General features: G+C 41.1%; 16 protein-coding genes, 4 long non-coding RNA genes, 1 other non-coding gene and 2 pseudogenes across 23 annotated transcripts in view; 11 read left to right on the top strand and 12 right to left on the bottom strand.

Moving 5' to 3' along the window:
- The window catches only part of LOC106922879 (uncharacterized), an 8,330-nt gene extending 3,011 nt beyond the window's left edge, over positions 1 to 5,319 (bottom strand). Inside the window, exon 1 of the long non-coding RNA XR_001419289.2 lies at positions 5,214 to 5,319. This is a non-coding gene — a long non-coding RNA (uncharacterized LOC106922879). The remainder of the gene's footprint in view (positions 1 to 5,213) is intronic.
- An 8,960-nt stretch (positions 5,320 to 14,279) lies between these two features.
- uqcc1 (ubiquinol-cytochrome c reductase complex assembly factor 1) lies at positions 14,280 to 22,867 on the top strand. The gene is made up of 9 exons (XM_014995623.2): positions 14,280 to 14,487; positions 15,861 to 15,959; positions 16,726 to 16,833; positions 17,421 to 17,493; positions 17,589 to 17,646; positions 18,368 to 18,476; positions 20,484 to 20,561; positions 20,673 to 20,786; positions 22,305 to 22,867. Exons 1-9 carry the CDS (start codon positions 14,413 to 14,415, stop codon positions 22,437 to 22,439), a joined length of 849 nt encoding a protein of 282 aa, XP_014851109.1. The 5' UTR covers positions 14,280 to 14,412; the 3' UTR covers positions 22,440 to 22,867.
- Positions 22,868 to 23,322: 455 nt separating this feature from the next.
- LOC106922873 (nuclear factor 7, ovary-like) lies at positions 23,323 to 25,194 on the bottom strand. The gene is made up of 2 exons (XM_014995618.2): positions 25,097 to 25,194; positions 23,323 to 25,005 (listed from the first exon to the last, which is right to left on the bottom strand). Exon 2 carries the CDS (start codon positions 24,986 to 24,988, stop codon positions 23,603 to 23,605), a length of 1,386 nt encoding a protein of 461 aa, XP_014851104.2. The 5' UTR covers positions 24,989 to 25,005; positions 25,097 to 25,194; the 3' UTR covers positions 23,323 to 23,602.
- Positions 25,195 to 42,968: 17,774 nt separating this feature from the next.
- Positions 42,969 to 59,559, top strand: sack1c (scaffolding CK1 anchoring protein C). The gene is made up of 5 exons (XM_014995616.2): positions 42,969 to 43,761; positions 48,243 to 48,410; positions 48,948 to 49,072; positions 53,692 to 53,925; positions 55,538 to 59,559. Exons 1-5 carry the CDS (start codon positions 43,264 to 43,266, stop codon positions 56,319 to 56,321), a joined length of 1,809 nt encoding a protein of 602 aa, XP_014851102.1. The 5' UTR covers positions 42,969 to 43,263; the 3' UTR covers positions 56,322 to 59,559.
- A 9,414-nt stretch (positions 59,560 to 68,973) lies between these two features.
- mmp24 (matrix metallopeptidase 24) lies at positions 68,974 to 100,294 on the top strand. The gene is made up of 10 exons (XM_014995614.2): positions 68,974 to 69,271; positions 78,983 to 79,131; positions 79,786 to 79,902; positions 84,428 to 84,527; positions 84,616 to 84,820; positions 89,247 to 89,408; positions 90,499 to 90,713; positions 93,358 to 93,496; positions 94,274 to 94,540; positions 99,454 to 100,294. Exons 1-10 carry the CDS (start codon positions 69,122 to 69,124, stop codon positions 99,807 to 99,809), a joined length of 1,860 nt encoding a protein of 619 aa, XP_014851100.2. The 5' UTR covers positions 68,974 to 69,121; the 3' UTR covers positions 99,810 to 100,294.
- On the top strand, positions 96,020 to 98,324 carry LOC106922875 (nuclear factor 7, ovary-like). The gene has a single exon (XM_088005876.1). It carries the CDS (start codon positions 96,263 to 96,265, stop codon positions 97,643 to 97,645), a length of 1,383 nt encoding a protein of 460 aa, XP_087862002.1. The 5' UTR covers positions 96,020 to 96,262; the 3' UTR covers positions 97,646 to 98,324.
- A 5,719-nt stretch (positions 100,295 to 106,013) lies between the features above and the next one.
- On the top strand, positions 106,014 to 108,405 carry LOC106922874 (nuclear factor 7, ovary-like; annotated as a pseudogene).
- Positions 108,406 to 109,317: 912 nt separating this feature from the next.
- On the bottom strand, positions 109,318 to 117,358 carry LOC106922877 (uncharacterized). The gene is made up of 4 exons (XR_001419287.2): positions 117,340 to 117,358; positions 116,957 to 117,082; positions 110,034 to 110,142; positions 109,318 to 109,966 (listed from the first exon to the last, which is right to left on the bottom strand). It is a non-coding gene; the product is annotated as an uncharacterized LOC106922877 (long non-coding RNA).
- LOC148159815 (uncharacterized) lies at positions 112,660 to 115,361 on the bottom strand. The gene is made up of 3 exons (XR_015762910.1): positions 115,055 to 115,361; positions 114,733 to 114,823; positions 112,660 to 114,399 (listed from the first exon to the last, which is right to left on the bottom strand). It is a non-coding gene; the product is annotated as an uncharacterized LOC148159815 (long non-coding RNA).
- Positions 117,359 to 118,418: 1,060 nt separating the features above from the next.
- On the top strand, positions 118,419 to 124,620 carry eif6 (eukaryotic translation initiation factor 6). The gene is made up of 7 exons (XM_014975505.2): positions 118,419 to 118,492; positions 118,616 to 118,792; positions 120,061 to 120,146; positions 120,229 to 120,404; positions 121,589 to 121,765; positions 121,842 to 122,026; positions 124,274 to 124,620. Exons 2-7 carry the CDS (start codon positions 118,686 to 118,688, stop codon positions 124,281 to 124,283), a joined length of 741 nt encoding a protein of 246 aa, XP_014830991.1. The 5' UTR covers positions 118,419 to 118,492; positions 118,616 to 118,685; the 3' UTR covers positions 124,284 to 124,620.
- A 363-nt stretch (positions 124,621 to 124,983) lies between these two features.
- On the bottom strand, positions 124,984 to 132,782 carry map1lc3a (microtubule-associated protein 1 light chain 3 alpha). Its single transcript, XM_014975507.2, has 4 exons — positions 132,617 to 132,782; positions 131,175 to 131,230; positions 127,220 to 127,326; positions 124,984 to 126,124 (listed from the first exon to the last, which is right to left on the bottom strand). The coding sequence occupies exons 1-4, from the start codon at positions 132,654 to 132,656 to the stop codon at positions 125,962 to 125,964; spliced, it is 366 nt and encodes a 121-aa protein (XP_014830993.1). The 5' UTR covers positions 132,657 to 132,782; the 3' UTR covers positions 124,984 to 125,961.
- A 1,771-nt stretch (positions 132,783 to 134,553) lies between these two features.
- Positions 134,554 to 136,419, bottom strand: LOC106909198 (dynein light chain roadblock-type 1-like). The gene is made up of 4 exons (XM_014975504.2): positions 136,296 to 136,419; positions 136,007 to 136,082; positions 134,767 to 134,934; positions 134,554 to 134,690 (listed from the first exon to the last, which is right to left on the bottom strand). Exons 1-4 carry the CDS (start codon positions 136,296 to 136,298, stop codon positions 134,647 to 134,649), a joined length of 291 nt encoding a protein of 96 aa, XP_014830990.1. The 5' UTR covers positions 136,299 to 136,419; the 3' UTR covers positions 134,554 to 134,646.
- Positions 136,420 to 137,480: 1,061 nt separating this feature from the next.
- On the bottom strand, positions 137,481 to 139,535 carry LOC106909204 (dynein light chain roadblock-type 1). Its single transcript, XM_014975510.2, has 4 exons — positions 139,426 to 139,535; positions 138,761 to 138,836; positions 138,311 to 138,478; positions 137,481 to 137,975 (listed from the first exon to the last, which is right to left on the bottom strand). Exons 1-4 carry the CDS (start codon positions 139,426 to 139,428, stop codon positions 137,932 to 137,934), a joined length of 291 nt encoding a protein of 96 aa, XP_014830996.1. The 5' UTR covers positions 139,429 to 139,535; the 3' UTR covers positions 137,481 to 137,931.
- A 1,079-nt stretch (positions 139,536 to 140,614) lies between these two features.
- Positions 140,615 to 166,720, top strand: ippk (inositol 1,3,4,5,6-pentakisphosphate 2-kinase). The gene is made up of 14 exons (XM_088005872.1): positions 140,615 to 140,839; positions 149,164 to 149,223; positions 150,228 to 150,323; positions 151,013 to 151,079; positions 152,472 to 152,590; positions 153,261 to 153,350; positions 154,066 to 154,124; positions 154,234 to 154,306; positions 154,462 to 154,614; positions 154,693 to 154,813; positions 159,048 to 159,183; positions 159,269 to 159,371; positions 162,480 to 162,571; positions 164,183 to 166,720. The coding sequence occupies exons 1-14, from the start codon at positions 140,759 to 140,761 to the stop codon at positions 164,421 to 164,423; spliced, it is 1,491 nt and encodes a 496-aa protein (XP_087861998.1). The 5' UTR covers positions 140,615 to 140,758; the 3' UTR covers positions 164,424 to 166,720.
- On the bottom strand, positions 155,974 to 156,046 carry trnav-cac (transfer RNA valine (anticodon CAC)). The gene has a single exon. It is a non-coding gene; the product is annotated as a tRNA-Val (tRNA).
- Positions 160,244 to 161,837, bottom strand: LOC106909202 (nuclear factor 7, ovary-like). The gene has a single exon (XM_088005873.1). The coding sequence runs from the start codon at positions 161,791 to 161,793 to the stop codon at positions 160,405 to 160,407; it is 1,389 nt and encodes a 462-aa protein (XP_087861999.1). The 5' UTR covers positions 161,794 to 161,837; the 3' UTR covers positions 160,244 to 160,404.
- A 1,409-nt stretch (positions 166,721 to 168,129) lies between the features above and the next one.
- On the top strand, positions 168,130 to 169,541 carry LOC148159813 (uncharacterized). Its single transcript, XR_015762909.1, has 2 exons — positions 168,130 to 169,113; positions 169,216 to 169,541. It is a non-coding gene; the product is annotated as an uncharacterized LOC148159813 (long non-coding RNA).
- A 626-nt stretch (positions 169,542 to 170,167) lies between these two features.
- On the bottom strand, positions 170,168 to 174,119 carry LOC148159812 (E3 ubiquitin-protein ligase TRIM39-like). Its single transcript, XM_088005874.1, has 2 exons — positions 171,933 to 174,119; positions 170,168 to 171,841 (listed from the first exon to the last, which is right to left on the bottom strand). The coding sequence occupies exon 2, from the start codon at positions 171,822 to 171,824 to the stop codon at positions 170,451 to 170,453; it is 1,374 nt and encodes a 457-aa protein (XP_087862000.1). The 5' UTR covers positions 171,825 to 171,841; positions 171,933 to 174,119; the 3' UTR covers positions 170,168 to 170,450.
- A 3,262-nt stretch (positions 174,120 to 177,381) lies between these two features.
- LOC106933157 (monoacylglycerol lipase ABHD6-like) lies at positions 177,382 to 185,745 on the top strand. 2 transcript variants are annotated; one of them, XM_015012229.2, is made up of 10 exons: positions 177,416 to 177,510; positions 177,818 to 177,859; positions 178,852 to 178,985; positions 180,599 to 180,758; positions 182,287 to 182,400; positions 183,501 to 183,633; positions 184,328 to 184,494; positions 184,570 to 184,624; positions 185,024 to 185,124; positions 185,274 to 185,745. In XM_015012229.2, exons 3-10 carry the CDS (start codon positions 178,867 to 178,869, stop codon positions 185,430 to 185,432), a joined length of 1,008 nt encoding a protein of 335 aa, XP_014867715.1. In that variant the 5' UTR covers positions 177,416 to 177,510; positions 177,818 to 177,859; positions 178,852 to 178,866; the 3' UTR covers positions 185,433 to 185,745. The 2 variants fall into 2 exon arrangements, with proteins under 2 accessions (XP_014867714.1, XP_014867715.1); XM_015012228.2 differs by lacking the exon at positions 177,818 to 177,859 and having other exon boundaries at positions 177,382 to 177,510.
- Positions 185,746 to 186,220: 475 nt separating this feature from the next.
- Positions 186,221 to 190,054, top strand: rpp14 (ribonuclease P/MRP 14 subunit). Its single transcript, XM_015012233.2, has 6 exons — positions 186,221 to 186,329; positions 187,131 to 187,241; positions 187,855 to 187,939; positions 188,016 to 188,092; positions 188,174 to 188,252; positions 189,916 to 190,054. Exons 2-6 carry the CDS (start codon positions 187,150 to 187,152, stop codon positions 189,970 to 189,972), a joined length of 390 nt encoding a protein of 129 aa, XP_014867719.1. The 5' UTR covers positions 186,221 to 186,329; positions 187,131 to 187,149; the 3' UTR covers positions 189,973 to 190,054.
- LOC148159811 (hydroxyacyl-thioester dehydratase type 2, mitochondrial-like) lies at positions 189,979 to 191,165 on the top strand. The gene has a single exon (XM_015012232.2). The coding sequence runs from the start codon at positions 189,979 to 189,981 to the stop codon at positions 190,453 to 190,455; it is 477 nt and encodes a 158-aa protein (XP_014867718.2). The 3' UTR covers positions 190,456 to 191,165.
- A 308-nt stretch (positions 191,166 to 191,473) lies between these two features.
- On the bottom strand, positions 191,474 to 193,661 carry LOC148159810 (nuclear factor 7, ovary-like; annotated as a pseudogene).
- Positions 193,662 to 197,474: 3,813 nt separating this feature from the next.
- On the bottom strand, positions 197,475 to 264,668 carry LOC106933155 (plasma membrane calcium-transporting ATPase 1-like). 2 transcript variants are annotated; one of them, XM_015012225.2, is made up of 20 exons: positions 264,245 to 264,668; positions 237,453 to 237,855; positions 230,414 to 230,611; positions 229,858 to 230,115; positions 229,439 to 229,564; positions 229,224 to 229,349; positions 225,934 to 225,969; positions 221,371 to 221,544; positions 218,345 to 218,802; positions 218,033 to 218,274; positions 217,241 to 217,478; positions 216,144 to 216,323; positions 214,062 to 214,149; positions 213,887 to 213,993; positions 212,002 to 212,193; positions 209,601 to 209,814; positions 209,317 to 209,528; positions 208,731 to 208,838; positions 207,433 to 207,615; positions 197,475 to 202,304 (listed from the first exon to the last, which is right to left on the bottom strand). In XM_015012225.2, exons 2-20 carry the CDS (start codon positions 237,646 to 237,648, stop codon positions 202,125 to 202,127), a joined length of 3,516 nt encoding a protein of 1,171 aa, XP_014867711.2. In that variant the 5' UTR covers positions 237,649 to 237,855; positions 264,245 to 264,668; the 3' UTR covers positions 197,475 to 202,124. The 2 variants fall into 2 exon arrangements, with proteins under 2 accessions (XP_014867711.2, XP_087861997.1); XM_088005871.1 differs by lacking the exon at positions 264,245 to 264,668 and adding an exon at positions 248,395 to 248,868.
- Positions 264,669 to 285,810: the final 21,142 nt, after the last annotated feature.

Below are 285,810 nucleotides of genomic sequence, written 5' to 3'. Positions count from 1 at the left end.
TTACCAAAGTGGATCAGAGCCTCAGGTTCCTAATCAGGTCAGCTACATGCTTCTAATATTTTAGCAACAAATGCAGAATTTTATATCAAACAATAAAATGTGTTTTTGTAGCACATTTCAGCAACAATGCAGTTCAAAATCCTTTTACCTAATAAAAACATCCTGCAGTCAACAACTGAGAAACCAGCAACAAACATCATCATAATTATCAATACCCATCAATATGTTGGTCAATGTTCCATTTATTATGGTTCAAAAGCAACTCTGAACATTGAACTTTTAAATTAAAAAATATAGAAGTTTTATAACAAAAAAAAAAACAAAAACAGGATTGAATCATCAAAGAAATCCCCAAAAAGGTTTAAGTTATTAATAAAAATAGTATTGGTTCACAAACAATAACATTTCTGCATATGTATATTTAAAAACCAATGAGACAAAGCCATATCTCTAAAAGAAAAAAACACAGCCAGCTTAATTTCAGCCTAATTAACATATTTATGTGTAGAAATAATTAAGCTCCTCCCTGTTTCAGGAACAGAGTGAGTTACAGTCAGGATCCTTTCTGCTGAAAACTGATTACAGCTTCAGTTTAATGCAGCTGGATGTTAATATTCATAGGAACGTTTATGATTTATGGAGGAACCTCCAGAACATCTGTTTTCTTGAGGTTTTTTCTTTCCAACAGCATCGTCGTCCTGATCAAACAGAAGTAAATATTTTCTTCACAAATGTCCTGATTTCTGTGAGAACTCGAGAGGCGGACGCTCTGGTTAGCTTAGTGGTCTGAGGCTGTTCTCATATTAATGTGTGCATATTTCTGAGCTCTGGGAGTCTATAAAACGGTCTGTGGCGGTTCAGTGGGTGATTATATGTTCACACAAACTTTACATGAGTGAGCTCAGCGCTGCTGTGAGCGACGGAGGCCAACATCAACACGGAGCTGGCTGAACTGATCAACCCTCTGGCTCCTCAGCAGATCCTCCATCAACCCGCCGCTCTGCCCGGCTGAACGCACCGAAAACCCAACGCTCACTTCTCCTCCTCACCTTCAAAAAGTTACTCAAGTACATTTATTTACTTATTTTTATTCTAACAACAACAAAAAACTCGCAGGGAACACAAGGAGCCAGAGTCAGACAAAAACAAGAATACAGAAACAGAAATCCAGCAGGACAACCCGGGGCGATGAGAGAGATGACTAAAGATGAGAGAGGTGACTAAAGATGAGAGAGGTGACTAAAGATGAGAGAGGTGACTAAAGATGAGAGAGAAGACTAAAGATGAGAGAGGTGACTAAAGATGAGAGAGAAGACTAAAGATGAGAGAGGTGACTAAAGATGAGAGAGGTAAATAAAGATGAGAGAGGTGACTAAAGATGAGAGAGGTGACTAAAGATGAGAGAGGTGATTAAAGATGAGAGAGGTGACTAAAGATGAGAGAGAAGACTAAAGATGAGAGAGAAGACTAAAGATGAGAGAGGTGACTAAAGATGAGAGAGGTGACTAAAGATGAGAGAGGTGACTAAAGATGAGAGAGGTGACTAAAGATGAGAGAGGTGATTAAAGATGAGAGAGGTGACTAAAGATGAGAGAGAAGACTAAAGATGAGAGAGGTGACTAAAGATGAGAGAGGTGACTAAAGATGAGAGAGAAGACTAAAGATGAGAGAGGTGACTAAAGATGAGAGAGGTGACTAAAGATGAGAGAGGTAAATAAATATGAGAGAGGTGACTAAAGATGAGAGAGGTGACTAAAGATGAGAGAGGTAAATAAAGATGAGAGAGGTGACTAAAGATGAGAGAGGTGACTAAAGATGAGAGAGGTGATTAAAGATGAGAGAGGTGACTAAAGATGAGAGAGAAGACTAAAGATGAGAGAGAAGACTAAAGATGAGAGAGGTGACTAAAGATGAGAGAGGTGACTAAAGATGAGAGAGGTGACTAAAGATGAGAGAGGTGACTAAAGATGAGAGAGGTGATTAAAGATGAGAGAGGTGACTAAAGATGAGAGAGAAGACTAAAGATGAGAGAGGTGACTAAAGATGAGAGAGAAGACTAAAGATGAGAGAGGTGACTAAAGATGAGAGAGGTGACTAAAGATGAGAGAGGTAAATAAATATGAGAGAGGTGACTAAAGATGAGAGAGGTGACTAAAGATGAGAGAGGTAAATAAAGATGAGAGAGGTGACTAAAGATGAGAGAGGTGACTAAAGATGAGAGAGGTGACTAAAGATGAGAGAGAAGACTAAAGATGAGAGAGGTGACTAAAGATGAGAGAGAAGACTAAAGATGAGAGAGGTGACTAAAGATGAGCGAGGTGACTAAAGATGAGAGAGGTGACTAAAGATGAGAGAGGTGATTAAAGATGAGAGGTGACTAAAGATGAGAGAGGTAAATAAAGATGAGAGAGGTGGCTAAAGATGAGAGAGGTGACTAAAGATGAGAGAGGTGACTAAAGATGAGAGAGGTGACTAAAGATGAGAGGTGACTAAAGATGAGAGAGGTGACTAAAGATGAGAGGTGACTAAAGATGAAAGAGGTGACTAAATAAAATATAGGTGACTAAAATTAAATATCAGCAGTGTCAACACTGGAGCAATACAGGGATAAAAATAAAAATTTGTTTTATTGTGAATTAGTTTTGTTTTATCCAATTAGCAACAAATGGACAAGTATTTTAATTCAAAATTGTTCAATTTCCCTGCAAAAGAAATGAGAACTGTCTTTGAAAACCCTGAACTGTATTTAACACATTTTAATGATTTGATGTGATTAAGTCTGTTTTTGGAGATTTGTGTTTCTGCTTAAAATCAAAGCAAAATAAATAAAAAAATCTTGGTTAATAAAACAAAAACATAGAAAATGTTCTACTTAAGATAAAAATTTGGGTAACACTTTATTTGAAGGAGTGGTGAATAAGACTGAGATAACCCCTGTCATAAACATGAATAAGCCTTCATGAATATTTATGACTGTTGTCATAAAGAGTCATTCGGTAAATTATGACACTTTTAATACAAAGTTGACATTATTCAAAATGTCTTTGTTATGACAACTTGACATTAACCAAGAAATCATTACTGATATAAATTTGTTATAAAAGTATTACTGATTGCACTTTAAAAATTAGGTAACTTTATGTTATTAAAGGTAAAGTTTAAACAGTAATGATTTATTGAAACTGATGTTAAACTGATATTTTCTCCCACACAATCAGTTCTTGTCAGTTGTCAGCAAATAACAGCGTTTCACAATCCTGGTGAAATTTAATCTGCAAAACGGCGACAGAAAAAGTTGGAAGCAAACGCCAGAGTCAGATGGTTGATGTTTTGAATTCTCCACCTAAAAATTACATATGAAAAAACTACAACTATACTATCACTATTAAAAACTAAACTAATGAGGACTAATAAAATCCAGGCAGTCAGTCTGACTGCATTGGACCAACAAAATAAAACTTAACTATAATGAAAAAAACAAAAACTCTGATTATGGATAGATTTCATCTGGTTTTGGACCCGGTTCTCTGAGTTCTGTTAGATCAATTATTTGGGTGATTTTGGACCCGTTTTCAGCTTCTAGTTTACGATCCTTTTCTCCTTCCTGTTTGCTGAAGATCACATAATTGAGCTCAAAGTTTTTCCTTTATGAATAAAGCAGAAGTTTCATGTATGAAATGGATAAAATTATGAAATGAATCCTTCAGGCAGATGCTCTGCTTCAAGGTTTACAGGGTCAGGATTACATTTGGGTTTTTGAACAGAACCAGAAGTGGTTTCAGGTGATGACAAGTTGTTGATGACTTCAGTCCAGCAGGAAGTCCAAACCCGGCGCTCTGCTTCCACCTTCTCTGGTATTTCTCTGTAATCAACCGCTGGCATCGTCTCTCCTTCATATGAAACTCTTTAGCAAAGCATAAGCCAAGATAAACCAATTCTGATGCTAAAAATCTGATCCTGCTTCTCTCCATTCCTGCAGCTTACTGTGAGCTGCGTTCAGAATATCAAATCAAGCCAAACTGCATTTTTGTTGAACATTTTTTAAACATTTTAATGCAGGGGTGTCAAACTCCAGTCCTTTAGATGTGCCACAGGTACAAAACCCTGGAATGAAATGGCTTAATTACCTCCTTCTTGTGTAGAGTCCTGCTAATGACCTAATTATTCTATTCAGGTGGTGCAGCAGAGGCACATCTAAAAGCTGCAGGGCAGTGGCCGCAGTTTGAAACCCGTGTTTTAATGTGCAACTTTAGATGTGTCCAATCAATAATTCAAAAACATCTGATGCTATCAGATTTGTCCCAAGAGATGCAGAAATATGTCCTCCATTATTGGAGCTTTTAGTTTTAGTTTTACAGTGAATGTTTCAGAAACTACCTGGAGGTCAAGGCCAGATTTTTCTGTTTCTGCTGTTCTTGCTCAGCACCTGATTCACTAAGCAAACAGCCCTAAAATGCAAAGACACAAGCAGGTTCATCATGTTCTGGAGTTATTTGGTTAAACTTAATAACTTTTTCTAAGTAGAAATTTTTCCTTTAGCAAACAACGGTTTGGGTTTTACAGTACAGTTCACCGTCATATTCACTCACAGCCTGAGCGTTGTGTGGCTCTCTGTCCGTATTCAAACTTAAACCTCCTGATTACCAGGTGACTCAAACACGTCCATTTTAGTGTAAAACTGTTTCAAGATGCTGTAGCTTCAGCTTAGCTAGGAGCGGAGCTGAAATTAGGATTTCAGTGGACGTGTCATAGTTTTTAGTTGCAGCGTAATGTTGTGCATGGAAGATCTGGCCTTCTGCAGTTTCCTGCTAAGATAAAACTGCTAGCTGACAATGACTAGCACTGCTTTTAGCTGTCCAGTTGTCAACACGCTAAATTTTAATGTGTGAAAAAGGGACACTATGCTGCCCTCACAATGTGTTGCACTTACAAAGCTAGACAGCTAACACTTGAGTTGAAAATAATCCAGTCCTTGATAGTTTTGTTGCTTTATTTTGCAACTCTTGTTGGTTTTTTCCTTTTTATATTGTAAAACTGTAACAAAGCACAAAAGTACATCAAGACAAAATACAGAAAACAACTAGACTAGACTATAGCAAACAGATGGCTCCCAAATAGTAAACGATGTAGCGTTAAATTTTGGTTGGGAAACGTAAAACATTTCTTATAAATACAACAAAATACCGAAATGACAATTAATAAAATGAACTTACAGACAAATAGTGTCCAAGGAACAAACATGTCTGAAGGACAGTCGATGACACCATGTGCAGCTGGACAAGTTCTCCTTGACTGACCAAATTAAATGCGTAAACAGTGGCCACTAGGTGTCAGTAAGGCTCTATAGTTTAACTTACAATTTACCATCGGAAAACTAAACTAAACATGATGACGGAGTCAGCACAGACAGTGTTTACTACTAATTTTCAACGATACAACAAGGTGAGTAAAATGTTTTAATTAAATAAAAAATAGTGAAGGAGAGGGAAGCAGGTCAGTTATGCTAGCTTGACTATGACAACCTGAGCATGTAGATGTGATGTGAATTCAGTGTTTTGGTTCAGTTAAAAAAGAAAACAAAGGCAACCTGCACACCAACTCTGACAGATCACCTGTAGAGCAACTAATCAACTACTGCTGTGCTAGCTCAGCTACTAGCAACAGTAGCTTATCAACCACATTGATAAATTATTAATAATCACAAGAAACTGTAACTGACTGAATGTTCTGTTGTTTGTGTGGAAAATGCTTGCATGCCTTTTGGTGTTGAATCCTGATACATTTATGGCATTGTTGCCATGGCAACAGGTCTGTGTGTAGCACAGCCAGCACAGAGAGCGAGAAAAAGAAAAGTACCAGTGGCTTCGAGTTATTTTTGAAGGGTTTTTCTGCATTATTTCCTGTGGCGCTCTGCACCAGATTAACAATCTCTACATCTCCATGTTTCATTTTGTAACGTAACTGTTCTACTGCGGGACTCTGGCTGTGAAGTGTTGTGTGCATGAACAAAATGTGTAAACAATAACATGCAACGTGTCTATATCACTTATTTACTACTTTAAGAAACACATTCCATCAGTATTATTTCACTTTGTGAAATACTTTGTTATAAAAGTATTGATCTTTTTCCTAATTTGTCGTCAGAAGCTCAGGTTGTAGTAAATTGAAACAGCAACAGAAAGAAGAGAAAAGCTCATCAGTTCTAGAGCTGTTGTGATTGGCTGAAATCCTCCAATAAAACAAGACAGCAAACAGCTCTGGTCCCCGGGTGACGGTCGCTGTTTCTGTCCTACTGAGAAAGAACCATTCCTCTGACCTTTTGCTCTAAGTACTTATAGTTTCTTGTATTTGTAAGATAAAACATTCATATAGGAGGAAATTTTGTCCTCTGACAGTTGCAGTGAGGTTAGACTCTCTGCTCTGCCAAGAAACACTTTAGTGAAACTTAGACCTTCAGCACCGTTTTTACTCCGTCGTTCTTTCAGCTCAAGGCCACAGCGCTCCCCGTGTGTCTCTCTCATCATACAGATGGAAGTGTTTCCAAGCCGTGCTGTCGACAGATTACCGTCTCTACCTGCTCAAAACCTTCTACTGTTTTCCCAGGCTGGTGTTTTTCTTAGTCAGTTCTCACAAAAGATGAAAAATCAGAGCGGCTGCAGCTGCAGGGCTTATAACCTCAGTGACATAAAGAGTTGATTATGTTGCAGAAGTTGTTGGTACTTTTTCAAAGCTATGGCTGAGTTTAGAAACGTTTCTGGTACGGCGTAGCAGGGATACGGTGGAGAGAAGGCAGCACATACATTAGTTTAATTACTATAGCTTACAGTAGACCAGGAATTTATTTTTAATAAGGTTCAGACATTAACATGTTAATTTCAGCTAATTGCAGCAAAATAATGTGCTAAAAACATATTTATGCACACTTTTCTCAGCTCCCTCATTTCTGTCACATAGGTAACACAGATCCTCAAACTTCAGGCTTGAAAGCTACAGAAATACACTTAACACAGAAGTTTAACACTTAACAGAACTTAACAGCAGGTTTAAACTCTCAGCAGGTTTAACAACAGGTTTAAACTCTCAGCACAGAAAAGCAGAATCGCGTCTTTTTGGAGATGCACATCCCAAACATTTCCATGAAACAAATCCAGTGATTTGTTTCTCTAGTAGAAAACAAATGATTGAAATGCTAAGAGAGTAGAAGAGAGTGAGGCATGACTAAAATCAATCTAGAAAGAGTTTAGATTGTCCACACAAAGTCATCAACTTTATCATTTATGTCAGACATCAGCCTCATAAAGCTGCTAAAATTGAATTTTCTGTCTGGATCTGAAATCATTCATAGAAACCTGACTTCATTTCCTTCACTGTCTCTGTGACTTTGTCCTTATTAACGAGTGAAATCAAGACCAGAGTGAAACCTCAGCAGCTTCTGCAGATGGCAGCGCGTCTCCGACAGTAAAATCTCCCAACTGTGATCAATGTGGAGATTCTTTCATCGACCATCAGACCGTATCAGCAGCAAATGTGTGGAAAATCACCCAATTATCAAACTTAACTAAAATCATCCGCTTGCACAATGGAGTTAAATCTCACATGGATGAACGTGGTCAGGCTTTTACCAGAGGAGTTAAACCCTTCAGCTGTGGTCAGTGTGGGAAGAGGATCTGTGATGCTGTGGGTTTGTTTTTGCTCTAAAGTTCCTAAAATGAAATCTTCAAAAACACTTAAAAATCTGACAACTTCAGGCAGAAATATGAAAATATGTCATTATTCAAACTTCCATCAGAGTCAAATCAAAACGGAAACGTTCATTTAATGGGAGTAATGGTTCCTCATCAGCCGTCGCCTGATGTATTTATTGTGTTTGTTCCAATCCGAATGTTGATAAATTAACCTAAAATCATCTCAAAGTTTGCACTATTTCCAGATTTATTGGTTCTGACCTTTAGTTGTAACTTTTCTAGTGAAAAACAGACTTCATGAGACCAGAGTCAGTTTAAAGCTTCATGTTCTGTCCTGCATGTTGAACGTCACCGCCTCACTCATTAGCAGGAGGGTATTAAGTTTCATTAAAACAGAAACACACACACACACACACACACACACACACACACACACACACACACACACACACACACACACACACACACACACACACGCGCGCGCACACACACACGCGCACACACATGGTGAGCTGGAGTAAAGCTACAGCTGGAGCAGCTGCAGAGGTTAGATCATCAGTTTGTTCAGCAGGCTGGTACCCCGTCCTGCGTCAGGAGGTGTTAGTAGTAACATTAGCGGGGGGGAGGGGGGGCGGGACGCGAGCGGGGCGTCACTGAGACCCAGAGCTCCAACATGTCACTGGCGCTGTTGATTTAGCCCCACCATGAAAACGCTGAGGAAATCAGGCCTTCTCTGCAGGAGAGCTGCACAGACCTTCCTATCCTCACTTCTTCTCCTGCATCTCTCACACCTCCTAATATACGACCAACAAGCAGGAATTTAATGAGCCCAGAGCTTCCCTCAACAGCCGGGGCATGAATCCCAGCACATAAGCAACTAAAAGTTATAGATGGGTTAAAACCATAAATCACTTGGCAAAAAACGGAAAAAGAAATACAAATATGTTTGGACAGATTTCTGGCTTTTTACTGCATTTCATCTGTTTAGTGGTTTAATTTTTTATGATTTTTTTCTTATTTTTGTTAATGTTTTGTTGTTGGGTTTAGAGTTTATTTTAAGTCTTGTTGATGTCTTTATGCCAGTTTTGGGGAACATCTGCTATCCTTTTTGTCAGTTTATTTATTGTTCAAGAAACCAAAGTTTAGAAGAGATGATCTGGAACAGGTGAGGGGATTTCAGTCTCAGATGTTCAGAACAACAACCAGTGAGATAAAACATGATCAAAGCACAGAAGGCGTCTTCCAGGCCTGAGCTGGACAGTCGTTGTCTGGTCAGTTTAGTTTTGCAGCATTTCAACAAGACGCAGTAAAAACCACGTCACAGCTGGAACCTGAGCATCCGAAACACGAGTTCCTTAAAATGAAGCCTGAACCCAGCTGAACCCGCCTGAACCCGCCTGAACCCAGCTGAACCCAGCTGAACCCGCCTGAACCCGCCTGAACCCAGCTGAACCCGTCTGAACCCACCTGAACCCAGCTGAACCCAGCTGAACCCGCCTGAACCCGCCTGAACCCGCCTGAACCCAGCTGAACCCGCCTGAACCCGCCTGAACCCAGCTGAACCCGCCTGAACCCGCCTGAACCCACCTGAACCCGTCTGAACCCGCTTGAACCCACCTGAACCCAGCTGAACCCAGCTGAACCCGCCTGAACCCGCCTGAACCCAGCTGAACCCACCTGAACCCGCCTGAACCCGCCAGAACCCGCCTGAACCCGCCTGAACCCAGCTGAACCCGCCTGAACCCACCTGAACCCGCCTGAACCCACCTGAACCCAGCTGAACCCGCCTGAACCCACCTGAACCCAGCTGAACCCACCTGAACCCGCCTGAACCCACCTGAACCCGCCTGAACCCGCCAGAACCCGCCTGAACCCGCCTGAACCCGCCAGAACCCGCCTGAACCCGCCTGAACCCACCTGAACCCACCTGAACCCACCTGAACCCGCCTGAACCCGCCTGAACCCAGCTGAACCCGCCTGAACCCGCCTGAACCCACCTGAACCCGCCTGAACCCACCTGAACCCAGCTGAACCCGCCTGAACCCAGCTGAACCCGCCTGAACCTGCCAGAACCCGCCTGAACCCGCCTGAACCCACCTGAACCCAGCTGAACCCACCTGAACCCGCCTGAACCCACCTGAACCCGCCTGAACCCAGCTGAACCCGCCTGAACCCGCCAGAACCCGCCTGAACCCGCCTGAACCCACCTGAACCCACCTGAACCCACCTGAACCCACCTGAACCCGCCTGAACCCGCCTGAACCCACCTGAACCCAGCTGAACCCGCCTGAACCCGCCAGAACCCGCCTGAACCCGCCTGAACCCAGCTGAACCCGCCTGAACCCACCTGAACCCGCCTGAACCCACCTGAACCCGCCTGAACCCAGCTGAACCCACCTGAACCCGCCTGAACCCGCCTGAACCCAGCTGAACCCGCCTGAACCCAGCTGAACCCGCCTGAACCCACCTGAACCCACCTGAACCCGCCTGAACCCGCCTGAACCCACCTGAACCCGCCTGAACCCGCCTGAACCCACCTGAACCCGCCTGAACCCGCCTGAACCCACCTGAACCCAGCTGAACCCGCCTGAACCCACCTGAACCCAGCTGAACCCGCCTGAACCCACCTGAACCCGCCTGAACCCACCTGAACCCACCTGAACCCGCCTGAACCCAGCTGAACCCGCCTGAACCCAGCTGAACCCGCCTGAACCCACCTGAACCCAGCTGAACCCGCCTGAACCCGCCTGAACCCACCTGAACCCAGCTGAACCCACCTGAACCCGCCTGAACCCACCTGAACCCACCTGAACCCGCCTGAACCCGCCTGAACCCGCCTGAATCCAGCTGAACCCGCCTGAACCCAGCTGAACCCGCCTGAACCCAGCTGAACCCGCCTGCCCCGTTGATTTGTTTGAACATTCTGCCTCTCCCATGCATGACATCTGATGCAGTTTTCTTTCGTTTAAAAACCATAAGTACCAAAAATGTCATTTTGTAACATTGTTTATTAATGTGTATTTAGATATTTCCTGAACAGTGGGATCATCTTTCAGTATAATCATAATGTGGAACAGAAACTCGTCCGCTACAAACCGAGCTAACAGTGTAAACAAGAAGAAACAAAATAGTACCTTTAACTTAAATGATTCAAAATCCTCACCGTGTTTCATTCTTCTGACATTATTCAAACAGCTCAGTCTTCTTGTCTCACCTGACCCTTTTCTCAGGTGCTTCTTTCCCTCCCAGTTCATGGGGATGGAGAACCTGTGGGCAGAACCGCTGATGCTTCCAGCAGTTTCCACCCTCCAGGGTTTCTAGTTGTACCTGAACGATTTAGCAGTTTCCTTTCTGCTGAGGGTTCATTCGCTCTCCTTCCAGACCCTCATCAAACTGCGGAGGCATCGGAAGATCTGGAAGCAGCAGTGGTTCAGAATCAGCTCCAAAACACATGAATATCCTTCCGGTTTAGGTGAAAGTTGCAGGTAAAACCAGAAAACTGAAGAGAAAAAGTTTAGCTTGTCATTTTTCCACCTGCAGTAAACCAGCAGGAACTAAAGATGTGATTTCTGGTGACAGCACTGGGTTTATTTGATGATAGGTGAGTAGTAACTAGCTACATTTACTCAATTATATTTATTTCAGTAGCTTTTTTCTACCCACTGGATGAAAAACAAAGATGTTTTAACCAAAAATTCACCAGGTTTTAACATAAACCTGCAGTTTTTGTTAAAGTTTCATAAGTTTTTTTATTGAAAGAAACTGATTTAGAAAAATTTTCTTCTCTGCCTTCTTTTTGCTACTTATATGAATTATTGTATTTTCATCCTTAAATACCAAAATTTCCACTGAACTTTATACTTTGGTCAATCTGATTGTGTATTTTTTTAAGATTAAACTCTTGATTATTTGATCATTTACTCAGTAATTGACTGACTTTTTAACAAATACTTTCTTACTCTTGAGTAATTTCGTGGACGGTGACTTTTTACTTTTACTTGAGGTAAATTTGTTGACGTAGTTTTGCTCACTTGAGTAAAATGTTTGAGTTCTCTGCCCACCTCTGGATATCTGCATGTATTTGATCTGTAGACGTGTTTGTCCACCGCTTGGCGCCGATGGTTCTGTGAGATCTATAAAAGCTGTGACTGAACCTCTGGCACGTTCCAGGTCTGCTGGGTTTGTTCTGACTTCCTGGGAGGGTTCTTCAATGTCGGACCAAGGTCACCGATGAGGAATGGTACGTTGAGGGTGAGGTCGCTGCGGGATGAACAACATCTGACTGACTGACTGCAGAGGAAACAGCAGCCCCGCTCAGTCGCCCAGGTCCAACTTCGATCCGACGCCGCTGATCTCATTTCCTCCAACATGAATGTTCAGACTTTTGGTCCAGAAAGCTCCACTTGACCTTCCAGCTTTCCTTTTCATGCCAGTTTCCTTCCCTGATGACTTTGTGTTTTGAGGAATCCTGTTATTCCAAACTGAATTTTCCTCTCAGCCACAAGTCTCTAAACATGCTGTGTTGATCCGGTTGAGCAGTGATGTTCTGACCTTCCTGACTTTGACATGTTGCCTCCTACACGCAGATGCTTCCAGATGAGAAAAATAAAACCACAAAGTGATGAAGGAGAAGCTTAAACCTTCAGAAAACCACTGGGCTGCTCCTCATCTTCTCTATGGTTGTGGCAGCAGTGGAGCCGACGGTTGGCCTCCATGTACAACCTCTGATCAAGTCAATCAATCAGGTTTATTGGCCCATTTCAGCCACAGCTAAAAGTGCTTAACATAAATCATCATGCAGTTAACAGTTGTGAAGCCGGAAACAGGCGTTACATTCAAGTATCATTGTTAAACTCATTAATACACATCAAATATGTTGGACAAATTCCATTTGTTATGGTTCAAAAGCAAACAGGTGGGTTTTAGTCTTCGTTTACAGAAACTCTGTGCTTCAGTTGTTTTACAAATGAAACACAGTTAAGAAAACGTGTAAAGGTCAGAAACATTTATTTTTTCAGCATCATTTCCAGTTTAGCGGGTCCAGAATGACATAGATGTCCCTGGGTCTACTGGCGTCTTCTTCAGAGGAAAGAACTGCTATATGGAGCTAAATTGGGGCCATAAAGTTTGTTGAAAAGAAATAAATTAATTAATTAAACACTCTGCTCAGCTTCTTCTCGTCTAGGAAATGAAGTCTGAATCAATCTGCTTACCTTAAAACATCCAAGAGAAGCGCATTCTTATTTTGGATGTTTGCTGTTTTAGAAGGTCCATTAAGAGCCTTTCCAACCAATAACAACATTATATATCCAGAGAAGTGAAGCTAGAACTGGAGTTGAAGATGTTCCTGATTTCTACTTCCTGTTAAAAAACATGAGCAGCATGTTGTATGAACTGGAAGCAGTGAAGTGATGATTGATCTTAACCAAGATAATGAGAAATACAATAAATAAAGGTGAGATGATGTAAAAATTTGAATATTTTTAAAAATCTTGTAGAAGAAAACAAAGCTTTAGCAAGAAGTTAAATGTTCATCTTGACAAGTGATTTGTGAGTTTAAAGAATCTGCCAAGATGACAGAAAGAACTCAAAAATGATCTGATCTCCCAAATACCATAACTTCCTTTTTATTATTGTAGAGGTGGAGAAAGTTTGAGTTTATGTATGAGCAAGACAGTCCAATAACAACTTAAAACTGTTGTTTTTCATGAATGGGCAGATAGATTTGAATTTCATCAGACAAGGAGCAGAAGGAGACATTATGTTTCCCAAAAATAGACCCTGGGGACAACATGTATATGGAAAATAAGACTGGGCCAAGGAAAATCCTTGAGGAACTCCACAAGCGAGAGGTGCTGAATGTCATCTCATTTTTTGAAAAACAACTTTAGATTTCAGTATGAAGCAGATATTTGGTATTATAGTTTGTTGTTGACAGTGAAAGAGCAATTTAAGAGACAGAAAAAAACAACAAACTAAAAAAATGATGAGATGATAATAAGGGGTGATGATATATTTAGTATGTTTACAACACTCTAGGAAGAATAACATAATAAATCATCATTCCGTTTTTATTTATATTTTTCACAACATCCAGGCATTTTTGGAATGGGTGCTCCGTGTTATTTCCAGTGAGTCATGTTTCTCGTTCCAGCTTGATGCAGCTGTAGAAGGTGCTCTGACTCAATGCAACACATTTGTAAATCAAAATGAGCATGCCAATAAATTTTTAACATTTTAGTTGTGAATCATCAGAACCTGTGAGTCATGTATGGAGAGAAGACGCCAAAAGACCCAGACCCCAGGACTGTCTTGTTGCAATTGTGTCTCCAGGTGCTCAAGGTACAGCGCCGTAAATCTGGAATTATTCATAAAAAGTAATTGTGGCACTTTGAGTTTTCCATATTAACTTTCTAAGCAGCAGCTGTGCTGTCTAAATAGTTCACCAGATGTATAAAATTTCACAGGAAGTTTAATCCTCACTGAAAGTGGATTATAAATTTATTAGCACAAATAAACTACAAATTACACCACACCCTCTACTGTTATTAAACCAAGCGGACCTTTCGTTCGTTCCGTGGCGTTCCGGTCGGACAGTATTCGCTGCCGGATAGATTCCGTTGACATTGCTGGGACAGGTGTTACCCAACCAGAAGGTGTGCTCGCAGGTAGCCGCAGAGAAGCAGCCCGGTCCTCCTCGGCCCTCACACCGGTACCTGCTGCAGTCATGTACCGGCGGCCGCTGCAGGTCGCCGCCAGGTGCGCCGTGAGAGCGGCGGCGTCCAGAGGCGCCTGCGCGAAGGTAGGAGCTAAAAGTTAGCTTGTTGCTAACTCCGGAACCAGCTTAAAAATCCGGATCATTTAAATCCAGAGAGGCAGAATCTGAGGGGTTCGGTTGGTTCTGATGAGACGAAACATCAGAGAGGAACAGATGTGTCAGGTTTACAGGATTAATACCTGATGGGATCATTTATTCTGACTCACCTGCTGATAGATTCAAATATTCAGTTTATTTTTCTGGAAGGTAAATATGAGACAGAAATGTTTCTTCTGGAAATAATTTCTCCTCTAGAGTCTGAAAATGAAAATAACAGGAAGGTAATAAATAGGAGAAATGTTTACATTTAAATGTTTTAATTTTTAAAACTTTGTTGGGGTTTTGGATCCTTTTTATTTTAATTTCCATATAAGTCAGAATATAAAGATATATTATAACATATAATTTCCATAAGAATAAAAAAAGCATTTTATCAGACAACTGATGTAAACTTGCTCTCTGTGTAAATGGGCTCATTGAAAACGCCTACAATTGCAATAATAAGATATTTTTATTAATTTAAAGCATTCATAAATTACTTATTTTTTCTTTATAGAAAAACAAAGTATAATTGTTAAAGGTAATTATAACCCTCTATATTTACACGTGAATTAAATAAATAATTTCTTAAATTTTAAGTTGGTAAATAATCAGTTTTTATGCACATTTTGTACATTTTTAAATGATCAGTATTTTCTCATGCTGTAAATTTGTCCCTACTTAAAATGAAACCTCACTTTTACACCGAGTTCACACTGAAAGGACTAAAATTAACTCAGAGTTTTAATGGTCAATATACTGAGAAATATGTTATTTGGTATGAATCTGGTTTTTAAGCAGCTTCACGACTCAAACTATTTTTCTGATCCAAGTGAGTTTCAGGAACAAATGGCTTCCAGAAGCTTTTGGTTAAAACTAAATGAAATATTTCTGAAAAAATTTGTGTGAATTTTAGGTTTTATAGATGTCACCATGAAGTTTTCAGTTATTTATAAAAATATTTTTCTCACCGTTTTGCTTGGATGAATTTGGTATTTTTAACTATTTATGGGTTTATTGTTCTGGAAAATTTGAGAGATCCAAACCTGACGCTGATTGGTGAACATGTAAGCCAGAACACTGTGACCTCTGACCTTCAGTGAAACCTGGTTTTAGGACAATGTAAACATTTCTATAATAAATTTTTTATTCTATAATAAACATTTTTTGCCTTCTGGTCATTCTGCAGAACCATAATAACTGAATTTTCCTCAGATATTGAACTGCAGCTCTGAAGTTCATCACTGAACAAATGCAGCATATTAACTTTTATGTTGCATATGTATCTGAATTGGTAAATATAATTTTTTTCCTCCCAGCTGCTGGAGCAGGATTGGTGTCTGAGAGCTTCGGCCGCCGGCCAGCTGAGCAGATCCAGCTGTTTGACGCAGAGTCGGGTTCTGCACATCAGCACTGAGGTAATGAAGCATCAGGAGTCTGACCAACAACGCGCTCATCCAGACGTCCCTGCAGCGTGCAGGTCGGGTAGCGGATGCAGGTTCACTCTGAGCCACAGAACAGTTTATCTCAGCTTCCTCTGATGCTAACGCAGCTAATGATGAGGAAATAAAATATTTTGGCGATTGTCATCAAGAGATTTTTTTCTAATCGTTAAACTTGCAGAAGCCTTATAAAAACAATTTTATTTACATCAGAAAAGAACAAAATGTTAATATTAATTCTTAAGAAATTAACTCAAACTATGCATCTTATTTTTTTAATTAATCACATTTACTTTGTATTTCTGCTGAGTTTGTGAATCAAAACATTGATCAATCTTTGCTATAGAAAATCAAATCTTTCCTGGATGTTAGTTTTTTTCCTGACATCTTGACCAGCAGAGGTGGGAAAAGTACTTAAGAGCAAAACTACTTCAACTTATTTTACTCAAGTAAATGTAAAAAGTAGCCATCCAACAAATTACTTGAGAGTAAAACAGTATTTGGTAAAAAGTTGACTCAAGTACTGAGTAACTGATGGAATGATCAACCATTTAATATTTAAAAATTACATAATTTTTGAACATGACATTTTTAAAATTACCTCAGCTTCTTTCCAAGCCGAAAACACATGAATATTTCCTGAGGTTATTCTCTCTTTTGGTGGACTATTTATGGTGAAATGAAATGTTTTCCTTGGAGTTTTTTGGTGTCAAACACAGAAGTAATCGATGTGGGTTTGCAGCTCTGCAGCGTGAAGGAGACGCCTCAGCACTCCCAGGAGGAAGTCGGCGCCTTCACCAAACTCATCGAGGCCATGGGCTTCACCGCCCCGCTCAAATACAACAAATGGGTGAGTTGGAGGGTTTGGATGGAGTTCTGGTTGTTTAGGTTTGGATGAAGGGCAGAAAGACAGAAATGTTGGAGGTTTTAACCCAGAGAAAACGTGTTTATATGTCCTGATCCGTGTCCTTCAGGGTGAGACGTGATGTTGGACCAAAACCGTTTCCTGATTTAAACTGAAACTACAGAAACTGAAATGTTTGAAATCACTTCAAAACACAAATTCTTACCAATACTTTTTGTCTAGTTTCTAGTGCAAATGTTTTAAAACTCCTAAAAAATACAAAACTAACTTTTCATTAAGATGCACCAATCTACTCTTCTCACGTCTGATATCTGAGGTTTATTAACGGTTAGAACCGATCCAATGCTGAAAAACAGATGAATTTACTTGAAACATTTCTTGTTTATCGAGTTTTAAGTCGGTTCTTCAATACTGATTCCAAAGGTTTTGGTTCCAGATGTTTCTCTCTTCTAGGGAAAATTGTCTTGTTTTCTGCACTTTCTAACTTGTTCTTAGGAATAAATTTTTTGCAGCGAGTTAAAACTTCAAGTTTTAGCATCTCTTTAAAGTTTTTAACTTTTTTGCCTTGACAGAAAATCAAGATCGCCGCGCTGCGCATGTACACGTGTTGTGTGGAGAGAATAAACTACGACGAGTTCTTTGACAGTAAGTCTGAGTCCTACATTTCCCACAATGCAGCAGAAGGATCCAGCTGTTTTCCGGCTTGTTGTTGTAGTAAATGGTGGTTTTGTTTGGTCCAGAATGCTCCCTGCCGGACACTCTGAACTCCTGGTTCCTGGTCGCTCAGCTGCATGTCTGGTGAGTCTGCTGCTTTACATGCCGTCCTGTTCGTGTTATTGATTCGTTCAAACAGTAATTTGCTGCGTCGCATCGCGGGTGGAGGATGAGAGGAGAGGAAATGGAACTGCTGTGTAAGCAGTCTTCACCCATTTCAAAATAAGAGCATGAATAAAAAGATCTAAAACCAAAACTTCAACACAGATGGTGAACTTTATTCAACTAAAACAGAATTAATATCCAGTAAAGTTAAGAATCTATCCAGAAAAATTAACTTGGGGGAGTTTAAGTCTGCTAAGCATTTTCAAAGTTAGCTAAATTGCTAAGCTAAAAGTTAGCTCAGTTGTTAGCAGAAGTTTCCCACCATTTTATTTTAAAGCTGAACATCAGTTTAGATGGATTTTGGAAGTGATTAGATTTACAGATGTTGGTGTAATGGATGCAGTTTGTACTTTTCTTGCCCTCCAACAGAACCAGTCACAATATCTGTAATAAAAGACGGAAGTTTTTTCTTGGTAAATTGTAGTTTAGATGATCTGAATCTAAAACGGTTCAACTGAGCTACAAAAAGTAGACAGAGGGACGAATGAGGGAAGGAACAGTGGTGAGGTGGTTCAGTGCTGGTGGGTTTAAATCCAACTCCTGACTGAAGGTTCATATAAAGCATCTAAATCCTCCTGATTGGACCAATTTATTTAAAAAACAAACTTTCTGTCTGTGCTCCCTGTTTGTCGTCTGGCAGGATGTGTTTGGTGCGGATGCGTCAGGAGGGCAGAGAGGGGAAGTTCATGTGCCGTTACATCGTCCACTCCATGTGGGAAGACGTGGAGCAGAGGAGCAAGATCATGGGGGTGAGTCGGGTTTGGTGCCGGTCAGAGGGACTGTGGTTGTTTACATCGATTGAGTAATGAATGCTCAACAGAAGATTACATTTTTTTAAATTTTGTTCAGTTATTGTTCAACAACCAACTGACTCAAGAGTTTTCTTCTAACTTTTGCTGTCGCCATTTTGCGTTTTTATTTTTTCCGGTTAAATATTTTCTCAGTTTGAGTTTCTGTTATTTTGTTTTAGTTGCCTATAATAACCTCAGTTGAAAGACGGTTTTAAAGGAACTCGCTGATGTTGGACAGTTTTCTTTTGATCAGCTCTGCGACTTTAAGCATCCGTGAAGAATCAAAGATCCAAACAAGAGTTTTCTGGAATAAACGTCCCTTATTTTAGTGCCTTGGCTGCAAGCCATGCCGCTGCATCCTGCAGAGCGACGCAGGTTGTACATCAGCATAACTTAGCCAACAGGCAGGAAGTGCAGCCAGGTCCCAGGAGAGTGCGGCCGGCTGGCTGCGGCTGGCTGCGGCTGGCTGCGGCTGGCTGCGGTCGCCACGGCCACAGAGTTGCTCCTCTATTCTCCGTCAGTGGAGCAGCTCCAGGAAACGTCGCTGGTTGGCATGGAGCGCCGGACTCTGGCTCACAGAGAGACTCCTGCAAGGCCGATTACTGCACAGCAGAAATTACAGGTTTCACTCTAAAAAGTCAACTCTGTTCAGGAGTCACAACAAAGAATGTTAATGTGGGTCTGCAGGATGTTTCAGGGTCACTTTAGGAAAAACAACTGCAGCTCTGAAAGCCTCAACAAGCGTGAAAAGCTGTTCTAACCGGTGGCTCCACGCTGCTCAAACAGACCCGGTGCTGACCTGCGTCCATCACGCGTCCAGAAATCTGTCCGCTCCAGTCAAACATCAGCGCCGCTTCCCTGGGGGAGTCACTGGGTTGGAAGAGACGAGCCGCCTTGGGACAAAACATTTTAGTTAACTGCAATCTGTGGGAATTAATTTCAGCTAGAAACATTTTTATCTGCATTGATTCCCCAACAACGGCACAGTGAGCTAATGCAACTCAAATATATAATTTTCTTCCGTTTTTGCCCGTAAGTGACCCATTTCTGGCCCAATTCCAATCTTTCCACCCTCCTAAAAACTCTGATCTGAGTCACTTCCATATGTACAGAAGAAGAATTTATTCTATTGAAAATTGCAATTCCTACTCCTGGCAATTCTGAATTGATTAAAAACACTCAAAAAGTGATTTTATTTGTAAAATTATATTTTGAATAATTCTTAACATTCTTTAGAAATCCTCCAACCGCTAAAATCTGACGCCTCCATCTTGTTTCCATCTGGTGAAGGAAGTTGCTCTCAGTGTCTTCAGAGGTTTTTGTGTCGTTTCCTTCAGTGGATCTTGGTGCAGCGCCCCCACAGGCCAGGAGGGGAACAGGTTTTTGAATTAATTTGACTCAGAGCAGTGAGAAAGTAAACTGCAACAGCTTTAGATATAAAAAATGTTGGAAGTTTGGTCCTCAGTCGAGTCCAGCGCACCATGAGGTCTGAAAACACCTGATACCTGGACGGCTCCAAGCCGGGCTGGTTATCACACTGAAAAGCTTCGGTTCAATTCAGAAATCACAAAGTCTGATTCTTCTCCTGGCCTCCACATGTCCAAACTCAATCCATCCTTTAGTTTCTGCCCTTATTTAAATCAGTTTATTTAAAATCTTTTTTTTTAATCTAAACCTCAGTTTTTATTTCTGCATGCATAAAAGTAAAGTAGAAAACTCTTGAATTTGACATTTTTCTTCTTCAGACATTTGGACTCTAATTTAAATTGGATGCTGTTGTTTCAACATTGTTTTAACAGCGCCATCATCAGGTCAGAAATAACCAGTTTACTCCTACAGATTGGCATTTATCATGTATTGTGATTATTTGTTGTGAAAAATTCCTTATAAGAGTTTTAATTTTTAATGGACCCAGCTCGGTGTTTGTCTGTGCAGAACTGACCTGTGGTTCTGTTTGTGCGGCAGATCGATGCCATCCACAGGAAGGAGGCCATGAAAGCCATGACTGAAACCTTCTACGCTGCCATATTTGGATATGATGAGGTCAGAAGAAAGCAGGACCTTCTTTTAGAAAACATGAAATCAATCCCAGATCTTTGGGTTTTTAACGCCTGGAGAGCGTCCAGACTGAGGAGTGTTTCTGTGTTTCTGCAGGGAATCCTGTCTGATGACTGCGTCCTGGCTGCAGCTCTGTGGAGGAACCTGTTCAACTGTCAGTGTGACGACCCCCAGCAGCTGGAGCTCATGGTGGAGTACGTTCGCAAACAGGTGTGTTGGTTACTCAGTCACACTTCCTGCCAAAAATGATATCAATATGACGATATCACAGATGATGTTCCACATTTTACTGAATTTCACTGTGAAAAAAGTCAACAGAATAAAAAAGATATTCATTTATGAATTTATACAAAATCACACCACACATTTAGTGGATCAGAGAAAATCTAAAATAAAAGCTCTGAAATCAGCCACCAAATACAAGCAAAACTACACGCATGAAAATCTGCTGTGGTTCGATAGAACATTAGTTTTAAAAGATGTTAAAAAGTGTTTCTCCCTCATGTTTCTCTTAAGTCTGTGCAAAACAAAAAATCTTGTCCAAGTTCCCAATGACGGCGGTCATTGGTGGCCGTGCTAGTTAGTCTGAGAAATCATGGCAGGTTCTGCTGTTGGGAATAAGCTAAAGTAACTGTTACTGCTGGTGTCTCATCGTCTGGGTTTGGTTCTACAGCTACAAAAACTAAAGTTCCTCAAACCACCTGGGATCCGTCAGCTTTTGGGTCTTCCAGTTGACATTGTGAAAGGCCTTGATGACCTTTGACCAAAGCTCATGGAAGGTAGATTAGCAACAGAGGTCCTAAAAAAGGGCTCATCTTCTCTGCATCAGTCACTGCTTTACTTTGGTGGACAAGCATGACTGCCGTTGGCCTACAGTTTCCTCTAAAACTTTCTCCATTGTCAAATCTAACTCCAGCTGGCTAAACTGGGGCAGAACTGGTCTGGTTCTGCCCCAGTTTACAGCGTCTCCAGTAGAGTCTGTTCTGCAGTTTTGTGGGCCTCGTTCACACTCTGTTTGCAGCGACACAGAGCTGCATCGTTTCTCGCTTCATTTCATTCCTGTTCTTCAGATAAATGTGCTGCTGGAAAGTCACGGTCACTTCGCTCCAAAGGTCATTCAGGTGGACATGGCGGTACTGCAGACGCTATGCCCACCTGTCCGCTGCAGTGGTTTGAGGAGTTGGCCAGGTCTGGCCCTCGCTCAGGCAGTGACGTAAATTAAGCCATGGTGCAATACGTGGCTTGTTTTACCTCTGAAATGGGTACGAAAAATGTGGAAGAGATGCAGAGAGTCTGCTGATGGAGATGAATCTGGCTGGCGGGCTGCAGTAGAACCATTAAAGACATGTCTGTTTTTCTGGTCTCTGAGGAAGGTCACTGTGTAGTGAAACCGGAAAGAAATGAGTCACCTGAAGAACCAACTGGACCTCGTTTGCCTCCACATGGAGGGAAACGAGGTCCAGTGAGATGACTGTAAGGTTGGGGTTGGCCACGTTGGGTTTCGACTTCATGGTGGGACATTTTCTCTCGGCTTTTCATTTCCAAATCAGTGGTTTCACAGATAAAAAGTGCCTCCTCATTCAGGTGTATATTAATGTGATGGAAAACCATTAATATTCTCTGTGCTGACTCTCCAAGTCATGGGAATTATAGAACAATCATTTAAAATGCATTTTCCCGGCATGTTGTCGCTGCTCTGAGGGTAAATGTTCCTCCTGCTCCTCACAGATGCAGTTTATCGACGCTCTGGATGGAGAGGACCTGCTGCTCACAGGAGAGGTGAAGTGGCGCCCCCTGGTGGAGGAGAACGCTCAGAGCATCCTGAAGGTGGTCAGTCCCACGTACAACGACACGGGGCTGTGACATGAACGCCTCTCCTCTCTGAAACCATGAAACACTTCCTGCTTCTCCTCAGATCAGACACCTCAGTCGCTGTAGCTCCTCTTTCTTGCTCCAGGTTTTCTGTAATAATGAAGTGTGTGTGGAGGTCCAGTAAAGCAGCAGAGACAATCGTGGAATAGGATTCAGACACATGCATGTGTCCCCGTGTGTCTGTCGTCCTGTCAGGTCTGAGAGCAGCTTCTGTATGTAAACACACTCTGTTTATATTTCTACTGAATGCGGCTCTGTATTTATAAAGTATTTTTGAATCTGTGTTTCCTCTGTGTTTAAATAACCTGCTTGTTCCCTTGATGCTCTCAGACCTGAACAGGATGCAAAACTCAGAGACTTAAATATCATCAGTAGTTTAAAAAAAAAAAAAGGTTAATAAAGTTTTCTTTTCAAACTGAGTTTTTTTTTTCTTCCGCTTTTTCTGATCTTCTGTTCACTGGAAGCATCAATCTTTATGCATTTATACATCCACCAATATAAAATCCAGCTCTCCTTTGCAGAACTCACTGGACTGTAAGGCAGCTACTTTGGTATTCGAAATCAGGTTATTATTACCACTGTATCTGGTTTAGGACCAGCGTTAGTATTTGTAATTGCATGTATTTGACTGAAGCAACCTTGTTATGTTGGACCAAGGCGTTCTCCTTAAGCTGAGTTCAACAGGTGTTTTTTTTTTTTTTTTTTGAGGAAATGTTGGCCCATTTATTTGCTATGTAACTCAGAACATAAAATCAGGTCAAATCAAAAAGCTCCAAAAAGCCAAACTATAAACTATAATCTGCTTTTTCAGAAACTGTTTCTCAGTGGAAAAAAATTTGGAAAACTCTGAGGACAAACAAATGAATGACGGAGGCAGAATCAATCAATCCTTATTATTTCAGAACTTTTCATAGTTATTTAGAAAAGACTGAGTGTCACAGTGAAGACATTCTGGTGCAACAGATTCATTCATAAAAACAGTTTAAAAACAGATCATACTCTGCAGTGTTTGCAACACAAATTGGTTTCCAGTAATGAGAGACAACAAACTCAAAATAATCAAATCATAAAACCGATATAAAACCCCCAGATGATCAGATTATCTTCAGTTTCAATCTGACCAATACGGTTTATTTGTAGTTTGTGTTCAAACATCAGAGCTGCTGTTTGGTCAGTGAGATTTTCATTGGCAGGATTTTTATTTTGTCCTCAGTGGTGAAGAGAGGAAACATCCTGTCAGTGAAGGTGCGAGTGAGGGTGTGAATGTGTGTGTTAGTATCCAGATCGAAGAACGACAACTTTCCTCCGTCATAGTCCAGATTCACTCTGACCCTCTGTATCTTTTGCTGGACCGAGAGAACTGTGAAAGGAGCTGGTAGGCACACTGCTGAGTATTCACCATCATAGAAGCAGACACCCAACCATCCATCCTTTATGAATTTCTTTCTCTGGACAGACTCTGCCAGCATGCCAAGGATCCAGTCTTCACTGTCTATAACCTCAACATCCCAGCTGTGGATCCCTGAGTTAAAACCCTCAGAACTGAGAACCGAACAAACACGACCAAGTCTCTCTGGGTTATTAGGAAGCTGCTGTTCCTCTCCATATGTCAAAGTGGTCAGATGTTCAGATAAGAAGGCTTTTGACCCAGCCGTGTTTGGGTCCAGAACCAGAGGAGTGTAGGTCACCATGCCCTTCATGTTGCTCCAGATGTTGAAGGCCAGGTTGCCCAGATGTTTGGCCTGGTCTATCAGAGCTCCTGAGGGCAGCTGTGGATCCTCCAGCAGGGGGCAGCGCTGGACTCTTTCCACTGCAGCCTTGTAGTTGTGCAGGAATGAGACGTCTGCAGCTCTCAGCTCCTCCTCTGTGGCTCTGACTGTGTCTGAAAGAGCTGCTATCTCTCTGCTCAGAGCCTCCATCTTCTCCTTCATCATCCCTCTCTTCTGCTCCTCTTCCTCCCTCAGTGCAGCCAGCCTGGCCTCCTCTTCCTCTGCCAGAAACTGATGAAGCTTCTTGAACTGCTCAACAATCTGCCTCTCTGTGTGTCGGGCCTGGACCTTCATGTGTTCTGCTGTCTGATCAAACTCCTCTTTAACTTCCTTCTTCATCTCCAGTTTCCTCTTTAAAGGCTCCAGAGATGTTTTCAGTTTCTCTCTGTGTTGCTGAGCAGCTTCATCGATGGGCCTGAATCTGTGCTTGGAGTGTTTTTCTGAATCTCTGCAGACGAGACAAACTGGCTGCTGATGGTCCAGACAGAAGAGTTTGAGTTTCTCAGAGTGCAGAGAGCAGAGATCCGTTGGGATTCTCTGGTCTCTCTGCTGTAGGAATGATTCACACAGGTTCTCCAGAACCAGATTACAGGGTGGATTCAACTTTGAAGACCTTTTCTTACAAACTGGACACTCTGTTGCTGGTTTCTCTCTCCACCAGCTCTTCAGACACTCCCTACAGAAGCTGTGGCTACATGACAGAACAACCGGATCCGTAAAGACGTCCTGACAGACCGGACAGCAGAGATCCTCCTCTGATCTGGAAGCCATTTTGTCTCTGAGTGAAGCTGAAAACACAGAAGGTCCAGTCAGTCTCGGCTCCCTCCCTCCTCTACTAACTTCCCTCAAAGTGACTCTGAGTGTTTTGGTCCAACTCACCTTCAGTGTGAGCAGCTTGAAGCAGCAGAGCTGGAGGTTTCCACTTTTCCCTCCTGCAGCTGGACTCACTCAGAGGAAGCTGCTAGTTTGGTCTGAAGGTGTGTTTGTTCCTACAGAGACTCCCAGATGATCAGATTCAAACTGCCTCCTGATTTACTTCAGCTCCAACTGGGGTGTGTTTCATTCCAAAGTCCAGAATGAAACCTTTGAGCAAGAGGTAGGCGGAACGACATCGAACGAGTTTCAATTTAGTTATATTAATTTTCTGTGCTCTGCTGTTTGTTAAAGCCTCAGATGTGTATAAACCTCTCAGTGGTGGTTCGTCCTTGCTACGCCGCTGAACACATCCAGGCAGCACAAGACAAGCTCGTTGTTGAGTGTGTTCACAAAGGACAGAAAAAGATGTTCTGGTGTCGCTACCCGTCAGTCAGGTGATAACCAATAAGATTATGTACATGGAAGGTACTTATATAAACCCAAATCTAACTTCAACACAGAGAAGCTCAACACTTTATGCAATATTAATAACCACAAATAAATCATGCTAACTCCACAGTTAATGAATAACCATTATTTTCCACCATATCCTGATACACACATGTAGTCATCTCTTACTTAGCAACAGGTGAAAACAACAGCAAATGAATAAACATCTAATTCTACATTTATCTTAAGTAAACACCCAAAATATTACAACTTACTTTTCAATAATGTATAAATCTAAGGACATATGAAGAGACGCCGGTAAAGTTACTCTGACGTGGAAATGTCTGACCCTGCTGCCAAGTGCCCACAAGTTGTCTGGTACATAGACATAATATAAGCATAGACGCCTCATGGACCGCTCCGGCGCAGGAAATACGGCGGCCATCTTGGAGCGGTATACCCTCCTACTTTGCTCAATCAAAACAGCAGAAGATGCCTCAGCAGCACTGAGGGATATTGTTGTTCTGGTCGATGGATTATTGATGCGAGGGCTCCACTGACAACATTTCACAAGTAAGATGAACAGATTATTGTGTATATATTGTGATTAGAATATTACTTTACTGTATTTATGTCCACCGAGATACCAGCTAATATTAGCTACAGTGCTTGGTGTAATACGGGTTCAGCCCCGCTATGAAGGCTAACTGAGATTCTGTACATCTAAAAATATTAATTATTCTCTAACATTGGCTTAGATTATCTGACACAAGGGCCTATATTAGAAATGAAACAATATAACACATATTATAAAACTTATATTATGTGTTATAACATTCACCGGCAAAGTTTATACAGGTGGTAAAGACTATTATTTATATTCTTTCACTCTGTCAAAAGTAAGATACATCCTAAATCTTCCGTTTTTGTTTTGAAAGTTTCCTAAAGACACGATGTGAGGAAGAAGAGGGAGAAATCTATAAAGAGAGACGGATTCACTGCAGCATGGATGGATCACATCGGATTTTGGACTCGTTGGCTGAAAAACATATTTTAGTTTATATATATATATATATATATATATATATATATATATATATATATATATAAGAGCCTTCATTGCAAACTCGATGGGGCTGTGGAAAACCACCCTTGAAGCCAACTTCAAACCGCTTGCACAAGTGTCCATCAAATGTGGCATATACCAAGGAGATGCTCTGTCCCCACTGCTGTTCTGCATAGGCCTGAACCCCCTCAGCCAAATCATCAACAAGACTGGCTACGGATACCGACTTAAGAATGGGGCCACAATCAGTCACCTCCTCTACATGGATGACATCAAGCTGTACGCCAAGAGCGAGCGAGACATCGACTCACTGATCCACACCACCAGGATCTACAGCACTGACATTGGGATGTCATTCGGACTAGAGAAGTGTGGCCGGATGGTTACAAAGAGAGGGAAGGTCATCCACACAGAAGGGGTCTCACTCCCAGAGGGAACAATAGCAGACATAGAGCACAGCTACAAGTACCTGGGAATACCACAAGCAAATGGCAACCTCGATGAGGTCACAAGGAAAGGAGCCACAGCCAAATACCTCCAACGAATAAGGCAAGTCCTGAGAAGCCAGCTCAATGGCAAGAACAAGATCCGTGCAATAAACAGCTATGCCTTACCAGTAATCAGATACCCTGCCGGAATAATTAGCTGGCCAATGGAAGAGATGAAGGCCACGGATGTTAAGACTCGGAAGCTACTAACCATGCATGGAGGGTTCCACCCCAAATCCAGCACCCTGAGACTGTACACGAGCCGTAAGGAAGGAGGCAGAGGACTAGTGAGTGTGAGAGCCACTGTCCAGGATGAAACATCTAAGATCCATAAATACATCAAGGACAAAGCCTCAACGGACGATGTGCTCAGCGAATGTCTCAGGCAATGGGGAACAGAGGACGAGGTGCTGGAGGAACCATCCTGGGAAGACAAGCCCCTACATGGGATGTACCACCGACAAATAACTGAAGTGGCTGATATCAGGAAATCCTACCAATGGCTGGAGAAAGCTGGACTCAAGGACAGCACGGAGGCCCTCATCCTGGCCGCCCAGGAACAGGCCCTAAACACCAGAGCAATAGAGGCTCAGATCTACCACACCAGACAAGACCCAAGGTGTAGGTTGTGCAAGGAGGCCTCTGAGACAGTCCAGCACATAACAGCAGGGTGCAAGATGCTGGCAGGGAAAGCGTACATGGAACGACATAACCAAGTGGCGGGCATAGTGTACAGGAACATCTGTGCAGAATATGGACTGGAAGCCCCGAGGTCAAAATGGGGGACACCCCCAAAGGTGGTGGAGAATGACCGAGCTAAGATCCTGTGGGACTTCCAGATCCAGACAGACAAGATGGTAATGTCGAACCAACCGGACATTGTGGTGGTGGATAAAGAACAGAGGAAAGCCGTTGTGGTGGATGTAGCAATACCAAGTGACCACAACATCAGGAAAAAGGAGAAACTGGAGAAATACCAGGGCCTCAGAGAGGAACTGGAGAAGGCCTGGAAGGTGAAGACCACAGTGGTGCCTGTGGTCATCGGGGCCCTCGGGGCAGTCACCCCCAAACTGGAGCAGTGGCTCAAACAGATCCCAGGAACAACATCAGACATCTCAGTCCAGAAATGTGCAGTTCTAGGCACAGCCAAGATACTGCGCAGAACCCTCAAGCTCCCAGGCCTCTGGTAGAGGACCCGAGCTCAGAGGATGAAAGAGACCACCCACGGAGGGTGAGAGGGGAATTTTTTTTATATATATATATATATATATATATATATATATATATATATATACTGAATATATATATATATATATATATATATATATATATATATATATATTCAGTATTAATCATTATTTATTTATGCCATTATTAATCTTTATTTATTAGTGTTTGTATAGTTAAATAAATATATATTGATATTACTAAATAATTTATTAAATAAATTATGAACGGCTGTGTGCTTTGTAATATGCTCTTCATACATCGATATCAGAATATTCTATTCCTATTCTATTGTTATAGCCACTAAGCATATTTAAATATGATGAACTATGTATTAAAAACATACTTAAAAATACAATTGTTTATAAATGTTGCTTTGATAGATGTTTGAATATGGTTTACAGAAACAAAAAAGTGTGTTATGATCGATTAAATCCGCTGATACGTCATTGTGCTGCTAAACACATAAGGCTGAGTGGAGTGGAGTACCGCTCCAAGATGGCCGCCCTAAATCTCGTCAGCGACAATAGGCGAGAGCGGTCCATGAGGGTCTATCCTTATATTATGTCTATGGTCTGGTACGTTAGTAAAACGTCGCATGTGTGATGACATCATCATAGCGCTAAACTACGGCATCCCTTGAGGAACAAACGGATTCTGATGAAGAAAATCACATCATACAGTTGAAACTAAATGTTTACATTTACTGAATAAAAATAATTTCCTTTTTTCTCACTGTCTGAAGTTAAACTACAGCAAACTTCTCATTTTTCAATCCATTAGAATCACCAAAGTCACTTGTTTAGATGTCACAATAAAGAGAGATAATAGATCACAGAATACTTATTAATATCTTCAACATGAGAATATTTTTTTATTTGTACCTCATTAAAAAAACAGGGAAAGCCCAGATGATAATGGCATAGGTTGGGAACTTCTGGTTAACTGACATTTGAGTTAGTTAGAGGCTCAACTGTGGATGTATTTTAAGGCCACACCTCCAAAACGCTGCTTTCTGGTTTGAGACGATGGGAAAGTCAAAAAACGTCAGGTAAGTTGGCAGGAAGACAACTGTGGAGTTACACAAGTCTGATTCATACTTGGGAACAATTTTCAGGTACTTGAAGATTCATCAGATCACACAATTTTATCGCACTTGCTGTTTCCTGGCAAGGTGGGTCCCCTCACATTAACTTACAGGTTTTATTAGATACTGTATATTCAGAGCAAATATTGACCAGAGACTACTCTGACCAGCAGTTTCAAACTCCAGTCCTCACGGGCTGGTGTCCTGTAACAGATGTCTTTTCTTCAGCACACCTGGCTCCAAATATTAGCTCATTAGCAGAGCTCTGTGGGGCTTCACTGCATGCTGGTGAGGCAGTTTAGTCTTTCAGTTTAAGTGTGTGTAGGACACACTTAAACTGGGAGAAATCTGAGAGGAGCTGGTGGAGAACCTGCTGAGTATTTACCTTCCTATATCTAACCATCCAGATTCTATCTTTCCCTTCCTCTGGACAGACTCTGCAAACACACCAAGTTCCCAGCCTTCACTGTCTCCAACATCAACATCCCAGCTGTGGTTTCCTGAGTTAAAACCCTCAGAGCTCAGGACAGAACAACCATGATCAAACCTCTCTGGATTTTCAGGAAACTTCTGTCTCTCTGCCAAAGTCAAACTGGTCAAATCTTCAGACAGGATGACCTTTGACCCAGCAGTGTTTGGGTCCAGAACCAGAGGAGTGTAGGTCACCATGCCATCGCCCCTCCGCCCACCCTGTTGGGGGTTTTTTGTTTGTTTTTGGACTTTTCTGTTGGGCGTCTGGTAGCCGCCCCTTGAGGAGGGGGTACTGTCATGATCCGTGTTTCTGTGTTTATTTTTGAGATTTTCTGTGTTCAGTCTCGTTTTCCTGTAAGTCTCTGTCCTGTCCTCCGCGGTGATTGTTTCCCAGGTGTCTCATCCCCTTGATTACCCCGTGTGTATTTAAACCCACCTGTTGTCCTTGTCTCTCGTCGGGTCCTTGTCGTATGTCGCCTGTTTCTCTGTGCTGTTCCCCGTTGTTCTGTACCTGGGAAATCATCATTAAATTCATCATTTTCACATACATCCTGGGTCTGCCTGCGACCGCGTCCTCACCTCAACAAACCACATCATGACAGTGCTGAAGCCTCTGAAGGTGTTTTTGGTGGACTCCGATGAACAGGGAGTTACAGTAGTCGAGCCTGGAGGAGACAAAGGCGTGGCAGCTCTGCTGCTCCACTAACTTCCCTCAAAGTGACTCTGAGTGTTTTGGTCCAACTCACCTTCAGTGTGAGCAGCTTGAAGCAGCAGAGCTGGAGGTTTCCACTTTTCCCTGCTGCAGCTGGACTCACTCAGAGGAAGCTGCTAGTTTGGTCTGAAGGTGAATCTGATCGACTGTAAGGACGGAGAATCAAACTGCTTCCTTCTTTAGTTCAGCTCCAACTGATTTTTATTCCAAAATCAGGAATTCAACCTTTGAGCTGCTATAAAACTCACTGATTAACAGGTTTCATTTTTCTCAGATCAGAACAGAACCTCTAATGAAGATACTAGATTAAACTGTTCTCAGCTGTTAAATTCTTACTGAACACTTTTTATTCAAGAACAGTTGGACTAACTACATGTTGCTCCTCTCCTTTTTTGCCTTTTCTGTCCCTCAGTTACTTCAACACAATCCTTCATACTTACAAGCATGAACCACAAGACTACTTGTCATTTAGTGATTTAATCAGAGTTGAAGATGACACATTTACAGTTTGACGCTTGATATTAATCTTTAAAGATTCTGTCAAAGCAGGAAGTTTTCCTCACCACCTTGCATTGTGGTTTATTCCTATTTGACATGTTCAGAAAACAATCATTTTCAGCAACAAGCAGACAAATTTAAGTTCCAAACAGTAAATCATCATCCAGACATTAAATTACTGTCTGCTTAAGATTGGATCCAAAAACTCTTCATGTGTTTTAAATTCACTTTCTGCTTTGACATCAGTGGAAACACAGACTGTGATTTATTCTGTTTTAGAAATAAATCTGAGATATTTGGGTTTCTGACCACAGGACAGAAACCTGTGGTGAAAACTTTAGTTTCCTAAAATTTTCATTTTGAGGTGGAGACTCTCCTCTGATGTGGAAAACTGTTCCATCTTTATCCAGCAGGAGGCGCCACAATCCGCTGAGAGGAGGGTTTGAAGTAATTTAGATTTAAAGGGCTTTTGATCTTTAAACAAAACTACACTGGTTTGATTTTAGAGCAGAAACTTTCAGAAAATAAAATCCCAATCCTCCAGCTGTGAGGCTCTGCAGAATGCTCCAGAGTTTTTTATTAAACCCTTTTAATGCACAGAGATGAAGTTAATGTGTCTCTTTGTTTGACCTCAACACGTAGAAAACTCATCTGAATGAAGGTCCATCTAATGAAGAAATAATAAAATATGGATGTTATCATTTTGACCATTTGAAATGCAATAAAACCATTTTGCTGCTTCTTGATTGAAACTTTTTCCTTCTTTTCCCCTCAGAAGACGACCCGGTCTGTACAGAACCGGGTCATACAGATGACCCGGTTCTGTACAACAGGAACTTTGTGTTTTTAAGCTCAGTTCCTACCTAATGCTTTCACTTTGTAGAAAAGCTTCATCGGATCTAAATGTGCTCCGGGTCGCTCCGGGACCAGAACTGGGTCATAACCAGGCCTGATTAGCAGGATCCCAGGTGACGCTGTGGCTTCTGGGTCACGAAGAGGTCAAATCCTCAGGAGGCTCGGCGGGTCAGAACCTTAAAAGACTCAAATAAAATTAATAAAATGTGTCGCATTGTGACCAATAAAGAAATTAAATGATTGTTTTTTGTCAAAATGTATGAACTTTGTGGTTTCTAAAACAGAATAAAAAATACCTTAAAGCAGAGGTTCCCAAACTGTGGGGCGCGCCCCCTAGTGGGGGCGCCGTACCATTGCATGGATGGAAAAAAAAAAAACGTGAACGCTGTATGTGCTGTGTTTTTACCTTAGAATGGAAAACTCTCTTATTCCTCTGTTAATTTGATATAGTAGGGGCTTCCGTACTTCCCATATCTATTTTAGTAAAATATCCATCTATTTTACTTGGCTTTCAACTCCAGCGGGATCTAGTTTTAAATTGTATGTTTTTGTTTTTGAACTTTTCACAGTTTTCCCCCCAAACTAACCGAGTGTTGAGTGAAGCTGTTGGATGCAGGTAATGTTAGCTAAAAGATGACTAGCTAACATCAATATAGCACCTTAAGCTTAACAAATAGCCTGTAGGCTCCTGGTGTTGTTGTCTATGTCCAGCTACGTACATTCATGTTGCCCCCAAAAGAAGTCGATTTCCCCCCACCCCCTCATTCTTAGAGACAGGGAGTCTTTAAGAACCCCCCCAACCAGGCAGCTATTTGTAATCCATAGGGGGCCCAGCAGTAGTTTGGGAACCACTGCCTTAAAGGATCCTGTTTGTTTAAAGTTAGAGATGCTAAATGTAAACTTTAAAGCTAATATTAATTATAATCAATAAGAATTACTCAAAAAAAATTGTTTCCTGCTTTTAGCTTTTAAACTGCAGATTATAAAAATATTTAGTAACCTGACACCTTCAGTTATTTGTACCAGGGAATTCTATAAATGTATTTTTTCTGAAACAGTTATAAAGTTACTTTTATATTTTACAGTATGTTTTACGATAAATAATGCTCACTTTGTATTTAGGCCAATGTCAAAATCACAGTAAATATTTTTCCTTTATGATTGAATTATTTAAACATAGATATTCATCAGCTCTATGAAATGTGTTTTTTCTTAAATTATGTAACATATACAATCTTTTAAGGGAGGAAAAACATAGAAAAAAATTAAACTGAACAAATTCAATAATTTTTCTGGATATAAATCTCAGAAAAAATAAAATATTTTTGTATCATGTCACCTGACATCCATCAGATCAGGATATTTTTACACCTGATGGTCTGGTCGACCCGGTTCTACTGGAACCAGAACTCCATCATCTGCTCCACCTCCAGCTGCTGTGGTTCTCTCTCTGCTCTGAGTCAAACCAACCTGTTCCCCTCCTGGCCTGTGGGGGCGCTGCACCAAGAACCACTAAGGGAAACGACACAAAAACCTCTGAAGACACTGAGAGCAACTTCCTTCTTCACCAGATGGAAACAAGATGGAGGATTTTAGCGGTTGGAGGATTTCTCTTTAGGCTAAAGACCAGGAGCCATTTCTGGTGCTAGTAGTAGGCTAGCACGTTAGCTTTGGTTGTATTTACCCAGAATGCCCTGCACTGTAGTCCACTTTGTGCTTTTGGAGCGGTCTTTGGTCCGCTTGGCTTTCACATTCAAACCAAACACAGACCGAGGTTTGGAGGACCAGAGGACCAAAGGTCAGAGGTCGATTAGCGTTCACACCTAACAAACCAGACTTATCTTTTAGATTAAAGTGAACTGAACATTCCTGGGGGAACCCAGCCTAAATGTTCAGGAGAAAATCTGCTTCCACTTCAGTCTCTCTTCTGTCCTCTCTGAACCAAATCAGTCTGGTCCTGGTTCTGGTTCTGATGGTCTTCCTCTTAAAGTGAGTCATTCCTCTCCACTGTTACCATATTCTTGCCAAGGAGGAATCACTGCTGCAGAGTGAACAACTCGATTCAAAGAGCTGGGAATCATTTTTACTGAGGTGACTGGACTGTTCTGCTGGTACTGCTGGGAACGGACTGGACCTGTTTGCTTTCTACTGTTCATTTATGAATTAGGGTATATAAATAAAATAGTGACATATGGTTGAGGTGTATGGAGGTTATTAATGAATATAACTTATTTGAGTCGGTTCTGTTCCTTCACTGGTCCAAACTAAAGTTTCTGGTCTCTATTGTTCAGTCCATCTTTTATGGAGCAGCAGAATAATAAAAACTGCAGTTGCTGACATTTACTGTGAAATTCTCACGCAAACTGAGTCAATCTGTTGTGCTTCAGAGCATCAACAAAGGTCTCATTGAGACGGTGAAGGTCCATTTTCCAGACCGAAGGTTCTGACACTGGACGGGTTGTAGTGATTATTTTAATTTCAGCCTTTTGGTGAGTCCTGTTCTTGTGTGAGGCGGAACAATGGTGCGGTTTCTCTCTCTCCGTTATGAGCTGGGACCTTTATCTGCCAGCCGGCTTCACACCATCAATGCCGTTCTGTCCGAGTGTTGAAACTGTGGGTGGACAAACCCTGTGAAAGTCTGTCTGCTGCTGCCGTCCTCAGAAAGACACAAACCCGACTCAACACAAATTCACAACATTTTGGGAAAATCTCACATTTTCTTTCCTTTCCTGTTCAGGATCAGATCATTTGTCTTTTTTACGTTTGTCTTCTGGATCCTTTATAACCAGGCAGCTTGACAGAAAGACTCACAGCTGAAGCTCTAACGAATTATCAGACCGTATGAGTCAAAGTCTGTCTGTGTGGAAAAAATAAAAATCACATTGTTTCTATTTCAGCAGTAGTGGAAGGGCTTTCAGTTCATTTAGGTTCTGTTTTCTCTCTAAACAACATTTTGGTTTTTATTCAGCCTTTATTTAAAACTCCTGACGATCACAACAGTTAGAAAACACAGTACATTAAATAAAACCCATTCTCCTGAGGCGAATTGAACCATATAGATTTTGTTTTGGTGAGATATTTCTATCAGGTTGCGGTTTGGACTTTGACTAGACCATTGCAGCAGATCTGTGTTTGGGATTTTTGACCTGGTTTGGACCGGACTCGGATGGACTCACATTTGACTGAAAGAGGTCATAGTTCATTAAACAAAAGCCCAAATCACCATACCTCCACCACCGTGTTTGCAGATGTTTGTCCCAGAATCTCATCCAGATGCAGCGCTGCTGACCTGCCGCCATCTTGAGAAGAGGTTTTCTCCTTCAGTCTTCCATACTAGTTCAGAGTCATGACCTTTAACCTTTAATCCACTTCATGCCCTGACGTTGGGCTGAATCTGCAGAAAAATCCTTTGTGCTCTGCAGAAACGCATAATTTTACTGTTGTAGACAGAAAAAATGAATTTTATATGCAGTTATTTACTACTAAAGCAACAATTTACTGAAAAACATGAAAAACTCTAATTAAAAAAGTGAAAATGAAAACTGACTCCATGTTCTGCCGTTTACATCTGACCTGCTTGGGAAAGGATTCATTCTGATGTGAAGGATTTTTACCAGATAAATAAAGTTCAAGATTCACACTTTTCTACATTTTGAACATTTTCAGAGCTCAGCTGAAGCTCTGAATCATGTGTGCAGCTTGAGCCTGATGTGTCAAACTACATGTCAAAATTCATAAATGAAGACGAAAAATACATTTGTAATCTCAGTGAAGCATACCTGGTAATAAAGGCTATTTGTAAGGGTAAAGTTTGGTGGAGGGACGGCCATTTTGCTTGTGGTTTTTCAGGAGTTCCAGTAAAATTGTCTTTTAATCCTTTAGAAATCCAAGACATTTTGAAAGAATGGCCACATAGACAGACTTCTTGAGACTTTCTACAATAATAAATATTACAGATTCAAAATGGTACATCAGGAACACGAGCAAAGACTTCCTGTGACATCAGGACAAAACAGGAAAACGTTCTCTAACATTAGTGTTGGATTAGGCTCTCAGACATTTTCATAATAAAAGTTGAGCGTTTCTCATTTTCCACACATAAAATGAAGTGCAGGTTGTTCTACAGTCTGTAATTGTTTTCAGGAATAAAATATTATATACTTCCTAAGATCTGTTTTCCTTGTAGTGAAATGTTGACCTGCAGCAGATCAGCTGATGTTTGTCCTGTTCCACATCCAACAGAACAGCTGTTTTCACCTTCATGACTTCACGCATGGTGACGGGGCGGCGTTGTTTACTGAAGGCGTATGCAGGTCACACACGCACACACACACACGCGCACGCACACACACACACACACACACACACACACACACACACACACACCGCCATGACGAGAACGACCGATTAAATGGTTTGTTTCATTTTTAAACAGAAGCCCAGGTCAAACAGCAACAACTCTTCCTCAGGATGAAGAGTAATATCTGCTGAAGTGAATTATTAATGTAGAGGTGAAAACTTTGACCTTGATACAGACTCAGGGTCAGAGATGAAGGTTTAAACTGAGAGGACAGCATGAGCATGTGCAGAGCTTACTATTTTATTCTTTATTTTTTAATTTATTTATTTTTATTATTTGTTTTTTATATATTTGTTAAAACTGCCAACTCGTTGTGACAGAAACTGATGATCTATGAAAAAAATGATCTCCATCACCTTCTCCCTGAGTTACTATTGTCGTCTGAAGAAATACACCAAAAACAACCAATCACAGCTGGGAGGAGGGACTTAGCACTGTCAATCATCCTCATGTTTGCTGCTAAATATGCTAATGGCTGAGAAACAACTCATAATCACAGGAAAACTGTTTATCTGCCATCATCAATGGCTACGCTAACTATGTACTGTAGCACAGAGAAAGGGAGCGGAAGGGGAATGGGTGATTGACGGCACTAAGACCCGCCTCCTGGCTCTGATTGGTTGTTTTTAGTTAGTACTAGGAGAAGGTAGAGGAGCTTGATTTTATTCAGATGATCTGTCTCATAACGAACTCACAACATGGTGACACTTTTTTCAACATTTTCTTTAATTTAATTCAATTAAAATATTTTATTGATCTCAAAGGGAAATTAAATGTAACTCGTATTAATTCAAATTCTTCAAAGAGTTATTCTAGATGTTGATGACTTTGGCAGGAAAGCTCTCAGGGCTTTGGCATTATTTCAGCTTTCCCAATGGTAATCAGCGCCTTGTTGTAACCTCCCCATTGCTATGGTTACGCACCACAATTTTCAGCAAAGCATGAAAAATATAACCAAAAATCAGTCCAACTGCACAGTATCCCAAACAATCAGCAACAGTTGACCAAAAATAAAGGAATTGTTTCCCCCACAGAAAACATTTTCTGTTCTGTTTTGACATTTCAGGCATACCGTACAGAGAAGATGGAGGGGGTGGGGGGTGGGGGGGGGGTTGAGTGTAAAATGACTGTGGTTTCTGCACAGATGCACAAATCAAATAATTTCTCTCTGGTTCTCAGCTGAATGTCTCTCCTGTTCCTGCCTGGTTTGCCTGCAGCTGTTTCTGCAGAGTGAAAACGTGCTGACGCAGGAAAATCCTGCAGTTTTGATTTCTAGCTGAAGTGACGGGAGAATAAAGGAGAATAAAGGAGAATAAAGGAGAATAACTGAAAGCAGCTCAGAAGCGTCACAAACTTTCTGGTGGAATCACAGACATGAAACATGGATGTTAAGGTTTGTTTTCTAAAGTCATCATCAACCATCATCAACAAGTAATTTAAATTCATGACTGCAAAGTTTTCCAGGTCCAGGAAAAACTTGGAGTAACTCTGGAAGGTCGGTATAAAGCATACACTTATTTACTTTTTCATACATGGAATACTATCGAAATCAAAACTGTCCATTTGTTTCTGTATATTTTTCTATAACAAATCTCCAATGAGACAAACTCATAAAAGGAAGTAAACAATCATAATCTAACCTTATTGTATTTGTTTAGCAATTGATTTTTATAATTTAGTTTTTATTTACAGTGAAAAACACAGTTTCATTATTCCTCACATGAATCCCTCTAATTCAAGAGCAGTTGTTAATATTTGACCTTTAGTTTTATTAAACAAACTTTATTTTCTTATTTCGTTTCTTTCTTTAATTCAAAGCGTTTCTGTTAGAAGCAGTTTATTGTACTAAATCAATGTAATTTAATAAATATTTAACTACTGGGATGAAAATAATCGGATGCAGCTATGAGTCACATTGTTTCCTTCTGATGCATATAAGCAGGTTTTATGTTGGTTTTATAAGAGTTTCTCCACAGTCAGTGTATGAAAGTATTAAGGAAGAGGATAATATGTGAAGTGATGCTGTCATAACTTTCAACAATAGTTTAAATCTATTATTCAGTGCTGCTCAATGCCCTGGGCGTGTTCAGAACAATTACTGTCTCTGATTGGCTTTAATTAGCATATATTAGCTGAACTTATTCATAATGAATCATTTTCATCATAGTTGATTAGATTAAACTTTCAGATTTGAACTGAATGTTTTTGTTTCTGTCAGGAACCGGCTGGTAAATTTCCTGGTAACTGCTGGTTACATAAATAAACGTGGATAAATTTGAACTAATGACTGAAAAGTGATGTGTCAGAGTTTTCTCAGCCAGCGGGTCGGACCGGTTCTCCGGGACGCGGCCGCTCCTCACAAAGCTCTGAGCCGCAGCAAGGATCATCAACACGTCCATCATCGAGTTTATTATGGCAGCTCAAGTTCTGCTGCCTAAAATAACTGGGCTGCTGGATGAAAGGCGGATAAACGCTGCAGGTGCTTCATGTTGCTCTTCTTACTGTTTATGACTATTATGCAAATCCAAACACAGTACAAACACACGAGTAAAGATTAGGGATGCATTAGATCGCACTTCCAATTTCTGAGGTTTATTATCGGCAGATCCGATACAGAAAAACAGCTGAATTTATTTAAAACGTTTCTGTTCCTTAAACACAGACATAAATGTGCTGAATTACGAACTCATTCGATAACTCTGCTCCAGTACAGCTCACTTAAATAAAGAACAGCTTCAGCAGCTTGGTCAAACATGTTAAAACAACTTTTATTTTTTAAGCCAAAGTAAAATAAATTAAAACAATAGGTCGACTACCTTGGTCAAACATGTAAAAATAAACTGTAACAACCTTCTTTCAAATGATCAAAGTGCAATTAGGAATTATAAACATAATGAAAAATAAATAATAAAGTATAGAGTTAGACTGAACAGATCTGCCCTCACGAATGGGGATCTTTGTTACTAACTGAATTCTTCCCAATAAAAATATTAATACTGATCTGGAGCATCTCCAGTAAAGATGAGGTAAAAGTCTTCAGATATTTTTAACTTTATTTCAGTAAAATCTCATAATTTTTTAGTTTAAACCATTTATTCAGAAAGAATCTAAATTTGAGGAATAAATGTTTTCAACTAAACTTCTCTAATTTTGTGTCTGTAACCATGACGATTAAATAAGCGCTGCTAAAATATTTTAATCTCTTTTTCTGAGCTGATCACATTCAACTTTAACTGAATAATCCTGAAAATGGTAAAAACAAAAATCATATTTACTGTTTTAATAAAGCAGAAGGACTGAAGAAGGAAATGGACAAACGTCAACATGTGGAGTTAAATTCACCGGGTTCAGCTGGATGAAATGAAAACCATCCATAAATCAGGTTTTAGCTCTGCTGGTTGGTTTCTGCTCACATACAGAGAGGATGACTTTATATCCATATCTATAATCTATAATCATAAAAGATCAATATGGAGAAAAGCAACTGATGCCTAATATTAGGAATGATGGATGGACGGATGGATGTTTTCCAGCCTGTTTTCCAGCTGAACCTGAAGCTAATCTGAAGCTAATCTGAAACCAATCTGAAGCTAATCTGAAGCTAATCTGAAGCTAATCTGAAACCAATCTGAAGCTAATCTGAAGCTAATCTCTGCCTTTGTGCCTCTCAGTCAGGCAGTCAGGTGGATTTAATCCTCATCTCTGTTTCAGTGACTGGGAACCAGTTCATCCAGTCCACCTCTGCTGGGTCCACAGCAGAAACCAGTCGTTGCTCGGCCTCGGGCGTTTCCCATCATGCCGTTGGGGTTCTCTTACTGGTTCCTTCAGAACATTAACGCCTTCGACCCATTTCCATTGTCATGGTGACTGACTCTCCTCTAGCATGTGACCAAGACGAACAGGGAGGAAGTCCTGTGTGGTTCCAATCCCAGGTCCGCCATCTTGGTTTTTACAGACTGGATGGAGATGAAAGCTGTGACGATCCTCACTGGTTCCAGAAGTAAACCTCCAGTAAAACCTGCTGGTTGTCTAAGACAGACAGAACCATGAGGACCAGAACTGAGATGGACAGAACCATGATGGACAGAACCATGAGGACCAGAACTGAGATGGACAGAACCATGATGGACAGAACCATGAGGACCAGAACTGAGATGGACAGAACCATGATGGACAGAACCATGAGGGACAGAACTGAGATGGACAGAACCGTGATGGACAGAACCATGAGGGACAGAACCATGAGGACCAGAACTGAGATGGACAGAACCGTGATGGACAGAACCATGAGGGACAGAACCATGAGGACCAGAACTGAGATGGACAGAACCATGATGGACAGAACCATGATGGACAGAACCATGAGGACCAGAACTGAGATGGACAGAACCGTGATGGACAGAACCATGAGGGACAGAACCGTGATGGACAGAACCATGAGGGACAGAACCGTGAGGGACAGAACCATGATGGACAGAACCATGAGGAACAGAACCATCAATATAAGCATTAATGAGTGGAGGTGGAGACAAAGACAAGAATGAGTTAAAGCAAAGGTCTAGTCAAAGTTCAAACCTCAACCTGATTGTGGAAGGACCTTCAGGTGAGCTGAAACAAAAGTCTGCAACATTGAAAAGAAGACTGGACCAAACTGATGCAGTCAGATGGAGTTATGGCCGCTGATGTTTATGATTGTTTAATTGGTCAAAATATAAACAATAAAGTTTATTCTGAACCTGAAGGATCATTAAAATGTTTAGAAAAACACATTTTACATTTCAGTAAGAGCAGATCCTGAATAATCCTGAGTACAGCTGATGTTTGGTATGAGGAAAACCCCATTTCATCTGTCAGAGAAGGAAACTCAAACTGATTGAATGAGGATCCATGTTGGTTCCAGTATAACCAGCTTCTGACTGGCCCAGTTTCCCAGCCGGACCTCACAGCGTCAGCTAACACGCCCAGCCGTTCTGACTCGTGACCCGGACAGTCACACTCTGCTTTACCTATTCAAACAAACCAGGGAGGATGATGTCAGTGAGGTGTTTGATTCGGTCACCTGCACCTCCCTGCTGGTAAACACACCGTCACACCTGACCCGATCCCGGATGTTCAGGCCCGATTATGGACACTGTAACCTCAGGGGGGGTTCTGCTGCCAAGAGGAAGAAGATGAACATTTCTTCATCAATGGCTGACGCATCTACGGAAATTTCAGCAGAAGGAATGCAATCTTTCATTCCAGGGAAGGGTTGAGTCTTCTGGTATTGCTTCCAATGAAAATGGAAGAATTCGGTTCTGGCACAGTTCTGGTGTCACATGACAACTGAAAAGCATCACTGTGATTATTTAGCTATACAACATATTAATATTTGTGCCATAGTTGTAGTAGAAACACAAAGAAACATCACAAACAGATCTATTTGTGGTTTTCTACTGAGATGTACAGCAGGTAGTAAAAGGATTTCCACACAAAACCCCAAAACAAAAAGGTGACACCACAAAAGGTTTGAGTCATATATCATTAGATCTGCTTTCTGTAGCAAAACTGATGGTTGAAAGCATTGAAAGACTAAACAAAGTGACATGAAGAGGAAAACTTAACTCAAAATTACACGATTCCCTACAAAGTTATGTTAAATAACTAATAAACAACCAACTATTCCCTCTGGATGACAAAATAGGAATAAAAACCTGCAAAACCAGAAACAGGCTGATGAAAATGTGTGAAATTAACTAAAATATGGCATAAAACAACAAAATTACATCTAATAAGAATACTCTACCCAAGGTGTAACTCGTTACATTTACTCAGTTACACATACTTGAATAATTTTTTTGGAATTAAGAACAGCAGTTTAACTACACCATACTTTTTACTTTTGTTGAATAATATTTGTGGATCCTGTCGCCACTGAGAGCAGCTTCACAGAATAAAGAATAAACATGTTTTTACCATAAAATCACCAGAAACAGACCAACAGTTTAAATCAGAGTGAGACATCTTGTTTCAACACCAGCTTTGTTGTTCTGATTAATTATTTTCTGATGAGCCATTTGGGGATCAAGATAATACAGTAAACTATATGAATTAATCACAGGGAGTACTTTACCCTGTTTTATCACCTGCTGTATACTAATTACCTGCTGTGGGACTAGTTTAATAATTTATATGTTGAAAAAATATTTTAAAAATCACTTCTTCTTGTGAATATGTTTTTATTTGTATTGTTTTTATTAGTTAAATACGAGAATTCAAACTTAATTTAAAATGTTTTCAGTGTGATTACGTAATTTTTAAATATTAAGTCAGATGTTATTTGAGTAATTTCTTGGACTACTTCTTTTGACTTTTAATTGAGTAAAAATATGTCAAACTCTTTAGATTACCTCGGGTTCATTTGAACATTTATATTCAAATAAACTGGGAATGGCGAGAAATAAAAACACTCTGAAAGTTTGCATGAAGTAAAATTAGTATTTTCTTCGGTATTTGCTTCATTTTCACCCATTATGGCTTTTACTTTTTGTTTATTTATTTATAGCAGCTTTATTTTGAAATCTCTGACCAGACGTGGGCTACTTGTTGTGAGCTGGTTGGCTTGGTAACGGCCGGAGGGGGAGGAGCCTGATGGCGGAGCAGCCAATGAGAGGACAGACTGCAACAGGTGAGCAGAAGACACACACCTGACCCCCGGCTGCTGCAACACAACACCGCGCAGAAGAAGCGGCTGCGGCTCGGAGAGGCGACATCCTGACGGACAGGGCCGGGAACCAGAGAAGCCGGGACCATTTCAGCGCCCTGAACTGAACCAAACTGTCATTTACTCTCTTTAATTTGGAGGCAGGTCGGTGCGGATTATTGATCAGATTTAATCCGCTTTCTGCTTTCAAAATAGCGGCGATGCTTCAGGACTCCCAGCGCAGCAGCGACTAGTTCCAGGTTCCAGGTCGATAGTCTCCCAGTCCGGCAGCACCATGATCAGCTCCGAGGGCCTGCGGCCGGCCACCGGCGGCAGGAAGCCGCTGGGGAAGCTCGCTTCCCGGCTGGAGGAGGTGAAGAACCCGTGGAGGGAGGGCTCCAAGCTGGAGCTGAGCCACAACGAGGCGGCGCGGCTGGCCACGGACGCGCTGCTGGAGCACGGGGAGAAGGAGTACCGGCGGGTCCTGGCCGAGGAGCGGGAGCTCAACTTCCTGTCGCCGCTGGAGATCCGCTACATCAGCCAGCATGCCGCCAGCAAGACCTCCGACCCCGACAGCGGCGACCGGGACGACGGGGACGCGGACGCCGTGTCCGAGCTGACCTCCGGGACTTACTTCCCCATGATGTCCGACGACGAGCCGCCGATGCTGGAGCTGGGCTGGCCCGAGACCCCGGTGCGGTTCGGACCGTCGGAGACCCAGATCTACTTCCAGAGGGACAAAACTCACAACATCAAGGACCTGATCCGGTCCATGATCAACAAGGCCAAGAAGGTGAGGAGGTCCGGCTTAATTTGGTTGTAACTAGTTACATTTACTCAGTTAAATTTACTCGAGTAACTTTTTGGAAGAAATGTTCTTTCAGGAGTATTTTTACTACTTTTTACTTTTACTTGAGTCACCAGACACCTGCCGTCTTTATTAAAGTTTCATAAGTTTTAAGGCTTTTGCCTAATTTTGTTGTTTTCTGTTACTTATATGAATTATTGTCATTTTGTCCTTAAAATACTAAATTTTACACTAAACTTTATATATTGGTCCATCTGATAATGTAATTTTTAAATGATGGATAATTTGATCAATTACTCAGTACTTGAGTACTTTTTACCAAATACTTTTTTACTCTTACTGGAGTCATTTCTTGGATGCTACTTTTAAGTTTTACTTGAGTAAAACATATGTTGAAGTAGTTCTGCTGATATTTGAGTAAAGTTTTGGGTTCTCTTCCCATCTGTGGATAGAACCCTATTGAGATCCTTTATCCATAAAACAGGTAGTTACAAAAAACACAGCATAGTATCAATAACAGCATTAAATAAATCCATTTCATTTATTTTTTTCAATTTCAAACAAGTTTTTAAAAGCAATAAGTCATCAGTATGACACAGAAAATATGTCCACGCATAACCAAGAACAAAATAATTAGCTTAAAACTACTTTTCTGTTTGAAAAGCAGGAGGAGCAAATACTCGTTTAATCCTGTCCATAATTTAAACAGTGGCATACAGATATATAGATAAATGCAGAAATGTATGTATTTTGTATTTTCTTTTTATCAAGATGTTGATAAAAAGAACATCTTTTTACATTTCACCAAGAAATGTTTACATATTTTCTTGTGTTTTCCTTAAACATGCGTTTAAAGGAAAATATGGATGTTTTGAAAAACAAAACATCCATATTTCTGCTTTTATCTTTAATTATGTCAGTATTGTTCCTCCATATCTGATGATGCTGTGAAATAAAAGTGGATCAATAATTTAATCAGCTCCAGATCTGAGAGATTATCTCTGATTAGTGACCCATAGTTTAATCTAATCTGATGATGGATTCAGCTTCAGGTGGGCAGATTTCCTGACCCAGGTTAGAACCAGAACCAGAACCAGTCTACACTCTTCCAGTGAAAACAGACTCTCTTCATTTCCAATTCAAATGTTCCCCCTCTCTCTCTGAGGCTGTTGCTCAGCCCAAAATGCTGTGTTTGTGCAGCGTTATGTTTGCAGACCAGCGGGTCACAGATGGTTTCAGTCCTGTTGCGTCCAGAGTCTCTGACGGCCGCAGAGCTGCAAATATAGAGTTTATGTAGAGCGGCGCTTCTAGATAAGCTCTCCGGTCTGATGACATCACGGCACAGGTAGACATGCTGCCAGAGGAAACTCTGCAGCTGTGTTTCCTCCAGCTGGCTGCGTTAATTCGTCTCCAGAGCCGACAGGCCCGGGCCGGCCCTGCCCCCACCTGTTGTCATGTTGGTTCAGCTCTTACTGGGTCCTGAACCAGAGGCCAGCAGCTGAGCCTGGATCAATGACCTCAGTCCAAACTGACCTGGAGAAACACTCAGCAGGTTGAACTTGATGTTGGTTTCTGCATCTTTGGTTGCTTTTTAAAACATTTTCAGCTTGTTTTGTCTGAAATGGCTTTAGTTTATTTTAGATCTTTTCAGTTTTCTTGCGTTTTTGAAGGTTTTCTTTGTTTTAATCAATTAAGTTTATTTGTGTCTCACATTTCAGCAACAAGACAGTTCAAAGTGCTTTTTGTTATAAAAACACAAAAATAAAAACACAGTCACCAATTTAAAAACAAACTTTACATTTTGTCAAATACCATCAAAAAATCATCAATGTTGTTCAATGTTCCATTGATTATGAATCAAAAGCAGCTCTAACCAGCTGGTCTTTAGTCCAGATTTAAAGGAACTCAGTGTTTCAGCTTGTTTGCAGTTTTATAGACGTTTGTTCCAGATCTGTGATGCATAGAAGCTGAATGCCGCTTCTCCGTGTTTGGTCAAAGTGTTCTGGAAGGTTGATACAACAGCAGCAGATATTTAATGAGTTTTGTGTTTTATAAACTACCGGAAGGATTTTAAGGCTAATTTGTGCTTTGAAATCCATTTCTGTTGTTTTCCTGCGTCTCAAGTTCCTTCTGCAGGTCAAAGGTCATGTTTCTGAAGCTAGTTTCTCCGTTTGCAGCCGCCTTGTGTGTCTGTGGATCCCAGCAGCTGGTTTTACGGGTTGAACTTGCAGGTTAAAGCTGTATTAGTAAACCCAGAACCTGAGTCAGACACCAGTGACTCCATGGTGTTCAGGTCGTGTTTCTGTGTGACCTTTGACCTCCCTGACTGGTCTCTGTCTGGAGCTGTGAGCTGGTCCCAGATCAGCCTGGTCAGCTGCTCCGCTTGCAGACGCTGCAGCACGCGCTGCGTGTGAGTCACTTCCTCTTCCTCCGTCCGTAAACAAAGGAGGTTCATGTGCAGAAATCCTTCAAACTGGGCATCTTCGCTGCTTTTTCAGACAATAAATGAACTTTGACCTCTTCTGAGACGTTCAGCTGCAGCAGGAACCTGGCTTCAGGTTTTACTGTAGAACTGGCCTCAGGTTGGTTTTCAGGTCATGATGTTTATTTCAACGACTGTAGAAGAGTTTAAACACAAAACCTGGATTGGTTTGACACTTTCCTGACGCCTGAAGCTGCTTTTGATTGGCTGATGGAGGATTTTATCACCAAACAGATTTCTGTTGCTTCTGTCTGCAGAGTTAAAATGTTTCCCTGTTAAAACTTAAAGCAGAAAAGAATCAAATGGTTAAAGATTTTCACCTCCTTTATGCTTGAAATCGTGTTGCATTCACTGCTGCTCGGAAATAAAGAGGTGGATTATTTGTTTTCATGACAAATTTTCCTTCTGCAGTTCACTGAACAAAATAAGTTGATAAATCTCATAAATTGTTTTATAGAATGATTAGAAACTCATATTAACCTCTTTAAATGGAACATAAAGTTTGGAGATGTCACTTTTTGTTTTTACATTAAATGCAGCAGAAACTTCAGTTGTTTTTAAAGAATCAACTCATAAAACAAACCAGTTTTTATAAATATGGTGAATTTATAGAGTTTATGTAATTTATAAGGTTTATCCACTAATATTAATATTTACCTTCCATTTTAACATCATAAAAATGTCTCTGCTTCAGTGAAACATCCCACAATCCTTTGCTGCATCCCTGTCACATGACCAGCCCCATGATGAAAATCGATATCGATTGTTTTACTTATGAGACCAATCACTAATAATCAGTGGGGAAAAAATGGGTAAAATAAAATATTACTTAGTTAAAAATGAAACTATTTGTGCTTTTCATGAGGTTTTGTCTCTGAAAATGTGTAAGAATATTTACCAAAAGGTTTAAAGCTGTAGATTGACGGTGGAGACGGTGGATGTTTGGTCGTTGAATCTTTTTGGTTTTGTTGGTTCCTGTTGGCTCTCTGGCCGCTTCAGGCCCGTTTCCTCTCTTTGTTTTCTGGCTCTGAAGGAAATAACAAAGCAGAGGTGGGAGTGGGAGTGGGAGTGGGGGGGTAAAGGAGGAAAATCCTCCAGGAAGTGAAGTATTCAGCCTCCTGGCTCTGACGGAAGGGAGAATAAATCTTCTGCCTCCAGGTGATCAGAAACGATCAATAATCTCCTGGTTGGTCGTTTCTCAGAGGAACTGATTGTGGTTCTGGGTTGACTGGTTGCTGACTGGTTGACTGGTTGCTGACTGGGTTTGGTCACGCTGTCATCCGAGCTGTGCTTGATGGAAACTGTGAGGCCCCACAGCGGAGCAGTTTGGCCCCTGGGGGCCCAGAAACCGGCTCATCAGGTTATAACAACATGTTCCTTCGTAATATCCAAATATATTTCCCTTGATTTTAGGAGCTCATAAACGATAAACATGTCAGGGCTGCAGCTTTCTGTTTCCTTCATGCTCTGTAGAATGAGTTTAGAGTATAAACGCTCTGCTGATATTTAGTTTGGTGAGTAAGAAAGTTAGAAACCTGCTGATTCAGATTCTCGTCTCTTTACAGAATAAAACATTTTTTTTAAAATTTGTTGTAAAAGATGGAATAATTTGGGTCATGAAAGCAGGAAGTTGAACATTCACCCAGTTTGGACCAAGATTCATCTGTCAGAGGAGATCCAGATCATCAACCCTCCACCACCGTGCTTTGCAGTTAATAAGATGGATTTCTCCAAACATTGTGCTGATATTATTATTATTATTATTATTATTATTATTATTGTAAATATTGTAATGATAAGAGTGATAATACTCCAGCTCAACATTAAAACATTCCTCTGCTCAGTTTTTTGTCTGAAACGGAGTAAAAATCATCTGAAGTTGAAAGTAAATCTCTCTCTGGAGTTTCCTGTGAAGGAAACCTCTGAGGTCCGGATCAGGACCGGTACCATCCGAAACCACGGCTGACTCCCGCTGTCTCTACAGGTCATCGCCGTGGTGATGGACATCTTCACCGACGTGGACCTGATGTGTGACCTGATGGAGGCGTCCAACAAGCGGCGAGTCCCCGTCTACATCCTGCTGGACGAGAAGAACCTGAGCTACTTCACGGACATGTGTGTGGCGCTGGACATTCAGAACTCTCACCTGAATGTAAGTGAAACGGGTCGGCGCCTGGTGGTTACGACCGTTCTCCTGAACCCAGATTTGTCAAACACAGCTGCATTCAGGAAGTGATTCTTTTGGAGCAGGCTTTTCACTCATGGTCTCAGTTTTATGGTTGTTGGGTTTGCTAACTTGGTTGCTAACAGCCAAGTAAATTGGTGCTTTAGATAATATCTGGAAGAAATAAATAAATTAGGGGAAGCTAAGCGTCGTCAAAGTTGGCAAAAACACTAAAGAGCTAAATGAAAAATTTGCTGGAGAAAAGCAGAAGATTTTCCAACACAATTTTTTAGTTATTCTGGTTCTGTTTATTCTGACAAAACTAATGATGACCATAAATCATCCACACCCCTGATCCTAGTGTGCTGCACTATTCCAGTGAAGTTCAGTGGTTTTCATGCAGATCATTCCAGTTCTCTGCTTCTTTCTTTACAAACTCCATAAACGCAGCCTCTCTGGTTGATCTTGTTGTCCTGTTTTTACGCTGAGAGCGATTATTTTACGTCTGTGTGTTGGTTTGTGCAGAACATGCGGGTTCGCAGCGTCTGCGGCGACACGTACTGCACCAGAGGCGGGAAGAAGTTCACCGGACAGGTCCTGGAGAAGTTCATGATCATCGACTGTGAGGAGGTCATTGCCGGCTCCTACAGGTGAGACGGCAGAGTCAGCTGCTCTGTTTACACCAATAAACTTTTCCAGTAGCCTTTAGTCTCAATGGCAACAAATAAACATGAGATTTAGGAACAATCACACCTGTTATCAGTCAGCCCTCCATTTTTAGCAGGAAAACAGGAAAGTTTGTCTGGAGCTGCTCCGTCCTGCAGCCTGACGTCTGCTTTGCATCTCGCTGATAAGCAGCACTGTCACAGGAAGCCTCATATGAGTTTGCAAATTCTTGTGGCGAGGCTGATAAAGCTGCCGTTGTGCAGCAGAGCTGTTCTCCTGAAGCTGCTGGTGGTGAAAACGGCTCCAGAAATATCCCAGTATCACCTGTAATTACAACCGGAGATAAGAGAAGGCAAAGGTCATCCCGTTTAAGCTCATGGTTTTCCCCTCCTGATCATCTCTGAGTGAAACCGAACATCTGAGGGTTGAAATGTTTCTGCTTTAAATGAAGCAAACAGACGAAATGAACTAAAACAACCTTCAGTGTCGTCGTTGTGACCTGGTAAAGCTGCAGCCATCTTGTCCCGATCCAGACTTAACAAGAACCCACTCAGAGTTCAGTTACTAAAACTGAATTAGTTCATGTTCATAGTTCCACACCTAAATATTCTGAACCAAGTTCACATTCCTAATATGAACAAGTTCATTTTATGACGGCCTTAAAATAAAACATGTCAGCTAGCATTAGCAACCAGCCTTCATGCAGCTGATATCCTCTTCTGTTGCTCACAAACATGAACCGGATATAAATGTGTCCACGATCAGACATTTTCAGGTTTTAGTTGTTAGAAAGTTAAGCTAAAGGTTTCAAATCAGGTTGATAATTTTAGCTGGTTGAAGCGTAACGAGGTCGTGTTCCTCTCCTGTAAAATCCAGTTTGTTTAAACACGTTAGCTGACAAAATCTGTGCTGATAGTTCAGCTAAAATTACCTCGAGAGCAGCGTTGGACGTGACTAAACTGTGACTTAATTCGTCTGGCAGTCCCTGCCTGCAGCAGGTTCTGCACCGTAAGCGCTGAAACTTTTTCCCTTTCCGACGGTCTGGATACAAACCTTCAGTTTAAATTATGCTAAAAGCAGAGAGGGAGAAGTCATAGTCCAGATTCCCACAGATGCTGATATGTGACGCAACTCAGATCTTACATGTTTTCCACAAAATAAGCTAATGTTTGTGGGAAACGTTTCTCGGTTTGGATTTTTCGTTTTCATTCAGAGCTTCTTTCACATTAAGCTCATTATGCATAAAACACCATAAAGCTCTCTGAAGACGCTCATAATCCTGGACGGTGGCGTATTTTTGGTTCAGATGAAGTTTCTGCGTGAAGTTGTCGTTCTAAAAGGAGCCGTTGTGTGATGTAAATGTTCCCAGGCAGAACCGTGGTGTCGGCTCTGCTGTCAGTTACTCATCATCCTCAGCTCAGACTGAGCTCCATTGTCTCCAGGCGTCCGTCCAAACTGTGTTATTGTCTCTTTTGTTGTGTGCAGAGACTGTCCTGCTCACATCGTGAGGACTTGACTTCCTGTCATGGACAAACTGTGCGACCCGGTGAGGAAACGGGTTCAGTTTTAGAGTGAAAACTGGGCTCGGAGCGTAGCGATGTCCCCTGAAGCGATGCCAAGGGCGTCTGAGTGTAAAATAGCCGTGAAGCTGAGACTTTGTTTTTACCAAGCTGTTGTCACAGATCAGCTCAGAGGAAGTGTTGATCATTACTGCATGTACTTGATGGTGTAATTATAACTCCTGCCACAGCTTGTAAAACCCCAGGCCGTCACTATGAGGGAGCAGAAAGTTTGCTTGGAGTTTGAAGGCGACGAATCTGTGGTGCTGCAGGTCGGGACAGGAACTAATGAGAATTTATTGGTTCTTTATCGATTCTCATTGAGTTAGGAAATAAACTTCTTAATTCAAAATATGCACCATGTTTTGTTTCAAACTAAATAAAAACTTGCTTAATCAATAAAAATCCCTCTGCCAACATTTTAACATGAAATGCAACTTTCTGCACATCAACAGTTTTTGTGTTTTTAACACAATAAGTGAGCCTGGTCAGAAAATATATTCTGATTTATTGAATATGATTGTAACTGTTAACATGAGATGTGGATTATTTATACAGAATGGCTCTAACATTAATGCAGTAACCAGGATGCCTGTGCTCTAAGCTCCACCCCCTTGAGATTCACCACCATTGCTAAGCAACGGATCAAACTCACTCGTTCAAATCGGTTGCGTGCTGTGCGGTTTGGCATTTCCTCCTTTTATTGTTATAAAAGGAGGAAATGTGTGAAATATAAACATTTCATCCAGCGTTTCTGCCGTGACGCCATTTTTGATATTTTCTAAAGCAAAACACGGAGCGTGGAAACATCACACGTTACGGGAACCGTTGAACAGAACCATTAAGCAGACAGTTTAACGATTCTGAACTACTCAGAACCGTTTCTGTACAGGAACCGGTTCCCTAGCTGCAGGTGTGGGTTGGGTCGGATCAGCTGCTCTGCTGCCTCTGGAATGAAGACAACAAACTGTTCAAAACATTTCAGTCAGGTCTCATCTGCACCACACCTTCCTCCAGCTGAGCTTCCTGCAGCAGTCAGACCCGCAGCTCATCAACTTTGCATCAGTTCTAAATGTTTAATAATACATTTATTAATAAAAACAAAATCAAAGGTTATTTTATCTATATTTCAGTATGTTTTAGTTAGTTTTATAAATGCACAATATAGTAGTTCCCCCCATTAATTACAGTTTTTATTTCACAAAATGTTTCCTCAATTAAAACTTTTTGTTATTTCGTTTGTTTTAGTTAACTACAGTAACATCAGTTTCGACTACATGCCATTTTTTCTGCTGCTATCGACTTTAAGGACGTAACATTAACTTCCTGCTTACCTGTCAAAGCCAGGACAGCTGCCATGCTAACGAGAAAATGGTGGTCGTAATGTTTTGCCTGATTGATGTATATCTGCTGCATGTTTTTTTCCTGGGTAAAGATGCAGATTATGATCCCAAGCAGAATTAAAGGAAAATCCTGAGATTCGTCATTAATAATTCATCATCATGTTTATTAGCCGATCTGCTAACTGGAAACGTATATAAAATGTTCCAGGAAGTCTTATCATAATTATGCCAAACTTGTTTTATAAGTTTATGGCTCTGTTGATAAAGCAGCAGAGTGAAGCGATGTAAGAGTTTTATGGTTGCGGCGGTTCCATCTGAGGAACCGTCATGGCGGACGGCGAGTCGCTGCTCAGGTTCCTCAACTTCTCTGTTTATTTTCCTGCTCAGCAAGTTCAGCAACTTTCACATTCACATCTGAGGAAAAATGATTTCTGCTGTTTGCTATGACTAATAATAATAAAGAAAATAAAGCTTCTGAAACCAACTGAAGGGTTGGTTTAACAGATGAGAGTGATGCCGCCTACTGAGAGGAAAAACTGCCTGGAAAAGGTTTTATAGACATAAAAAACTCCCCAAATATGCATCGTCATTTATTTATTTAATCAGCTGTAAGTGGGACATAATTCTCTGAATACAGCGAGAAATGGCTACATGGCTAAGAAGCTGTCTGGCTTGCTAGCTAGCTCCTGCAGTTAGCTACATAGCTAACTATCTCTACTTTTTTTAATCTGATTTATTTTAGAGATTTTGATTGCTCTTTTTAAAAACTTGAAGTACATATAATTCAGTACTTTTTTATTCAAATAGAAATTAACTGATTCTAATTTTTTTTTTACTGTATTCTTTGGAGAAAAATGCCCATTTTATTGCATTTTATTTTATTAAAGATTCAACATAAATCTAAAGCTAATCATTTCAAAATTCTTACAATATGTATTCTTGTTTTCTGTTGTAATTCAGAGATGTGTTATGTTATACTTATTCTTATTATAATCATAGAATTTTTATACTGGCTAAAAACCTAAAGTTTTTCCTGTAATTCAAGCAAATGAACAATTTGAAAAGATAAAAGTAATAAAAATTTTGGAATTCTCCAATATATTTTACTAATAACCAGCATTCAGTTTAAAATTTTTCATATCTACCAGGGATGATGTGGTTTAATAGTTACATAATCACTTTTCCATTAATCACCTTTATGCTTTCAGGCTGAATTATAATGACATCAGATCCAATATCTTGATTAATTCTGATGTAACAGAACCGAATTTCCAGGTTGAAGGTTTTAAATCTGAGTGATGAGTGAATGTGTCTGGATGTAATTAGCTGTCGTTGCTCCAGCCAGATGAAGGTCGGCTGGACGCCGAACGAACCGATGAGTCACAGCCGTGACTCATCTCTGCCAGGAAACGGTTAACTCTGGTTATCAGCTGGAGGTGGAGGGAGATCATTTACACCAAGTACTGATAGATGCTCAGTGCATTTTATCATTCCTGCACGTATAATTTTATAGTCCTGATAGAACGGACCCGAGTTAATGGCTTCATGCCGAACACCAGGAGGAACCCAACCCTGATTTGTTACCAAAGCAGTCAGACGCTCCTACCTGAGATTATCTAAGGAAACTTTCCTCCGTTTTCCTCCTGGTTGTTAGACTTTAGGTGATAAAACGTCCTGACTTCCTGTCGTGTCTCCCTGCAGCTTCACCTGGCTGTCGGCGCAGGTGCACAGCAACATGGTGATGCATTTCTCAGGTTTCATCACCGACAGCTTCGATCGGGAGTTTCGCTGCCTGTACGCCGACTCGCAGATCATCGACAGATTCAACCCAGAAGACGAAGAGATGCCTTACTATCCGTCGTACCAGACCTTCCAGGCCCCTGTGATAGGCCTGGGGCTCGGCGGGCCCCTGGGTCTGGATCTGCACTCCGACAGGTAGGAACGACCTGTCCAACATGGCGGACGGTCCATGGAAACATCAAATACATCATGGAGGAAAACATTAAGAATCGCTGTCATTTTAAAGACATTAATAAATGTTTCCAGAGGTCATGAAAGGTCAACCAGCCTCCACACCTTCTTCATATCAGACAGAATTGGTGTCAGTTCACTTGACTGTGATTGTGCAGCAAAAATATCTGTTTGTGCTGCTTTTGCTTTGAAGATATTAATGAAAGTTTAAAGGTCAACCAGCCCCCCTCACAAACAGTTGTCTTACATTTTTATTAACATCTTTAAAGTGATAGCGGCACAAAGAAAAGGTTTTTGCTGCACAAACATTTGACACCAATTTCATTAGATCTGAAGAAGGTGCCAGGGAACCAACTTCACTCTGGTCTTATTATTCATCTGCAGGGATCTGCTTTTTTATTCTGTTTCATTATTCCAACCACAATCTGAAGAGGAAAAATGTACAGATAATTCACACCGTACGGGAAGGAAACCTTAAACAGAAAACCTTCCTGCTTCATCTCAGTATAATTCATACCAGCTGCACCTTTACCACCTTATTCACAACAGTTTCATTTTCTGCTCTTCTGCTTGCTCACATAAACTGTATTTTAATGTCATCAAACTCATGTTTTAGTTGCCAGAAGGCAGAATGAGAATTTCATAAAAGAAATAAAGGATCCATTTGGTCTAACTGTTTAATTACAGAGGTAAGAGTGTAAACAAGCACTAAGCTGTGACTTCATTCCTCCATTTTCTCTGCAAACTGCCACTCCCTGCCTGCAGCAGGTTCTGCAGAGTAACAACAGGAACCAGAATCTGTTGTCAGGGTTAAGCTGGACTTTCTTATTGTTACCAGAGGAGTTGAAACATTAACATGTCAGGAGGACCGGGTCCATAAGGCCGAGGTGAAATGTTGCGACTCATATTTGATGCGTTTACAGCTGTTGTTCCCAGACTGAGTTTAATGACGGCACGTTTTGCTCAGTTCAGGTTTGTCATGTAAAAACCAGGTCATTCGGTCCAAAGTTCTCCAAAAAGTCAACAAACTAATTCATCTGAGTTTATTTGTGCACGAGGCTGTCGCTTTACGCCAGTCTAACTGACCAAGTTCGAACGGTTCCACCAAAGTGGGCGGAGCTAAACTTGTTTTATGATTTATCGTTTTTCTCTTTTCTCTTTCTACCATAAACTGGATGGTAAAGTTTTCAGTCTGGAGTTTTGGTCTCAGTTAAACCTTTTTTTTTTTTTTTTTCATGGATAATTTTGTTTCCAGAGACTTCAGAGTTCATTTTATTTAAATCTGTTGTTTTGTTTATTTATTCTGGATATTTCAGTTGTCTTCCAGTTCCTGTTTTAAATATTAATTAGAATTTAAAGTTTGCTGATCTTTGAGAATGTATTCTTGCATTATTACCATTATATGAATTTAAAATGGTCTCAAAACAACAACATTATTGTTTTTCACAATAACATCTGGGCAAATTGAGTTTTTGTGACGGGCCTGGTAGTGTATCAGGTTTTAAAGAACCGGGTCGGTTCTGGTACCGTCTCTGTTTCTGTTCCTTGTTGATCTCGACTGTCTTTCCTCCTGCAGGCAACGGGACCGGAGTTGCTCTGAAAACTCCAGCAGCCAATCAAGTAACAGCGTTTCCAGCGTTAAGGTTGCTCCGGGGATGACCAACAACGTCTACAAGGTCACTCAGGGTCATGACAAGAAGGAACCCGTCGGCTCGTCTCTGCAAAGCCCAGAGAGGAGAGTCGGTGGGCTGAGGGTGGGAGGCCCGAGCCCGGGAGTCCGAGGTTCTCCCAACGGCGGAACCGGTCACAACCTCATCACCGACCGCCAGCTGCCGACCTACGGCCAGTCAACGGGCATCGAGTGGAACAAACCCAGCTCAGCCGAACTCTTGCGGGCAAACATTGGTGGCACTTCCACCAAATTTCAGGGATTGGGTTTGTATGACCACAAGCCCACCTTGTTTCAAAGTTCTCCAAACACAAACCTGAACCTTAAGATCCAAACGCCGTCGCCCGTCAACGAGCCCAAACTGCCCCCAAAGCAGAGGACGCCCAGCAGCCAGTTCCACAACAAGATGTCCGACAAGCTGCTCTTCTCCTCCAAAGACAAGGAAACCTTCAACTTCCGGCGGTCTCCGTCCCCGCTGAACTCCTCGCCCTGGGGCGGGCCAGAACTCTCTCAGCCAGAGCCGGAGAGCCAGCAGTGCCCGCCGCCGCCGACGTCTCCGCCGGGCCACATGAGCCGCCAGGACCAGAAGCGGATGACGCTGGGCCACAGCAAGCTGGACCTGGTCAACCACTACAACAAGCTGAAAACGAAGCAGGTTTACAGCCGCTTTGAGCTGAAGAGCAAAAACTGAAGGACCGTCTGCGTCCTGCCGCACCATTCAGACTCAGAGGGGTTTTCTGAACCTTTCTGTTAACTTTTTACTTCTTTATTTTCTTCCACAGCCGGAAAACTCACTGAGTCGGCCATTTTGGCTCTGAGATACTGTTCAGTTTCCCTCCTGAACCGTTTTGCCTCTTCATGGAAATAAGGACCAACTGTTGGTTTCTACAGGGGTGTTCAAAGTGCGGCCCAGGGGCCATTTGCAGCCCTCTGAGTGATTTTGTGGCCCCCAACCTCAATCCAAGCATGGATACTTTTTCATCTTGTAGAGCAAGTTTTTTAACAAGTTTGTTTGTTTTACAGATGCGTAACATCTTATAAAAATATGAAGGTACAAAAAAATAGATTCTCTTATATTATCAACCTTTTTTCATTTGTCTTACCTTTGCAGTAACTAGAACCACAAACATTGATCTACTTTTACTTAAATGCGAAGCATTCAGCCCAAACATGAAAACAATCAAACTTTAAAAGTCAGAAACTGTCTTATGATAATGCAATAATGCAAAACCTTTTATGTTTTGTCTCTAAAATGACTTAAAATTTCACTTTATGAATTAACAGATACATTTAAAAAAGGCTCAAGAAGTTTGTTTTAAAATACTTTTGCAGCCTTCAGGTGTTGGCAAAATGTTTGGACACCAGAGGTTGAAAGAGATTTTTCTGTATTTGGATTATCTTGTATAACGTTTATTCTCTAGAAAAATAATCTGTTATTCATCATTTACTGTTGACTCAGCTCTGGAAACAGGAAGGCGTAGCAACGAGCTAACACTGGATTAAACCTTCAACACTCCAGGAACGCTTTTCTCTAGATGTTGTAAATAAATCTTCTGATAATTTCACTGTATAAAGATTTTATTTTAAAACTTATTTTAACTGCCCCTCCCCTAAGTGTTATCTGCAATTACCAGCAATCTGAATTCAAGATATTTTAAAGTCTTGAAGTCTTCAAAAAGTCAGGTAATTTAAATGAGTCTGGCTGAAATTGTTCTTGTTGATGTTTTATTAAAGCAGAATGCACTGTAAAACATTCCCAGGTTGAAACCGGCACAAAAAATTGTTCTGAGAATAAAGTCATAATATTAGGATTAAGCCATAAATCATTAAGTTATAACGACACAAAAAAGTTGTAATACAATAATAAAGTTGTTTGACAGAATTACATTTTATAAAAACTCCTACATGAAAAATAATTAACATTTAAAATGAGGAATGTTGGACATCTTGAAGTTACGTTTGGTATTGGTTTTACAAATTAGAAAATATTTAATCTTTTATCACATCAGCATCAAGTTGTTATTGGTAGCAGGACAGCAGTGGAGTCTGTTTGGGAAGAACCACCTGGACCTGCTGAGCTGCGTCCATCAGACCCTGATAACTTTATCACTTTTTTCTCATAATTTCTCATCTTCATTCTGCTGATTTCATGACTTTATTCTCATAATTAAAAATCCCCAAAACTCCGTCGCAGCTCCAGTTTGAGGCTGGAAGCTAAGAGGCACAAAGATTCCCAAGTTTATTTTTAATTTTTTTCAAATAAATTTTTTATTAAATTTCAGCAACAACCAATTAACCGTTCCAACATAAATCTGACTAATTTAACAGGAAGCAAAAACAAATCTAATAGGTTGCAGCATCAGTTTGTTGTCCTGACACACGGCAGAGTCAAAGGAAATAGAAAAATGATTTAAAAAATGATTCCGTACATAAAAAGAAAAAAATATTTACCACAATTAGCAATTGTACCAATTAACTTCATCACCGCACTAAAAGTTGAGAGGTTTTCAAATTGAAGTGTCTGGAGGACGTTTTTAATAAACTGCGGTATCGCTCAGCGTCTCTATCCCATAATTCCTTGCTTTTGTCTGTACTAACACATGAGGTCGTCCCAGTTCACCTGTAGCATCTTCATGTTTCCTCCTCCTTTAGACAGAAGGAAGCAGGAAGGAAGTGAAGAGCTTTCAGTGTCTGAAACAAACCGCCTCTTGAGCTTCATGAAGATTTTCAGCATCTTCTGAGACTCTGGCAGGAATTAGCCAGTACCGTGACTCACCCAGTGGTAGATGGGACCAAACCGGTCATTAAAAACAGAGAAAAGCTACAGACCCGTTGTAGCGTGACGTTTGCACTGCACAGGTTTCATTCCGTTTTACCGCAGCAGCGAAGCTACAGGCAGCATGTAAAGGAATCGACTTTTTGTCCTGCAGCGTTGGTGCATGTGCAACATTTCTGGATATAAGTAATAACATCTAACGGGTCTAATCTCAGGATTAGCAATGAACATTAAAGTGTCATCAGCATAGAGTTTGATTCTGTTTTCCACCTTTTATTTTCCCAACTTACAGAAAAACCCTGTTGGGTCTTCAGAGCGTCGGGATAAAAACGTAGAGAAGGAAGAACCGTTCACTGGCTTCTGAATGAATCCCACTCAGTTTACTGCACAATCTGATTGATCTGATTTATTTTTACTATTATCATTAAATAATTATCAACTGTTTTATTTTTTATGTGTGCGATGTTGAACCAGAAATCAAGCTGTTTATCTGCAGTTTTTTCGGTTATGATCATAGTTTCCTGGTAACTTGTGCCTTGATCATCCTGCCTTAAGGTTTACAGCCACGTTTCTGACCAGCTCTGTCTCTGACACCTGGTTTGGGTCCAAACTCGAGGTTTCCTCCTGTCCAGCGCAGGAGCATCAGCAGAATGAGACCTGAAGGTTTCGGGGCATTTTCTTCCCAGCAGCTCTGCTGTGATGTTGTATAAAACACTGGTTTCACTGGGTTGCTTCTAAAATCTCCTTTTATATCCAGATTTGTATAAAACTTGCTGAACTGTTTCTACTTGGAAGTTGTAGGATTGAAACGCGGCGATCGTCAGTGGGCACGTCAGGGCTTTAACCTCGGCGTCGAGCAATAAGGAATGATGTTGATCATGTTTTGTGTTTGTTTACGACTTTTTTTGTAATTTTCATTGTTTTTTTCTTCCTTTATTACCTTCAGTTGAAATGTGTCAGAATGTGCAGCCATCAGTTTACCTGCAGTTTGTCCTGTTTGGCTGAATAATCTGTTTATTGTACATATAAAAAAAATTTCTGATTATTTTGTGTTTAACAATTATTATTAATGGAAAAATGTGAACTTTTAGCTTTTGTTAAAGTTGGTTTTCTTTTTTAAGATGAACAAATTTGAATAAAAACAAAAAGCTGATGAGTGTTGTGTTAAATTTTTGTCGTCTTTGGAGCCACTTCCTGCTCAAACTCTGACATATTCAGGGTTTTTATGCAGATCTGCCATGAAACCTGCAGGTTCTGCTGCTGACGGGTTTCAGGTTTTACATTTGGACCGGTCTTTGTCTGTTCTGGTCTCAGTATTCCTTCCTGAGCCTCAGAATGTATGTTTTCCTGTCAGGAAGATCAGATCAGGAACAAGGAGCAGCGAGTCCCAAAGCTGACAGAACAATGAAACGGGCCGAAACGGGTCCAAGGTTATTACATCTCTGGGTTTTTTATTTTAGGTTTTTTATTTTAGGTTAGTTTTATTTAGTTCTGACCAGTTTAGTTAGTTTTTAGAGTGTGTCTGCTAGTTTTTATTAGTTAAATATTGTTCAGTTTTAGTTCAGTTTTTATTAGTTGTATTCAGAGTTGGATGGCAACTAGTTACATTTACTTTAGTAACTTTTTGGGGAAAAAAATATTTTTAGGAGTATTTTTACTATGTTCTACTTTTACTTGAGTAATTTTATAATGAAGTATTTTTATTCTTACTTCAGTAAAACTTCTGTATTTTCTACCCACTGAATAAAACACAAATGTGTTTTAACCAAAACCTCACCAGACACACACCTGCAGTTTTTCTTAAAGTTTCACAAGTTTCATTTTGGAAAAAAAAAAAGATTCAGGATTTTTTTTTTTTTTTTGCCTTATTTTGTTTTGGTTTTTTGTCAGTGGTATTTGCATAAATTATTTTCATTTTGGTCTTTAAAATACCATAATTTCCACATAACTTTATATTTTTGTAATTTTTAAATATTGACTTTATTGATGTTTTGATTAGTTACTCAGGACTTAAGTAGACATTTTACCAAATACTTTCTTCCTTTTGAGTAAGACTATGTTGAAGTTGTTCTTCTCTTAATTGAGTACAATATTCTGATACTCTGTCCACCTCTGGTTATGGTAGTTTTTAATAATTTGGTTAATGTTTAGATGAAGAACTCAACAAATATTGAATTGTGATCATTTATAAATCAATTGGGTAATGAATACTTAATAGAAGATGTCATTTCCAAAATATATATTCAATTTTTGTTGAACAACCAACTGACTGGAGTTTTCTCTCAGCATTTTTCTTTATTAAACATTTTTGAACAATTGATTCAAAATGATAAGTTCATTTTTTTAGACATCAGGAGCTGTACACGATGTTTGCTTTTCATCAATTTGAAGGTTTTTTCTCCCATTTGCTGTTGGCATTTGGTGTAACTTTTACCAGGAGAGAATGGAATGCCGTAATGTGCCGTAATGTGCCGTAATTTGCCGACAGCTGACGTAAACTGCCTGTGTGGAGACGGGGGAATTATTTCACATCAGTTTGAAAGGCTAATAAATACATTCAAAAACACAAAACAGGATATTATAGCTATAACTCAAGTTAATTTTATGAATGAACAACATAATTCTGGTTTGTAATAGTTTTTTTCCCATGAATTACCATTTTTATTTATTTCTGTTAAAAAGTTTTCTCAGTTTTTGTTATTTTGTTCACTATAATGAGTGGGTCATTTCTCAGATGGAAAATGTTTGAGTGACAGAAGCAGAAGAGACGCCATCAGTTGAGCTCAGCAGAGTCCTGGTTGCCCCTAGCAACCCGAGTCCGGGCGCCAACCCAACCAGTTCAGTTCAGAACTGGTTGGACTGGTGTAGTTCAACACCCATCAGTGTTGCTACTGGTTTGGTTCCAGTGTCAGCAGTGTCAGTGTCTGTGAACTAGAACCATCTGAGATCAGAAAGGTAAACCCAGTGGGCGTGTCCCCCTACCTGGGAACCCTCCAGAACCAGAACCAGTAAACACCAGTTTAGATGCTCTGGCAGCATTTCCTCACGTGCAGCTGGCTGTTATCTGCAGGATGCAGATAACAGGCGGGAGGCTTTCCGGCCTCCCGCCTGTTTCTGCTGCGACTTGCAGCCTCTTTGTTCTTCCAGGGATTTGCTGGCTGTTTGTCTCAGAGTGAATGGGTCGCCTCCCGGGTCGCCTCCCGGGTCGCCTCCCGGGTCGCCTCCTGGGTCTCCTCCCGGGTCTGTGCTTGAATCGACTCTTGGGTCGCCTCATTGTGTTGTCTTAAGTCGAGTGCACAGGTGCAGGCCTGTGATATTTAAATAATCTGATGATTCAGGAAAGTTGGACTCAAGGATTCTGGGATTTGTTTGAATGGAAGGTCAACTGTGGCTAAAAGCTGATTTTGACTCATTTAAAGGGCCAATGTTATGTGTTTTCCAGGCACATTTTATAGCATCATCAAGTAACAATGTTACCCTCAGTTGTTACTCAAATGCTTTAAATATCAAGTATGACATAAAATAAATTTGAGTTGCAACTGGTCCTCTGTCTCTTTAAGAAGCTCCTTAAAGAGACAGAGGACCATAAGCACATATAAACACATATAGACAAAACAAGCCAGGTACAAGGAGGAGGTGTGCATATGGGTCTCATGTGAGTTATGTGTGTGTCAGACCTTGAACCCTGACTGAAGCACGGATTTGTCTGTGATTGTCTGTGAATAAGATGTTGGGTTCACCACAAGCGTAAACAGTTCAGGGCCACAGATGTTCCAGGGAGGGGACGGCAGCAGAACCGCCCCTTTAAGAAATCCTGTTAGCAGAGGTTGATATTTATCTGTTGCTTTAGTTTGTATGTTGGACAAACTAAAAACCTTTTTTGAAAATTGTATTTTTTGTTGCGTATTCATTACCTAATCTGTGTTTAAATAATAACATTGTAATACTTTGACCTTTCTGAATTCTGCAACCAAAACCAAAATATAAACAATATTAAACTAATGACTAATACAAACGACCAAACATCCAAACTAAAACGAACAAATAAAAGGTCACAAGAAAATAAAGCTAAACATTAATGAAGAACCTCAAACTTTTCTTTAAATTTGTGGAACCTGAAAACAGAAAACCTGCAGCTGAATCTGAATCTGGGTTTCTGGTACCAGGATCAGTTCTAACTCCAGTTTCAGCCACAGAGGAGTCATGCTGGTTTCATCCTGCAGTTTCCGTGTTTCCAAACACATTCCTGGTTTTCCAGGATGATTCCTCGGCTTTGTTTGTTGCTCAACAGCTTTTGTTCAGAGGGAATTCCTTCATACTGACGACTTAACGCCAGAACCCGACCTGAGCTTCAGAACCACAGAGTCCAGATGGAGATTCATGTCTAAATCCAAAGAACTCTTATCAAATACATTAAATAATCAAAGATAATCAAAGATTAAACAGCTTAAACCAGGAGTTTAAGGGCTGAGGAACTACATCAAACAGACATTTTACTGTTCATTCAGTACAAATAATACACATTTATAGTTTATATTTTAAACCTGAGTTTTAATATAGTTTTAATATGTTTGCTGTGAACAAACTGTTTAGTGTAAAATTAAATATTTTATTCTTCTATTAGCAACTTATTACTTATTTAACAATGATATAATTTTGAACTTAAGCAAATAAAAAAACTTCTAATGAATCAGAAATATCACAGAAATATTATTTATTCTTTACTTATCCTCATCTTAATATTAAGTTATGAATATCTGTGATTTTATTCCATGTTTGTGGTCTTTTTATCTGTTTTCCTTTTCTATGTTGTGGTTAATTAGTTTCTATTTTATTAAATCTATTTTAATTTCACATTAAATACTTTATATTTATTATGATTTTAGTTTAAAACCTTTTTAGTTTTTATGCTTGTTGTGTCTCCTCATCATCATCTTCTTCAGTTTGTTTCCTTCTGGTTTTATCTTCAGCAGAAAACTTGATGCTGAGTGAGCAGAATCGGACCGGCGGTCAGGTTGGGACAGAAATAGAAAGCCGGGTTCCCCGCAGGGTGCGGTCGGCGGATGGGACCATCTGTGGTTTGGACCTTTGTTGCAGTGGAATAAAGAGACTTATTAAAGGGATCAAAGCTAATCTGGATCAGCTTCAGGCTCAAAACAGAGACGAGTCACCAGGATAAACAGAAAAGAAGAAATAAAAGGTGTGAAATAAATTATTAATCTCCAAAAAGCAACAAAAGAGAAATAAAATCTATTTAAGTTAAAACTCTCTCTAACTAAAAACTAAACTAAAAACCCTCCTCAAATAAAGTTTAATCCTGAATAAATTAAAGAATCCAATCAATTATTATTGTTTAAAATCAAATCTGACTCAAAAACATCTGAAAAACATTTCAGATCTCATTTCTCCTGTTTTCTCTTAAAATGAGTCTCTTTAGAGTTGATCTGTTTTTTCTTTTCATTTCATCAGAAAACATGACTCTCAGTGAAAATGGACCAACCTGATTCTGGTTCTATCTCTGTAGTTCTGCTGCTTTAGGACAAACTGGTCATTTCTCCCCACTTTCTTCTCCTACTACTCTCCATTTAGCATTTGTTGCTGTTATTTCATGTGTTAGTTTTTTTGTTTTCTTTGGGATTTTTCTCTCCATAGAAGCTACACCTGGTCTGGCATGATGCTGCCATCACCTAGTCGTCCTCCCTCTCCTACAGTGTTGTGGTCAAGACCACCTAACCCAAGACCAAGACAAGACCAAGACCAATGCCCCACGCTACGGACACGATAAAATGTGAAAAATGATCAAAATTACTTCTCAAAATAATCTGAAAGATCCACATTCCCATAAAAACACCTAGATATTAAATACTTAATACATTTTACCAGTATTAAAAGCTTCCATCTCTGTGCTACAATCCACTGTGTTCTCGTGCCATCCCTAAAAAGATAATGCCCTGGGTGTTTGCCCATATTGCTCATGTCAGAAACCACCACTGTCTGCACCATTAAACAATTAAACAATTGAGGTAATGCCCTGATGCTCAACTATGAACACTGACCAAGGAGCAACAAGCAAAAAGTAACCAAGCACAAGACGCTCACTGTGACTGTTCTCACCCTCTCTCCTGCTACATGAAGCCAGGTAGTCTGACACCATGGCAGACTACCATTACAGCTGCCACTTTGAACGAAAATAATCAAAGAGCAATGTGCATGTTCTGTGTGCTCTTTCATTCTTGTGTTTTATTTAATTAAAAAATATCAATGTACATAGTTAAATAAAATAATGATACCTACTGCAGTGTACGCAGAGCATTACAAGAACAAAGAAGAGGGTTCTGTCAGGTCAGCACGCTGTCAGATCGTCATACACTTAGCACAAACTCACAGCTATATCTGTCAGACACATCATTACCATATAATTTTATTTAATTAGCAACATAGAATCATGACGTAGATCATCATACACTTTATTAACAGTTGTATGGCATCCTGACTTAGCGGTTAAGTAGGTTAATGAGTTTTACATGGGTGTGTGTTGTAGTTGACTGCAGCTGCAGCCAGACCTTGCTTTAAATACATTTTGAAACCAGGACAACGCATGTATATCCATATAGTTATCATGGAAAATAATTTAATGACTTATTTTTATCATAACTTCTTGCGTATGGTGAACTGACAACTCCTCTGACGGTCGGACTTCTTAATGCGCAGGCATGGTACTCACTGCATGTATGCTATTCTGACAGCGTATGGTAATCTGATAGAACAACGGCTCTCAGTGACACTCCAGTCCTATCTAATAAGTAAAGAGACGAGCAGAAGAATCGGTCTGTTTCTTAATGTCGCATCAATATATTGCAGACTTTTGGACACAGCGTTGTCCCATATTTGCGAGAAGTCAGTCAACATCTCCGCACAATAATTCAGCGAAGTGAGTGACTTTTTTCATCACAAATGCTTATGTGTCTCTATACAGCTTGCTTTGCTAACATCACATCAATGGAGCTTACCTTTCTTTGAGCTTCTTTTCTAAGTGACAAAAAAAGTTAGACGTTGTCCCCACCTTCTGTGAAAGCAAAGCGCTGCTGAGTTAGCAGTGGCCATCGGATTTCTGATGATTTATGCAGCGCTATTCTATTACTATTAGACAGACATCTTCTGCCACTGAGAGAAAACTATTGCGCATGTCCTGGAGCACCACGTGCGAGTGAAAGGTCGGGAGGGGGAGAAACAGAAACACCTAATTGGCAAGTCACGTTATTGGTTGGATTTTAATCGGTGGTTTTGCATCCACTGAAAACAAAGATATTAACAAATAAACTGGACAGTATGCTGTACGTTTAGTGATATTTTTACAGTTGCGGTCTCAACTGGTCTTGAAATAAAATGCCGAGTCCTCAGCGCCCGAGTCCGAGACCATCAAAAAATGGTCTCGAGACCAAGACCAATCTCGAGTACAACACTGCTCTCCTGGTGTTAATACGTTACTTTTTATTAACATAGACTATTCTCCTGGATCAGTTTGTCTGCTCCTCTTTGTGTCTCTGTTTCGTCTCAAACCTCCAGTCGGTTTTAGCTGATGGCTGGTCAGACAGAGCCGGGTTCTGGTTCTGGTTCTGGTTCTGTTGGAGGTTTCTTCCTGTTAAAGGAGAGTTTTTCTTCTCCACTGTCGCCACATGCATGCTACGTTTGAGGAAATGTATGGTGCTAAATTGAGGCCATAAAGTTGGTTCAAAAGAAAAAGTAGAAATTGAAACTTAAAACCTAAGAAAATGTTCTTTTGTGTCAAGTTTTTTTTCCAGTTTCAAACTTTTTCAGTTTCAAAATAATTTTACAGTTTCAATCTTTTCTTGAGTTAAATTTATTTATTTATTTATTTATTTATTTATTTATTTATTTATTAACATTTTGGCCCCAGCTTAGCTCCATAGAAATGTTGTAAAGTCAATGTCTCCATGAAACCTTTCAAGTTAAACTGAATAGTAAACCATTGAAATTACTTTTTTTTTTTAGATTGTTGTGTATTGGCGTTATGACCTGAACTGAATTGATGGATGAGTCTGTCCTGGAACAATCTGTGCCAAATGTCAAGCAGAATCTGAAGTTGGGTGTTTTGAAACTCAAAGCTTCAGTAAAGCTCGCCTCATTAATCTTTGGTGCTGGAAACAAAGCAGCAGCGTGTCACACAGCAGCAGAACTTCCTGCCTTGTTCTTTGTGTCTGCAGCTGCTGTCCAGCCTGGTTTCCTCACATCCCAGCTGCATGAATCACATCACAGCAGGTCACACCTGAGACAGGTGACCACAGTCACTTACTGAGTCAGTCCACCGGTCCGCAGCAGAGCGGGAAGACTCCACCTGCATCAGACTGCCGCCATCTGGTGGCTAAGATCTGTAATTACACCCAGATTCTTCTGAGAAGGGAATAAAACTCCGGACTCAGACAGGAGAATCGTTCAGACAGAACATTCACCTTACTGATCAATAAGAGAAGATAGAAAAACTTTAATGCAGAAGAAAATCACCCAGAGGTTGAGAACTCTGTGGTTCTGATCACCGTTTGGGCCGGCTGGTTGATGTTTAGTTGAGATAAAAATCAATCTGAACACCAGAAAGAGTTTTAAAAATGCTCCAAAAAGCTCCTGAATAAAACTTTGAACTTTTAAACAATAAAAAGGCGCAACAAGAACCCAAACTGTCAGAACCAGAACCAGCTCTGATTGATTTGCTCTGCTGGATCAGAACAAGGCTGAGGTCAACTTGCTGAACTCAGTGGAGCCGACCTGGCATTTACTGTCATTTTTAACTGAATTTTAAAGTAATGAGTCAAATATGAGTGCTGCTGCTACAGTTTGGTTCTGGACTTTTCTTGTGTTGGTTCTGGTTCAACTCATGGCTCCTGTTTTATTTTGATAATCTGTATCTTGTGATCTGATTACTTCCCGTTTTACTTTTAACTCCTGTTTTGTCCTGTTTCTGCATCAGTCCTTCCTCAGCTGACCCTTGACCCCTGCTCCCCTCCTACCAGTGGAAGCCACTCACCTGTTTCCAGTCCAGTCATCACCTCCCAGACTCCTCAGCACCTTGTCTGATCTTCCAATTAAGATCCATCCTGACAGTTTTTAAGACATTTTATTTTTTCATTTAGTTTAAAACATAAAACAAAATACAATTAAAATAATTTTTAACTTGTCACTTTATTAGCTGAAATTGCTAGATTGTACAGCAGTAAAAACAGGAAGTGGTTATTGTGATCCGGTGAATTAAAAAAACAAAACGACGCCAGACCTCAGTCTCCCTGCGTTTCACTGAGCTTCAAATCGTTTCACCTCAGAGAATCTTTAACCCATCTTTTGTATCACCATTTCTGGTTTATTAAAAAAACTGCAATAAATAAAATAATGTTTAGCCTGGTGGCCCACCAGGCTTAAAATACACAAATCAGCTGGAAAACCAACAGCAATCACCTGGAGGAGGAATAAAACTCAATCAGAGAAACTAGCCTGTCCTGTGATTTAGCTCCAGTCTTTTTATGATGTTTTTTCTGCTGAAGGTTTGACCTGTAAGGTTCAGTAATGTGATAAATCCTTCAGAACCTGAACAGTTTGGACCTTTTTCTGGATGATGACTTCCTGTGGGTTAAAAAGCAGAGCGGCCGCTGAGGCAGGAAATGGAGCCAATGACGGAGCGGTGGACCCGTCTCTGACCGATAATCAAATCTGTTTTTCAGACGTGTCTAATGGAGCCACCGCTCACGTCACTGCCGACCGTTTCCCGTCACCTGCCTCTTCCACGACATCTTCAATTACAGAGGAGAGACGGTGCTGCATAATGGATCCGTCCCAGATGTCCACTGACTGACCAGAAGGGACAGAAAGGGGCAAAAGAGACGAACTGGAGCAACCAGAGTTTCTGTTACAAAGATCCGGTTAAGAACTGGTTCAGTAAGGTGAATGTTCTGTCTGAACGATTCTCCAGTCTGAGTCAGCAGCCAATCAGGCAAAATAAAAAAATAAATAAAACCTCCATGTTAAAGCAGCCGACATCCAGAGAGACATTTAGGAATCAGTTCAAAACAAGGAATCAGTTCAAAATCACAACGTCAGGTCCTTTTAGGATGTTGTAATCTGTTCAAATTCACAAATCAGTTCAGAGAATTTAATCTGTTTGGTGTCCAGAACCTTTTTAGAATCAGGAATCTGTTCAGTCCAGAATCTGTTCAATCGGGAATCTGTTCAGTGGGAGGAAACGAGCAGAAAACCTGAACTGAAACTGAAAATCTCCATCAGAAACCACAAAAACCTCCTGATCCAGAAAACTTGAAACTATCAGGTAATTCCGAGTCTTAATTAATTTAGACTCCTAATCAGCCAATCTGGGTTAAATGACTCTCCAGCCTCTGCAGCGCCCCCTCTGCTGATGATGCGCTCCTGCAACAACATCCATCACCTTCCTCCTCCTCCTCCTCACTGGTACCCAGAGCGACAAACCTCAGTGCATCACAGTGTTTGATTGTAGCCCGAGTCGTGCAGCTGTTCCGCTGCTCCAGAACTGGTGAACTGAACCAAACCGAACCGAACCGGGAGGAACTGGGCCACCGCGCCGGGATGGACCCCGAGCTGGAGCCGCGTTTCCTGCTGTGAGGAGCGGAGCAGGAGCCTGGAAAACCCCGGAGGGAAGCGGAGGAGGTGGCGGGGGGGATCCGGGGGACAGAGCCATGGCGACTGGCGGCGGCGGAGGCGGCGGCGGCGGGGCGGCGCGCAGGCGGAGAGCCGGGATCCCCGGGTTCTGCTGGAAGACCTGCTGCTTCCCGCTCCTGCTCTGCGTGGTGTCGGTGTGCGGGGAGGAGAAGACCTTCATAGTGGAGGTAAGAGGAGGTTTTCTGAAAGCAGAGAACAACATCGGGAACTGAACTGATCCGGACTCAGAATCGGTTCAGCGCTTTGTTTTCTGACGCTCCAGCGTCAGTAACACCGTCACAAACTAGCAGCTTAATTGCTCATTAAGCCTGATTGTTTCCGCCTGTTTGGCAGCTTTAATAAGTCCTTCAGATCCTCTGCTCCCCCCTCCCCCGCCTGCTGCTGCTGCTTCTCTACATTCAGACACATGTTGACCAGAAACAGGCAGTTAAAGTGAAGCTCCTGTCCAAATATAGCCTCTCCTCCATAATTCATGGATCTGCTCTGAGTCGGGGTGAAGGGGGGAAACTGATGGAGATGTTGGTGATCTGGATCGGTGCTGCTGCTGCTGTTTTCCTGTTTTGTTGCTGGAGATGCTTTGATTGAGACAAAGAGAGCGCCCGTGGCAGCGCGGAGTGGAACAAAGGAGGAGATGTTTTCTCCACAGCAGTCTGAGACCAGAGGAGGCAGAGAGACTCAGCTCCACTGTGAAAACATCACAAAGTTAGAGAGGCAGCAAACTGTGGAGGGAAAAACTCCTGGATGCTGGATTAGAAAATCCAAGTCGTGTGTGTGTGTGCGTGTGTGTGTGTGTGTGTGTGTGTGTGTTTGGGGGGGGTCCCATAAGGGTCTCATCTGGGCTGGAGAGTGGACCCAGTGGAGGAAATTAAATGGAAACTGCTCTCCAATGGGTCAGACTGTTTTCACACCTGGTAGTCCGGTAGACTCGGTTCAAAACTGCAATATTTGTTCCATTTTCAGCTGCTGTGGTTCAGCTCCTCACTGCTCTGAGTCAAACGAAACGATTAAATAAATGTTCCCCTCACCTGTGGGGGCGCTGCACCAAGAAACACTGAGGGAAACCACTGAACAAGAAGACACTGAGCGCAATGGAGACAAAAATGTAGCGTCAGATTGAGGGGTGCACCGATTTATCGGTGGAGATTTCCTTAATTTAAGGGGATCGGTGATCGGTTGATACGTATGTGAAGCCGATCTTTTCCCCGATCTTATTTACTTCGGCAAATTTCTTCTGCTCTCCCGTTAGAGAGGTTTAACTGACAGACTCGCCCATCAGGTCATGTCTGCACTTTTGCAGTTATCAATAGTCACGCCACTGTTACCAGCTGAGCTACATTCTTGCCATATTTAGCAACATTTCAGAGAAAAAAAAAATTGGAATGTAAGGTCAGGCTTTTTTAAGATCAGTAATTGGCGATCTGACAGGAAACAACAACCAGCTTAGCGGTTGGAGGATTTCTCTTTAGTTTTTGGCTAAAGACCACGAGTCACTTTTCCAGTTAGCACTAGGCTAACATGTTGGTTTCACTTCCTGCTTTTGGAGCGGTCTGAGGTCCGCTTGGTGTTCACATTCAAATCAAACCAGAGTTCACTTCAACCGAACCCAGACCGAGGTCTGGACGAACGGAGTTTATTTTCTGGTTCAGTTGCGCATTCACAGCTCCCCAAACGAACCGGACTTTCTAGGCAAACACATTAAAACGGACTGAGCAGGGACGGTGGAAACCAACCTTAAATCAGCACCACATACCACTGACTGGCATTTTAAAACTCATGCCTTTGTGTCTTGTTGCAGCTGCAGGAACGATGCAGAGACGAAACGCTCCTGGCTTCCAGCTCTTTAACTCATCCGGTCATATTTTCATTGTTTGTTATTCTGTTTGCACAACCTTTCCAAATATTCCTCTCTGGGTTTCGTTAGTCACAGTCCTACATACTGCAGTGGAGGCTGTTTATTCATTGTATAGATCTATTTAAACCAGATTCTGAGGTTTTACTGATTTCTATGTTTCATGGAGATCAGACATTCCTGTCCTAATTTTAGCCTCTGTCTGAGAACTGTGAGGTTTTAAAATCAGTCTGAAAAACTCCGGTTCACTATTTAGTTATTTAGTAATTTATTAATATCAGATTCAAACACTTAATTCTGCCTGATTATAAAGTTAGGATTAATGTAGCTTAACTTTACTAATCTTATTTGAGTTTTATTTGTTCTATTTTATATCAACTTCATCTAGTTTAATCCATCCATCCATTTTCTTTCACCCTTGTCCCTAGTGAGGGGTGCTGGTGCCGATCTCCAGCGAACATTTCAGGCGAGAGGCAGGGTCACCTGGACAGGTTGCCTGGACAGGTCGCAGGGCAACACAGAGACAGACAGGACACACAACCAGGGAGAATTTAGAGAAACCAATTAACCTGACAGTCATGTTTTTGGACTGTGGGAGGAAGCCGGAGAACCTGCAGAGAACCCACCATGCACAGGGAGAACATGGAGACTCCATGCAGAAAGACCAGGAATCAAGCCCAGGACCTTCTTGCTGCAAGGCAACAGCTCTACCAACTGTGCCACTGTGCAGCCCAATCTAGTTTAATATTTATTGTATATTAATTTATTATTGCATAGCTTGACTTTACTCCATTTGTTTTAGTTTTTTTTTTATTTTAGCTTACCTTTGTTTATCTTTGCTCAGTTTAACTGAGTTTTGTTTAGTTTGTTACTTGGTTGCTTGCACTAATTTAGCTTAGCTTAGATTGTTACTTTGGCTTAACTTATTTGAACCTTATTTATTTGAGCTCAGTTTAGATCAGATTTACTGATCTTAGCTTTGCTAAGTTTGCAGTAGCTTCACTTAATTTAAGGCTTAGCGTAGCTTCATTTGGGGGATCTTTGCTCAGATTAGCTGTTTTTGTTTAACTTGGGCCTGTATGATCTTAGTTTAGCTTCTTTTCTCTTAGCTTAGCTTAGCTTAGCTTAGCAGAGTACAGGTTCCTGTAGAGCAGGGGTGTCCAAAGTCGGTCCTCGAGGGCCGGTATCCTGTATGTTTTAGTTCTCTCGATAGTGGTAGTAACAACCTCCTCAGCAAGGCTTGGGCCTTCTGATGAGCCATCATTTGATGCAGGTGTGTAAAACCAGGGAGAAAACTAAAACATGCAGGATGCCGGCCCTCGAGGACCGACTTTGGACACCCCTGGTCTAGAGGATTTTATTACTGACTGCTGCAGGGCTAACATGCTACGGGAAACATCCTGTCCCGTGTTTCTGTGAGGGTGACGTGGCAATAGAAAACGATGCCTAACTGCAGATTTCTGCTCCATAATGGAGGTAATGGGCTGAAAGTGTGTCTGAGCCCTACAAGCCGGTGTCAGGCGGGTTTCCTCCCTCCCAGGAGGGGAGGCTTCTGGGAAAGATGATGGTTGTAAACACAGCATTAGAGCTGAGAATGGGTTGGAAGTGGGCTGCTGCTGCTGCTGCTTAGTGGGTGGGTGGGTGTGAATTCACGGCCACTTCGAGTCAGCGCTGTCCTGATTAGTCATTGTTGGAGATAAATACACACATTTGTAACGTTTTCAGATTGACAGCTTTGTTGTCGCTCTTCCTCTCTCCAGCCATTGTCTTCGTCACGCCCACACTCGCTTCGCTTTGCTGCTCGCTCGGTGAAGCCGCAGCTGGAACTAACAGGAGCTGTCACTGCGGGTTTGATGATGGTTTTGTTCTGTCTGAAACCAGCTGAACCCGGACCGAGGAGACGGTCGCTATGGAAACATGAGTAAACGTCTGTAGAGCCATTAAAACGTCACATCCGATGTTTTCAACTAACGATTCAGTTCACAGCAGCAGAGTTTGTGTAGCGGTCCACAAAACCAGCTTTTATATCCCATTCCCCCTTATCGCCAAGCTAAATATTTAGCTATAAGTTAAACATTAACCTAAATATTTAGTTAGCAAGTTAAATATTGACCTAGCTTACTAAATATTTAGGTCTGAGCTAAATGCTTGGTTTGGAAAATAAATATTTAATTTCAAAATTAAATGTTTAGTTGAGTAAACAACTAAACATTTAGTGTGTCATTATTTACATTAACAGGATTTTCATCAACGAGATTTTGATTTGCTACACCTCGGTCTTAGCTTGCAGATAAAAGTTATGCTAGCCAAGCTAATGTTGCTAGTAAATATCACAGATGTTTTTCTATGTATTATACAGAGGTGGGTAGAGTACTCAAATACTGTAACTGAGTAATAGTTGTAATGTACTTTTGTTGTTTATCAGTTAGATAGGAACGGAGTGAGAGCTAGTTTTAAGTTTGTGGCTTGTTTATTGTTGACATAGCAACTGCCTACCAAGATGGCTGTCTGTTTAAGACACATCGTTCTCATGTGTCGTCACATGAGAACGATGTATGGAGCCGAAAAGGAAATCAAATGTTGAGGTAAATGTTAATCTGAACTCTTCAAAGAGTTATTGTAGTTGGTGATGGCTGTTGGCAGGAAAGATCTCCCGTAGCAGTTGTTATTTAAATTGTTTGAATCAATTTAAATCAGACTCAAACAAATGGATTGTCAGAGTTGTCCATAGTTTTCTTGATTTTATGTAAAATAGAGGTTCCACAGAACAGAACCAGGCTTCATTACCAGTTTGTTGAGCCTTTTTAGGTTCCAGGACAGCTGGCTAGGACTTTTCTTCATCGCTAGCGCTAGCTAGCTCACATTTACAACCCGAAGAGGGAGGTGAGTTGGGAGACCTCCAGACTCAAGGAGTCTGGAGGTCTCCCAACTAGACATTTAGCTTGTTAATTAAATATTTAGTTCCAAAGTTAACATTTAATTTCCAAACTAAATATTTATTTTCCAAATTAATTATTAAGCCTGCTAGCTAAATGTTTAGCTAGCATCCTACACCTTATCTAAATATTTAGGTTGTAACTAAATATTTTCACGTTATTCAAACATTTCTAAAAAAAAAAAAACATCACACTAAATATTTAGCTTTCTAATGTAATATTTTTAAAGTTTTAAGGTAAACCACATTATTTTTTTTATATATTTTATTTTCTATTTTCGTGTGAATTTACTTGCTTTTATTGCCGCTGTGCGACAATAAAGGAACTTCTATTTCTGAAAACAAATACAGTAAAATATCTGTTGTCCTATTTTTTATTTGATGGATATGTTTTACATGTAAGAAAAATATTTATCAAAAATAATACATTTTTGCACATAATACAAATGTTTCAAGCGTATTTGCAGGAAATGTGTTCATATTTTGCATTATTTTAATTAGTTTTAGCTTTAATTGACTGTTCACATTAATCTGAACTGGACACTGAAAGCTCGTTTTGAGGTGGATCCACTAGAGGAAAGGTTTTAATGTGGCGCCGCTGCATGTGCAGCAGATGACATTTATCTCCGCGGCAGCGTGGAGCGGAGTGCAGATCTGAGCACAGCTCTAATTATAAACGAACGGCAGGCGGAGGAGCAGCGAACTCCTGAGAGCAGCGCAGGAGGATTAGGTCTGATCGGAGCGGCTGCAGGAACAAGAAACCATTTCACACCAACACGGACATTTAATTATGAAGCTGCTATGGATCCTCCTGCTGTTTGTCTGAAGATCTGCTCACATCTTATCCAAACTACTAATTAAAATAGAAAAATACAAAACAAACAATTTTTCTGTTGTTGGGTTTAGCAGCAGGATGTGGTGAGATCTAACTTCCTGTTCACAGAGAAGCCAAAATAAAGAACCATGAAGGGAAAGATGAATGTTGGCCATTGGTCCCAGTGAGTCCAGTTTAGACGTCACTGGATGTTGAACTGGTTTAAATGGTCTGCCAGGAATAATCTGAAGATGTTCTGATGCAGACCTGAGGTTGTTTTGAATCTTTAATGAGGTGGCGGCTTTAACGCTCTGTTCCTGCTCTGATGTACTGGTTTATGGCAGTTTAAAGGAAATATCTCAGAAACAACTGGATGATGGATCGTGAAACGTTCAGATATTCCTGATGAGTTCTGGATGAAACTGCTGATCCTGATTTCTCTGCAGCTGAGCTGAGAATGAGGCCTGGATGATCAACTGAAGTTTGATGTAGCATCTCCATCCATTTACAAACAGTCTGAGAAACTCTGGTTCACTCCTGCTGCACTTTATTTAATAATTTATTAATTTAAATCCACTCAAACATTTAATTCTGCCAAACTTTAAGTTTCAAATTAATTTAGCTTCATTTTGTTAATCCTATATTATTTGAGTTTTATTTATCCTATTTTATTAATTTTTCAGACATCTTGACCTAATTTAACATTTTAGTGTATTGCTTAGTTTAGCTTTGTTTACCTTAGCTTTAGGTTTCATTTGGTGACTTGCCTTAACTTAGCTTAGCTTAGTTTATATTATTTTAGTTTGTAGCTTATTTGAACCTTATTTGTTTTGTCTTAGTTTAGATAAGATTTGCTGATCTAAGTTTTATTTAGCGTCACATATCTGATCTTAGATTAGCATAATTGAACTTGTCTGATTTTAGCTTATCTGAATGTGTAGATATAGTAAATCTTATCAATATTATTTATCATCAGGTGTGTTGGTCCAAAACAGCACAGCATCCAGATGTGAGCCAGCTGTGCTCCTCATTAAAGCCATGTAATAAACACATCTCATATGATCCAGTTTAACAAAATGTAATTTGTTCTCATATGTATGACCTTTTATTTTTGTGTTTTATGATGTAAAGCACTTTGAACTGCCTTGTTGCTGAAATAACAAATAAACTGATTGACTGAAAGGAGGAAGATCCACTTCAGAGCTCCAGCTCTGATTTGCTCATCGGTTCTGTTTCTGCCTGGTTCTGAAGGGATTCTGTGTCTCTCATTAATAAAGTGGGCAAACTGTTTGCCATAAAGGCCTGAGAGAGCAGGTTCTGGAGGTTTTTATTGAGATAGTGAGCTGATCGTGTCCTCCGTGACCCGGTCTGTCTGACTGAGAGACCTCTGCTTCATCCAGACTGATTAATCGGATCTTGTCTGATCCCTGGAAGACAAAGTGCAGAAGTCCTGACAGGAAGTGTCGGCGGCGGCCCGAGGATCTGCCCTGGGGGGGAATCCTGGGCAGCAGGCCGGCGCTCTGCGCGGCAGCAGGTCAGCTCCATTAATCAGCCGCCACTCGGCTGTTTTCTGTCCTGATTGCTGCGATCGGATCGGGTTTTCCAGCTCGTTGCTCTGCTCTCCTGCTGCCACATTCAGAAATAGAAAATAATTTCTCATATCTTAAGACCTGGTCTCATCCAGAACCAGGCTGAAACGATAACAAAGGTTGCTGGAAGATAAATTACCCCAGAAGTTGTCAGGATAAACGATAATGTTTTGAGACCATTTTCTAGTAATATAACGGTAATGGCACATAACACATTCTCACAGACCAATAAACTTCAAATTCTGATTAACATTTAACACTGGAACTAGAAGACATTTTGGTAACACTTTATTTGAAGGGGGTTGAATAAGACTGACATAACCCCTGTCATAAACATGACATAACCCCTGTCATAAACATGACATAACCCCTGTCATAAACATGACATAACCCCTGTCATAAACATGACATAACCCCTGTCATAAACATGAATAAGCCTTCATGAATATTTATGACTGCTGTCATAAACGTCATTCGGTAAATTATGACACTTTTAATACAAAGTTGACATTATTCAAAATGTCTTTATGACAACTTGACATTAACCAAGAAATCATTACTGATATAAATTTGTTATAAAAGTTTTACTGATTGCACTTTAAAAATTAGGTAACTTTATGTTATTAAAGGTAAAGTTTAAACAGTAATGATTTCCTGGTTAATGTCAAGTTGTCATAACAAAGACATTTTGAATCATGTCAACTTTGTATTAAAAGTGTCATAATTTACCGAATGACGCTTTATGACAACAGTCATAAATATTCATGAAGGCTTATTCATGACAGGTGTTATGTCATGTTTATGACAGTGTTATAACAGTCTTATTCACCCCCCTTCAAATAAAGTGTTACCGATATTTTTAATGTCCCAAAGAAATAAAACAACAGAAACAGCAAATGAATTATGAAGCCCCTGTAATCAAAAGACCAAAACATCAGACTGAAACTTTTATCATCCAGTTTAAAAGAGAAATCCAATAAATTATGCAAATGGAAATTACTAAGCTTGTTTTAATTTATCATGCAGTTAAGATGCAACAGTACCGTTCAAACTGCAGAGGCTTTGAAAACTATCAAATCTGATTTAATTCCACATCTGGAAGTGAAACAGATCAGAGTTTTTTTGTGATCTTTTTGTGAAAATATCAGAATCAGCTGTTAAAAAGTGCCGTTTGTTTCACATTCAGCTGCTGTTAGATCCATTAGATCAGTGTTTCTCCACCCTGGTCCTCACCGCCCCCCTGCTCTGCAGGTTTTAGATGTGTCTCTATTCCAGAACAGCTGATTCAAATGATTGCATGACCATCAAGTGCTGCAGAAGCCTGTTAATCACTCAAAGATACAATTCAGGTGTGAGGCAGAAGGGAAACACCTAAAACATGCAGGACAGGGGGGCGGTGAGGACCAGGGTTGAGAAACACTGCATTAGGTTAAAGTGATTTGGTTTTTTATCTCAGTTATTTGTGGGTTTAATCAGGTCAGAGACATAAATGTGATTAAAGCAAAGTTTAAAATCTGTTCATTAAAGCTCGTTTGCTGCTGCGCTAATGTGAGCCACAGATTTATTTCATCTGCGCGCTGCTGAATGTTTTCTTTCATTAAACTTTCCTATAAACATGATTATAGCAACAGAGATGCTGAAGATAAAAAAAACCTGATGAAACATTAATAACAAGAGTTTCATCAGGGAGAAATTAATGATAAAAACATGAAAATGCTGACAGTCTGTCTCAACATTGAGTTATGTAGAAATACTTGCATGTTTTTGACTTCTACTAAAATTACTACAAAATGTAAGTAAAATATTTAGATGTTTTCTCTCTTTGCAGTTTTTATTTATACAGATTATTTCCATATTTTTAGTTGCAGGATGTTTACATCTATATTTGTAGAGTTACGACCCCATCATGAACTTTTTCTGCTTAATAGTCTGTTTAAAGTAAAACTGTTGGGGGTTTTTTTTAGCTGTGATAATAAACGTCGGGCTCACCTCGTGTTGCTTGGTGCTGGAAACCTGAGGATGTTACTGGTTGGATGTGACTTTTAAAGAGAAAGAAAACGGGAAGACACTACATAACTGGAGCTATCTGTGGATTTAGGATCGATTTGTGGATCCATGAGAATCAGATTTACTCAGAAGGAAAAACTCTTCAGTCGGTTTCTGATCCGAGTTTCTGCAGCAGGAAGAAGATTTTATTGAGGTTTATGGAGATCATAAGAAATTAGTTTTTGTGTTTTGTAGTGACAGTTTCTCTCCAATTAGAAACCTTTTTAATAAACCTGCTTGTTTCTCTTCAGACCAGGAAAGTTTTAACTGCTTGTTTCTGTCTCACATTATTTCTCAGCGATTGCGTCTCCGTCTACATGGATCTCATCATTAAAGGGGCATTTTGTGTTTTCCAGGCACATAGTGACATTTTTTATCAACATCAAGTACAAATTTTACCTTCACTTGTTATAAAAATGCTGCATATATAAAATATGACTTTGAAATGTGACTTTGTATTTAACGCTGTTTGGGCCTCTGTCTCCTTAAAAACGTGTTTGGGTTTTTCCAAACATATTTCTGTCCATCATGGTCCAACTTGTCTACTTGCTGGACGTCCATTCACGTCTCTGGCTTTCTGATGGTTCGTAGTTGATCTTTGAACCCTTCCCTGACGTTTCCCCTCCTTCCTGTCGTGTCTCCCAGACGTGGCTGAAGAACTACGGCTACCTGCTGCCTCATGACGTCAGGACGTCGGACCTGCGGCAGGAGAAGGCCATGCAGTCCGCCGTGGCGGCCATGCAGCGTTTCTACGGGATCCCGGTGACGGGACTCCTGGACGAAACGACCGTAAAGTGAGTCACACTGCGTTTCCATGACAAATGGGATCAAATCTTTGTCTATATTCTGCTAATGTAAAAAAATAAAATTAAAAAAAAAATCACAATTGCGTTTTTTCCATTAAATAAGGAATTAGATAAAAATGATGGGTGAATGAGATAATTAAAAATCATGGCAGAGAGGATGTAAATGTGAAATATATTCATAATTCAGCCAATCAGACGAGACTTCCTCTGATTCAACTTTTTATGAACTGTGATGCTCAGCGGGCTCTGGTGGAGCCAGCTGCACATTGTGCAAAAAATAAAAAATAAAAAAGCTACAAATCACGAAGAAGAGGACAGGAAGTAGTCTTCTTCGTGGTTTCCGCCAGTAGTAACCATAGACAGTAACATGCTGATGTTGATCATGTGACTCGTGTGACGCCTTTAGAAGTAAATTATCCCTGTGCAAAAAACTTTTTATAGAAAAACTTGTTTTGTTTTTTGTTTGTTTTGTTTTAATTGGCGTGTTTCCATTAAGTGAATTTATTTTTGTAATTAAAGTTTGGGCAGTTCTGTGGTTCCTGGAAGCAGCTACTGTTGTTGCTGAGTCAGATTTTATTGAAATATTCTGTCCTGTCGTCATGTCCCGTCCCGCGCTGAGACAAAGCTGCTCCTTGTGTCCAGGTGGATGCGGCGGCCTCGCTGCGGCGTTCCCGACCATCCTCACACCAGCCGGCGCCAGAGGAACAAGCGCTATGCACTGACGGGCCAGAAATGGAGGGAGAAGAGGATCACCTACAGGTAGCGCAATAAGCAATCAATCAATTCATCCCATGAGCAATTAAAACGAGTTCAATCATTAAAAAATGTAAAAACTGGATGACAAAAGTCTTCAGTCTGGTGCTTTGGCCTCAACTAAACATTTTATTGAAAACCAATTTTGTTTACAGAGACTTCATAATTCATTTTATTTGTTGTTTTATTTATTTAAAATGTCTTCCAGCTCCAGTTTTAAATGTTCATTAGAATTTAAGAGAATGTTTTAATATTTTATTACTTCCAAATGGTCTCAAAACAACATTGTTTATCACAATTTATCGTCCAACAAAATTTTTTATTGTGACAATAACAATAACAATTCATTATTGTTATTGTGCTGTTAACCAGAGTGTCCCACGGTACCCTAAATGCACCATTCTCTCTGCTGCTGGTTCTCTCCAGAGGCCCTAAAGCAGATTAGGAAACTCCCAGGAGACACTGAACACATCCTGCTCCTCCAGAACCAACATGGCTCCACCAAACTTTATTAGAAATCTAACCAAAAAGAATCTGCAGCTGTTTCCCTGCAGCTTCTCCTTCTTGCCTTTGTGACTTAAACAGCATCAACTGGTGAATAAAGCGACCGATGAGTTAAATCCTCTGTGGTGATTTAGCAGAGAGGCAGTCTGGTGGGGAACGAAGCCCGGCCCAGTGGGACCGGCACCGGGCTCTTAGGCAGAACCGACACCCATAAATACTCCCATCCACAAGGCTCAGAGCCAGAGATGGTTTATGTTAAATAAGCATACAGCAGTAAACCAGGCTGTAACGCAGAAAGGAAACTATTAAGACAGATGAATTAATAATTTACTGCTAGTGCTACGTTTCAAAAGGAAATAATAATAATAGTAATAGTGGTGGGACTTGATTAAAGAGTTTAATCGAGTTAATTACTGATAGGTACTTTTCTCGAACCTACATAAAAAGACCACAGACAACGTATATGAATTTTATAGACAAAGCTTTTGCAAAAGGAGAACTTTCCATCAACAACCTCATCAGCCGTTCACAGAAAGTTCTGATCTCCTTCCACGCGAGCCCCTGTTTTATTGTCAAGCAGAACAGCCAAAAGGGGCAGTCAGGAAGAACAACAAAGGTCGTAAAACTTCTAACCTAAACAAACCAGCCAGGTGTGATATCTGATCTACGGTCTGAGCCCAGTTCAAATCTCGGTCAAACTGTCAACAAAGAGGGAGGAAAAACAAGAAACAAAATACAACTGCTCACAGGCAGTTAGGAGGTATTCTGGCTGATAAGAATTAAGGTCTGGGAAACACAGAGTTAACTGTCTCACATGAAGATAAACAGACAGTCGTAACCTCCAGGTCAGTTTATACACACATAAGGAAGAGAACACTTTAAACTAAAAATCACAATAATACTGATTAACATTAGACTGAATATGAACTAAAGTAATAATGATAATACCAAAAAATATCTAACAATTACAGCATATGTAATTAATCAAAAAACAAAATATTGGCAAAATTGTTGTGATCTGTTTTTTCTGTGTATTTATTTTGAGGTTTTTCTGTGTTTATTAGCCTGTTCCCCTGTTTGATCCCAGCTGTGTCTCGTTTCTTTGATGACCCTCCCAGTGTATTTAGTCCCACCTGTTGTCTTTGTCTCTTCCTCGTCGTGCGTCCTGTCTGAGTGGGATGGTGGCACGCACCATCCCACTCAGAGCTCCATCGGGTTAATGTAAATTAATGTCCCTGAACATTAAATTCATCATCATCTTCATCACAACCTGGGTCTCTGCGCCTCTCCTCATCCACACATCATGACAAAAATAAGCAACATTTTCTGTTAACCTGTTTTGCTGCTAAATTATTGAATAAATAGCCATATGAGCATAAGAAATGCATTTTTACTTTTTTATTTTATTTTGCATTATGCATTTTATTTGCATCATGATGACATTTATTTTGGAAGTTTGTAGGAACTAATATCAGGGATGTTGGTTCCCGTGGTGCATCTGGGAGAGATGTGCCTTCTGGTGAAGCATGTGAAGGTTAGCGCATGAAAAAGTTAAGTTAAAATAGTTTAATGAACGCTGAAAAAATTGCCTTTTCTGGATAACCGTCCCTTCTTGTTTTGGACTCTGTGTAGTTGGACATCTTTTTGGCAAAAATTTTCATACTTTGCTACTTTTGGTGGTGATAAGTAACCATAGCAACAGCAGCTCCGAGAATGAGCTCAGCAGTCCCACCAGCTATTTGCTAATTCCTGCTGGCTAGTCTGAAGGAGCTGAGTGGAACTGCGTTTTGAAGGCGGAGCTAGGTCCAGCCAGGCGTTTTAAACAGCTGAAAGGTTGCCATGGAGATTAAAGGATTTCTCAAACATGCATGAAATAATCAAAGCAACACTCCAGGACTGTTTTTGATGAGAAAATCAAATTATAACATGATGTCAAGCTCAAAAAATGCCAAGCTTGATACTGCCCCTTTAAGTTTATTGTTGCCAAGGAGAAATTTCACTCAGATTTTTGTGAAACTAAAACTCTCCAAGGCAACATGACCTTTTATTGGACCGCATCAATCCCACTCCGCCTCGCACGCACCATCCCACCATCCATCGGGTTAATGTAAATTACCGCCTCCCTGCGGGATACTGAAGGCATCCCGGCGGCGCTGCCTCCCACTCTGCAGAGTCAGCTCCGGTTACTGGCTACTCTGGGTCTCCTCCTCCTGTTTCACCTCCCGTCAGTCCAGACGGGCCTGCAGGCTCCGATCATTTCAAATCTGATTGCTCATCTTCTGAGGCACCGAAGCCCCGTCTCTCTAAACGACTCTCCTTATGAGGCGTTTGGTGACAGTTTGGAGGAGGCTGGCTGCATCGGATCGTTTAGCATACATGAAGTATTTATTCCCACCTGCTGAGTTTTGTTCCAGTTTCTCCTTCATCCGCCGACTCCCGTGGGAGTGTTTCGGTGCTTGTTCGTCTTGGCGGAGCTGCAGCTGTGAGTTCACCCAGCGACGTTCCTGTAAATCCCTCTTCATGTTCTGGGAAGTCTGAGAGCAGAAAGCAAAACACACAAACGGAGACGAAACGACAGAAAACGTTTCCAGTTGACAACAGAGGCTGAGCGTATGGAGGACCAAAACTGACATGATTTAAAATAAAAGCAGAAATATATATAATTAGTTTTTCCTTTTCTTTATACTTGCGTTTTTGTAAAAAAAAAAAAAAAAAAAGTGTATATAGAAATATAAACATATAAAAAGTTGACTGTCCATCCCAATGGACATCAAGAGTATATGAGCCAACGTTTAATTATTTGGTGTTAAACATGCGAGAAAAATTTATCTGTAGCATTTTGCAGCTTATTTGTGGTTTCACAGGTCATTTATTTTATTTTATTGTTTTATTTTTATGTTTTTTATGAGCATAAACGCTGACTGTTGAACTGCTTGCAAAAGAATATGTTTTTTTTCTGTATTTTAGTGTTGAAGTGGAGTAAAAATGTATTTATTTTTTTGCTGCATTGATAAAAATCAGGTCTGAAGGGTTTAATTAGATTTACATGGTTCTGATTGTTTAATTTGGGGTTTCATCTAAAACATCAACAGAAATCTGCTCAGCTTCTTTGCCGGACCTTTTCCTGCAGCGTCCTTCCTCTTCCTCTCTTCCTTTCTCTGCCCTCCATGCCTCCATCCGTCTCCTCCAGCCGTTTTCCGTTGAGTTTCTCCAGATCTGCTGTTGAGACGAGCGATAAAAGCGAATAAAAATGGGCGGCACGTTTCCTCTCCTGCAATTACTCTGTAACGACCTTTCTGCCTCGTTTATCTGCAGCTGCGCGCATCAGGCTGCACATTAACCGAGCTGCAGCCTCAGATGGAAACATCAGCAGATCAGAAAGAAATTATTCAACTCAAAAACACAGATTGGGATCATAATTGTACCGTCTGCACAGCGGTGGAGCCGAAGCGCTTCAGTTATCTGTTCTGCATTCTGGCCAAGCATTTCTTTTCTGTTTAAATAGCTTGTATCAATTTTCCAAAACTGCTTATCTTTTTTCTAAGAGGATAAAAATAACGGTCATTCATTTAAACTGGTTACAAATTAGAGGTTTGCAGTTTTGGGGGGGAAATAAAAACAGACAAGTTTATCATTTTATTTTATTTAATAATTTTTTAAGATAGAGTAAAAATAGATAAGTAGATAGATAAAAATTTTATTCACACGTTGGTGTTTTTTCTTTCTTTTAGTATTTGTGGAATTTACTATATTTTTCTGTCTGATACATTTTAATTTAATGTGATATTTTTATGTAATTTATTTTTATTTAAATGTTTAATTTTTTTAACTTTTTATTTTTATCTAAATGTTTAATTTTTGTTTCATTTTAAGTTTTTATTATAATTTTTATTTTTTTTATTTTGCTAATTAAACTTTGAGCTGATAACTCTGTTAATTTGAGCTTCCTGTGCTCTGATTGGTCCGTTTCCAGGCTGAAGTGACTCCTGTCAGAAAAATACTAAAAATAATTTCCTCTGCTCCCCAGAATATCAAACTACACCCCCAAGGTGGGGGAGAAGGACACGCACCGAGCGATCCGCCAAGCCTTCAACGTGTGGCAGGCTGTCACTCCGCTCTCCTTCCAGGTCAGAAACCAGCAGCTTCTCCTGATCTTCTTCCATCATTATGAAGATCATTTTAATACATTTAATGTCGAGTTTCTCATCCAATCAGGAGGTTCCAAACTCGGACGTGGAGAGCGACGGGAAAGACGCCGACATCATCATCTTCTTCGCCTCTGGTTTCCATGGCGACAGCTCTCCATTTGACGGTGAGGGGGGATTCCTGGCCCACGCCTACTTCCCGGGCGCCGGCATTGGAGGAGACACCCACTTCGACTCTGACGAGCCGTGGACGCTGGGAAACGCCAACCATGACGGTGAGAGCCGCCGCCCGGGGTCACAGAGGTCAAACAGCCGTCAGAATCTAATACCTGGTTTTTAATAGTTTATTTGAACTGCTTTACATCTGGGAGTCATTTAGTGTTTACTTTAAATTAGTTTTTGGTTTATTTAAATTTTTATTCTATTTTTATTAAAATGTTCAGTTTGATTTTTGTTTTGTTTTTATATTTTATTTATTTTGATTTAAATGCTTAATTTCTTTTTGTTTTATTTTAGTTCTTTATTCATTTTTATGTAAATGTTTCATATAAACTACATTTTTATTTTATTTTAATTGTTCATTTACTTATTGAAACGGTATTGAATTGAAATGTTCACACTGGTTCTGATCAGTTTATTATTGGATCACCTGATTGATTTTTTCCCTCTCAAATCCTGTGGAAGCAGCAAAGTGGTCGTGTCTTTTGAACATTTGAGGTTAGAATTTCATTATTTTTAATCCACTTCTTCTTCAGGTTTCAGGAAAACCTTCACAAAAACAAAGTTTACAGTTTAAGGTGGCAGCAAATGAAATGCAACAAACCAAAACCTTTCTGAGTTTCCTTCCTCCTGAAGTGTTTGAGACACATTTAAATGTGTTTCTGCTTTCCATAAAAGCTCTTCAACCTGCAATGCTCTGTGTGTCTCTATCAACCACACACTCACACACACACACACACACAGACACGCACACACCTAGACACTCGTGCGTGGTGTAATTGAAAGATTAGCGAGCAGATAGCGCAGGGTGATTCATGCTATCCGCTTCGGAAGGACAAACGGGACACATTGTTCACTTTGGATTAAAACTTCATGTTCCCACCTAAGTCTGGTGACGGTTCGTTATTAGCCTGCAGGACAAAACTGAGGGCAAAGCAACCCACAGGAACTAGAACCACAGGAACCAGAACCTCTCTCTTCATGGAGGGACTCATCCCTCCTCTGGTTTGTAGAAACAAATAGAAATTCATTAAGAGGTGCTTACTTTATGCAACCATCAACAAAGACGGTTTAAATGTATTTATTTCATTTAATTGATTTGGTAAATATATTGCACATTTACTGAAAACGTGCCAGAATTAACCAAAAAACTATTTTTCATCTGTTGTCCCTTGGCAATGCTCAGTTTATCCTGCTTAAACAAAATAAAGGTTATATAAATAAGGTTAAAATGATTTCACTACACAAATTGTGTCAATAGGTACAAAAATTAAATCAATACAAAACAAAATCAGGAAACTACAACACAATTATCATAGAAAATGAAAACTAAATAATTTTCTGTCAATAATGAGATTTGATCAGCATGTTCAAACATTTAAAAAAATGACATGAAATCTTGTTTGATCCCATCAAATTAATGGATAGAAAACAATAAAATAAAAATGTTCATGAATTAAAAAATGTTTAGGGTTGCTTCCTTTTTTTACTTGTTCATTAAAATACAACGGAGTATTTCCAAAATATGAAAATTAAATCTGTGCAAGCAGCAGAAATGTTATTCAAGACGAGGAAAACTGCAAGCTGTGAATACCTTTTCATTTTGTTTGTTTAATCTCCATGGCAACCATTCAGCAGTGCAAAACACCTGGGTGGACTTAGCCCCGCCTACGAGGCTCAGCTCCTCCTTTAACAGGCAAACTAAGCCACAGCATTTTTATATTTGTTTATTGTGAATAAAATTATTATTAAATCTGATTTGACAGTTTCAACAGAAATGATTTTAAAAATTCCACATTGTTAGTAAATGGCAAGTTTATTTTGTAGGTAACACTTTATTTGAAGGGGGGTGAATAAGACTGACATGACACTGTCATAAACATGACATAACACCTGTCATGAACATGAATAAACCTTCATGAATATTTATGACTGTTGTCATAAAGCGTCATTCGGTAAATTATGACACTTTTAATACAAAGTTGACATTATTCAAAATGTCTTTGTTATGACAACTTGACATTAACCAAGAAATCATTACTGTTTAAACTTTACCTTTAATAACATAAAGTTACCTCATTTTTAAGGTGCAGTCAGTAATACTTTTATAACAAATTTATATCAGTAATGATTTCTTGGTTAATGTCAAGTTGTCATAACAAAGACATTTTGAATAATGTCAACTTTGTATTAAAAGTGTCATAATTTACCGAATGACGCTTTATGACAACAGTCATAAATATTCATGAAGGCTTATTGATGTTCATGACAGGTGTTATGTCATGTTTATGACAGGTGTTTATGACAGTGTCATGTCAGTCTTATTCAACCCCCTTCAAATAAAGTGTTACCATTTTGTAAAACCACAACCTTCACTTTTAGATTGTTGTGTTGCCGTAGTCACGACCTGATGTTTCGCTTTGATCATGAATGTAAATTGGCACTATGTAAATAAAACTGAATAGAACTAAAAGTAAAATGCAGGCTTCAGACAACAGGAAGTGATGCGTTCAAAGGTCTAAGCAGAGCAGAAAGTCGGAGTCCAGGGAGCTGGAGGAGGCTGTAATCTTCAAACACATCAAGAAGAGCAGAGAATTATGGGCTGTAATTAGGTTCAGGCAGAGTCGAACCAATTAGAGAGCTCATGAAGTGTTTGAGTCTCAGCTCCTCCATCAGACGGCTGGAAGTTATTAATTATCTGACAGCAGCTCAGAGTCCAGATTATCTAATCCCACATGAGTTCAGAACGGGCCGGGCCTCCGTTCTCCTTCAGAACCAACAGGACAGGAAGGAAAGAGGCTTCAGATGGAAAATTATCCACCTCTTTACTGTAGTAACTCACACATCAGGATTAAATGCAGCATTTTCTCAGATCTTAAAACCTACAATGATGCGTACAGCATGCAGGAGAAGGAGGATTAATGCAACATTAGCAATTATATCTAATCCATCTTTAAAAATAAAACACAGTCCAAAGGGTTGGAGTCCTTGTCAAACGGCGTTTTGACTAAAGTCCAAAGGGTTGGAGTCCCAGTTGACGGCGTCTCAACTAAAGTTCTACAGCTTTTTATTTCTCTTTCTCACTGTTTACGTTTTAATGATGTTTTTTTAATCTCTTTCTCACTGTTTCTCACATGCTGTTTTTATTTTAATTATGTAAAGCACTTTGAAATGCCTTGCTGCTGAAATGTGCTATACAAATAAAATTTGATTGATTGATTGAACAATATTGGATATTTCTGGGGGGAAAAAAATCACAGCTCAACAATTATTAACTGTTTCCTGCTTTATATCAAGTGTATCAAGTAGGGGGCGGAGCTTAAACCTGTCAAACTTTTGAGTTGCTATTAAACTCTGATTAACAGAGATTATTTTCTCTGCTCAGATCAGAACATTTTTTATTAATGTTTCTTTAACTGAAGAATAATGTCTAAAGTAGAAAAAGGTCAAGTAAGTTTATACTTCTGGTTATGGAAATATGCATCAAGGTGTTTGAATGTAAATATGTCGGAAATGAACTGATAAGTTTAGCTAAACTAGATGGGGTGCCGTTTCTAAAGCTACAAAGTAAAAAAATAACAGAAATAATTGGTTTACTTGTCATAAGAAAAAAACAATAAGATTTTATCTTTTAAAGTCATATTTCACCATGTTACTCAGTCATTTATGAAAGTCACAGTTTTAAACTAAATATTTAATTAGCAATGGAAATGGCTCCAATTTAGCTCTGAGCTATGATAGTAAGTAAATATTCACTCAGCGTAAACTATGTATTTAGTTTTTAAACTAAACATTTAGCTAGTTTAGCTAATGTGTAAATTCACTAGCGTGGAAGTGCTCTATCAAAATAAAAGAGAGTGAATCCTTCAACGCTGATGCATCTCTGTTGCTGCAGATTCATTGGTAAACATCTGGATTCGGCTCATTCTTTGTTTTCTGTTGAAATGTTGGGCTGAAACGATGATTAAGATGTGACAGGAAGAAATTCAAAAGCAGGAGTTTATAAAGATCTTTGGAAAACCCAGCTTTTATTTTGGAAGTCCATTTCCTGTTATCAGCAGGTGAATTTAGCATATAACTTTTAATCTTTAGCTCACTGCTGATGCAATGAGCTAAAGGAGGGTGACGTGGGACACCTTACAGATTGTTATTATTATTATTGTTGTTGTTGTTGTTATTAGTGGAAAATGTGTTAAACTTCCTGTTCAGAGCGCTAACTGCTGCTCAGCAGGATTCCTACATCAAATATAAAGATATTTCTCTTCTCCAGATCCAACATGTTTGCCGTTTCATGAGATCTGAATAATTTATTCTCTCACAGATGATATATTTAAAGACTCAGTGTGTTCGTTTGGGACTGGTATTACTTTGAAGAGGAGAGTGATAGAAACAGATTTTACTGTGAATTTAACAAACCAGCTGCAGATCAGTGGTTCAGTGTGTTGGACGCCATCTTTGATTTTCTGCCGTCTGTCTGTCCAGGTAATGACTTGTTCCTGGTGGCGGTGCATGAACTAGGCCACGCTTTGGGTTTGGAGCACTCCAACGACCCCAGCGCCATCATGGCTCCCTTCTACCAGTACATGGACACATACAACTTCAAGCTGCCGATGGACGACCTGCAGGGCATTCAGAAAATCTACGGTGAGGAAACACGACACAAGTAGAGAAAAATTTAACTGGCAGGATGAAGCAGGATTCTTTGAGGTGTTCATGAACACAACATTTCACTCTGAATCTAAAAGCAAAAACGTGCAAAAGTCAAAACAGCAAACTGTTTGTGTGAATTATTAATGCTGGAGCCCAGAAAGCAGCTGAATTATGGAGAATATTCAACAGCCTGGCTTCATTTGAAGGATGAAAACGGATCGGAACCAGCAGCTTCTGCCTGGAAAACGTGTTTATGCCGGAGACACAAAGATGGCCGCCGTCTTCATCAACTCTGACTTTGATTTCTGTCTGCAAATGAGGAATAATTATCATGACGCTGGTGGAAATGTGGTGAAAACGTATTTATTTTGACACAAAGAGAAGGAAGAGAAAGTGTCTGTAGGGTTAGATTCCCTCTTATTCACTTAATGATCAGAGCCTGAAAAAAAAAAACTGATTATCACCTTAAAGGTCATGATGCACAACTGACATTTCAGGGAAATATTGACAGGAAGCGTGAGATCAGCAGCATCTTTTCTCTGCAGCTCAGTGTTTGGTGCAGATACCTGACTGAGTTCCTCTGGTTGTTTGGCATTTCCACCTTTCAGAGAAAAAACACGGCTGGGTTTTTATTCCTCTGTGAAGATGCAGGAGTCAAAGAGCCGTTTGTAGATCAGACGGACATTATTCAGGCCATAAACGGCGTTCAGATAATCTGAACAAAGACGTTTCTGCTCAGCACAACCACACAGAGAAAAGAGAGGAAATACATAGACTGAAGACTGAAACATTAAAGGAACAGCTAGAAAATATGAAAAATGACAAAAATACAACATAAAGAACCCGCAGAGAACATCAAAACAATATCTGATGCTAAAAAAACGATAAAGGGTTATTAGAAAAACAAAACTGATGAAAAATCTGAAGAAAGAGCAAGAAGAATAAACAGAGAACATAAATGATGGATGGATGGATGGATGGATGGATGGATGGATGGATGGATGGATGGATGGATGAATCCTCTGTGACAGTAAAGTAACCCCTCCCCCTCAGTCCCTCTCTGTGTTTTTCCCGTCCCACTCAGGGATCCCCACCCCCATGTTGGAACCCACCCGGCCGTTGCCCACGCTTCCCTCCCGACGGACTCACTCCACCTCGGAATGCCATCCGGACCGGGTCGCCCGGCCGGGTCGGCCGCCCGGCGACCGGCCCGCTCTGCCCGGCAACGGAAAGCCCAACATCTGCGACGGGAACTTCAACACCGTGGCGTTCTTCAGAAACGAACTGTTCGTTTTCAAAGTGAGCCGAACCGAGAACAGAACGGGCCGGCCCGGTCCTGCCCCCGACCCAGAGACATAATGATCCAGAACATTAAATATCGGGCTGAGTCACAGGATGAGAGAGATGAAAGGTTAATTAGAGGGAGAGATGGAGGAATGTGGACACTGACATTTCCACTAATTACACAAAACTAACAGAACTGATAAAACTGATCTGTTAGGAGGGGCTGCGTTGTGGTGGTGTGGCGGCAGAGAGGTCCTCGGTTTGAATCCCAGCCTCACGCCTTCCTGAAGGAGTTTACTTCAACATTTTGGGTCTGAGCCACAGAGAGGAGCTGCTGAGCTAAAGCTCTGCTAGTTAAAACTCTTCTAATCTAAGCTATACGAGCTGCTGAGGTGAAGCTCTGATAGCTTCTGAACTTTAGTTTGCTAACTGCTAAGCTAAGTTATGCTAGCTCCTGAGCTAATGCTCTGCTAGCTGCTCTAAAGTTGCTAGCTACTCAAGTAAAGATCTGCTAGCTTCCCAGAGCTAACTTTCTGCTAGCTGCTGATATGAAGCTCTGTTCGCTGCTGATGTGGTTGAAACTAAATGACCTACTTTTCATTTTCTCTGAAACATTGATGAGATCCTCCAACATCACAGCAGCTGACTGTGTCTCACCACATGAGCAATGCAGCAGCTGGTTTACATCAAAACTACAGTTAAAGACTTTTATATTAAGTCAAGTCTAATGATTATTAATTTATTGTTTTTAATTTCTAATAAGAGGAATATTTTTGCATTCTCTTTGTCTTTCACTGGTCTGCATGTGAGGCAGAGAAATGAAGCTTCAACGTTAAGCTATTCTGTTCTGACTGTTCGTTCTTTCTTTTTAAAAGTAGGTCAGATTAGTGCAAGAGTAGTCAGGTGGTCATTGTGTCCATCAGAGAGAGACAAAAATATTCTATCTAAGGAAACCTAGCAAAGCATCAAGTCATAAACCTGCAGCACTCTCTCTTCTGGGCCAACAGGGGGCGACAGTGGAGAGGAAATCCTTGTGTTTTCCAGCCACATATTGACAATTTATAGCATTTTATACCTTCAATTGTTATAAAGATGCTATATATCAAATATGAAAGAAACTTCAATTCCAGATTTTAATGCCTTGAAATTGAGCTTCTGTTACTTTAAAAACTCCAGCTCCTCTCAGGAAGTCTTCCCAACATGGCTCCTCTATTAACCCTTTAACAACATCTTTACCAGCATTTCACTGACAAGTAGTAGTAATGAACTCAGCAGTTCATTTGCTAATTGCTGCTGGCTAGTCTGAAGGAGTTGAGTGCGGGAGGAGCTGCACCTCGAAGGCGGAGCTACGTCCCCCCAGACATTTTAGCTAAATAGTTGCCATGGGATTTAAAGAATGAGGGCGAAACTCCAGGTTTGTTTTTGATGATATTATGTTTGAGAAGAGGCACAAGAAGAAACAGAAGAATTGAACCAGGATTACTTTCTATGTTATTGGAACGTTAAAGTTAATAGCAGTTAATAGAAATAAACAGTCTGTTTAAATCTACAGATAAACGCTGAAGCAACAGTGAGTAAATGTTCCCAATTATAGAGAAATTGCAGAAAATGTGTTAATGCAACAGATACAGTGTTTAACTCTTAGTGACGGATGGAAGAATAAAAATCCATTCACGTCTCTGATTTTTAAACTGAATTCTAAAAAAGGTCACAGACTGATCTAGCTCTCCGTCTACCTTCAGGATCACCTGTCACTGAGAATATTCATCTCCTCTGGCAGCTCACCTGTCCACACCTGTCCTCCGTCTGTCAACGACAGGAAGAGACAGGCTGATGCTTCAGCATGACTTTATTCAAGATAGGAACAGATTAAGGATGAATGTTACATCAGATGTTATAGGAAAACATAGCAATGTGTTCTGATGCTCATCTGGTAATGAATTTAAGTAAATTCAACCTCACCGGGAACAAAACATAATTTATAACCTGATTTATTTATCTTCCAAAGCAAATTTGTGTTTGAGCATCCAGACGTGTGCTAACACAATGCCAATCTGGGAAGGGTTCAAAGGTCAGCACCAAGAACCACTGAAGAAACGACTCAAAAACCTTTGAAGACACAGAGCGCAACTTCCTTTTACCAAATGGAAACAAAATGGAGGCGTCAGATTTTAGGGATCCTTTTTCATGGCTAAAGTCCACGAGCCATTTCTCCTGCTAGCACTAGGCTACCGCGTTTGTTTTGGTTGAATTTACCCAGAATGCCCTTCACTGTTGTCCACTTCCTTTTTATGGAGCGGTCTCTGGTCCGCTTGGTGTTCACATAGGCATTCAGACCAAACCAGAGTTCACTTCAACCAAACCCAGACCGAGGTTTGGAGGATCAGAGTTTGCTTTTTCTGGTTCGATTCACACCTTCTCAACTGAACCGGACTTTAGATAAACAGACTGGAGGTCGATTAAACCGGACTGAACTGTGCTGGTGTGAAAGAAGCCAGGAAATCCTCCTTTTCTGGGTCCTTCAAAGTGACACAGTTCTGGTTTAATTGAAGATATTTGGTCCGGTTTGTTTGCCAAGCAGAAAACAACTCTCCAGTTACTGTGCTGCTGCAGCTCAGGCTGGTGAATGAAGGCTGATGTTTCTGCTTGTTGTCTTCAGGATCGCTGGTTGTGGCGTCTGAAGAACAACAATGTCCTGGAGGGTTATCCCATAGAGATCGACCAGTTCTGGAAGGGGCTGCCTCCTCGCATCGATGCTGCCTACGAGAGGTCCGACGGAAAGTTTGTCTTCTTCAAAGGTAGGAGAAATTAAACAGAAACCAGGAGATCACTGATCAGCCTGCAAACACTTCCAGTGGTTTTAGTTGCTATGAATTCAGGACATAAAAAGAACCAGAAATGTAATGACTTTGATATCCAACACGTTTCAAGTTGTTTAGTAGCTTAATGTTCTTCTTTATTACTTAAATTAATGAATAATTTGGGATTTCTTTTGTCCAGTTTTTCAGATCTTTCTTGTTTCTAAATTATGCTACTTTCTCTTTGGAGGATATGCATGAGATGCCATCTCCCCCTGTGCTGTTGACATCATTTCATTTAAATTTAGTTGATAATTTCACTTATCACAGGACATTTCCCCATGCTACAAAAACCAAAAACCCACTTGTTTAGCTTCTGAACCATAATAAATGAAATGTTGACCAACATATTCGACGTGTTGATGATTTTGATGATGGTAATGTTCGTTTCTGGTTTCTCAGTTGTATGATGTTTTATTTTTGTGTTTTTGTGATGTAAAGCACTTTGAATTACATTGATTCTGAAATGTGTTATGCAAATAAACTTATACATCAGTATTAAGGAATTATTGACTTAAAATAAACTCCTATACCTTGCTGAAAACTTCTTTGTAAAATAGTTATGTCTTATTGCAAGTGAGCTAAGATGTTTGCACTAGAAACTGGACCAAAAATACTTGTTAAGATTTTGTGTTTGAGTGCAGATGTTAGGCACAAACATTAAAAAGGATCAATCAAGATAAAAAATGTTGATTTGCTCCTTTGTTTTTATTTCAGGTGATAAGTTCTGGGTGTTTAAGGAGGTGAAGGCCGAGCCGGGTTACCCTCAGAGCCTCATGGAGCTGGGCAGCTTCCTCCCCAAAGATGGCATCGATGCCGCCGTCCGCTGGGAGGTCTTCGGGAAAACCTACTTCTTCAAAGGAAACCAGTACTGGCGCTACAATGAGGAGAAGCGGACGGTGGACCCAGGATACCCGAAGCCCATCAGTGTGTGGGACGGAGTCCCTGACTCTCCCCAGGGAGCCTTCACCACCAGAAAGGGATGTGAGTACCAGCATGATGTCGCTTTTCTATACGTCTAAAACAGTAGAAATAAGAACCGTCAGCTCAGCCATGATGAAGCGTTCTGCAGGACAGAGTCCTGGGTCAGGTTCTGTAGCCGAACTAAACCCTAAAGCCAGTTTAACTGAGGTGGTGTGAAGAACATCAAGCATCAGAAAAATAGAGCATCTCCGTCAGCAGAGGGTTGTTATTTGAAATGATTGAGGTAACACAATCAAAGTTTTAATTTAGAAATAAACTACAAAGCGACAGACTGTTAAAAGATAACGTTCAGGTTCGAAAGTTCTCTCAGAAATGCTTAACAAGGATGCAGTATACACACAGGTTTCAAGAGATTTAATGTAGAAACTTTTTTTAGAAAGTTGTCTTACCGCAGACTATTGTGTGACCAGTGTGGCCAACATCATGGAACGATGGTGATGACGGTTCCCGTAATGCAGGTTGCCAGTTTGATACCCTCTCCATCCAACTTTGTCATTGTGTCCTTGGTCAAAACGCTTCACCTGCCTTGCCTGGTCAGAGGTCACGGTGCTGCCAGTGCCGGGCAGTCTGTCCTCTGCCCCAGGGAAGCTGTGGCTACTGCCAGCAGTTTGCTGTGAATGGATGAATGTGGTGTGAAGCGTTTCATGGTTCTCTGGTCTTGATAAAGCACCATTTATCATTTACCTCACTGAGGGGTAGGTGAACAGTACCCTTCGTTTTCTGTTGGATGGAGAAAGGACTGTTAAAACCTTATAGCCTGGGGAACTTTTAAAAAGCAGCTGTACGTGTGCCTGACACTCTGAGTTCATCCATACACGGCCCTGTCCTGTCCAGCAACCTCTGCTGAGGTTTAGTCATGACTTTTAACAAAAAAACATCCAGCTGTTTCATCCACCCGTCCATCATCCCGTATCCCTTTAGGGTCACCAGAGGTGCTGGTGCCTGGCGGGGGACACCCATCGGGTTCAGCTATGGGACATTTCTCTTGGACTGGTCTCAAAACATTATATTGGATCTAAGTGAGCAGGATCATCTCACAAGTAGGAAATACAACTTCGTTTAAGGTCTGTCTGAGGTGGAAAAGGTTTGATAAGATGATTTAGTCGTCTCTTTATATGTTTTTGTTATGCTGTGATTGAAGCGATTTGGGTCTAGAGCAGAGTTTGAAATCAAGATGCCCATTCATATCTGTACCCTCTCCTTATTTTGTCTTTTCTTTCTTTCAATCATTCAAATTTTATTTGCAAAGCACCTTTTAGCAAAAGGCTTTTCAAAGTGGTGGGCAGGTCTGAATCTGGACAGTTTCCCTAGACCTTCTGTAGATTTTAATTCCTTCCTTCACAAGAGACTTGCAAGTTCTGTTCTCTTTTAAGCAGACAAATATAAAACCTGTAAATTATTGAGTTTTATAGCAGCTCAAAGTTTGAAATATGAACTTTGCTAGGAAACACGCCTAAGGTACGGGTGAGGCAGCAGGTTTAAGCTCCACCATCCAACACACCTGAACCAAAGCAGGAATCAGACCAAACTAGCAGCTTCCTCTGAGTGAGTCCAGCTGCAGGAGGGAAAAGTGGAAACCTCCAGCTCTGCTGCTTCAAGCTGCTCACACTGAAGGTGAGTTGGACCAAAACACTCAGAGTCACTTTGAGGGAAGTTAGTAGAGGAGGGAGGGAGCCGAGACTGACTGGACCTTCTGTGTTTTCAGCTTCACTCAGAGACAAAATGGCTTCCAGATCAGAGGAGGATCTCTGCTGTCCGGTCTGTCAGGACGTCTTTACGGATCCGGTTGTTCTGTCATGTAGCCACAGCTTCTGTAGGGAGTGTCTGAAGAACTGGTGGAGAGAGGAACCAGCAAGAGGGTGTCCAGTTTGTAAGACCATATCATTCACCAAAGATCCTCCTCGTAATCTGGCTCTGAAGAACCTGTGTGAATCATTCCTACAGCAGAGAGACCAGAGAATCCCAACGGATCTCTGCTCTCTGCACTCTGAGAAACTCAAACTCTTCTGTCTGAACCATCAGCAGCCAGTTTGTCTCGTCTGCAGAGATTCAGAAAAACACTCCAAGCACAGATTCAGGCCCATCGATGAAGCTGCTCAGCAACAGAAGAAGAAACTTCAGGAAACTCTGGAGCCTTTAAAGAGGAAACTGGAGATGAAGAAGGAAGTTAAAGAGGAGTTTGATCAGACAGCAGAACACATGAAGGTCCAGGCCCGACACACAGAGAGGCAGATTGTTGAGCAGTTTAAGAAGCTTCATCAGTTTCTGGAAGAGGAAGAGGAGGCCAGGCTGGCTGCACTGAGGGAGGAAGAGGAGCAGAAGAGAGGGATGATGAAGGAGAAGATGGAGGCTCTGAGCAGAGAGATAGCAGCTCTTTCAGACACAGTCAGAGCCACAGAGGAGGAGCTGAGAGCTGCAGACGTCTCATTCCTGCACAACTACAAGGCTGCAGTGGAAAGAGTCCAGCGCTGCCCCCTGCTGGAGGATCCACAGCTGCCCTCAGGAGCTCTGATAGACCAGGCCAAACATCTGGGCAACCTGGCCTTCAACATCTGGAGCAACATGAAGGACATGGTGACCTACACTCCTCTGGTTCTGGACCCAAACACTGCTGGGTCAAGACTCTTCCTGTCTGAAGATTTGACCAGTTTGACTTCAGGAGATGAACAGCAGTTTCCTGATAATCCAGAGAGGTTTAAGTCACGGTCTGTCCTGAGCTCTGAGGGTTTTAACTCAGGAAACCACAGCTGGGATATTGATGTTGGAGACAATGAAGACTGGGGACTTGGTCTGTTGGCTGAGTCTGTCCAGAGGAAGGGGAAAATACAGTCTGGATTGCTGGCTATTAGATTCTGTGAAGGTAAATATTCAGCAGTGTCTCCACCAGCAGCTGCTAAAGTTATCTCAATAAAAAAGAAACTCCAGAGGATCAGAGTGAATCTGGACTGGGAACGAGGAAAGCTGACGTTCTCCGATCTGGATACCAACACTCCTGTTCATACCTTCAAACGCACCTTCACTGACAAGATGTTTCCATACATCGCTACTGCAGATAGGGTACAAATCTTACCGATGAAGATCTCAGCTGTGATGTTCTTAGCATGAAGAAAAACAACGTCGGAGTGAAACCTTTGTAATCAGATTCCAACTCTGTGTTTTTAAACAGGAAACTGGAGATGATCTACTCTCACTGATCATCTGGTTGTTTTCAGCTCAGCTTCAGAATCTGTCCAGATGCTACAAACTAAACTTATCTCTTCTTAACCAAACCCAGATACCCATCTACCAGTAATCCAGCGTAGCTGCACACTAGCATGCAGCTACTCTAAGCCTCCAGAAAAACCCTGATTTGATACCAACACCCTTCCTCTTCACCAGTTTTGCAGGAACAAGAGAATCAACAAGATAAAACTGATGGTCGGATTCCCTCTGCTTTCAACAGCGCTGTTACTGTGACTTAGTTTAGGAACAATTCAGCAGATTAAACCTCGTAAAGCTGAAATGTTATTTCAGATTTACTTTTATACTGATTTAATTTTGCTAAGAGTTTGTGGGGGTTATTTCTGTGCTTCTGCAGTCAAAGGTTCATGTGTTTAGTTGTTGGATTGGGTCTGTGTTGGGTTCTGGTACCTGTTGTCTTATGAACACCACATTTGGACCAATATGTTGATAACTTGAATAAATTCAAAGATCTGGAGCTTAAGTGATTTTCTGTTACTTTTAAGATTAAATGCAAAATTATGTGTATTTTCTTTTAATAATTAAAAAGTTAACAATTGGAAAACATTTTTGTCATTTTTGGGTATTCTGCCTCTTTAATCACAAGCTGATTATTATCCTTTTGTTGAAGCTGGTATTTGAAGGTACTTTCAGTTGGGAAATGTCAAAATGTTGAAATCCTACATTAGGTTTTAATGTACTTCAGAGTTTGTCCTGCTGAGCAGAGCTTCTCTACATCTGCAGGGAAACGGCTTCCTAAGAGCCCCTCAAATATCACAGAAACTGAAATTAAGGCACTAAAATGACATTTTGTGCCTACATTCAGATCATCTGAATGTAGCAAAATGTTTCAAACTGAAGTTATTCAAACAGATAAGACAAGTTCATCTTCAGAAGATATTTGAGTTTTGGCTGGTTATTACTTTAACTTGATTCATGTTCTCTCAGATTTTAAACCAATGCTGCTCCTCTTTATACCTCTGTTGGTCCGTCGAGTTAAAATGTCACATAGAGATGTTGGGATTTGGGGTCATAGTTCAGGAACACTTGAGCTTTTGAGATTCTAATCAGCTACTCCCAGTTGTAAAAACTATTCCTTGTTCCCTTGGTTACAAATTTTTGTTTTTACAACCGTGTGAAAACAAAACGCTCAACGTCCAGGAGGGAATAATCATCGAACCAAAGAAATGAAGTCAAAGCAGGTTTATTTATGTAGCTCATTTTAGCAACTGGTCAGTTCAAAGTGCTTCACATGGTTGAAAACATAACACAAAAGATAAACATTACATCACATGATGACATAAAGACAAAAGTTGTATCCCAGACCAGAGATAATGAGTCTTCCAGTTGTTAATCAAAGGCAGCTAGAGGTTTTTAACCTTGAGTCAGATGAACAAACTGTTCCCTCAAGGACTTCCCAATAACTTTCTGCAACATTTAGTTAAAATACAATGGTCCCTTCATTGTCAGCTTGATCAAATCCGCTGAAAATCTGTGGCTAAATGGTCCAGTTTTCACAATTTTCTGGGCTAAATCAGAGCAATGGCTGGCTGAACTGAAACTGACACATCAGACTTGTCCATGTTTACGTCTCAATAGCTTCAATAAAAAAGACCTAACCCTGAATTTACCTTCTCTCCGTTTATGTCATCCATCACCCTCTACCATCCACACCATTATCCCACCTTCCTCAGATCACACCTTCTTCTACAGGGGGAAGGAGTACTGGAAGTTCGACAACCAGAAGCTGACGGTGGAGCCTGGATATCCAAAGTCTATTTTACAAGACTGGATGGGCTGCTACCAGTCCGAGATGGAGCGCTCCGGCAGCAACCGCGGAGACCGGCAGCTGCCTCTTGACGACGTGGACGTCATCGTGACCATCAACGACGTCCCCACAACCGTCAACGCCATCGCCGTGGTGATACCCTGCATCCTGTCGCTCTGCATCCTGGTGCTGATCTACACCATTTTCCAGTTTAAGAGCAAAGGAGCGCAGCAGAACACGATGCAGCATTATTACAAATACCCGGTGCAGGAGTGGGTATGACAGGGGACCAGAACCCCAAAGCTGTTGTCACTTTCAGCCAACAGAACTGGACCGAAAGGCGCTGCTAGCTGGAGAGAGAAGAGCTGAACTTTGAGACAAAGAGTTTAAAAGAAATTTTCATATTTGGAGTTAAAACCAAACAGGGTTGACAGTAAAATAAAGTCCAGAGTGATATGGAGCGAATTTGTCTTCATCTCTTTTTGGATGCTGGACGTTCTTGCTGGACCAACAACAAACTTTTTTTCCTCTGAGAAAATAAGCGGGAGAAAACATTTCCCAGTTGGAAACTACCTTTAAACTTTACATGAGAACTGCTTCAGTTATAAAGTTAGGTCAAAGTTAAGTAAGGAAAAAAAACAATTAAGACTAAACTTGAAAATAAAAGATAGGTAGAAAGGCCATAACAAAAATAAACCAAGAAGCTCTCTGTGGATCACATAACTCTGTTTTCAGTTATACTGGGATGGATTTTATCTCTTTTTTTACTAAACAATATAATACCAACTCACCACAGCTCATATTGTTAACATAAAACTCTTTTTATTTAGTCACACAGTAACAGAATCACTGATTTATGTAGATGGATTGTTACAGAAGTAGAGAACTGAGTCGTCTGCATATTGAGATATTTCTTATGTCTGTCTAAAGCTGAAGGAAGCTGAGGTTTATAATTATCAGTCTGACAGAATATAAAGTCTACAATGTTAATGAAACCTAAAGATTCCCAAACATCTCCTCTCTGCTGCCATTATTTTACTTGTTTACAGTGGGTTTTAATTTAATTTCTTATTTAATGGAAGCACCACAATTACAAAATTGTGATTTTTCAACATTAGCAGAACATGGACAAAGATTTGCGCACATTGGGAAATGTAGCTACTGTTACATATCTACCTTTCATTCTGAGAGTGAAAGAAGAAACGATGCCACAGAGAATTAAAACTCCAGCATTGTTTTCCCACACATCCAACACAACAACATCCAGTCTGGTCACCAGATAAGGCTGCTGAAGATTGATTGTTAAAAGATTCAGCACCTTCAGATGCTCCACTTCTCCAAAAACAGCACAACTGCAACTCAACCACTGCAGCAGTAGCAACATCACTTAATCTCACGCTGTGCTATGTTGATGCTTCACTCACATCAGCATGCTGAATTCTTGAAAATAAAAGATTGAAAAGGAATAAAGTAACCTGCACCTTATAACATGAAATAATGGGACAAACCACAAAAATCATTTTTATTTATTTAACTACTTTTTTATTTATTTAATGTATGTTTCATTTATACATAACACTTTTCTGCACAAGTTTATATATAAATCACATTTACAGCAAACTCTGCTGACCAAAAAGCTTCACATTAATTACAACTTCACAGATACACAAACGAAAAAACAAGAAATAAAATTAAGATTGATAAAGATATTAATAAACAATAAAATTGGCAGCATAATACCAAGAAAATAATAATGCAATAATAGAAATAAAAACCAAGACATACTTAATTCCAATTGCAGCAATTTAAAAATAACTCAAATCAATTAATTGTTCATTTTCCCTGTTTTTTTCTATACATTTTCCTGTTTGGATTTTGGACAGTTTGTCCCCAGTTTCATCTTCACTGGGTTTATTTGGTTTTACATTTATAAGAGTTGCTGAAGGTGTTTTAAGTGCCAATGCAGGAGTTTGTTATTGATGCATCATTTATTCACACGCTGCTGATTTATTCATTCTCCACTGTTTTCTTTATGGTTCCTAAAGCTGTAGCTTAATATCAACCTGCATTTAACCATTAACCATTTGGTTTTGGACTAAACCTGTATTTTTGGACAAAAAAATTGATTTTTTTTTTGTCCAAACCTGCATTTAATTTGTCTGTGGAAACAATAACAATAGTTCCAGATCTGAACTAAAATAATCATTCCTGCATGTTAAAACCTCAACAAAATCATCAAACATGACAGGAAGTTGTTTTCCAGTTTTATCTCACTTTCGATAAAACAAAAAAAAAACTTACTGGCAGGCTTTTATTGATAAAACACACAATAGCATCTCTAAAAAAAAAATTATTGCCAGCTAAACAATACGGTAGCTTTTACATTTTTTGTTTTATGTTTTGTGCTTTTTAGCTGATAAATAAGGTTACGAATACTTGATGACATTTGTGCCATTCTGTGTCTGCAAACTTCAGGAGTAATTTGATGATCTGACTGAAGCTGATGTGAAGGGAAGCAGCAGTTTTCATGGATCCTGGTGCTGTTTGAACAGGAAGTGAAGGTGTTAGTGTGTTAGCATGTTAGCATGCAAACGTCATCTCAATGAGAACAATTTTAATCCAAATTTTTGATGCTTTTTTGTGGTTTTCATTTAAAATGTTTGGCAATTTACGTCAGCAGCAGATGCTTTTTTACATTTAAATTGATTCATTTTGATCGTGTTGATGCTCCAGATGCAGCTGAGTTTCAGTTTTGAGTTTTGTGTCTTTCTTTCCTGAAATCAGACACTCCCAGGCTGCTCTGGTGTTTTCTAACTCAGCTGGTGTTGCAGAGGCAGCGAATTTCAGAAAAGCAGATTTAAGGCGTTATGTAACGCCGCAGCATCACTGCAGTTTGAACTATAAGGCATGCTTTATTTAAACGCCCAAGCTGTTGATGTAAATGGTGTTACCTCTCTGAGGTGACTCACACTGAGGATAATTGGTCTCCCAGAGAGATTTTAGGAGTTCACTGCTTTCCATTTCTGGTTTGAAATCTCCGCTAAGTGAGTCACAGTCCAGAACTTTGCTGTTTTCTTTGATTCATAAAGAGTTTTTACCCCAGAGAATGATCTGGTTCATCCCCCTTCATGAGAGGCTGTTAAACCTGATCTGTTCCTCTTTCACCAACATCGCCGCTCTGCAGGGATTTCATGTATTCCAGGTTTTCTCAGCCTCTTTCGCTTCAGATCTGCTCAGAGTTCTGCAGAACTGTTTGGACCAAACTAAGAAACATCTGTTTTTTTATTGGGAAAAAAAAGCAGTTTTTAGCTTTTGTTTGCTCTCTGAAGAGTTGGTGGGTTCATTTAAAAAATAAATCCAATATTCTAGTGTTGATCATCATTATTGATCCTTTTCAACCCCAAACCCAAAAAGTTACACAGAAGGCAAAAAAATATTTATTATATTTAGAAAAGTAGTCAAATCATAATGATGAACTATTAAGGAAAATTCAAAATAATTTTATGATAGCACAAGATGAATTACAAATTCAAGATGATTTATTGCAGGGATTAAAGTTCCTCACTATAAAATGTATTTATACATATGATTTAGAATAATATTTCTATCTTTATTATAACTACTCAGTGTCTTAATTCAATTATTTGTTTTTATTCTGAATATTATATAATTCAGTTTGCCTTAAAAATACTAGTCGTCTTTATTTTGCATTAATTTAGCCAAACTTATTACTACTTATGTGTTGCTTTCTGTTATTTTTCTCTTCTATCATCAGACTCAGCTCTTAGCCTGCAACCTTCAGTTTAATGAATCCCAGCTAGCCTTATTAGCTCTTAGCTTGTTAGCGTTTCCAGTTAATGTTTATAACCTCCAAGGTTTCCAAAGACATTTTTGCCAAAATTAAACAAAATTTGTCCTAAAAATGAAAATGTGTGCAGATATTTACATCAAACTTCAGACATCTGAATTTTTTAGGCAGTTTAAATATTTGCAAGAAAGAAAAGAATCCTAATTTCTGGATTATGAATGTATTCTCCAAACTTTGTGCAAGCTGCACAAATAGAAACTTACAAAATATTCATACCCCTTGAACTCAATTTCCCACTTTGTGGCATTAAGACACCCACCAACTTTGATTTATTTTGTGGGCCAGACCAACACAAAATGCTCCATAACATTATATATTAATTCATAGATAAAAATCTGAAAAGTGCGGCTTGCATCTGTTTTCAGTTAATCCTTTGTTGGCAGCAGGTCCAGCTGTACAAGAAAAAAGTCAGACTCTGGTCCCGATTCTTTATCTGGTAGTTCCTGTATTCGCCTTACAACGCCTGACACCTTGTGGGAGCGTCGCTTCTGTTTCTGGTTGTACAGAAAACTTTTTACAGGTTTAAACTAAATAATGTGCAGCTTAAATTACAGTGACCTTTAGAGTTGTGAGAGTTAAGATGACACTTTCCATAATGGCAAAATAGCATCACCGGTTTTGGGGGTGGGGGTGGGGTTAAATAATGGGCTGAAAAAATAAATATCCATTCATCTGATTCACGGTTTTTTTATCTTTTGGCAGAAAATATTGGAGTTTGTACATATTTACTGAGATTTACAGAAAAGCAGATTACTGTGTATTTCAGCAAATGTCTGTTTGTGGAAAATAAAGAAAAGTACTTGAAGAAAATATTCTCTAGTGATTGCATTGTTCATGTAATGGACATAATAGAGAAAATATGTATAAATGAGATTTTTGTAAGTAGTAGGTAAGCTGTATGGGTTTTTCGGGAAGAACTGGGCCAAACTGCTGGTTCTGGATGTTTGTACTGGGAAGATAACAGACAGTCCCATGTGACCAGAGTCCAGTCATTTTGACCTCAGTCTCCTGATGTTCTGCAAAGTTCAGCTCACAAAGCTGAAAGCAAATAGTTCAACACAACAGCAAGCAACTGAAACGCGCATTATTTTCTAGATTTTACTCAATTCATTCAGAGAAAAATATTATTTAATGCAATAAAAGCAAACATGGAAAGACATGAATTTAAAAAAAGGCAGCACAGATGTTTGCATGATTTAATTTTAAAGAGGTGGGGGCCTGCCAGGTTGGGCAAGGAACCCGTTATAACTGCTTGCAGGTCTAATTTACTTGAATTTATTTTCTTTTTGGAAATTGGAGAGTTAAGCTTCGTTTTAATTTTTAGTTTACATGAAATGAAAGAGATAAATATTTTCAAACAGAATGAGAAAAAAATGTTAAAAAAAAGATGCAACAAAAGATTTACTTAAAAACAGATGTTCAAACTGAAAAGAGAATCAATCAATCATTAGTTGAATTATTTTTACCAACTTCCTCCAGAGTCAATTTTCCTGATGAATCCAAGCAAATCTGCCGGAAAACCTGGAGTTGGTTTTTAACTTACCTGTTGTTGCCTTTACTTTTTATTCCTGTCTTTAATTATTGAGACGCAGAAAAACATTTCAGATGTTCAGACTTTTTACTGCTGACTCATCTGAAAGATTTAGAAAAATTCTGTTCTTAACAGAAATAATATTTTTCTGTGAACAATGTTTGACTTTTGTTTGTTCTTTATTAATGGGTTGATTATCAAATAAAAATTAGCGAAAAAAATCTGATCTTGATTTTTGACTCAAAATACTGAAGCATTTTTGAAATCCAGTTTCATCTCAAGTTCTGTAAATACAAAAAATATGTTTTTAAAAATCTTAGTATTTCTGTCATTTGCAGCATTTTTCAGATGAACAACCATGTTTCTGTTTCCAATTTATGGTTTATTTTTGAAGGATTTTATTCTGAAAATTGAAAACGGTTTCTCTCTCTCTTTGAGTTTGTTTGGCACCGGTTCTGTACCAACATCACCATGTTCTAAGAAATGTCAATAAAAGACTTCATCACTTAAAATGAAGATTTACTGTCTCCTGTGGCTTTGGGTGGCTGGATTTAACTCCTAAATATGAAATAGTTTTACTCTTTTACCTTAACTGCTGAACGGTAACATATTGTTTCTATATATCTAATCAGTAGGATCACTGTAGTCTTGACATATTGTAATTAGAAAGAGCCGTTAATGTTATTAAATTCTGACATATACAACACAAACGCTACAGTCAAATAAAAACTTTAAAGTTCTATTTAATTTCTTTAAAGGCGATTAAAAGGAAACGATACATTAAAAAAAGTTAAGAAACTTGCTAAAGTTCTGATAAAATCATAAAGCAAATGTACAGTTAAATAAGAAGAAGAGCCATTTCAGGGTTAGAGGTGTGTGACTGTATGTTTTGGTTTTACATCTTGTCTCCACCAGAGGGCGCAGTTGACCCAGTAGCCAGAGATGTAAGGGTGGAGCCAGCAGGTGTGTTCACATGTAAGCGGTCAGCTGAAGGTCCTTCCATTCTTCGGTGCTGAACCTTGTTCCAAGCCTCTGTGATCCCTCGTGGTTTCCCTCTTCGCTCCCTGGCAGAACCATTGTCCCTCCAGCGTGTCCTGGTCTTCCTCTGAGTCTCCTCCTGGATGACCAAGCTCCAATCTGCAGTTCCCTGCAGAGGGAACTGCGTTCCCATACTGTGACTGGGAACACATAGAAATCAAGAGCTTTACCTTTCAGCTCAGCTCTGTATTCACCACAACACTCCAGTAAGATGCCCTCTTTTCCCCAGGCGCAGCACCAATCTGACCTGTTGGACTAAAATAATGAAAGTACTTTCTGTATATCAAACTATTATTAGTGGTGTTTTCCACAGATCAAAATTCCTTGAACTATGTTGTTTTTTTTGGGGTTTTTTTTTTTTTTTTTGGTGACTGAACAGAGTTTATATGTATCAATTTCTGTAGCTTTATGTTTTATATGAAATATTTATTGTTTTCATTTACAGGTTAAATCAACCAGCTCTGGAATAGAATGAATGAGAATCAAGTTGACAAAGTTCAATCACTTTATACCTCCATCTTTATTACAGGTTTATTCTGATCTGTGCAAAGAAAAATAAAACCTGTTAATCAGTGAGTTTTATGGCAGCTCAAAGGTTGAATTCTGCATTGAAACACAACCTCAATCAGAACTGAACCAAAGCAGGAATCAGACCAAACTAGCAGCTTCCTCTGAGTGAGTCCAGCTGCAGGAGGGAAAAGTGGAAACCTCCAGCTCTGCTGCTTCAAGCTGCTCACACTGAAGGTGAGTTGGACCAAAACACTCAGAGTCACTTTGAGGGAAGTTAGTAGAGGAGGGAGGGAGCCGAGACTGACTGGACCTTCTGTGTTTTCAGCTTCACTCAGAGACAAAATGGCTTCCAGATCAGAGGAGGATCTCTGCTGTCCGGTCTGTCAGGACGTCTTTACGGATCCGGTTGTTCTGTCATGTAGTCACAGCTTCTGTAAGGAGTGTCTGAAGAGCTGGTGGAGAGAGAAACCAGCAAGAGAGTGTCCAGTTTGTAAGAGGAGATCTTCAAGGATGGAACCACCCTGTAATCTGGTTCTGGAGAACCTGTGTGAATCATTCCTACAGCAGAAAATCCAAAATGCTCCAAAGCGTCTCTGCAGTCTGCACTCTGAGAAACTCAAACTCTTCTGTCTGAACCATCAGCAGCCAGTTTGTCTCGTCTGCAGAGATTCAGAAAAACACTCCAACCACAGATTCAGGCCCATCGATGAAGCTGCTCAGCAACACAGAGAGAAACTGAAAACATCTCTGGAGCCTTTAAAGAAGAACCTGGAGATGAAGAAGAAAGTTAAAGAGGAGTTTGATCAGACAGCAGAACACCTGAACGTCCAGGCCCGACACACAGAGAGGCAGATTGTTGAGCAGTTTAAGAAGCTTCATCAGTTTCTGGCAGAGGAAGAGGAGGCCAGGCTGGCTGCACTGAGGGAGGAAGAGGAGCAGAAGAGAGGGATGATGAAGGAGAAGATGGAGGCTCTGAGCAGAGAGATAGCAGCTCTTTCAGACACAGTCAGAGCCACAGAGGAGGAGCTGAGAGCTGCAGACGTCTCATTCCTGCACAACTACAAGGCTGCAGTGGAAAGAGTCCAGCGCTGCCCCCTGCTGGAGGATCCACAGCTGCCCTCAGGAGCTCTGATAGACCAGGCCAAACATCTGGGCAACCTGGCCTTCAACATCTGGAGCAACATGAAGGACATGGTGACCTACACTCCTCTGGTTCTGGACCCAAACACGGCTAATCCGAGAATAATCCTGTCTGACGATCTGACCACTGTGACTGTAGGAGGGGAACAGCAGCTTCCTGATAATCCAGAGAGATTTGATCACTGGTGGTCTGTTCTGGGCTCTGAGGGTTTTAACTCAGGGAACCACAGCTGGGATGTTGATTTTGGAGATGGTAGAGCCTGGATGCTTGGTGTGTTACCACAGTCAGTCCAGAGGAAAGGAGAGATACTGTCTGGACGATTGGTTATACAGTTCTATAAAGGTAAATACATAGCACGATCTCCAGCAGCTCCTCTCATAGATCTATCTGTCCAGAAAAAGATCCAGAGGATCAGAGTGAATCTGGACTATGACAGAGGAAAGCTGTCGTTCACTGATTTGGATACCAACACATACATACACATCTTCACACACACCTTCACTGACAAGATGTTTCCATACATCATCACTGCAGATAAAGTAAAAATCCTGCCGATGAAGATCTCAGTGGTCAAATACAAACTATGATGTTCTCAGCATGAAGAACACAAAGTCAAATGAAACCTGATTGGTCATATTGAAACTCTGACAGCATCCAGGTGTGCTGATCCTGAACAGGTGAGGACAGTGGAGATTTCTGCTGATGGAAACAAACTGAGATCCAAACATCCAGACTGATGGATGAAGTTCAGTTTTCTTAAAACAAGAACTCTGTTTCCGCTCAGCTCTCTAGGTCACTTACAGATGGTGGACGAGAAGGCCTGGCTCTCAGTCTCCGCTCTAATTCATCTCAAAGGTGTTCTATCGGGTTGAGGTCAAGACTCTTCGAAATTATCACAATACATTTTTGTGATAATTTTGATATTTTTTATTCTTTACCTAAAAATTAAAAGCATTAAAAAAACTATTACTATAACTATTAAAAACTAGCAAACACACTCTATAAACTAATTAAAGCCAACTGAATTAGACAAACAAAAAGTCACAACGAAATAAAACTAAACTACAATGAAGAATCCCAAACTATTATACTATTATAACCCAATTCCCAACAAAGCATTCCAGTCAGGTTGTACTCTGTACTTTGACTAGGTCATTGCAACATCTTGATTCTTCTGCCACAGAGATATGTTGAGCCTGGTGAACCTACATCCCAGTCTCACATTTTCTGCCTCTGACAGATTTTCCTCCAGGATTTGGCTCCATTCATCTTCCTACAGCATGATGCTGCCACTACCATGTTTCACTTCGGGAGTAGTGTGTTCAGAATGATGTTTAATTCTGCATGAAAATCAAACATGATAAAGTCATTTTACATCTCCAGATGTGAAATCTCAGATTTTCCTTGACTAACCTAGAAAGTGTATTTTATATTTGTCAACCAGTACTTACTTTGATGGATACATTTAAATATAATGCACTCTGCATGTATTTATGCACATGCTATGGAATGCATTGCCACCTGTTACCTTATGTTTTCTCACTTTTGTGTGTTTTTCATGTTGGAAATCTATAAAATCAATATAAATATTTACAAAAAAGGTTTTCAATTATTGTATTTGTATTTTTATTCATAGTGTTTCCTAATGCAAAGAATTTATTGATCCAATGTGAAACCCTCTTAAAAAAAACCCAGAAATCCATTATTATCTTTTCATTTCAATCTTTATCATCAAAGCCTCAGTTTAAATCCAGATGAATCAGCTCCACATCACCAGCTGTTGCATCTTTTCTGCTGAAGCTGCAGAGAAACTGAAGTATTTCAGTGGAAGCAGGGATGAAAAACTCTGCCTTGACCAAAACTTCTCCTGATCATTGATTCAAAAAAACAAAAAACAAAGAAAACTTAACAGCAGCAGCCATGTTTCTACCTTCAGCCATTAAAGCACTGCAGCAAATGTATAAATACTGGTTTCAGCTTTTGCAGGATCAAGCCTGATGCAGTAATGAAGGTAATCAGATTAATTTTAGATAAATAATAAGAAGATGACTCCATGAATCCTCCTCTATCCAACAGAGCCTCTGGTTCTGACCTCATCATGTAACCTCTCTCCTCTTCCTGCAGTAAACTAACATAAACAATGCCTGGATGGTTTTTCAACAGATTTATGATTAAACCTGGGAACTGAAGATCAAACTTCCTTAAGATTTATTTCTGGAATGTTTCTTCCATCTTCCTCCAGTAGTCCCAGTCTGCACCAGTTCAATACCAGTTGGTGCAAGAGATCATGAAGCACATGTTGTCCACCATCCTGTTTCCCATCCTGCACTGGGGCAGCTCACCTGATGACTCTGAGAAGAAGAACAGCATTAATTCATCAGAAATAAACGTCTGAATTGTTCACATCTCTGTTTTTACCTTCAGAAGATTCAGCCTCCTCAGGCTTCTTATGTTCTTCAGCTCCTCCTCTTCGCTCCTCATCCTCTTTCTCATGACTCTGACCTCCTCCCATTGTCAATTTTCAGACCTGAGCAGAAAACCAGTTAATGCTTGGACTTTTATTCTGAAAATCCAGCAGATTGCTACCCCCTACTGGAGCTACGAGTCACGCAGATGACACAACGAAGTCAAGAGTTTACTTCCTGTTTCCACCAGCAGTTTGGTTTCAATTGTCATCCATCCCATAATAAGCTCTATGTAGCTGCCAAAACCAATTTTACATAAAGTCAAACTGCTTTATTCTGACTGAGAAACAGATTAGAAACTCTATGTAGAATATTTCATTGAAGTTAACTGCTCTGTGTGTGTGTGTGTGTGCGTGCGTGCGTGCGTGCGTGCGTGCGTGCGTGCGTGCGTGCATGTCTGATCTTCATAAGTAACATATACTGGAAAATATTGTGTGCATCTCTGGGTCTCACAATTCACTTTAACATGAAATAACTGTTTGAGAGATTATAGCCCTCATAAGTCACATAAACCAAACAATGTCCCCATAAGTCACATAAAAATCTGATTTGATCAAAATATAATTCTAGTTAAAATCTCAATGGATTAATGGTTTGCTGTTAGAATAGATATAAAATCATTTGATTATTGGGCCTCTAGAACATTTGGAAAGGCACGTACCCATTTGTCCTATTTTTGTCATACGTCTTTATGTTTCATGAAAACGCGTATGTGTGTGTGTTTAGGTGTGTGAACAGAGATGGACGGTGGTGATAGACAGGAAGTGGACAAGATGTCCTCTCCTCTCCTGGTTATCAGGTCGTCTCTGATCAGATAGGAGGAAGCAGATGATCAGGTCACCTTCCTCTTCTCAACACTGTCTCACAGTGGGAGGAAATGCATGCTGGGAAATTAAAATCAGCCCTTCCCCAAACAGAATTTTTATGCTCTGCTGTTAGCTGTATTTATATTTATGTTAAAGTAGAAAAATCCAGAGGTCATAAATCATTATCTCCAAGTCAAGTCTCTAAATTATCAACATTTTGTCATCAAATCTCCAACATGCAGGACGCCTCTGACCTTTAGCCTTCGCTGCAGAATATTCTCTCCTCCTTTCACGACGGATTAAACTGAACATCTTTTCTAACTTCAGAATTGCTTCAGTCATGACCTTCATCATCGTCCAGTCTCCTCCTCCTCCTCCTCATTGTCTGATTAGATCAGATCGGTCTAAAAATAACTCTATCCTCTCAGGTCCTGTTGTTGTCTGTCTGTCCTCATCAGTCCAGAACCGCAGTATGTCTGAGACCCAGATTCAGCAGCAGCCTGGTTCTGCAAAACCACAGATGGGTGCCAGGTTTCGCTAAATGGGCAGTATCATGTAAAATCTACTTTTTAGCTTTAAATTATGTCATAATGTTATCCCTCATCAAAAACATACCCGGAGTGTTGCCTTGATTATTTCATACCCTTAAATCTCCTTTTCAACCATTCAACTGGACAAAATGCCCAGGTGGACCTAGCCCCGCCTTCGAGGCACAGCTCCTCCCACACTCAGCTCCTTCAGACTAGCCAGCAGCAATTAGCAAACACCTAGTGGAAACGAGCATTTGCTGAGCTCATTATAAGAGCTACTTCTCAGAGCAATGCTGGTGAAAACGTTAAACGAGGAGCCATGTTGTGACAACTTCCTGAACGTGGAGTTTCAGAAAGAGCAGGAGTTTTTAAAGAGACCCAATTTCAAGGCGTTAAATCACAAAGTCTAATTTCTTTTAAGTCATATTCAGTATATGCATAACAACTGTAGCTAACACAGTAACTTGATTGTGCTATAAAATGGCACTGTGTGGTTGGAAAACACATATACTGCACCTTTAAATATGCGCAGAGGGAAGAAATGAACAAGAAGAACCAGAAAATCCAACAGAAAAACAGGCGAGAGATGAAACCGACCCAAGCCAAGTTGTTCTGATCCGAAAATAAAGTCAGAGTGAGTTTTAGTTTATGAAACAGAGGCATAATTCAGATTAATCATCTGTGAGCAGTAATAATAATATTGATCTGGTGTCAGGAGTGTGCGACAGACTGGCGACCTGTCCAGGGTGACCCCGCCTCTCGCCCGAAACATTCACTGGAGATACACTGAAAGAAAAAAGCTGTTCAGTTTACTTAATTTTATTGTGTACATCCGTCCCACACAATGCAAATAAGTAGAACAGACATATTTTCCCTCTTTCCCTCAAATACTTAAAGCTCGTCAAATCAACATATTTTATTTACATGAGATTACTTGAAAATATTAAGTTGAAACTACAAACATTTTATCTCTTACCATAATGTAAATATATTATGTATTATCAATAACTTTTTTTATGTCTTAGCAACACTATTATAATGAATAACACCAGCTTATTTTTCATTGCCAGTATTACTCAATGAAATTGTGTTGGGCGAACACAATTCTATCATGTTAATGGAACACATGTTACAGCTTTAAATCCTACTTAATTTTTTCAAGTTATCTATATACCTTTCTAATGTAAAAAATTAAATAAAAAAGAAACAGATCTTTGACAAGAAAGACAAAGAGTGCAAGTGCTGCTGAACAATTGAACTTTATTTAAATGAACATTTCTAAATCACACCATTTTGTATTTAACATTTTTTACATTTAAGACACATAACCTTTTTAAATTGAGTCTTACCTGAAATACAATTTTTATGAACAAACATGTTATTTAAGATATGAAATGATATCAAGTTTTGGTATATTAATATTTAAGATATAACATGGATAAGAAAATATAATAGTTAAGCTTTATAAAAAATATTTAACATGGTATAGAATAGTATTTCAGATTTTAACAATGTTTTTGAACATGTAACATGACATTAAAGCTGCAGTATGCAAGTAAGCAAATTGTTTTTTTTTTACATGTTTATCAACATTATAACAATGTCATGTCAGTGGAAGACAGCGCTGGATTTCTTCCACAGATTGTCTTGCTTTCCCTCGTAAAAGACAAGGGAAATTTTATACAACTGTTTTTAAAGAACTTAATTTTTATAAGTTACACACTGCAGGTTTAAAAGTTAATCTGGAACATATTTGTACAAGAGATATACAAGATTATGTAGAAAAGTAAGTCAGATTTCAATAACACTATTTGACAGGGTGTTCATATGGCTGACATGAGATAATATGTAAAATAATTTTTTAAATAAGTTACATTTGGCAGCATACATGCTCAAAAAAGTTCAACATGTATGATGCTGATAATTTTCTAAATCATTTTATCTTTTATAGATATGTTAAAGGTCAACCTTTAAGCTGCTGTATGTTCCACTGAGAAAAAAGTTTTTTTTTGTTTAAACTATCACTATATTATTACATTACAAACAATAAAACATCAGACAGAAAATTGGTGAAAAAAACTGAGCCTCGTCTTATACAGACACAACGTACTGATAGTCCTAACTAATATGTAAAAAGAAAGTTATAAAAGTTACGTACTGCAGCATTAATTTCATATTAATACATGTTCAAACAGTTTGTAGAAATCTGGCTAACACTTTATTTGACGGGGGTGCACAAGACTGACATGACACTGTCATGAACATAAAAGAGTCTTTATAAATGTCTATGAATGTTGTTATGAAGTGTCATTTGGTAAATAATGACACTTTTAATGCAAAGTTGCTCCAAACGTTGCATTAAAAGTGCCAACTTTGCATTAAAGTGTCATTATTTACCAAATGACACTTCATAGCAGTCATAGACATTAGTAAAGACTCCTTCCTGTTCATGACAGATGCTGTGCCAGGTTTATGATAGGTTTCTATCAACTTTATGGAACATGTACATGCTGCAAAATGTAACTTTTGTGACAATTCTTTTGTACATATTTGTTAAAATTATGTCAAGTCTGTATAACACAGCTTATTTTTTATATCATCAGTCTCATGTTTTACTGTTTACTATGCAATATCATAGTGACAGTTTAAACAAATATGTGAAAAACCTATTGCTTATAAATATCACATACTGCAACTTAATAGTTGACCTTGAACATATTTCTGCAGTTAGTCATTAAAAAATAATAAATTTGTGTCCTGCAATGAGGAATACAACAACAGAAAACACGAAAAGTGAACATTAGTTAGCCCATATATCAGTCCAACAAGTATTACAACAGCTGTTGGCACACTATTCAAATTGGACACCACCCTGATGCCTTCATGGACGATCCCGATGTCTTCATGTGATGAAGTCTTTCAGATGAAAAACGCCGGTGGTGGTGGTTCCAATAGTCTCTTCAATGGTAGCTTCATCCACACCCTATGTGAAGTGATGACAAGTTAATCTCTCTTTCTCTAGACCTAGATGCATCTATACATATATATAGATAGACAGACATTTCTCTATAAGAGCTATCTCTAAAAGGTTGGACTGATCAATGTAAATTTCGATGAATATAGATATATCTCAAGTATATCTAAATGTAGAGATAGACATAGATGAATGTATCTATCCATGTAAAAAGAGATATACATATCTAGAGAAATCTAAATCTAGATAGAAATAATTATGTATGTACAGATCTAAATCTTTCTTTATGTTTAGAGATATATATCTATCTCTAGTTGTGTAAATACACATATAGATACATACCATATACTCCTGGATGAGCTTGGCTGGATCTTCTCCCATATACATACAGACTTCCTTAATGACACTCCCATGCAGCATCAACATCTTCACACTGAAGGAAATTAATGGAATTAGAATCTTTTTTCAAGCCTTATGCTTGAAGTTTAACAATTTACTTTACACAACTATTTTTAAAGTGAAGACATACAGTAGAGTTTGAAGTGAAAACAAGCAGGTGTAAAAGTTTAAGGTGAGAACATTTAACACAAGAAAAATGTAATTGTCTGCATTAAAAAAGTTTATCCAAAAAGATTGATAGTTGTGTTGTGGCTACATCACTTACCTCCTCCATTTGTGCAACAACTTGTCCTAGCATTTGTCCAAGCTGTCCTCCTCTTCTTTTGAACATCTTCATCAGGTTGTCAAAATGGAGATCCAGCTGAGACAAGAACTTTGACTGAAGTGGTATGGTGGTAATTCTCTTAAACTCAAGAGTTTATCTAAAAAAAAGAGCACAAAGTAATGAGCTTCAAATGTTCAACACTTGTAAGAGCCCAACAATCACTGCTGCAGAAGTGAACAGTCAAGTAAATGTGCCTAGACATCTTAGATTAACATTACATCAAAAAAAAAAAAATTATATATATATATATATATATATATATATATATATATATATATATATATATAACATTGTTTAAAAAAACATACGTCACCATCAACACTTTTTAGTAGATATTTACAGAGGGCACTTTACACAAGACTTGAGCATCTGGAAGACATTTGGATTCAAATAAGATTCTGAATTTATACTCCATACTGTGCTCCAGCCCAGCGCGCTGGAGCATTGAGCCCTGCCCTCCACATGGCGCCGCTGCCGCGGTAGAACCATTACATCAGCAAAACGAAGCATGGAGATGGAGAGAATTATTAACGTAGCGCAGTGCACCACAGATAAGGAAAAATAACGCAGAAAACAGTCGAAGTACTCAAAATCCCTCTTATTCGTATTTTTGTCGCTCAGTAAGCGACGCTAAATGCAGACCCGTTACCATAACGACAGACAATGGTTCTGTTAGTGTGCTTGGGAGAAAGTAACGAGGCAGTTTTGATAGCTCGATAAGCTAGTGAAAAGCCACTAGCTTGCAAAGTGTTCGTGTTGCTTTTTTTCCTCATTGCTACTGAGTCAGTTACTTACAAATTTAATCAGTAACAACTGTTTTTTGTGAACTACTTTGATAAACGATGATGTACTGATCTGTACTAGAACTAAGCCCCGGTGCTAATAACGGTAGCTAGCAAAGTGAAAACCAAAGAACATGCAGACGGTTTACAAATGACTTCTCATACAGAATGATATTTTTGTGGAAACATTCCCAACTACAAAAAATAATATTTAAATCACTTACTTAATCGGTCCACCTCCAAAGACTTGTCTTGTGGTCTTGTGGCTGAATAGTCAGAAGAAACTGTGCGGCAATCGCGATATCTTTAAAATTATCTTGTTTCACTTCTTATTGGTTAAGATTCAAAAGCCCGCTCTTATTATTGTCCAATCATATTTAATCCTTGTCTTTGTTATATTGCATCATTTCCGGTAATGATGAAACATGATTACAATGGTTTTAGTAATCTAATTTAATCACGTTAAATCAACATATGAAAAATGTGTAGTTTCATTATTGTTGGTTATTAAGTAAATTGTTCTTAATTCAATTGTGTAAATACAAGAAAGATGACTGAATTGTGTAGTATTAACTTATTTAGTTTGTGCAAATTCAAAAACCCCTCAATTCTCATTTTTTCAGTGTAGGCACCAGCACCCCTCCCGACCTCACTAGGGACAAGGGTGTACAGAAAATGGATGGATGAATGGTGACACCAGTAAATGAACCTCATCCTGTTTGGACCTCCATATCTCAGCCATCTTTCCATCAGAGCCATCATTCAGAGTCAAACCGGGTCACAGAAACCTGGATTTTACCCGATCCAGTTACTATTCCAATCCAGTTTTTCCACAATCCCAGTTTAACTGCGGATTTTTCCAGATTTTCTCCTGAATAAGAGTGATGATGGTTCTGACCCGTCAGAAAATCTGGGACGGTTTGTTGGTTGGAATGACCTCTGAACTGCTTTATTCTGAGAACGTTTATCTGTTCTCTAGTGCGGGTTGTCTCCGCTGCTGCCCCCTACAGGACAGTCGGATCTGGGATCTGATCTTCAACAGAAATGAATGTCTTCCCACCTAATCGACCCTTGGGGATCCGGGGAGGTCCGTGTCTCTGTCTGACGGCGGTTCCGATCAGTTTCCGATGTTTCCAGGCAGACAATCTGCTCCGACGTGTCGGCTGAGAGGACGGCTGCAGAGATCCTAGAGAGTGAAAAGAGGCATTACTCCGAGGCGTATAGCTGATACTAACATCTCTAGGAGTCTGAGCTGAGTTCAGAACCAGATGGACGATAAAGTTATTGCGATAAAGTAATGTTGTTTTGAGACCATTTTCAAGTAATATAATGGCATTGGCATAATAAATTTTAAATTATAGTGATCATTTAACATTGGAACAGGGAGACATTTTAAATATCCAAAATAAATAAACAACAAAAACAAGGAATAAACAAAATTACCCTTAAAACGAAAAGAATAATAAAGTCATCTATTGATTTAATCATTATTACACATCTGTCTCCCCGGTCAGCATTACTAGTTAGAGTGATGCTCTCACGCTCTTCTGCTGGTCTTTGTTGCACCCCAGTGACAAACAACAGGGCACCTTACGTCAATAGAAGAACCCTCTGTGATTGGCTGAGAGCGAGCAGCGTGAAGCTGGTTGCTATGCAGCTTATTAAACAAGAGGAGCCGCTCTGATTGGATTTATGGATTCACTCACTGATTGTTTAGATTAAATTCAGTCTGGAAATGTGAGAGCAACACCTGCTGGAGACAAACTCGAGGACAGGAACCAATAAAATAATTTTAAAGCGTGAATCAGTCCGGAACTGCAAAATCAACTGGACAAACAATGACACTTAGCAGCTAAGCATATGGAAAATCTGATCTGGGTGAAGTTTGGCTTCCATGGAGACCAATGATGGAGGCATGCATTAGAAGTGTGCAATCTGCATGTTTTGTTATCAATCTGATACAAAGTAAATTCAAAATCAATACATATACAGTAGTTTTTAACATGACAGAGACAGTAGAAAAACATTTTTTCCTAAATAAAGCTATATAAATATATAGAATTTTAAGTTGAATTTAAAACCGAATCTTTTCTTAGACAGATTTGAGAAGCTACAATGTAAAAATGAAATTACATTTCAAAAGGGAATCTGAAACTAATCGACCCAATGCTGACAATGACTTGGTATCGATGTTATTGCTACAATCCTGGAAAATGTATATAGACAAAAAATAAAAGTAAAAAATAATAAAAGGAATAATTAGAACAATATACATGTTTGAAATAGAATAATTAAAATCACATTACATTTGTGATGTAATGAATGCAGCTAATATATACAAATGAAAAACAAAATACAAAACACAAGGATTAATGGGCAAAATTACTCGTAAAAATAAAAACTAATTTAAAAACTGTAGATAAATAAAAAGGAGACAAATATAAAAATCTGAACTCTTAAAGAATAAAATAAAGAAGAAGTGTTTTATAACGGGCATACCAAATATTTGACTCGTGGCAAATAAATAGTTCGACGCACCATACGTGCTACGTCACTACGGGAACCCCGAAGCGGAAGTCAACACGTGGGGTTGAAGGTAGGAGCCGTAGAGCTAGTAGATGGTAACTGGTAGAGCTAGCTAAAAGTTCATGTTAGTTCCCAGAGTGCGTGAGGCTGCTGGATCACCTGATAATAACTTTAATTTCTGTTCCTGTTCAAGAAAAGAACGGTTTTGTTTCTCCTGGAGCTGAACGTTCTCTTCCTCCTTCGTCCTCCTCCTCCTCTTCATCATGGCTGTCAGAGCCTCCTTCGAGAAGAACAACGAGATCGGCTGCTTCGCCAAACTCACCAACACCTACTGCCTCGTGGCCATCGGAGGCTCCGAAAACTTCTACAGGTGGGTCCCCACCTGCCGCGCACGCGCCTCGGTTCTGACAGCAGTCAAACATCTGGGCGAAGCGGGTAATCCCGAAGTTCTGACTGGGAGACAACAACAGACTTTACTCCACTAGCACCAACCAGCAGCGGTACCAGGTGATCCAGCTGGGCTGAACCAGAAGAACCAGATCAAAACCCAGCTCTTCGAGCTGTCTGGGTCAGAACCAGACCGGATCAGAACTCCTGCTAACATCCAGAACCTTTGGCCCCGTCCAACACTATGATGAGATGCTAATTAGCCTCATTCATTCAGTTTGTTTACATAGTGTCAATTCATAATAAATGTCATCTCGATGCACTTGAGAGATAGAAGTTAGCATGCATGTGGCGACAGTGGAGAGGAAAAACGGGAAGAAACCTCCAGCAGAACCAGAAAAGTGAACAAGGAGTAGTTAAATGTAAACTGTCCTCCAGGAAGGAATCACAGGCATATCAGAAAAATAACTGAGAGAAAACAAAGGGTGAACAGTAAATTATGACATTGGAGAGTAGTAGAAGAAAATGAGAAGCGGTCAGTTTGTCCTCCAGCAGATAAACCATGAAGACGGATCGGGTGAATTGTTTTTCTGGACTGGATCTAAAATTAATAAATTCATCTCACAATAAAATTTATTTACTGTGAAAACAATAAAAGTGACAATTAAACTTCTTTAAGCGAAACAGAAATATGACTCTTCAAAAACATCCAAACACGAGTTTTCAGGCATCTGGTTTTATAAAGAAGTCTGATTTTTATTGCTAAACTGCAGACAGAAGCTGCATTTAATCATAATTTCTAAGTTTTATTCATATTTATTGATTATCTATTGGAGAAAACAGTAAAAGTAACAATCTTGATGATGCTGCAGGAAATGGCTCTGATTGAACACGAAAGCTCCTATTGGCCCAAAGAGCAACCAGTCAGAACTCATGGCAAAAGTTTGGAGAAAACACCAGAGATGGCAAGTTATTCAACAATAATTAATGTTTTTGAAAATGGTTTCTTCCATTGAGTATTCACTACTGAATCAGAGTATAATCACAGTAATATACTTTTTGAGTTCTGCACCTAAAAATTAGCCTGAGTATAAAAAAATTAAAACTACTACTATAACTAATAAAAACTAGCAAACACACTTTAAAAACTAATTATAAGTAATTGAATTAGACAAACAGAAAGTCAGAATGAAATAAAACTAAACTATAATGAAAACGCAGAACTGTTGTAACCCTGGTTTGTGTTTCCAGCGTGTTTGAAGGCGAGCTGTCAGAAACCATCCCCGTGGTTCACGCCTCCATCGCCGGATGCCGGATCATCGGCAGGATGTGTGTTGGTCAGTGGAGCCTCTTCTTCTTCCTCTTTACGGTTACCTGGTCTGCTAATGAGCCTCTCCTCTTCCTCCTTGTCTCCATCAGGGAACCGCCATGGCCTGCTGGTGCCCAACAACACGACGGACCAGGAGCTGCAGCACATCAGGAACTCCCTGCCGGACGCCGTGCGGATCCAGCGGGTCGAGGAGCGGCTGTCTGCGCTGGGCAACGTGGTGGCCTGCAACGACTACGTGGCGCTGGTCCACCCGGACCTGGACCGGGTGAGAGCCCGTCCTCAGGAGTAGGGCTTGATGATATGACCACAAACCATATCACGATATAAGCGTTTCTTATCAGTTAGGATCAATAATTATTGATTAATTTTGGTTTTAAATATCTGAAATGCTGCCAAAGTGGTGACGTGATCTTTCCTGTTCCACGGTTTTCACTCCACACTGTTGGTTTTTATTTTTAAGCAGTTATGAGGCGAAACATGAAACTGTTGCTGCGCAAGTTACTCAACAGGTTGTTGCTAAGTAATGAGTGCTAGTTACCTAGCACCCTTTGGTTGCTAGGTAACCAAAGAGTGAGTGAGAGTTAGTTGATTCCTCCAAACTCTAACCCTGCTTTGAGAGGGCTAGTAGCTAAAGTCTTTCCTCTGCCTACATTCCCCAGAATGGTGTGCAGTTCTAGATCGGAGTTCAATGAAATTGTACATCATCCCCACAAATCTGGACAGGAAGTTTTCCACACCACTGAACCGCCATCTTGGTAGCCAAGCACAGCATAAAGTGTAGATGAACCCAACAAAAAGAAACTCTTTACCAACGTGCAAGAGAAACATATAGCAACAAAAAACGCTGCTGTATGTAGGTCTGTCACAATAACAAATTCTTCTGGATCACCAGAAGCCATGTTTAAATAATATAATGGTAATGGCATAATAATGCAACATCCCATTGTCAAAGCTTCATATACTTTAAATTCTAATGAACATTGAACTCTGGAACTGGAAGACAATTTAAATACCCAAAATAAATAAACAAAACAAATAAAATAAATTATAAAGTCTCTGTAAACAAAATTACCCTCCAAAAAATGGCTGGTTGAGACCAAAGCACCAGGCTGAAGATTTTATCATCTGGTTTTTGGTAGAAAGAGAAAAACGCTAAATCATGCAAATGAAAGTTATTGATATTGTTGTATTTTATCATGCGATTAATTGATTTATTGCTTATTGTGACTGGCCTAGCTGTATGAGAATGAGGGTTAGTTACGGTTACCTACCAAGATGGTTGTCAGCTACAAAGTTCCCAGTAGTACGGTGTCACATGAGAACTATGTATTGAATAATATATCAGACGTATTATCTATCAATATTGATCATGTTTCTATGGCGATGTATTGATTTATTGTCCAGCCCTACTGATGAGTTGCTCCTCCATGTCGTTTTCCTCTCTCTCAGGAAACGGAGGAGATCCTGGCCGACACGCTGAAGGTGGAGGTGTTCCGTCAGACGGTGGCCGAGCAGGTTCTGGTCGGGTCCTACTGTGCCTTCAGCAACCAGGGCGGCCTGGTCCACCCCAAGACGTCCATCGAGGACCAGGATGAGCTGTCGTCCCTGCTGCAGGTCCCCCTGGTGGTGAGTTCCGGTCCGCTGGCCAGGTTCTGGGCTCAGTGGAACCACAGCCGGTAGTAACGGTGGGTTTGATGTGCAGGCCGGCACAGTGAACCGGGGCAGCGAGGTGATCGCGGCGGGGATGGTGGTCAACGACTGGTGCGCGTTCTGTGGCCTGGACACCACGAGCACGGAGCTGTCCGTCATCGAGAGCGTGTTCCGGCTCAGCGAGGCGGCGCAGGCGTCCGCCATCGCCACCAGCATGAGGGACTCGCTCATCGACAGGTCAGGCCATCCACACTTATCAGATTCTTGTTTTTAATATAGATCAGCTTCGTGTTTCTTTTGTTGCAATAAATCTCAATAAAAACATTGAAGATTGGAACAAAATGTTGAAATTTAAACTTCAACATTTATAAAATGTATAAAATTTTATATGTAATTCTTGGCATTTTATATTTTCAGTCAACAATACAAAGTTACAACTTCAAAAAGTAGAAATATCCTGTCCTTTTTTTTATTTCACCTACACCAACTTAGAACTGTTTGGGAGAGAAAGGGTAAAATAAAACACTGGTATACATGTGTATTATTTAGACTGGAGTGTCCAGACTTTTTACAAGGGTCACAACTCTGACATTAAAAGTAGCTGTTGGCCGCAAATATGAATTAATTTATTTTGATATAAAAAATGCAAAAACAATTCTATCGTTACAAAATATATTTTAAAACCTACAAATCTATAGATCATTTTTATATTATAGGCTATAAGAATGCAATACAAATTCCTCTTTCTTTTAAAAGCCTTTTATTTAGCAAAGTGTGGCCCAATTCTACTTTTGACTAAATATGTACCATCAAAGTAAAATGAAAGCAAAAATGTGGTTTATAAAACATGAATAGTTTGTGGTGTTGCAGTTTTTAATTTTAGGATTATTCTAATTTATCTGCATTACTTCAGTTTAATTTGTTTTAAGAATGTCACCATCAGTCTGATTAAATAAAGCTGTGTTATTCTTGAATTATGGACAAGAATAGCACAGCTATTCTTGAATTAGCTGTGCTATTTCAAAATATCCCTGTCCCTATTTGGACAGGGATATTTTGGACATACCTCTCCAAATATGGACAGGGATGTCCATAATATGGACATATATTTAGACCGGGGGTGAGAAACACACACACCAAAAAGCACAAATAGACTGATTAATACAACATCTCTACAAAATCTGGTCCCATAAATGAATAAAAACTTTTCTTAAGATGGATGGGAAAGGTAATTGCTTGTGTATCTCATTTACAATATCTATCCAGTCTGAAATTGTGGGGGAATGTGGAAGCAGTCAACGTCTTGCAGGTTAATATAAAAATTGCAAATAAATACTTATCAGGCTGTCTTTCCAGGAAATCACAAGTCCCCATTTTAATCTTTTTACAATACAGAGTTTCCAGCCGGAACCTTTGTTTTCTAGTATTTCCTGTACGCCTGTTAGCTTGACGCACAAGCGACATCAGCTAACAGCGATGGACGACAAAGCTGCTTCTCTCGACCCACTGGGAGTTAATTTCTGCTTCATAAATCATGCTAATGGGACGTTGGAAATGAGTATTGCTGTTATCGAGTTATGCTTAAAGGAGTTGGCATATGAGCGAATATAAAGCTGAATGGCTATTGTGCTAATATCTTTAAAAGGCTTTCTCTTAACTGACCTTTTATAATTAGATTTTGGTGGCTGATGTATAACAGAAGGTACAAAAATAAAAATACATTACTTGCTAAAACACTAATATTAATGCTACACTCAAAACAGGAATGTTGATTATTAGTTGACGATCATTTTAATGTTGCACTCAAAAATTATGTTCACCTCTCTACATTTTATCAAACCAAAGAAAAAGCAACACATGGCTGACTTCGATGTACATAAATACTTACAATGAACAATGTCTTCCCAGGTAGGAAGTCCGTTTGTTTTCTCCAAACGGCCTAAATTCTTGGTTCCCATGGTTACCAAAGAAGTTTACGCCAAAGCTAGTTTGCTGCTAAGAGCTCTCACTCTGTCATTTTTTTTGTTGCAAATACAATATGACAAAGACAGTTTGTAACACAGATGTCACACTGTTATTAAATTTCAAATCCAAACTTTACCCATTCTTAGCATAAATTCAGTCATATAACTATGAACTTATTATAAACCAATTTACATTGGACCAAATGACAACACAGGTAGAATAACTCTTTGCACCAATCTGATGGCTGGAGAACAGATTAAAATTTGTTGTTGTGTTCATGTCTATTTAATCAATAATTGAGCAGCAAGGTTTTTGAATTGAAAATGTTGCTTATTTTGTTGATTAAAATGCGACCTCCACATGCTGAAACTCTGATCTGCTCCACCTACATCCCAAACAGTCTGGCTTAAGCTGAGGATCTCCTGTTTCCAGACTCAAACAGCCATGTTTTCTACTATAACCAGCTGGATTATGCTGGTTTATTCATATTTAACTCATTGATTTCCTGTTTCCCCTCAGCATGGCGTAATAAAAGCTGCTGCCTCAGTTTGCCCCCATCATGAAGCTCCGCCCCCTAAAGCAGCTGGACTTCATTCAGAAACATCTCTGCCTTTTTTCAACCTCATTAACCAGATCAGAGACATTGGAGCCTTCAGTCAGGTGGAGGCCATCTTGATGAACCAAGACTCATTCAGATGAATCGGTCTGCAGGTTTCTGAGCTGCTAATTGAACATGGATCCACTTCCTCGTTCTGTCAGCTCTGCAGGAGGAACCAGAAAGTGCAGAAAGCTGTGTTTCTGTCAGGAGACAAACTCAATATATTGGATGTTTTATGTGTAAAATAAAACTGATTGCTCCCTTTTCATCTGACTGCCTTTTATTGCATTTTAATCAAATGTTTTGACTATAAACTGGTTTGTTCAGATTTTTGGGCTAAAGTTATTTTGTTTTCTTGCGTGAAACAAATTTCATTTGAATAAAATTTTCTTTAGAAATTCAAGCAAAAACAGATTGCTGTACTTAATTTTGCGCTAAAATTTAAATTCATTGCAAATTTCCAGCAAAAACTTGTCAATATTCATACTAACTCCCACCTGTAGGTGGCAGTATTTCTCTGCTCTAGCTTTTAAGTTATTATCCAAGGCGGTCAAATTTGGTGGCTTTTGGCGCCATCTGCTGACTAAAAAGCAGGATCTGCAGTTTTGTGTAAAAATTAAACTTCCAAACATTTCAAAGCTTTCTATGTTTTTATTTATTTACTGGCAAATGCTCTGAGTCAACTCGCAGCAATGCATCTATGTACACCAGCGGAAAACAGCGACACCTGGTGGAAGCCTAAAGAAAAACACGGTGATACAGCTTGATTATATGACGCACACTTTGCTTTACACACATAGGTTAATGTATTTTGGTTTGGAGAATAAAACATCTAAAAAAGTCTAATAGTTCAAAGAAAACTATGGCATAAAATCAGTTAACATTTCTATAAAAAAGTGAAAACATGCAGGGTTTGTAGTGCAGAACCAAAAGTTTTCTATAAATTCCTGCTAAAGAAGGCAGACTGGGAGCAAGTACAAAAAAAAGATGATTATTACAAATAACCTAAAAGAAACGAGCCTCATTTTACTGTTTGATTCATGTGCAAAACAAAAAGCTCATTCAGTTCCTACATTAAACAGGTTTCTCTGTTGAACGTTGTAGTGTTTCTACTGACCAGCAGGAGGCGCCGCCCTCCTGACCTCTAACAGTGGCTCCTCCTCCTCCCTGAAGCTGCAGCATCACTCTGCTCTGAACACTAAGAACTACGACCGACCCTGAACGCAGCGCGAGGCTTTCGCTGCTCCTGGGAATCTACGGCACTAAAAGCTGGGATGTTGTGCTTACGGCTGAGTGAGGACAGAAATATTGCACATCGGCGTCAAAGGTTAAGCTCCATGTTGGCTGTAAATAAAACTAAGAGTTCAGTTAAAAGGGGTTGAAATGAGCCGGAAATGCATGTTTAGTGTTTGACGTCTTTACATTCTCTAACGTGATTGGTCAGTTTGTGTTCTTTCAAAATAAGAGCTCTCCGCCTGTGTGTGGAGAAACAGCAGAGCGCCCTCTGCTGGCATCTGCAGCTTGTGTTGAATGAACTGAATAAACTAAAGAGTCTGAAGGTGGAGAAGACATCCCATTCTCCTGTTCCCGTTCCTCCTCTTCTTCCTCCCTAGCAGCCGAAGGTCTCCTGCGAGGCGTACACCATGTAGAGGAAGCCATCCTCGTCCCGCTCCTGCTCGTAGATCTCAGAGATGGGGGTGGACACAGACACCATGCTGTGCTGGTTGACCAGCAGGAAGAAGGCCTGGGTGGGGTTCAGCTGCAGCCGACGCCTGGCGGGGGGGGGAGAGGAGGAGGTTGAGCTTCATCACTTTATTACGACGCTAACTTCCTGCAGCTTCACAGTAAACAACCAAACTGAATAAAAACTTTCATCATTTAATAATAAAGCGATTTAGAGGAAGAAGATGCTGAAAATACTGAGCAGGGAAAAGTAAGGAAAGTATTTTTTTAATAATTATCTTCACCTGTGACTCAGTAGCTATGTTTCCAACCATACAAGTTTTAGAGGGGCAGTAAGCTGTGCTTTCCAGGTATCTTATAGAACAATAAAGTAACTATGTTACCTAAAAATGCTGAATACAACAAATATATTAATAAATATTCTTGATTTAACACCATGAAATTAGGCCTCTGTCACATATAGAGGTGGAACAAATTTGGATTGTTTGGCGTTAAACAGATCACAGTTTGAACTTTCAAACAGCTCTAACATGGTTAAAAAAAACAAAAACAAAAACATAAAAAGTCAGGTTGGGTTGGTGAGGTGTGAATGCTAAGCTAACTCTGGTCCTCCAAACCTCGATCTGGGTTCGGTTGAAGTGAACTCCAACTGCTAAATTCTGACACTTCCATTTTAGTTTCCATTTGAAGAAGGAAGTTGCACTCAATGTCTTCAGAGGTTTTTGTGTTGTTTCCTTCAGTGGTTGTTGATGCAGCGCCCCCACAGGCCAGGAGCAGAACAGCATTTTAGTTTGAAATGTTTGACAGTACTGTGTGAAAGCAAAAATGTAGCAAATGTTGCAATTTTGTCCCCACTCAACTGAGTCAACCAGACTATCAAGTGTGATAATCTGCACCATCCATAGAGGGCTTTTAAATCCGTCCGTAGAGTGCTGATTTGTTGGGTCTCCTGACGTCCTCGCTGGCCTAACAAAGCTACATCCTTATTGAGTTTAAGTTGAGTGTCAGACTTTGTTATTGGCATTTTCTCTAGTTTCTGCTTTGCTTCAGTGTTTTCATCATCAATCTTTAAATTCATTCAAATAAATTAATCCATGTTTGACTAAAATGGTTTCTGTGCCTCAGGACAGTGAAAACCAGCTGAGTTTTAATCTCAGCGTTCTGGAGCGGCAGACGATGTTTACCTGATGATCTTCACCAGCTCACTCATGTTGACGTGATCAGGAACCAGGAACTTAGTCTTGTCCAGGACAGGAAGCTGTTTCTCCCCCTTGTACCGCTCGATGATCACCTGCAGGGGGCGAACAGGAGCAGGAAAGATCCTGACAGTTCAATCCATCCAGGCAAATATTCACAGCAACTTTACATAACACTTCCTGCCCATCAGTAGAGATGATAATAAAAGCTTCTAGTCTGAATTATAGAAGCTGTTTTTGGATTATTAAATCTGTAAATAAGGAAAATGAAGGTTCGTCATAAATTAAGGCAAAAAAAAAAAGTTTTTACCAACATTTTTTCACCTTTAAATTGATAGACTTAATCAAATTTATCCTGCGTAATTAACAGAAAAAAAAAATGAGGATGACACTTTTTTTCCAAATTACTCCTGAACCAAAAGAAGAGACTGGATCGACAGATTTACTTTTTATTCCTCTCCACTGTCACCACATGCGTGCTCAGTCAGAGGCACGGCTGTGCAGTCAACAACTCAATACTCTTCTGGGTTCCAGAAGATAGGAACATTTTAATTGTAGTAATTAATTAGACTTATAACTAGAATAAATCGGAATTAATGTGTGATTAAATTGCATTTTTTTCACCTCAAGACATTAGAATTGAATCACTGTTTAAGAAATATACAAATAAATTTCTTTTAAAATAATAAATAATCTAAAACATCAGCTAGAACATCCATTAACATGTGAAAGGCTCTGGCATTTCTGCTGGACTGACAATCAATACAGTGTAGGACTAATTAAACAATTAATAATTGGATGGAAAAAAGTGCTTAATAGGACATTTATTCACAGAAAGTGAACCAGATGAAGCTAAACCTGCAACTAGAGGAGTTCTGGATAGAACAGATTTACAGATAATGCCATTTTATCACATAATCAAGTATCTATGTTACCCTCAGTTGTTATAAAAATACCATGTATAATATAAAAAATATGATTTAAAAGAAATTTGATTTTGTAATTTAATGCCATGAAATTGGGACTTTGTCTCTTTAAAACTCTCTAGAGTCATTGGACTCGCCGGCGAGTCTTTTTTACATGTCTGCTTTGGCGCGACGTAGCAGCAAGACTCCGCCTCCCCCAGTCTCACTTTCTACTGGTGCTTGAAGTGCACATGTTAAACTACACACCAGTTTTTAAATCGGGTTAATAGACCAAGTAAAACCGGAGTTATGCTTAAATATGTAAACCATATTTTTTTTCAATTAGCGAAATTGTAAAACCCGCTCCGTTCGACAGTGAAACGGAGCGCTCTCGCAACACAAAGAATAAAATGTAACAGGATCCTCTCACTCGAGCTCACGTATTCAACTGATAAGAGTTGACATTTCGTTACAGATAAACAGTGACGTAAGTAACCCCGCGAAAAAAGTAAAAATGAGAAAAAAGAAAAAAAAGCAGTAACGCGGGAACGGAGAAGAGAAAAAGAGGCACGTAGACAGATAGTTGTGATATCAGACCGATCGGTAAAATCTACCTCGTAATTTGTATATCGGACATTGTTTTTTATTTTTTCTGTAAAGAATGATGAGAAGAATGAATGTGGAGCAGGCAGCAAAGCTCTTTTTTGAGCTCGAAGATGAGGGAGACTCGCAGTCTGAGTCTGAATCAGACAGCAATGATTCTGAAGATGATGTAGCGATTCAGTCATTCATATCAGAAAGAGAGAGAGGACATGGGTATCAGGAAGAAGATGAGGTAGGGACAAACGTAGCTAAGCGAAGGTCGAAAGTGAGAAGTAGGCGGGGCTGTACAACTGCGCGGTCTCGATCACCGAGAGGTGGCGCTGAGCCCCTCCCGACAGTGATCCCTGGAAGACGGAGGAGGATCCTGACAGTGTGCCGGGAGTAAGCAGGTTTCAGCCACGGCGAACACCCGGTGTCCAAATAAACAACCTGTCTTCCTATAGTCCAAAAGATCTTTTTTTATTGTATTTTGCCACTGACACAGTGAAAACAATTTGCCTCAACACAAACAAAAATGCAGCAAAAAAAAAAAAAAAAAAATTAGGGAAAAAGTACAAATGGAGTGACATTGAAATGGAAGATCTGTACAATTTTTTTGGTCTGCTGATATATATGTCTTTAGTTTCACTGCCCAGTATTCAGGATTCAGGACTATTGGAAGCAAAACAGTATTTTGTCTGTGCCCGTTCCAATTTATAGTAGACATTATATATATATATATATATATATATATATATATATATATATATATATATATATATATATATATATATATAGCCAAGATACTGCAGCCAAGATACTGCGCAGAACCCTCAAGCTCCCAGGCCTCTGGTAGAGGACCCGAGCTCAGAGGATGAAAGAGACCACCCGCGGAGGGTGAGAAGGGAATTTTTTTTTTTTTTATATATATATATATATATATATATATAATATAGAAATTTATAGTGTACTAAAATTGCCATGATAAGTAATTGCCAGGATTTAAATTTATTTAGGAAAGTTATACATTTTTCGGAATCTTGTTTTGATATTTTGTAAATAGTAGCACAGAAGCGAATGGATTACCTACAATTTATTGATAATAATCTAATTATACATGAGTTGTTTGCTATATTTGTACATATTAATTTTGAAATATTGAGTATACTTTATAATTCTAAACCATAAAAAATATTTGTTATACATATTTGTGGGTTTCACAGTGAAAAAATTAAACTTTTTCTACTCGAATTTTCCTTTTTTGTGTGATTTTAGGTCCAAATGCAATGTCAGTAAGTCCAAATGACAAAAAATGTGTAAATTGGAAAAGTTCAGGTTGTCCTGAAAAAAATGATACCACATAAGGCAATATTAATGGTTTTTATTAAGAAATATAAAGATAAAATCAAAATTAGTCAAAAACGGCCATTTAGAACACTGACTCTTAAGGGTTAAGAAGCTCCTGCTCTTTCAGGAAGTCATCCCAACATGGCTTCTCTGTTAACCCTTTAACCTGTTCGTCTCAGGTTGTCATTCACAATGACAGGGGTGTCAAACTCCAGTCCTCAAGGGCCGCTGTCCTGCAGTGTTTAGATGTGCCACAGGTAAAAAACAGTGGAATGAAATGGCTTAATTACCTCCTCCCTGTGTAGATCGGTTCTCCTGAGCCTTGCTAATGACCTAATTATTCTTTTCAGGTGTGGTGCAGCAGAGGCACATCTAAAAGTTGCAGGACAGAGGCCCTTGAGGACTGGAGTTTGACACCCCTGTCACTAGAGGACCCAAATTTGGGTCCTCTAGTGACAGACAGGTTAAAGTTTTTACCAGCGTTGCTCTGAGCAGCAGCTCCTACAATGAGCTCATCAGTTCCAACAGCTAAAATGGTTAAAAAAAAGAAAAAAAAAAAAAAGAAAGTCAGGTTGGGTTGGTGAGGTGGCTAGTCTGAAGGAGCTGCGCTTCTAAGGCGGGGCTAGGTCCAACCTAGCGCTTTGCACAGCTGAATGGTTGCCATGGCGATTAAAGGAGTTCTCAAACATACATGAAAGATTCAAAGCAACACTCCAGGTTTGTTTTTGATGAGAAAACAACATAACATGATGTAAAGCTAAAAAAGTTGATTTTACATGACAATGCCCGTTTAAATGCTGAATGTTTTCATTTTTGTGGAGTTTTAGCTTCATTACTGCTCTGACTGTTTTGTTCTTTCAGTAAATTGACTTTTTATAGTCAGTTTTTTTATGCCACTTAATTTATTGATTACTAATTTAGTTTCAGCTCTACTTATGTCCTGTATTTTCAGCCTAGCTTAAATGTTCAGCTAAAGAGGCGTCTAATTCAGCAGCTTGACTCCCTGTTGCTGAATCAGACAGATGCAAACGGACATTTCAAAGTTCTGTTCTAATTCCGATCAGACGGCCCGATTCAGGATCAATCAGAGAGGCGAGACGGGGACTTACGGGAATCTTGTTGGGATGCTGCTCCCGGATCTGCTGCACCTCTTTGCACCGATCAGCTGTGGATGGAAAGCAGGAGGGGTCAAACCGAGGTTCTGATCCCAGTAAAACAGTTAGAAACGTTTCAGTCAGATGAACCAGAACCAGCTGCAGACCCGTCCATGCTGCGTCCTCCTCAGAACTCTTTGACCCAGTCAGAAAACACGTAATACCCAATGCCCCATAAACACATCAGGCTTGGGTCAAAGGTCAGGAAAACTCTGGAATCTGAATGGGCTCTTTGTTCTGGTTCCACTGCAGCAGATTCAGGGGGGTCGGATCAGAACCATCTGATTAATATCAACAGATAATACATCTGATAGAATATAAAATAATTTCATTGAACTCGAGCTCCCAGAACAGCAAAGCATTCTGGGAGATGTAGGCAGAGGAATCTTTCCCACTGCTTGATGGGATAAAATCAGGATAAAGTGGGTTTATTTTCTAAATTATTAAAACCAGGATGAAAAATAAACAAGGAATTAAACTTAGAAATAATTTTTTTAAAATTGTTTAAATAAAACTAATAAAACTTGAATTAAGCAAAGACCAAAAAAATCTGAATAGAATTGGGATTAAACTACAGTTAAACCGTAAATAAAGCGAACAAATACATTAAACCTAGCCGTTTTGACCCGAACCGGTCTGTGGACGCTGCCAGGTCCAGTTTTAAACCCAGATAGGATCATTTAATTGTTTCCCAGCAGGTAAACAAACCGCCTGGACTCTGGACCGGAACCTGGATCAGCTGTCCGGCCTTCATGTTCCTCTCAGCTGATAAAAAAAGACAGATTAGCATCCTAAACACAGAAACTGAGGCGGTTCTGCTGGATTCCGCTGGGTTCTGAGTCCCGTTCAAGTCCAACATGATCCTGCAGCTAAAACCAGAGTCCAGCTGACCTTTAAAACCCTGCAATTCCTCCGGTTCTGCTGTTTTCCTCTGGATCAGGCCCATTATGCAATTATGAAAGTCTGGGCTCCTCCCAGTCCGAACTGGGCCCCTCCACCAGAATCAGATTACAAGTGAACCACAGAACACGCGTGACGGGATCAAGTGTCAGCACATGTTGTTTTCCCCTCCCCAGTAAACACAGAGCGGAACCAGTAGTGCAGTTGTTTTAGCCTTGCTGGTTCTGATGGTACCGCTGGGTCCGGGCCTGATGTCACACTGACCCAGATGGCCGTTAGCCTTCAAACCAAACCTTAAAGCACCAGAACCCACATATATCCCCCTGCTTTACGCTTAAAACGCTTCTGGTGGTTCATTTGGACCTCCGGGGGGGCTTTACGATGCGTCCCCACTTAGCCTGGAGCCTCCAACGGCCACAGCAACGCATCCCCCCCGGCCTACAGGCACCCACCGCCGGGCTCGGGCCCGCCGGCCGGGCTCCGGGCCGTGGTCTTACCAAAGGTCCTCCGCTGCTTGAAGGGTCTGTCGGACGGCATGGCTGCTGCAGATGGGTCCGAAAGAAGGGGCTGTAGCTCGGCGTCCGCTGCTCTCCGAGGTCCGTCTGCGGATCAGCGGCTGCTCCGGACAAACAAAGCCTGGAAAGCTGTGAGGTCATCAGTGGCTCTTAAAGGGGACGCGCAGCTTTTATTCCTGGAGGATGAAGAGAGGTCCAGCTGCTGGCCAAGCCTCTCATCCTCCAAAAAGGATGGCTATGCTTTGTGCTATAACAGATTTTCACTTATTCCCCAACCCAATACATAGTTCTCATGTGAAGTCGCACTTATGTGAACTTTGTAATTGGCAGTTGCTATGACAACAACATAGCCACAAGCTTAGAATTAGCTTTAGCCTCGTGTCTAACTTATAAACCATACAAGTACATTATAGCTATTACTCCAGTGATTCTTGAGAATAGGGACAAAATAGGTTTTAATTTTCCAAATTTAAAAAAAAATTAATTCTCAACCTTATGTATGCAAATATGACAAATAATGTTTTGGAAATGTAAAGATGTTAAGGTGCAGGCTCCCAGTTGCAACAATTTTTTTAATTAAATTTTTAATCGACCTGACCCAGAACTTTGTCATCACCATCTGACAAAAATAAATATAAAATAATTTTTTAATGACCCTATTAGTGATGTTTTTACTCAGTTTTACAGACAAATGCTTCTCAAGAAACAAAAGAAATATTATTTAAAACAAAAAACAACAAAAAGTCCATCTGACGGAGTTGACAGTGCATGACGGAGTTGACACAGAACTGAAGGTGGTGACAAACTAGTGAGTAAAAAGAAATACTTGATACATATGAAGTAATGCAATTTATGTAAAATATATTCAAATGAATTAACTGCACATTTAAATGAGATTTGTCAACAATTTCACTGAAAGAGTCTCAGAAACTCTGATGCAGTTGACATCTGACGGAGTTGAAAAAAAGCCAAACTACCTCAATTTATATGATTCTGAAGGAGCCCATATTGTAGCTCATCAGGTCCATGAAATCTTTACAGTATACTAAAATTAAGCTTTTATTTCACAAAATTTCATCAAAGTTTTGTAAATTGTCAGTTATGGTGTTGACACATCATGGTTGTGACAAACAACTTAGGAATAAAGAGAAGAAAAAAACTAAAGAATAACTTAAGCTAACCAGAGCTAACTAGACCTCTTAGCAAAGGAAGAGAAAGGAAGTGGTCTTGGGGTCCTCAGAAGTTCTGGTGCCCCCCAATAATGCCTGATTTTTTTTTTTTACATTCTTATGTCTGACGGTGTTGACAAAAACTAGGGACACATTTCAATGGAGTTGCAAAATATATAAAATGAGTTTTAATTCAATTTATTGATACTTTTATAATTATTTATATAACTACTTGTACTTAATTGTCATAATGTATAATTTTAGTATTTCTTTAATTGTTTTAAACTATTAAAATGTGTTGAGTTCTGCTCTGGGACCAGGGATTTTACAGACACATCCACCTACTACAATGTTTAAAGTAAATAAATATTCAGCAAACACCTGGAAAACATACGTTGTTGTGCTCATATTACCCAGGTTAGTTTAGTCAGATATTTGAAAAAATATATATTTTGTGCATATTTTATTAGAATTAGAAATATGTCCAGTGATGCATCAATGTATAATGTCCAATTTAATGGATTAGAGTCTGAAAAGTTGGTAAATAGAGCAATGTGGATAATGGGCAACAGTGCTTTTTTCATCTTGACCACACCCCTCAGTGTATCTTGGCTCCACCCACTTTGCAGGAATCGTTCTAAATTTGTCTGGGGGCGGGACTTAATTACACTTAAAAAAACAGATCCTCAGAGCAAAATGTATTAATTGCTACAAAGCAAACTAGAACGAGAACCTGGGACAAACAAGATCTACCATCTTTAAAGAAATTTTTAATATTGTTGATGTAGATGATAAAATATAAACTTTCAATAAAGTTTAAAGATTGAGAAAGAAGAAGCAAGTTCAGGGTGCAGGCTTCTGGATCGCAACCATGAAATATTCCTTATCTGTGGAGAGAAAAGCCAGAACACGGAGGTTAATTCCACAGATCCAGACCCGGTTCTGATGCCGTCTGGACCTCACCAGCAGTGATGATGATCTCGTTCTTCTCGGTGCGGACCCGCAGGTAGGTGAAGTCGTCCGAGGGATCCATTTCCTGCAGCATCTTCTTGGCCTTCACCAGCAGAGGTTGGATCAGCGCCACGTACTGGACTGTGTGCTGGTCCTCCAGAGTGGACCTGATGGCGATTCCTGGACAGTGTGTCCACAGTTTGACCATGGTGTGTAATCAGATTACACACCATGAAATAACATGGCAACAAAGACCACTACTGATAACATTTTAAATGTAAAAATGTAAACTTTTTTTTGTCAATGTTTTTTTTTTAAGAATTTTGACATTTTTCTGAGAATTCTGGATGTTCTTCTCAGAATTCCAAATTTTGACTTTTTCATCCTAAAGTATAATTCCTCGAAACAAATATATATATATATATATATATATATATATATATATATATTCAGGATTTTTATTATAATCTCGGAATCCTGACTATTTTCAGAATTCTGACATTTTTCAGAGTTTAATCTTTTATTTTAAAAAAGAAAAAGAAAGAAAGAAAAGAAAAATTCAGCATTTTTCAGAATTCCAACAGATTTCTGCTTTTATTTCTGGATTATTGACTGTTAACTGTTTTTATAATTATTAATTGTTTTTATGTTACATTTTTCTACGAATTCTGGCTTTTTCCCAGAATTTCCCAGAATTCCAACTTTTTCAAAAAGTTGGATTTTTTTCTTAAGTGATTTTCCCATTTTTTCCCCCCAGAATTTTAACTTTGAAAAAGGTTGGAATTCTTCAAAAATCTTATTTCTGCTTTTTCCCTCACATGATTTTGACATCACTCTCAGAATTGTGACCTTTTTTTTCAGTGAATCATCTTCTGTATCTTTGAACATTCAAAAAGTTTTAGATTTCTGGGTATTAGGTCAGTGTTTTTCAAGTGGGGTGGGGGACTACATATATATTTTTAAACAAAATCCAATCAACTTAGATTTTTTTTCTACAGAATTTTGACTTTAATACCAGAATACTGACATTTTTCAGAGTATTCAGAATTTAAAGTTATTTTTTCAGTGGCCCCAATCATCTGATGTTATAAAGCATTTCAGATTTCTGACTTGAGTGGAAAGTCAGAAATCTGCCTTTTTAAGTCATTAAATGCAGACCCTTTAATAAGGCATTGAACTAGAAATTTCAAATCAGAAGTGATCATGAACTCAGCAGAGATAAATAATCATGAATTAAAACCATGAGTTTTACCCTCAGAATTAGCGATGATGACTCCCTCCACTCCTTTTTGAGCCTGGAGCCTCTTCACTATTTCATCAACTTCGGCCTTAAAAACGAGGAACAGGTGGCTTCGTTTAACTCAGAAACCAAAGCAACCCAAACACCGCTGCTCATTAAACTGTTAACCAGCTGCTAGCTTCTCTCTGCTAGCCGCAGTTAGCATCCCACTAACCCCCGAAAATAAAGCATTACATTCAAACGGGAGGCGATAAAACCTTGAATTTTACTACAAAGAACACAGTGCGGTGTTCTGTCTTACCATTTTAACGTTTAGCTGGAGAAATCGGGAACAAAAATGAATCTTCCGACATTTAACGGAACCGTTACTGACGGAGAATTATAAGGTTCGATCCCAACGGCTACTTTGGTGCGTTCACAGTCCTGGAAGCGAACCAGGAATTCGTATCTTCCGTTTGTGATACTGTCGCAAAACTCATTGATAAACATACGAAAATAGGAGTGGGTATTAATGGTACTGTCTATCATTATCATGGTTAAGTTATCACGATAAGAATTTTAATTTATTTTCACAATAAATTCCATATAATGATTGTCAACAAGAGCCCGCCCCCAAATAACTGCCTGTACTGTCAAGATTGTTAGTTTTATTATTTTCTTCAATGTTTGTTCAGTGAGACTAACCATCCATCCATCCATTTTCTTACACCCTTGTCCCTTGTGGGGTTGGGAGGGTTGCTGGTGCCTATCTCCAGCTAACCTTCCAGGCGAGAGGTGAGGTACACCCTGGACAGGTAGCCAGTCTGTCACAGGGCAACACAGAGACAGACAGGACAAACAACAACAACACACACACACACACACACCTCAGGAGAATTTGGAGAGGCCAATTAATCTGACAGTCATGTTTTTGGACTGTGGGAGGAAGCCGGAGTACCTGGAGAGAACCCACCATGCACAGGGAGAACATGGAGACTCCATGCAGAAAGACCCCAGTTGCTGCAAGGCAACAGTTCTACCAACTGTGCAGCCCTTCAATGAGACTATCGATAAACATAAATAAATTTAAATATACAATTAAATGTAATTAAAAACATTAATTAATGTTTAATAAATGTTAAACACTAATTAGTTAAATATAATAAAACTTTCAGTTCACCATAAGCAAGAAATGTTTAAAAAAATTTAGTCTTTCAGAAAACCACAAGTTAAATAAAATAAATTTGTAAAATGTCTGAAATAATACACAAAAGTATCGGTTCATCGATGATCACTTAATTATTTTCATCCTGTTGAACTTTAAGCTCTTAAATCATTGATAAGTCAAATGTTTTCTGGATAAAAGTTTTATTTTCAGATGAGACTAAATGTTTGGGAGGAGTCAAGGTGAAGTATATAGTACCAACTGTCACACATGGTAATGGTAACATCATTCTGTGGGCTGTTTTAGAAATTATTTAAAATAATTTGAACCAATAAATTATCATTTGTATTTCTCTATTCTTTATTCTGTTGAAAACAATGAACAGAGAAGCGAATGTAGTGCAGCTCACATGTTTAATACTTCAACATGTTTCTGGGACAGAACAATAAATAACCCAAAGTTTGCATCAAACTGAACCTCTGGAGTTCTAGACGTTCTGGTCCAAACCTATGTTTCCTACTTTGTGCACGTCTTCATCAGTGAAATCAACACAAAGACAACAGCAGAGAATCAGGAAAGCTAAGAGACGAGCGATCTGGAATGATCGAAAAAGGAAGTAGAGATCTGGACCATCTTACATCAGACGGATCCCCAATCGTTTCAATTTTATCCTCCATCAGTTCCTGTCCTTGTAGAACCAACACTATCGTCTTCTCTTTCAGCAAGCAAACAGAAAACAGTTTGACCATTTAAATTCAGACAGGAGATGAAGAGAAGAGGATCAGAAACAGCTTCAGGCTGAAGGGTTCTGGATGACGATCAGGAAATAGTCTTTATCTGAGGAGAAACAAGACAGAATCAGCGCTCAGAACCGGATCGCCACGGTGAGGCTGGGAATCTATGGAGGAAAATATATGTATGATAAAGAGTATTATGTATAGTTTTGTTTTTCCTTTTGCTTACACGTGAATTTTTATCAAGAAATGTATGTAACAATATATACATTTCTTGTCAAACGCATGTGTAAGGAAAAACAAAAACAAAATCTATATAATCCATCTTTTATTTTTAAATATGTCAGTTTTGGTCCTCCATACAAATCATCAGATACAGATGTTCAACCATGACTTTCTCCTGAAATCAAAGCACATCTGGAGGAAGGTCTCGCTCACCTGGAGCGATCATAATCTCATTCTTCTTGGAGCGAACCCGCAGGAAGGTGAGGTCGTTCTGTGGGTCGATGTCTCTCAGGGTGCTCCTGGCCTTCATCACCAGCTGGTGGATCAAGGCCGAGTACTGCACCGTACTCTGGTTGTCCAGGGTAGACTTGACGGGAATTCCTGGAAGGAACGTTTGCAAATCAAACATGTAATTAGATTACAGTCGTGCGTCCAGTGCAGCATTTTAATAAGTCCAAGTTTGACTGAAATCTTATTCTAAGATCATTTTAACCAGAAAACACAACACCTCAATCAATATGTCAGAGATATTCACAAAGCATTTCAAAACTGTCATTTAAACTGATTTAAACCATTTAGGAACCTGAAAAAGTTTAATATTTATCTCTCTTAAATCGGTAATGTTCTACATTTGCTCTGCATTCTACCTTTAAAGAGTTTCACCTTCAGAGTTAACAATGATGATTCCCTGAACTCCCTTCTGACTCTGGATCCTCTTCAGAGTTTCTTCAACTTCAGCCTGAAAATCAAAAACAGCAGGTGGCTTCATTTAACCCAGAAACCACAGCAAGTCAAACCCCCTTCTTTCTTCTAAAGGACATCAATAAACACATTGTTGTATTATTACATTATTGTAATTATACAACAACAAATATAAAATGTATGTTTCTAATTAAAATTAGTAATTAAGCACGTGTGTGTGTGTGTGTGTGTGTGTGTGTGTGTGTGTGTGTGTGTGTGTGTGTGTGTGGAGAAGAGAAAAAGAAACCAGGAACGGGTAATAAACAAAACTAAAACAATGAAAACAACAATACAGCTACAAATAACCCTTTCTGATAACATTGCTATTATATATATAAAATAAATACAAACAATAATACTAAGAATAAAACATTCTCAATAATAAACCAAAGTCACTAAGCAGTAAAAACATTTAAATAATAAAAAATAAACATTTTCTGAACACAGGCAACGCCCGGCTAGCTTTTCTTTGCTAGCCATAGTTAGCATCCTGTTAAACCTGCAAATATAAATCAATAGATCCCCACAGGTGGTGATAAAACCTGCTGATATTCATATAAATACTAAATCCGGGTGTTCTATCTTACCATTTCAACGCGTATAGGGGGAAAATTGTGACAGAAACGGATCCTCTTTCAGAACAAAAGCTAACTGGAATTAGCGGAAGTTGTCAGTAACTAGGATAAAACAACTTCCGGTCAATCGTTAAGATTTTATTTTATCTTCTATTTAATCTGTTCTTTTTGTGATTATCATCTATAAAAAAAATTTAGGGTAACAAACATTGAGTTTTTTATGCTTTATTGAGAATGTGTTTGGATATGACGAAATGAAATAGTTCGGGGTTGTTTATTTTTCTCTCAGACAAATCTTAACACAATTGCAAATATTTTGAGAAACGAGTACTCTTTTGGAAATATATGTGTAATAAAAAAAAGGTTGTGCAAAACTCGAAATCCATTTAACACAAGAATGTACAATAAAGTTAGAAAAAACTATAGAACACATATCTAAAACAAAAACAGTTGTTAATGTTCGTCTTCTTTTCCTTTCGGCGTTTTCCCTTTAGAGGTCGCCACAGCGAGTCATCCGTCTCCATGTAAAACAATTGTTAATATTGATAGTCTTAAATTAAATTGTTAATTTAATTTAAGAATTTAAGAAAGAGAGAGAGTGTCAGAAAGAGAGAGAGAGTCAGAGACAGAAGGAAAAACAAAATATATACATATTTCTTAACGAAAACTCATGTACAGGGAAAACAATATATGTTTATACATGCGTATTTGCACGCACACACACACACACACACACACACACACACACACACACACACACATATATATATATATATATATATATATATATATATATATATATATATATATATATATATATATATATATATATATATATATATATATATATATATATAATTGTTTTTCCTTCTCTCTCTTTGTCTCTGACTCTCTCTCTCTCTTCCTTGTTTGATTTTCACATATATCCAGATGGTAATAATTTAAGACTATCAATATTAACAACTGTTTTACATGGAGTCGGATGACTCTCCGTGTATGTATATATATATATATATATATATATATATATATATATATATATATATATATATTATGTACGCGAAATATATGCATCTGTAAGGAAAAGGACAAACTAAATATATATATCTGCTTTTATTTTTAATTATGTCAGTTGCATCCATCAAATTAAGAAGGTCGCGCGAGAACAGCACGTCAGAGGCGTGTTCGAAAGGGGGGTCGGGGGTTCTGAGAGGGACGGACTTTGACAGAACACCGGGTGTCAGTCTGTCGGTCCGCCGCTAGCAGCCAGCAGGGTCCGGGCTTTGCACCGTCCTGATTCCTTGTGTGGTGTGTGTCAGGAGTTCGGTCGGCTCTCCGCGGTGTGATGGAACTAGACAGAATGGATGAAAATGACTGGAAATACCACGGAGAAGGAAACAAGAGCCTGGTGGTCTCCCATGTTCAGGTAAGTAGGCTAACGATGCTGAAGTTAGCATCTGATTTGAAGCTGTTTTTAAAGGGCTAGTTCACTGTGTAGGGAACCTGAGGCATCCGGTCTACAACGAAATCCAAAGCAACTAGTTTGACCAAAGCTGAGAAAAATACTTTGCATTGATTATAGTTTTATCTAAGCAAAGTTTACTATCTTAAACTTAATTTTGATTGTTGAAATTTCTATAAATAGTGATTTCAGAGTCTTCAGAACTGCCTTAGATCAAACCTAGAACCTCCAAACTTAGACTTAAGTACATCTGGTCTGGGAATAAATATTGTTTATATTTTTTCTACACTGCTTGAGAAGTATGGAATTACTTTAAATTTGTTTGAGTCTCGAAAAAGTGAATAGTTTTAGATAATTAAATATCCAGGTTTAATTCTCTAACACCTGACATGAAAAGCAAAATTCAGAATTACTTTAAGAAAATACTCAGTTATTTTCTTTATTTCAAACATGAGCTCAGTTATAGTTAATTTAACATTGCATAAGTTTTAATAAACTTGACATTTTCATCCTTCTGTATGTGCAGCTTTTTCTTTGATATTCTAATACAAAACTTAGTATTACTAAACCTCATGTTTCGTTGACAGACATACCTCCTCCAATTAAAACTTTAATATTCTTGGAAAACTGTATGAAATAGTTGCTTTTGCCTTTTCAAACTCAACACCATCGGTTCCATCTTAAAAACACATCCGTGTTGATTCTGGACTCATGTTTCATAAAAACAAACGTACTTAAACTTGTCCTTTTACCATATTTCACAAGTAGATCATATGAATTATAAATGAGATTTTTTTTGACAGATCATCAGTTCTTATGTTTATGCAGGAATGTGCATTAACTGTTAAAGTACGCACCAAAAAAGTGTATGTGATGATCTATATACCAAAAACATACATACCTAAAAAGGATGAAAATAAAACTTATAATGTTTTATTTTGGTCCTCCAAATAATCTCAAAAGGAAATTCAATCCTGGTTTGATTTTTCTTCAGTATTTCAGATTTTTGAAAGTTTAGGGTCTTTAGAAACTGTGGACTAGTCCTTTACGGAAGCTTCGAATCGAAAGCTAACTTCACCCTCGTCCGCTGCAACGGTTGAAGCTAGTTAAGTCATGTAAACAGCTTCATATAACGGAATAACAATACTTTTATTTATTTTATTACATCACAATCTTGTTTAAATGTGTCATCGGGCAGATTTACTTGGAGTTTGACATATTTTAGATTAAAAAAACCAAAGTATCGGGGCTGTTGGGAAGCTAACGGACTTAGCATCAGTGTTTCCATCAGCTGCTGATGGAAATGATTTAATAGGCCTGCTCTTACTTTTATCTGACATTAAAACCGACATTTATTTCTCAATAGAGTGTTTTTTATGGTCTGGTTCTTGTGTGTCTGAGCAGTCGGAGCCGTCCAGAGACTAACCATGTTGTTGAGCAATAAGTGCAGAAGACTATGAGTCACATCAGAACTGGACCTGAATCACTGGGAACCGGTTTGGTCCGTCTTCTGTTGTTCAGATGAAGGACCTTATGATGCATTCACGGTCAGAAGGGTTTTAAAGTTACAGACATGTTCTGGGATTAACTGACAGTTCATGGTGCCTACATTAAAATTAAAAAAAGAAGTGCAGATCCACTGCCTGCTGGTTCTGGCCCGTCTGGTTTAGAAGGTGAAGCATGCTGTTCAGATCCCTCTGTTCCTCTTTTTTTGAACAAAGTTTTGCATTCAAACACGTTATATTTAATAACCCATTAAACTGTAGTAAGACTGGGCTTGGGAGGAATAATTGTCTGCTTTTTAAATTTTTCACATCTTTTGTTTCTGAAGTTCAAACAGGTTGAACTGGATCATCTTTAATTCCGCTCTGACAGTGATTGATGTCCAACCCTGGTTTCAAACAGACACTGTGGGCCTGCTTCTGTTTTAACTGACAGGAAATATGTTCCTGCTGAAGACCTCTAACTACTGTTGGCTCGAAGAAATGTTAGGGACATGTTCATGAATTCGTGTTCCTAACCTTCGATACATTCCCTGTCAAACGCACGTATGAGGAAAAGAGAAAAACAAAACATATATATTTCTGCTTTATTTTTAATTATGTCAGTTTTGATCCTGGAAGTGTGACAAAACCTGGAAATTTGAAAGTCGCTGTGCTTCTCTCAAGTTTTTGACTTCATAGTTTTCAGACAAACATAACAAAAAAGAATAAACTACAATTATATAAATCTCCTTACCAGTATGATATCTTCATGTAGCATTTGGCATTTATTGTATTTGGCATTTATTGTATCTTCTATCATTTATCGTGATAAATTTCTTATCATGATGAAAAATTTAATTGTCATAAAATTCAGTTAATTATGTTAATTTTACTATTTTTTCACAGTTTTCTCATTGGGAGTATCAATAAATTTGAAAATATGATTAATTGTGGTTAATGTGATCAGTTAGTGACACAAATAAAACTTCTTTTACGTAACCAGGGTCCAAATGACGCATATTACAATATTTGTGTTGTTGGAGCTATGATTGTTCCATATGCCACCAAAGTTACCTAAAAAAGTAACAATAAATAAAGTTCTTATTGTTATCATTATCATAATAAAATATAAAATGATTAACATTAAATTCATAATATTATTTATGGTCATAAAAATCCCCAAATATCACTGCAACTCATATGGGCCACAGAGTTTTATATAACAATGTTGGCAAAATATATATTTGTTAAAAAAAATTTTAATAAAATTCTTTTGCTCCCCTGAACGAATTGGCGCCCTGCTGATGTAATCCCGTTCTACCCTGTGGCCCAACTGGACCCTGTGGTTGTCGGGGGAAACGGTCCTGTGTGCTTTGGATGTTTCTCTGCTGGAGCTCACGCCAGAAAACATCTGAAACATGCGAAGCGTTGTGCCTGAGGACCCGATGGGGGAACGCTGCTCCAACACGATCTGCGCTTCTCACGCTGCTTTGAAACCAGGCGGCCATTTCTAAAACACTGCCGTCGCTTGTAGCTACAGACCGACCGCCGGCTGCTTTCGATGAACTCAGACCTGAGGAACCTGACAAATAATATTCTCTGTTTCTAGCCTTAAAAGTCCAGAAATATCCAAATTAGACCTTAATTTGCATTTAGTTAGCTGTTACATTCATATATATGGAGGATCAAAACTGACATAAGTAAAAATAAAAGCAGAAATATATTTATTTTCCTTATACGTTTTCATCAAGAAATATGTATTTTGTTTGTCCTTTTTCTTAAACATGCATTTGTCAAGAAATGTATATAATTTCAGGATTTCCCCCAGAAAACTTGCTAAGCCCGGTGGTCGGGGCGTTGAGTCGGTCCACCGGTGGTTCACCGTGTTTTGTATTAAAAGATGTTAAGTTGACAGGAAATGTAAAAGCATTACTGTGTAATTTATATGTTACGGGAAAAGATCTCGAGTGAAATGCTATTTAAACCCACAACTAGTCTTAAAAACAACAAATTTGCATTTCTGTTTAATCCAAATTAAGTCAGCAGCTCCATCAGACCCCCAAGAGCTTCAGGGGCCCCTTAAACACTAATACTTTAAAACAGACCACAGATACATAAATGTAACACTTGTTTATTGAGATGATCAATGCTGTTAAATTTGATTCAATTGTTTAGGCATACATAAATTAAATGTTTTTAAATTGTTTAACATTTAAATACAAGATTTTAAGGAGCTGGCAAGTTTACTTTGTAAAACTTCAAAGAACAATATTCACAGTTAGATTGTTTTGTTACCATAGTAACAATCTGATGCTCTGAGTTTAGTCTTTGAATTTACAAATCCAATTTAGTAAACTGTGGTTATAACTTATTGCTTTTTAGGTTGGCCAATTAAACTACTCCCTTCTCCCATATTTCACTAAATCTAACACAGAAGCTGTTAGAGGTGCTGATATTTTTAGCAACAAAAGGGGCCCCTAAGTCAGATTCTGCTCAAGGCCTCATACAGCCTTGGACCAGCCCTGCATGATGAGGCAATCTGCTGCACTATGCAGAAATCAATCAATCAAATTTTATTTGTATAGCACATTTCAGCAGCAGGGCATTTCAAGGTGCTTTACATAATTAAAGAAAAAAACAAATAAGAACAGCATGTGACATTGAAATGCGCAACAAACAGGAGATTTAATTCAATGCTGCTAATGTGGCTTTAGTAGCTCTTTCATTTCGTGTCTGTTGAGTTTTTAATAAGCGTCACAGAAACTATTCTGGTTGGTCGAGTTTATGGAACGAGTTTCTCAGACTCGTCCCACAAACTCGATAGTCTTAAATTAACTCTTAAGTAGACAACGCATTTGATATGGTTTGATGCATGGTGTAACCGTTAAAATAATACTTAAAAATAATATAAAATCTGCGCGTGACTCCGAGGAGAGCGTTAAAGCTCCTCACCGGGCTGAACATGCATGACCAGGTTAGCGCTGCTTATCCACAAACGCTCCGGCCAACAGGGACCACAGACAAACTTTACAGGGTAGACAGACACAGAGCCACAAGCTGGGCAGCGTGTTGAGATGGAAACGCCGCATATAATTGTTCGTTCACAAAGATAAATCATTCTCGCCGCTCCACAACGCGCCTCTGAATTCGCTACAACTTATTCCTGCGATTCACATTGAGCTGCGCAACCAGAGCTAATGCGGCGGGTTTTAAACTCTTACCTAGAGTTCTCCAAAGGATCATAATTCCTCACAGTAAGTTGATGTAAATATCCATACAGGTCAGCCTGAGTCCAGTTTGAGTGAAAGGAGGCGCGCGCGATCCCGCTGAGGTAAAGCAGCGGCACGCGAGGCAAAGCGCAGAGGCGCCAGCGGTGTGATTGGTCCGCGCTGTCGGGTTTAAATGCATAAACCTGTCTATTATAAACCTATCATTTAGGAATCAATCTGCTCTGCTAGTGAAATGCTAAGAGCAAAAGAGACGCTTGCAGCCCGGCTTTAAAAAACAAACAAAAAAAAACGATTTTTTTTTTTCCCCCTAGAAACGTAAACAAGCAACGCTTAGCCTGGCGGCGGGGCTAGTAAAGCATGGCAGGCCGCCAGGCTTATAATACACTGGGGGAAACCCTGAATTTATATATTTCTTGAATGTAAATGATTAACTTTATATATATAACTTGACAAAAACACGTTTAAGAAAAAAAAAAAAAAATTATATATATACATACATACACACATACACAATTTTGGTCCTCCTTTAACCTGGACAATATTAGAAGTTAATAAAAATACATTAATTAACTTATTAATTAATAATTATAATAAATACATAACCAGAATTGAAGTTGAAGAGTTAAAAAATATGTAGCAAAACATAGCAGTAAATAAAAACAATCAATTGAAGAAGTGAAGTTGCAACGTTTAAAAATATACAAGTAGCAAAGGATAATAATAAAAAAATTAGTAAATGAAAACAATAACATTAAAAAATAAGTAAAGTTATTAAAGTAAAAAAACAGAAATAAAATAAAAACATAAATGAGTAAATTTGTTAAAAAAGGAAAAAAATACATATAACAAAATAAAATGATAATAAAAGAAGAAGTGGAGTTGTGAAAGTGGGATGTGAGTCCGTTGGGCCCAGTTCTGAAGTCACCACTAGTTCCTGAGAAAGGAAGTTGGGGCCGGTGGCTTGGTGTGAAACTACGTCCCAGCAGATGGTTTTAGCTTCATGTTGGAGAGTTTTTCTGTTTGTTTTTTACGCCAGGTGAATCTCACCTGGTGTCAGGTTTCTTTATGCTGCGTTGCTGGTCATTGATGTGAGAACAAAAAGTTCAGGAAGAGAAAGTTTGCGTTCATCTGAATTTACCTGGCTGTCTCTAAACTGACTGTGTTGCTTACTGGTTTCCAGCAGGGCTAAATTGGGATGTTTGTTCTGGGAACATTTTCCCAGCAGGTTTCTGGTGGTGTTGAATCCCCATCGAGCCCCAAGCTGCAGCTCCAGGTTTTCCCATGACACTCCCAGGCGTTGTGAAATTGAGTCTTTGTGTGTAAAAACGGGAGTCCGTGTCAGAACCTGCCTGAGGAACCGCCTTGATATGATCCATCATGGTGCTCCGGATAGGATTATGTCAGACATTCCTCCTGCTGCTGGTGTTTTTCCACTATGTTTATCTCCAACATTTCATCTTATAGACCTGACATGATGAACAAATACCAGACCTTTCATCTGCACGGTTACCTTCAGTCATCGCTAAAAACCCTGAGTAGAAGACAAATACTCTGAATAAACCTAGCCAGCTCTGTGATACTCATGGTTTTTGGTTTCAGAACAGAAGAGATCAACTGGGTAACTCAATTCAAGCTAGCTCTGAGTTAAGCATGAGCGCGAGTATAGAATCATCAATCGAAGGCAAATCTGCCATGGCAACGGGAGAAAAAGAAACACTTGAAACTGCATATTTTTCGACAATGAAATTTAGTCCTGGACAATTAGTCAATAACAAGAAATATGGCAATAGAAACATGATCAGCATCCTGGGAGATGTAGGCAGAGACTTTACCCACTCATTCTCTCTCAATCAAGGTTGGTGTGGAATCAACCAACTGACTCACTCTGGTTACCTAGCAACAACTTGTTGAGTAACTTGCACAGCAGCAGTTTCACGTTTTGCCATTGTGCCTCATAACTGCTTAAAGATAAACAACTGCATGCAGTGAAAACTGTGGATAAAACCGGAAAGGTCAGAACACCAGTTTGGCAGATATTTAAAACCAATAAGCTAATCAATAATTATAAATCGACTGATATAAAACGCTTATGTTGTGATACGTTTTTCAGCCATACTGTCTAATGGAGTTAGACATTTAAATTACGGCACAAGGAGAATATCAAAACATGTTTAACAAGAAAAGCTGTTTTGCTTGTGTTAAGAATGGAAATCCTAAAGCGTCTCAACACTTGGCATAGCAGAGACTAAGTAAACTTAACTATGTTATTAAGTCACACAGGACGCTGTTACCCAGAGGGCAGTTTCTGTTGGAAAAATGCCTAAAACTCTCTGGCTGGGCTGATTCCCTTATGTTTGAAATAAAATATTATAATGGGATTTTAAAAATTGTTCAAATGGTGACAAAGACCAATAGTAACTTGTCGTCTACAGCGGACCATCAGTCGTCCAGAGTAAGTAAACACTGTGGGAGGCTTCTGTCCGTGGTGCTGGACAGTCAGGATCTCTCTGTTAAACTTTATGATTTATTAATAATAAGTATCTTTATTGTCCACAAATGCATGTGGAAATTTGCCTTTGGCTTCGCATGGTGGTGAAAAATATTACAAGATAAAAAGTATCACAAACCAGCATTGGACACAACGTCACGGTTAACAACTCAGAAACGTTATTGCATTTTGGATGAATGAGTTCTTATACATGTTCTTGGTTGCTCTGTTTTGTTTTATAACCCCAAATAAGGGATCACTCAGCCACTCAAAATTTGTTGAGCCTTTTTTTTTTAAATAATTTTGTTGTGTTTTTCAGTAACTGTTATGTTTTTAATCCTGGGGAGAGACAACAAATAAGGGACAGACATGGCTCCTGATAGTCCATTAGATTCGGTTTGATTTGGGACCAAAGGTGCATCATCTGCTCCATCTCCAGCTGCTGCGGTTCTCTTTCTCTCTGCTCTGAGTCAATTCAACCAAACCTTTTGAGCAACCTGTTCCCCTCCTTGCAGAGTGGCATCAGATTTTAGCGGTTGGAGGACTTTTTTTACCATGACTCATTTCTCCTACTAGCGCTTGGCTAGCACATTTGTCTTGGTTGTCTTCTCACCCAGAATGCCCTGCGCTGTAGTCCACTTCCTGCTTTTGGAGTGGTCTCTGGTCTGCTTGGCGTTCACATATGCATTCAAATCAAATCAAAGTTCACTTCAACCAAACCCAAAGCTTGAGTTTGTTCAGAGGCGTCAGTCACAAGTTCGAGTCCTGGCCCTTTGACCTTTGCCCCCTGACCTTTTCCTCCTGACCTTTGTCTGGCTCTCCCAATCCGCTTTCCTATCTGACAGCTGTCAAATAAAGGCCGCTAGAGCCGACAAAACCTAAATCAGCCCGGCTCAACATCCAGAAAAAAGAACCAGATCAGGACAGCCTTCTTTCTGCTTCAGGGAGGCTGAAAGATTCCCTGTAGTAACATAAATCAGGTTCAGTGGGTTTAGAAGAACAGTTCTGCTGCTTCAGGACGGTTCTGCTGATGAAAGTCGGACTCTTATGTTTGAATCCTAACTGGACTTCTCTCTGTTCCTGCAGCACTGCCGAGTTTTACGTCTCCTCAAGTATCCAGCAGAAGACTCTGAGAACCCTCCTCAGGTAAAGCTGCTCTTTGTTCTTCTGACCAGCACCAGAACCACTTTGTTCTGGGAGGTTCTGATTTGTTCATGTTGTTCCAAAATGCTAGATCTGTCTCTGTTATACAGACCAGAATCAGAACAAACTTCTCTGGTTTCATGTCAGAATCAACAAAATATTTTCGTTAGCTAAAAGCCTCAAAAATAAGAGAAAATGTCAGAGATTATTTTAATCTGAAGTATACAGAATGATTACTTGATTACTGTTTCTTTAACCAATGAGGGAAAGCCCAGATGATGATGTCACAGCTTTGGAAGCTTCTGATAGGTTAACTGAGACATATAAGTTATTGGAGACTCACCTCTAGTTCCTAGATGCTTGAAGGAGCCTCATTCATCTGTTCAAACTATTATTGCAAAGAAAGACATAATGCGAATGTCCAACCATCATACGGGTCAGAAAGAGACGGGTTCTGGTCCAAAATGGGCCGCTCAGTGAGTAAGAAGCCATTACTCCAAAAGAAAAAAAAAAGTCTGCAAATGACCTCCTCTCATGCAAAATTGGCAATTTTAATGCAACTTTGCATTAAAATTGCAAACTTGACTTGTTATGTCACTCTTCTGCACATCCCTTGAAATAAAATGACACTGAAATTTTTTTACGACACATAAACAATATGATGAATGCCCTTCCCTGGCTCTCTGGTTCTGACTGTGTTCTGACCTGCAGAACCAGAACATTCAGTTGAAACGGAAACAGTTTTCAGTTCCAGTTTCTCTGCAGCTGCAGCTGCAGTTCAGCGTTTCTTCTTCTTCTCTTTTATTTGCATGAAGCCCGGTGCTGATTTTACTTTCATCAGACCTCATTTCCCTTCATTATCCTTCTCACGTTCTGCCGGGCCCGCCTGGTGTCCGCTGGAGCTCCGTTTGCATGGGCGGCAAACTGGTGAGGTCACTGGGGACGGGTGGCTCCGCCCCTGGTGGACGGTTTGACATCAGCGCTGACAGCAGGATGTTGTGTTGCAGACGGCGGAGCAGGCCTTCAGGCAGATCCAGAACATCGTGGACTTCACCTCCAACGTCATGAGCTGCCTGCTGGGGGAAAAATTCGTCCACAGTGGGGTAATACACACAACTTTTACAAATCATCAATCATATTTTTAAAAAAAGACAAAAAAACCCCTCTAATTTTACAGTGAAAACTGATTTAACTGTCATTATTTTGGAAGAGTTTGACCCAAAAGTTTTCTGTTTGGAGAGACAGAGCAGATCATCCAGCTGGTTATGGTTCAGATCTATGGGTGTGTTCAAGTTGGGGAACAGGGGCCATTTGTGGTCCGTGGGCTGATTTTCTGCGGCCCCTTGTTAGCAGTTAAAGAATGTTTGCGCATATTTGACTCTCCTGAGCCAGGAGGGTCGAAAATGCACTATCCATTGTTTTTAATCTGGTAATATTACGACTTTAATCTCCTAATATTACTTTTTCTTCTCCTAAAATTACAACTTTATTCTCTTAGATTATGACTTTATTCTCCTAAAATTATGATTTTATTCTTAAAGTTACGACTTTTTTCTGGCAATATTATGATTTTACTCTGTTATTTTAAAGATATCTCCTAATCTTGCCCTAATACTCTGTTGTATTTTTGACCATTGAGGACTTTTAGCCTGAATAATTTTGGCTCATATGGTAAAAGTTTTGTACACCCTGATTAGCATCAAGCTGCTCAGTGATGCTGCAAATCAGATTTATGATTTGAAGTTCAGTTTGACGTTGAACTTGAAGTGTTGTGTCTTCATTTGGTCTGTAGGAAGTGGTCAGACTGCCGCTGGAGTTCGTTCGACAGTTATCCATCAAGATTCAGCATCAGAGACCAGGTGAGACCAAGGGCGTAGATCCCATCTCATTATTGGGGGGACCATAAACAGGGAGATTTTTAAGAGCAACTTTGGTGGGGTCGGCAAAATTATAGTAAAATGCGGTTTAAGTTTGTTGTTCAAGCTGCACCATCAAAAATGACTAGTAAGTAGCAATGAATAACAAAAGTGTTTTTCTCAGTAAACAATCTGTTGAGACCTATAGAAATCAAACTAAGATTCAAATGTTGCTTAGATCTGAGTTTGGTTCAGAGTCACTGATCTAATCTCTGTTACACCTTTACAAAAACTTAAGGCTCTAAATAAAAACAAGTTTTAATAAGTAACTCCACTTAATAAAATTCCTCATAAATATTGATTTATTGCCGTGGTTCTCAATGCATACAAGTCGTGTTATTTAAATTATAACTTAAGTTGCTTTAAACTTTTCTCTTTTTTTCATGTTAAAACCTATAAATATGTAGGAATTGAATATTTGGGAAGTATCATAATTTAAACTTAAGGCTCAGCACCAGAGTTTTCTAGAAAAATATCCAGATTTTATTTTGTGGTTTTAAAGGCTCTATGTTGAAGATGGTGAGAAATAAAGGCATACTTTATTTTGTTTTACTGTCAGCTCTTGTAGCCCCTCTGCTCTCTGCTCCCATACTGAGCTGTTGGCTATCGCTAACGCTCAGCCGCTCCTTCCAGTTTCAAGCTCTTCTTATTAAAGTAAGAGTTGGAGAGCTAAATGTAATTGAAATATTGGCTTCCTTCAACAGAAAAAGGAGCAACGACTATGAAAGCAATGTAGCAGTTTAGCTAGTATTGATTTCCAAGGCATAAGGTGCCAGTTTATCATCATTCAGCCAAAGTAATGAAATAACGAACTGTTTATTGTTGATGTGTTTCTTCCTATTGAGCAGTGAAAGTCAATAAATCGTGTTACTTGTCTTTTGCTTTAAGTATTTAGGAGGGTTTGGAGGGTTTTTTGTTAGTGCTGCAGAGCCACAGCTAACAGCTAACAGCTAGCTCCTCACTTCAGCGGCTCTAATGGAGCCTGTGTCATTCAGCACCGCAGTTGTTGCTCCTCATACACTTTGGGCTGAACCATTGTTCTAACAATAGTGTGGGGGGGACCTAAGCTTGATTCTTATTCTTTTCTTAGATGAACAGCAGATTTACTTCGTTCTTTGTTTCCATTGCCTTTTTATATTGATATTGTTTAAATACAAGGGTTTCTTTCATGATTTCTTTTGGGGGGACCATTCTAGACTTTTCCAAGATTGAGTGGGGTCTGGACCCCTCCTGCCCCCCCGGGATTTACACCTACGGGTGTAACTTCAGAACCAGACGGAGGCCCGTTTGGACCCTGATCAGGACCTGAACCCACAGTCTGTGTTTCTGTTTCAGCCTGGCGCTGTGATAAAGTCATGGACATCTACAGCGGCTGCGCTCTGTGTCTGCCCAACCTGACGTCTCCGACCCTTCACCAGCCCACGCCGACCCCGCCCCTCTGCATCGAGATCAAGGTACGACTTGCCGCCATGCTTCCCTCAGACTGACGCTCCAAGTGAGTCAGAGCGTCACTGAAGTTATTTTTGGATGTAAAGAGGAACGATTTAGAGTCAACTAAAGTCACTACAGCTGGAAACCAGCAATCAGGCTGACCTCTGACCTGAACCTTCAAACTTAAAGGCAGTTCCAAAGTCGGCCTTCTATCGCCTGAAAAATGTTTCCAAGATCAGAGGACTAAGGTCTCAGCATTAGAGAAACTCATCCATGTGTTTCTCTTGATTACTGCAGCAGCGTCTTCACAGGTCTGACTAAAATGTCAGTCCTCCAGCTGCAGCTGATCCAGAAAGATGCTGCTTTATGCTCTGTTAGTGACTAAAACCAGGAACATAGAGCACATCTCCCAGTTCTAAACTCCTTCCACTGACAGACTTTAAAATACTGCTGGTAGTTTATAAACTACTGAATGGCTTTAACATCTGCTGCTGTTGGATCAGCCTTCCAGACCTCTCAGGTCTTCTGTTTCTGGTTCTGCTCTATTTGATGTGTACTGCTGATACTTGACTAAATTTAATGTATGTTCTTTTTATGACTTTGTATTTTTGTGTTTTTGTGATGTGAAGCACTTTGAACTGCCTTGCTGATGAAATGTGCCCTGCAAATAAATTTGATTGATTCTGTTTTCAGCCTAAATGTGGCTTCCTGCCGTCCCCCAAACACGTCAGCAAGGACATCAAGACCAGAGTGTGTCGCTACTGCATGCACCAGCACTACAAGGTAGAGCCTGCAGGACACACATGCACCACACACACACACACACACACACACACACACACACACACACACACACACACACACACACACACACACACACACACACACGCGCGCGCGCGTTCTGATGTTTGATCCACCCCGGCCTGTGGTGAATCAATGCCTCTGTTCTGAGACATGCAGAATGCAAAGCTGTATCAGTCTGATCTAAAAACAAAAGCTGCTCTGTTTGTTTCTGAGCTGGTTCCTCGGAGGAAAGCTGCAGAAGAACGTAAACATGTTCCTCCTGTCGGCTGGAGAACATTCTCAGATTGTCTCTCTTTCTGCTCTGATGGACAGGAAATCCTCCTGACTGAAGTCAGACAGGTTTTACTGCATCTTCCTCATTAAACCACAAGAGCTGTGCTGAAGGAATGCTGACATCTAGTGGTGAAGATGCAAATAACAACCAGCTGAGCATCAGAACATTTCAATCTGATGTTGGAGATAAAATGACTGAGTTTAGTTTAAAAGGTTCATTAGAGTTAAAAACAAAAGAAGAAGTAACTATCCACTTATCAGAGTTCTGAAAAAATGAAAAACTAAATAATGTCCAGGAACCCAGGAGAGATGTTTCAGCTAAAGAGCGGAGCAGAACCAGGTCACTGGACCACTGGGACCAGTTAGAGTTCTGTTCTGGTTTCTCACCAGCAGCTCTGCTGTTTCTGTCTCACCTGCTCAGGTGGCCAACGGGAAGTGGAAGAGACGCAGCCTGTACTGTCCCCTGGACCTGTTCTCAGGGTGAGTTCACTGACGATGCATTCACTGTCCCATGGGTTTTCAGAGAACCGTCCCGTCTTTTTGTTCTGCATTCTGTCGCAGTCTGATTTCTTCTTCTTCTTCTGTGCAGAAACAGACAGCGAATGCACTTCGCTATCAGACACCTGATAGAAGAACCTCAGAATAACCTCAAAGTATTTAAGGTATGAAGCCAAACTTTAGTTCTCTGATGTTCCTGGTCCTTCGTGTTTTAATAAATTATGTTTTTAAGCTGTTTTCTTCTCTTGTTTCCAGCTAACTTTGCTGATTGTGTTTTGTATTTATTCCAACTGGACTAACAGCTGGTTCTGGGTTTCAGGGTGGTCAGTGTATCTACAGCAGTAAGGAGGGTAGCGACGAGTCGCCCGACACAAATTCTCTGCTGCATCACCTCAGACCTTACTTCCTGCGTGGAAACAACCGCGTCAATGGTCACATGACCACCAAAGCCGTCCTGAACGACTTCATACAGGTGAAGCAGCGGTCCAGTACGGCTCTGCCTGAAGCTGCTGGTGTCAGTCGGCGCTAATGGCTGGTTTTGTGTCTGAAGGTCCTGGGGAACGCCCTGCTGAGCGCCGCAGGAGGAGACGGAGGTCAGGTGACCGACAGGACAGGAGAGGGGCGGAGCTTCTGCGAGGCCAGTCTGTTTAACAGGGAGCGGATTCGCCACGGTCAGTTTGTTCTCAAACATCATCAGAACTTAAAGCTGCAGAGTGTAACATTTATAAATTTTTTTTACATATTTGGTAAATTTATCTCCTCCACCTGCTTTCACCTAGAAACAAAGTTTAACTTTTTATTTGTAGAGAAATCTGTGATCTGTTCAAAGGTGAAGGTGAATTTTCTTTATCTGGTTTTTCCAAATTTAACATTAAAGCAACATAAACTTACCTGTTAGAATGGAAACAACAGAGTGGAAGAAGACCACTTTTTTGACCGGGAACCCAGTTTTTTAACACACAGTAATAGTTATGTTAAGTAATTTATTATTAATGAAATAATTCATGAAATTAGTTCCTTTAGTTCAGGGGTGTCAAACTCAATTCCACCGAGGGCCACTTCAGCTTATTGGCCCCCCTCAACGGGCCACATTGACGGTACAGATCAGGAGGGCATCCCTGCTAAAACACCCCAGACAAAAGGTTGACTTCCCTCATTCAGTTCTGTAGAGGCTTATAATGAGTCAATGGTCCAGGTGTGTTAGAGAAGGAACCATCTAAAGCTGCAGATGGTAGCTCTGGAAAACTAGACTTGGGCAGCCCCAGCATAAATGTATAAAAATACAATGTTAAAAATAAATTAAGCACCACCTCATATTGTTAAATAACTGATTTTATGTATTGAAGTTTTAAATATTGCATTTGAGTTTCCATGGCCTATAAAATGCTGGGGGGCCACATGTGGCCGGCAGGCCTTGAGTTTGACACATTTGCATTACACCATTGAACTGCCAATTGGTAATTGAAGTAAAGTAGCTTCGATTTCAAAGAAGCCTACATTGAAGTCGATTGGCAAATGAACCATCACCAAAGAGGAAGGCTCTTGTCTCACTGCACCCCAAGAGATGCATAACTGACAAAAACCGTTTCTGTCTGGTTTCGAACCAGAGACCTTTTGTGTGTAAAGCAAACGTGATAACCACTACACTACAGAAACTGAACTTCTCTGCTTTGTTTCAGTTTGAGGTTCCAAAGTTGATGATGTGAGATGCAACATGAAAATTTCAACTGAGGCTTGCACTCAGTTGCCTGGATTCAGAGTACAGACCATGACACCACAGAACCTTGTTGACCTTTAGTAAACACCTGTGATGAATAGAACATGCAAAATCTGTTTCTGTCTGGTTTTGAACCAGAGACCTTTTGCATGTGAAGCAAACGTGATAACCACTACACTACAGAAACTCATGCTCTCTGTAGTGTTCCTGGTAGATGATCCACATTTTGTTAGACTAACGTCAACAATTGGCATGGAACAATGTCAAATATTTATATCACAGATCCTCTCAGAGAGCACAGTAACTTGGTGAACTGTCAAACTTATACTTGTGTCCAATTTCACATTACAGTCAGTAAACTAAGCCTGGGATCAAAAAATTGTATTAAAGATGTCATTAGCAGAGACAAATGGTTCTGCAGAGACTTGACTAAATGGCTATAAAATAAAACCAATACTTACAAATAAAAAATGGTTCAAAAATAAAATTAACACATTAAAATTAAAAATATCTGTGAAATACAATCAACACTTCAAAAATAAATAATGGTTCAAAAATACAATCAACACTTAAAAATACAAAATCTCTGGAAAATAAAATATTATGTATGTTGTTTTGAAAAACATTGGAATATAAGCACTTTTATCAAATCTTCATTGTGGTAAGATCATGTGAGTTCTTCTTAAATCCATGGAAACTCAACAGTTTATAAGGTAGGTGAGTTAGCTCAGCAGGTTAGAGCACCGTGCTGGTAATGCTGAGGTCATCAGTTCAAACCCCATATGGGGCAATTCATGTGTAAGGTCTTTCAGACAATCAACACTTCAGAATAAATAAGGGTTCAAACATAAAATCAACACTTCAAAATAAATAAGGGTTCAAACATAAAATCAACACCTTACAATAAATAAGGGTTCAAAAATACAAACACTTTACAATAAAAAATGTATCAAAAATAAAATTAACACTTCAAAATAAAAAATGGTTCAAAAATAAAATCAACACTTCAAAATAAATAATGGTTAAATAATATCAACATTTCAAAAATAAAATCAACACTTTAAAATGGTTCTACAGAGTCATGGCTAAAAAAATAAAATTAATTTTTGTTTTTTAAGCACATTACAAACCTTTGGTTGAAATGACGTGTTAAATTCAAGTCTCCATTACAGACCAGAGAAAACTAAAGAGAATGCAACGTTGTGTTAATCCATTTGAGAAGCCGGTAGTTTATCTTGAGGAAATAAATGACGATGCAAAAGTTAATTAGACTGTAACGTGCGCAGTCCGCTGCTCAACCACTGCGGACTGCGAAGAATTAGAAACCGCTGGAAGTAACTCATCCAGCAGAAAAAAATAAAATAAAATAAAATAAATCCTGGTAAAAGCGCACACCGGACCGCTCAGGGTAAAACACTCACATAGTTCAGTTGATCTGTTTGGATCAGACAGATCCAACTGACTGATGAATTACCGCAGATTTTTCTGCAGATGGGAACCAGGAGGAAGTTGTTCAGACCCCAGCGGGTGAAGTGATGCTAATTTAAGTGAAGTCGCTTAGTTTAATTTATTAAAAGTTATTGGGGCCTCAGTCAGTGGTTTTTGTCACTACGAGAAAAATGTAGATACATTTATCTGCTTAATCTGTAATGGGATCTGGATTCACGGTGAATATTAACTAAATCGCATAAAATGCGACTAAATAGCCGATGTTAATATGATTGTAATTTCACGGATAAAAATACTACATGACCGATTTTTTTATGTTGTCGGTCAAGATAACAGATAACAAAAAAGTCTAGCGCCACCTGCCGCCCTGACACCAACTCACACATCTTCATTCAGTCTTACTTGTAAATCGCTTTTTCTTTTCTTGGACGTTTTGATGTTAGCTTGTCGATGTCTCAGTTTTATTTGCTGGGAAAATCAATAAGCAGCTTGAGGTGACTCTGCTGCTCTCTAGTGGCGAGAAGCCGTAATGTTGGCTGGCAACAATCGGAATGCATTGTGGGAGATGTAGTTTGTAGTCAGTTCATGCTCAAAACCTATTTTAAGTCAATCATCAGCCTATAAAATGCTGGGGGGGGCACATAAAATGACATGGTGGGCCACATGTGGCCCGCGGGCCTTGAGTTTGACACATGTGCTTTAGTTAATTGGGGCACCATCAGAGTAAACATGCTAGTCTCTCATGAAGGAATAAATGTAACGCTTCTGGAAGAACCTCCTCACAGAAACCACAATAGACACACACCATTCACTGAGAGTTTATTAGCTATATAACTCAAATTTACACCAATAATGCAATTTAACTCCTAAGAAAAATAAAAATATTGAATAAGTGAAGGATCAAAACAAATTAATGAACAGCATATGAGGAAACAAAATGGAATACTGGAAAACAGCTTCAAGACTGAGAAAACAAAAACGCAGAAAATCAGGACTTTTGAAATAAGACTTAAACATACTCAACAAAAGTCTTCATGTTTAACAAGCACATTATTGTCGAATTAGGACATAAAGTTCTGCTGGAACTCAGTGATAGAAGTTAGTTTTTTTTTTAGCATTTTTAAAATAAAAACCTCAACATTTCATAGTTACTATTTGTAATTTAAGTTTGTTATGGAAGGTCAGTATCTGTTCAGTTTCCCCAGATGAGAATCAACAGGAACACAGGCAGATGGTGACTTTGTGTTGATTTCTGTCATGTATTTACAAACATCTTATTATTAATTAATAAGTTATTTATTAATAAAATTTACAAATGAACACAGACAGAAACATTCATATGCCGGTGACCTTTGACCCACACCAGATGGTGTAACAGATAGAAGGATTTAATTAAAAAGCTGCATGACACAAAAATAACTATTTGGTCGTTTTTATGGAACAGAAACATAACTTAAGTGTTACTGGAAGCTCTTAAATAATTTTAAGTTCAAACCTGATCCACATTGGGACTAGCTCAACTACAAAACCTTTGGTTCTGGTCCGAGACATTTGAAACAGGAGTTTAGTTCAGATTTTAGTATGGTTCCTCCAAAGGTTTTGGTTCTGCAGCATCTTCCAGGTCCTGATGTTACAGATAAAACAGAGGAGCAGAATTCCTGATGAACTTCTCTGGAACCGGACCTGAAACCAGAACCATTTCTAGGTTGATTTAACAAACCCGTCTCTCTGTAATGCAGGATCTCAAGGTTTACCGACCAACAACATTTTGTCCAGAATCCTTCAGACTCAGATGTTGGACTCGTTGGACATCGAAGGACTTTATCCTCTGTACTGCCGAGTGGAGCAACACCTGCAGGACTTCCCCAAGGACAGGTAGAACCCGGCCAACCAGAACCAGAAGGAAAACCTGTCCCTGCAGGTAGACCTGGACTCTGACGTCTCTGTCTGTTTGCATCAGGACTGGCCTCCAGATAGACGGACCGTACGACCAGAACTTCTTGGAGAAAGTGCAGAAATGTTCGATGGAGGACGACGGCTCTGTGGAGTACGCTGCTGCCAAGGTCACATGGTTTCCAGTTCTCCCAGTAACACAGACACACTGGAACAGTTTATTCTTTATTTTCACTCTTGAAGCCAAATTCCAGTTTTGCTCTTTAAACAAAAATAAACAACAGTGTCATTTAACAGAAACTAAACCCAGAATGTTTCCATGATGATGAGCAGCAGGGATGACGTCAGAGAGAAACGCTTTATTGATCCTGAAGATTTTAAGTGTCAAACACTCCATCACTAACTGTTTTATCCTCCAGATCAATAATTTCTATAGACTTTCTCAAAACCATAGCAGAAACTAAAGATCTGCTGAGATGATGGAATGAAAACCTCTGAGTTTTCTTCTGCAGTGCTTATTGGTCTGGTCTGATCAATAAGGTTTTATTAAGCTCAGCGCAGTGAATCATAGAGTTTATGATCAAAGTCAAATAAACTGGGCTTCTGGAGGCCTTAACATATTTGAAAACTCACCAAACATGATGGTCGCATCAGGCCTGCGTGAAATTTGAGTATTTTAAGGTCATCGCAAAACTTGCAATAAAAACGGCTCAACAGCGCCACCTGGCAACATTCAAATCACCCTGGGCATTGACCTTACTTTATTGTAGAGGCATGAACATCGCAACACTTCTACAATTTCCCAAGACATACAGAGAAGTCTCTGACAGCCAATTTTACACCCAACAGAGAGAAAATACTGCAGATTATCCTGTTTCACCCTGTTTGTAATCTAAGATTGAAACTGTATTCACTAACTGCTGATAAGCAAACATAATGTGTGCCTACAGGAAGTATTCGCCAATACTTCGACCTTCAAGACCCGACCTGTCTTGAAGGTTGGGTTTCAGCCAAACTTTTAAGACATGCTGCTGGACTCGCATTGAGTCTATTTGGAAGATTTGTCAAATGCGCCCCCTAGTGGACGGGAGCGGGAGAGTGTTTATGATAGCTGGCGGTTGCTATGAGAGGCGCTGAGCTGCGAGAGCCGTATGAGGCTGCTGGCAGCTTTAATTTGAACTTTCGTTCTTCATACTGAGAACATCAGAGCTGCTGTTTCATCACTGAGATATTCATTGTCAGGATTTTTACTATATTATCAGTGGCAATGAATGGAAACATCTTGCCAGTGAAGGTGTGTGTGAAGGTGTGTATGTGTGTGTTAGTGTCCAGATCAGAGAACGACAGCTTTCCTCCGTCCCAGTCCAGATTCACTCTGACCCTCTGGAGTCTTTTCTGGACATAAAGGAATATGAGAGGAGCTGGTGGAGAACATGCTGAGTATTTACTTTCATATAACCCGATACCCAACCAGCCAGACGCTCTGTCTCCCTTTCTTTGGACAGACTCTGCTGACACACCGAGTTCCCAGTATTCACTGTCTCCAACCTCAATATCCCAACTGTGGTTCCCTGAGTTAAAACCCTCAGAGCTCAGGACAGAACGCCACAAGTCATTAAACCTCTCTGGATTATAAGGAAGCTGCTGTTCCTCTCCATAAATCAAACCGGTCAGATCCTCAAACAGGTGGAGCTTTGGATTTGCCGTGTTTGGGTCCAGAACCAGAGGAGTGTAGGTCACCATGCCCTTCATGTTGCTCCAGATGTTGAAGGCCAGGTTGCCCAGATGTTTGGCCTGGTCTATCAGAGCTCCTGAGGGCAGCTGTGGATCCTCCAGCAGGGGGCAGCGCTGGACTCTTTCCACTGCAGCCTTGTAGTTGTGCAGGAATGAGACGTCTGCAGCTCTCAGCTCCTCCTCTGTGGCTCTGACTGTGTCTGAAAGAGCTGCTATCTCTCTGCTCAGAGCCTCCATCTTCTCCTTCATCATCCCTCTCTTCTGCTCCTCTTCCTCCCTCAGTGCAGCCAGCCTGGCCTCCTCTTCCTCTGCCAGAAACTGATGAAGCTTCTTGAACTGCTCAACAATCTGCCTCTCTGTGTGTCGGGCCTGGACCTTCATGTGTTCTGCTGTCTGATCAAACTCCTCTTTAACTTCCTTCTTCATCTCCAGTTTCCTCTTTAAAGGCTCCAGAGATGTTTTCAGTTTCTCTCTGTGTTGCTGAGCAGCTTCATCGATGGGCCTGAATCTGTGCTTGGAGTGTTTTTCTGAATCTCTGCAGACGAGGCAAACTGGCTGCTGATGGTCCAGACAGAAGAGTTTGAGTTTCTCAGAGTGCAGAGAGCAGAGATCCGTTGGGATTCTCTGGTCTCTCTGCTGTAGGAATGATTCACACAGGTTCTTCAGAGCCAGATTACGAGGAGGATCTTTGGTGAATGATATGGTCTTACAAACTGGACACTCTGTTGCTGGTTTCTCTCTCCACCAGCTCTTCAGACACTCCCTACAGAAGCTGTGGCTACATGACAGAACAACCGGATCCGTAAAGACGTCCTGACAGACCGGACAGCAGAGATCCTCCTCTGATCTGGAAGCCATTTTGTCTCTGAGTGAAGCTGAAAACACAGAAGGTCCAGTCAGTCTCGGCTCCCTCCCTCCTCTACTAACTTCCCTCAAAGTGACTCTGAGTGTTTTGGTCCAACTCACCTTCAGTGTGAGCAGCTTGAAGCAGCAGAGTCTCTCTGAAGGAACCAAAAGTCACAAACTGCTTCCTGCTTTGGTTCAGGTGTGTCGGGTAGGCGGAGCTTAAACCTGATGAATTTGCTGTGTGTCTTGCATTTGAGGCGTGCTTCACTCCAGAGTCCAGAATTCAACCTTTGATCAGAACAGAACCTGTAATAAAGATGGTAGAATAAACTGATTTCACTTTGTCATCTTGATTCTCATTCAGGAATAATCAGCTGACCTCGGCAAAGTTCACATCTAAAGTAAAAAAATTTTCCTGCTTAAGGTTCTGTTTAGCTTTTTTATCGGTGGCCGGTTTTAGTTTCCGATAAATAACTGATGACACCATCAACCTGCTGTTCAATCTTGTAATAATTAGTAAGAACCAATTGGTTTTATGTCCTAGTTGATAAAATAACTTTGTCCCGTTTGTAAGACATCAGATCCACTCTCTCTGCTCCTGAAGTAAAACTCAGACACTCAGGATACAGTTAAAGTTTTTCTCAGATTTTCTGTTACTTTTCAGTCAATTTTAGTCTAGTTCTTTTTTTTCTCTCCAGGTCCATCAGTACCGGATCGCCATGACAGCTAAGGACTGCTCCATCATGGTTACGCTGGTTCCCAGTGGTGAGGAAGAGGACGATGATGAAGAGTAAGACCTTTGTCTGTTAAATCAGAGCTGAGGCCTTTAGTCTGCAGCCTGGATGTTCACTGTTTTATTAATTCTAATGATGGAGATTGACCTGAAAGATGATATTCATTCATGGAATGAACAGAAACTTCTGTCCAACCCAACTGGTCTTTTGCTACTGGTCTATAGATAGTTTGGTTGATCAGGAGTGCAACAATACATAAAATTCACTGTTCTGTTCAGTGCTTTAGTGTCACAATTCAATATTTTTTTCAACGTATAATTTATTGAAATTAATTAAACATTTATTTAACCCCAGAAGTGCAGTTTGTAAATTAAATGTTGCTGAAACGGCAAATAAGTCTCTAATTCTACTTTTGTCTTGTTATGCAAGGTAGGAACTGCGTATCGGTGAAATATGTTTGTGAATAAATCTTGTAACGAGGCTCAAGCATATTTTATACAACAGAAAAGGGTTGCACAGAGCGATCACCCGGTCCATTTCTTTTTCCCTCTGAATCGTGCACTAATGTCTGTCTAAATGACTGGGATCAAGTTTGCAGCATGTCTGCTTGTTATTAATCTTTGTCTGGTTCTACTTGTTTTCACACCGGGTGATGTCGGCGTAAATGTACAGTCATATTCTTTGTGTTCCTACCGATGTAGTCAAGCGTTGTGCTTTTGTCCACGACTTGGCATGAAAGCTAAAGTTATTCCAAACGGCAGATCTGAATGATGATGATGGTGGAGGAGCTTCGATATCAGGTATAGTAGAGGCAGTAGCCATGTTGCAGCTAGCTAGCCTTTCACTAATCTGAATGCTCAGCGGATCTGTGCTCGATAATGCAGCCTAGGTGGAGTAGTCGAACGCAGAACCATTGAGCCTTCAACACAGAGCGCATCTTCTTGATCAAATAATTTTTAAAAATCTGTTTAGTGCTTACCGAACCAAGAGCATTGCACTGAACGGTTCATAACAGATATATGTATTGTTGCACCCCAAGTAAACACATTTATATTTATTTCTATATAGACCCGTTGCAGAACCGGGTCTATATAATAGCAAGGGAGATGGAAGTCAGTTATGCTAGCTTGACTCTGACCACCTTAATGTATGAAGGTGCTGCGAATTCAGCGTATTTCGGTTGAGTTAAGCAAAACACAAAACAAAAAAAACAACAAAAAAACACACTGAGACCGATCATCAGTAGAGCAGGTGTTTAAATGAGCTAATCAACCACCGCTGTGATAGTTTAGCTACTGCTGCGGCAAATTAGCCACCACAGCGATCTCTTATTAACAATCGCAAAATAAACATCAAGCCTGGATGGAAACATAAAACTGCAACGGACTTTGTTTGGGTAATATTTGCGTGGTTTTGGGGTAGTTTTCAGTTACTATGGCAACATGTGTTTTTGTACGGTAGCAGACTCGGACAGCGAGAAAAAAGAAAAATGCAAATTATTTTGAGTTGTTCTTCAGGGCTTTTCTGCGTTACTTTCCCCTTGCTGTGGCGCACTGCGCTAAATTATTAATTTCTGCATCTCCAGGTTTCATTTAGTCAACACAGCGTTGTGGTGGCTATGGACGGCAAGTTAAAGCATCGTCATTAACCCTCCTCTTCCTCCACAGCCTCTCCTCCCAGAAGCGTCTCAGGGACTTCAGACCTCAGGCCTTCTCCTCCTCCGTTTCAGTCCTGGACCTGGACCCCAAGCCGCTGGACAGCGTCCCCCGCCAGCTGCGTCTGGACCAGAAGATCGTCTCCTGTTACCTGAGGACGGGCGGTACCTTGCCCAACGGCTCCCTGCCGCCACTGCCCAGCATCCTGGTGGCGGAGAGGGAGGAGCGGGCGCTTCTCTTCCAGGCTGTATGAACGGACCAGTTCTGAGGTCAAGAGGTCACTGCCCAGACAGCAGTCCGACCAGAACCCAGCGCTGGTTCTGTTTTCCTTAACCACAAACTCACAGCTTCACTCTGACCTCTCCTGAAGCTGTTGTCATAGCAACGGGCTCTGATGCTCTGAGGTCATCATCATCAAACACTGTCAGCAGGCGTCTGCTGAAACGCTTTAAAAGGTCAAATTAAAGGGTCGGTTGACCCCGACCAGAACCAGCAGAACCTCCTGGGTCAGTTGGTTCTGGTCTCTGTATCCGGGCTCCAACAGAGCTGGGACAGAACCTCTGATGTTTCCACTGATAACAGGAAGTGATTTACATTCAGGCAGCAACAGGACAGCCTTTTACTGGGTCCAGTTTCAAGTTGAGCCAGAACCTCCCAGCGTCTGAGGAGAGCGGGTTTGGTTCTGTTTATGCCATACCGGACCGGACAGTTCACTGGGGTCAGAACAGATTTCAGTGTGGATGTTAAACAGCAGTATTCAAAGGTTCTGATCCGGTCCCGGTTCTTTCCTCTGATCCGGTTCCTTCCTCTTTCTGTTCTGGGTGTACTGGTTCTGCAGTTCTTCCTGCAGGTCTTCCAGACGGTTCTTTTGGAGTTTGGCTGATATTCAGTCCTTTTCAATCCAACAGAGAAACAGAACCTGGAGGACCTTAGGGAGGTTCTGGAGAACCGCTGATCCAAACAGAGAAGAAGTAGTGAGGAAATGAGGACTGGTCCGATATCTGGACTGAAAGCTGCTCCAGAGTCCAACCGGACCCGTTCAGAATCGTTCTAGAACTCAGAGCGTTCGGCTGACCTGAACTCTGCTATGAAGGTCCGATCTGACCTCTGACCTGCTGCTTTCTGTGCCAAACATGACTGGTGCTGGTTCTGGAGGACGGTGATGGTGCGCTTGTTGAGGAAGCTAACTCTGTTACAGGCTGTGTTCCCCTGCAGCCCGACCCGTTCAGCAGGTCTGGACCAATTCTGCTGGACCGGCCAGCAGCGGCTTCAGAGAAACCGCTGACCTTTGACCTCGGTTCCTGTCAAAGGCACTCTCCTTTGGCCAATCAGTAGCAGCATGTGCTCACTGGAACTGCTCACTAATCACTGGATGTGACCTGTCTGAACGCCGCCACAGACTGGAAACGTTCCAGTTCAACTGGGAGGATTTTCAGGTTACGGCTCATAATCAGTAAAATGTTGATAAAGTCGATTTGTTTGATGATGAAGCTGAGACACTTCAACGGTTTTCAAACTCCTGTGAACATATGCACTTCCTGTGAGGCAAAAGCCGACTTTATTCACCTTTAATATGACGTTTATCCTGAAAAATTCACCTGGAACACAAACTAATCTTAGTGGGGAAAACAAAACCAATAAATCTGTAGTTACACGGTCAAGTTTACACACTGTCCAACTAGCAGGTTCTGGTCCAGTTCTAGTGTTCAGGTGAATCTGATGAACCTGAAATAAAGCTAAGCTGGGATCTTCCTCACATCGGCTCATGTTCCTCAGGGTCAGACGGTTTAAAGGTATCAGTCAGGAGAAGGGCATATTACACTGATGTGCTAGAAAGCTGAAGGATTTTATTTTCCATCATCTCAGAGACCAAATATCCAGTCAGAACATTTAATTAACGATTTCATGGGAGGAAACTGTTAGATTGAGGGTGTGAAAATTTATTCATGCAGGTTCTTGTTTTTTCAAGATAAATGTCACATTAAATTTTTCAGAACTCACCGCTCGATGTCACAAAAAGTGACTTTAACAGGGGTGTGAAAATTTTACAGCCCTGCTTATAGAAAAGATGATTATTTCTGAAAACTAACAAACGACAGCAAAGGGGAACATTCAGATTGCTTAATACAAAAAGAAAAAATACATGTTCAAAATAAATGACATATGAACAGTTTTAGTGAGATTTTTATGTTAAAAAATTAAAAAATATTTTAAACTTTCAGAAAAGGGGATAAAAATGTGAAATCAGAGGATTTTTAGTTACACTTGGCTTCAGTTTTCTGTTTAAATTGTTAAAAATCTGAGCTGGAACCTGATTGGCCGGCTGCCTGAGCGCCTCCATTCGCTGAGGGTCATAGGTCATCAGCTCTGTGATTCCTGCAGACTGGAAATCAAAGCAACAGAAACTCTGAGGATGTAAAGGCCAAACAGCTGTCTGGTGTTTTCTACTGAAATCATTTTATTTTTGTAGATTTGGACCAACAAGCTCCGCTGGTTCTGCCGTCACAGTCACGCTCTTTGTATCAGAATAAACATTTGTACCGAACCGAACTCTGGTCTGTGTGTTTGTCTGGTTCAGGATCAGCACCGCCCCCTGCAGGCCGACTGGGGAACTGCTTCACGAATGTCAAATTTTCAGATTTCTATGTTTAATCTTGAGCAGAGTTGGGTTGTGACAAGTTACAATTACTTAAGTAAAAAAAATGCACTTTGAGTATTTTTCCTACACTGCACTTTTTATTTGAGTAAAATCTCTGGATTCTCCACCCACTTTGAGTAACTTCACTAAATAAAGAACAAACATGTTTTAACCAAAAATTCACCAGGCACAGACACACATGCAGCTTTTGTTAAAGTTTCCTAATTTTTTTATTGAAAGAAATTGCTTTAGAAAACATTTCTTTTGCCTGATTATTTTTTGCTATTATATGAATTATTTTCATTTCTGTGGAGGACGCTGCTGCTGGTTTCCAGTTCTCCCAGTAACACAGACACACTGGAACAGTTTACTCTTTATTTTCACACTTGAAATCAACTTCCAGTCTCATGAAGAAAAGTTTCTATCTTTAAACAAAGATCTTCTCACCTCATATGAACAAAAATATTATTTAACAGAAACTTAATATCACCCAGAATGTTTCCATGGTGATGAGCAGCAGAGATGAAATCAGACAGAAACGCTGAGAGTTATTGGCACTGATCAGAAACTAAATGGCTTCATCCAACTAGCAGTCTGTTGAGATGTTCTTTAAGTAAACATGATCAACCTCTCAGCTTTCTTGTGATTTCATAAATAAGGTTTTATTTAGACTTTGTGTTCTTCATGCTGAGAAGATCAGAGATGCTGTCTGAATACTGAGATCTTCATTGGCAGGATTTTTATTTCATCATGAGTGTCTTTTCAGTGAAGGTGTGTGTGTGTGTGTGTGTGTGTGTGTGTGTGTGTGTGTGTGTGTGTGTGTGTGTGTGTGTGTGTGTGTGCGTGCGTGCGTGCGTGCGTGTGTGTGTGTGTGTGTGTGTGTGTGTTACTGTCCAGATCAGTGAACGACAGCTTTACTCAGTCCCAGTCCAGATTCACTCTGATCCTCTACAGTTTCTTCTGGACTGAGAGAAATGTGAAAGGAGCTGATGGAGAACATGCTGAGTATTTACCTTTACTGAACCCTAAAACCAACAATCCAGACTCTATGTCTCCCTTCCTCTGGACAGATTCTGCAAAAACACCAAGCATCCAGTCTTCACTGTGTCCAACATCAACATACCAGCTGTGGTTCCCTGAGTTAAAACCCTCAGAGCTCAGAACAGACCTTGACTTGAACCTCTCTGGATTATAAGGAAGCTTTATCTCTTTATCTCTCCTACTGTGCAGCTGGTCAGATCTTCAGACAGGAAGAGTCTTGACCCAGCCGTGTTTGGGTCCAGAACCAGAGGAGTGTAGGTCACCCTGCCCTTCATGTTGCTCCAGATGTTGAAGGCCAGGTTGCCCAGATGTTTGGCCTGGTCTATCAGAGCTCCTGAGGGCAGCTGTGGATCCTCCAGCAGGGGGCAGCGCTGGACTCTTTCCACAGTTTTTAAGATTTTTTGTTTGAATTTTTTTGATTGAATGCTACTTTTTTTGTTTGACATGATTTTTTTTCTGATTGAATAATTGTGAAACAAATCTAACTCCATACCACTCCCCCATTTTGCAGTCTACAGCCAAAAACTTAAAGAAAACGACATCTGCAGCTAAATAATGTTAAGTCAAATGGCCTTCAGATTTTCCTGACAGTTTTAATGTTCGGTTAAGATAATAAACAGTCGTACCGTGATGTCCAAACAAATAAACGTACTTTAAGCGAACTATGTATATGAATCGATACTCTTGCGTAAATGGAAAAATAATGCTTCCATAAAAAATAGTCAAAAACATGATCACTTTAACATGAAACTTACCTTGTTATTATAAGCCCCAGACAAGACGCCATACTGCTACCTCCGCTCCTCAGGCAAACATGTGACGCAGTAGCGGAACAAGACGGCCGGGGGGCGGGGCTAATGACCGGGCCCAAATAATAAAGCTCATTATAATGTAACCTTACAACATGGACATGCCTGTGTAGCAGTGTGATGTTATTACACTAGATTGCCAAGTGCAACGCTATTCCAGTAGGAACTCATCTGAATAGTACCAGCTTTTATTTTGAAAAGACGGCAGATCCATTGTAAACAGCGGGTAACTTCCTGTTTCAAAAATTATTATTTTTATTTAAATTTGGCGTTTTATAAAGGAAAAGGTAAATTGTTATCTCTACTGTTAAACATATTGAGTTCATGTATTGTTGTTTTGAGTGTCAGTTTGGGGTTTGGGAAGAACAATTAACGGGGCATACCACTATAGTTCATGAAAGGTTTTCCCACGATCTCCGTCGCGCTCTTTCTGTTCGAATCCCGTGTGGGAGAAGGTATGTAGTTTTGTTTTCTGGGGATAATAAGTGTATTTTAAATATAAGTATTATGTTTTTGTAAAATAATGTGCTTTTCGGCATTCAAACTTTGTTAAACAGGCGCTGTGAAGCACCGTGCAGAGAAAGAGCCTGTTTTTGACTTTTCTTTTTCTGCTGTTTAATGCAGGTATGTGATGTTTCATTGCTTTTGGTTTGAATATTTTGTCTAATTTTTATTTTTTTGTTATTCATGTACTGTTTAAAATTATTATGCTCATCTTTGGGCTTTGTTATTCATTAAGTTGCACACGTGCGACGCGCGCTTTTTCTGTTCGAATCCCGTGTGGGAGAAGGCGCTGTGAAGCACCGTGCAGAGAAAGAGCCTGTTTTTGACTTTTCTTTTTCTGCTGTTTAATGCAGGGATATTAAAGGTGCCTTCAAGATCAGCTGTTGTTTGGCTGTTATTCCCACAAGACACAACGCAGATTCAATTACGCTACACCTGCAACAGCGGAGCTAACAAGTTTCACCACCAGAACGAGCGACTATGTCATTCTGATATCCATCTGACATGAAGTACAACAAACCAAGAAAACAACAGAAACATCAGGCTACTGGTCACTAATGATGAAACAACACAAATTCAAAACATGTTAAGTAGTCCGTAGAAATGATCTAGCTAGTTTGTCATTTGTTGCCAAGTGACTGATGATGACGTTGGTGATAAGCTTTACCCAGAATGCCCCTGGATAAAATAAGGGCGATTAATTTGTAGTTTTGTGTGTCATAAAGTTAAATATAAGAGTGAAAATAAAGCCAGTCATGTGGCACAACATTTTATTCAATATTTTACACCCACTATGTCACTAAAATCAGTCAGTCTGGTAAGGTTTTCAGCAACCATGAGTCAACAATGGGGCACACTACGATAAAATGTACTGGTACAACAGCAGAAAGCTCCTGTTTACGGTTCTTATCAAATATGATTAAAAAAAAAAAAAAACGTATTGCAGAAGGGCATGTTCTGTCTCCCATATCCCATCCATCTCTCCCAGTAAGACAGACACACTGGAATAGTTTACTCTTTATTTTCACTTTTGAAGCAAAATTCCAGCTTTGGCTCTTTAAACAAAAATAAACAACAATGTCATTTAACAGGAACTAAATATCACCACTGATGTTTCCATGAACAGAAACACAGTTATTGATGCTGATCAGAAACAGAATGGTTTCATCCAAATAAAGATGAGATGTTCCTCAACTAAACATAAAAACTTCTCAGTTTTCTTCTGCAGCATTCATCAGACTGATTGGATCAATAAGGTTCATTTGGATTTTGTGCTCTTCATGCAGAGTTACTGTGTGATCATTGAGATTTTCTTTAGCAGGATTTTACCCCCACTGGTGAAGAATGGAAACATCTTCTCAGTGAAGGTGTGTGTGAAGGTGTGTATGTGTGTGTTAGTGTCCAGATCAGTGAACGACAATTTTCCTCTGTCCCAGTCCAGATTCAATCTGATCCTCTGGAGTTTCTTCTGGACTGACACGTATATGGCAGAAAATGGTGGAAACTGTACTGAATATCTACCATCATAAATCTGTATAAACAACCATCCAGACTGTATGTCTCCTTTCCTGTGGACTGACTGTGCAAGCACACCAAATCTCCAGAATACACGATCTTCAACCTCAACATCCCAACTGTGGTTCCCTGAGTTAAAACCCTCAGAGCTTAAGACAGAACCCCAGTAATTAAACCTCTCTGGATTATTAGGAAGCTGTTGTAGTTGTCTAAAAGTAAAACTGGTCAGATCTTCAGAGAAATTGATGTATGGATTTGCCGTGTTTGGGTCCAGAACCAGAGGAGTGTAGGTCACCATGCCCTTCATGTTGCTCCAGATGTTGAAGGCCAGGTTGCCCAGATGTTTGGCCTGGTCTATCAGAGCTCCTGAGGGCAGCTGTGGATCCTCCAGCAGGGGGCAGCGCTGGACTCTTTCCACTGCAGCCTTGTAGTTGTGCAGGAATGAGACGTCTGCAGCTCTCAGCTCCTCCTCTGTGGCTCTGACTGTGTCTGAAAGAGCTGCTATCTCTCTGCTCAGAGCCTCCATCTTCTCCTTCATCATCCCTCTCTTCTGCTCCTCTTCCTCCCTCAGTGCAGCCAGCCTGGCCTCCTCTTCCTCTGCCAGAAACTGATGAAGCTTCTTGAACTGCTCAACAATCTGCCTCTCTGTGTGTCGGGCCTGGACCTTCATGTGTTCTGCTGTCTGATCAAACTCCTCTTTAACTTCCTTCTTCATCTCCAGTTTCCTCTTTAAAGGCTCCAGAGATGTTTTCAGTTTCTCTCTGTGTTGCTGAGCAGCTTCATCGATGGGCCTGAATCTGTGCTTGGAGTGTTTTTCTGAATCTCTGCAGACGAGACAAACTGGCTGCTGATGGTCCAGACAGAAGAGTTTGAGTTTCTCAGAGTGCAGAGAGCAGAGATCCGTTGGGATTCTCTGGTCTCTCTGCTGTAGGAATGATTCACACAGGTTCTTCAGAGCCAGATTACGAGGAGGATCTTTGGTGAATGATATGGTCTTACAAACTGGACACTCTGTTGCTGGTTTCTCTCTCCACCAGCTCTTCAGACACTCCTTACAGAAGCTGTGACTACATGACAGAACAACCGGATCCGTAAAGACGTCCTGACAGACCGGACAGCAGAGATCCTCCTCTGATCTGGAAGCCATTTTGTCTCTGAGTGAAGCTGAAAACACAGAAGGTCCAGTCAGTCTCGGCTCCCTCCCTCCTCTACTAACTTCCCTCAAAGTGACTCTGAGTGTTTTGGTCCAACTCACCTTCAGTGTGAGCAGCTTGAAGCAGCAGAGCTGGAGGTTTCCACTTTTCTCTCCTGCAGCTGGACTCACTCAGAGGAAGCTGCTAGTTTGGTCTGAAGGTGGATCTGATCGACTTGTAAGGACGAAGAATCAAACTGCTTCCAGCTTTAGTTCAGTTCCAACTCAGGTGTATTTCATTCCAAAGTCTAGAATTCAACCTCTGGGCTGCTATAAAACTCACTGATTAACAGATTTTATTTTTCTCTGCTCAGATCAGATGACAAAATAAACCTCAGTCCTCAGTGCTGCAGTCATTCAGCTTTGACTGAACTCTCAAGATAATCTGCCTAAGTTAGTGCTGCCGTCTTATTCCACTGTTCTCTTCCTTCAGACTGGTGTTCTTCATCCTTTAGTTACTTTAATATCATCCCAAATATTTAGACGCTAGAACTGCAAGACAATCCTTGTAGTTTACTTGTCTATTTGGAGCTAAAGATTAGATACCCACAGTTTAGATTAACCTACGGTTTAAACCGGTAAAGATCCGTGTGGTGGTGGGTTTTATGAAGATCTGCTTATATGTCGACAGAATTGTGTTGAGACCCAGGACAAACAGTGGAGCTTCACTGTCACAGAACAGAGCAACAATTTTTTGAACTAATCTTCTACCTCCATACTCTGAGAGACTAGAACTTGCTCAGCTCTCCATCCAACAGGTACTGAGATTCCTAAACATGTTGAGTTTTACCTTGATCAGGATCTATTGGCTATTAGCTCAAGGAAGACTCAATTTGTTTCTAATGACCCACATCTGAGTGTCTCACCTCCCGTCCTCAGCTTTGTACCATTCTTGGTCTTTACTCAATCCAACTTTCATTAGTCTGCAGTCCAGCTGGTTTGGCCTTTGACTTAGCGAGCGATAATTCTTCCTTTTCTTGTTTAGTTCATTAAAATATTTTACTGTGATGAGCTTGTACAAGTCTTTTATTCATACAATACCTTTCCATGTCCCAAATGTCATCTCTTATGATCCCAATGACAACCTGAATCTTCAGGTGTCGAGTGTCTCTAGGTCTAGCAGGTCATGGACACCTCTGTTTCGGTGTCTAGTAGGATTCTTCTTCCACCTTTGTGCAGATCTTGTCCCCATCCCAGTAGGTATTTTCTACCTAAAAATGTCTGCTGGGGTCGTTTCGTCATTATCTGACATGAGCACCTCTGTCTCTCAGTCCTGTGAAACTCTTGGATGGCCTTCTTCTTTAGGCAAAAAAACCCTTTTCTTCTCTGGGCCTGGAGCTGCAGGTTGCCTGGAAAATTTTCTCTGGGTCTCTGACAGCCTCCAGAGTTGCAGCGTACTTTGAGATTTGGCCAGATACTTTACACCGGCTTTAGTTTGAGACCTTAGACCTTACTCCCTATCCAGACTCCTTGTTTTTCTTTTCTTCTTACTATTGTTGCTTCATGTAGTACGTTTTCACTGCCAGGGCTTTCTGTGGAACTGTTGTACATTGGACTGGCATTCTAACAAAAGTAATTTCTCCTCTTCTTCCTTTTGTTATTCCTCTAAGGGCCTTCACATACGTTGCAGGAGAGATAATCTGTTTTAGCATGTACCACCCAGGTGTCAGGCACTGAAATCAACATCAGACAGTTCCTCCCACAATTGTAACATATTTGTGACATCACTTCCAGGAAGGAGCTACAGGTAGGGTGGGGGATGTAGGGGGCCTACAGGGGGCCCAGATGGGAGGCAGAACATGCCCTTCAGGGATCCAATTTTTTTTATCACATCTGATGAGAACTGTAAAAGGAGAGCCCTCTCCTGTTGAAAACTGTGTACCATATCCCAGTAGGTTATATAGTAGGGTGCCCAGGGGTGAAAAAAAGCTGTATGTCCTTCAGTCCACTGGCTGCAATGTTGACACCTTGAAAAGCCATGAGACCTAAATCCTGAACATCATGGCATGGAGAGCATCCCAGTTTTCCATGTCTGGCATAAAACCATTCATTTTAGCTTTTAAACTGGTTCTATTGATCCTGTGTCCAGACAGAGGGATAATCAGCAGCCCAGCATCATGACCTGTTTGTTCTGAAGATCCTGCAGCTTCCACTTCTCCACTTCTTTGTGAATGTTTGCTCCTCATTTTCAACAGTGGAGCTATAAAGGTTAAAAAAAGGTTATCATTTTGGAGAAAGTCTCATCAACATTAATATTTCCACTAAATAAGAGGCAAAAAAAAAAGAAATTTGTTTGATAGAGGAAAAGCCTCTCAGACTCTGAGCCCAACAGCACCAAACTATTTTTTTATATTAGACAATTAATTTAATTTCACATAATTATTGCGGTAGAAGTAATTTGTTTGTTAAATACTTAATGAAACATATTTACGTGTTTGATGTTTGTTGTAAATGACGTATAGTCACAAAGAACGAGGTAATTAGTCCAAGTTTGTCGTTTATTGAACGTTCAGAAATTACAGCGGCTGTAAAGCGCCGCAGCAAAGGTAAACAAAGGTAAAACAACCTGAACAGGTGTTCCTGAATGGACCATCTTCATCTCCACTGCAGCAAACAGGCAGCTCTTTTTCATAGATTAGTCCACTAAAAGGTTGCATTGTGCCCTTGTTAACATTTTTAATAGTGTAAAAACAAAATATGTCTGGTGGTCCAGCTCTGATTTACATATCTTGCTTAAATTGCGGGTTTGAATATTGCAATACTTTCTTATAACAAAATAGACCTGCAGAAAGAAATTACTAATAAAATATCTTACATATGCATAGTTGTATGCTCTGTATAGAGATTTACCTTAGCTGTGATTGTATATCTCACAATTTTGTAATTTATCATTGTTTATTAAACTCTGAAAGCTTTATGGCTTAGTTCATATTCTGTCCTAGAATGCGGTTAGATGTGCCCTTTTTTTGAGCACCTGCCCCTTTAGTGGCCTCTGCACGGCTCTGTTAACAAGCTTAAGGTTCTGTATTGATATTAGCTAGTCATCTTTTAGCTAACATTAGCTAGTCATCCTTTAGCTAACATTACCTGCATCCAACAGCTTCACTCAACTCAGTCGGTTAGTTTGGAGGGAAAAACTGTGAAAAGTTCTTTGCGTTTTGCTGGTTTGCTGCCGTGATTCTAACTCACCTGTGGCTCCGCCCAGCAGCAGGTCTCCTTCACAGGTGGAAACCCAGCGCGAGCGTCGTAGCGCTCATGTTGCGTTTAAAGGCGACTCGGAAAAACAGGTTACAACATGTTAACAACGGATTAAACAGTTTTAACTGCTGATAAAAGTGACAGAGGACACAGATATGGGAAGCGTCTACTGCAGAGGTCCCCAAGATACGGCCCGCCTCCTCATTTGGTCCGGAAATACTCCAGAGAGCATTCAGTGGTTTTTTTTCCATATATATGTGGATTTTTCTTCAACCACCAGGGGGCTCTTGAGCAGATATGAAACTTAATTTCCCTCAATGGAATATATATTGGTCAGTACCAGTCACCGTTTCGCTCACGGTTTTTTTCCATTTGCATTCTGGGTAAAAATCTATCTACAAACGCGAATATGTCGTCGGCAGTAATCCAGCCCCCACCGGTCCACAGTTTCACACCCCCCCCACCCCGTCAACAAAAGTTTTCTAAGGTTTCTTTCTCGAAAAACTAAGACGGCCCCCGACCAGAAAAGGGAACAGCTATGTGGCCCTCGCAGGAAAAAGTTTGGGGACCCCTGCTTTACTGTATCAAACTGACAGGAATAACAGAGAGTTGGTCATTCTAAGGTAAAAACCCAGCGCATACAGTGTTCATGTTTTTTTGTTTTTTGTTTTTGTTTTTCATCCAGACGACTTCCCGCAGCCCCCTCTTCCCCCCGCAGCCCCCTGCAATGACACGGCGCCCCCCCCTAGGGGGCGTGCCCCACAGTTTGGGAACCTCTGCATTACTAAATGAAAATGTCATAAAGTCTTTATTATTTATTGTTAATTTTTCATTTTCGTAAGGAGATGGAGCTAATTAAATGACCTAAACAAGACCTGAAAGTGGCTCCGGTTTCACTCGATGGCCAACCTGTTGAAACTGTCAAATTTTAAATACTTTTGGTTATTCCTGGACAGTCAGCTCAACTTTGCTCAAAACACTGGCTATATTTTTAAGAAATGTTTTCTGAGACTCTATTTTTAAAAAGACCCAGTGATATAGAAGTTACCAACTAGAGGTTGTATGCAAGATAATGTTGAGAGTTTTAAGTTTTCGTCTCCTCGGCTTTGGTCAGATGAGCTGCAGACTAACAGAGAAACTTTTAAGAATACTTTCAATTGTGGATGAAATAGCAGGTAAATAGTGGTGAAACCACAAACAACTCTGTCTCAACTGTTTGCTGACAGAACATCGGAGAGAGCAAGAAATGTTTTAGCAGAGAGCATTCATCTTCTTTATTCATCAGTTTGAAACTGAGCTCATGAAGCGTAGAAGTCATTTATTGACGATGCAATAATTATTCTTAACTAAACTAAATGATAACATTTACCCATAGCATGCTAAGTGTTTTACTAGACGCAAAAATTGTTGATATTGTGATTCTATGAATGTGTTTTATTTTATCTTTTTAGAGTTGAAGGAAAATTTCCACCTTGGTAGAGTAGATAGTTTCATTTTATTTTTCCTATAAAACTCTATCAACAAAAAGTCTCTCAGAATAATATATGGCACCATAAAAGCAAAAATGTGAATCTTTACTTATATCTGTTTAACAACCCTGGTTGTAACATTGTTATTCTTCTGTGAATCTAATTCATTTGTTTGTTATTGACTTTTGCTCAATTAAGTTTCTTACATTGTAAATGGTATTTCTGTCATAGTTGATCATGTTACCTTTCATGTCTCCTTATTTCTTTTATTCCTCCTATAATTGATGGAGATGTATAGATATTATTTATAATACAAGGTATTGTTTATGTCATTTAATTAGCTCTACATCCTTAAGAAAGTGAAAAAATACAGTGTTTTATAAGATAACTTATTTTTTACGGTGACATTAATGCCAGAATTAATAAATAATACAGACTTTGTGCTACTGTCATTTATGTATTTACTTTAGTGATGTATTTATTTTAGTTGTGTTTAAATCATATGCTATTTTTATGACTAAAATGACACATAGAAAGAAAAAAAAATACCCTTCTTGGAAGTATTTCTATTATGCAGAGCGCAAATTAGCTGATGGTACGATCATGTAGTGACGCTCATAAACATGAATACGGTGACACCTGTCACTCCATGTCCATGTTGCAAACAAATCACACATTTGTAAAAGTGAGGAATTGATCAGTACTCACCGCAGTTATGATAACCCATTTAGGCAGTTTGGCAGGGGAACCAAAGCGGCTGTTCAGTTTGCTTATGCCTTGGGCCGGCCCTGGGTGGAAGTAACTTCCTCTATCTGTTTTTATCTCAAACGGAGCCCCGCCGCATTTCCCACGGTCCGTGAACGCACCACGGTCGTTTCTCTTTAAGTGCGGATGAAAGGCTGAGCAACGATTGTGTAATTTGGGTGAAAGAGAAGAGAGGAGTCGGGAGAAGTGAAGCAGGAGGCGCTGAACAGGTTCGGTTCTGTCTCTTCTGCTGGTGTTTCTGTTCAGGTGTTATTCGGACGGGATTCACGGTGTGCAGGTTTTCCGTTCATTCTGCCGGTCCTGGTTTTATGTAACCGACGTTGTTCACCGGCTTTGGACGGTTTTCCTCTTCGGTAGAAAATTATTAATGAGGCTGGATGTTATTAAAATCAGAGGGAAGTTTCCTTATATGCTGCTGATAATCCAGTAATACATTACAGTCCTGTAATAATCCAGAATATCCTCCAGTTTCACTGCAAACTTTCACAGCCGGGTTTTTTTTGTTTTGTTTTTTAGTATTACGGTTTTATCCCCGCCCACTTTGATCTACTAGTCGAGGTAAGCTGCTCATAAGTTTACATACGCTGGCAGCATTTCTCTTTCTTCCGTTCTGATAGATATTTTTCCTGTATGTTTTCTTTTATTGGTGGTTTTTAGTTGGGTGATAATATTGATTTTCTGACAAATCATAACAGAAACAACCCAACTGATTCTGATCAGAACCTGGTTTCTGATTGTCTGTCCAGAACCTCCACTAGTTCCTGTTGAGTCCATCTTGGGTTCTGGATCATTATTTTAAAATGTTGAATTTTGTCCCATGTTCTCGTCCCACACCATCGTCGCTCCACCTCCATGTTTCAGGGGAGAAATGGTGACCTTACCGACCCCTCTTGTTGGTTAATGTAGGCCACTAGTTTGTGAATTAGTTTGTTCATTCACCCCCAGTCGGCTGCTTTTAACATTTATTATGATTATAGTTTCAGAATGCTTCACAGGATGATGAAAAGTAAAAACCACTGAATAAGAAAAACAGTTTAGAAACAGCATTATGAAAACAATACCAGCAGAAAGCACTAAAATAACATGAAATATATGAACAAAACATGTTCTAAAATATTGGTAACCTCAATAAAGACGCACAAAAAGTATTCAACGAAAAATATTCCAACATTTCTTTTTTTGTTCACTTTACAAAGAAACCCTTTAGCAAACTGTTTCTGTTCTATTCGTCTTGCAGGCCTGTCACAATAATCAATAAATTAATTAATCACATGATAGATTAAAACAAGCTCAATAATTTTAATTTGCATGATTGTTTTTTCTTTCTTTCTACCAAAAACTGGATGATAAAGTCTTCAGCATAATGTTTTGGTCTCAATTAACCTTTTTTTTAAGGACATCATTATCGTTTGTCGTGATAACTCCTGGGACAGTTTATTGTCCAGCGACATTTGTTACTGTGACGGGCCGAACTGCAGCTGAAGTTCAGTTTTATTGATAAAGATCCGGGAGGAAAAAACGATCTGATCAGATGTTTGGTTGTTTTCAAGGCGTCTGCAGCAGCGATGGAGCTAACGTGGGCTAAAACCTTAGTGCTAACAGGAGGAGTTCTGCTTGTTCCTGTTTTCGCCATCGTTACGTCCTTCGTGTTCTGGCCCGGAGTGCTGCTGAAGGCCTACAACTGGTAAACACACACACATTAACGCCTCACGGCTGATGAGTCACTGAATGACCTTTCACCTCAATATGTTCATCCTGTAAAGTCAGCGCTTCCTCATACTTTCTGGTTTCAAACTCATTTTCATTCAGGGCCATATCAAGATAGTGAATGTCCTCAAAGGGCCGGTTGTGGCAGAAAATATCGAAGAAACCCATTAACAAATTACGAACATGTAAATAAATACCTGTCTCTGCATTATACTTATAAAAGTTAAATAGTATCGAATATCTTTTTACATTGATATAATTTGGCAAAAAAATCTGCATTTCTTTGATTAAGATGGTATCAATCAAAGAAATGACACATGAATAAAACTTTGTTTTCTTCATAAAATTCAACATTTCTGAATTATTGCCAGAATTTTAGTCCTTTATCATTATTATTTATTTTGATCTAAAATGGCCGCTTTACGCCGTCGGACCTACGAGCCGTCATTGCGCTCAAACGCAGATTTGAGCGCAATGAGTGTGAAGTAAAACTTTGTTTACTTCACACGAAGTAAACAAAGTTTTATCATGTGGCTCTTTAGAGTCAAGAGGGCCACAGAATGAGCTGTGACGGGGCAGATTTGGCCCCAGGGCCTTTAGTTTGACTCGTGTTCTCAGAACTGTTGATGGAAATTTCTGCTATAAACCGTTTACTGCCATGAAACGATGAGTGTCATAACCTTCATGTTGGGTTTCTATCTGCGTCATTCTTCTTCGGTTTATGTAATTTCTCTTTTTACAAAGACACTTTCTGATCCAGAACTATTCAGCTGCTTTATTGTTTTTGCAATGAATTATGAAAGCAGACTGTTTATTGATAAACAGCTCGTGGCTGCAGGATCCTCACCAACATCCAGATCAGGGCCAGTCCAAGTCTTTTTGGGGCCCAGAGCAGATTTTCATTTGGGCCCTTCTCCCCACACCAACCCACACCAGTTAGCATCATGTCAGGACACTTCTGTAAAATAAATCTTTGATCTGAATGAGTCTTATCCTGGCTAAATAAAAGTTGAAGAAGAATTGGCTTAAAATGTACCAATGTTAATATGACTGTTCATTTTCACCATTTAGGAGCAGCAAATAAAAAAATACATTTTGAAATTTGGAGTGGTATTTAAGTGTGCCATATTATTTTAATTATTATTATAAATAATTTAAATAATTGATTATTTAAATTATTTAAGTAACATGAGCTGAAAAACATTAAATTTCTTTCAATTCCCCAACTGGGGCAGCCAACTGCAGGAAGAGATGAAAAATGGCTACCAACTATAAAAATAATATAAAACATCTTTTTTCTGTGTGTTAATAGCATGATTTTTAAATAAATTTATTTTGTCATGTTAGCTTTTTGCTCTTGAGGGCAAAAATTCAATTCAGTTCCCAAATTCAGTTGGTTCAGATGGTGGCACCATGTTCTGATCCCGAATAAAACAACAGCTAACATCCAAAAACAAAACCTTCAGGACTGGAAAACTGTGGATCAGAACCAGATTAGAGGAAAGCCTGACTGTTTGGAAGGACGCTCTGGATCCAGAGGTCAGAGGTCGGTTCTGGGTTGCTGGGTCTAACCCGCTGCTCTCCTGTCAGGTACAATCGCCGCTTGCAGGGCATGGTGGTCCGTTACTGTCACAGTGGAACTTACCGCTTCTGTTATACCACCCGCGGGACACCAGGGGGCGCCACGCCGTCGCTGCTTCTGCTGCACGGGTTCGCCGCCTCCAAGGACATGTGGCTGCCTGTTGTCATGGTAACACACACACACACACACACACACACACACACACACACGCACACACACACACACACACACACACACACACACTACTTCACATTGTTAAGGTCCCAACTAAGCATTTCAGTCAAGTTGAGATCTGAACTTTGACTAAGCCACTTTTCCAGTCATGCTGTTGTTGATGAACTGCTGCGTTTTGGGTTCTTGTCATGTTCCCGACCCGGTTCTCCAGATTACGCAGGTTCTGTTGCTGCAGAACAAGCCCAAACAGAAAGGAAAGGAAGGAATATTGGAACTGATTTTTCAGGTTTTCCTGCTTCTAACAAACGACAACGCCTGTAACTTTCGTCATGAGAACGCAACTCACCTCAACTCCACGACACGGAATCTAAAAACAAGAAAATCCCAGTGAATTGATTAATTTGCACTTTACTGCATTAGATCAGTGTTTGATACAACAGAAAACTGTAACTCTGATCTTTGGTCCAGAGCCTCTGAGGTCTCTGTACTTCTGGACCAGGTTCGCTCTGGATCCAGTTGGGATGGCCATGTTTGTAATCAGTTCATCGTTCAGAGCAGCGAACGTTGCATCATCTTTCTGAAAGGAAATTTGATGTCGTTTGTTCAGAACCACCTTTTTATTCCTAGTTTTAGGTTAAGAAAGAGAAAAACTTAAAAAGTTTGCAAAATATTAAAACAGACAATTTGCAATCTCAAGAAGAAAAATAGATCTGAAAACATTATTCATACTTTTGATCTCATTCTGACTTGGGAGTCTAATAAATGGAAAAAACGACTAAGCTCAGCATTTTTTTTTAATTGTCTATAGTTAAAAAATATTTGATATTTCTTCATAAGTTTTAGCCAAAGTTGTTCAGAGTCTTTATTGGAGGCATGTTGGTGGAATCTGATTGGTTGGCTGAGGACAGGTGTCTTTTCTCCAGGTGATGAGTTGAAACCAGTGCAATTAACCCAGGAGGGCTTCTTATCGACAGTCAGTGAGACTCAGAATTGGGTTGTTTTCCCTCCCGGTCGACCCGGTTCTACTAGAACCAGAACATCTGCTCCACCTCCAGCTGCTGTGGTTCTGAGTCAAACCAGCCTGTTCCCCTCCTGGCCTGTGGGGGCGCTGCACCAAGAACCACTGAAGGAAACGACACAAAAACCTCTGAAGACACTGAGAGCAACTTCCTTCTTCACCAGATGGAAACAAGATGGAAGATTTTAGCGGTTGGAGGATTTCTCTTTAGGCTAAAGACCAGGAACCATTTCTGCTGCTAGCGCTAGGCTAGCACGTTAGCTTTGGTTGGATTTACCCAGAATGCCCTGCGGTGTAGTTCACTTCCTGCTTTTGCATTCAAACCAAACCAGACTTCATAGTTGCACTACTTTAATTTCAACCCACAGTTTCTACGTTCTGTCAGTTTTTGCTCAATAATCTGGTTGCAACATAAATTCTGATTTATTTAATGATTTATTTGCTTCAATTTAAGGCAATAGAAGGATCAGAACATTATTGTTTATGTTTGCTTCTTGCTTCCAGTACCTCCCCAGAAACCTGCATGTGGTTTGCTTGGACATGCCTGGACATGAAGGGACGAGTCGAACCGGGGCAGAAGATTACAGCATCCAGGGTCAGGCCAGGCGAGTCCATCAGGTCGGTGCAACGCTTCCATCCGCCTGCAGATAGAGACGGTAGAAACACAAACAAAAATCATTTTCACCTCTTTACACTGGAGTCACATTCACACACTGATGCGCAGATCAGTAGGCAATTTGGGGTTAGGTGGGGCACATCAACATGTGGCAGGAGGAAGCTGGAATCAAACCTACAACCTTCCAATCACAAGATGACTGCCTTACCCACTGAGCCACAGTCGGCCCTCGTTTCACTACTGAAATGACCTCCAGAAACAGCTTTTATTCAGCAAACTTGAATTTTGATGGAAAAGTATCCAGCCTCAGACAGGAAGCTGCTGGCTTTGGACTCCATGTAGCTGACAAATCCCACATGGTCCAAAACTCAACTTTGTTGTGGCTTTAATGTTTTTATTGTTTGTAGAGTGTTTATGTGGTAGCAGCTTTGATTAGCAACAATGTCCCCTATGGAGACATTAAAGTATAGATCAGTGTACATCAGAGGAAATGACTGATCGCCTGTTGCAGACAGAAACTGGTTGTTTAGCATCCTATGCTAGGCTAGGCTAGTTTCATTGTTGTGTTTACGAATCTATTTATTAACTTTTCAGACTGATGTTAAATTGATTATTGTTTTTAAACACACAAGCAGTTTATGTCAGTAGTTGATAAATTATGGCAGTCCATAATCCTCCAGGTGGCGCTAACACTAGTCCCTAAAAAGACAACAACAAAATCTGGGAGAAAACTGCAGAATCAGTTGGTTGTTCAACAGCAAAGTAATATTTTTTTGAAAATAGTATCTTCTGTTGATAATTCATTACACAATCAATGTAAACATAATCAGAATACTTTGAATTCTGCCCCTAAAAATAATCCAAAGTATAAAATAACTAACTACTATAAAAAGTAAGCTACAACTAAACAAGATTTAACTAAAAATTACTAATAGAAACTAGCTAACATGCTCTAAAAACTGATTAAAACTAACTGAATTAAACAGTCACAATAAAATTAAATTATAATGAAAATCCAGAGTTGTTATAACTCTGGTTTCTACGTCATGAACCTCCATCAGCATGTTGAAAATGGCCTCCCGTCTGTTTTGTGTCTGCTCAGTTCGTCCGCAGCGTCGGTCTGGATAAGTCGCCGTTCCACCTGGTCGGCACCTCCATGGGCGGGAACGTGGCGGGCGTCTATGCCGGTCTTTACCCGGCTGACGTCTGCAGCCTCACCTTGGTGTGTCCAGCAGGTAAATCTGCAGCTTTCTTCAAGTTTCACTTCCTGTAAACTTCCAAGGCAAGGGTGTCCAAAGTGTGGTGCCAGGGCCTTTTGTGGCCCTTGCAGTGATTTTGTGTGGCCCCCAACTGCAAATCAAGAATGATACGAATTTGGCCGTTCCATCACAGGTGCAGATGGAAACCAGTTTTTATCTAATTTATTAAACTTGGCTAAATAAAGCAAGTGTTTGAAAGAAAGTAACTCAAATCTTTGGTAACAGTTTACTTGAATTGGTGGACATGAGGAGTGTTTAATAGTGTTATCACGAAGAGTCATTGTGTAAACAATGACACTTTTAATGCTGCTTTGCACTAAAAGTGTCATTATTTACTGGATGACGCTGCATGGCAGCAGGACTGAACATTCATGTTATGTCAGTCTTCGCTCCTCTTCAAATAAAAAGCTACCAAATCTTTTTTTATATAAAAGAATAAATTTGTTCATTCAAGCCCATAGAATCTGAAAACTCAGTGAAATTTCTTTTAATACTGAAAATATGTACAATTATTTGAAAGTTTTGGATCTTCAATGAATAACAACCTTTTCCACAAAAAACATCAAAATCAGAAAATCAAAACATTTATATTTTTCTGGCTTCAGAAACGTTGGGTATTTTAATTTTGCGTCGTTGCCGGTGCTTTCTGCTCCTCCTCGCCTCCCTGCAGGTCTGGATTACCCCACAGACTCCAGCTTCATCGCTCTTCTGAAGGAGCTGGACCTGGAGACGCCCAACACGCCCAGCAAACCCATCCCGCTTATCCCCACCTCTATGCAGGAGCTGGAGGCCATGCTGAAGCTGTGCTGCTATAAACCGCCCAAAATCCCCCGCCAGGTACGGCACTGAGCCCTCCAGGCTTCCGTCCGCGGCGCGGCGCTAACAGACATGTTGCTCTGATTGCTCCTGCAGTTCCTCTGGGGCCTCCTGGCCAACAGGATCCCAAACACCGACTTCTACAGAGAAGGTCAGTCTTCCTGTTTTCACTCCCCATCGTTCCTCAGATTTAAATAAAATAAAGACACAAGTTGCTAAAGTGTTTTATTTTTCATTTCAAGACCAAACTTGTTCATTAAAATGTATTTATGTGAGATTTGTTGGCAGAAATGTGAAAAATGTGGCTGAACTTTTAGCAGAGGTGGGCAAAGTTCCCAAAAATTTGCAATAAGCTCACAATTATATGTTACTGGGAAACATTTGCGAAAGATTGCAAATTATGAGATGAGACAAATGACCAATTTGCTGGTTATGTGTCTTACAACAAGTTGTAAACTAATCCTGGTGCCATTTCATCAGACAGTCAGTGTCTGATTTTGTTTCTGTTTCCTCTGTTGGTTTAATCTGTGCAAATACTATTTATGCTTAGTGTTCTTGGCGATCGTTGGGGAGAAGTCTCGGTACTTGCTGCAGGAACACCTGAATCTGATCACAGCGCCCCTGCAGGTCATCTGGGGGAAGAACGACCGGGTAAATAAAGCAGTGCTGGAAAGTCTTACATTCAGCTCCCAACACATTAAAATATATTTTCAGAAATCAGAACATCAAAAACATTTGATTCTGTACCCAGTTACACTTTGAATTTAAGTAAATCTCTACAAATGCCCCCACTTTCCCAGATCCTGGATGTTTCTGGAGCCACAGTGATCCAGAAGGCGCTTCCTCACTGCCAGGTGGATTTGCTGGACAACTGCGGTCACGCCATTGCCTTGGAGAGGCCGAGGAAATTTGCTAACCTTGTGCTGGACTTCCACAATAAAGCAAAGAAACAAGCCTGACCGGTGGAGGAGCGAAAACTAGAACTTATTTTAACTGACAGATGCGTCTCAACTTGTTAGCAAAAATCATTCCATGGGAGGAATTTGACTAACTTTTCATCTGAAAAATAGTTTCTTTTTTTCCCTTTTTTGTAGGGAAGAAATTATGATTTTAATTTGAGACAAAAAAAACAGAACTGAGGGAAAATTCTGATTCCTGACTAATTGTTATTCTTTTTGTAAACTAAAAATATTGATGAATGAGTTAACAGAATGGTTTTGCACAAATATTCCCCAAGGGTTGAAAAATTAAATAAAAAAGGAAAAAAGAAAACTGGGTTTGAGGTTTTTTTTGTTTTTTTTGCGTGCGGTAACATCATTTGGCCACTGGAGGGCAGCACCCTCCACCGTTTTAACAGCTCTGTCAAAGAGTAAACAAACTATCCAAGATGTTTCAGTCCATGCATTCCCCCCCCGCCCCCCCCCCGAGACACCATATACTATTAGATACAGCGCAACAGATAGGGAATATTCTGATAAACTTTTAATGTAAGTATTTTATAACATACCGAACAAAAAATTGTTTTTTACTTTTTAAAATATATTAAAACAAGCTATAGAACATAGAAAACGTATCTGAGCAAGAATTTACTGTATTTTTTATATAAATGTCCCAAATATTAATTTTATCTCTGGTCAACATAATACAGTTCATTTAGATTCAAAATACTCCAAGAATATCCACGTTAAGTTTGCTGTTTGAGGAAAAACTTGTGATTAAAACGAACAAGATCGGTTCCTGTGACAGAGTGAGACCTCCTGTTTACAGAGAATTATGAGGTAGGTGCGCATGTGTCGATGACTTTGATGGCGGCAGGGTAAACACGCTGCAGTTCGCTTTCCACGGACATGTAGACGGTAAGTAAAAACAGTTAATGGTGTTCCGTCAGAGTTCAGGAGATCCTGATCCGATCCAGAGATGTTCTAACGGCCTGGAGCTCCACGCTGCTCCGCCCTGACCTCCTCCTGGGGTTGGAAGGTGTGACCCCAGTCTGTCGGTGTTTCAGATCTGTCGGTAGTCCAGTCTGAGTAGGACGCTACTTTTGATTCTCCGGGCGACCGTTAATCCGTTCTACAGCTAAAAATCAAAATGTCCTAAAAAATTCAGCATTTTCTGTCCCTCATTGTGGAAAGTGGTACTAATATACAATGTAGATTCCTCATGCATAATTTTTGTTTTATTTATTTCAAACTACATACCCTACATTTTATTTGGAATAAGGGTAGATAATAGTAAGAATAAATTTTCAGTCTTGATTTCTTGTAATTTTTTTATGATTTTGTTTCTGTAGTTATGAATCTTTTAATTTTCGGAACCGGCTCGTCGTTTGTTTTTATTATGTCCAGCGATTTGCCCAAAAGATTTTTATAAATATAGTTGTTTAAAAATTAGCTTCTATTAGCTTGAATGCTAACAGACTTGATTAAAATGTTCCTATTTCTTCACTGTTCTGGTTCTGTTGAGTCCAATTAATGATCCAGACCCTCAAAAACTTCGAATACATTTCTGCAAATAAAAACCTCCTAATCATTCATTTAAACTAAAACTCCTTGTGCAGGAAAACCTGTTAATACAGGAGCTGTGGTGTGTTCACTGACTGTAGGGAAAAAATTTAAATAATTGCATCCTTCAGGTTTCTGATTTATTCTTTTCTTCAGAGTTTCCAGTCTGTAGAAAATGAGAGCGGGCGCTGAGGAGGCAGAATCTTCTGGGTACCAACGGGTTGTACTGAAGAACGCTTCGCCGCATCACTACCTCAAAGTCCGTCTGTAAGTTTTGGCTGTCTAGATTTGCGTTTGCCAAAGTGGGGGCCGCGGGCCACTGGAGGGCGCTGTGGGGGCTTAAGAAAGTTCAAAGGAAGATAAGAAAAATAATAAAAATACATAAATAAAAAATAGGATCTCAGAAATGTCTTTAAGTTCATCATGTTTGCTTTTTGTTAATCTTTTTTTTTCTTAAAATAATTAATTCAAGCTAGAATAGCAGCAAGAAGTGGAAAAGTTTCCGTCAAGACAAAATCCATGAGAACTGTTGATATAAAATACAATTTGATGTGATTAATATAAAATACATATTTTCTTATCAAAAGAGAAGATTGTGAGGAAAAATGGTATTATCTGGTGATAATATATGATCTGATAAGAAAAGTTTCTGCCACAGAACTCTTTGGTGGTCTAAAATCAGACAGTGCGATGTTAGCATTTAAGCTAATTTAATGTAATAATTATTGAATAGTGAATAAAAAGTTATTGTTTGCTTACATATCTTGTAGTATTGTCTGTGGGTTTGCTAAGGAGGTCAGAGGTCAATGCTATTTGGGAATGTTTGTGAACCCTGTGCGCAGGATCTGTTTGCCCGCGTTAAGTCCGATCTCCCCCCCAGGGTGCTGGAGGATGAGTCGGCCAGAGTGAGCGCCATTGACCTGAAGACCTTCATCACTTCCTGCCTGAGGAGTTTGTTCGGAGAGGTGGGATCCTCACGGTTCTGCCCGGCCACTCGGGTCCGGACCTTTCCTTTGATAACTCAGTGCTGGTGTTCTTCAGGTTGGAGCGGCGCTGAATGTGGACGTGCTGAAGTATGATGAGGAGACGCTAACTGCTCTGCTGCGAGTTCCCAGCAGGTACCAGTCCGAAGCTGGCTCCGCCCGCAGAACCTGGAGCCGGTTTGGGTTTTTATTTCTATCTTCTGGTTTCTGTTTCAGGGGTTTGGTGAAGCTGTGGAGCTCCCTCACCCTGCAGGGGTTCTACCAGAACCGGGCCTGCGCCTTCAGGGTTCTGCAGGTCAGCACATCTCATTCATCAGTGCTCTTCAAATTTAAAGGGGCAGTATCATGTTAAATCAACTTTTTTTAAAAGTTTTCCATCATGTTGTAGCATTACATACCTAGCATACCTAACCTTTAATCTCCATGGCAACAATTCAGCTATTCAAAACGCCTGGTTGGACGTAGCCCCGCCTTCTACACTCATCTCCTCCCCCACTCAGCTCCTTCAGACTCGCCAGCAGCAATTAGCAAACATCTGCTGAGCTCCTTATAGGAGCTACTTCTCAGAGCAACGCTGGTAAAAAAAAAAAAAAAAAAAAAAAGGAGCCATGTTGGGATGACTTCCTGAAGGAGGAGCTTGAGACAGAGCAGGAGCTTCTTAAAGAGACAGAGGCCCAATTTTAAGGCGCTAAAATACAAAGTCAAATTTCTAACTTTAATAATGGACTTTAGTCAACATCAGTGGATGTTTGTGGTCCCATTTTCCATTAACATTCAACAAAAATAACAATAAAAGTAAATATGACTAATAACAGACTGTGTGTTGTGACTAACGGTTTCCAGTTTAAGAAGATTTAAAAATCTTTCCCTATAAGATTTAAAATGTCCAAAATGATTGGCTGATCATGTTTCCATCTTGATGCTGATTGGCTGATTATGTGAGGAAGGTGCTTGCTGCAGCTCTGAGACTTTTGCTGCGTTCTTGGCAAACTTTGTGGCTCCTATCAGCAGGGAAAACCTTGCTGCCCCACCCATCGCTGGGCGAACAGGAAGCCGTATCAGAACCACTTTCAGCTCAAAAAGTCGGTTTGTTCTCGACTCCAGAGCAGAAATGGAGCCAAAGTGCTGAAGGAACAACATGGATCCGTGATCTGGACCGGACTCTGCTGCAGAACCTAAACTCCGGTTCTGATGTGAGCGGTTCCAGCTGAAATTTTAATTAATTTTTTTATTTATCTTTATCCGACTTAATGTTCTGTTTTTCTTTATTTGTAGAAAGAAGTTTAAGTGTTTATTTCCAACATTTAACTAATAACTATTGATGAAAAATAACCAAAGCAATTTAGCTAAAAACAAATTCTGACCAACATACAGTTTGCTATGTTTTAGCTTGATTTAATTTTATTTGAGCAATTTTAAATTTTTGTAATGGATTTTATTTAATAACCCAACATAAAGTTCTGTTTATTATTATAAGGGAAAACATTTATTTCCATCATTCAAACTTATAATTGTGGCTTAAAAACTAACCAGAGTAATTTAGCCAAAACAGAAAACCTGACCTGCATCAACATTTGCTAAGTTTTAACTTGATGTGATTTTATTTGAGTAAAAATAACAGAACTACCATGAAAGCCATAAAGCTTTTGAGTTTCTTCTAGGTGAGGGAATTTTCTAATTGTATTCTTTTATTTGTACGGCTACATTTTCAAGGTTAATATTTATGTTTACTGTATTAGATTTTTTTTAATTTAACAATCTTTTTATGAATAACTTTTTTATTGGTTCACTGTATTTTAAAACATTTATATTGTCAAGTTGCTTTAATTTTTGTTAAATATGTTTAATTCATTTTAATATCTATTTTTCCTGTTATATTTCTGTTGCTGATTAAAACTACATCTCACTTGAATAGAAATAAACTTTATTTGCTGACTCTGACCTCATGGTGCGTTCAGGTGTCTCCGTTCCTCCTGGCGCTGACAGGAAACAGCCGCGACCTGCAGCTGGACTGAAGCAGGATGACGTCAGCCTGGACACCGCTCTGCGTCAGGCTGCGCCCTTTCCGCCTCCCTTTGGTCCCGCCCCTAGGACGTCGCCTCCACGTCGGCCAGCGCGCCTCCATCACCAAAGCGTTCTCGGCGCGCGACGTGGAGCTGTTCGCCGAGCTAACTGGCGACACCAACCCGCTCCACGTCGACCCGGCCTACGCCAGCACCACGTCCTTCGAGGCGCCCATCGTCCATGGCGTCCTCATCAACGGCCTGATGTCGGCGGTGCTCGGCACCCGGATGCCCGGCCCCGGCTGCGTCTTCCTGTACCAGGAGATCCGCTTCCCGGCACCGCTCTTCGTCGGCGAGGAGGTTCTGGCCGAGGCGGAAGTGCGTAAAATCAAGATGTCGTTCGCCTTCATTGCGGTGACGTGCTCCGCCAAGGACAAGGTGGTGATGGAGGGGGAGGTGATGGTGATGATGCCTGAGAAGCAGCAGCAGGAGTGACGAAGATGATGGCGGTTAAATCCGGGTCCCTGACAGCGTTTCTGTCAAGTTTAATTTTATTTAAGTGTTCTGTACGGAGGCCCCTGAGGGACATTCGGGAACGTTTTTTCTTTTGCGTTTCCTCGCAATAAATTAGCAAACACATCCTGGTCTGTTCTGTACACAGTCACAGTTTAATAAGTTAAGAGTTCACACGCCTTTAAAGAGCCTCAGTAAAAAAAAAAAAAAAAAAAACTTTTTATACATTATTTACTCTGTCAGACTGTAAGTTTCCCTTCCTCTGTAAAAATCTTATTGAAAATCAGTCTATTAATTGCGTTTTCATGTTTGTGTAAGATTGAGATGGAAAACATCAATTTATTAAAGGACACAATCAAAACTCAAATGACTTTATTAAACCACGAAAATAACTCAAAAATACTCCAGACAGTATTTTTTTTTCTGAACTTTACAGAAAAGGTGTAAAACTTCAGCTATCACACTAACAGATGATGGAAAATCCTTACAACAGACTTTCAGTATTCAAGATGCCGCATGGACCGACTGGTACATTACTGCGAGAACGCAAAAGAAAAAACCCTCCGTGTCCCTTAGAGGCTTCCGTAGATTAGAGATGATAAGCATGTTTGATGTCGGGTTTCTTATGTTAATGCAGACTGTTTTGTGTGAAGTCTTTCATTCAATAAAAAAATTAATATTTTCAAATTAAATGAGTCTGTTTTTACTTTGTTTATGTGGAACAACCAGTTATTAGGTGAAGGTTTAGCTCACATTTTCCTAAATTGATGTTTTCCCTCCAATTATTTAAAAACCTATTTTCAGATTATCTTTGTGTGATATTTTGATGATATGAAACATTTCAATTGGGCAAGAAAGCAAGTTAGCTCTACTTTCAGCTCAATCAGGTAAAAATTAATAATCATATTTTGCCTTATTTTTCTCTAAAACATCCGAAGTCCATTGATTAAATGTCAAATTAAGGTTACCTTGTCATTCTCCACTTAAAGTTCAAGAAGTCTTTTATTTTTTGCTATGTTTTATGCCTGTTTATTTAAATTATCGTCTAAAATATTTTCAGTGACTAAAAAGAAAGTCCCTTCAGACACATTATGAATGAATATGCTTTATTAATCCAACCTCCATCCATCCATTTTCTACCACCCTTGTCCCTAGTGGGGTCAGGAGGTGCTGGTGCCTCTCCAGCGACCTTCGGGCGAGAAGCGGGGTCACCTGGACTGGTCGCCAGTCTGTCACAGACTTTATTAATCCCACAGGGAAAAATAAAGTATATTCATTTAGAAAAATGTTTTCTTAATAGGACTGGTAGAAGAGTTAACAGATAAATGAATTAAGTATGATCTGATCCGAGCTGAACAGATGACACAGTCAATGGCCAAAAGGGGAAAAAAAATCACAGAAGTTCATGACAAACATCTGACAAAGTGATGTACTGGAAGAGTCCATCAGATGGCGCTCCAACCTTGGAAATAATCAGGAACCAAATGGGACTCTGGATGTTTGGATCTCAGTTTGTTTCCATCAGCAGAGCTTTCAACGTTTAACTGCTCATGAAAACAACCAGATGATCATCTCTGCTGAGTTTCATCAGAGCTGCTGTTTGCTGACTGAGATCTTAATCGGTAAGATTTCTGCTTTGTCCAAAGTGGTGATGTAAGGAAACATCTTCTCACTGAAGCTGCGTGCACTTGAAGGTGTGTATGTGTGTGTTAGTATCCAGATCAGAGAATGTCAGTTTTCCTCTGTCCCAGTCCAGATTCACTCTGATCCTCTGGAGCTTCTTCTTTAATGAAAGAACTGTGGGAGCAGCTGGTGGAGATGCTGCTGAGTATTTACATTCAAAAACCCCAATACACAAAAATCTAGACTGTAAGTTTCCCTTCCTCTGGACAGACTCTGCTAACACACCAAGAGACCAATGTGAACTGTCTCCAACATCAACATCCCAGCTGTGGTTCCCTGAGTTAAAACCCTCAGAGCTCAGGACAGACCACGAGTAACCAAACCTCTCTGGATTATCAGGAAACTGCTGTTCGTCTCCTGAAGTCAAAGTGGTCAAATCTTCAGACAGGATGACCTTTGACCCAACAGTGTTTGGGTCCAGAACCAGAGGAGTGTAGGTCACCATGCCCTTCATGTTGCTCCAGATGTTGAAGGCCAGGTTGCCCAGATGTTTGGCCTGGTCTATCAGAGCTCCTGAGGGCAGCTGTGGATCCTCCAGCAGGGGGCAGCGCTGGACTCTTTCCACTGCAGCCTTGTAGTTGTGCAGGAATGAGACGTCTGCAGCTCTCAGCTCCTCCTCTGTGGCTCTGACTGTGTCTGAAAGAGCTGCTATCTCTCTGCTCAGAGCCTCCATCTTCTCCTTCATCATCCCTCTCTTCTGCTCCTCTTCCTCCCTCAGTGCAGCCAGCCTGGCCTCCTCTTCCTCTGCCAGAAACTGATGAAGCTTCTTGAACTGCTCAACAATCTGCCTCTCTGTGTGTCGGGCCTGGACCTTCATGTGTTCTGCTGTCTGATCAAACTCCTCTTTAACTTCCTTCTTCATCTCCAGTTTCCTCTTTAAAGGCTCCAGAGATGTTTTCAGTTTCTCTCTGTGTTGCTGAGCAGCTTCATCGATGGGCCTGAATCTGTGCTTGGAGTGTTTTTCTGAATCTCTGCAGACGAGATAAACTGGCTGCTGATGGTCCAGACAGAAGAGTTTGAGTTTCTCAGAGTGCAGAGAGCAGAGATCCGTTGGGATTCTCTGGTCTCTCTGCTGTAGGAATGATTCACACAGGTTCTTCAGAGCCAGATTACAGGGAGGATTCAACTTCGAAGACCTTTTCTTACAAACTGGACACTCTGTTGCTGGTTTCTCTCTCCACCAGCTCTTCAGACACTCCCTACAGAAGCTGTGGCTACATGACAGAACAACCGGATCCGTAAAGACGTCCTGACAGACCGGACAGCAGAGATCCTCCTCTGATCTGGAAGCCATTTTGTCTCTGAGTGAAGCTGAAAACACAGAAGGTCCAGTCAGTCTCGGCTCCCTCCCTCCTCTACTAACTTCCCTCAAAGTGACTCTGAGTGTTTTGGTCCAACTCACCTTCAGTGTGAGCAGCTTGAAGCAGCAGAGCTGGAGGTTTCCACTTTTCCCTCCTGCAGCTGGACTCACTCAGAGGAAGCTGCTAGTTTGGTCTGAAGGTGAATCTGATCGACTCTCTGCAGGAACCAATGATGAGAAACTGATTCCTGCTTTGGTTCAGTTCTGATTGAGATTGTGTTTCAATGCAAAGTCCAGAATTCAACCTTTCAGCTGTTATAAAACTCACTGATTAATAGGTTTTATTTTCCTCTGCACAGATCAGAATATATCTATAATAAGTACAGCCTCAGTGGTTGTATTTATTACAGCCATTGTAATAAATACAGCCACTTCCTAGGTCTAGGAAAGCCCATAGGCCAGAGGTTCCCAAAATGTGGGGTGCGCCCCCTAGGGGGGGCGCCGTGTCATTGCAGGGGGAGCGCGGGAAGTCGTCTGGATGAAAAAAAAACAAACACTGTATGCGCTGGGTTTTTACCTTAGAATGGCCAACTCTGTTATTCCTGTCAGTTTGATACAGTAGAGGCTTCCACACATCCCATATTTGTGTCCTCTGTCACTTTTATCAGCAGTTAAAACTGTTTAATCCGTTGTTAACATGTTGTAACCTGTTTTTCCGAGCCGCCTTTAAACGCAACATGAGCGCTAAGAGGCTCGCGCTGGGTTTCCACCTGTGAAGGAGACCTGCTGCTGCTGGGCGGAGCTACGTAGGTTTGTGTTAGAATCACGGCAGCAAACCAGCAAAACGCAAAGAACTTTTCACAGTTTTTCCCTCCAAACTAACCGACTGAGTTGAGTGAAGCTGCTGGATGCAGGTAATGTTAGCTAAAGGATGACTAGCTAATGTTAGCTAAAAGATGACTAGCTAATGTTAGCTAAAAGATGACTAGCTAACATCAATACAGAACCTTAAGCTTAACAAGTACCTTGTAGGCTACCGATGTTGGTGTCTATTTTCAGCTACCTACATTCATTTTGCCCCCAAAAACGTCGATGCCCCCCCCCCCCCCCTCACACACGTCGTTTCAACCAGACAGCCATTTGTAATCCATGGGGGGGGGGGGGGGGCGCAGAAGAAAAAGTTTGGGAACCACTGCCATAGGCGATCGATCTGGAAGTGCCTGATGGCAAACAACCCAAGAGCACCTGGTGGCGGAAAACCCAGGAGCGCCCAGTAGCGCGCAATCAGGGAACGCCTGGCGGTGAGCGACCCAGGAGCTCTAGAAGTGCCCATTGGCCAAAGATGCAGGAGCACCTGGCGGCGGAAAACCCAGGACTTTCTGGCATTGGGTGATCCATGACCTCCAAGAGATCCTGACCTGGGCAGTCCAGGAAGGCCTGACGACGAGGGACCCAGGAGCTTGTAGCTGCAGACACTGAGCCTACTGTCCATTACTGGTTTAAAAGCTTTGCGCTCTGGCAGTCTGTGTCTGCAGCCTCATTCTGACTCTGTTCATGGCTCCACTTCCAGTGAACTTTCTGTATTGATCCAACCAACGGATCAGTACTGCAGTCAGCTTGTTCTGAATGTTTAAACTCCTTAGTGTGTGATGACAGGGGAGCAGAGGAAGCTTCTTTCAGCTGCCTGAGGGGACAGTCTGTAGCAACTCTGTTGTTTATCTCTAGAACTCAGAGTGTTGCTTTGAGCAGAAATGAGGTCCAGAGGTCACCTGTTGACCTCCGGGGAGGGTCACCAGCATTCCTCGTGACCCCACTAGGGATAAGCGTGTAGGATAATGGATGGATGTCATTCTCACTCATATTCAGGCCATGGAAGACATGGTGACCGGATTGAGGAGATCCTTAAAATGCTCCTTTCACTACGATATCCTCAGATTGGGTCTGCAGTTCCCCTCCTCACACACTGCAATGAGCCCAGTTTCTTCTTTCTGAGTTGCTGAATCGTTTTCCAGAAGTTCCTTGATGCCAGCTGAAAGTCTCTTTTCATAGCCTGTCTGAATTCTTCCCAGGCCCTAGTTTTTGTTCCCCAACAGAACAAAGTGCTTCCAGCCTACTGGTACTTGTCAAGCCCTAAAAGCCTCTTTCAGCCTCACGGCTTCCATCACCACTGGTGTCAACTAGCAAATCCTGTGGCTTTAACCACAAAAGGCATTCAAAACCTTCAGGCCACAGCTTCTGGAAGCCTCATCCGCAGTGACAAGTAGTGAGCATGGTCCATACAGATTCCATCTTCCCAATCTCCCTTCAGGAAAGAGACAAATTCTGCAGCAGACATTCCCAGCTCACCCTTACCAGCCGTTGGATTCACCAGGTCTGTCCGGCAGCTTCCCCTGCCACCATGTTTAACTCACCACCAGAAGATTGCACACTCTGCCTTCACCAGAGTATCCAAGACACAACCCTGCAGGTCTGATACAACTGCTAAATAACCAAAGAACACTTATGAACCACCTGATATAGGTGGTTCATAAGTGTTCTTGCTCATACATGGGGTTTGCTCTGGACATTCAGTGCTTCTCATAGATGTCCAACAACAAACCAATGCTCAGCCATCCTTCCCACTCATACCCCACCAGGTAACAGTGTTGCTACCCAAGGGGCTGTGAAGTCCACCAGGAGACTCTAAGGTCAGGTGATCTGAACTGCTGTTGGGTTCATTGTCAGAAACAACAGAATCTTTGGAAAGGTTCTGTTTGTGATTAAATGTAGCAAACAAGAAACTCGCTCACTGGAAAAAATCTCCAAAACCGAGGCGCATCAGGGGCTTGTGAGTATTCCCAACGCCCCAATTTACATGACAGGATGAAGCAGGAATTAAACCTTCAACCTTCCGATTGCGAATGACTGCTCTACCCTCTCGAGAGACAGTCGCAGTAATGACCTTCCATACAGAAAATGTTTTCAGTTTTAACCAAAATCCAGTCTGCTTAGAGAAGCTTTAAATATCCTGGATATTAACCAACGTATTCACACCGGAGAATAAAAACAGTTTGAAACAGTGAAGCTTCAGCTCTGAACCTACTGTAAGGATTATTTTAATTAGAAGGGAAGCAAACAGAGTCCAATAAAAATGCCATGTTTGAAGAAACTTTATTTAACCCAAATTAAATAAAATCTAACAGGCTCAATGAGTAAAGCAGGAAGGGAAGGAGGAGTGGACGGAGGGATGGATGGCAGTAACTTTTATCTCCTGTAGGAACTGCAGCATACCCGATTCAGCCATCAGGTACTGAGCTGCAAACCTGCAGAACTGCAGATCCAAACCATGGTTCTGGAGAACTGGGTGACTCAGCATTTATTCATCACAAAGAAACTAAAAACTCTGTTTTATCTTTAAAAGAACCACAAACCCACAGTTTTATTTCAAATTTGAATGGCTTTATTTTTTATGTATATAGATTTGTATATATATTATATATATATATTATATATATATATATATTTATGTAACAACTTGTTCTCAGTTGCTTGATTATCATCTTTTGTTCAAATGACATGACACGAAGACCAGGGCATTCCACATGATCATATCTTACAAAAGAGAAAAGAAAAACCAGGAGTGTGTGCACACACACACACACGCATCCATCAGCGTGTGTGTGTGTCGTGCTTCTGTCTGCACGGAAAACCGAAGGTCACAGGACCAATGAGACGAGCGGACAGGGAGGAAGAGGAGGAGGAAGCAGGTGGAGAACGGGGCTATTCTGTTGCATAGATCGAAGCAAACAGGAGGACGAGAGACACACGGACGGGATGAGTGTCGCGCACACACACACACACACACACGCGTGGGGAAGCACAGGACGTTTTGGTCCAAATCTAAACCGAGGCTCAGAACCAGAACTGAGCGCCAACACTGAGGTGTCTGCAGCAGCCGTGGCAGCCAGGTGGTGGCGCTGCAGATCTGAAGCTGCTGCTGTGAACCAGATGAGTTTTAAATGAAATACAATCTGAGTCGTTATCAAGCAGTAAATACAGGCTTTTATTCTGAAAAACATTTTTCAAACATTTCTGACTGCATCAGCTTTTGTTTACTTAATAACAATATTTATAATACTAATACTACTACTAATAATAATAATAATTTCATTGGCCTCTTAAATTTGAGCTGAAATGGATTCCTTGGAATATTTCAGTTTTCCCTCTCAGCGTCAGACGGATGTCGGGAAGCTGCAGAGGAGGTAAAAACATTCACGCAAAAACAAACAAACAAACAAACAAAAAAAAGTTCCAGACAGTCCGGATGTCTGTCATGTTTTACAGCTTCAGACCGGTTCCTATTAATCTGGTGTCACACCGGATCCAGGGGCGCCTCAGAATCTGGTGTGACACCTGAACCGGGTCGGATACCCCGGCTGGATGGAATCATCCAACAACCGGAGAGAAAAAGAAACGTTTTGGACAAATCTTGAAGCCGTGTTTATACGTAAAGAAGCAGATAATTTTTCAGAAACTGAATTTCTGACGTCAGATTTTAATCTTTGGAGCTTGTGGACGACAAATTGCTGATGGGAAAGTTTGGATTCTGATCTAGAGATTGGAGGTTTAGTTTTTTAAATCAATTGATGCGATTGGTGAGAGTGAGCGATGAGTTCAGGGACAGTCTGTAAACCTGAGTGCTGTGATGGGGGATGATGGAAACAAAGATGAGATTCCAGGTTTGCTCAGTGTTTTCTCCTCTCAGTGTAACGGAGACTGACTGTGTGTGTGAGTGTGTGTGTGTGTGAGTGGAGTCAACAGTTGGGATGTGTCATTCCGTACTAAAACATGCAGAACACAGAACATTGAACACGGATACTGAACAGCTGCTGATTCTTTTTTCTGGGTTTTGTTGGGTTTTTTCTGGCTACACAGAACACGACGGAACCAATCGCACCAGGTCGGACATATTGCTTTAAACCACCAAAGTCTGTATATATGTCATGCATGCCACATAGATGATATCATGTTTATACAAAAATAACACCAACGACTATAACTGGCTATCATAGTAATTACAGAAACTAAAACTTTCAGTCTTTTTTGCAACAAAGTTCAAACAGAGAACCGGATTCCTGCCTTCATATTTAAATCTGATATATATTCGTACATATCGGAGATAAATACACACGGAATGTAAATGTGGCTTCCCGCTGTGATGTTCCAGTTCGTTTTGCAGACGATGAGCAGGGTCGTAACGGAAGAAGCTCCTACACGATGGAAAACAAAGTTCTGCTGCTGCAGGGGCGTCCGGGATGAGGTCCAAGCAGCCGGACACCCCGCGGAGCCAGAGGCTACGGCAAGAGCAGAGGGACAATCCTGAACCAGGCCGAGGGAGGGGGGGAGGGGGGAATGGAAACGACTTTGGCAGAACAATCTTAAAGCTATGCTGGGTGATGATTGGCTGATTGGCCGCTCTCCCACTTCCTGGTTCGCCTCAGTCGTTATAGGACATTATTTACACATGCGCCACCTGCTGGTCAGGGGCAGGAGTTCAGCAGGGAGAGGAAGTGATGTCAGAGAGCTTGAACAGTCCCGCCCTCTCCACAGTAGGCTGAAAGTCAGATGGAGCGCAGCGGCACCTTGTGTCCCGCTCCAGGCTCCAGAACCAGGCGCCGGACTGGAAAACGACTGGTGCAGCCAGAATTTACAGGATGGATAAGTCTGGGTTCTGGAATAACCTCTGGACCTGGGCCAACCCGGTTCTACCGGCACTAAGCTCAGGTTTTTGCTGGAATTCTGTTCTCAGGTCCGTCTGGACTTGGTTAATCGTCTCCGTGTTGAAACGGATCAGAGACCAAACTGAGTGTTTGAGACGAGGCTGAAATGTGGATGGGTCTAAACACCAACCTTATCATAGGCCCGGTTCTGACCCAGAGTCCCACAGAAGTTGTAAACGAATGACTGACCCAACCGGCGCCGCGCTCTGGATGAGGGGTGGAGCCTGGAGCCGGACACAACATGATCCAGTGAACAAACAAACCCAGAAGTTGGAGGAATAACGATACATTCCTGTTTAATGTTGGACTCAAACCAAGTCAGAACCATTACAACAAAGAAACCAAACTGGAGCCAGAGGGGCTGATGGGAAGTGAACAGCCAACAGGAAGTAAACAAGTCACTGCAGGTTTGGGAGCCCTAACGTCAGGTGACTCGACGCCACACGTGGCAGAACATTGGGAGCTGTAAAAACAGAGTCCACGGCAGATTCCTATCATTCAGGTTCTGAACGCTCACCAAACTCCTCAGCCTGTACACAGATTCATACATCTGCAAAATATTAAAAAGTACTCAATATAAAAATACAGAAGAATTGTAAAAAATGAACAAAACATTGAATTTTATATGAACACCATGCAAGAAAGATTTCCTACTCAGTTAAACAGTAAGATTGAGGAGAGGAACAGATGAGGGGGGTCAAACCGCTTCTCATGTAAACATCGGAGAGGTCCTTCAAACACGGTTCGGCAGTGACAACTGAAGAGTTTCTCCTCGATTTTTGGTCGTGTTCGGAGGGCAGGGTGGGGCCTCTGGAATAATGACGGAAAACAACATCCTAGAAAATATGGCTCTGAGTACTTAGAAAAAGCTCGTCGAGGGGAAAAGATTAACCAAGTCATGGAAAATATGGCAGTAGTAGCACATCGCCTCCGTCGGGAGAGGCCGACGGCTGTTTGAAGGGATCGGACGCGCCGCTGCGGGAAGCGGCGGGGACACAGTGGATTCAACTCTACAGGGCGACTGGTGACATCATCAGTCTCCTATAAACCTCAGCGTGGCCTCCACACTGACGCCTGTCCAACACAGCAGGGCGGAGCGGTGTCGCCGGGGTAACGGTGATGGTGATGAGCAGACGCCGGCTCCGCTGCTGGCCGTGTGATGTCACTGACAGCTCACCGAAAATCAGACAAACGAGGAAAGCGAAACGACGGCAGACGACTCAGGAGCTCCAGGAGCGCTCAGCGGCGAGCGATCTGGGAGCACCTGGCGGAGAACGATCTAGGAAAGCCCAGTGGATCGATCTGGGAGTGCCTGAGGGCAAACAACCCACCTGGCGGCGGAAAACCCAGGACTTTCTGGCATTGGCCGAACCATGAGCTCCTGGCGACAAATGACCTGGGCAGTCCAGGAAGGCCTGACGACGAGGGACCCAGGAGCTTGTAGCTGCAGACACTGAGCCTACTGTCCATTACTGGTTTAAAAGCTTTGCGCTCTGGCAGTCTGTGTCTGCAGCCTCATTCTGACTCTGTTCATGGCTCCACTTCCAGTGAACTTCCTGCATTGATCCAACCAACGGATCAGTACTGCAGTCAGCTTGTTCTGAATGTTTAAACTCCTTAGTGTGTGATGACAGGGGAGCAGAGGAAGCTTCTTTCAGCTGCCTGAGAGGGCGGGGCTTCTGTGATGGCGAGGTGGAGCTCCAGCCAGGCCTCCATCACGCAGAGCAGGAAAAGTGGGCTCTATGTTTGAGTCGGGCCAAACGCTAAACACGCTGGTGTTTGAAATTGGTTCTGATTTTTTCCGTAATTTTTAAAGGGGGGGTATTATGTAAAATTTTGAGCTGTACATCAGGTTATGTTATTCCTTCATCAAAAACATACCTGGAGTGTTGCCTTGATTCTTTCATGCATGTTTGAGAAATCCTTTAATCTGCATGGCAACCACTATGGGTGAAGAAGTGTGTAGTTTAACTGAGCGCTGCTTTTTCCACGCAGAGCAGAGACTCCAAGTGGAAAGTGTCAGAAAGAGGAAGAGCTTCTAAAAGTGACAGAGTCCCAATTTCAAGGAGTTGAATAGTAAAGAAATTTATTTAAGTCATGTTTGATATATACAGCACTTTTATCAGTGAAGGTACAATAGTTACTTGATTGAGCTATAAAATGGCACTGTGTGCCTGGAAAATACATAATACTACCCCTTTAAGTTTAACCTGATCTGGTGCAGCTCAGATGGGCCGATCGGTGCCGGCGTTCCCGTCAGAGGGGAGTGAAACGAAACGCTTAGTGTTTAATGCGACGGTAGTGATCAACAGAGCCAACCATGTCGCGGCGAAACAGCAGAAGATCTGCAGGATCCTTCAGGTTCTCCAACGTGGGACAAGCAGGAAGATCATGGAGCTCTGAACAGAGACGCGTCCAAACGCTGGACTCACGGCCATCATGCCACTCAACAGGAAATCAAAACATGCATCAGGTTAAGACAAACGCTGCGGATAAACCGGGGCAGGGGGAAACAGAACCCGGCTCAGACGGGACGAGGTCGGAGAGCGGGTCGTCTCTGGATGCTGCCGTGTTGGGAAGCGAACAAACTTCCTTCCCACAATGCACTGCAGCATGCAGAGGTGAAAAGGGGAGGAAGATTTCTATAAGTGAACTGAGGGAGTCTAAACGAGAAGCAGATGTTCCTGGTGAGGAGGCTCCGCCCCCAGCTGATGGGATGGAGGTGATGGAGGAACAAACTGAACAACATCACAGTCAGGATGGAGACAGCGTGGGGCGAGGATGTGTGCTGATGAGAGGGTGAGTCATGATGGCCCTCCTCAGAGCTACAACCCAGCTGGTGGAGGTGATGAAGAGGAGGGGAGGGAGGAGGAGCTCCTTGCTGCCAGGTGCTTCTCCTTCGCCGAGGATCATTGAAGTTCCTTGATCGCGTCGCTGTTCTCCTCAATGGTGTCGCACCGAGACGGCGCCGCCTCCTCCTCAGAATGCGGCAAAAACTCAGGATGGGCCATGAAACTATGGATGGAGCTACGGGAATGTGGACTCTCCATCTCGAAGATGGAACTACGGAATGCGTTCACCACCTTAATCTGAAACAAACAGAAAGGACACGTCAGGAGCAGGAAGATGAACAGCAATAACACTGATTTTAACAGGCAGCGGGGCTGATGGGACATTCATAGGGTTTGGGGGGTGGGGGGGTGCATCCGGATCTGGACAGGGAGATGCAAAACCACAGATCACAACAATTACAACGAAGGAACGATGACTGCAAACTTTGGAGGAAAACCAAGAAAGATTCTTAAACACAAGAGGACCAAAAATGCTTGTTATGATGTTGGAGGCAGCTGAATATGGACGCACACACCAACTAGGCAGCATAGTTATTCCTACCACCCCATCAAAGATCGGCTCCCTGTGGACAAGGCTTAAATTTCCCTCTGGGATGAAAACATGCGGCGCTCCCTGATCCTGAATAGGATCATCCATTTTACCACAAACCGGGACGGGAGGCTCAGGTAAATCCTGAATAATATCCGGTTCTTTTCCGGGTCAGCAGAAAGAACTCTGAACAGTCACACTTCCACCTGAGCTGGCGTTGGATTCCTCGTACAGGTCAGACCATAAACTTCACTCCTGAAGCCTGTATCCAGTTGGGTTACCGTGACAACCAGAGCCTCAGAACCAGAAACCAGGGCTCAGTCAGAGGAGGTCACGCCCCTGCGGGTCACAAAGCCACGTCACCCGTCAGGGTCACTGGGAGCCTTCGGATAACACAACCCAACATAATCCTGCTCTGTCCTCCGGAGGCCTTTCCTCTGATGAGGCGGCTGCTGCCGATCACCCTGATTTATACGCACCAGCACACACTCTCCATTATAATTAATAACCTGCAGTTCAAAGCTGAACCACAGGGAGAGCTGCAGCTGAGCACGCACACACACACACACACACACACACACACACACACACACACACACACACACACACACACACACACACACACACACACACACACACACACAGTTTAGACACTGCTGGATGTTAAACCATGAGAGACTTGCGGAGCCCGAAGGATTTAAACCCATAGACTGATCTTGGTAACCAGGCTGCTGCCTCTGAGCAGCGGATTTATGGATCGTTTAGCCTGCAGGGTGACCAATCAGAAGCCTTATTCTCTTCTGTTTCCAACTCGACGGCTGCAAGTCTCACCAGGTCTTTACACGAGTTCACAGGTCAAACGACCAGAACATGCAGGAGAAACGGCTGAGAGCAAGCTGAAACTGAAAGAGATGAAGATGAAGCAGAGGAGGCTGTCTGCATGTTCTCTGACCCTTCTACTCCTGGACTCCTGACCTCTGACCCCTGGAGGGATGCTATCAGTACTCTCAAAGTCTTTCTGGGTGGTTTCCTCCTGCGGAGCAGCTACTGGGGCTCAGTTTGAGATCTTTGTTCAGAACTAAAACTCTCCTGACCTCCTGTCTAGTTTGTGATCAGACGAGGACATGCAGACACCTGCTGAGGACAGACGCAGTTTCATGCAGATTAAACAGAGTCCAGCCTGGACGAGGCGCCGTGTGAGCTGGCCTCCAGTCACACACTCACTGCCTGCGGCGGAGGAGGAAGCAGCAGCAGGGGGCGGAGCCCCAGCCGAGTTGGTGAGAGAGGAGGAGGAGCTAAGCCCTACGTGGGTGGGGCTAGAGAGAGTTTTGGCGGCAGTGGCGTCATTGTGCTGGCTGACGACGGACGGCTGGCGGCGCAGGGCACCGGGCACCGCCGCCTGGCCCGTCTGGAAGGTATAGACCACATCCATCTGGGGGAGGACAGCCACAGTTAGACAGCAGAGACAGAGCGAGAGGACAGCAGGACGGGGACACGTTCACAGAGGGGTTAGAGAGGACAGAGAGTTAAACAAAGGCAGACCTGAACAGAGTTAGGAGGTCAGAGGTCAGTGGAAAGGTTCCTTCAGACTCCAGAAATCCACCAGAACTACGTCTGAAAACGGATCCGCTGGATTTCTGTCCATCAGCAAAAAACAAACCCTCTCCTTTTCTGACATCAGAGTGCAGATTTCTATGCATTTCACTGACATTTTATGATCTGATGGAGGATTTTCAGACTATTGAATATAATCTGTAAAGTGTGGTTCTCATTTTTATTCAGCTCTCTGTACTCAGAAGCTGCTTAATGTTGGTCTGCATCAGAGACGGGGAGTTGAAGATGGTTGGAGTTAAATCAGGACAATCCTGGAAGCAAACCTTTTAGAGGCTGCAGAAAACCTGAGACTGGGGTGGAACAGAACCCTGAACCCTGTTCAGTGGCCTAGTCAAAGTCCATACCTAAATTGAGCTGAGAATTTGAATTTAAAAGTTCTAATTCTGAGCTGGAGATGTTTAAACTTGGACGTGACAAACCTGCAGCCTGCAGCAGACGGTTGAGCTTTTTGCTAACTTTGAAATGTTTAGCGCTCTTAGTTTCCCCTAAATTTATTTTTCTGAAATTTTTTTAAAAGCGATAATTAATTTGGCTGTTTCGTAAACTTTCGGTTGAATAAAGTTCAAGATCCGTGTTGAAGTTTTGGTTCTGAAATATTCTTTAAATAGCCAGACGTTTATATTCACGCTCTTATTTTGAAGTGTGTGAAGACTATTTACACATCAGTAATGTTTCCTCTCCTCAGGATGCGGAGCAGAAAATTACGTTTATTTATTGTCTACAGTTTAAAATCTACCTATGTCCTGCATGCTTATTGTGGTCGATACGGCTAAACAGAGTTAGAAAAAGTCAACTTCTGTAAAACTGAAACCTTTAGAGGAAGATCTGATCAAAGAATCACTTCCTGAAATCAAACCGAACAGGAAGGTGTGTAATGGCAGATTTGATCCAGTCGAGGGAAATATAACACATGGGGGTATTAAGATGGTTGAATTTAGTGCTTTAGCATTAGTGGAACTAACTTTTGTGATTAGCAGTTAGCATAGCTAACTTTTTACTGATGCTCACCGCTGGATAAAACATTGACGTTCACTCTGTTAACCTGAGCATCTGATCTGTTCTTCATTAAAGAAAAACGTTTTATGTTTTCACTAGAAATCAGAAAATGAATCAGGCCGGAAACCAGGACAAAGTTCTGCTTTGGTTCCCTCCAGGACAAACACCACAGTCCTGAGGAACACCGTGAGTTTGTTGGCCGATGCGTGAAGAAACAGAACCATGAGGGAGAAACAAAGATGGAGGCAGAGAGAAGAGGAAGTCATGGAGGAACTGTTGTGATTCATCCGAGGGACGGAAGCGGAGCTGGATGAATGGAGAGCGCTCAGAGGAACGCAGGCAGCAGAAAGAGGAGAAATGTCATTTAGAATGACTGATAAAGTCTCAGCGGTGAGGTGCTGCTTGTACCAATTATTCCCCCTCTGTGTTTGACTGCTGAGGCGTCAAGCGGAGCAGCGCCGCCCCGCCGGATTAGGGAGGAGGGCGAGACGAAGAGGAGCACAGAGAGATAAGAAGCTAATTAGCTCGCCTCCCCGTCCTGCCGTCCTCCTGTCCCAGCAGGACGATCGTACTGATACACGACAACAAGAGGAAACGGCTTCCTCATTTCTCAGGTGAGCGCTTCGACTGGATCTCTTCTCTCTGAAACATTCGGACCCGTTGGGCTCCTGGTGCCGATCGGATCCTCAGTGGAAGACCAGACAGACAGGCTTAGCTTATCCTGGGCTAGTGCTGTAGTTAGACTGCTGTAGGACATAATCCACTTCTCCTCCCTCTGCTACTTTCTCCTACTGCTCTCCATCGATGGATAATCTACAGCTGCTGCTGTTAGTGCTGTTCTTTCTAGTGTTTCTGGTTCTAGAAACCAGACTAACCAGTTAGTCGATTCCTAACTGGTTAGCTTTCCGAAAGCCCAGTTAGAACCACATGATGAGAAGCTTAGAGAGCAGGAAGACATTTTAGCTACAATGATTTGACTATATTTCTGCAAACAGAAGGCCTCCCATCGCCTCATTAACTAATAAACCAAGGCTGTTTTGTTGTCTGATGCTAATCTGTCATCAGTTTTTCTGTTTTTGGAGCACGCTGCGTTTTCATTGGTTGCTGTTTCCCATGAGCCCGCCTCCAGCTCACGATAAGAGCAGTTATTCGTTCTGGAGCAGCCGCAGACTGGTGCTGAGTAACACCAGCACCAGTGAAGCACTGGAAAAGGCTGCAGTGTCTTTAAGAGGCACTGATGGAAAACAGAAACAGCTTTGAGTTTCTGGCTCTGCTGGAGGTTTCTTCCTGCTAGCAGGGAGTGGTTCCTCCCCACTGTTACCATATGCCTGCTCAGGAGTCTGGGCTGTTTCAAAGGTGCTGGGCTTAATATGACTGATCCTGTTTTACCAACCAGCTTATTAAACTGTATCTGACTGGCTACAATTCAGATCCGTAGGTACTGACTTATTAGTGTTAAGTAGATTCTATTAATATTGTTTTTATGTTATTTGCTGATGATGTGTGTAACAGAGTCTCTTTTAAATGAGTTTCAAGAGATTTTCCTGTGTAAATAAACTATTGATAAAAGTAAAAACAAAACAATCGGGACTGAAATAGGAGTTTAAATGTTTTGACGTGATTGGACGGATCTTAATTGATCGTCTCCAGTTAATTAATGCAGAAATGAATAAGCAGGGGTGATAATTTACTCACTGAGCTGCTTCTGCTTACCAAGAAGAACTACAAACTGTGTGTGTGTGTGTGTGTGTTGGCTGCTGCTACTGGACGTGGGTGTTAGCATCAAGGCTAATGAAGCCAACAGGGACAGAATGGACCGACTGGACATGTTGCTGCTCAGTGTGTGTTGATCCTGTAGGAGGATCTCACACACGCACGCCCACACACAGTCTCCAGCCTGGTTTCCATGCCACTGTGTGTAAGAGTTGCACTAACTAGAGGATAAATGGTCCTCTGGTCTGTCAGAACTGGTTGAACTGGTAACCAGTTGCAGTCCTGACTGGTTTAAGCCGGAGTTCTGTGGCCGTCAGCAGGTGGCCTGCCGCTTTAATTGGAGGTTTTAATGAAGAGGTTCTGGGCTGCGGATCTGCAGCAGAGTGTGAAATTAACAGAACCTCGGTCTTGTCGCTGAAGACAGGAGACACTACGAAGCCGACACGCTGCCCAGTTCAGCAGAGCTTTGATGTGAGGAGTAAAACCAATTTGAACTGGGACGGTTAGCGGTACCTGGGTCTGGATCCGGTTGAGCCCTCGGAACCAGAGGATCTGGCCTCGCCGCAGCTCCATCTCTGCGTGGTCGATCTCGTCCGTGTCCTCCGTCAGCTCCTCCTTGTGGATCTCCTCCTTGGTGATGCCGTGGCCCGCTTCCTTCAGGAACTTCAGGTGGTGGGTCGGGATGGCCGAGATCAGCTGAGGACGGGAGAACCAGCTTACTTCCCGCTTTCCAGAACATCCTGCCAGTCTGGACTGGTTTAGCCTGGCTCCACCAGCAGTGGAGGAGTTTCAACATTTAGTTCATAGATTGAATAATTCTAGTTTCTATGTTTGCTGTTGGTAGGCCCGTTACAATAAATATTGCTGGATGATAAATTGTCCCATAAGTTATTGCAATAAACGATAATATAATATAATATAATATAATATAATTATGCAAGAATAGATTCTCAAAGATCAATAAATGTTAAATTTTAATGAACATTTAACACTGGAGCTGCAGGACATTTTAAACATACATTTACCATTTTGTTTATAATTTATCATGTTTCTTAACAGAATTTAGATTTGTCACTATCACAGTAAATCCCAATTAATGGTTTTTAAAACTCCAAGTGTCTGCATCATCAGGATTGTTAATTTTACTATTTTCTCAGTTTTTTTGTTAATGAGTATAAATATCCCTAAATTTGAACATGTGATTAATACAGTTACTATGTGCATCTTAGTGACACAAATCACACTTTTTTTATCTAACTGGTGTCCTACAAATATTGTTCAAGATTAGTAATTGTTGAGCTCTGAGTAAAGTTGCTTAAAAAGTTACTAATAAATGGTTCTTATTGTCATTTTTATATTTATTACAATAGTACCACAACAAGTGCATATTGCCCACCTTTATCCAAAATAAACAAAACAGAAACAACAAATAAAATGAATTATAAAAACAAAATTGTCTAGTTGAGACCAAAACACCAAACTGAAGACTTTAGTCACTCAATTTTTGGTGAAGAGAGAGAAACATTTAATAAACGAATAATGCAAATGTAAATCATTGAGTTTGTTTTAATTTATAGTGTGATTAATTGATTTATTGCAAATCTGTTTGTTTTGGTCCAGCCAGCTTTCATCTTTATCTCAGCGCTGCCGTTTGGGCCAGAGCGCCATCAAACCACACAGAGGGACTGATGCTGCGGCTCCTTCTCCCTCGCAACTCGTAAACAGGAGCTCATTGCCATGCCGATGGTTGCTACGGCAACGTGGCAGCGGCACAAAGCTCCCCTTCAGCCAGGTGTGTGGGTGGAACTCACCTGTCCCCACAGCAGCTCGCCCATTCCCACGAAGACGCACCACAGCCACTGGTCGATGGTGAGCGGCGCACAGGAGAACGGCTTCCCTCCGAACTGAACGATGATGATCTGAGCAGGAGAGGAAGAAACTGTTTGTTATGCTTTCACCAGAGGAATCCATCACCACCTGAATGTGGGTCAGATCCTTCCTTTTCCATTTCCCACCTGGACACAGATCTAGAATACAACAGCTACCAGACAGCATTCAGCACCTTCAAAAGCATCAGAATGTGCTTTGGACATATCCTAGTTATTTATAAGTTTCTAAGTCCTTTCTGTTTATAGACTTTAGTTAAATGATTTTCTCTGTCACTTTAATATATTTTGGATTATTTCCTATATTTTGTACCTTTCTGTTCTTTTTGACCGTCTCAGTAGGGCCACCTTTCTGTTTATATTTTGGGGTTTAGTTTGAATGTGGGAATTGAGAACATTTAATTTTCTCTTTTTCTTCATAGAAACTTAAAAGCAGTTGAACAAAAGAATGTTAAATAAAAAGAATGTTTGGACCCAGATTTTGGACGTAATATGATGATGATGATGGTACCTGCAGGGCGAAGGTGCCCAGGACCACGCTGCAGAAGATGGGGTTCTTGTACACGCCCTCGAACACGTTCCTCTCGCCGTGGATCTTCCTGGCGTTGATCTCATTGAAGAGCTGCATCATCACGAACACGTTGAAGACGATGGTGTAGTGTTCAGACGGCGGGGAGTGCAGCGGAGTGTTGCGGCCGCTGTCGATGTCGAAGAACTTTTCCCCTGAGAAACGACCAGAAGCTGTAGCTACAACCTGCACGCTGATAGCATTAGCCAACATTGAGCTAAGCTCACCTGCAAACAGCAGAGTGAAGATGATGATGAGCTGGAACACAGCGTGGCCCAGAATGTTCTTCATCATGGTCCGGGAGATGAGGGGCTTGTCGCGGCCGTAGGGTTTGCGTAGCAGCAGCGACTCAGTGGGCGGCTCGGTGGCCAGGGCGAGGGACGCCAGCGTGTCCATGATGAGGTTGACCCACAGCATCTGCACGGCCTTCAGAGGGGAGTCCTGCAGAGTGGAGCACACGTTAGCCCTGAGGTCAACAATAACATGACTTTTAAAGCCGTCCTCTGGGTTTCCAGTTAAAACCACGTCTGTCACCATGGTAACCGACGACAAAGTCTCACCATCTTGCTACTTTTAGGCTCAAATAAATTTTTTCACATGGCGCCGTTTCACATCTTTTCTCCAACACAAATAAATTCCCTTATTAGCGATTAGCATCTAAATCCTCTGTAGCTTCACTATCTGATTAAAGGAAATGAAAGTTGTGATGTGGCAAAAGGTAAAAGGTCATGATTTGATTAGTCCAGTCATAATAAGCAATAAACCAATTTGTTGCATGATACCTTATAACAAACTTCCATTTGGATAATTTATTGTTTTTCTCTTTTCTGTCTTTCTACCAAAACTCTCCAGTCTTGTGTTTTGGTCTCAACTAGTCTTTCTTTGAAGGATAATTTTGTTTTCAGACACTTCATAATTCATTTTATTTGTTATTTATTTTGGATATTTAAAATGTCTACCAGCTCCAGTGTAAAATGTTCATCAGAATTTAAAGTTTATTGATCTTTGCATTATTTTGTCATTACTATTAGGTAACTTGAAAATTATCTCAAAATAACAAAATTATCATAAATTGCAATAACTTCTGGGAAAGTTTGTCACAGACTAAATTTAGTTATTGTGCTAGGCCAAGATGATAAAATCAGGTTAAAACAACCGGATGTTTATCTTTTAAATAACAGTAGAAGAAGAGATATAATCATTTTATGAGTGTGACTCGCTGCATGTGGAGGCCATGTTGGTGCAGAGAGCGTTCACAGCGAGGCTGTCACTATCTGGTCACATTATTTTACTTCGTTAACACCCCCCACCTCCAGATTGTTCAACACAGACCGACTCTAATGATGCGTGTCAACATGCCGGTGGCTCAACACGCACCAAGCGCCGCTGCCGCTGATGGGGGGAAAATCCGAGCCTGCAGACCTGCTGAGTTCCTGTTTTATTTCAGGACCGCGGATGTGACGGGTTGCCATGGTTTCAGGCTGAATCCCGGCCTGGCTGATGCTGCCGGTGCTGCAGAGCGGTTAGTTATCACTGTGCCAGCTGTGAGCTTCTTAATTAACACACAGCCTCCAGATGTTCTGCTCTGCCGCGGTTCAGGAGTTCAGCTTCCTGGTCGCATCACTTCCTGACACCATGAAGACGACCAGAAACTATCATCTTCTTCAACGCTTCAGTCAGAGCCCTCTTCCAAGGAAATCACACGATTCAATCAATAAGCGACAAATTCACTAATGTGTTGAATAGCATCTGATTAGCTGGCTGGAATTACTGCTGCCAGACAGAAACGACATTCAAACATTTTCTTATTAAATCATCTCAAACTAGAGTAGCTTAGGGTTTTTCATTATTGTTTAGTTTATTTACTTTGGATCAACATTATTAGCTTTTTCTTCTTTTGCTCTTTCCTTTGGTTTGTTATTTTGTTTTTATTTCCTTTTAAATCCTGTAAAGCACTCTGTATAGACTTGTTGCAGAAAATGTGCTATATAAATAAAATTACCTTTAATTTTATTTTGTTGAGTTTTTGTTTGTCTAATTCAGTTTTAGAGAGTTTGACAGTTTTTATTAGTTAAATACTGCTTAGTTGTAGTTTAGTTTTTATTAGTTATAGCAGTAGTTTTAGTTTTTTCATACATAATTACATTTTTTATTAAATTTTTAGGAACAGAATTCACATAAAGATTGTGATTACGTAAACATCAATTGGATAATGGTGTTGCCATTTTATGGATTTCGGTAAAAGCCGTAATTTGCCGACAGCTGATGCAAACTGATTGTGTGGGGAAAAAAATCTATTTCACATCAGTTCGAAAAGCTAATAAATAGCTTCATAAACACAAAAAAGGCCATTACATGTAGAAATAATTCAGAATGCTTTAGTTTTATATATGCACAATGTAATCCCATTTAGTTGTAGTTTTTCCCCATTAATTACCGTTTTAATTTATTTCAGTTAATGAAAATGTTTTAGTGAACATTTTCATTAATGTTCACTAAAACATCAGTTTCAGGTTGATATACTCAGATATCAACCTGGAACTGATTTATGACTCTGGTTTGTACCAGTGGGTCAGAAACCTGTGGCCATCATGTTTCGGCCTGGAGGGGGCAGAGGCGGACAGTTACCTGGGTGATGCAGGCGCCGGTGAAGGCCACGATCACGGCCACCACGTTGACAGTCAGCTGGAACTGCAGGAACTTGGAGATGCTGTCGTAGACATTCCTGCCCCACATAACGGCCTTCACGATGCTGGTGAAGTTATCGTCGGTCAGGATGATGTCGGAGGCCTCCTTAGCCACGTCGGTACCGGCGATGCCCTGCAGGTGACACACAGGATAAGCTGCACATCTCTGCAGGATGCTAACAGAGCCCACAAATCGATGAAAACAGGAAGGAGCTTTAACGGAGACATCCTGACAGAGGACGGGTCAGCAGAGGTCTCCTTCTGATTGCTTGGACCCGTGATTTCATTCATTTGGTCTCAACTCAAAGCCACATGACCACAGATGAGGGTAGGAGCGTAGATCGACAGTCCGTGGAACCCCATGCTGACCCCCACGGGGTTCCCACAGCTCAATGCCTTCTCTAAGTCCACAAAGCATATGTAGACTGGATGGGCGAACTTGGAGACTATTGTTGAAATTTTACCGCTGGTGCCTGTTGACGAATTTTAAACACATAGCTGGAGTCATAATGGCAGTCCTTTGCTGCCATCTGCTGGTCAGTGATATTATGAGTCCCTTCAGGATTTTTTATGAATACTGATTTTGTGGCACCTTTTCCAAAAAGATGCAAATCTTTTAGCTTTTATATTTGTCATAACATGATTAAAAAAAAAGTTTAAATTCTTGCACATAACTTTCCCTTTCCTTGTCTTTTCTTATCAGGTTATAATCCCTCCTTACCTGAGAAAACCCTGCATCATCACCATCATCATCATCCTCCTCACCGTCCTGCTGCTGGCCTCTGGTCTAATGTCTCCTCCCTGACTCTTTGCTCTTCTAGTGTGACAATAAAAATTAATTTTAAATATGTGATAAGAAACAGTGAGAACAACTTCTGAAGAGAAATGAAAGCTGGTCAGGAGTATTCCTGGTATTAACTATGTTATAAGGTTATAAATAGGTAAGGTCAACTTTATAATATTCTTGTTAACTAGATTTATATTATATACTGGATTGGATCATCATTTAGCTAACATTATCTGAATGCAACAGCATTACTCAACTTTCAGGGCTTGTTTGGAAGAAAACTGAAAATTTTTGTTTCCTTTCTGCTCTGGCTAATTACTGAAAATGACGAGACGCGCCATGCAGCAAACTCTCCTCAGTTATCAGATCCACAGGTGTAACCGCCCTCAGCTTGTATACGCTTATGATGCGTTTAAAGACAGCTCAGAAAATCACCTTTCCACATTGTAACAACTGATTAAACACCTGGAACAGCTGAAAGAGGTCAGGGGTCATGTCCCATCCGTGCTCTGTGTTTGTTTAAACAGCAGAAGCAAATCCTGCAGCACTTTTTAAAACGGCTTAGCGTCACACCTGACTTCATCTTGTAGGTTCGCCTTTCAGGAGATGTGAAACAGGAAGTTAAATCAGAAGGGGGCTGCAGGGATTGGTCAAAATTCAGCCGAGTTGCAGTGATTGGTCAGAAAAGAAGGAAATCCTGAAAACTATCTCATTGCTCAGATTTGTAGAAAAATTGCAATTCCGGGCAAAATTTGTGAATGATGAGTGAATTTGGATTAAAGGTTGTTTTAACTTTGGGTCAGAACATCACAGATCCAGTCTGGATGGTCCAACAGCTCTGTGAAGCTTTAGGAGTTAATCTGGTGTGAATGTGGAAACTCCTCATGAATCCCAGGAATCTCTGATCTGATCTGAAGGAGGAGGAGGAACCCTGCAGGGAGGAGCCTCCATGAATCCAAGTCGCCGTTCATTTTCCTTTTTAGTCACCGGAGCGGAGAAACTCCAGCTGGGATTGAGACGATGTGAAGCAAACGGTTACCATGGCAAAGCCGACATCGGCTTTCTTGAGGGCAGGGCCATCGTTGGTGCCATCTCCCGTCACAGCCACCACCTGTCGGGTTTCTCCCACCGTGCTGTCGATGATTCCTGACACAGAGGAGCAGAAGGTGAGGAGGAGCACCTGAGGAGGAGGAGGAAGAGGAGGAGCAGCTCACCTTTAACCAGGGTGTGTTTATCTGTCGGCGATGAACGCGCCAAAACCCGAAGTTTGGGCCAGACTTTGTCCAGACGCTCCTGTTCAACCTTAAAACCAGATTATGGATATAAATAACAATAATAATGATAATTTAATGGCATGTTTTAGTTTATTACGGAGGCCCCTAGGGGACATGGGGACAAATGTTCTTTGCGTTACATCGCAATAAGTTTTGCGTTCCCTCTCAATATGCTTACTGCAGTATTTGCTGGTCTATTTTGTGTACAGTCACAAATGTCAATTTAAATTTTCAAATATATACACATATAAGGAGCCTCAGTGAAAACGTGTTTATTATTAACTGTTTGGTGTAAAAACTGATTGAAAATTGATTTATTCACTGTATGTTTATATCTGATTGTATGTGGTTGAGATGAAAACGGCCCTTTAACCCATTCAGACCAACAAAAGAGACACAATCAAAACTGTCAGATTGTGGAGGCCATGTTAATGTATAAAGTATTCAGTTACTGTTAAAATGTATTTGCTTAATTAGAAATGTACTAAGTGTTTTTGTTGAAATTTTAGGTAGAATTATTAATATTGCATGTAACTAATTTCATGATGTTTTACTGTGAATAAGTGTTACTAGAAGTATATTTTATAGCTTAATTGGCCACCTGGCAATTTTATGCAAATGAGGTGGGCCGTGTAGCCAAGGGAGACGGCAGATAGAAGGGAAGGCGCTGCTAAGGGAGCGACTGAGCCACACGGTTTTTCAACCGTAGTTTGTTTGTAGAGGTTAGTGAAGGACTTTATTGCTCTTGTAAAGACTTACTCAAAAACTGTGGAATAAATTTTTGTTTATATTTTTACATCGGAGCGCTATGGACATTTTATTTTTTCCTCTTCAAACACACGAGTGCATCGGAAATTAACCTTGTGGCAGCCCAAATACAGATGACTGATTACCCACGATAATAACTCAGAAATAATCCAAATAGTTTGGTTGTATTTTTTCTTTCTTTCCTACTTATGGAAAGTTTCTGTTTATATCAGTGGTTTTTGATGCATTTCTATCCAGAAGAAAAAGATATAAAACTTCAGGTATTTCACAACGAGATATTAACATGCATGGAAAAACCTCATGAAAACCTTATGTAATAGCAGAAAGTACGACGGCCACTGTAAGGAAGGCTTACAGTATTCAGTTATGCCAAATCAACTAATCAGTACATTATTGCGAGGTAATGCAAAAGAAACAAACATTCCCCATGTCCCCTGTAGGGCTCCGTAGTTTATGAAGGTCCAGCTGCAGCACTGCAAAAACACAAAATCTTACCAAGTATTTTTCTTAGTAATATCTTAGTTCACTTTAAATACAATGAAACTTACTTTTCAGCAAGATACAGGTTTTAAGTTAATTTAATATTGATTAAAAAAAGTTCTAGTTCCGTTGGCAGATTATTTCACTCATGACTAGACATTTTTCCCATGTTATAACATGTTTCACATCAGTGGAAATAAAACTTTTTTATTCACATTAAAGAATTACTGACCTACAACAAGCTCCTATTTCTTGCTGAAAAGTTACTTGTACATTAGTTTTTAGATATTTGCACTAGAAACAAGACAAAAATTATTTGGTGTTATTTTGTGTTTTTGCAGAGAGGTCAGGCTAATTACACTCCAAATGCTCCTTCAGCTTCAATCAGCAGCTTTCATAACTGAAGAAATTAAAAAAAAACAATATAATTCTTTCACTTTTATTTAACTTATTTTGTCTGTAACAATTTATGTTTGATAAATCATTAACAGCAGTAGAAATAATTATTGGTTTACTGGTTTATTTTCCAACTTCTGTGTGAGAATCTTCAACCATCTGGTCCAGATAAAACAGAAATATTTTATTATTAATAAAAATATCTGAGTCCACATAAAACGTTCAGATTTAGTTTGAGCAGCAATCATCAAGGATGAGAACTTTACAGAAAAGTTCAGGACGATAAACCCACCCCAAGTAATAAAATGAGTTTTTACAAACACAAAGTTTTGTTTTAACAGACATTTAATCTTTTCAGTGATCTCTGAGTGTTATTACCTCTCCCTTGTCGTTCCTGATCTGCGTGTTGAACTCTTTGCCCTCCAGACAGAGGAACTCCTCTCCTGGCAGCAGGATGCCGCACTTGGTGGCGATGGCGCGGGCCGTGTTGATGTTGTCCCCGGTTACCATGCGCACAGTGATTCCCGCCCGCTGGCACTTAGCGATAGCCGCGGGTACCTGGAGGGTTGGAGCAACATGCTGTTAGAGGAAGAGAAGCTTCGCCACCGTGATGCCAAAAGTAAAAGGGACACAGTGCTTTGCTACGAATTGTCAACCCTGCGACAACTACATAAAAAGGTCAGGAAAAGGTTTTAATAAAAAAGGGAGAGAGAAAAAGGTCAAGTTACACTAGCTTGACTTTGACAACCCTAGCATGTAAACGTGCTCCAGAATTCTGCGTATTTAGCTTCTGTTAAAAAAAAAAAACAAGGCGACCCGCACACCAACTCTCTAACAGATCATCAGTAGAGCAGGTGTTTAAATGAGCTAATCAGCCACCGCTGTGTTCAGACGATCGCCAGCCTGAAAACATAAAACTGTAACTGACTGAATGTTCTGTTCTTTGTGTGGGAAATGTTTGCATGGTTTTGGTGTTGAATCCTGATACTTAGTGGTATTGTTATTGGTCAGTCGCTATGGCAACAGGTCTGTGTAACATAGCAAAGCAGAGATCAGGAAAAACGAGCACAAGAGACTTTGAGTTGTTCTTCACCGTTATTTCTGCGTTACTTTTCCCTTTGCTGTGGTGCACTGAACCAAATGAATAATTCCTTCATCTTCAGGCTTCATTTAGTTAACAGGACTGTTCTATGGCTGTGGACAACGTGAAAGAATCATATCATATTTTTGCCCTCCAGCATTGTGCGCATGTGAGAAATTTCCAGATGTAAACTGTAGCAAGCTAGCAAAGTAGCCTGCCATTTAGCTGTGTATTAAAGTGATTTTTAGCAACTACACAGCTGCAGACTCAACTGCCTCCAGAACGGAACAAAGATGTCCGGGTGCGAATAACTTTTGTTAGACAGAAAAATCTGCCTCATTACTTCAGAAGCAGCTTCTGCTGCTTTTAAAAGAGAACCGAACCAGGGGAGTACCTCGGGTCTGACGGGGTCCTCGATGCCCACCACAGCGATGCAGGTCAGCTCGTTCAGGATGTCGTTCTCGTTGTCCCAGTTGGGTTCCCCGGCCTCGGCAGGGAAGTCCCGGTACGCCACGCAGATAGTCCGCAGCCCGTCGCACGCCATCGGCTCGATCACCTTCTTCACCATCTCGTCTCGGTCTTTGGTCTTGAATACACGGGGCTGACCCTTGGCGTCTAGGATCCGGGAGCATCTGGCGAGGAGCAGAGAGAGAACGTTCAGCCAGCATGCGGGTTTCTCCACCCAACTGGAGCGCTGAGTGAATCAGTTCTCAGCCCAACCACTGCTAAGGGTTTTGTTTCTCTGACCAACAGGCGCCAAGGATTTTGCTTTCTGCTGAGTGGCCATCGCGCGTTTTATTTCTTTGCCAAAGAATCGAAAGGCTTGGTGGCGGCTAAGTGCTGTGTTGAAATAAAACACTAACAACATTTAGTTCTCCTCCCAGCCACCAGAGAGAGTTTACTTTGTCTGCCCAACTGGTGAGCGGAGCGTTTCGTTTATCTGGGCAGAGAAATGAAACGCTGCCGCCGCCGAGCGTTTTGTTTCTCTGTCCAACCGCTGCTGAGCATTTTGTTTTTTTCCCTCAGCTGCTGTTGAACTTTTAGTTTCTCTGCTAAGTGGCAGCAGTGTGTTTCGTTTCTCTGCTGGTGCCAAGTTGCTGAGCATTTTGTTTCTACACCTGCCAGCCACTGAGCATTTTGTTTCTGAGTGTTAGCTTCTGCAATCTTCCATTTGTTACATGCTTACTTCCTCAGGACGATCTCCGACGCTCCTTTGCTGTACATCCGGAAGCCTCCATCAGCGTTCCGCAGTACCGTGCTCATGGACTTGCGGGAGGAGTTGAACGTGTAAACCTTGTACATCTTTTCCTCTGGGATCTCATCTCTGATTGGCTGGTAGTCCCTCTTCAGGTCCAGCACCAGGCCCAGCAGGGCGCACTCCGTCTTGTTGCCGACATGGCGCGGGAGGCCGCCTTCCTTCTCTGGAGGCTGAAACAATAAAATGTCAAACACCTGCTCTGCTCCGCGTCTGGTTGCCGTTCTAGAGATGGCGCCTCACCAGGATCTTGGTGGTGTAGGCGGAGTTGACAGAGATGCTGTTGACCAGCGTGTCCAGCGTTCCCGGGTTGATGGCGTCGGGTTCCGGGACCGTCCTGTAGTGCGTGTCTCCGATGAACGCCTGCACCACGGTCATGCGGTTCATGGTCAGCGTGCCCGTCTTGTCTGAGCAGATGGCCGTGGCGTTGCCCATTGTCTCGCAGGCGTCCAGGTGGCGCACCAAGTTGTTGTCCTTCATCATCTTCTTGACAGAATAGGCCAGAGAGATGGTGACGGCGAGCGGCAGCCCCTCGGGAACCGCCACCACCAGAACTGTCACGCCGATGATGAAGAACTTGACGAAGTACTGGATGTAGATGGGCGTGCACTCGGCCATCCAGGTGCGGCCCTGGATCGCGAACGTGTGGATGACGAAGTAGAGGATGAGGATGATGACGGTGAGGGCGGACATGAACAGACCTGGGGGAGGAAACAGAACCAGAACATGTTATCAGTGCCGGTACCATCCCAGGTTCTTCTGAACATTCACATCTTTATCAGGTTTTTAAGAGGAATTAATTAAGACGTAATCGATGATAAATGGATTCTCAAGTTTTCTGATCCATCATATTTATTTGATTACATTAATCAGTCCCTCCAAGATTTCACAATTCTTTAAATTTTTTAAGAATTTAGAGAATTCTTTAAATTTTTAAGGAATTTAAAGAATTCTTTTAAAAATTTTTTAAAGCAAAGTCACTGATTTTGCTGTGCTACTTAAGAAATATTTGCAATATTTCATCTTTATTAAAGCTCTCATCAAAAACCTATATATAAAAGAAATGAAGAAAAACAACAAGCAGACAAATTGAACACAACCGTTTTAAAGAACTAAAATCAGAGTGTCCTCCAGTGTTTTATAAGCCTGGCGGGCTGCAGGCTTTATTCCCCCCCACCGCCAGGCTTTCTTTTTACCTAAAGAATATTTATTTAAACATACATATATGCTGAATCATAATGTTCATTTTAGACATTTATTTTAATTTATTTACTTTTAAATGTGACCAGAGATCCACTGGCTGGTTAGGATTTAACTGAAATACCAAAAATCAATATTTATTTTAAATGTATTTCAGTGTGTCTGCCTTTTTAAGCTGGTGTCTAAGTATTGCCAAGAGTGTCTTCCAATAACATAATTATTGTGTCAAATGTTTACATTTCCTGACAACTTTTAATATTTTTTAATATAGACACAGCTGGTGGACCGCTCTGGCGCCCCCTAGCACCAGGCTAAGCAAGTGAAATACCTCAACTTTGTTATTCACCACATCGATCACTATAACAGTTATAGTGATGGATAACTGTTATCCATGGTGTTATAAGTTATAGTAAAACTTATCAGATCAAGTTGAGGCAGAAGTAAGAACTACTGCCACCTGCAGGTGGGAGCATGAATCACTTAAACGTCACATAAAAGGTTTTGACAATTTCTGATGAAAATTTGCAATAAACTCACAAATCTTTTGATTTTGTATGAATTTCTGAACTGAACGAACTGATTGATATAGCTTAATGAATCTGATCAACACTACATGAGTTCAGACAGTTTGATCTTCTGCAGCTCATCCTGGCAGGTTCCTGTTGGGGCGACAACAGGAACAGAAATGATTTTAGTCTAGATTTGCCCTGTATGTTCAGAACTGAAGATAAAACTGAACATTAAATTGTCTGTTTCTGATTCTGAAGCATCCTGGCGACTTGTCCATCGTCCTGCGACCCAAATGTTTCAGTCATGTAACGGTGCATTAGGGTCAATTGAAATGAGACAGAAAACACCTTCAATTTCAGGATGAATCCTGTTCCCAATAGAGAATCCATCTAATAAAACTAAGTGCATTTTGACCCCCAAGCTCAGCAACCAATCAGCTTCTCCGCTGAGCCGTTAAAGGAACAGTCCCATATTCGTGACTGCTATAATAACCCCACAAACACAGATAATGCTCTTGAGAAACATTCCCACTTGTAATGATTTCTTTAGGACACTACTCATATGAAGAAGTGTGATTTCTATTACTAAAGTGCATTTAGTCATATTTTCAAATTTATTAAAACACCTATATTGAAGAAACAGTGGAGAAAAATAGTACACTGCAAAAACACGCTATATTACAAAGTAGTTCTTGAGCAAATTTTTTAGTAAACTTGAATTAAGACAAAACTAATTTAAAGGGAGCTTATCAGAAAGATATAAAAGCTATATTTATAAAATATAAAAGTAAATAATTCCTTACTATTGGTGAAAAATAACTAGTTCCTTTGGCAGATTATTTCACTTATAACACGGGGAAATTATCTTGTTATAAGTAAATTTATATGCCAATGGAACTATTACTTATTTACCAACATTAAGGAATTATTTACTTAACACAAACTCCTATGTCTTCCTGAAAAGATATTTGTAAATTAGTTTTGACTTATTTCAAGTGTACTAATATATTTGCACTAGAAATGAGACTAAAAATACTTGGTAAAATTTGGTGTTTTTGCAGTGTAAAATGACAAAACAGTTTTAGGAGGTTTTGATTTTTTAAGTGTCATTATTCTATTGTGACAATAATGAATCAAAATCTTATCATGATAATAAATTTATTGTGATAAATGCCCAGCCCCACTATGTGTGTGTGCATGGGTGTGTGCGTGGGTGTGTGTGTGTGTGTGCGTGGGTGTGTGTGTGCGTGGGTGTGTGTGTGCGTGCGTGGGTGTGCGTGGGTGTGTGTGTGTGTGTGCGTGGGTGTGTGTGCGTGCGTGGGTGTGTGTGTGTGTGTGTGTGCATGGGTGTGTGTGCGTGCGTGGGTGTGTGCGTGCGTGGGTGTGTGTGTGCGTGGGTGTGTGTGTGCGTGGGTGTGTGTGTGTGTGCGTGGGTGTGTGTGTGTGTGGGTGGGTGTGTGCGTGCGTGGGTGTGTGTGTGTGCGTGGGTGTGTGTGTGCGTGGGTGTGTGTGTGCGTGGGTGTGTGTGTGTGTGGGTGTGTGTGTGCGTGCACTCCTCACCAGCCTTGCCGATCTGGACCGCCAGCCGGGTCAGCTTGCCCTGCAGAACAGACTTCTCCTTCTTGGTCACATTGACCTTCTTGACCTGCTTCACCTCCTCCTTCTCCTCCGACTCGGTGGCCTCCTCGCTCTTCAGCGGCTGGATCTCCAGCGCGATGCCGTCTTGGGTCTTGGCTGGTCAGGGGGCGGGGAGGGATTTCAGGGGAAAACACGGTGAATGATGGTGAAGATGAGATGAAAACAAAAATAGGTTTAATTCCATGAAGGAAACCAGGAAAATAAATTGATGAGTTGAAATGAAAGAGAAAGGAGGAAAGGAGAGGAGGGAGCAGAGGAGATAAGAGAACTTCAGTCCGGGCTGGAGGAACACGACGGAGACCCATCAACACATCCTGCAGCGGCTCTGACCGTGGCCACGCTGCAACAGGCTGCATTTCCATAAACAAACTTCAGATTTGCATCCTGCTGCATCAGCCGGGAGCCGCTCTGCAGCTGGACTCGATCATCTGTAACCGGGTCGCCGTGGGCAACCGTCTCCACACAACAGCTCTGTGTTGCAAATGCTTTCACAACACCAAACTTTCTCACTTTTGGTTTCTTTGAATCGGAGGTTCAGTGGGATTTTATGTGACAGATTAACAAAAAGCAGTGAAGTGGAAGTATAATACAAATTTGAAAAGTGGGGAGTGCATTCAGCCCCCTTCATTTTGATAAACTTCAAAACTGAAACTAAGATCAAAGGCTTTGGATGTGCAGAGGTGAGCGATGTAGACTGGATGTTTTATCATAATATTTTGTTGTATTATTTTGATAAGGAAAGTAACAATAAGAAATATTTACTATATTTTACTACATTTTTTCAGAGAACCGTACAGCTATGACCTTAAGATGCACAAAAGCACACAAAGACCGCTGTTGAAATGCGTATTTTTAGGACACCAGTCATGTGTCAAATGTATTGATATTTATTGATACTCTCATTAACAAGCACTGCAGAAATGAGTAACATTAACAATTCCAACAGGTTTGGGGGATTTTCAATATCACCAATAATAATTTATTCTGACAATAACAAATCTAATTTCTTATTATAGTAAAATTTATTATGATAAATGAAAAACAACACGATAAAGCCCCAATATGAAGTCAAAACACAGGCACACCACACTTTTCAGATTTCTGCTGATCAAAACATGTCCACATTGAACTTTGTGTTGGTCTGTCACAGAAAAAGCATCAAGTTCAGAGGTGTGAAAACTTTCCGGGTCACCTGGGGGTTTGTTTACTAAACCTCTCTGGGTCACAGCTGACCTCTGACCTCCTGCTGAAGCACTGCTCTGACCTGCCTGACGCTGACACCTTCAGGAAAGCTTAAGAACGTGGGACATTTTAAGGTTTTATCAGAGTAAAGACGATTATTGGTTCATATCTGATCAGTTCTTGTGTTTCATGAAGAACAAAAAAATAATCAAAACAATGAAAACAAAAACAGCTGAAACCGTTAATGAAGACCTGCCTGGTTGGACATCAGAGGAGAATCCCAACCTGCAGCAGGAGCTTCTGATAATTAATCCCACACATCATCATCATCATCATCATCATCATCACAGCACAGGACATGTAACATTCCAGATGTGGGAATGAGTCGTGTGTCAAACCAGGAAGCCGTGGAGCTTTATGCACATGGTCCACTCTGACAACAAGCCACAACACTGGACTAACAGGACGGACCCACGGACCCACGACAGAACCAGGAACAGGCGCAGCAAGGCACCATGGGAAAACGCACGGCGGTCAGAGGAGGAGGCGTGTCTGACGGGGGGGAAGCGACTCCACAAACCAGATGAACTCAAAGGATCACCCCGAACAAAATGGAGGAACGACAGCGATGCAGAACAGAGAAGAGGAGGAAGAGGAATAAGAGGAGGAGGAGGAAGAAGAGAAGGGGAAAGAGGAAGAGTGAATGAGTGAGGACACGCCCACCTGGAAGTGGGGATGAGAGCAGAACCAATGCTACAGAGGTCCAGCAACACTGGAAGGGTGCAACTCCCACAAACAGGTCCACTTCAGACCAGAACCAGTTCAGAGAGGAACCAGGTCAGACCGGACCGGAGCTGTTCCCGTGCTGCTGGGATCAGTGAACCCAGAACTCCTCAGAACCCGTTGCCAGGATGACAGTGGGATCAGAGCTGATGATGCGTGAGTTCCTGCGGCATATCTGCAGCAGATGCTGCGACGGCAGGAGGCCGGCAGCAGGGCGGCGCCGCAGAGGAAGCCGGACATGTGTTGGATTGCATGGAAGATGGAGGACAGTTGGCGCATTCTGGACGACGACCCGATGACATCATCACTGCATGCTGTCAGACAGGAATAGGAGCGCGGAGCCTCAACCCAGACCTGATCAATTTATCGTTTCAGAATTAGTTTTTATTGTTTCGTTTGATCTAAAGTGGTTCAGATCATAGAGAGCTAAACGTTTCCATGTCCACGATATGCAGCTTCATCTCTCTGTGGAACCAGTCCCAGGTCCACTAGACTCCACTGTTACTGGTTCTGCTGCTGGTCCATAAATGGTTTGGAGCTGAAACACTTTGAGTTCCTGGTCTGTAGGAACCATGCAGAGTGATCTGCTGACTCTGCACTCTGGAGCCAGAACCAAACAGGGTGAGGCAGCGTTTAGTTTCTCTGCCTGAAGGCCTGAGATGTCCAGAACCTGCTGATTCCTATAAATCAGAACTGAAATCGTGTTTTAATGTAGAATCAGACTGATAAATGGTTTGTTGGACCTGATCAAACACTGAAACTGGACACCGGGACTAGCGCCGCGTTTTAACATTTGTTTTTAATGTGTCGGGTCACTTTAAGGCAAAGCTGCAAGATTTTAGTTATTCTGCTAAAATTCAGCCTCTTGCTTTACGCTTCGCTTCGTCCAGCAGGTCTGGATCGGCTGACTGCTGCCGGAGGCGTGGCCTCTGGCGAAGTAAAAAACAACTGGATCTGATTTTACCCAAGCTAACGTTGGGCCAGTGTTAGGTCAACCAGGAAGGAAGCTATGCTAATGAAGCTTAGTGAAAACTGCTGGAGCAGGGCCACAACATTTTACCCAGAAATAAATATGTTAGACATTCCTCTTTATCTGCCTTTCATTTAATTTTAGTTTAACCCAGGAACCAAACACCAACCCTGAGCATTAAAGGTTCTGGTAACTCTAAGTTCATCATCCTAACAGGAAGGGTCACAGAAGCTGCTCCTCCATGTCTGATCATTTTACATGAAACCAGTAAAAGTAACAACATCAAAACGATTGGCTGATGAGAGGTTACTTTTATTTGTATCCAACAGTTTCCTGATGAAACCTGTCAGTGACTAAAGCTGCAGTAACTTTTATAACAAATATATTTTTTTACATATTTGTTGAAACGGTTTCCATGTTGTGACAGTCTGGTATAAGACAGATAATCTATGAAAAAGTCAAGCTCCTCTGGCTTCTCCTGGTGCTAACTAGGAACAACCAGTCAGAGCCTGTCAATCACAATCTTGTGGGGCGCTGCTCATCCTTCATCCCACGCCTCCCTTTGTTCTCTGCTACTATACAGCTTTTCCCCATCAGCAGATCCTGTTATGAGTGCTAATATTAGTTAGCATAGCCACCAATGATGGCGGATAAGCAGATTTCCGCTAACAGTGATTTGTTTCTCCACCATTAGCACATTTAGCAGTGAGTACATGAGATTGATTGTCAGCGCTAAGCTCTTCCTTCTGGCTGTGATTGGCTGTTTTTGGTCAATAGTAGCTCAGGAAGGAAGTGGAGGAGGTCAATGTTTTCACAGATCATCTGACTCATAAACCGAAGCGACATGGAGACAGTTTTAACAAATATGGAAAAAACATGTTTTTATAAAAGTTGCATCTGCAGCTTTCAGTTCCTGATACTGATCCGGTCCGCTCTTTAGTCCCACTGCTGAACGGAGGGTCAGCGGTCATAACCAACTTTACCATTATTATTATTCTGATGATGAAGATGAATCTTAAACCTCTTGTTTCATCAGGACTTTATGTTATGTTTTGACATTAATCACATGAGGGAGAGCAGCTGGAGGAGGTTCCCCTCCATGCTGAGCAGATGCTGTATCACCTGCTGGTGGCGGCTGACTGATTAACTATTATCATTTTTGTTTATGACAGAAATCGCACCGATCTCCACCAACCCAGGTGATCCGGTCCGAACCGTCAGCCCACTACAGAAAACATTACTGATTCTCTATCACACAGGTTTCCCTGCTGCCTCCTTAAGAATCAAGCTTTTAGTACATTCCCACCGCTGTGGTGGTTACCACGGCAACAGTGGCCATTACAGGTGAGAGTTGCACCCTTGGACAGGTAAAGCGAAGCAAGAGATCGTCCCCTCTAGACAGCAGAGAGACAAATGGGTTGGAGACTCCCGTCCTGCTGCTGCTGGGAGGGAGGAGCAGTGAGGATGACAGTGAGTGAGGAGTGTGGGGGAACAGGTGGATGAATGGAGGGGGGAGGGGAGGGAGAGAAGTGGATGGATGGAGGGGTTACCTTTGTTGCGATTTTCGGGGGGTCCTTGTTTTTTACCTGTTCGGACAGAGAGAGAGGGCGGAGTGCTGATAAGATGGCTCAAAGGAAAGATCAAATCAAGCTGAGGGAGAACAAAATTCAAACTGATCAAACCCACAGGTGTGTGTGTGTGTGTGTGTGTGTGTGTGTGTGTGTGTGTGTGTGTGTGTGTGTGTGTGTGTGCTGTGGGCGGAAATGGACGCATCAGAGGAGAGAGACGCCGACATCCAGCAGTACAACAACTGGTGTTGGAGTTGGTTCTGGTTCTGGTTCCAGGTCATAGCTACTTGATATCAGAACCCTCTGTTCTGTTTCGCCAGGTTTCTGCAACCTGACGGCCATTTTTATCCATAGTTCTGCTAAATAAAACTCATTTACAGCAGCAAATGTTGCATCAATTTTTGAAAAACAAATTCACCATGAGGAATTTGTTGTAATTTTATAATTAGGAGAATTTTAAACCTATTTTTAGGTATAAAGATAAAGAAAATTAATATTTTCTAATTTATATTTTAGAAAAAATATGCTAAACACGCACAGTTTCCAACCTTATGACAATAGTTCTAATATTAAAACTAGTTTAATATTCAGCAGAATGATTCAGAAGAATCATTCTGCAGTGGAATTTTACAGCAATTATTCCATGAAAAAACAGAGAAACCATCAAGACCTGCATTGGCTACTATATTTAAAAAAATCTGTGGTTTATGTATTGTTAGCCAAAGTTAAGAGCTAATGGGAAAGGTCCAAAGAGTCTTTTGTGTGTCAGGTTTCAGACCCCTGTACTAATGTAAGAACTGAGCAGATAAAAGGCTGATCAGAAGAGTCAGAGTGAGATCGCTGGTGTCATGAAGGACCTGAGGGGTGTTTTTATTGCGAAGGGAGGTTCAGGCTCAGGGTGTTTCTAAGAAATGAGAGGATGTGACCCAACATGAATGAACCTGTGACTGGTGCAGCTAGACGATGCATGTTATTGTTTATATGCGCACAACGCTGCAGAGCAAAAAGACGACTCATTAATTTGCCATCATAGAGGCGCTGCCGCGGTAGAACAATTTACAAAATGAAACCTGGAGACTTAGGTATTATTAATTCAGTGCAGAAAAGGGAATATAACTCAAAACCACTCATATTCTCCTTTTTTCTCACTCTCTGTTCTCTCCCACATATCTGTTGCCACAGCAACAGACTGACAACAGCTCCACTAGTGTATCAGGATTCAACACCAAAATACACGCAAACATTTCCCACACAAAGAACAGAACATTCAGTCCTTTACTGTGTAATGTTTCCAGGCTTGATGTTTATTTTGTGATTATTAATAAGTGATTGCATGAACATTAGCGGTGGTTGATTAGCTACCACTGCTATTAGCTAAGCTAACACAGTGGTGGTTGAATAGCTAATTCAAACATCTGCTGTACTGATGATCTACCAGAGTTGGTGTCTGGTTGCCTTTTTGTTAACTGAACTGAAACACAAAGAATTCTGCAGTCTATCTGCATGCTAAGGATGTCAAAGTCAAGCTAGCATAACTGTCCCTCTCTCTTACTATTTTTTATCTAGATGAAACTTTTTCCTGACCTTGTTATCTAGTTGTCATAGTGCTGACAATTAGTAGCAAAACATTGCGTCCCCTTTTCTTTTATATATCACAACTACATTTATGATTTAGCGCATTATGTTGACACCTTGAAGCTAAAGATCATGCTAGTCATTGTTGGTGAACAGTTTTTTGACCTCCAGCAGGAAGCTGGGGGGGCGGATTCTTCAACGGGTCTATGAGGTCTGCTTTGTGTTTGATGTCGTCAGGATCGGCAGCCTGGTCTGGATCAGACTCCGACCGGAACCAGAGTGCAGTTCTCTCTCTGCTGAGCGTCCGTTCAGCCGGCTCAATGAATTTCCTGACAAACTCAAACCTCAGCTGGTAAAAGAAACGACCAGAAGGGACAAACTGAGGAGGTGAGGAAAGGGGATTCACCGTGATCACGAGCGGATCGTAGCCGGCCTGGTTGGAGACCAATCTGGGACTCTTTAAAACTGACTGAGCAGCAGATCGGTTCAGTCTCCAGAAAGCAGCAGGAATAAATGAGACCATGACGTGGAGCAGAGGAGACTGTCCAGAACAAAGCAAATATCCACGTCTCCTCTGGACAGTAAACCCAGAAACTCAGCATGAACAGCCACAGAGAGACCTTTTATGTCTTTCAAAGTAGAAAAATGATTTGAAATTCTCTTTGAACAGGTCTTTAGGAGAACCTGACTGAATCCTTCTTCAAGACCAGGGATGCTTTCTAAAGCAGCAGGACACTGACTGAAGGACTGCCGATCGTAACTGGATAAAACAGGAAGTGAGGACGAAGAGCCACCTCTCAATACACAGATCATCTCTGGAGAAACCCAGCATCAGTGATGACCTTAAAGGAAGGAAAAACATGAAACTGAGGGAGAAAGACTGTTGATGCCCCGGCTCATCAGGGGATCAACAAAGTTTGTTGTGATAAAGTCGATCAGGAGCTCTGATGTCTACAGACCTCAAATAGGAGACGTTCTTCCTCTGCGTCTGAACTAAATGAAGGACAGTTTCTGACTGCAGCTAAGGCCGCAGCATTCACACCATCCCTGTTCAGTCAGCTTTATCCAACTCCCGTCCATTTTAAGTCCAGTTGGTTTGGGTCAGTGTGAGTGCACAATCCAACTCTGTTGTTGACCAAAGAAGTGAACTCTGATCCGCCTACAAACCTTGGTAGGTCTCGGTTTGTTGAAATGAACTCTGGTGCAGCTTGAATGCATATGTGAACAAAAAGTGGACTGGAGACCACTCCAAAAGCAAGAAGTATACTACAGCGCAATGCATTCTGGGTAAATACAACAAAAACAAAGATGCTAGGCCAGCAGGAGAAATGGCTCATGGTCTGAATATGTGGAGAAAAGTGAGACCTGCATAAATCCAGCCTGGCTCATCATATCAAGCATCCCAGCTGCTGAGTGCTGATGGCTGAAACAGAGTAACTAACGTCCAGTTTGTTTGACTGAAAGGTTCTGTAAAAGTTCTGTCTCCAGACTCCACATCTCTCTGGTCTCATTTATTCGCTGATGCTTGGAGACGACAGTTGGACCCCTCAACGTCTCTCCTGAAGGACAGCAGGAACCCCTCCCACCAACACAAGCTCAGTGGAACCGCTCAGAACCTGACGGATCGAGCCTCCAGGCCTCCAGCCGACCTATGACCTTCCACATCACACCTCTTGTGCTTCCTGTCTGAGTCTCACCTTTTTTGACTTTCTTCTCGTCGTCGTGCTCACTGGAGCCCAGCAGGGTGAAGATGATGCCGGTCTGGGAGTTGAGGCCGACGGCTGACACCACCATCCTGCCCGAGCCTTCCATCACATGAGTCCCTGCGGACCGGTTCAGAACCGAGTCGTTATTCTGGCCGTGATCCCGCTTTCTATTGATCAGTAGATGAAAGTGGACCAGAACCACTCACCGGACAGCAGCATGGGGTCTTTGTCCAGGGACTTCCGGACCTGATCCGACTCTCCGGTCAGAGAGCTCTCATCCAGCTTCAGGTCGTTGCCTTGGATGAGGATGCCGTCGGCGGGAAGCAGGTCTCCTGCAGGAGGGGTCAGAGGTCAGGGCTGCAGCTTGCCAAGAAAACTTATTGGAATAATTTTGATTCAGTAACTTTGAAAGAGTTGCTTTACATGTCTTTGATCATTGTGTTATATTTAGTTTTTCATTTTAATCAACTGGTATGTAGGGACAGGTTTGGTGAATTAGCCACAGCTAATAAACAATGTGATGAACAATCTATGTTTCTTGCATTTATCCCTATTAAAGACTAAATAAAACCAACTCAAATAAAAATAAATAATTTATTGAGCATAATCATTATGAGCCACTCACCGTACTTGATCTGAGCGATGTCTCCCACCACGATCTCGGCCACGGGGATCTGGATCACCTGGCCCTTGCGGATGACGGTGAACTTCTGCTCCTGCTCGATGCGGCTCTGAAGGCCGCGGAACTGCTTCTCCTTAGACCAATCGTTGAAGGCCGTGACCAGAACCACGATGATGACAGAGAACAAGATGGCGGCGCCCTCGATCCAGCCGGCCTGCGCCTCTCCCTCGTCCTCCACGCCGCCCGCAGCCTGGCCACACGCTGACAACCAATGAACAACCAATGAACTTGTTTCCATGGAGACAACCTCCAGGTTCTTCTTTATCTTGGTAACAACAGGTTCTAAGAGTTTATTTTTGTTCATTCTAATTAGAAATAGCTAATATCCTTGCTGGCTTTCTGAAGGCAACATTCGCAGTACAGTGGCTGCTGATGCAGAGAGACGTCAACTATTAACCTTATAAGTTAAATTCAGTCACAGTAATAACTTTAATAACAATCTAGTTAATGATACCACTAATATAATCAAGCAGAATTTGATCAGAGTGTATAGTCAGACCTTCAGCATTGCCCCCTGGTGGATGGTAGAAGGACAGGCCCAGGGAGATGATGGCGGCAATCTCCAGGATGATCAGTGTGACGTCCTGCAGGGCCTCCCACACCAGCTGCAGGAACGTCTTGGGCTTCTTGGGAGGGATGAAGTTCTTCCCGAACGCAGCGTGGCGCTTTTCTAGATCGGCCGGGTTTCCAGACAGACCTGCAGAAACAAACAGTGCAGACATTAGTTCTGATGATTCTGGACAATTGATGCAGTCTAATCATGATGGAGTCTCCGCAAGTTGGCTTGGAGGCGGGGCTCTAGCGGGACGGAGACGGATCTCTACCGGGACGGAGACGGATCTCTAGCGATCTCCATCTGCTGGACCTCCAGAGCCAATAATCCGTCCCGGCCCGGTTCCTGGTCAGGCCGGCTCTCTGCTGCTAACAGCAACAATCAGATCTCAGAGTGGGTCAGAGAACCTGCAGAACCAGAGGTCCATTCCTAATGGTTCCTCCACCAAATTCTGGGACCAGAACCTCCCTGGCCATGCAGATGGAAACTTTAGAGATGGTTCAGAGTATGGAGATCCGATGAGGTCGAAGATGGTTCAAATGAGGTTTCCTGACTTTAACCATTAAAATACACTCCATGAACCTAAATGACGGCGCCGGGTCCAATCCGTACCCGGGTTCTGCACTCAAACTGTTGTTACTAAACTGCTGCTCTTCAGGTTGTTCTCAGTACTTCAGATTCAGACAAGAAATCTGGAGATAAACTGAAAAAAAAAGATCCTATCTGTCTTTTGTTTATAGATTATCATCAATTTCCTCGAATTTCCCTTTAATTATATATGAACTGGAAGCTAATGGAGACCTGAGCTCTGGGTTCTGGGAAACGATGAAAACAGCAGAAGCTAAACCATGAAGGACTGATTATATATGTTTATGGCGTTGCAGTGAGAGCAGAGCAGCCTGTCCATCAGTCAGTCAGGCTAGCCTGCAGCCTGTCCATCAGTCAGTCAGGCTAGCCTGCAGCCTGTCCATCAGTCAGTCAGGCTAGCCTGCAGCCTGTCCATCAGTCAGTCAGGCCAGCCTGCAGCCTGCTGCTGAACAGCCCTCTGAGCTTCCTGGCTGACATGCTGCTGCAGATCTGAACTATGATGGCTTTACAGGACCAGGAACATTTCCAAATAATCCAGGGAAACCTTCTTTAAGACAGCTGACTGGCAGTGCACAGCAACAGGTGGGGGAGGGTTGGTGCTACAATATTCTATGAGGCAACCAGCTGCTGGAAACTAATCCGCTCTATCAGGAGAAAAAACTGAAACTGAAAGAGGAATTTCAACTTTAAACCTCAGTTTAAAGTTGAACCCCAGACACGATAGAACCCGGGTCTGGGAGCCCCAGACCCGGGTTATTATTATTATATAAGATATTTTTAGTGCAAATATCTTAGCAAACTTGAAGTAAGACAAAAATAACTTACAAGTAACTTTTACCAAGACATAGAGGCTTGTTTTAAGTATAAGTAAATAATTCCTGAATATTGATGAAAAAGTTCAAGTTCCTTTGGCAAATTATTTAACTTATAACAACACATTTTTCCCATGTTATAAGTTAACTTATCTGCCAATAGAACAAGAACGTTTTCGTAAACAAGCCTCTATGCTAACAGTTACTTTTAAGTAAGTTTGTCTTATTTCAAGTGTAATTTTTGCACGAGAAACTAGACCAAGATTACTTGGTAATATTTTGGTTTTTTGCCGTGTATTTATATAAAGTGCTTCACAATAATTACAAAATTGTAGATAGATAAAATAAAAAATATATAATAAAATTGTAAGTAAAACAACAACAACAAAAAAAAATTAATTAAAAACCAAAACATACTTCATTTCAGAAATTTCCCAAAACCTGAATCAATTAAGTACTCATTCTTTCCCTGCTTTTTTAACTGGTGTTGGAAACAATGAGTTGTCAGCCTGAACTTGCAGGGTTGCAGTCTGGGTGATGCCACAGGCAAAGCTCTGTCACCTCTAGACTCTAACTGGTTTCAGCCAACAGAAGCTGGTCGTCTGACCTCGGCGCTCTGGGTGGGTGGAGGGCAGATAAGAAAACTTAAAACAGGGAGCCAGACAAAGGTGTGCAGAATGGGGCTGATAGACGGGCTGCAGCGTTTTTCACGCTCTGCAGTTGCTGCCAAAAACTCTGGTCAAACCCTAAATACACAGAATTGCAATAATCTGAAAGTTATGTAATAAATGTGTGGATATATCTCTCAAATTCAGGCTGAGGAAGATAAGATTTTATCTTGGCACAGGTTCTCTGCTGGAAGAAACTGGCTTGGATAAGAGCGCTAATATGATTATCAAATTTAGACAGAGGATCAACCATCACACCCAGATTTTTCATTTTATTTATTGTTTCTGTTGTTTTCTCTTTAATCTGGGGTGCTTAAGTGTTAAATGTTCAATAGAATTTAAAGTTTATTAATTTTTGACAATCTGTTCTTGTATTTTTATGTTATTACCATAACATTACTTGAAAAGGCTCTCATAACACCAATGTTATTGTTTATTGCAATAACTTCTGGGACAAATTATCATTCAGTAGAATATGTTATCGTGACAGACCTGGTTCTGAGCCATCGGAGCGGTTCTGTAGTGACGGACCAGAACCAGAACCCAAAGAGGATGTGGGAGGTGAATCTGGTCAGGTGATGTTTGATCATCATCAGCTTTAATCGATCGTGTTGCTGCAGCAGCTCAGCAGCATCGGGTTCGTCACCGACAGTCCAGCTCCCGTCTGAAGGGAGGCTGTAATGAGGCTGGCAGGACGGATTTTAAAAATATCCCAGCAGCTGTCAGAGCGTTGCTGATCGATGTTCAGAGCCGGTTTGATCATCTGAGGCTGAAAGCTGCTGTCACTGAGCAGCACAACCAGCTTCACACAACCTCCTCTGCCTCCTGTTCCCGCTCCAGGTTCTGGTTCTGACAGCTGCTCAGCGTCCCACAGGAGACCAACATCTCAGCCCTGAGCTGAAGCTGCAGCAGCCAGAGATGCACCGATGAGATATTATTATCTGTTTCAGGTATCAGTCACAGTGTTCCTGATCCATGAGGGCTAATCTATTCTGTATTATTCTATGCATTGTGCTCTGAGCGACATCATGGCTTATTATTTATTCTAAATTATATTTATTACTCCTAATTGCACTTTCTGAACCATTTGAAATAAGATTTGTTTCCGTTTTATTTTTACCGTTTGACCAAGTTAGTCAAACTATTGTTTTAGTCTTATTTGTTACACTGGCTTTTATTCTCCTAATTAACTGTTTTTACGTGTTTGACCGCGCTGATGAAGCTGTTGGTGTATTTCAGCAAGCTGTTCTGGTGCAGAGTTATGAATAAATTAGTAACTCACTACATTTATGTTTGTGTTTAGAAAAATAAACAATTAAAGTCAATGCAGCTGTTTTACTGTAATGGATCGGAATCAGTCGATATCAAACATCACATATCGGCGTCAGGGGTGAAAACAATGGATCCCAGACAGCAATGGGTTACTGGTCCGACTCTGCCTGGTCGGCCTCTCCTGTCCCGGTACCGACTGGGTCAGAACCAGACAGAGACACCATGTTTCCTCCTTCATCTTTGAGCTCCAGTTTCTGTCTTTCAGTAAAGTCAGAGGACGAAAAATTAAAAATAAGCTGAAAACGTCTCAACTTCTGCTGGAAAAGATGGTTAATCATTCTGTAACCATCCTGGGTTTTTTATTTTTGCATAATTTTAGTTTTCTTAAGGTTTTCATTTGCTTTTTGAAATGTTATAATGCAAATTCTTATTTTTTTTGCTCCTGACTCATTCAAATGCATTTTTAAAGTAATTGTTCATGTTGCAGAAATTACAATCTGTGGCATTTTTCACGAGGTGAAACTGCTTTTCAGAAGCTTTAAATCTAATTATTAGTGAGGGGAAAAGACTCAACATTTTGGTGAATTTTTAATCAATAACTGGGTCAGAATCAATTCTGCTGCCACTGAAACTCCCACTCAGGAACCAGGGGCCCAAAGGTCAATAACCAACTATGAACAAACTATTTAAAGAAACATAATTTCCATGCCTGTAAAACACCGGACCGGTTCAGTCCAATCTGAGACTTTTCAAGATGAACTCTTCTCAGGTAAAACTGATAAAGAACCATCAGGTGATCAGCAGAACCCAGTAGAACCCAGTAGAACCCAGTAGAACCCAGCAGAAGCAGCCTCCTGGACTCTGATGTCAGTCATGAAGAACCGGATCAAGCCATGAAATGATCTGGGTCACTTCCTGTCCTGCAGTAAAAGAGTGGATTTCTGACCCAACAGCCGATTCTCAGCATCTACACTGAAATATCTATGATTAGTCCTGCTCAGCATTTATCCATTGATCAGTTTCCATGGGAACCAGCTGGTCTCCATGGAGATGAGGCCACGCTGCTGCTGGTCAGATCTGCAGCTGCCACTGAACCCGGGATTCTGCTGAGAGCTTCTGAGGAGTCAGTATCTGATTTGTAGTCAATGACTCAGAGCAAAGCTGATTTAATCAGTTAAAACTAACTTAAAATGTTGTCATGGAAACAGTAACACACAATAAAAATACTCATCTCTGAAAACAAATCCTTATTAATTTTTACTCAGCTTTATTTTTCCATGAGTCATTGTAAACATGTGATGCATGCAGTGACGAGTCGTCAGCATATTTTGTTACATTTAAACATAAACTGCTGTCCTTAAAGGTATTTTGTAATTTTAAATAAATCATCTCTTATTTCTCCTCCTTTAATTTTGTTTTTGAGATAAAGGATCATTTTAGCTTTAATGGGCTCTTGGTTTTTAATTGTTGAATCATTTTTTTTAACTTTCTTTTAGAATATTTAGATGATGATATGTTTACTTTTTAAATGTCTGACCCACACCAATCTGCTGGGTGTCTCCAACCTCTCCAGCTGAAGGTTACTGAGGTCAAATACAGTTTGATGAAGAGAGTTATCTGTCACATGTAAGACATTTACTACTAGTATCCTCCCTGTAGAACCTCAGCCTCCATGTAACATAGCCATCCTATTAAAGCTGCTCTCTGGTGCAAAAACAAGAATTTGGTTTGTTTTCCTGAACAATACTGAAGCGCCTCAGTGCTAACTGTGATGCTAACTGCAATGCTAATGCTAATGCTAACTCTATGAGTTTATGAAAAACAGCCAACATGTCTGGATCTGGAGTGTTTGCTGCTCTAAACCAACTGTTTGCTCTCCAACGTGTCAAACATCTGCAGACGTTCGACATGAAAGATGAAACTTCTTCTCTGACAGCTTCAGACGTGCCGGATCAGACATGCTGAGATGAAAGCTGTGCTGCTAACAGAGACAACAGCAACCAGCTGCCATCTTCTCACCTGAGTGACACCACAGCCAGTGTTCCTTTGTCCTAAAATAGCAGCTTATTTATAGAAGCCATCTTTAAAGCCTGTCACCATGAAACGATTCCTGCTGGCTGTTTCTCAACATGCTGAAGGTTCAGTTTAACACAGAGCGGGCTCACAGGCAGAACCCGGACCCAAAGCGGGTTAGAACCCGGCTCTCTAAGGGGACATAGCGGTCCAACCAGGAACACCGACCAGACCAGAGACATCTGCAGCTCCCACATTCATGTAATCTGTTATTTCACTTTTAGATTCAGTGATGTTTAAATATATTTTTGTAAGACAAAAACAGAAAAATAATTAAAAAAATCTGAATATTTCTGCATTTCTGTAGATGCTCTTCATCCTGATATTAAACCTGCATCACAACAACCTTCATAATTTTGTGGTTTTATAACATTTAAGTGATTAAATGTCATAAACATTTGATTCTGTTGGAGCAACTCGTTAAAAGTCCACATCAGCTCTGATGAAGCAGGAACTGAGTCATCAAGGCCGTTTATATAGGAGGTCAAAGGTTAGGCCCATAATTATTCATATTCCTGGCAGCTCTGTTTATGTGACGATTCTTCTGACTGAATCAAAAGAAACAGGTAAAAGCAGCTGTAAGGATGACTGGAGAGGTCAGAGGTCAGATTCAACCCCAACACGTTCCCTGAGGGACATTTCCTACCAGTGGGCGCAGATGATCCGTTCTGACCCGGTTTCATTTGTCCTGAAGCTTAAGCCCCGCCCCCTCCAGTATCGGCAAAGCGAATCTAATGAAGCTTCTGTCATTAAAGGAGTAACTTCGACTGTCCTCTGATTACTAAATGGAGCAGAGCAATGATCGGTGGAGCCATTAGGGGAACGGGCTGGAACTAATTTCAATCCTGGAATGGACCCATGGAAACGCACACACACACACACACACACACACACATGCACACACACACAGAGACAAACCGAGGGATCAAAGGCTGAAGGAGGGAGGAGTAAACAGCAACATGTCGGCCATTTTCTACTCTGACACAATCTGGTGCTCTGGGGTCGGGTCCGTTTCCTCTGAACATGTCAGAACATCTGGGAGCTTGGTGAGTCGGTACCAATCCGTTTCTGAACCAGAACCATAGACGGTTCTGCTGGTCGTTAAACCAGACCTGCAGGTCAGCAGAACGCTGCTGCTCTCCAGGTCTGGTTCTGTCATCGCCTCCCTTCCCGGCTCACGCCAGCAGCAGACCCACCCACAAGTAGAACCGGTCTGGGTCCAGAACAAAGAGGACCAATCAGAACCAACCCAGGTTCTACTCCTTTGCTGAGTTACAGGAGAAGGTCAGTTTATTTGGTTCTGAAATTATCAAGAAGCTACTGGTTGCTAGGATATGCCAACATCCTATAATAATCCATTTTATTATGAAGCTACATGTTGCTAGGAGATGCTAACATCCCATAATAATCTAGTCCTGCTTTCCCACTGAACCAGTCTGGAGTAAAAATGGTTCAGCTTCCTGTTTCTTCACGTCAGACAGAAACTGGAACCAGGACTCGAGTCTCAGACCACGACTTCCAGTCCAGCCTCTGGATCCTGCCCACAGAACCGGTCCTGATTCTGGTTCCTACCTTCGATGGGCGAGGTTTTGAGCTTGCGGCAGATGTTCTGCACATCTCCGTGACCGTCCTGGATCTTTCCGACAGCCTCGGCGCTCCGCAGCTCCATCAGGCCCTTCAGCTCCTGCATGCTGATTCCGAAGTCACCGTCATGGCCGCCCTCGGCCACCGAGTTCCCCGGAGGGTGGTCGGCTGTGTTGTTGGCCATGTCGGTGCCACTGGCGCTCCTCCTCTGTCTGGGCTGGCTGATGGGTTCTGGGTGCGGTCGGTTCTGGCGGGTCGCGGTTCTGGACTGCTAGGGTCTTCTCCCCTCTGGAGGCGGCTGCAGGAGACGAACGCTGAGCTTAGATCCAGGCGTGGACAAGCATGCTCCCTCTGATCACCATGGAAACCAGGAAGTAAACATGTTGCCACTCTGCAGAGAAACAGGAACAGATTTAGAATCCCAAACAGCAGCAGAGATCAGAAGTCATTACAGACCCAGAACCATCCAATCAGATCCTCCAGAAAACCCAGAAAATCCTCTATTGGGTTTCCAGAGTTCAGTGTGACGTCAGCACACACAGAGCCGCCATCTTGTTTGTGTTTCTATTATTTTCCACTGAATTCAGGTCGACTCAGAACAAATGATTGGAACAAAAGTCAGTTTTTAAAAATATCTGTAATTTATTTTTAATGAAAAAAGCTGATTATCGCAGAACAAACTGGACCCAAACCAAAAACCCGAACCTTTCCCTCCGCTCTCTGCGGTCAAAGGGCAAACAAGTTTCATCATGATGTTTATCACCACTACAATTATCAATCCAGTCTGTCTGACTTTAAATGCATCAAAGCAATATTGAGTTTTTTCTTCTGTAATGATAAAACATATTTGAGTCATTTCTCTGCTGAACTGGCTGATTTTGTTGCCACGAAAACAGTAGCAACAGTGGACTAGAGACAGATCGTCCCCATGCTGGCTAGTTTCACTTCTTCTTCCTGTTGGTAAGGATTTTAGTCTCACCAGAGATGTTTGAACTTCTTACACTAATAAGTTGCCTCCAAGTCAGTCCAAGTAAGGTGCTGCGCTCAGCTACAGATCTGAGCGTAGCACAGTCTATATACCCACGCCCACACACACACACACACACACACAAACACACACACACCCATGTCAGTCCAAAGGTGGCATCTATGTTTGGCCCTGAGGGACACACCCAGTAATTCCTGATGAACTACGAAGCAGAAAGCTATGTTGCAATTATTAACTGGGTCTACGAATACAATAGGCAGCAGATCAGAAGGCAATGAAAGACATGTCACAGGTACAAGGTCATTACATCAGCAACGAGGGGGAGGAGCTTCCTGTGCTGCATCAGGTTAGCTTAGAGACACTGAGAGGCTGAACAGAAACAGAAAGTGTTAGGCGACAACCACCGAACTGTGGACGTCCCCTGAGAACAGGTTCATATCAGAGGAGCTGACGATCCGTTCCTGACGATCTGGTCCTGGTTTTATATGGGTCCCAGGAAAGCAGCAGGGCAGTAGGGGGATTTTGGGAAATTGTTAGTTTTCTCAGCAACGGAGAAACTTTGGACGGTTCTCCAGTTATTATGTCTTAATAATCCTGTAATATTAGAAACATCAGCCGGTTCTGGTTGTTTCTGAGACATTCTGCCCAGAATCAGTGAGCCTGAGCATCAGTTTGCGTAGCATAGACAGTTGCAGTGTGGCATCATGCGCACAAAATCCCAAAAGAACTTCTCATCAACAATGATTACCATTGGTTTTAGCTGTCAAGTTGTCAACATAATACACTAAATCTTAAATTTATACGTAATTTCAACACTTCAACAACTAGACACTGAGGTCAGTGAAAAGTTTTAATTGAATTGAGGGAGATGGAAGTAGATGAGTTACGCTAGCTTGACTTTGACAACCTTAACGTGGATGTGCTGCAGAATTCGATGTGTTTCAGTTCAGTTAAAATAAGGCGACCTACACACTGATTGTCAGTAGAGCAGGCGATTAAGTGAGCTAATCTACCACTGTTGTTCAGGTGATCACTCAATAATAATCACAAAAAACAGAAAACATGAAACTGTCCATAACAGCTGTAGACATGTCTGGTCTGATGCAGATACTAACATTTTCCTGGATCAGCCACTGATAGGAACGAGACGATATGAAATGTAAAAATCCCACGTTATGGGAATCTGTGAATGCACCAGCGACCTCAGTGTAAACATGACGAGGCATTTAGGTTCAGGTACAGAGCTCACTTCGCGGTTTGTTCAGGCTGCTGGCAAGCGAGAGAGCGCGGGACGTTCAGCAGATAACAAGAAGGCTGAATTCATTACAGGTTAGTTTTCAGACAGGTAAGAACCTGCATTCTCTAAAATATTCACATCCAGGATGTAGCTTTAGCTAAGGTAGCCGCATGCTAAGCTGCTAACAGATGCTAGGTTGTTTTACATGGACTGCCATGTTCCTGATGCAAATCACTCATAAACACTCACAACTGGAGAGACAGGGAAATATTTCATATTCGTTATGTTCTTAGAGCTGCTTCTGTTATAGATCATAAAGATTGGCACCAGGAGGTTTGTTGTGTTTAAACGTTGAGGTCAAAGGGCAAACAGGGGTGTCACATTGAGATTAGAAATCTGTAAGCAGGTCAAAGATTAAGAACAGAAATCATCCAGACTATTTTCTTAAAGTTGCTCTGTCAGCAACAGAGAGAAGCTTCTTTCAGCCAATCAGGTGGGATCTGGTAGAAAGGGGGCGGGGCTTCACTGCTAACTGTCAAAAACATCCAAACAGTCGTATTTTATGAATCTGAATGAAAAGGTTGTGTTTTCTAAGCTGGACTGTCAGAAATCACAACAGTCTGGTCCTGATCTTCTTCTTCTTCATGTCCCCCCTTCTCTTCCTCCTCCCTGCTCTGAGCCTCTGCAGACACACCTGCTCTGCATACTAAAGGAGCAGCCTGTAGCACCCTTCTCAACACACACACACACACTGCAAACTCTGGTAACACTATCCACTTGAAGAGGAACTTCTTTTCCTACGTCAGAGCCAAACACACACTCTCACACACTCCATCCCCCTGTGACTCCATGCAGACGTTTCCTCATGCAGAGAGCGGCTGCACAGCGGGATTGGCCAAGACAAATGTGTGTGTGTGAGAGGGAGTGTGTTGCAGCATGCCACACACACACGCACATGAACACACACGCACGCACCCACACAAACACTCCAGTTCCTGGGGCGGAGGAGGTGGCAGGAATGCAGGAGACCACACCCATATCTGCAGTCACATGACCGGAGAGGAAGGAGGAAATCCCCACACTGCAGAGAGATGACGAAGAGGAGCAGGCTCACACACACACATAGCTGCAGCTTTCTGCATTCAGAGCACGCTCTGAGCCAACCTGCAGCTCTTCAGTCTGATGAAGCTCAGCTGCAGAGACAACTCGTCCACCTGACAGGATGCAGATGGGCTGCGCTGCGTTCAGCCTGCAGCCTGCAGTTATCCACATCAGCGACCTGACTGGACTCAGATCTGATTTTTTGCAAATTATCCCGGCTGCTTGGACATGTGGTCCAAAATGTGTTATGTATCTAATTTTTACAACTGGAAGACACTTTAAATATCCAAAATAAACAGCAGAAACAACAAATAAAATAAATTATGAAGTTTCTGTAAACAAAACTGTCCTTCAAATGCAGGTAAGTTGAGACCAAAACACCAGACTGAGGAGTTTTATCATCCAGTTTAGAAAGAGAGAAAAGAGATTATTGAACCCGTTTTAATTTATCACATGATTAATTGATTTATTGCTTATTGCAACAGGCCTAGTCAGAGGTCAACGGTTCTCCAGGAAGTCTGACACCTGCTGGACAGAATGCATCAATAAATAAGGTCCACTAGCCTGAACAGAACCGGCTTCAAGAACCAACACAGAGTAATGAAGAGAAATCAGAGCAGAGATGAGATTAGAGGGTTTCCTCCAGGTTCCCTTTCAACCACACCCAGAACCAGAACCAGCTGCAGATTCTGTGTGAACAGAGAACCTGCCGCTGTCTTTGAGCCAAGTAGGAGTTTGCGGTTGAACCTTGGAGGACAAATACCTGACATCATCATCATCATCTTCATCACCAGGTGTAACATATTTTCATCAGCAGCTGGACTCAGTCAGGCTGCTTAATGAATGCATATATCAATGCCAAGCAGACAAATACAACCAAAACAAACACGTTAGCCTAGCACCACCAGGAGAAATGTCTTGCAGTCTTCAGACAAAGACAAAATAGAAATCCTCCAACCACTAAAATCTGAAGCCACTCCATTTCTGTTTACGTGTTGTTGCTCTCAGTGTCTTAACAGGTTTTTGTGTCGTTTCCTTCATTGGTTCTTGGTGCAGCGCCCCCACAGGCCAGGAGGGGAACAGGCTGCTTAAAGGATTTGGTTGGTTTGACTCAGAGCAGAGAGAAAGAGAACCACATCAGCTGGAGATGGAGCAGATGATGAAGTTTTTAACTGAATCAAGCCGATTATCAGAGGGAAACATCCGGAGACTGGAGCAGCTCTTCACTTCTTTACGCTGCTCTAAACATCAACTGTCTCCATAAATAACTTCAGAGAGTCCGAATAAAGGGATTAATAACAGTTAACATTTACTGCCAGTTTTCTACGACATGCTGACTGCTGCTAAGTCCTGGCAGCTTTAATAAGAACTGCTTTGAGCACCAGATCAGGAGAAATAGGAACCTCCAGCAGAAAAAACATTTCTCCCATTTGTTTCTACTAATTTGTGTTTGTTTAAATATTTTTTCTACAACTTTACTCTGTTTCCAGATCCTCTGATCCATCACTTTCAAACAGTAAAACCATCAGTTTCTCTGTTGCTATGGAGACACATTTAGCAGAGGTGACCAGTTTTCTCTGACCAGTTTTAATCTCTGTTTGATGTCTGACCCACTGGTTCCCAGACGGGAGAACAGGAACGAGCAGCGGGAAGCAGAGGGAATAACTGGATTTAAGAATAAAAACGCCCAGATTATCATTATTATTATTATTATTATTATTATTATTATTATTATTATAATACTGAACCTTGATCTGGTTATTATTTACTACATGATCCTGGTTGATGAGTTTCAACACAGAAACTCCAGAATCAACTTTCAGTTTTTCTCCAAAGCGTCCCATCAGATCCAGAAGGTTCTGGTTATGTTGGGTCCAGTTCAGGGTTTAACCAGATCCCCAGGAGGTTCTGCTCTCATCTGAACCTGTTGGCTGCAGACACCGCCTGCTGACTCATCACCCCTACCTGGAGGGGTTCCTGTGGGAAAGTGATGAGTCAGCAGACCCGTCCGGATCAGAACCTCATTGTGTTTTCAGGAGGAGCCTCAGAACCAAACTGAACTGTGATTAAACGGACCGGGCCCTGGAGCAGCCTCCATCTGGACCAACCCAGTCAGCACCAGTTAAACCAGTTTGTTTAGAAAATGCCGAGTAGGCACAGGCCCGTGTCCTCTGCTGCACCCTGCAGAACCAGCAGAACCACAGAACCGGAGATAATTTTATGTTAATAATTTTTATGTTATTCTGTTTCCCAGCAGAAGGCTTCTGACAAAATGTCCAGAAAAGTTTTTTCCTGTTACATAACTGAACTTTACCCAAATAAATAAATTCCACTTATTTATTTTTGTGTGCCATGTCCATGTGTAGAACTCAACCAGATCCAATAGTTTTCAAAGTGACTTTTACATCGTTGAGGTAAGACATGCGTCATAATTCTGCAGCAGAAGAAGCCAGACATTAAATCTAGAAGTAAAAATGTCTGAAAATGATAATTATGAGCTGATGAAAGCAGTCTGAGTCAGTGAATGCATCACATCCAGCCCCACCGCTCCACATCCAAACATACTTCTCTCTACATGCTGCAGCCAATGCTAATCCAGCTGATTATCAGTTATTACTGATACCCAACAGCTAAGCTAACACTGTTTGGTTGTAGCCGTCTCTCTGGTTACGTTACAGGGAAAGAAGCACAGCCAGCTATAATTAGACGTGCAACACACACATTAGATAGGTAACACACTCTGGCAACCTGCAGTAGACCTCCGGGTCTACAGGGAGCACTGGGAGGCCTGGAGAGCTTCCTGTTCTGGAGGAGGCAGCAGGCTCTGTGTTTCTGTTGCTTATCAGAGGAAATGTTAGAGCAGAAATCAGTTTGAGCTAAAGCTACACAGCTAGCTGACCAGCAGAGGGAACAGCAGGCTGACCAGAGGAAGACCAACCGGACTGCAGAGGACAGTCCCCCGTCCCAAAGCCAGGGTTTGTCTGACCTGGTCCAGACATCAGCGCTGCACAACAACAAAACACACGTAGAGCTTGTAGAAACCAGCGTCAGAAGCAAATGTGAAGAAAACCTGCAGAAAACGTTAAAACCAGCCAGCAAGGCTTCGCTCACCCAGCAGGCTCAGTTATGATTTTTTTCTTCTTGGGATCCATTTTTTTCTCTTTGTGGTCGTTGATTCTACCGATTAAAACAGAGATGCACCATTCCAATATTAATATCTGTAAAAAATTCTAGATTGGGTATTGGTGACAATGTGCCAGATCTATCCAGTCTAATTCTACACTTTGTGCTCTGCGCACTGTCATGCTTTATTTATATAATATTTAAAATAATTTTCCTAATTGTACTTTATGAACCATTTGAAGGTTTGATGCAATTTGGTTTTACATGTTTGACCAACTTTTTGATTTAGTCTGATTTATTTTGGCTATTTTACTCCTAATTGCACAGACTGAATTAAAGTTGTGTTGATTTTATATCAAGCTTTTATATTGGTGTGTGTAAGTGTACTGTACTGGTGCAGAGTCATTAAATAAATTTGTAACTCAGTACATTTATATCTGTTTAAAAACAGAAACATTTTAAGTCAGTTCAGGAGTATTTTTCTCCGATACTATAACCTCAGATATTGGTGGTTTAAAAAGTGGATCGGTGCGTCCTTAAGTTAAAGGTGTTTGCAGTCAGATCTCTGTGAGAACGGTTTCTGACTCCAGGCTGGTGATGGAGCAAACACCTCCTAACCATCAGAACCAGTAAACCCATAAACCATCAGATCTGAGACATTTCCAGTATGAACATCAGCTGTCAATGAAGCTCAGAAAAGCGGACTCAGCAGAAAAGTTTTGAAATCAAACTTTCTTGTTGCTGCTCAGGAATGAAAGGAATTAAAATCACATTCATGGTTGCCATAGTTACAGGAACAAAGCTTCATCCTGAACATAAACACTTCAGATCTCTCTTCACTCTCATACTAAACATCCACAGACCCATTTAATAAAGTTCATTAATCTCAGTAGCTCCATCATATGGAACATTCTGCATATTAAACAGTCTGATCTCTTAATTATGATGATTTTCTACAAACAGCCAATTAAAACTCCACATTTAAAATAAGAATATTACACTAGAACAATAAAAAACTATTTTTTAAAGCAGAAATAAGGGCTTAGTAATAAAAGTATGTTTAATACCAGAATAAAGGTTCTTATTTTAAAAGGAAACCTGATAAACGGACATATATTGTAGTTTATTACATATGACTGTATATTTTATACAGTGAAATCTCTTTCAGCCATGAAATGCAGGCTTATGAACCCCCATTCATGTGACATTTATGATAATCTAATATTCTCTGACATTCCTGACCAGACAGAACAGTTCTGGTTCTGGTTCTGGTTGAGTCCTAATCATCCATATATTCACATATTTCAGTCATTAGATTCCTCCTTCACCTTTCCTGACTCTTCGGTTTGTGAAAACAACATTCTGTCCCTCACCAAGTTTATTTTAAATGTATTACATGCTTCCCTATCCAGTACAAGAGCTAAATAATAATCAGAAAACTTTGTTTATTAAATAACTAAGCCTGCATAGCAACACGGTCAGGGTGTGATTCATGAATAAATATTAAGCTGCAGCTGCTGACTGCTCCTCTATATCTGGCTGCCTCAGTGATCAGAAATACTTTCTGGCTTTAGTTTTTTTAAAAGCCATGACTGTGATATCTATCATTAAACTTCACTCACTTTTTAAAAAAAGGAAAAAACAAAATGAAACTAGCTTAGACTCAATTCGATGACAGAATGGGATGAGTACAGGGTAACAAATATTTATGTTTTATTTTCTTTTTGGAGTACTTTCTGTGAACAATATGAATTGCGAAGTTTTATATTTTTATGAACAATTTTCTGTATTTTGTCCTCTAAGAGCTAAAGTCTGGTTCAAAGCCTCTTTTCATATTTTTATGCTGCTGTACATGCTCACCGTTAAATAAACTAAATACACATACATGCAAAAATGTGTTGTAGCGCAGAGCGTGTTAATGTTTGGTTTTAGGTTCTGCATGCGGTTAAAATCCGTCACCAGCTGTCTGCTGTGAAGTCTGACATCATGTCTATCCACTTTTGTTTTCATATCCTAGATCTTCAGTCAACATATTCCATGAAGTATGAACAAATAATTCATCACTACTCTGACCTATCCAATCATTTCTAATAACCTTTGAGTTTATTCCAACCAGGCACTCTGAGAAAAAACAGGATTTTTTTTAGATTTTTATCAGACAATGCTGTAATTTAAAGAATCTGTTCCATATTTGATTTCCCCATCATCAAAGGACACAGCAAAGCACAAAAATCTCATTCAAATACATTCAAATAAATCTCATACAGCTTCTGTCTGAGCTGCTGCTTTTTCATATTCCTGAATCATTTTTGTTTTAGGAGTAACAGAAGCTCCAAGAGGAATTCTGTGTTTGAATTTTGAAACTAAATAAAGTTTTAAATCCTCCACCCAGATTCTGGTAATCCCAACCAGCTGCTCTGATTCTCCTCCTCATCAGCAGCGAAGTGACCCTCACACCATCAGCCTCTTGCAGCCCTCAGCAGCACATTACTCAGTCTCAAATGACTGTTGGTGGAGCATCTTGTGACTGAGAGCAGAGAGGAAAAAAGCCTCACAGTCTGCTGTTTGTTGGGCTGAGGACCAGTGGGACAATGTGTCAGCCTGAATCCCAGGAATGTTTGGTGTCAGAGAGCGCAGAACATGTGAACGAACAAAACACAAGCTGCCATTGATATGGCTGAGTGGGAGGGGTGCAGGCTGTGTGACAGGCGCATTCACAGGAGGAATGTGATCTACGAAGGTGACAAAGGAAACATGTTGGTCTCTCTCACAGTCAGACAAACGGAGCTGCAGGAACCTGCTGGGCGCAGAACTGAATTCACAGGTCGAGTTCAGGTCAAAATAATAAATAAATAAACATAATGGCGTGTCTCATTAGCTTAGAATGAAGACCGAACGGGTTCCTGAGGAACTGCACACTGGAACCGATTCATGATCAATTTCCAACAGCAGACAGGCAGCAGGTCATGTTACTGCAATAATCGATTCAGATTCACATCGTAGCATTTTGCATCTGAAACTAATGAAAGTTCTCCAACTTTATTCACACATGATCAGCTGAGCGGCAGACGAAAACAAGTCATGATCCGAGTTATTAAGCAGCCCATGTTCCTGATCTGCAGCAGGCTTCGAGTCAGACAGGAAGGAATCGGCACCATCAGCTCATCATGGCGTCTACTGGTGGCCACACTGAGGCTTATACGCTCTCTTTTTGCTTAAGGCTTTAGCTTTTTGCTAACTGTGCACACTTAGCTTCCCCTAAATTAATTTTCCAGGGGGTACTATGGTGGGGCATGGAAAAAGCACAACCCACGTATTGAGGCCTTAGTCCTCATGCTGGTGGTCGCAGGTTCGATTCCCAGCCTGGTGACATTTGCCGCATGTCTTCCCCCTCTCTCATAACCCTCTTTCCTGTCAAACTACTTTCAAATAAAGGCCACTAGAGCCAACAAAACCTTTAAAAAAAAATAAACATTTTCCAGGTAAATTCTAAAGTGCTAATTTTCTTGGCTGTTCTGAAAACTTTCATTTGAATCAATTCAACATCTGTGTTGAAGTTTTAGTTATCGACTCTTCAGAATTCACCAATTAGTTAGACGTTTATATTCATGCTCTTATTTTGAAGTGGGAGAAGACAGTTTATTCAGCAGTTCTGCTTTCTGTCCTCAAAGTCTAATATTTTACTCCAAGAAACTTTTATCAAATATCTAATAAACAACAAACAACCAAATGAGGTTTACAGAGGAATACAAGAATAACATGAGCGACAAAAACATGCAAAAATTAAAGTTTTTTAGAGAACCTCCTCACATCCGCCTGGTGAGCATAAACATGGTGGACTTTAGCGCTTTAGCATTAGCTTCTGCTAACTACCATGTTTGTGTAGCAATTAGCATTAGCTTCTGCTAACTGCCAGGTTGGTGTAGCGTTTTAGCTGAACTAATGATCAGGTTTTCAGGGTTTTGGTTAGCAGTGCCCATCTAACCAACGATCTGAAGAGAGGATTTAATTCAATACGTTTTGGTTAAATTAACCTATTAAAGTTTTCCTTTTTATACATTAAGTCTAACAATGGACGAACTTCACAAGAACAAGTAAATATTTAATTTGGTGAAAAAGCCAAAAGTAGAAAAAGGGCTCAACATGTGAAAATGACGTTATTTATATAGTTTCTCCCTGGTGACACGTTAGGAAACCAGAAACTGATGAGAGGAAGGACGTCAGAGAAAAAGTAGAAACATGCAGAAAGTTCAGGAGGAAGTGATTAGATGTGTTTGGGTTTGGATGCCTGAATCAGAGACTAGTTCAGGAGAAAAACAGCAACTCTGCAGATAGAAACCAAAACAGCTGAGATTCACAAACAGAATCACGTCCTGAAGCCTCTGAAAGCAGAAACAAGATGACACGCACACGCACACACACACACACACAACCGCAGTGGGAAATGTTCCATACGCTCATACTAACAGAGAGAAACACACCCTGTTCTGTTTTTCCTGTTCAACTCTGAGCCTCTTGAGTTTCTCTGAGCTGCTGATCTGTCCCAGCTGAGACCGGACCAGAGGAGCTGGGATGTTTCCTACCAGCGGCTCCGGTTCCTCTCTCTCTCTCCTCTTGTCCCGGAGCCTCTCTTGCAGCTGAGCGTTCGGATCAGAACCAGCGTCGGCACTGATGGATGACTGTGTCCTGATTGGACTCGGTCATCGTGTCCAAACACAGCCACGCCCTGACTGCAACACAAACACTGCATTCCTCTGACCCATTCCCACTGCACTGTCTGCTCTACGGGACTGGGACCAGGACTGGGTCCAGAACCAGACCTGGAGGGGTCTGGAGCCGCCAGCACCAGAGTCCCTGCCGGCTGCACCTGTGGTCACCGTGACAACAAGCTGACAGGAAGGTAGAAGCAAACTGCGGCAGGAAGGCTGTGCAGCGTTGGTGATCTGAACAAGAACCAGAACCGAGTGTCAGCAGGGTACCCCAGCTGACCCGACCCGACCGGCTCGTCTCGTGACTCTTCCCAGCCACATGATCACAGGAACAGCTCAGCGGCACAAACACACATAGACTCACGCTTCATGGCGAAAACCGGATCAGAAACGTCACAAAATCTGGACAGGATCCTGAACAGAACCAGAATCAGAATTATTTCTGGAACATTGATCAGTGCATTCAACATTCCGCAGCAAAAATAAAGAGATTCTTTAACATCCTTTACTGAAACATCTGGACTTTATTTCAACTTTTCTCTGTAGAAATCTGAACAATCTGCGCCACCAGCAGCTGATAATTAATAAGTACATACTCCACAGAGAAAGTACTCCGCGTCCAAAATCCAGAACTCGACCCAACAGAACCCAAACACCCATCAGAGACTGGAGTCTCTCATCAGAATATTGGACTAGACTTAAATGGTTCTGAATGGATCAGCTGATCTGCGTCTCAAATGGTAAAATTGTTCTGAATAAAGAAGTGACCCAGCAGCACCATGATGGTTTAAACAGAACACATGACCCAGTCACATGACTACCACCAGAACTTTCCGGACCAGAACCAAAGTGGGTCAGACTGCAGCTGAGCTCCATGTAGACTACAGTAGAAAGGAACCGCTGGTCCAATCACCGGAGAACCAGGCGGCGACAGCATCATGCTGAGTCGTTGTTAGATTTACAGTCACACTGAAGCCTGTTGGTTCAGAACCAAATCAGATCTTGAAAGACAAGAAGCTGCCAGATGTTTGAATTAAGTTCAGCCCAGCATGTAGGTTTCAGCTCTTATTGTGACGGTCTGAAGGAAATTGTGTCTCAGCGTCAGTTGTCCTGAGTGTAAACGGACCATCAGGTCCGGTTCTGATGGTCCAGGCTGGTACATTAAGCTGCCCTTCTGACCCCAGCACACATCTTCTTAGCAGTTAGCTTACATAGCCTTAGCATTAGCAGCTAGAGAGGTCTGGAGAGAAAAGAAACACAATGTTTCTCCTTGTGGTTCAGTTCGGACCAGAAACCAGAATCAGAACCAACTCGTTCCCAGCAGAACATCTGTCCTGCTACGACCCATTTCTGTAAAAACTAAACCATGGAAGGTAACCAGAGTCCAGCCCATTTCTGTCTGAGCCATGTCTGGTTTTGCTCCAGCATGAACCTCAGTCTGAGGAACGGAATCAGGAAGTTAAATTCAACCCAAACCACAAACACCTGCTGGCTGCCTGAGGAGCAGGAAGTGAACCCGACCAGAGGAAACAACCCAGGTTCCTGTTGGCTCCATCACCAGACCTCCATCCTCCCTCCATCACCAGGACCGATCATTAGAATTAACATGCAGATCAGCTGTAGAGGAAACCACTGGACTCCACTCTGTCTCTAATCTCTGCTCTTCTCTCTCTTTATCAGCTGTTAACATGCTGCACAGGAATGCCCAGTAAGCTGCCTGACTAAAAATACACACAGACAGATAGAGGACCCCAGACTCTGTCCTGGAGATGTTAAAGTGGCAGAATTATGTGTTTTCCAGACACATAGAATCATTTTATAGCACAACTGTGTTACCTTCAGTTGTTAGAAAGTTCTTTGAGATAAGAAATTTGACTTCACAATGTAACACCTTAAAACAGGGCCTCTGTCTCTTTAAGAAGCTCCGGCTGTTTTTGAAACTATGCATTCAGGAAGTCATCACAACATGGCTCTTCTATTAACCCTTTAACAATGTTTTACCAGCGATACTTTGAGAAGTAGCTCAAGTGAGGTATAATGAGCTCAGCAGCTCCATCAGGTGTTCGCTAATTGTTGCTGGCTAGTCTGAAGGAGTTGAGTGTGGGAGGACTGCTTTGTGAGGTGGAAGCTTGAAAACTGCAGCTCCGAGGAGGGGCTGCACCTCAAAGGCGGGGCTAGGTCCAACAAAGCGTTTTACACAGCTGACTGGTTGCCATGGAGATCAAAGGATTCTCAAACATGCATAAAAGAATCAAAGCAACACTCTGGGGATTAACATTATAACATGATGCAAAGTTCAACAACTAGACTTTATATAATACTACCCAGTTAAAGAACAGTAGTCCTCCTGTCTGTTAGACCAGAGCACTACTGTCTCATGTCCTTTGGTCCAACAGACCTGCCAGCAGGAACCAGGTCCAGTCTGGCTGGTTCCTCTGGGTTCCAACATGGCGGCAGCTCTAAGCTCAGTGATGTGAGAAGCTCTTCTAGAGTCAGAGGAGATGCTGTACCAATCAGAGAACATCTTCACTGCATGGAAGAACTGAAGATGTTTTTACCTTTAATACAAGCAGAAAGCCAAAATCTGAAAACTGGTTTTAATAATAAATAACTTCTCAGTGAAAGGCGGTTTAAACCCAGTCCGAAACATCTTCAGAAGATCCAATTATTTCTTATTTAACAGAATACAGCAAGGTGAGATGTTAATGATAATGAACAGCTGTGAATTCTGACAACTTCGCTATTCAGCTGCTTCTCATCTCTGACCTCAGAATGAGCCTGAAGAGCTCAGGATGATGAGACAGAGGGAGCAGAAAATGGGTCGTTTTCCATCTTCACACAGACATTAACAAGCTTCATTTTAGGAAACGTGTCTCCATGCTGGAGAGGAGACACAGTCAGAACCAGAACCACAAACCCGTCAGACATGTTCACAGCAGCCGTCAGCACCTCTCTGCACCCGTAATTAACACGCTAAAGGCAGCAGCTCCATGAGGTGACAAACAGTAGTTAAAGTTAGAGCGCTGAGAAAAGGAGAGTGAGTCTGCAGCAAAGCGGAGAAACGTCCTTCCTTTCTAAAGGATGAAGATCTGGAGAAGCTTCAGCTGCTGGATTTACCTAAAAATTCACTAAATGCTCAGAAATCTCTAGACACCTGCTAGGCTAGCATGAAGCTCTCTAATCACCTAGCATGAAACTTGCTAGCCTAGCATTAAGCTATCTAATCAACTAGCATGAAACCTGCTAGCCTAGCATTAAGCTATCTAATCAACTAGCATGAAACCTGCTAGCCTAGCATGAAGCTCTCTAATCACCTAGCATGAAACTTGCTAGCCTAGCATGAAGCTCTCTAGTCACCTAGCATGAAACCTGCTAGCCTAGCATGAAGCTCCAGTCACTGGTTCAGTCAAGCCTTCACACTGACACTCTAGTCCTCATTTTTTCATATTTTGGTTTCTAAACACATTTTAAAAGTTGAAACAATTTAGTCAATAGATCCATTTGATGACCTCAGAAAATTTCCTAGAAAGGATTTTTTTTCTTTCTGTACATTTATGTTATACAAGTACCAATGTACTGTATTACAAACTTATTTTATAACTGCACTAGTACAGTACACTTAAACACACCGACAGCTTAACAAGCAAAGACATCTAAAAACAACTTTAATTTGTTCAGTTGGTGCAATTAGAAGTAGAACAGCCAATGCAAAAATAAACTGCAACAAACCTATCAAATGGTTTGTCTAATAGAATTTCTAATTGCAAGTGCAATTAGAAATTCTAAATATAATGTAAAATAAATAATAAATCATGATGTGCTCAGAGAACAAAGCATAGAATTAGACTGAATAGATAGGATGTATTGTCACTGATACGCGGTCTAGAATTTTTTTCAATATGCAGATCGATGCAGATATTAATATGAGCCTCAGCGTCCGTCTGTCTGCAGGTGATGAAAACGCTGCAGGATGCGCTGTTGCTGCAACATCACTGTGGTGAAATCTCTGTTTGCAACCGTAGAGTGTGAAACTCCTGCAGCAGCGAAACACGCCAACCTTGGCTCAGACGGCTGACCTGTGGTTCCGGGTCAGACCTCCGGTTCCGAGTGGGAAGGATTCGGTTCACGCCTTTGCTTCTGGAATTATTGTTGAAGCAGCAGCAGGATCTTCTCATGATGATTAATGAGATTAATGATCAAATGCTACAGATTTAGCATTTTGGTCGATAATCAATAATGATTCCATTAAACCAGTCAGTGTCCAGTGGAGACAGCATTTGTAGGCAGTGTCTTACCCAGAGAATAACAGAACTAACTGATGAGTTTCTGCCGACTGCCTCATGAACACTTTCAGCCAATGATAATAATAATAATTTCTGCTCAGTGTGAATCAGGACCTTCATTCATTTAATGAAGGCTCTGTGCACCTCACCCCCATCCGCTGCTGCAGGCCGGCTTGCTGCCTGTGCCCGCAGCCTGCCAATGTTTGCTAGCCTCTAATAAAACCCAAACGAGGAAACAAATGTGATTATGGCTGAATTGAATCTTTAAGCGACTGATTTAGAAGCAAAGTTACTGGGAAACGATGAAAGCTGAAGCTGATTAGATCAACGACTTGATCTAATGAGACAGCACAACTAACCTCCACACACACACACACACACGCACACACACACACACACACACACACACACACTACCACCCACTGAACACCTGCCAACACACACACGGCCGTTATGTAAGTGTATGTCAGGAGGACGAATTCAGATGGTTCAGTTACAATCATCCATCCAGCTGGACATCAGCTGGGGGACAGGTCCAGAACCAGAACCAGAATCATTCACAACGAGAAACATTGTCTTAAAACAACAATGTTATTGTTTATCATGATTCATTATTTTGTCCAGTGTATTATAAGCCTGGCAGGCCGCCAGGTTTTAGTTGGTCCCCCACCAGGCTAACAGTCCTTAGTTTATTTATTTTGGTGTTTTTTTAAATTTTTGCCTTTTTAAGACTATATGTATGGTACTTAGGTATTGTTAATAATGTCTTCCAATAACACAACAGGTGATATTTTAAAAATTTCCTGTCAACTTTAAACATTTTTTAAGTCAAAAACACAGCGGGTCATTGGATGACTGTCCTAGCACTGTTAACACCGGGCTTAGCTAGTTTTCTGGGGGAAACCCTGTGATTACCTCGATAATCTATCATCCAGGCCTAGCTGAATGTAATCATATCATCATGTGTAATGGAACAGAACCAGTAGTTCTGGTGGCGGCAGCCCACTTCTGCCATGGGACTGGTGGGAAGAGTCAGTGGGTGAGTGTGGAGCCCAGCTGGCAGAGCAACAAGCAGGGGAGCCCCGCTCTGCCATGAAATAATGATGAAGGCCAAGCGCTCCATCACAGGGCTCTGCAGAGCGTCCCCATCTTAAATATAGCTGCAGCGCTGCATTAATAATTAATGCTAACTAGCATGAGAGGCAGAGTGCTACTGGATGCGGCTCAGGGCCGGGATTCCTTCCTCCCTCTCTGGGGCTTCAGGAAACAGGCGGCCTTCATGTTCCACCATGTTTAAACACTCTGCCACCGTTTCAGTCCAAACAGGAAATACTGACACACTGACCGGGTTTCCATACACATTCTGAAGGATCACTTCAGAAAAGGCAAAACTCAACATTTTTACTCTTGCTTGAGTTGGCTTCAGGTTTTTCATTAAAATACAGAGTTAACGCACTGAGGGTAGATGGAAACAGATGTGGTAATTAAGTCCTGATGTAGCGAACATTCACATCCACTCCTGCCTTACCAGAGCAACCGAACTCTGTCTCTGCTCCGTGCTAGTTTCAATCTCTACTTCCTGTTTATTGCAGCCATGTGCAGCATCTGATGACATCACGCTCTGGTCAGTCTGATTGATTCACTCTGAGCCAGAAAATGGACAAATGTCCAAGTTGCATTTTTTGGGGGGGGTTTTTGCAACATTTTAAAAGTTGCAAAAAAAAAAAAGGAAACATAACAGCAGTAAAATGACCATGTGCTATATTTATCACAATCAGTGAAATGACTTTCTTCTCATGCAAAAGAACAAAAATCATTAAAATTAAACAACTTGTTGCTAAAAAGAGAGAGAAAGAGAGCAGCTGCATCACTTCCTGTCCAACAGCATGAACTTTAATATCAATTCCTTACCATTTGGGATAATTACTGAGGTCACTTCCTGTTTCTGTTCAGGACATTATATTCATAATTATCCAGACTAAAATGTCTACTTTCTTCATGTCAAATATTGCAACTCATCAAACAATAAACAACTTAATATTTAGGGGCATTTCTAAACTTTTTGCCATCCGTTAAATTTAGATCACTTTAATTTTAAGTTGTATTATCCTGGTAGATCTAGAGTAATCTAAACTGGATCCTCATTTTAAACAGTTCAAGATGTAGAAATATTTCCACAGGTCCCGAGTCGAGGAAAAGAGGGCAGGAAAATAATGCGTTCTATCTTTGTGTGGGGTTCTTAATCAATGGGCTGGACTCAAAGATAAAGAAAGTAAATCATGGAAAAAAGTCTGGAAGTCAACCATTGTTCCAGTTTCTTTACTTCAGATTGTAAACCACCCACTGACTGCACCTTTAGGCATTTTATCAGGTCAGCAGGTCTAATTCAAACTTTAACCACTAACTGAGCTCTGCAAATTCCATTTCTTTCACAGAGAAAAGACATTGATCATGAAAGTGATCAAAGTCCCAGCAGGTCAAAGGTCAGTGGAGCCTCTGAAGGAATCAAGTCAGATCTGAAGGAATCAAGTCAGACTGATCATCAGTAGCTTCCAACAGAAAGAGGAAATATCTAAATGTTCAAATATCATTTTAAGCTTCCCTCTTCACAAAACGTTAAAAACATGGCGTGGCGACAGATTTTAGCGGTTAGAAGATTCACTTTTGACTTTGGTTAAAGCCCAGAAGCCATTTCTCCAGCTAGTGCTAGGCTATCACGGTTGATTTGGACTTATTTACCCAGAATACTCTGCACTGTAGACCATTTCCTGCTTTTGGAGCGGTCTTCAGTCCGCATGGTGTTCATATATGCATTCAAACCGAACCAGAGTTCACTTCAACCGAACCCAGACCGACATTTGTAGGCGGACCAGAGTTCAGTTTTTTGGTCCGCATCAGAGTTAAATTAGCATTCACAACTTCCCAACTGAACCGGACCAATGGACTGGAGTTGATTAAAAAGCTGATTGAACAGGGCTGGTGGGAACAATGCAGCCTGAACCAAACTGGAGGAACATCACTAGAACCGTCATATGGACTCAGGATACTCATGACTATTAGAAAAAGCAAAATGACTGGAAGCGAGTGAGTTAAGCTGTCAGTAGGTGAGCTGGTGAAGTGTTGATTCTTGGTTTCAGACCATCTGGAGCTGAAACCAACAGAGCAGCTGCAGATCACAGGGAAACATGAAGACACCTGAGCGTCCAGCGGGACATTAAGAGGACAGAGACATCGAGTCAGCACATGTCACTTCCTGTGCTCCTCCTCAGCAGCAGCAGCTTCTGTCTGCAGGTAAACATGACTCAGTGTTTTCTTCCTGAGGATCAGCTGCCTCCAGACTCTCAATAGTCAAGTTTTCATCAATATTTTGAAGGATAGGCAAAATTCTAAACAACTTCCTCAATTTAAAAAGAGAAGTATTTTGCTCATGTGATGTAGTTTTTGGCTTTTCCAAAAAAGAGTTAATCCAAAAATATTTGCTGGATAAGTTCTGACAAAGAATACTCTCCTAGCTCCTGGCGTGTCTGTGCCTTACCAGAGGAACCAAACTCTGAGAAAGTCCAAACCTCCTGGATGGGAGGATTGTAGCCAACCGAGAGGAACTCCAAGCTGGGCTGGGAGGAACGCTGAGAGTTAGCAACTTCTACTTCCTGTATATTCCAACCATGCGTAGCGCCAACATCTGATGACATCACGTTCTACGTTGTCTGGCTGATTCACTCCAAACCAGCAGATGGAAACACGACTAACTCACATTTTCCTTTGTTTCCCTTATATGTGACATTTCAAAAGTTTCCTTAAAATTCTCATGACAACTGGATGGAAACAAAGCTAATGCTTCAGCAGTCCATCTTCATCACTAATGATGACCAACCCAGCATAGAGCCGCAGCATGTAGAGCAGCTGTTACATTACAGCTCAATCTGATATGAACCAGGCAGCTCAGATATTATTATTGTTCCAGCTGACCCTCATCTTCATCACTCCTCTTCATTTTCCAGTGGTGGGAAGTAACGAAGTACAAGTACTTCGTTACTGTACTTAAGTACAATTTTCATGTATCTGTACTTTACTTAAGTAGATTTAATAATGGATACTTTCTACTTTTACTCCACTACATTTTACAGTATCTGTACTTTCTACTTCACTACATTTCTACAAAAGTGCCACGTTACTCGTTACATCCAAATCTCGTTGCGCTTTTTTTCCGTTAAAACGTGAAGTTCAGGGACTTAAGGTGGCGCCGTACAATCCAAGCAATAACGTGACTTAGTGTCTGTTGTCACCCATCGCCTCCACCTTTACTCGCACGGAGCTCCAGACATGCGCAGTGGTTTCCTCTGAGCGCGAGAAGATGTCTGTCTGATCGTCAGTTATATAATAGTGCTGTATAAACCATAAGATATGGCGACATGTAAAATAAGCAGCACTTCGCTTTCACAGACGGTGGGGACTTCGTCCAACTTAAGCCTCTAGTGGCAAAAAAAAAGTGAAGTTCATGCTATATTAAGACAGGAGACAAGATGTTTCCATCCCTGAAATTATGATGCATAGAATCACATATCTAAGTGTAAACTATGTTACAGAGAGTAAACACAATAAAAACATGCTTTATCTGTGGCATTGTTCATTAAAATTGAACATTTCTAATGTATGAAAATTAAATACGATCGGTTCACTTAATGATATTGTATTAGGGATTAGATAATGCATTCAGCAAATAGGGCTGTTGTAAACAAATATTTTAGTAATCGAGTAATCTATCAATTATTCTTACGATTAATCGAGTAATCGGATAAAAAAAAAATTCTAAAATGAAATATTGGTAAATCTGGCATAATACCGGTGTTACTATCAGATATCAATATCAGTCCAATTTTTCATATTTGAGCATCCCTAACAGTTGCTTTTTTGTAGTTTAGAAAACTAACCTGTAACAATAATAGCTCACTTTCTAAGTTAACCAGGAGAAAAGTTATAGAAAAATCTGAAATTATATTGAATTTAATAACAAAGAGGCAGGCTCACAAATATGCTTATAAAAAATGTCTACAATCCAGCTTTTAGTTTATGTATTCATCTTCAGTGAGTTTAATAGATTAATTAAACTCACCTTGCCACCTAACCTGTCACGCTTTGGGTTTGAAAATACGGGAAATGCCGCCTGGAGTGGGAGGAGAGGGCGAATGAACGAACATGGGGTGGAGGGGAGGAAATAGACCAGCGGACTGACGAACCGTTAGACCGGGGGACGAACACGGGGGGAAGCAATACGGGATATTTACGACACCTTCACTGGTCACACTCAGAAACTCATCTACCAGCCATGTACGATGCGCTCCGCCACCCGTTTCTTCAGACCGGGATATGAAATGTATTGTGCGGTTCGTCGGTAAAGCTACATTTACACGGTAAGCATCAGCTACTCAGCCGCCCGCCCTGTTCAGGCTATCCGCTCACCTCAGCGCTCTTCCCGCCGTTCGCTTTCAACCAGCAGCCCCGGAGGAGAAATGCTGCCGTACTCCAGGGATTCCCCCAGTCATTTTAAGGATGCTTATTGGTTCCCCAAAAACGATAAAAAGTCGGGCATTATCATCAATCAATAAAATCCCCACGGGCCAATCTTGAAGATTGGACTTTATGCCGCTGAGACTTAGCTTTTGTCAACAACTCAGAGGCGGAAGTGAGAGCTCCGCGCAACGCAAATGAAGTCCCGGCCGGAACACGGTGCGCTAACTAATAAAACATAAATTAACGAAGCTTCGAGGCAGGTAAATTTTCCTCGAGGAATTTTAGTAATGGAGGTACTCGAATCATTCGAGGAATCGTTTCAGCCCTAAGCAAGTACTTTTACTTTTAATACTTAAGTATTTTTAAAAGCCAGTACTTTTTTACTTTTACTTAAGTACAAATGTTAATGTGGTAGTTTTACTTTTACTTGAGTACATTTTTGTCTGTTTATTTGTACTTTTACTTAAGTACAAATGTTAATGTGGTAGTTTTACTTTTACTTGAGTACATTTTTGTCTGTTTATTTGTACTTTTACTTAAGTACATTGTTTGAGTACTTTCTCCACCACTGTCATTTTCTCCCATCAGTCTCTGTTTGATGTGGAAATAGAAAGTAATGGAAATATTGAGATGTAAATCATTAACGGGTCAGCTGACCAAAGTTCTTCACATTCAGAACCAGCTATCGGTTCTCCTGACTGTCTTCCTGTATTCTGATGTTAACGGCACTAACTCAGCTCTGATTGGTCAAGTCTGATCCAGGTTGGGTCATTGTTCACTCACGGAAACAAAAGCAATAAATAAAATTAAAAACAGACTGAATCTCTCTGCTTTGGGTTCATAAACAGAACCCAGTTAATGAGAACTCCATCCAGCTTCTAGGAAAAAGATCTATGTTTCCACCCCAACAAGAATATTTGACTGAAAAGTTGCTTCTGATTAACATTTCTCCTGGAACAACTCAGGCTTGTGAGTGTGACACAAATCAAGAGTTTTTCACCCAAAAACAATCTGTTCCACTTCCAGATGTGGAACTAAACAGTTTTCAAAATATCTGCAGTCTGAAAGGTCATGTCACATTTTATCTTTTACATCATTGATATGAGAAGTGACATAATTCTAACAGTAAATTTTATCATCTTTCTTCGTCTGGTTCTGACCTGGTGACTATGCTGTCTGCTCTGAACAACTTTAAAATCCATCCACAGACGGCGGCGGCCATCTTTACTGCTGTAAACAGAGCGCTGCTGGGTGACGGCTACATTCTTCTTCTGCGCATTGTTTTGGGATCAGAAACTGTTTACCTGGAAGTCTGAATGCAGTCGGGTTCAAATAGAAAGAACGAATATGCAGAAAATTTTGAAAAATAAAACAGATTTCAGCTAAAAAATAAAAATAAAAGAGCTTTGTAACAACTTGATCCCTTCATAAATACAAAGTGTCACTAAATATGTCAGCTACAGAGAGCCTGAAGGAACAACATTTAAATATTTAGCTGACTGCAGTGCAGACTGTTCTCAGTTCAGCATCAATGTTCAGATTTTCCTCAACTGGTGAAGTGAAAACACTGAAAACTGAAATAAACCAATTTGGTTTATTGTCAGAATCTTGTTCCATGTCTAAATGGAAAGTCACAGGTTGAAACTGGTTAAACATTCGTCTCATTACGGAGCAACCCCTCTAAATCATTCTGGTTAATTATTTACACACAGCTGGAGTCGAACCATGCAGACTGTACAGCTCCGTCTGGTTCCACCCAACTGGACCAGAACTGGACCCAGAAAGAAACTTTATTTCTGACTATGTATTTTCTTCAAATGTGCAGTAAAGAGTCGAGTAAACTATAAAATTCATGCTAAATGGTGTTTATGACGTCAGACATCTGTTTGTTTTAAAGGTATTTTTCAGGTTAAAATGATTTTTGCAGCAGCAGCTTAATGTGAGATGTTCAGCATGGAGGAGATGACTTCATCGCTCATCGCAGATGGAGGCGGACGTTGATGAAGAGGAGATGTTTTTCATTTTGCAAGCACAGATAAAGAAATTAAAAGAAGATTTCTTCCAACTGGCCACTGCATCAGTTGAGGCTCCTACGCTATGGTAATGATGGAGCTGCAGCGGGTTCACTGCTCGACCCGACCAGCTACCAGAACCGCTCCTCACCGCTGCAGCCAACACTAAAGTTGGATTTTGATCCAAACTGATCAGTGGAGGAGAATCACTGCAACCTGAAACCAACTTATTCTTTAAAATCTGCTGTTTTCAGACAAAACTAAAGATTTCAGATGTAGTGTCAGATGATTAAGCATCCAGTCAGGATGATGTTGGTATGGCTTGTTAATGATGGAAACTACGGCCCAGTTTGAACCTGAAACTGGTCCCAGCGCCAGAGGAGATCAATCAGCTCTGGTTAGCATGTAGGCCAGCTAGCCTGGAGCTAACGCCACGAAACGGCACGCAACTTTAGATGCATTCCGAGCAACATGAACCTGCAGGACAGACAGCAGAGAGGAGTTTATGAACTGGAGAACCAGAACCAGGTTTGACTGACAGACCAATCCACCAGGTCATCTCTACACATTCACAGTTAATAATCACCCAACTGTTACCAACTCAGCTACTGTCTTTTTGCTATATTTAGCAACATTTCAGACAAAAAAAAGGCATTGGTTAAAATCAGAATCGGCAGATCAGGCTTTTTAAAGATCGACCGCAAAACTGAAATCAGTCTACTCCTATAAATAAACAAATAAATTATAAATATTTTCAAAACTTTTTTTTCCAATCAAGCTTTCTGGGAGTTGAGCTGCACTCAAAGTCTAACTAAGTACAAGCTGTAATCCAGGATGGCGGCCTGATGTCACTCTGAACTGTGGTGAAAAATAATAAGTAAACTCTGATTTTCCAGAATTTAATCTTCATAAACAGCAAATTCCATTAATGGCTAAAATCAATTTATTGCACAGCCATACTGGATATTAAAAAATATTAATTGATGCAGTTATCATTTAAATTGAAACTGATGATTAAATTTTTAATCATGTTTGTAATTAAGTCACAACAAATTCCTGGGCTGAAGCTTTAAGTGGGTGTGGCCCGTCCCTGCTGGAGCAAACCAGTTTCCGCCCCAGTAAACTCCCAGCATGCAGTTGGCAGGAAGGATTCGCTCCACATCCTTCAGCAGCCCAGAGCATCACACCACCACCACCACCTGTCGGCATGAGGATCCTCCTAAACCTTAGTTTTCTACCAAATTCACCAGATAAACTCTTCCTCTTCCATCAGTCCCAGAATATTTCCCATAAGTATTTTGGTTAATCAAATTTTTTAAAAATATAAAATTATTAAAAATAAAATATTATTCAACATTTTCTTTAAATAAGAAAATAAACATTGGTAACACTTTACTTGGTAGGGTGTGCATACATGACACTGTGATAAACATGATATAACACCTGTCATGAACATAAAGAAGTCTTTATGAATGTCTATGACTGTTGTCATGAAGTGTCATTCGGTAAATAATGACACTTTTAATGGAACGTTGCTCTAAAAGTTGCATTGAAAGACCATTAAAAGTGACAACTTTGTATAAAAGTTTAATTATTTACAAAATAATACAAAGTTGGCACTTTTAATGGACTTTTAATGCAATTTTTAGAGCAACTTTGCACCGAATGACACTTCATGACAACAGTCTTAGATGTTCATAAAGACTCCTTCATAATCATGACAGAAGTCATGTTTATGATAGTGTCATGTCAGTATTATGCACACCCTGTCAAATAAAGTGTTACCTAAACATTTTATCATTCCTTGATCATTTGTAGCGAATAATGCATTTGCAGTTAAAAAAAATAATTTTAACATCAACATGTGGAAAACTCCAGCAGAAAGTGATTTCTGCTGGTCTAAACATCAATGCAGTGCAGGACCGATCCGATTATTGTACTGAATAATCGATTAATAACTGGATACAACAAGGTGATTAATAGGAGGCTGGTCACAATAAGGAATAAATCAGTTAATCACATGATTCAGTCATTCATTAATTCATTTTATTTGTTGCTTCTGTTGTTTTGGATATTTAAAATGTCTTTCAGATGCAGTGTTAAATGTTTATTAGAATTTAAATGATCTTTGATAATGTGTTCTTGCATTACTCTGTCATTACTGTTATATTGCTTGAAAATGGTTTCAAAACAAAGACATTATCTTTAATCGTGATTACTTCAGGGACAAAATTTATCATTACAGTCATAATAATTAATAGATTTTTTTTTACAGAATATGAAACCAGGTGAAGCTAAATCTTTAACGCAATAAATATATATTTTTGTACAGTATTTGGTTAATTACTACTCTGAGTGTGTTAATAGAGTCTGTGTACTCTAGTTAACGATTAATCGATTATTCAATTAGGTGATTATTTGAATCGTCTCAGCTCTTCTTGTCTTGGTCTTGGTTGTCTTATTTGCCTGATACAGGTTGAAATTGTTCCTTTCCAACCTGCAGATATTAACATTCAGGGAGCCAACATGGAGAAATTCCTCAGCAAACAACCAGGAAACTATGGAAATTAACTCCAGTTCTACTTCACATTTCAAATAAATACTCAAATCTGATTCAAATGCGCATCATTTCCATTCCTCTCTGCAGCCTGCGTGTCTGTCGGGGGGTTAAGCTGCAGCAATGCCCTCCTTGGAGGTCACAAGTCGAGGAGGAGTCACGCAGCCGAGATGCGGGATCCCCCTCCTTCCTAACGCAATAAGGCGGGACACACCCAGCCGGAGAGGAGGGGAGGAGGTGGGAGGAAAGAGAGGAGAGAGCCTCATCCACCCATCCAGGCGGATGACGTAAGGACGGCTCTTTATGCGCTAAAGCCCCGTTAATTAGAAGAAACGCACTCGGTGAGGATTTTTGCACCTCCACTGCAGGAGCCTGATGTTGGGGGGGAAACCACTCCGACCAGCCCGACGAGCTGAGCCAGCGTGATGCCACAGATCCACCCGGGCAGTCCCCAGAGCAACCAGTGGCACCGGGAGAAACCAGAGACTCCCGCAAACTGGTTCCAGACCCTCAGAAAAAAACACCCGCAGCGCCATCCACACACTGCGCCACTTTTAAACACATTCCCCGCAAACCCAGCGCCGTTCGGCTCAGTTAACACCCCCAACCAGGTTACTGGGAATCAGCTCCCCCAGTTCGGCCGGTCTGTGGGACACAGAAACATCCTGGATGACATAGAAAAGCAACTTTAGCCGCTGATCCAGCCAGTCTCATGGAAAGTGGCCACTTAATGGAAGTTTGATGAATAATAACCTGATAATAAAACCAACTCGACGGGTTATAACGGCATCCGCCTCGCGGTGCGGGTAAACCGGGAGATCACGGGCTTTAACGGCCGATTCAGTCCATTTCCGAGCGCAAAAAAACGGGCAGCAGGTCTCCACGGAGCTCTGACTGCGGATAGAGGAGGCACGTACCGCCGCTGCTGTACCCGAGCTAACCGTCCGGAACACGGAGCCGCGGGGGGGAAACGAGCCGCGGTGTTTCCACAGCTGGAGCCGGGATTAAAACCCGGGGATCCAGATCGACGTGAAAGTGGATCTTAGTGGGTTCGCCACGGCTTCACACCTGTGGATAACCGAGGCGGATAATAAGGAGGAAAAACAGCCGGAGTGTCCGTTTACTGGCGCAAACAGCCTCGATAATTAGCAATTAAAAAACAGATTTTAGAGAACAAAACAGAACATTCAACATGTCGGATCCGCGTCTTCCAGCCACAAGTGGACATAAAGTTTAACTGCGCAGGAATTAGACGGTACCTTCAACAGGCGAGTTCTGGTCCAAATCACGTCCTGCTACTGAGTCCGAACCGCGGGGCAGCGTCCTTACTGGGGCTGGTTCATCTCCCAACAGGGCTCCGCGGTGGAACAACCTCCGAGCAGCGGGGAGGAAGAAGAGGAGGAGGAGGAGGAGGAAGGGGGGGGGGACCTCCAACTGGTCTTCGTCCCGACGTTGAAACCAGTTCCTTCTTCAGCGGAGACCAGACTCTGGTCCTGGGGGCGAAAACGAACCGAATCCAGAAAAGAATCGATAAGGAGGGGCTGAAAAAAAGTCACCTCCCCACTCCTGGCACTTCAGATCCGGTAAATGGAGCCAGTTCGCGGCGGTACTGTTGGGTTTCGGACTCGCTAGGTTCCGACAACGTCTACATCCAGAGAGAGACCCGGGAAAACTGCCGGAGCGACGTCTGCCGCACGAGCTGCGAGAGGCGGGGCCAGGCCGGGATCACCCTGCCCGCTTTTTAAGGTGGCTCCTGGAGTTAATTAGATCAAGAAACAGAAACCAGGGGCCCGGACCGAACCGAACCGAAGCACATCTGGACCGGGACAGCAAGTCCAGGCTGGGGGGAAGCGAAACTAGTCCACATTCAGGGAGTTTAACCAGTTATGGGAGAGGAGTCAAACCCCCAGTTGACCTGCTCACCTTAACCGAGTTTCATGTTGCGCTAACCTTTAATTTAAGGTGCAGGAGGGTTGCAGCCTCTGGACCTCTTTCTGTTTGTTTTGAAGGTGGGGAAGGTTGGCTGGGTTGATGTAAATGGTTGACAGTTTGGCCGTGGTGCATTTTGGGATCAATATTTCTCTCTCTCTCTTTCTCTCTTTTTTTTTGATTGCATCAACACTTTTGAACTAAATTTAGCATCGCCAGAAGTCGGTCAGTATCAGATCTATACTAGAGTGGAGCCATACTTTCTCTAAGTTTTATTTTATTTTTGTATTGTAGTTTCTCAAGTCTGCCTCAAAAACGATTTTGTTTTGATTTGCTCTCAAATTATATTTTCTTGCATTTTTTTAACAATCCACAGAAATTTGTTGTTTTTTTTGTTTGTGAAATGTGTTGTTTTTATAGTTTTCTGGGTGATTGCAGATTACTGATCTTCAAAAACCCTTGACCTGCCAATTCGATTTTGGCAGATATTTTTTGTCTGAAATGTCACTAAATGTAGCAAGACATCACCTGGTAGGCTGGTCTCTGATTTTTTAGATGTTTGGTGAAGTAGATAAGCTTGGGGAATAAGATCAACTTCATGTGTAAATATCAGCCGATAAATTAGCGCAGATAAATTTGTTCACCCTTAGTTAATCTGTTATTAAAGTATTTTGTAGACAGCGTTAAACTTAAATTCTTGTCCCAGGGTTTAATAAAAAAAATAATTAAAATGAAAAAACTGGAAAAATGCTTCAAGGTAAAAGTTTGATGACATTTCAAACCTAAATAATGAAAAAGAATTGGTATCTGTGATACAGGTCCTGTATATTTACTTATTATCAGATCGTTACCAAAATATGTGGTATGGCACAGCTCTGCTGAAATCACCTCACCGCAGCTTGGTTGCTATTTTTTACCCTTCCTTTTATATTTTTCATTTTCTACCATCATCAAACTTTCAAATCTGCTCCTACATTATTACACTTAAACATCCTTTGGAACACAATTTGTTGTTAGTTAAACAAGAATTTTAAGAATGAAAACACAATATCATTAAATAGCCTCATCTGTTCAACATGGAGTTATGGAAAATGATGTCATCAGAGATGGAGGCGGATCTTGATGAAATTAGTTGTTTTGTTTTTTTTACACTCTGCAGGCATAGAAAATGGATAAATAAATTAAAAGAATATTTCTTCTAACTGGCCATTCTATCAGTTGTGGCTCCCACGCTATGCTAATGATGGAGAGGCAGAGAGCTGCAACGTTGGTTCACTGCTGGACAATAACAGGAGAGATGATGAATCTGGGGCTCTGGTGTTTCCTCTGCTGGTTCAGCTGCACCAACAGCAGAAAAGCATTCCTATGTATTTAGCTTCTCTTTGTTTTTTTAAATGGGAAACCTTTATTGTTTGAAAGTTTTGTTCACAGAAGGAAGATTTTAATCGTTTTTGGTGAAGGAGGAACAATCTCTGCTGACATCAGTCACTCCTCCTCTGACTGCAGCATCACACCTGCTCCTGCCTGAGCATCAGAAAGAGGAGCTTAGTTGAGATGGTGGAAGGTTGCATTGGAGCTGCAACCCAAACTAAACTCTGCTTAGAGTCTCAAATAGCCCTGAACGCCTTCATGGTGTGGGTTCCCCTCATCACGAAGACCCTGAGTGAATCTGACTGATGTCGCTGCAGCTCCACCAGCCGAACCGCCAGCAGAACCACCAGCAGTGTTTAAATGAAATACTTTAAAGTGCCAGTATCATGTAAAACTGACTTTTTTGAGCTTTCCATCATGTTATAAAGTTATTCCCTCTTTAAAAACATACCTAGAGTGTTGCCTTGAGTATTTCATGTATGTTTGAGAAATCCTTTAATCTCCATGGCAACTATTCAGCTGTGCAAAATGCTTGGATGGACCTAGCTCTGCCTTCGAGACGCAGCTCCTGCCACACTCAGCTCCTTCAGACTAGCCAACAACAATTAGTTTGTGGTGGAACTGTTGATCTCATTATAGGAGCTACTTCTCAGAGCAACACTGGTAAGAACGTTGTTAAAGGGCTAATAGAGGAGCCATGTTGAGTTTTTAAAGAGACTGAGACCCAATTTCAAGGCATTAAATTAGGAAATATAATTTCTTTTAAGCAATATTTGATATATAAATCACTTTTATATCAACTAATTTTAACATGGTTTATTATGTTATGAAATGGCACTATATATCTGGAAAACACATAATACTGCCTTCTTATAAAATTTTAAAGTGGCCCAAGATATAATTTCTGGATTGAAAAGATGAAATTACCAGTGCCCCATGTTTTTGTAATTTTGCCTATTAAGACTCACATTTCCCCCAAACACACACATTTCTCTCCTCTCTATTGGATACGGCCCTGCCCTGGAGACGGGACTGCTAACCATTCAGGTAACAAACTAAACCAGAGGATTTGCCTCCTAAACCTCAGATGCAAAGGTCAAAATTTCACTCGTTTCATTTCAGTCTAGACTTAGCAACCTTACCCACTTCCTCTGCTATGGCCGCCACCAGCTGCCAGGACAATGCTTAAAATGTAGCTCTGAGAAAAATAAAAAAACTAATTAAAATGTATCTCATATATCAGCAGTGTCCAAAAGTTTTGCCATTAGACTAAAAAATGTAAAGCTGAGAGCATTTGAGAGCCACTTTTTTCTATTAAAATTGAAAAGCATTATTACTTACTACATTTCTTTATTTATTTTCCGTCATAAATGTAGTTATTAAAATGTGCTAAAATAATCCCTGATGACTTCTAATTTACTTGTGTCTGTTTTATTGCAAATACAGTAGAGCAGTTACCTCTTTATATTAAACATTTCTTTTAAAAGCCTAAACAAGGTCAAATGAGCTGGATAACATTATAATTCATATGCTACTAAAAAGTTCTGTTGAGTAAAAGTCTGTTTCTGGGTATAAAACTGATGTGATTTTCAGAGTATTTTAATATGTAAATAATAACAGAAATCTTGTTATCCTGTTCTCAGGATAACAAGATGTAATTTTATTAATCATAAGAGTTCCATAAAATGAACTTAAAATGCATCCTTGTTTTGGATTAATTTTTTTTCTGTGTTTTTCATCTATAGATTGTTTCATAGATCTTCACTGATACACACTGATCTTCTTCTTTTTCATCAGAGGTTTCAAATTTAGCAAACTATTTTATTTGGACAATCTGTTTTTTAATGAAAGATGACATTAAAGACAAACGTAGTTTAGTTTTTAATCCATCCTGGCATTCAGTATTTCAGGATTTCCTGTATTCAGTTCCTCAGTTTGGACTTGTTGGGCTTTTATCAGCAACACATTGCCTGGAGATGACATGGATTATTCTGCTGATCAAAGAGAAAGTGATAAATGTTTTAACTTCAGGCTCAGAGTTTGATGAGTGGGCTGCTGTTGCTGCAGATCCTCTGCTGCGTCGGTGACTGCAGCCTGCAGCATCAGTGCTCCAACACACTGTTGTCACAACAGGCCAGTGTGTGTAATGTCAATACAAGGAGAGGAGAGTCGACCAGGTAAACATCATCATGTACAGCTAGAACATCGACAGGATCAAAGGCCGTCTCTAGCCATGAAAAACACCACTCTTATTCCTTGACTTGCAGTAAAACAGAGTTGATTTAATGTTTTATGTTTTAATGCTCTTTGTAGTGGGGACTGAAGAACAGACTCTCGATATACTTTCTTATCGCGTTTAAAGGGGCAGTATTATATAAGTGTGACTGTTTTGAGCTTGACATCATGTTATAAAATTATTCCCTCATCAAAAACATACGTGGAGCGCTGCCTTGATTCTTTTATGTGTGTGAGAAATCCTATAATCTCCATGGCAACCATTTAGCTATTCAAAACACCTCGGTGGACCTAGCCCCGCCTTTCAGATGCAGCTCCTCCCCCACTCAGCTCCTTCAGACTAGCCAACAACAATTAGCAAACACCAATACCCGAACTTGAATCGGGACTGATACAGATATTAATATCAGATCAGTGCATCTCTAATAGGAATATTTAAAAAATAGACAAAATATGCACATTTATTAGTGTATTAAAACAGACAATTTATAACAAGTGAAAATGAAAATAAAACTGTGCAAACAACAGAGATGTACTAATACCAGCAGGGAAGTAAACACAGGTGAAACCAGAACCAGAACCAGCGAGTTGACCAGCACAAAAAGCTCAAATTAACACAGAACCACCTGGACCAGCTGGAAAAAGATACAGAGATGAGGGCTAAAATCTAATTTCCAAAGCGGGGGACCCGACATGTGACCCAAACTCTTTCCAAAGGTTGAGTCGTCGCTGGATTTTCCTCAAATACTGAGGAGAAAATATCCTGAGAGATCGAGCTCAGGGTAAAGAGTCACCTCTCCATCTGTTCATGGATGCACAGACAGCAGGAGTTCACACACACGCACGCACGCACGCGCACGCACACACACACACACACACACACACACACACACACACACACGGGGGAATGTTTCCGTCACTTCAGAGGACATCAGCACCATTTCCTGTCAGTTTCAAGGAGAAACGCTGTAAACAAAGGCACTGCTTTCAGTCCCTGGGCAAGGCGAGCCAATGCTGAAATCTAACAGATAATATTAGGAAAAGTTTGTTTTGTTTTTTTTCCTCCCCAAAGCAAGACGGGGACAAGGACACTCTCACCAGAAAACAAAGACGGTGAATACTATAGATATTTGAAGGATTTAGTCTGAAATGTCCATGAATCCTCAGACCCAACAGGCTTGTTCCTGTTTGCACACCATTGATTTTTCCTAGTAAATCATCTGCTTCAGTTCCAGCTCTGAGTCAAGCTTTTCCAGCCACAGAAGATGATGTTACCACACATTATGCATCTCTTATCAGCGGCTTCGTTAAAGGGACGTGTTGCAGGGGGAAGCAGCGCTGCAGCAGGCTGCTGACGGATCTGCTTGTCTGCAGAGAAATGGTGTCGTTCATCACAGGGTGACACGTTATTGGTGCTTCTGCCCTGCGGACCGATTCCAGCTGCTGCTCTCAGTCAGGGAGCAGATGTGGGGAAGGGAGTCTGTCTGCAGCGGCCACTGGGCCACAGGCCGGACAGAACAGGACGACACACACATTTCAATCTGCCTGGGTAAAAGGATTTCTACAGGTGGCATTCTCCCACTTTAACCACGGAGCTAAATACCTGAAAATATAAGGAAATATGGAACACTTTCATGCAATTTTGGAAAGTAACCAAGCTGAATTATAAATAAGATTAATATTAATTCATATAACTATTACTTTTAGTAAGAGAGCGACACTTTATCTAGTCATTGGACTTGAATGATTAAAGCTTTATCTGGATATTTATATACAAATTTGTTTACCTTTATGCATTTGCACTTTTTAAAAAAGAAAAAAGGACACATATGAGACTTAGACAGTATGTATAAATATATGGATAACATACATTCGTATTTTTTTTCTCTTTTTATATATATTCTTTTTTTTAGCTGAATTTTATTTTCTGTTATTTTAATTTTATTTTGTACCCTAAGTGTTGATTTTTGGGTAGAGGATCTTCAATGATTGTTTGAATGCATGTTTTCAAAAACTCAGTAAATATATTGTTAAATAAAAATTTACATTTGGATAGCAGCACAAATGAAAATTTTTGCTGCACAAATGTTTGACACAAATTTAGTTAGATTTGGGTAATATGGGGGAGCTGATTGACCTTTTGATCTTTAAACTTTCATTAATATCCTCAAATCAAGAGCAGCACAGACGGAAATTTTTGCTGCACAAACATTTGACACCAGTTTTGTTAGATTTGAAGAAGGTGAGGAACTGACTTCACTCAGATGCGTGACTCGACCTCTGGATCTGTGATCACAGGATCCAGTTTGATTCATCTAACTTGGACTACAGAACCCCCCCAATGGACTACATTAACAGTGAGTCTATGTGTTGATGCTGAAGAAGCTGATAATGCAGTTTGGATAAGTGCTGAAGACGGGATTATGGTAATTAATGTGGTTCTGGAAACATCAGTGAAAGGTTTCCTGAAAACTGGAGCCTCCTCAGAGGGGCAGGACTGGACCGGATTGGATCGGACCGGATTGGATTGGATCAGACTGGATTGGATTGGACCGCATTGGATTGGATCGGATTGGATTGGATCAGACTGGATTGGATTGGACCGCATTGGATTGGATGCTGGCTGGAGGCTTCCAGTGGGCGGTCTCAGTGAAAAACCCAGCAGCAGCTCTGATTGGACGTGTAGTCCCTCATTGGCGTTCCTGCCACAGAAGGCTCTGTTTTCCTGAGAAAGTTTTCAGCATTAATTTTGATTAGGAAGTGGAGTTTGTGATTGAGATCCAGCAGACTTATGTAAGGCGGTGACTTCCTGGGGTCAGGATCCACCTACACTGCAGAGGGTTGACAACACACCACGCTGAGACACATACTCCAGCTAGAAACATAAATCTTTCCATATATGCACTGACAAGGGTGACTGGATGTTGTATCCATGGCTACCTTCTCACGTAATCTGTATTATTTTTATCACAAAAGCCTTTCTGTTTTTCCTCCCGAGCCTCGTGCTAACATGATGCTGGTATACAGTCGCTGCTATATGAAGACGAACCGGAGCTTCCCATTGTCTCCGAACCGGAGGATGGAGGAATCAGGGGAGGATTTTAATAAGATGAGACAAGCAGAGCTTCTCTGTTTTCACTGCATTTCTTCTCACTTGATGAAACTGAACACCTCATCCTGCAGATCCGACTGCGGGTTTCTCTCAATGAGTTCCTCTGCAGTAATCAAAAACTGTGACTAGACTGTAAGGGTGCGTTCACACAAGCCCTGTTTAGTGTGCTTTAATCAAACTTTAGTTCATTAGTTTAGAAAGTTCGGTTTGTTTTGGGATGTGAGAATATGGAAACAAACTCCGATGTACCAAGAAACGTGAACTCTGATCCACTCGAGCAGTAGAGTTTAGTAACAGCTGGAGGCTGTGCTGACTTTTTTCAGTGAGACCAGAAAGCAGCATTACAGTATCTATATGGCTGGAAATAAAAGCATTAAAGTCTAAGTATTAGAGAACAGGGACAACTCTGGCTACATTTTTTAGATGATAAAATCCTGTTTTAACTATTTTAATATGTGGAATAAAAGTGAGCTCAGAGTTGAGAAGACTCTGACTTCAAAACAAGTCAGAGGTCCAGGTTTCTGACTTGTTTTCAAGGTTTAAAAGATGCAGTTTGTTATTTTTGAATAATAATTTCTTTCTGATCCTCTGGTTCAATTATTAAAATTCTGTTTGGTCCTGGTTGAGCTGGTGAAAGTTCTGTGCCATCCAGTCTTTATGTCTGAAATGCGATTAAAAAGTGCAGTGATTGGCTGGGGGTCGTCCCGAGACAACGAGATGCATAACTGAGTGTCATCAGCATAACTGTGGAAGCTGATTCCATGGCTCCTGATGACTCCACCAAGTGGCAACATGCATAAATTGCAAATGGTTGGTTTGACTCAGTGCAGTGAGAAAAAGAACCAAAGCAGCTGGAAATGGAACAAATTGATCAGTTTTGGTTCCCAATTAAATTGATTCTACCAGACTATCATGTGAATGCATCCTCAAAATCATCTGCCATCAGTAGTCATACTCTCTACAGCTGAGACCAGATACTTACATACACTGTAAACCTCACTGACATTAACTCAGACTAAACTGCTTCCTCAGTGGAGGACCTGACCATGGGACTGAGGATGTCTGGTCTGTACACTCAGATTAAAAGTAATGTGCAATGAGTAAGCTAATTTAGAGTAAACGGTCGTACAATCTTTACCTCCTGCTTGCTATTGATTCAATCATCAAACTACATCAAAATGGCCTGAAACTGAAAGTAGCAGAAGTACAAATGAAAAGATGGAAAGATTTCAGAGTTTTTAGAGCTTTTTATCCACACCACTTTGAAGGATCACAGGAAAGCCTTGCTGCTTGGAGAGAAAATAGGCCATCATCAGTGATTTTAAACAGGAAACACTGAACTTATTGGTTCTGCTGAGAGGGATGAGGTGAAAGAAAGATGGAGGCAGTAGGTGGGAAAAAGATTATTATAAATGAAAGGCTGTGCTTCAGGAAACAAACAGGAAGTGTGTGAGCAGATTTAATGCACCAGATGCAGTTTTGTGTCTGACCTTGATGAAACGAGAAAGGGCGTCTGTCCATATAAATTTGAAGGATTTATGGAGTCCTCTGGAAAATGAAGAGGACGTCCAAGACGGCAACAGGTCCATGCTGGAACCCGGACATAAACTGACTCACTGGATCATAAATCAGGCTGTCTGGTTTCATTCTGTCGCTCTTCAGAGACCAGAAACTCTCTTCCTTCTTCAGCTGATCAGAACCGACCCATCTGCAATATTCTCCCACCGATACCGCGGGTTATCTGGTCTGAGCAGCTCAGTTAGAGACCAGAATTAAGCAGAAGAGGAAGGAGATGGATAAAAAATTATTAATTATTACTAAAAATCTAAAACTTTAATGCAGGAAACAGAGACTAGAGGCGACAATCAGAGGATCAGATGAACATCTAAAGTGGAGATTTGATCCCAGGGAGGACCTTGGTTTAATTTTTAACTCCAAGTTTTGTTTAAAAAACAAAAAAAATCAACTCAGATAGCTGACTTTATCGTCAAACTCATTAGGCCTCTTATCTTAGTTTGACCTCAACTGCATGATTTTATCACACACTGAATATTGCTTCACATCATGGTCATTTGCTTGTGCTACTGCATTAAAACTTATTAAACAGCTTTTTAAAAAAGCAATTAAAGGAGACCACAGTCATATAACATTTGCCTAATTTTACAGTCATGGCCAAAAGTTTTGAGAATGATTCAAATGTTAATATTATTTTACAAAGTCTACTGCTTCAGTTTTTATAATGGCAATTAGCATAAACTCCAGAATGTTATAAAGAGTGATCAGCTTAACAGCAATTAATTGCAAAGTCAATATTTGCCAAGAAAATGAACTTTATCCCCCAAAACACATTTCGACTTCATTGCAGCCCTGCCTTAAAAGGACCAGCTAACATTGTTTCAGTGATTGCTCCATTAACATAGGTGTGGGTGTTGATGAGGACAGGGCTGGAGATCAGTCTGTCATGATTAAGTAAGAATGACACCACTGGACACTTTAAAAAGAGGCTGGTGCTTGGCATCATTGTTTCCCTTCTGTGAACCATGGTTATCTCTAAAGAAACACGTGCAGTCATCATTGCACTGCACAAAAATGGCCTAACAGGGAAGAGCAGCTAGAAAGATTCACCTCAGTCAACAATCTATCGCATCATCAAGAACTTCAAGGAGAGAGGCTCCATTGTTGCCAAAAAGGTGCCAGGGCGCCAAGAAAGACCAGCAAGCGCCAGGACCGTCTCTTAAAAGTGTTCCAGCTGCAGGATCAGGCTACCAGCAGTGCAGAGCTTGCTCAGTAATGGCAGCAGGCAGGTGTGAGTGCATCTGCACGCACTGTGAGGTGGAGACTCTTGGAGCAAGGCCTGGTCTCAAGGAGGGCAGCAAAGAAGCCACTTCTCTCCAGGAAAAACATCAGGGACAGACTGATATTCTGCAAAAGGTGGAGGGAGTGGACTGCTGAGGACTGGGGTAAAGTCATTTTCTCTGATGAATCCCCTTTCTGATTGTTTGGGACATCTGGAAAACAGCTTGTTCGGAGAAGACGAGGTGAGCGCTACCATCAGTCTTGTCTCATGCCAACTGTAAAGCATCCTGAAACCATTCATGTGTGGGGTTGCTTCTCAGCCAAGGGAGTCGGCTCTCTCACAGTCTGGCCTAAAAACGCAGCCATGAATAAAGAATGGTACCAGAATGTCCTCCGAGAGCAACTTCTCCCAACCGTCCGAGAGCAGTTTGGTGATGAACAATGCCTTTTCCAGCATGATGGAGCACCTTGCCATAAAGCAAAGGTGATAACTAACTGGCTCAGGGAACAAAACAGAGATTTTGGGTCCATGGCCTGGAAACTCCCCAGATCTTAATCCCATTGAAAACTTGTGGTCAATCATCAAGACACGGGTCAACAAACAAAAACCTGGGAATTCTGACAAAATGCAAGCATTGATTGTGCAAGAATGGACTGCTGTCAGTCAGGATTTGGTCCAGAAGTTGATTGAGAGCATGCCAGGGAGAATTGCAGAGGTCCTGAAGAAGAGGGGTCAACACTGCAAATATTGACTTGCTGCATTAACTCATTCTAACTGTCAATAAAAGCTTTTGTTACTCATATTATTGCAATTGTATTTCTGTATGTGATGAAAACATCTGACATACACACATAAAAACCAGAGGGCAGCAGATCATGTGAAAATAAAATATTCGTGTCATTCTCAAAACTTTTGGCCATGACTGTAGACAAATATAACTTAAGTTTTGAGAATTTTCAGTTATTTAAAAATGACTGCCTTTAAAGCCATTAAAAACATATCCTTAGAGAATTTTCTAAAAAGGCAAAAAGCATTAGGTCAACCTTCAGACGGGACTGAGACGTTTAATTTAGAAAGTCTTCATTCTCAAAAAATGTTTTATCAATTAAAAAATGTTAGTGCTGGAACAAACTGCTTGTTATTAGACAGAGCGCCACCTATCTGTTCTTTAAAGCATGGCTGGCCAGGACTCAGCACTGCGATCAATGAACCTCAACTACCTTTGAGGAATTTCATGTTTTAGTTATTATTTTTGCGACATAATGTTGTAAATATAATTTTTTTTAAATGAGCCTTTCAATATGAACCTTCTTGAAATTGGTTTTTCCAACTTTCTATACAGTTTTTATTGTATTTCTTATTTTTATGCATGAAACAGTGTGAATGTTTGCATCTTCTGTTTGTTTTTATGGGACTAAGAATGGAAATGAGCATTTTGCTATATCTGGTATATATGCACTGTCCCATTTAAATAAAATCAGTCAGATGGCAACTGAGACACTAAATAGTGAAACTGAAGGATGAGAAATCTTAAGGAATGTATATTAAAAGCAAAATGGGATAAATCCCAAATAAAGTGGAACCAAAGGACAGCAGAAGATTTGCCAGTTCAGGTGAAAGGTCATCAGATCCATAGCGGGTGGCGCCGTTCCTCAGCTAGCATCGATCAGTGCAGCTGCTCAGGGAGTCCCCCGGCGTCAGCCTCAGCACCGAGGCGGCCGCAGCCAGCTGGCAGCTGATGGATCCGGGTTACCGGGTCGGGATTCCCTCCAGGCCCAGAGCGTTGCTGGAGGTCTCCATCATAAAACGCCTGCTGGCTGAGAGAGCCATTAAACTTTCATCACCTTCAGGTTTTCATAAGCTGCTGCTCCTGGAATAAAACAACTGACTGACTAAAAGCGTCTTTAACTGAGATCATCTGTATGTAGGAGCTGATTGTTCCTTCTGGATGCTGAACAGTTTTAATACGTCTGACTCCGGTTTCAAGAGGTGAGGAGGGGTTCACATGCTGCTTACAGCAGAAACACAATTGCCCTCACAGCTCCAGCTGAAGACCAGAGCCATCCCTCCATCTTCTTCTCCAAAAGAAGATGGAGGGATGGCTGTTTTCCAGTTGACTCGGTTTGACTGGGGACCAAAACTGTTGCATTTTCAGCTGCTGCAGTTCTCTTCTACTGGTGTTCCCCTCCTGGCCTGTGGGGGCGCTGCATCAAGAACCACCTCAGCAAACGACACAAAACCTCTAATGAAGACACTTAATGCAACTTCCTGCTTCACCACATGGAAACAAAAATGGAATGCAGCCAGGAGAAACCTTCAACCCTCTTCTCCATGGGCATGGCTTTGTCTCCATTTGCAGTTACTGGTGATTCCTCCACGTTGCAAAAAAACTGAGATCCTGTTTTTTTTGCAACGGGGATGGTAGAAGCTGAGCCAAGCCTGGTATTGCGCACAAGCCATTTGATTGGCAGTAGACTGCTTTCATTGATTCCTCCTCGAACAACAACATCTCAACCAATCCGTCTCGAGACCGTAGTAGTTGGCAAGCTGCAGATTGCTGAATCTTTGGTCAACTTTGAAGCTCAAACTTTTTTATCAACTGTGGCGGTAGAGCACATACCATGTCAACTGGACGGGGCAACAAACAAATACACTAAGAGACTTCAGGGAAACTGACCGCGCAACGATAAACGTGCCAAGATGAGACGATCGGAGTGTCAACCACTGCATAGTGAGGAACACCCAACCTGGCTGGAACCGAACCAGAAACCGGACAGAGTAAGACTCTATGGAGAAAAGGCTTTAGCAACCCTGAGGATGAATACTTGAACGTTTAATTATTTAAACATTGTGAAGATGAATTTTCTGCTTCTCCTGTCTGGATCATCTCTGGGTCTCCAAGTTGTAGTTTCATGGTGAATGTGGAGGCCAACATTCATCTGAGACCTTTTCCTTTTTTCATCCACATCAGTTCATCTCAGTCTGCATGCTGGTAGCACAGCAAGAAGATCCTGGCTTCAAATCCCAGCTGGGGTCTTCCTACATGGAGTCTGCTTGACTCATAAGACCAATAAAATTATGGAGAACTCTGACCATCATCTTCAATCAGAGGCTTCTTCAAATTTGCTGTAATACACACCGCTACAGGAGAACTTTAATGCCATCACTATATACAATAAGAATTTGAATTAATGTGAGTTACAACATTTAATGAAGTAATTATGAATTTGCATGTCCTCCCTGTGCATGCATGTTCTCTCTGGGTACTCCGGCTTCCTCTGACAGCAAGAACCAAGACTGTTGGGTTAACTGGTCCTGTGATGGACGGAGACCTGAACCCCCACAGTGACCTGAACAGACCGGCAGATATGGGTGCAGCTGGACCACCAACCTGGAGTGCGGCTGGACTCCAGGTTTTAGAGCAGGTTCATTTCCATGTCAACTATAAATCTCCTCTGCAGAGCTCGGTCTCTTCTAACCAGCCTAGATTCGGTCTGATGTCGTCATTTCCCTCCACTCCTCCTGAAGCGTTTGGTTGGATGGATGTCTTCTCCTGATGCGCCTTCCTGAGCTGAAACGGGGCCAGGCTAAGAATAAGTTCTGCTGTTCAGACTGTACCACCGCTTCAGGCCCACTTCTGATTTGATTTTCTAACTTCGTCTTTGAAAAATGACCCACAAATGAAATTAGCGTCGTTATTACTGTGTTCTCTCCATCAGCCGGCGAATCTGGGCCCTGAAACAGGAGCTCTGCAGTTTGATTCCTCACAGACACATTTTCTAATCTGCAGCCAACTCTGAACACGATCCACCGTCTGTGTTCAGAGGGTTTCCTCCTCTGCAGCGAGACATCAACACATCCAGCGTGTTCCTGCAGCAGCAGAGGTGTGAGATGGCAGGTTGGGATGTGTGTGTGTGTGTGTGTGTGGGGGCGGACTCTGGCCTTTTCCCCTCCTCTCCCACGTCCTCCAGCTCTGCCGCAGCATTAGCATGCAAACAGCAGCTGCAGCGCTGCACCCCATGGCTCACTTCAAACAGCAGCACAACCTCAGCTCCCCCACACACACACACACACACACACACACACACACACACACACACACACACACACACACACCGTCGCACTATGACCATGTGCTCCTGTTCGTATATCACAGCAGCAGCAGAAACGGCGCTCTGCTCATGTCAATGAGACGTTTCAACATTCAGCCCACGCATCGAGTGGCACACACAGCTAGCAGCCCACACGCTGGAAGCTGCTCCCGCTCAACCAGATCATCACAGCCACATTTTTTTTTTTCACTTTTCATCTAAGTAAACACCGGAGTCGGGCTGCAGAGGAGCAGCCGCCGCCGCCGCCGTCCGCCCCCTCAGAGCTGGAACTGCTCCCTGGAGCCGCCAGGAGTTGGTGGGGTAATAACGGAGCGAAATGAAGCCGAAGCTCCGCAGGGGAAATAAATCCACTCTGAGGCTGGATGTCGGTGAACCTGAAACTGCAGGGAGGCAAAATGAAAACAAGACCTGGTCCGAGGAAACAAGCTGATGAAGATCTACAGACATCCCTGGTTTCCAGATGATTCTGACAGAGGGGTCAAAGGTCCAAACCGGGTCAGGATGGTCAGAACCATCATTGATGGTCCATCAATGGCTGCTCTGTAGCGCTCCAGTCTGGAGGTCAAACATGTCTAAGATAAGACTCCCTTCTGTTTCAGGACAAGCATCAGGTTTCCTATCTGTGGAGGAAAGGTTTAACCAAAACCCTGCAAGAGTTCTGCCTGTTCTGTTTCTAACCCACAGTGACCCGAAGGACTGAATGTCCGCATGGAAACAGGAACTTGTTCCCATCAACGGTTTTTATGCACATTTTGACGAATCGTATTAGAAAATGTAGAACGGCAGAATTTAAAATAACTTCTTTAACTTTGCAAATGTAGCTTTTACACTTTTTTGAGGCAAATATAAACTGCCGAAAAACTTTTTCGGCAGTTTTTCCGAAAAAGAGTGAATGCATTGAAAGGGAGATTTAAAGTTCTAACAAAACGAACACTCCCGGCCATTCTGCACCTTACCAGAGGCACCAAACTCCAAAACACTTCCAAGTCCAAACGTCCAGGGCTCAGAGGTGTTTCTGAGGGTTGATTTGTACTCCATGCTGTTAGCATCCTCTACTTCCTGTTTATTCCAGCCATGCATAGTGTCCACATCCGATGACGTCACGCTTTGGGTCACATGACTGATTCGCTCCAAAGCAGAAGATGGAAACAAGTCATATTTTATTTTTTCTTCTTTTTTGTGACATTTTAAAAGTTGCTCAGAATTTGCGCAAGAATTGGATGGAAACCTAACTAGTGAGGAGTTCTCCAGGTTTTTCTCCTGAACGTCTTTCCAGGACATCTCTGAGGACCAATCAGATGTCTTCGTGAGACGCCCTGTCCTTGTCCTCCAGCTCCTCAGACGTTGTCCGTGATCCAGCCACCGGCCTCGGGGTCGTCTCACTGCCTCAGTGAACTCTGATTCTCCCCAAACCTTCCCGTTTCTGGTTCTATTAAGGACGACTGAAGAGACGGGTTGGACCCTAAAGCAACCCTGTGGGTTCAGTTCTGGTTCCTATTGCAGAGGGTTTGGTCCGACCTAAAGCTGAATCAGTGAGCGGCATCAGACGGTCAGACACAACAAAAACGCCTGAAAACTGATGAAAGAATGAAACCCAGGAAGAAGGGAAACGTGTCCCAAAGCGTTTCTGTCGTTCCCGTTTAGCTTCTGAGGTTTTTTTCAAGGACAAACAGATGAAAGCTCCGAATGTTAAAGGCAGAAAATTCACTTTAAAACAAAAAAGTTTTGTCTAAATCAGAAAAGCCTCAAGCAAGTTCCTTCCTTTATGGATGTTCTGTATCTTGTTTATGAATATTTATTGTCAGAGTCTCTGACAGCCAGCGAACTTGGACCCAATCTGTTTCCATAGCAACACGGTCCAATAAAAGAGCACTCGTCCCGTCACCGGCAGCTTTAAAGGCTGATTTTATGAGTTGAGTTCAGGTGTCGGAAAAATTTATACGAGTTCAACTATGAGCTGCTGCAGTTTCTAAGTGTTCAGATGAAAACGAGCTGCAGCACATCTTCTGGTTCTGAATGAGGAACCTGTTTGTGTTTAAATTATTGTGTGGTGCAGCAGCTTCTACATTGTGTTTTCTACCTTGTTGTCTCTGCAGCTCCCTGCAGCCCCAGAGCCAGATCCTCTGATGTGACTGAATCATGTAGGCGCTGCAGCGCCTTCTAGACATCGACACCATGGCAACAACACAAAGCTGCGTGCTTACATAAAGGCGACCAGAGATCCAGGAGAACAAGGCAAACCGATCAGAAACGGGGGAGCTGGTGCTCGTTTCATCTGATCCCAGATCAACTCCGTTCACGCCTCAAAGCGGCAGGAACAGGACGAGTCAGAGCTGTAGGTGGATGACCGGCCGGCAGACATGATGGAGTCACAAAGGTCACCGTAGGAGGAACCTCTGCAGGACTTCACATCCTGATGCTAATCTGCTAACTGATATTTCAGAATAAAAGTCCTGCTGAGAACACTTAATGGATTGCTCAAAGGGCTCAAAGGGCTAGTACTATGTACTCTCCAGAAATATAGTGCCATCTTCAGGTGTTTTAAAAAATTCTACATTTATCAAATATGACTTAAAGAAATACTACTTCCTGATTCAACACCTTAAAATTGGGCCTCTGTCTCTTTACGAAGCTCCTGGTCTTTTTGAAGCTCCGTCTTCAGGAAATCATCACAACATGGCTCTTTTAACGTTTTTACCCGCGTTGCTCTGACAAGTAGCTCCTAGCTCAGCAGTTACAGCAGTTCCACCAGCCATTTGCTATTTGCTGCTGGCTAGTCTGAAGGAGCTGGAGTTACAGGGTTGGGCTGCTCCATGAAGCCGAAGCTTCGAAACTGAAGCTCTTGAGAAGGAGCTGCAACCCAAAGGCAGAGCTGGGTTCACCCAGGCGTTTGCAGCTGAATGGTTGCCATGGAGATTAAAGGATTTGAAAGAATCAAAGCAACACTCCAAGTTTGTTTTTGATGAACGAATAACATAACATGATGTGAAACTAAAAAAGTTTTTTTTTTTCTCCAAAGTTCAGTGGATTCCAGAGTGGTTCCACCATCTGGACAATAAGTCAGGAAGTAAAATTGACTAAAACTAAAGTTTGTGTGGAAAATAGATGTTATGAATCAAGCTGACAACTATATTTTCTGTCTGGATCGACCCTGCTGTAGCCTATAGTCTCCTAGACTCCAGAGGGCAGTATAGGGCACTTAGGCAAGAGTACAACACTGTGCAGCATGTGTAGAAGTAAAAACCCCCCAAAACAAAACAAAACAAAAAACAAACAGTTGTTAGTAGCAACACGGTGGTAAGATTGTTTTTATGGGCTGAACCTCTGCTGGGAGGACGTTCTTGCTCATCCATGTTTGTTTCGTGTAGTTACAAAATGTCAGAGGTCCACTTTGGGGAATGGGTGTGGGGTTTTTCTGCCCATGTTGGCCCCTGCTGGTCCAGAAGGAATGAATGCTGCAAGGCAATGACCACATAGAAGTTTTTAAAATTAATCTGAATAATGAACTGAGCTTGATTAATTGATTTTAAGGATCAGTTGGTAATCTTAGTGTCACTGAATTAAAATGATTGTTTTGGTGGTATATAAGTAAACTGAACTGAAATAAATTGAGCTTCAGGTCACAAACCAAGGTGCATCATGGAGGGAAGTGAAGTGAGGGAGAAATAGTCCTGATCTCAATTGGTCCTCCTCGGCCAACATCAGTGTCTGACCTCATAAATGGTCAGACAATGGTTACTCAACGTTCATCTGAGGGAACACTGTTGTTTGCCATCTCCTGACTGATACATTTATATATTTCTACCTTCAGATCCTTTGATTTTCCTCTCATTGATTAGAATTTTACTGGTTTGAATGTTTTTATTAAGGCCTCAGAAATCTGACATTTTACCTCCGTTTATGTAAATGACGCTTCGGCTTTTGTTTTAATAATGGATGATTTCTCTGTTCTCATTGGGGATAAATTGTTCTGGTGGGTGGCTTCATGCATTGTTAGCACTTATATAACACATGAATAAAGATGGTGGTGAAAACATCTCAGTTTGGGTGAATCACAGCCGTTGGAGTGCAGAAAAACAACAGGTAGCAGCGAATCTGTCACCGAGCTGCTGGGAGCGGCGAATGCTGTTTCCTCCAGAGCGGCTGATGAAGAGGAGCTGCTTCACATCTTCATCACCGCTACCGTCAGCAGACACTCGGATCTCCTCCTATTGGCTCACAGCCAGAGGTGGCAGAGAACCCAAAAACTGTAAACAAGTAAAAGAAGCTCTACTTCAACATACTTTTACTCAGGTAAAAGTAAAAAGTAGCCATCCAAGGAATTACTCAAGTAGTAAAAGAGTATTTGGTAAAAAGTATACTGCACAGAAACAGGGCTTTCTGGAAGATCAAACAGCAAGGAGGAATGGTTCAAACCAGGAAAGGGTCAAAGGTCGATCAGGATGACGCTCCGACATGCAGCTGGTTCTGTTATTGACCCAAATCCCCTCCTATAATTAGAACAGGATTGTTTTCATCACTCACAGATTAAATGTGCTGCTTCAGCGTTGACGGCACATTAACGTTGACCGACTGGAAATTTAATTAAATGTTAGGAAACAGTCACAAAATGAGAGCCGGCTTCATGGCCGCCGGGCTCTGACCCAAACTCCAAGCCTGGTTCTGCCTGCTCGGCCCACTAGGCCTTAATTCAGTCAGCAGGAACTGTGAACAAGTTTCTGGGACGACCAGCTGAAGTCTGGAGCTGCTGATGTTCAGGGTGAAGGAGGAAAACTGAGTCATCCCAACACGATTCTGGGTGATGTCTCATCGTCCCTCCTGACGGTTCTGGTTCCGCCTCGGGTCCGTTTCTATTTCTGCTTGTTTTGGAGATCTGAAGGAGAAATCTGAAACAGCTACCAGAACCTTATTTAACAGGAAGGTCGACACAAACATCAGGCGTGTCATTTCCTCCAGATTCCAGGTGGACTAAATATTTTGATGGCTAAATATTTAGTTTCCAAACTAAATATTTGCCCGGTTCTGGTTGCTTACCGGCAGCAGTCGGCCCGGTTCGGGTTGCTTACCGGCAGCAGTCGGCCCGGTTCGGGTTGCTTACCGGCAGCAGTCGGCCCGGTTCTGGTTGCTTACCGGCAGCAGTCGGCCCGGTTCGGGTTGCTTACCGGCAGCAGTCGGCCCGGTTCTGGTTGTTTACCGGCAGCAGTTGGCCCGGCAGCTCTCTGCTGTCCCAGGAGTCCGGAGCCTTCTTCGTCCCCCCGAGCAGCAGCGACGCCTCCTCTTCCTCCCCAGTTCAGGGCCGAACGGATCAGGTCTGAGGTCTCTGGGAGAATCAGCTGTAAACAGCTGCGGTTCTGCCTTTGGCTCCCGCATATTAATGCGGTTCTGATTCAAACACAGGTTGTTTAGAGCTGCAGTAACGAACTTTCAGAAAAAAAAAAAATTGAAATATTCTGTAACTGTCACCATGTCGTGATAATTTAATATGAGCTTCTCTGCCTTCTCCCAGTGCTAACTAGAAACAACCAATCAGAGAAAAGAGCCTGGTCTTAGCGCTGCCAATCACAATTTGGTGTGGCGCTGCTCATTCCCAATCCTTTTTCAGCTTGAAAGGCTAATAAATGCATTTATAAACATAAAAACAAAGGATATATCTATAATTTTTTAATATGTTTTAACTTTATAAACACACAGTATAGTTCCAGTTCAAATTCTAGTTTCCCCCCATTAATTTCTGTTTTTCTTTATTTTAGAAAACATTTTCTTAATTTCAGCTTTTGTTATTTTGTTAGTTTTAGTTAACTATAATAGCCTTGGTTTGGATCAGAGTTTTAAAAGTAGACGTGGAGTCTGAGATTGAGACCTGTGGTCAGGTTCACAGCTTTTCATACCAGAACATTTGATCTCCTTTCTGGATTTTAAAGGACAGATTCATGAGGAGCAGGAATAAACCCGGGGAGCTGCTGCTGCTGCTGAGCCGTCAGCCGAGGAGAAAATAGCTTCAGGAAATGCTTTCCCTCTCCATGAAACGAGGCTCTAATAACCAGCCTGTCCAAACTGTCCTCGGCTAAAGCTGCTAGCTGATGTCAGATCTGCTGCTGCTTCACAGCATCAGGAAACCTCCACGTTCCCCCTTTAGCTCTACATTAACCTTTGACCTATCTGCAGATCCGGAAGATAAAAGACCAGGTGAGCAGGAGGAAAATGGCTCATCTACACCCTAAAGGTGCTGGAGCTCCAGGAGGCCTGAAATCTGGGTTTAGACCTGAACCTTCAGAGCCACATAAAGACGGTTACAAAGTCAGCCTTCCATCACCTGAAGAACATTTCCAGGGTTAGAGGACTAAACAATCAATCAATCAATCAATCAATCAATCAATCAATCAATCAATCAATCAATCAATCAAGTTTATTTGTGAAGCAGATTTCAGCAAGAAGGCAGTTCAACATGCTTTCCATCATAAAAACACAAAACAACACAGTCAACAACTGAAGCATTACATTTTATTAAGTCCCATCGTTACACAGCAGAATGTTGATTAATGGTTTATGTTTCTAAAGCAACTCTAGCCAGGTGGGTTTAAATCTAGATTCAAAGGAACTCAGTGTTTCCTGGAAGGTTGTTCCAGATTTGTGGTGCATAGAAGCTGAATACTGTTTCTCCACATTTGGTTCTGGTTCTGGATGCAGACCAGAACCAGAAAACCTGAAAGGTCTGGAAGACTGATACAACAACCGCAGATCTGTAATGTATTGTGGTGTTAAGCCACAATTCATCTTTCTATTGTCCCATAAAGATCTAGAGAAACTCATCCAGGCGTTTATCTTTAGTCATATAAATTACTGCAGCAGGTCTGACTAACAAATCAATGGTCCAGCTGCAGCTGATCCAGAACGCTGCTGCTGGAGTTCTGACTAAAACCAGGAAGATAGAGCACATCACCCGGTTCTATGTCACACAGTTCTACATCACCTGCTTTAGAACCATAATAAATAAAACACTGATCAATAATCTGATGTGTAACAATGATTTTGATTATGGAATTTGACAAAATGAAATGTTTGGTTTCTCAAAAGTTGATAGTTTTTATGATTTTTTTATTCTTCAGTTTTTATGATGCAAACTGCTTTGAACTGCTATGCTGCTGAAATGGCTTCTACAAATAAACTTGATTGATTTGAAGCTTCTAGATTAAAAGCTGGAAATCCCTGAATCTGACCTCAGGGTGACCTCTGGGGGCTGATGCACGGTTTCAGTACCAGCTCAGCCTC

This window comes from Poecilia mexicana, unplaced genomic scaffold (genome assembly GCF_051168715.1).
Source record: "Poecilia mexicana isolate PSO_F unplaced genomic scaffold, ASM5116871v1 scaffold_5, whole genome shotgun sequence".
Lineage (NCBI taxonomy): Eukaryota > Metazoa > Chordata > Actinopteri > Cyprinodontiformes > Poeciliidae > Poecilia > Poecilia mexicana.
Note: the sequence above shows the minus strand (reverse complement) of the source record. Positions and strands in the feature narration are given on the sequence as shown.

What these genes read in the sequence shown, in the direction of transcription:
- uqcc1 (XM_014995623.2), top strand. Translation starts at nt 14,413, where the DNA reads ATGTACCGGCGGCCGCTGCAGGTCGCCGCCAGGTGCGCCGTGAGAGCG. An exon ending in CTACGACGAGTTCTTTGACA is followed by an intron (nt 17,494 to 17,588) that starts GTAAGTCTGAGT and finishes TGTTTGGTCCAG; the next exon opens with AATGCTCCCTGCCGGACACT. An exon ending in TGGAGTACGTTCGCAAACAG is followed by an intron (nt 20,787 to 22,304) that starts GTGTGTTGGTTA and finishes TGCTCCTCACAG; the next exon opens with ATGCAGTTTATCGACGCTCT.
- LOC106922873 (XM_014995618.2), bottom strand. Translation starts at nt 24,988, where the DNA reads ATGGCTTCCAGATCAGAGGAGGATCTCTGCTGTCCGGTCTGTCAGGAC.
- sack1c (XM_014995616.2), top strand. Translation starts at nt 43,264, where the DNA reads ATGATCAGCTCCGAGGGCCTGCGGCCGGCCACCGGCGGCAGGAAGCCG. An exon ending in TTCAGAACTCTCACCTGAAT is followed by an intron (nt 48,411 to 48,947) that starts GTAAGTGAAACG and finishes TGGTTTGTGCAG; the next exon opens with AACATGCGGGTTCGCAGCGT. An exon ending in CTGGATCTGCACTCCGACAG is followed by an intron (nt 53,926 to 55,537) that starts GTAGGAACGACC and finishes TTCCTCCTGCAG; the next exon opens with GCAACGGGACCGGAGTTGCT.
- mmp24 (XM_014995614.2), top strand. Translation starts at nt 69,122, where the DNA reads ATGGCGACTGGCGGCGGCGGAGGCGGCGGCGGCGGGGCGGCGCGCAGG. An exon ending in CTGGACGAAACGACCGTAAA is followed by an intron (nt 79,132 to 79,785) that starts GTGAGTCACACT and finishes CCTTGTGTCCAG; the next exon opens with GTGGATGCGGCGGCCTCGCT. An exon ending in CTTCACCACCAGAAAGGGAT is followed by an intron (nt 94,541 to 99,453) that starts GTGAGTACCAGC and finishes CACCTTCCTCAG; the next exon opens with ATCACACCTTCTTCTACAGG.
- LOC106922875 (XM_088005876.1), top strand. Translation starts at nt 96,263, where the DNA reads ATGGCTTCCAGATCAGAGGAGGATCTCTGCTGTCCGGTCTGTCAGGAC.
- eif6 (XM_014975505.2), top strand. Translation starts at nt 118,686, where the DNA reads ATGGCTGTCAGAGCCTCCTTCGAGAAGAACAACGAGATCGGCTGCTTC. An exon ending in GGCTCCGAAAACTTCTACAG is followed by an intron (nt 118,793 to 120,060) that starts GTGGGTCCCCAC and finishes TTGTGTTTCCAG; the next exon opens with CGTGTTTGAAGGCGAGCTGT. An exon ending in TCCACCCGGACCTGGACCGG is followed by an intron (nt 120,405 to 121,588) that starts GTGAGAGCCCGT and finishes CCTCTCTCTCAG; the next exon opens with GAAACGGAGGAGATCCTGGC.
- map1lc3a (XM_014975507.2), bottom strand. Translation starts at nt 132,656, where the DNA reads ATGCCGTCCGACAGACCCTTCAAGCAGCGGAGGACCTTTG. An exon ending in CAAGCAGCGGAGGACCTTTG is followed by an intron (nt 131,231 to 132,616) that starts GTAAGACCACGG and finishes TTCCATCCACAG; the next exon opens with CTGATCGGTGCAAAGAGGTG. An exon ending in AGCATCCCAACAAGATTCCC is followed by an intron (nt 127,327 to 131,174) that starts GTAAGTCCCCGT and finishes CGCCCCCTGCAG; the next exon opens with GTGATCATCGAGCGGTACAA.
- LOC106909198 (XM_014975504.2), bottom strand. An exon ending in CATCATCGCTAATTCTGAGG is followed by an intron (nt 134,935 to 136,006) that starts GTAAAACTCATG and finishes CACACTGTCCAG; the next exon opens with GAATCGCCATCAGGTCCACT. An exon ending in CGAGATCATCATCACTGCTG is followed by an intron (nt 134,691 to 134,766) that starts GTGAGGTCCAGA and finishes TTCTCTCCACAG; the next exon opens with ATAAGGAATATTTCATGGTT.
- LOC106909204 (XM_014975510.2), bottom strand. An exon ending in CATCATTGTTAACTCTGAAG is followed by an intron (nt 138,479 to 138,760) that starts GTGAAACTCTTT and finishes CGTTCCTTCCAG; the next exon opens with GAATTCCCGTCAAGTCTACC. An exon ending in TGAGATTATGATCGCTCCAG is followed by an intron (nt 137,976 to 138,310) that starts GTGAGCGAGACC and finishes GTTTCTCCTCAG; the next exon opens with ATAAAGACTATTTCCTGATC.
- ippk (XM_088005872.1), top strand. Translation starts at nt 140,759, where the DNA reads ATGGAACTAGACAGAATGGATGAAAATGACTGGAAATACCACGGAGAA. An exon ending in AAAAATTCGTCCACAGTGGG is followed by an intron (nt 150,324 to 151,012) that starts GTAATACACACA and finishes TTTGGTCTGTAG; the next exon opens with GAAGTGGTCAGACTGCCGCT. An exon ending in CCCTCTGCATCGAGATCAAG is followed by an intron (nt 152,591 to 153,260) that starts GTACGACTTGCC and finishes TTCTGTTTTCAG; the next exon opens with CCTAAATGTGGCTTCCTGCC.
- LOC106909202 (XM_088005873.1), bottom strand. Translation starts at nt 161,793, where the DNA reads ATGGCTTCCAGATCAGAGGAGGATCTCTGCTGTCCGGTCTGTCAGGAC.
- LOC148159812 (XM_088005874.1), bottom strand. Translation starts at nt 171,824, where the DNA reads ATGGCTTCCAGATCAGAGGAGGATCTCTGCTGTCCGGTCTGTCAGGAC.
- LOC106933157 (XM_015012228.2), top strand. Translation starts at nt 178,867, where the DNA reads ATGGAGCTAACGTGGGCTAAAACCTTAGTGCTAACAGGAGGAGTTCTG. An exon ending in AGGCCAGGCGAGTCCATCAG is followed by an intron (nt 182,401 to 183,500) that starts GTCGGTGCAACG and finishes GTGTCTGCTCAG; the next exon opens with TTCGTCCGCAGCGTCGGTCT. An exon ending in TCTGGGGGAAGAACGACCGG is followed by an intron (nt 185,125 to 185,273) that starts GTAAATAAAGCA and finishes CCACTTTCCCAG; the next exon opens with ATCCTGGATGTTTCTGGAGC.
- rpp14 (XM_015012233.2), top strand. Translation starts at nt 187,150, where the DNA reads ATGAGAGCGGGCGCTGAGGAGGCAGAATCTTCTGGGTACCAACGGGTT. An exon ending in CACTACCTCAAAGTCCGTCT is followed by an intron (nt 187,242 to 187,854) that starts GTAAGTTTTGGC and finishes TCTCCCCCCCAG; the next exon opens with GGTGCTGGAGGATGAGTCGG. An exon ending in GCGCCTTCAGGGTTCTGCAG is followed by an intron (nt 188,253 to 189,915) that starts GTCAGCACATCT and finishes TGGTGCGTTCAG; the next exon opens with GTGTCTCCGTTCCTCCTGGC.
- LOC148159811 (XM_015012232.2), top strand. Translation starts at nt 189,979, where the DNA reads ATGACGTCAGCCTGGACACCGCTCTGCGTCAGGCTGCGCCCTTTCCGC.
- LOC106933155 (XM_015012225.2), bottom strand. Translation starts at nt 237,648, where the DNA reads ATGGCCAACAACACAGCCGACCACCCTCCGGGGAACTCGGTGGCCGAG. An exon ending in ACCAGGGGGCAATGCTGAAG is followed by an intron (nt 230,116 to 230,413) that starts GTCTGACTATAC and finishes ATTGGTTGTCAG; the next exon opens with CGTGTGGCCAGGCTGCGGGC. An exon ending in GGTCCAGATCGGCAAGGCTG is followed by an intron (nt 218,803 to 221,370) that starts GTGAGGAGTGCA and finishes TTCCTCCCCCAG; the next exon opens with GTCTGTTCATGTCCGCCCTC.